The 265,569-nt window shown below is 41.7% G+C and overlaps 6 protein-coding genes, 3 long non-coding RNA genes and 2 pseudogenes across 14 annotated transcripts; 7 read left to right on the forward strand and 4 right to left on the reverse strand.

Moving 5' to 3' along the window:
* Positions 1 to 43,126: 43,126 nt before the first annotated feature.
* LOC139567111 (zinc finger protein 180-like) lies at positions 43,127 to 54,326 on the reverse strand. The gene is made up of 2 exons (XM_071388601.1): positions 53,671 to 54,326; positions 43,127 to 46,029 (listed from the first exon to the last, which is right to left on the reverse strand). The coding sequence occupies exons 1-2, from the start codon at positions 54,017 to 54,019 to the stop codon at positions 45,071 to 45,073; spliced, it is 1,308 nt and encodes a 435-aa protein (XP_071244702.1). The 5' UTR covers positions 54,020 to 54,326; the 3' UTR covers positions 43,127 to 45,070.
* An 11,051-nt stretch (positions 54,327 to 65,377) lies between these two features.
* On the forward strand, positions 65,378 to 145,099 carry LOC139567107 (zinc finger protein ZFP2-like). Of its 3 annotated transcripts, XM_071388596.1 has the most exons (3): positions 127,264 to 127,298; positions 134,321 to 134,849; positions 141,814 to 145,099. In XM_071388596.1, the coding sequence occupies exons 2-3, from the start codon at positions 134,567 to 134,569 to the stop codon at positions 143,052 to 143,054; spliced, it is 1,524 nt and encodes a 507-aa protein (XP_071244697.1). In that variant the 5' UTR covers positions 127,264 to 127,298; positions 134,321 to 134,566; the 3' UTR covers positions 143,055 to 145,099. The 3 variants fall into 3 exon arrangements, with proteins under 3 accessions (XP_071244695.1, XP_071244696.1, XP_071244697.1); XM_071388594.1 differs by lacking the exons at positions 127,264 to 127,298; positions 134,321 to 134,849 and adding an exon at positions 65,378 to 66,026; XM_071388595.1 differs by lacking the exons at positions 127,264 to 127,298; positions 134,321 to 134,849 and adding an exon at positions 112,881 to 113,444.
* Positions 126,503 to 132,792, forward strand: LOC139567120 (uncharacterized). Its single transcript, XR_011673228.1, has 3 exons — positions 126,503 to 127,125; positions 128,375 to 131,087; positions 131,288 to 132,792. It is a non-coding gene; the product is annotated as an uncharacterized lncRNA (long non-coding RNA).
* On the reverse strand, positions 133,136 to 133,991 carry LOC139567123 (uncharacterized). Its single transcript, XR_011673232.1, has 2 exons — positions 133,864 to 133,991; positions 133,136 to 133,637 (listed from the first exon to the last, which is right to left on the reverse strand). It is a non-coding gene; the product is annotated as an uncharacterized lncRNA (long non-coding RNA).
* A 5,455-nt stretch (positions 145,100 to 150,554) lies between the features above and the next one.
* On the forward strand, positions 150,555 to 156,496 carry LOC139567114 (zinc finger protein 664-like). The gene is made up of 2 exons (XM_071388602.1): positions 150,555 to 151,269; positions 155,775 to 156,496. Exons 1-2 carry the CDS (start codon positions 150,855 to 150,857, stop codon positions 156,494 to 156,496), a joined length of 1,137 nt encoding a protein of 378 aa, XP_071244703.1. The 5' UTR covers positions 150,555 to 150,854.
* A 582-nt stretch (positions 156,497 to 157,078) lies between these two features.
* LOC139567110 (zinc finger protein 436-like) lies at positions 157,079 to 175,755 on the reverse strand. 3 transcript variants are annotated; one of them, XM_071388599.1, is made up of 2 exons: positions 175,102 to 175,738; positions 157,079 to 157,383 (listed from the first exon to the last, which is right to left on the reverse strand). In XM_071388599.1, the coding sequence occupies exons 1-2, from the start codon at positions 175,445 to 175,447 to the stop codon at positions 157,079 to 157,081; spliced, it is 651 nt and encodes a 216-aa protein (XP_071244700.1). In that variant the 5' UTR covers positions 175,448 to 175,738. The 3 variants fall into 3 exon arrangements, with proteins under 3 accessions (XP_071244700.1, XP_071244701.1, XP_071244699.1); XM_071388600.1 differs by lacking the exon at positions 157,079 to 157,383 and adding an exon at positions 157,451 to 157,689; XM_071388598.1 differs by lacking the exon at positions 157,079 to 157,383 and adding an exon at positions 166,901 to 168,367 and having other exon boundaries at positions 175,102 to 175,755.
* An 8,042-nt stretch (positions 175,756 to 183,797) lies between these two features.
* Positions 183,798 to 189,519, reverse strand: LOC139567118 (zinc finger protein 22-like). Its single transcript, XM_071388605.1, has 2 exons — positions 188,894 to 189,519; positions 183,798 to 186,146 (listed from the first exon to the last, which is right to left on the reverse strand). The coding sequence occupies exons 1-2, from the start codon at positions 189,234 to 189,236 to the stop codon at positions 185,692 to 185,694; spliced, it is 798 nt and encodes a 265-aa protein (XP_071244706.1). The 5' UTR covers positions 189,237 to 189,519; the 3' UTR covers positions 183,798 to 185,691.
* A 10,679-nt stretch (positions 189,520 to 200,198) lies between these two features.
* Positions 200,199 to 210,138, forward strand: LOC139567113 (zinc finger protein 180-like; annotated as a pseudogene).
* A 2,470-nt stretch (positions 210,139 to 212,608) lies between these two features.
* LOC139567122 (uncharacterized) lies at positions 212,609 to 214,383 on the forward strand. 2 transcript variants are annotated; one of them, XR_011673231.1, is made up of 2 exons: positions 212,609 to 212,923; positions 213,673 to 214,383. It is a non-coding gene; the product is annotated as an uncharacterized lncRNA (long non-coding RNA). The 2 variants fall into 2 exon arrangements; XR_011673230.1 differs by lacking the exon at positions 212,609 to 212,923 and adding an exon at positions 213,024 to 213,406.
* A 10,019-nt stretch (positions 214,384 to 224,402) lies between these two features.
* On the forward strand, positions 224,403 to 228,669 carry LOC139567124 (zinc finger protein 180-like). Its single transcript, XM_071388608.1, has 2 exons — positions 224,403 to 224,538; positions 227,844 to 228,669. The coding sequence occupies exons 1-2, from the start codon at positions 224,403 to 224,405 to the stop codon at positions 228,644 to 228,646; spliced, it is 939 nt and encodes a 312-aa protein (XP_071244709.1). The 3' UTR covers positions 228,647 to 228,669.
* Positions 228,670 to 234,440: 5,771 nt separating this feature from the next.
* LOC139567125 (zinc finger protein ZFP2-like) lies at positions 234,441 to 240,259 on the forward strand (annotated as a pseudogene).
* Positions 240,260 to 265,569: the final 25,310 nt, after the last annotated feature.

The raw sequence follows: 265,569 nt of genomic DNA on the forward strand, positions 1-265,569 counted from the left end.
GTAATGCATAGACTTAGATACAGTAGAATAGGATAGAATACAGTATATACATATGAGATGAGTAATACATAGACTGATACAGTAGAATAGGATAGAATATAGTATATACATATGAGATGAGTAATACATAGACTAAGATACAGTAGAATAGGATAGAATACAGTATATACATATGAGATGAGTAATACATAGACTAAGATACAGTAGAATAGGATAGAATACAGTACATACATGTGAGATGAGTAATACATAGACTGATACAGTAGAATAAGATAGAATACAGTATATACATATGAGATGAGTAATACATAGACTAAGATACAGTAGAATAGGATAGAATACAGTATGTACATATGAGATGAGTAATACATAGGCTAAGATACAGTAGAATAGGATAGAATAAAGTATATACATATGAGATGAGTAATACATAGACTACGATACAGTATATACATATGAGATGAGTAATACATAGACTAAGATACAGTAGAGTAGGATAGAATACAGTATATACATATGAGATGAGTAATACATAGACTAAGATACAGTAGAATAGAATACAGTATATACATATGAGATGAGTAATGCATAGACAGATACAGTAGAATAGGATAGAATACAGTATATACATATGAGATGAGTAATACATAGACTAAGATACAGTAGAATAGGATAGAATACAGTATATACATATGAGATGAGTAATACATAGACTAAGATACAGTAGAATAGGATAGAATACAGTATATACATATGAGATGAGTAATACATAGACTAAGATACAGTAGAATAGGATAGAATACAGTATATACATATGAGATGAGTAATGCATAGACTTAGATACAGTAGAATAGGATAGAATACAGTATATACATATGAGATGAGTAATACATAGACTAAGATACAGTAGAATAGGATAGAATACAGTATATACATATGAGATGAGTAATGCATAGACTTAGATACAGGAGAATAGGATAGAATACAGTATATACATATGAGATGAGTAATACATAGACTGATACAGTAGAATAGGATAGAATACAGTATATACATATGAGATGAGTAATACATAGACTAAGATACAGTAGAATAGGATAGAATACAGTATATACATATGAGATGAGTAATACATAGACTAAGATACAGTAGAATAGGATAGAATACAGTATATACATATGAGATGAGATGAGTAATACATAGACTAAGATACAGTAGAATAGGATAGAATACAGTATATACATATGAGATGAGTAATGCATAGACTTAGATACAGTAGAATAGGATATAATACAGTATATACATATGAGATGAGTAAAACATAGACTGATACAGTAGAATAAGATAGAATACAGTATATACATATGAGATGAGTAATACATAGACTAAGATACAGTAGAATAGGATAGAATACAGTATATACATATGAGATGAATAATGCATAGACTTAGATACAGGAGAATAGGATAGAATACAGTATATACATATGAGATGAGTAATACATAGACTGATACAGTAGAATAGGATAGAATACAGTATATACATATGAGATGAGTAATACATAGACTTAGATACAGTAGAATAGGATAGAATACAGTATATACATATGAGATGAGTAAAACATAGACTGATACAGTAGAATAGGATAGAATACAGTATATACATATGAGATGAGTAATACATAGACTAAGATACAGTAGAATAGGATAGAATACAGTATATACATATGAGATGAGTAATACATAGACTAAGATACAGTAGAATAGGATAGAATACAGTATATACATATGAGATGAGTAATACATAGACTAAGATACAGTAGAGTAGGATAGAATACAGTATATACATATGAGATGAGTAATACATAGACTAAGATACAGTAGAATAGAATACAGTATATACATATGAGATGAGTAATGCATAGACAGATACAGTAGAATAGGATAGAATACAGTATATACATATGAGATGAGTAATACATAGACTAAGATACAGTAGAATAGGATAGAATACAGTATATACATATGAGATGAGTAATACATAGACTTAGATACAGTAGAATAGGATAGAATACAGTATATACATATGAGATGAGTAATACATAGACTGATACAGTAGAATAGGATAGAATACAGTATATACATATGAGATGAGTAATACATAGACTAAGATACAGTAGAATAGGATAGAATACAGTATATACATATGAGATGAGTAATGACATAGACTAGTAGATACAAGTAGCAATAGGATAGAATACAGTATATACATATGAGATGAGTAATGCATAGACTTAGATACAGTAGAATAGGATAGAATACAGTATATACATATGAGATGAGTAATACATAGACTGAGTACAGTAGAATAGTAATACAGTAGATACATATAGATGAGTAATACATAGATGAGATAAGTAGAATAGGATAGAATACAGTATATACATATGAGATGAGTAATACATAGACTAAGATACAGTAGAATAGGATAGAATACAGTATATACATATGAGATGAGTAATACATAGACTAAGATACAGTAGAATAGGATAGAATACAGTATATACATATGAGATGAGTAATACATAGACTGATACAGTAGAATAGGATAGAATACAGTATATACATATGAGATGAGTAATACATAGACTTAGATACAGTAGAATAGGATAGAATACAGTACATACATATGAGATGAGTAATACATAGACTGATACAGTAGAATAGGATAGAATACAGTATATACATATGAGATGAGTAATACATAGACTAAGATACAGTAGAATAGGATAGAATACAGTATATACATATGAGATGAGTAATGCATAGACTTAGATACAGTAGAATAGGATAGAATACAGTATATACATATGAGATGAGTAATACATAGACTGATACAGTAGAATAGAATACAGTATATACATATGAGATGAGTAATACATAGACTAAGATACAGTAGAATAGGATAGAATACAGTATATACATATGAGATGAGTAATAAATAGACTAAGATACAGTATATACATATGAGATGAGTAATACATAGACTAAGATACAGTAGAATAGGATAGAATACAGTATATACATATGAGATGAGTAATGCATAGACTAAGATACAGTAGAATAGGATAGAATACAGTATATACATATGAGATGAGTAATACATAATAGAATAGGGTATATACATATGAGATGAGTAATACATAGACTAAGACACAGTAGAATAGGATAGAATACAGTATATACATATGAGATGAGTAATACATTGACTAGATACAGTAGAATAGGATAGAATACAGTATATACATATGAGATGAGTAATACATAGACTAAGATACAGGAGAATAGGATAGAATACAGTATATACATATGAGATGAGTAATGCATAGACTAAGATACAGTAGAATAGGATAGAATACAGTATGTACATATGAGATGAGTAATACATAGACTAAGATACAGTAGAATAGGATAGAATACAGTATATACATATGAGATGTGTAATACATAGACTAAGATACAGTAGAATAGGATAGAATACAGTATATACATATGAGATGAGTAATACATAGACTAAGATACAGTAGAATAGGATAGAATACAGTATATACATATGAGATGAGTAATACATAGACTAAGATACAGTATATACATATGAGATGAGTAATACATAGACTAAGATACAGTAGAGTAGGATAGAATACAGTATATACATATGAGATGAGTAATACATAGACTAAGATACAGTAGAATAGAATACAGTATATACATATGAGATGAGTAATGCATAGACAGATACAGTAGAATAGGATAGAATACAGTATATACATATGAGATGAGTAATACATAGACTAAGATACAGTAGAATAGGATAGAATACAGTATATACATATGAGATGAGTAATACATAGACTTAGATACAGTAGAATAGGATAGAATACAGTACATACATATGAGATGAGTAATACATAGACTGATACAGTAGAATAGGATAAAATACAGTATATACATATGAGATGAGTAATACATAGACTAAGATACAGTAGAATAGGATAGAATACAGTATATACATATGAGATGAGTAATGCATAGACTTAGATACAGTAGAATAGGATAGAATACAGTATATACATATGAGATGAGTAATACATAGACTGATACAGTAGAATAGGATAGAATACAGTATATACATATGAGATGAGTAATACATAGACTAAGATACAGTAGAATAGGATAGAATACAGTATATACATATGAGATGAGTAATACATAGACTAAGATAAAGTACAATAGGATAGAATACAGTATATACATATGAGATGAGTAATGCATAGACTTAGATACAGTAGAATAGGATAGAATACAGTATATACATATGATATGAGTAATACATAGACTGATACAGTAGAATAGGATAGAATACAGTATATACATATGAGATGAGTAATACATAGACTAAGATACAGTAGAATAGGATAGAATACAGTATATACATATGAGATGAGTAATACATAGACTAAGATACAGTACAATAGGATAGAATACAGTATATACATATGAGATGAGTAATACATAGACTAAGATACAGTAGAATAGGATAGAATTTAGTATATACATATGAGATGAGTAATACATAGACTGATACAGGAGAATAGGATAGAATACAGTATATACATATGAGATGAGTAATACATAGACTAAGATACAGTAGAATAGGATAGAATACAGTATATACATATGAGATGAGTAATACATAGACTAAGATACAGTAGAATAGGATAGAATACAGTATATACATATGAGATGAGTAATACATAGACTGATACAGTAGAATAGGATAGAATACAGTATATACATATGAGATGAGTAATACATAGACTAAGATACAGTAGAATAGGATAGAATACAGTATATACATATGATATGAGTAATGCATAGACTTAGATACAGTAGAATAGGATAGAATACAGTATATACATATGAGATGAGTAATACATAGACTGATGCAGTAGAATAGGATAGAATACAGTATATACATATGAGATGAGTAATACATAGACTAAGATACAGTAGAATAGGATAGAATACAGTATATACATATGAGATGAGTAATGCATAGACTTAGATACAGTAGAATAGGATAGAATACAGTATATACATATGAGATGAGTAATACATAGACTGATACAGTAGAATAGGATAGAATACAGTATATACATATGAGATGAGTAATACATAGACTAAGATACAGTAGAATAGGATAGAATACAGTATATACATATGAGATGAGTAATACATAGACTAAGATACAGTATATACATATGAGATGAGTAATACATAGACTAAGATACAGTAGAGTAGGATAGAATACAGTATATACATATGAGATGAGTAATACATAGACTAAGATACAGTAGAATAGAATACAGTATATACATATGAGATGAGTAATACATAATAGAATACAGTATATACATATGAGATGAGTAATACATAGACTGATACAGTAGAATAGAATACAGTATATACATATGAGATGAGTAATACATAGACTAAGATACAGTACAATAGGATAGAATACAGTATATACATATGAGTTGAGTAATAAATAGACTAAAATACAGTATATACATATGAGATGAGTAATACATAGACTAAGATACAGTAGAATAGGATAGAATACAGTATATACATATGAGATGAGTAATGCATAGACTAAGATACAGTAGAATAGGATAGAATACACTATATACATATGAGATGAGTAATACATAGACTAAGATACAGTAAAATAGGATAGAATACAGTATATACATATGAGATGAGTAATACATAGACTGATACAGTAGAATAGGATAGAATACAGTATATACATATGTGTCACAATGGCGTGTATAAGTGGCAGAGGAAGTCAGGCGCAGGAGAGTCAAATAGAGTGTAGAATGGAGTACTTTAATTAAAGTCCTAGTAATCTGCTCCATAACACTCACGGAAAAAATATAAAACAAATCTGGGTACGAAGACCCGTCGCACACCTATACACAATTAACACAACACATGACAACGAACAATCTCTGACAAACACATGAAGGGAAACAGAGGGTTAAATACACAACAGGTAATGAATGGGATTGACAACAGGTGTGTGGGAAGACAAGACAAAACCAATGGAAAATGAAAAATGGATCGATGATGACTAGAAGACCGGTGAAGTCGACCGCCGAACACCGCCCGGACAAGGAGAGGCAACGACTTCGGCAGAAGTCGTGACATTACCCCCCCCCTGACGCGCGGCTCCAGCAGCGCGTCGACACCGGCCTCGGGGACGACCCGGAGGGCGAGGTGCAGGGCGATCCGGATGGAGGCGGTGGAATTCTTTTAACATAGAAGGATCTAAAACGTCCTCCACCGGAACCCAGCATCTCTCCTCCGGCCCGTACCCCTCCCAGTCCACGAGGTACTGAAGGCCCCTCGCCCGACGTCTCGAATCCAAAATGGATCGAATAGCGTACGCCGGGACCCCCTCGATGTCTAGAGGAGGCGGAGGAACTTCACGCACTTCAGCCTCCTGGAGCGGGCCAGCCACCACCGGCCTGAGGAGAGACACATGGAACGAGGGGTTAATACGGTAATTAATGGGCAGTTGTAATCTATAACATACCTCGTTCACTCTCCTCAGGACTTTAAACGGCCCCACAAACCGCGGACACAGCTTCCGGCAGAGCAGGCGGAGGGGCAGGTTTCGGGTCGAGAGCCAGACCCTGTCCCCTGGTACGAACACCGGGGCCTCACTGCGGCGACGGTCTGCGCCAATTTTCTGGCGCCTTATGGCACGCTGAAGGTGGACGTGGGCTGCCTCCCAAGTTTCCTCAGCGTGCCGAAACCAATTGTCCACCGCAGGAGCTTCGGTCTGACTCTGATGCCAAGGAGCCAGAACCGGCTGATACCCTAATACACATTGAAAAGGGGTAAGGTTAGTGGAGGAGTGACGGAGCGAGTTCTGGGCTATCTCTGCCCAGGGCACGAACTTCGCCCACTCCCCTGGCCGGTCCTGGCAATAGGACCGCAGAAACCTGCCCACATCCTGGTTAACTCTCTCCACCTGCCCATTACTCTCGGGGTGAAAACCTGAGGTAAGACTAACCGAGATCCCCAGACGTTCCATGAACGCCTTCCAGACCCTTGACGTGAACTGGGGACCCCGATCAGACACTATATCCTCAGGCACCCCATAATGCCGGAAAACATGTGTAAACAGAGCCTCCGCAGTTTGTAAGGCCGTAGGGAGACCGGGCAAAGGGAGAAGACGACAGGACTTAGAGAACCGATCCACAACGACCAGGATCGTGGTGTAACCCTGTGAAGGTGGAAGATCAGTCACAAAATCCACTGACAGGTGCGACCACGGCCGTTGAGGAACGGGTAAAGGTAAAAGCTTACCTCTAGGCAGGTGTCTAGGAGCCTTGCACTGGGCGCACACCGAACAGGAGGAAACATAAATCCTCACGTCCTTAGCTAAAGTGGGCCACCAGTACCTCCCATCAAGACAGCGCATCGTCCGACCTATCCCAGGATGACCAGAGGAGGGTGATGTGTGAGCCCAATAGATCAATCGGTCGCGGACAGCAGACGGAACGTACAGACGACCAGCTGGACACTCAGGAGGAGAGGGCTCTGCACGTGACGCCCGCTCAATGTCCGCGTCCAGCTCCCACACTACTGGCGCCACCAAACACGACTCTGGGAGTATGGGAGTGGGATCCATGGGTCGCTCCTCTGTGTCATACAGCCGAGACAATGCGTCTGCCTTGACGTTCTGGGAGCCTGGTCTGTAAGTAAGCGTAAACACAAAACGAGTGAAAAACATGGCCCACCTTGCCTGGCGAGGATTTAGTCTCTTCGCCTGCCGGATGTACTCCAGATTGCGGTGGTCAGTCCAGATGAGAAAAGGGTGATTAGCCCCCTCAAGCCAATGCCTCCACACCTTCAAGGCTTTTACGACAGCTAACAGCTCTCGGTCCCCCACATCATAGTTACGCTCCGCCGGGCTGAGCTTCTTCGAAAAGAAAGCACAGGGGCGAAGCTTCGGTGGCACACCCGAACGCTGAGAGAGCACTGCTCCTATCCCAGCTTCGGATGCGTCCACCTCTACTATGAATGGCAAAGAGGGATCCGGATGAGCCAACACAGGCGCCGAGGTAAACAGAGCCTTCAGTTTACCAAAAGCCCTATTCGCCTCGGCCGACCACTGCAAGCGCACCGGTCCCCCCTTTAGCAGTGAGGTAATGGGAGCTGCAACCTGACCAAAACCCCGGATAAATCTCCGGTAGTAATTGGCAAACCCTAAAAAACGCTGCACCTCCTTTACCGTGGTTGGAGTCGGCCAATTACGCACGGCTGTAATGCGATCGCTCTCCATTTCCACTCCTGAAGTGGAAATCTGATGCCCTAGGAAGGAGATAGATTGTTGGAAGAACAAGCATTTCTCAGCCTTGACATATAAATCATGCTCCAACAGGCGACCAAGCACCCTGCGCACCAAGGACACATGCTCAGCGCGTGTAGCAGAGTATATCAAAATATCATCGATATACACCACTACACCCTGCCCATTCAGGTCCCTGAAGATCTCATCTACAAACGATTGGAAGACTGATGGAGCATTCATCAACCCATATGGCATGACCAGGTACTCATAATGACCTGAGGTGGTGCTAAATGCCGTCTTCCACTCATCCCCCTTCCTAATACGCACCAGATTGTACGCACTCCTGAGATCCAATTTTGTGAAGAAGCGGGCCCCGCGCATTGACTCCATTACTGTATTAATCAAAGGTAGCGGGTAACTATATTTTACCGTGATTTTATTAAGGTCTCGATAATCAATGCACGGGCGTAAACCGCCATCCTTCTTCTTCACAAAAAAGAAACTCGAAGAGGCGGGTGAAATGGATGGCTGAATGAACCCCTGACGCAGGGATTCAGAGATATAATTATTCATAGCCACTGTCTCCGCTTGCGACAGAGGATACACATGACTCCTGGGATATGCAGCGTCTACCAGGAGATCTATCGCACAATCCCCCTGTCGATGGGGTGGTAATTGAGTCGCCTTCTTTTTACAGAAGGCGAGTGCCAAATCGGCATATTCTGGGGGAATGCGCACGGTGGAAACCTGGTCTGGACTTTCCACCGTAGTAGCACCAACGGAAACCCCTACACACCTACCTGAGCACTCTCGCGACCACCCCGTGAGAGCCCTCTGTGGCCAAGAAACAGTGGGGTTATGAGTAGTTAACCAGGGTAGGCCTAACACCACAGAATACGCAGGAGAATCAATAAGGAAAAGACTAATCTTCTCCTTGTGACCCCCCTGCGTTATCATAGACAAAGGTGCAGTGACCTCCCTGATAAACCCTGACCCTATTGGTCGACTATCTAAGGCATGAATAGGGAAAGGCATATCCACAGAAACAATAGGAATCCCTAAACTATAAGCTAAATTTTTATTAATGAAATTCCCAGCCGCGCCTGAATCTACTAGCGCCTTATACTGGGAATGCAGGGAAAAATCCGGAAAGGTGACAGAGACAAACATAAGTGCAGCAGAGGGCTCTGGATGAGTATGGTGCCTACTCACCTGGGGTGATGCCAGAGTGCCCTGCCTGCCTTCTCTATTCCCAGAGGAACCAACCCGGCACCGATCAGCAGTGTGATCTCTGCGATCATAGATGGTGCTCGAGCGGGTACCCCCTCCGGTCTCCCTGCGCACCATCCCTCCCAATTCCATAGGTTCGGGAGAGAGAGTGCGGGAGGATGGAACAACCAGACCCCGATCTAGACGTCCCCGAGTAGCCAGCATGTTGTCCAGCCTGATGGACATATCCACCAGTTGGTCGAAGTTGAGGGTGGTGTCTCTACAGGCCAGCTCCCGACGGACGTCCTCGCGTAGACTACAACGGTAGTGGTCGATCAGGGCCCTGTCGCTCCATCCAGCGCCGGCAGCCAAAGTCCTAAACTCCAACGCGAACTCCTGAGCACTCCTCTTCCCCTGCCTCAGATGATAGAGGAGCTCACCTGCTGCTCTGCCTTCGGATGGGTGGTCGAATACCTTCCGGAAATGGCAGATGAGCTCCTCAAAATGGTCCAACGCCTTATCCACTCCACACACAGCGTTGGCCCACTCCAGGGCTTTCCCGGTAAGGCAGGAGATGAGGGCGAAGCTTTTCTCACGGTCTGTTGGTACTGGAGAGACCGTGGCCAGATACAAGTTCAGTTTTAGGAGAAAACCCTGGCAGCTGGCAGTATCTCCATTGTATCCTGTGGGTAGGGATAACTGGATCCTGTTCTGTTCCGGAGGGGAAAAAACGTTCGAAGGAATTCCAGGAGGTGGTGGAGGTACTGGACACGCTCCCTGTCTCTCCAAGCGATCCATACTCTGGATAATACGATCCATGGCAGCGCACAGACTGTCAATCTCCGCCGCGTGTTCCAGGACGCGTTCCTCAACCTCCATTAGTGAAGTGCCTCCTCCTGCTGACTTCATTTTTTTGGTCAGAGATTCTGTCACAATGGCGTGTATAAGTGGCAGAGGAAGTCAGGCGCAGGAGAGTCAAATAGAGTGTAGAATGGAGTACTTTAATTAAAGTCCTAGTAATCTGCTCCATAACACTCACGGAAAAAATATAAAACAAATCTGGGTACGAAGACCCGTCGCACACCTATACACAATTAACACAACACATGACAACGAACAATCTCTGACAAACACATGAAGGGAAACAGAGGGTTAAATACACAACAGGTAATGAATGGGATTGACAACAGGTGTGTGGGAAGACAAGACAAAACCAATGGAAAATGAAAAATGGATCGATGATGACTAGAAGACCGGTGAAGTCGACCGCCGAACACCGCCCGGACAAGGAGAGGCAACGACTTCGGCAGAAGTCGTGACATTATGAGATGAGTAATACATAGACTAAGATACAGTAGAATAGGATAGAATACAGTATATACATATGATATGAGTAATACATAGACTGATACAGTAGAATAGGATAGAATACAGTATATACATATGATATGAGTAATGCATAGACTTAGATACAGTAGAATAGGATAGAATACAGTATATACATATGAGATGAGTAATACATAGACTGATGCAGTAGAATAGGATAGAATACAGTATATACATATGAGGTGAGTAATACATAGACTAAGATACAGTAGAATAGGATAGAATACAGTATATACATATGACATGAGTAATACATAGACTAAGATACAGTAGAATAGGATAGAATACAGTATATACATATGAGATGAGTAATACATAGATCATGATAGATACAGTATATACATATGAGATGAGTAATACATAGACTAAGATACAGTAGAGTAGGATAGAATACAGTATATACATATGAGATGAGTAATACATAGACTAAGATACAGTAGAATAGAATACAGTATATACATATGAGATGAGTAATACATAATAGAATACAGTATATACATATGAGATGAGTAATACATAGACTGATACAGTAGAATAGAATACAGTATATACATATGAGATGAGTAATACATAGACTAAGATACAGTACAATAGGATAGAATACAGTATATACATATGAGATGAGTAATAAATAGACTAAAATACAGTATATACATATGAGATGAGTAATACATAGACTAAGATACAGTAGAATAGGATAGAATACAGTATATACATATGAGATGAGTAATGCATAGACTAAGATACAGTAGAATAGGATAGAATACAGTATATACATATGAGATGAGTAATACATAGACTGATACAGTAGAATAGGATAGAATACAGTATATACATATGAGATGAGTAATACATAGACTAAGATACAGTAGAATAGGATAGAATACAGTATATACATATGAGATGAGTAATACATAGACTAAGATACAGTAAAATAGGATAGAATACAGTATATACATATGAGATGAGTAATACATAGACTGATACAGTAGAATAGGATAGAATACAGTATATACATATGAGATGAGTAATACATAGACTAAGATACAGTAGAATAGGATAGAATACAGTATATACATATGATATGAGTAATGCATAGACTTAGATACAGTAGAATAGGATAGAATACAGTATATACATATGAGATGAGTAATACATAGACTGATGCAGTAGAATAGGATAGAATACAGTATATACATATGAGATGAGTAATACATAGACTAAGATACAGTAGAATAGGATAGAATACAGTATATACATATGAGATGAGTAATGCATAGACTTAGATACAGTAGAATAGGATAGAATACAGTATATACATATGAGATGAGTAATACATAGACTGATACAGTAGAATAGGATAGAATACAGTATATACATATGAGATGAGTAATACATAGACTAAGATACAGTAGAATAGGATAGAATACAGTATATACATATGAGATGAGTAATACATAGACTAAGATACAGTAGAATAGGATAGAATACAGTACATACATATGAGATGAGTAATACATAGACTGATACAGTAGAATAAGATAGAATACAGTATATACATATGAGATGAGTAATACATAGACTAAGATACAGTAGAATAGGATAGAATACAGTATGTACATATGAGATGAGCAATACATAGACAGATACAGTAGAATAGGATAGAATACAGTATATACTAATGAGATGAGTAATACATAGACTAAGATACAGTAGAATAGGATAGAATACAGTATATACATATGAGATGAGTAATACATAGACTAAGATACAGTAGAATAGGATAGAATAAAGTATATACATATGAGATGAGTAATACATAGACTAAGATACAGTATATACATATGAGATGAGTAATACATAGACTAAGATACAGTAGAGTAGGATAGAATACAGTATATACATATGAGATGAGTAATACATAGACTAAGATACAGTAGAATAGAATACAGTATATACATATGAGATGAGTAATGCATAGACAGATACAGTAGAATAGGATAGAATACAGTATATACATATGAGATGAGTAATACATAGACTAAGATACAGTAGAATAGGATAGAATACAGTATATACATATGAGATGAGTAATACATAGACTAAGATACAGTAGAATAGGATAGAATACAGTATATACATATGAGATGAGTAATACATAGACTGATACAGTAGAATAGGATAGAATACAGTATATACATATGAGATGAGTAATACATAGACTAAGATACAGTAGAATAGGATAGAATACAGTATATACATATGAGATGAGTAATGCATAGACTTAGATACAGTAGAATAGGATAGAATACAGTATATACATATGAGATGAGTAATACATAGACTGATACAGTAGAATAGGATAGAATACAGTATATACATATGAGATGAGTAATGCATAGACTTAGATACAGTAGAATAGGATAGAATACAGTATATACATATGAGATGAGTAATACATAGACTAAGATACAGTATATACATATGAGATGAGTAATACATAGACTAAGATACAGTAGAGTAGGATAGAATACAGTATATACATATGAGATGAGTAATACATAGACTAAGATACAGTAGAATAGAATACAGTATATACATATGAGATGAGTAATACATAATAGAATACAGTATATACATATGAGATGAGTAATACATAGACTGATACAGTAGAATAGAATACAGTATATACATATGAGATGAGTAATACATAGACTAAGATACAGTACAATAGGATAGAATACAGTATATACATATGAGTTGAGTAATAAATAGACTAAAATACAGTATATACATATGAGATGAGTAATACATAGACTAAGATACAGTAGAATAGGATAGAATACAGTATATACATATGAGATGAGTAATGCATAGACTAAGATACAGTAGAATAGGATAGAATACAGTATATACATATGAGATGAGTAATACATAGACTAAGATACAGTAAAATAGGATAGAATACAGTATATACATATGAGATGAGTAATACATAGACTAAGATACAGTAGAATAGGATAGAATACAGTATATACATATGAGATGAGTAATACATAGACTAAGATACAGTAGAATAGGATAGAATACAGTATATACATATGAGATGAGTAATACATAGACTAAGATACAGTAGAATAGGATAGAATACAGTATATACATATGATATGAGTAATGCATAGACTTAGATACAGTAGAATAGGATAGAATACAGTATATACATATGAGATGAGTAATACATAGACTGATGCAGTAGAATAGGATAGAATACAGTATATACATATGAGATGAGTAATACATAGACTAAGATACAGTAGAATAGGATAGAATACAGTATATACATATGAGATGAGTAATACATAGACTAAGATACAGTAGAATAGGATAGAATACAGTATATACATATGAGATGAGTAATACATAGACTAAGATACAGTATATACATATGAGATGAGTAATACATAGACTAAGATACAGTAGAGTAGGATAGAATACAGTATATACATATGAGATGAGTAATACATAGACTAAGATACAGTAGAATAGAATACAGTATATACATATGAGATGAGTAATACATAATAGAATACAGTATATACATATGAGATGAGTAATACATAGACTGATACAGTAGAATAGAATACAGTATATACATATGAGATGAGTAATACATAGACTAAGATACAGTACAATAGGATAGAATACAGTATATACATATGAGATGAGTAATAAATAGACTAAAATACAGTATATACATATGAGATGAGTAATACATAGACTAAGATACAGTAGAATAGGATAGAATACAGTATATACATATGAGATGAGTAATGCATAGACTAAGATACAGTAGAATAGGATAGAATACAGTATATACATATGAGATGAGTAATACATAGACTGATACAGTAGAATAGGATAGAATACAGTATATACATATGAGATGAGTAAAACATAGACTAAGATACAGTAGAATAGGATAGAATACAGTATATACATATGAGATGAGTAATACATAGACTAAGATACAGTAAAATAGGATAGAATACAGTATATACATATGAGATGAGTAATACATAGACTGATACAGTAGAATAGGATAGAATACAGTATATACATATGAGATGAGTAATACATAGACTAAGATACAGTAGAATAGGATAGAATACAGTATATACATATGATATGAGTAATGCATAGACTTAGATACAGTAGAATAGGATAGAATACAGTATATACATATGAGATGAGTAATACATAGACTGATGCAGTAGAATAGGATAGAATACAGTATATACATATGAGATGAGTAATACATAGACTAAGATACAGTAGAATAGGATAGAATACAGTATATACATATGAGATGAGTAATGCATAGACTTAGATACAGTAGAATAGGATAGAATACAGTATATACATATGAGATGAGTAATACATAGACTGATACAGTAGAATAGGATAGAATACAGTATATACATATGAGATGAGTAATACATAGACTAAGATACAGTAGAATAGGATAGAATACAGTATATACATATGAGATGAGTAATACATAGACTAAGATACAGTAGAATAGGATAGAATACAGTACATACATATGAGATGAGTAATACATAGACTGATACAGTAGAATAAGATAGAATACAGTATATACATATGAGATGAGTAATACATAGACTAAGATACAGTAGAATAGGATAGAATACAGTATGTACATATGAGATGAGCAATACATAGACAGATACAGTAGAATAGGATAGAATACAGTATATACTAATGAGATGAGTAATACATAGACTAAGATACAGTAGAATAGGATAGAATACAGTATATACATATGAGATGAGTAATACATAGGCTAAGATACAGTAGAATAGGATAGAATAAAGTATATACATATGAGATGAGTAATACATAGACTAAGATACAGTATATACATATGAGATGAGTAATACATAGACTAAGATACAGTAGAGTAGGATAGAATACAGTATATACATATGAGATGAGTAATACATAGACTAAGATACAGTAGAATAGAATACAGTATATACATATGAGATGAGTAATGCATAGACAGATACAGTAGAATAGGATAGAATACAGTATATACATATGAGATGAGTAATACATAGACTAAGATACAGTAGAATAGGATAGAATACAGTATATACATATGAGATGAGTAATACATAGACTTAGATACAGTAAAATAGGATAGAATACAGTACATACATATGAGATGAGTAATACATAGACTGATACAGTAGAATAGGATAGAATACAGTATATACATATGAGATGAGTAATACATAGACTAAGATACAGTAGAATAGGATAGAATACAGTATATACATATGATATGAGTAATGCATAGACTTAGATACAGTAGAATAGGATAGAATACAGTATATACATATGAGATGAGTAATACATAGACTGATGCAGTAGAATAGGATAGAATACAGTATATACATATGAGATGAGTAATACATAGACTAAGATACAGTAGAATAGGATAGAATACAGTATATACATATGAGATGAGTAATGCATAGACTTAGATACAGTAGAATAGGATAGAATACAGTATATACATATGAGATGAGTAATACATAGACTGATACAGTAGAATAGGATAGAATACAGTATATACATATGACATGAGTAATACATAGACTAAGATACAGTAGAATAGGATAGAATACAGTATATACATATGAGATGAGTAATACATAGACTAAGATACAGTATATACATATGAGATGAGTAATACATAGACTAAGATACAGTAGAGTAGGATAGAATACAGTATATACATATGAGATGAGTAATACATAGACTAAGATACAGTAGAATAGAATACAGTATATACATATGAGATGAGTAATACATAATAGAATACAGTATATACATATGAGATGAGTAATACATAGACTGATACAGTAGAATAGAATACAGTATATACATATGAGATGAGTAATACATAGACTAAGATACAGTACAATAGGATAGAATACAGTATATACATATGAGATGAGTAATAAATAGACTAAAATACAGTATATACATATGAGATGAGTAATACATAGACTAAGATACAGTAGAATAGGATAGAATACAGTATATACATATGAGATGAGTAATGCATAGACTAAGATACAGTAGAATAGGATAGAATACAGTATATACATATGAGATGAGTAATACATAGACTGATACAGTAGAATAGGATAGAATACAGTATATACATATGAGATGAGTAATACATAGACTAAGATACAGTAGAATAGGATAGAATACAGTATATACATATGAGATGAGTAATGCATAGACTAAGATACAGTAAAATAGGATAGAATACAGTATATACATATGAGATGAGTAATACATAGACTGATACAGTAGAATAGGATAGAATACAGTATATACATATGAGATGAGTAATACATAGACTAAGATACAGTAGAATAGGATAGAATACAGTATATACATATGATATGAGTAATACATAGACTGATACAGTAGAATAGGATAGAATACAGTATATACATATGATATGAGTAATGCATAGACTTAGATACAGTAGAATAGGATAGAATACAGTATATACATATGAGATGAGTAATACATAGACTGATGCAGTAGAATAGGATAGAATACAGTATATACATATGAGATGAGTAATACATAGACTAAGATACAGTAGAATAGGATAGAATACAGTATATACATATGAGATGAGTAATGCATAGACTTAGATACAGTAGAATAGGATAGAATACAGTATATACATATGAGATGAGTAATACATAGACTGATACAGTAGAATAGGATAGAATACAGTATATACATATGACATGAGTAATACATAGACTAAGATACAGTAGAATAGGATAGAATACAGTATATACATATGAGATGAGTAATACATAGACTAAGATACAGTATATACATATGAGATGAGTAATACATAGACTAAGATACAGTAGAGTAGGATAGAATACAGTATATATATATGAGATGAGTAATACATAGACTAAGATACAGTAGAATAGAATACAGTATATACATATGAGATGAGTAATACATAATAGAATACAGTATATACATATGAGATGAGTAATACATAGACTGATACAGTAGAATAGAATACAGTATATACATATGAGATGAGTAATACATAGACTAAGATACAGTACAATAGGATAGAATACAGTATATACATATGAGATGAGTAATAAATAGACTAAAATACAGTATATACATATGAGATGAGTAATACATAGACTAAGATACAGTAGAATAGGATAGAATACAGTATATACATATGAGATGAGTAATGCATAGACTAAGATACAGTAGAATAGGATAGAATACAGTATATACATATGAGATGAGTAATACATAGACTAAGATACAGTAGAATAGGATAGAATACAGTATATACATTATATACATATGAGATGAGTAATACATAGACTAAGATACAGTAGAATAGGATAGAATACAGTATATACATATGAGATGAGTAATACATAGACTGATACAGTAGAATAGGATAGAATACAGTATATACATATGAGATGAGTAATACATAGACTAAGATACAGTAGAATAGGATAGAATACAGTATATACATATGATATGAGTAATGCATAGACTTAGATACAGTAGAATAGGATAGAATACAGTATATACATATGAGATGAGTAATACATAGACTGATGCAGTAGAATAGGATAGAATACAGTATATACATATGAGATGAGTAATACATAGACTAAGATACAGTAGAATAGGATAGAATACAGTATATACATATGAGATGAGTAATGCATAGACTTAGATACAGTAGAATAGGATAGAATACAGTATATACATATGAGATGAGTAATACATAGACTGATACAGTAGAATAGGATAGAATACAGTATATACATATGACATGAGTAATACATAGACTAAGATACAGTAGAATAGGATAGAATACAGTATATACATATGAGATGAGTAATACATAGACTAAGATACAGTATATACATATGAGATGAGTAATACATAGACTAAGATACAGTAGAGTAGGATAGAATACAGTATATACATATGAGATGAGTAATACATAGACTAAGATACAGTAGAATAGAATACAGTATATACATATGAGATGAGTAATACATAATAGAATACAGTATATACATATGAGATGAGTAATACATAGACTGATACAGTAGAATAGGATAGAATACAGTATATACATATGAGATGAGTAATACATAGACTAAGATACAGTACAATAGGATAGAATACAGTATATACATATGAGATGAGTAATAAATAGACTAAAATACAGTATATACATATGAGATGAGTAATACATAGACTAAGATACAGTAGAATAGGATAGAATACAGTATATACATATGAGATGAGTAATGCATAGACTAAGATACAGTAGAATAGGATAGAATACAGTATATACATATGAGATGAGTAATACATAGACTGATACAGTAGAATAGGATAGAATACAGTATATACATATGAGATGAGTAATACATAGACTAAGATACAGTAGAATAGGATAGAATACAGTATATACATATGAGATGAGTAATACATAGACTAAGATACAGTAGAATAGGATAGAATACAGTATATACATATGAGATGAGTAATACATAGACTGATACAGTAGAATAGAATACAGTATATACATATGAGATGAGTAATACATAGACTAAGATACAGTAGAATAGGATAGAATACAGTATATACATATGAGATGAGTAATACATAGACTGATACAGTAGAATAGGATAGAATACAGTATATACATATGATATGAGTAATGCATAGACTTAGATACAGTAGAATAGGATAGAATACAGTATATACATATGAGATGAGTAATACATAGACTGATGCAGTAGAATAGGATAGAATACAGTATATACATATGAGATGAGTAATACATAGACTAAGATACAGTAGAATAGGATAGAATACAGTATATACATATGAGATGAGTAATACATAGACTAAGATACAGTAGAATAGGATAGAATACAGTATATACATATGAGATGAGTAATACATAGACTAAGATACAGTAGAATAGGATAGAATACAGTATATACATATGAGATGAGTAATACATAGACTAAGATACAGTAGAATAGGATAGAATACAGTATATACATATGAGATGAGTAATACATAGACTTAGATACAGTAGAATAGGATAGAATACAGTACATACATATGAGATGAGTAATACATAGACTGATACAGTAGAATAGGATAGAATACAGTATATACATATGAGATGAGTAATACATAGACTAAGATACAGTAGAATAGGATAGAATACAGTATATACATATGAGATGAGTAATGCATAGACTTAGATACAGTAGAATAGGATAGAATACAGTATATACATATGAGATGAGTAATACATAGACTGATACAGTAGAATAGGATAGAATACAGTATATACATATGAGATGAGTAATACATAGACTAAGATACAGTAGAATAGGATAGAATACAGTATATACATATGAGATGAGTAATAAATAGACTAAGATACAGTATATACATATGAGATGAGTAATACATAGACTAAGATACAGTAGAATAGGATAGAATACAGTATATACATATGAGATGAGTAATGCATAGACTAAGATACAGTAGAATAGGATAGAATACAGTATATACATATGAGACGAGTAATACATAATAGAATAGGGTATATACATATGAGATGAGTAATACATAGACTAAGATACAGTAGAATAGGATAGAATACAGTATATACATATGAGATGAGTAATACATAGACTAGATACAGTAGAATAGGATAGAATACAGTATATACATATGAGATGAGTAATACATAGACTAAGATACAGTAGAATAGGATAGAATACAGTATATACATATGAGATGAGTAATACATAGACTAAGATACAGTAGAATAGGATAGAATACAGTATATACATATGAGATGAGTAATACATAGACTAAGATACAGTAGAATAGGATAGAATACAGTATATACATATGAGATGAGTAATACATAGACTAAGATACAGTATATACATATGAGATGAGTAATACATAGACTAAGATACAGTAGAGTAGGATAGAATACAGTATATACATATGAGATGAGTAATACATAGACTAAGATACAGTAGAATAGAATACAGTATATACATATGAGATGAGTAATGCATAGACAGATACAGTAGAATAGGATAGAATACAGTATATACATATGAGATGAGTAATACATAGACTAAGATACAGTAGAATAGGATAGAATACAGTATATACATATGAGATGAGTAATACATAGACTTAGATACAGTAGAATAGGATAGAATACAGTACATACATATGAGATGAGTAATACATAGACTTAGATACAGTAGAATAGGATAGAATACAGTATATACATATGAGATGAGTAATACATAGACTAAGATACAGTAGAATAGGATAGAATACAGTATATACATATGAGATGAGTAATGCATAGACTTAGATACAGTAGAATAGGATAGAATACAGTATATACATATGAGATGAGTAATACATAGACTGATACAGTAGAATAGGATAGAATACAGTATATACATATGAGATGAGTAATACATAGACTAAGATACAGTAGAATAGGATAGAATACAGTATATACATATGAGATGAGTAATACATAGACTAAGATACAGTAGAATAGAATACAGTATATACATATGAGATGAGTAATACATAATAGAATACAGTATATACATATGAGATGAGTAATACATAGACTGATACAGTAGAATAGAATACAGTATATACATATGAGATGAGTAATACATAGACTAAGATACAGTACAATAGGATAGAATACAGTATATACATATGAGATGAGTAATAAATAGACTAAAATACAGTATATACATATGAGATGAGTAATACATAGACTAAGATACAGTAGAATAGGATAGAATACAGTATATACATATGAGATGAGTAATGCATAGACTAAGATACAGTAGAATAGGATAGAATACAGTATATACATATGAGATGAGTAATACATAGACTGATACAGTAGAATAGGATAGAATACAGTATATACATATGAGATGAGTAATACATAGACTAAGATACAGTAGAATAGGATAGAATACAGTATATACATATGAGATGAGTAATACATAGACTAAGATACAGTAAAATAGGATAGAATACAGTATATACATATGAGATGAGTAATACATAGACTGATACAGTAGAATAGGATAGAATACAGTATATACATATGAGATGAGTAATACATAGACTAAGATACAGTAGAATAGGATAGAATACAGTATATACATATGATATGAGTAATACATAGACTGATACAGTAGAATAGGATAGAATACAGTATATACATATGAGATGAGTAATGCATAGACTTAGATACAGTAGAATAGGATAGAATACAGTATATACATATGAGATGAGTAATACATAGACTGATGCAGTAGAATAGGATAGAATACAGTATATACATATGAGATGAGTAATACATAGACTAAGATACAGTAGAATAGGATAGAATACAGTATATACATATGAGATGAGTAATGCATAGACTTAGATACAGTAGAATAGGATAGAATACAGTATATACATATGAGATGAGTAATACATAGACTGATACAGTAGAATAGGATAGAATACAGTATATACATATGACATGAGTAATACATAGACTAAGATACAGTAGAATAGGATAGAATACAGTATATACATATGAGATGAGTAATACATAGACTAGATACAGTAAATAGGATAGAATACAGTATATACATATGAGATGAGTAATACATAGACTAAGATACAGTAGAGTAGGATAGAATACAGTATATACATATGAGATGAGTAATACATAGACTAAGATACAGTAGAATAGAATACAGTATATACATATGAGATGAGTAATACATAATAGAATACAGTATATACATATGAGATGAGTAATACATAGACTGATACAGTAGAATAGAATACAGTATATACATATGAGATGAGTAATACATAGACTAAGATACAGTACAATAGGATAGAATACAGTATATACATATGAGATGAGTAATAAATAGACTAAAATACAGTATATACATATGAGATGAGTAATACATAGACTAAGATACAGTAGAATAGGATAGAATACAGTATATACATATGAGATGAGTAATGCATAGACTAAGATACAGTAGAATAGGATAGAATACAGTATATACATATGAGATGAGTAATACATAGACTGATACAGTAGAATAGGATAGAATACAGTATATACATATGAGATGAGTAAAACATAGACTAAGATACAGTAGAATAGGATAGAATACAGTATATACATATGAGATGAGTAATACATAGACTAAGATACAGTAAAATAGGATAGAATACAGTATATACATATGAGATGAGTAATACATAGACTGATACAGTAGAATAGGATAGAATACAGTATATACATATGAGATGAGTAATACATAGACTAAGATACAGTAGAATAGGATAGAATACAGTATATACATATGATATGAGTAATGCATAGACTTAGATACAGTAGAATAGGATAGAATACAGTATATACATATGAGATGAGTAATACATAGACTGATGCAGTAGAATAGGATAGAATACAGTATATACATATGAGATGAGTAATACATAGACTAAGATACAGTAGAATAGGATAGAATACAGTATATACATATGAGATGAGTAATGCATAGACTTAGATACAGTAGAATAGGATAGAATACAGTATATACATATGAGATGAGTAATACATAGACTGATACAGTAGAATAGGATAGAATACAGTATATACATATGAGATGAGTAATACATAGACTAAGATACAGTAGAATAGGATAGAATACAGTATATACATATGAGATGAGTAATACATAGACTAAGATACAGTAGAATAGGATAGAATACAGTACATACATATGAGATGAGTAATACATAGACTGATACAGTAGAATAAGATAGAATACAGTATATACATATGAGATGAGTAATACATAGACTAAGATACAGTAGAATAGGATAGAATACAGTATGTACATATGAGATGAGCAATACATAGACAGATACAGTAGAATAGGATAGAATACAGTATATACTAATGAGATGAGTAATACATAGACTAAGATACAGTAGAATAGGATAGAATACAGTATATACATATGAGATGAGTAATACATAGGCTAAGATACAGTAGAATAGGATAGAATAAAGTATATACATATGAGATGAGTAATACATAGACTAAGATACAGTATATACATATGAGATGAGTAATACATAGACTAAGATACAGTAGAGTAGGATAGAATACAGTATATACATATGAGATGAGTAATACATAGACTAAGATACAGTAGAATAGAATACAGTATATACATATGAGATGAGTAATACTAGATAAGAAATAGGATAGAATACAGTATATACATATGAGATGAGTAATACATAGACTAGATACAGTAGAATAGGATAGAATACAGTATATACATATGAGATGAGTAATACATAGACTAAGATACAGTAGAATAGGATAGAATACAGTATATACATATGAGATGAGTAATACATAGACTAAGATACAGTAGAATAGGATAGAATACAGTATATACATATGAGATGAGTAATGCATAGACTAAGATACAGTAGAATAGGATAGAATACAGTATATACATATGAGATGAGTAATACATAGACTAAGATACAGTAGAATAGGATAGAATACAGTATATACATATGAGATGAGTAATGCATAGACTTAGATACAGTAGAATAGGATAGAATACAGTATATACATATGAGATGAGTAATACATAGACTGATACAGTAGAATAGGATAGAATACAGTATATACATATGAGATGAGTAATACATAGACTAAGATACAGTAGAATAGGATAGAATACAGTATATACATATGAGATGAGTAATGCATAGACTTAGATACAGTAGAATAGGATAGAATACAGTATATACATATGAGATGAGTAATACATAGACTGATACAGTAGAATAGGATAGAATACAGTATATACATATGAGATGAGTAATACATAGACTAAGATACAGTAGAATAGGATAGAATACAGTATATACATATGAGATGAGTAATACATAGACTAAGATACAGTATATACATATGAGATGAGTAATACATAGACTAAGATACAGTAGAGTAGGATAGAATACAGTATATACATATGAGATGAGTAATACATAGACTAAGATACAGTAGAATAGAATACAGTATATACATATGAGATGAGTAATACATAATAGAATACAGTATATACATATGAGATGAGTAATACATAGACTGATACAGTAGAATAGAATACAGTATATACATATGAGATGAGTAATACATAGACTAAGATACAGTACAATAGGATAGAATACAGTATATACATATGAGATGAGTAATAAATAGACTAAAATACAGTATATACATATGAGATGAGTAATACATAGACTAAGATACAGTAGAATAGGATAGAATACAGTATATACATATGAGATGAGTAATGCATAGACTAAGATACAGTAGAATAGGATAGAATACAGTATATACATATGAGATGAGTAATACATAGACTGATACAGTAGAATAGGATAGAATACAGTATATACATATGAGATGAGTAAAACATAGACTAAGATACAGTAGAATAGGATAGAATACAGTATATACATATGAGATGAGTAATACATAGACTAAGATACAGTAAAATAGGATAGAATACAGTATATACATATGAGATGAGTAATACATAGACTGATACAGTAGAATAGGATAGAATACAGTATATACATATGAGATGAGTAATACATAGACTAAGATACAGTAGAATAGGATAGAATACAGTATATACATATGATATGAGTAATGCATAGACTTAGATACAGTAGAATAGGATAGAATACAGTATATACATATGAGATGAGTAATACATAGACTGATGCAGTAGAATAGGATAGAATACAGTATATACATATGAGATGAGTAATACATAGACTAAGATACAGTAGAATAGGATAGAATACAGTATATACATATGAGATGAGTAATGCATAGACTTAGATACAGTAGAATAGGATAGAATACAGTATATACATATGAGATGAGTAATACATAGACTGATACAGTAGAATAGGATAGAATACAGTATATACATATGAGATGAGTAATACATAGACTAAGATACAGTAGAATAGGATAGAATACAGTATATACATATGAGATGAGTAATACATAGACTAAGATACAGTAGAATAGGATAGAATACAGTACATACATATGAGATGAGTAATACATAGACTGATACAGTAGAATAAGATAGAATACAGTATATACATATGAGATGAGTAATACATAGACTAAGATACAGTAGAATAGGATAGAATACAGTATGTACATATGAGATGAGCAATACATAGACAGATACAGTAGAATAGGATAGAATACAGTATATACTAATGAGATGAGTAATACATAGACTAAGATACAGTAGAATAGGATAGAATACAGTATATACATATGAGATGAGTAATACATAGGCTAAGATACAGTAGAATAGGATAGAATAAAGTATATACATATGAGATGAGTAATACATAGACTAAGATACAGTATATACATATGAGATGAGTAATACATAGACTAAGATACAGTAGAGTAGGATAGAATACAGTATATACATATGAGATGAGTAATACATAGACTAAGATACAGTAGAATAGAATACAGTATATACATATGAGATGAGTAATGCATAGACAGATACAGTAGAATAGGATAGAATACAGTATATACATATGAGATGAGTAATACATAGACTAAGATACAGTAGAATAGGATAGAATACAGTATATACATATGAGATGAGTAATACATAGACTAAGATACAGTAGAATAGGATAGAATACAGTATATACATATGAGATGAGTAATGCATAGACTTAGATACAGTAGAATAGGATAGAATACAGTATATACATATGAGATGAGTAATACATAGACTAAGATACAGTAGAATAGGATAGAATACAGTATATACATATGAGATGAGTAATGCATAGACTTAGATACAGGAGAATAGGATAGAATACAGTATATACATATGAGATGAGTAATACATAGACTGATACAGTAGAATAGGATAGAATACAGTATATACATATGAGATGAGTAATACATAGACTAAGATACAGTAGAATAGGATAGAATACAGTATATACATATGAGATGAGTAATACATAGACTAAGATACAGTAGAATAGGATAGAATACAGTATATACATATGAGATGAGTAATACATAGACTAAGATACAGTAGAATAGGATAGAATACAGTATATACATATGAGATGAGTAATGCATAGACTTAGATACAGTAGAATAGGATATAATACAGTATATACATATGAGATGAGTAAAACATAGACTGATACAGTAGACTAAGATAGAATACAGTATATACATATGAGATGAGTAATACATAGACTAAGATACAGTAGAATAGGATAGAATACAGTATATACATATGAGATGAATAATGCATAGACTTAGATACAGGAGAATAGGATAGAATACAGTATATACATATGAGATGAGTAATACATAGACTGATACAGTAGAATAGGATAGAATACAGTATATACATATGAGATGAGTAAAACATAGACTGATACAGTAGAATAGGATAGAATACAGTATATACATATGAGATGAGTAATACATAGACTAAGATACAGTAGAATAGGATAGAATACAGTATATACATATGAGATGAGTAATACATAGACTAAGATACAGTAGAATAGGATAGAATACAGTATATACATATGAGATGAGTAATACATAGACTAAGATACAGTAGAGTAGGATAGAATACAGTATATACATATGAGATGAGTAATACATAGACTAAGATACAGTAGAATAGAATACAGTATATACATATGAGATGAGTAATGCATAGACAGATACAGTAGAATAGGATAGAATACAGTATATACATATGAGATGAGTAATACATAGACTAAGATACAGTAGAATAGGATAGAATACAGTATATACATATGAGATGAGTAATACATAGACTTAGATACAGTAGAATAGGATAGAATACAGTACATACATATGAGATGAGTAATACATAGACTGATACAGTAGAATAGGATAGAATACAGTATATACATATGAGATGAGTAATACATAGACTAAGATACAGTAGAATAGGATAGAATACAGTATATACATATGAGATGAGTAATGCATAGACTTAGATACAGTAGAATAGGATAGAATACAGTATATACATATGAGATGAGTAATACATAGACTGATACAGTAGAATAGGATAGAATACAGTATATACATATGAGATGAGTAATACATAGACTAAGATACAGTACAATAGGATAGAATACAGTATATACATATGAGATGAGTAATACATAGACTAAGATAAAGTACAATAGGATAGAATACAGTATATACATATGAGATGAATAATGCATAGACTTAGATACAGGAGAATAGGATAGAATACAGTATATACATATGAGATGAGTAATACATAGACTGATACAGTAGAATAGGATAGAATACAGTATATACATATGAGATGAGTAATACATAGACTAAGATACAGTAGAATAGGATAGAATACAGTATATACATATGAGATGAGTAATACATAGACTAAGATACAGTAGAATAGGATAGAATACAGTATATACATATGAGATGAGTAATACATAGACTAAGATACAGTAGAATAGGATAGAATACAGTATATACATATGAGATGAGTAATACATAGACTTAGATACAGGAGAATAGGATAGAATACAGTATATACATATGAGATGAGTAATACATAGACTAAGATACAGTAGAATAGGATAGAATACAGTATATACATATGAGATGAGTAATACATAGACTAAGATACAGTAGAATAGGATAGAATACAGTATATACATATGAGATGAGTAATACATAGACTGATACAGTAGAATAGGATAGAATACAGTATATACATATGAGATGAGTAATACATAGACTAAGATACAGTAGAATAGGATAGAATACAGTATATACATATGATATGAGTAATGCATAGACTTAGATACAGTAGAATAGGATAGAATACAGTATATACATATGAGATGAGTAATACATAGACTGATACAGTAGAATAGGATAGAATACAGTATATACATATGAGATGAGTAATACATAGACTAAGATACAGTAGAATAGGATAGAATACAGTATATACATATGAGATGAGTAATGCATAGACTTAGATACAGTAGAATAGGATAGAATACAGTATATACATATGAGATGAGTAATACATAGACTAAGATACAGTAGAATAGGATAGAATACCGTATATACATATGAGATGAGTAATACATAGACTAAGATACAGTAGAATAGGATAGAATACAGTATATACATAGAATAGGAGTAGAATACAGTATATACATATGAGATGAGTAATACATAGACTAAGATACAGTAGAATAGGATAGAATACAGTATATACATATGAGATGAGTAATACATAGACTAAGATACAGTAGAATAGGATAGAATACAGTATATACATATGAGATGAGTAATACATAGACTAAGATACAGTAGAATAGGATAGAATACAGTATATACATATGAGATGAGTAATACATAGACTAAGATACAGTAGAATAGGATAGAATACAGTATATACATATGAGATGAGTAATGCATAGACTTAGATACAGTAGAATAGGATAGAATACAGTATATACATATGAGATGAGTAATACATAGACTTAGATACAGTAGAATAGGATAGAATACAGTATATACATATGAGATGAGTAATACATAGACTAAGATACAGTAGAATAGGATAGAATACAGTATATACATATGAGATGAGTAATACATAGACTAAGATACAGTAGAATAGGATAGAATACAGTACATACATATGAGATGAGTAATACATAGACTGATACAGTAGAATAAGATAGAATACAGTATATACATATGAGATGAGTAATACATAGACTAAGATACAGTAGAATAGGATAGAATACAGTATGTACATATGAGATGAGTAATACATAGACAGATACAGTAGAATAGGATAGAATACAGTATATACATAATGAGATGAGTAATACATAGACTAAGATACAGTAGAATAGGATAGAATACAGTATATACATATGAGATGAGTAATACATAGACTAAGATACAGTAGAATAGGATAGAATAAAGTATATACATATGAGATGAGTAATACATAGACTAAGATACAGTATATACATATGAGATGAGTAATACATAGACTAAGATACAGTAGAGTAGGATAGAATACAGTATATACATATGAGATGAGTAATACATAGACTAAGATACAGTAGAATAGAATACAGTATATACATATGAGATGAGTAATGCATAGACAGATACAGTAGAATAGGATAGAATACAGTATATACATATGAGATGAGTAATACATAGACTAAGATACAGTAGAATAGGATAGAATACAGTATATACATATGAGATGAGTAATGCATAGACTTAGATACAGTAGAATAGGATAGAATACAGTATATACATATGAGATGAGTAATACATAGACTAAGATACAGTAGAATAGGATAGAATACAGTATATACATATGAGATGAGTAATGCATAGACTTAGATACAGGAGAATAGGATAGAATACAGTATATACATATGAGATGAGTAATACATAGACTAGATACAGTAGAATAGGATAGAATACAGTATATACATATGAGATGAGTAATACATAGACTAAGATACAGTAGAATAGGATAGAATACAGTATATACATATGAGATGAGTAATACATAGACTAAGATACAGTAGAATAGGATAGAATACAGTATATACATATGAGATGAGTAATACATAGACTAAGATACAGTAGAATAGGATAGAATACAGTATATACATATGAGATGAGTAATGCATAGACTTAGATACAGTAGAATAGGATAGAATACAGTATATACATATGAGATGAGTAATACATAGACTGATACAGTAGAATAAGATAGAATACAGTATATACATATGAGATGAGTAATACATAGACTAAGATACAGTAGAATAGGATAGAATACAGTATATACATATGAGATGAGTAATGCATAGACTTAGATACAGTAGAATAGGATAGAATACAGTATATACATATGAGATGAGTAATACATAGACTAAGATACAGTAGAATAGGATAGAATACAGTATATACATATGAGATGAGTAATACATAGACTAAGATACAGTAGAATAGGATAGAATACAGTATATACATATGAGATGAGTAATACATAGACTAAGATACAGTAGAATAGGATAGAATACAGTATATACATATGAGATGAGTAATGCATAGACTTAGATACAGTAGAATAGGATAGAATACAGTATATACATATGAGATGAGTAAAACATAGACTGATACAGTAGAATAGGATAGAATACAGTATATACATATGAGATGAGTAATACATAGACTAAGATACAGTAGAATAGGATAGAATACAGTATATACATATGAGATGAGTAATACATAGACTAAGATACAGTAGAAGAGGATAGAATACAGTATATACATATGAGATGAGTAATACATAGACAGATACAGTAGAATAGGATAGAATACAGTATATACATATGAGATGAGTAATACATAGACTAAGATACAGTAGAATAGGATAGAATACAGTATATACATATGAGATGAGTAATGCATAGACTTAGATACAGTAGAATAGGATAGAATACAGTATATACATATGAGATGAGTAATACATAGACTAAGATACAGTAGAATAGGATAGAATACAGTATATACATATGAGATGAGTAATGCATAGACTTAGATACAGTAGAATAGGATAGAATACAGTATATACATATGAGATGAGTAATGCATAGACTTAGATACAGTAGAATAGGATAGAATACAGTATATACATATGAGATGAGTAAAACATAGACTGATATAGTAGAATAAGATAGAATACAGTATATACATATGAGATGAGTAATACATTTACATTTAAGTCATTTAGCAGACGCTCTTATCCAGAGCGACTTATAGACTAAGATACAGTAGAATAGGATAGAATACAGTATATACATATGAGATGAATAATGCATAGACTTAGATACAGGAGAATAGGATAGAATACAGTATATACATATGAGATGAGTAATACATAGACTGATACAGTAGAATAGGATAGAATACAGTATATACATATGAGATGAGTAATACATAGACTTAGATACAGTAGAATAGGATAGAATACAGTATATACATATGAGATGAGTAAAACATAGACTGATACAGTAGAATAGGATAGAATACAGTATATACATATGAGATGAGTAATACATAGACTAAGATACAGTAGAATAGGATAGAATACAGTATATACATATGAGATGAGTAATACATAGACTAAGATACAGTAGAATAGGATAGAATACAGTATATACATATGAGATGAGTAATGCATAGACTTAGATACAGTAGAATAGGATAGCATACAGTATATACATATGAGATGAGTAAAACATAGACTGATACAGTAGAATAGGATAGAATACAGTATATACATATGAGATGAGTAATACATAGACTAAGATACAGTAGAATAGGATAGAATACAGTATATACATATGAGATGAGTAATACATAGACTAAGATACAGTAGAATAGGATAGAATACAGTATATACATATGAGATGAGTAATACATAGACTGATACAGTAGAATAGGATCGAATACAGTATATTTATTTTTATTTTACCTTTATTTAACCAGGTAGGCTAGTTGAGAACAAGTTCTCATTTGCAACTGCGACCTGGCCAAGATAAAGCATAGCAGTGTGAACAGACAACAACACAGAGTTACACATGGAGTAAACAATAAACAAGTCAATAACATGGTAGAAAAAAAGAAAAAAAGAGAATCTATATACAATGTGTGCAAAAGGCATGAGGAGGTAGGCAATAAATCAGATAATTACAATTTAGCAGATTAACACTGGAGTGGTAAATCATCAGATGGTCATGTGCAAGTAGAGATACTGGTGTGCAAAAAAAGCAGAAAAGTAAATAAAAGCAGTATGGGGGGGGTGAGGTAGGTAAATTGGGTGGGCTATATACCGATGGACTATGTACAGCTGCAGTGATCGGTTAGCTGCTCGGATAGCAGATGTTTAAAGTTGTTGAGGGAGATAAAAGTCTCCAACTTCAGAGATTTTTGCAATTCGTTCCAGTCGCAGGCAGCAGAGAACTGGAAGGAAAGGCGTCCAAATGAGGTTTTGGCTTTAGGGATGATCAGTGAGATACACCTGCTAGAGCGCGTGCTACGGGTGGGTGTAGCCATCGTGACCAGTGAACTGAGATAAGGCGGCACTTTACCTAGCATAGCCTTGTAGATGACCTGGAGCCAGTGGGTCTGACGGCGAACATGTAGCGAGGGCCAGCCGACTAGGGCATACAGGTCGCAGTGGTGGGTCGAATAAGGTGCTTTAGTAACAAAACGGATGGCACTGTGATAAACTGCATCCAGTTTGCTGAGTAGAGTATTGAAAGCCATTTTGTAGATGACATCGCCGAAGTCGAGGATCGGTAGGATAGTCAGTTTCACTAGGGTAAGTTTGGCGGCGTGAGTGAAGGAGGCTCTGTTGCGAAATAGAAAGCCGACTCTAGATCTGATTTTGGATTGGAGATGTGTGATATGAGTCTGGAAGGAGAGTTTGCAGTCTAGCCAGACACCTAGGTACTTATAGATGTCCACATATTCTAGGTCAGAACCGTCCAGGGTGGTGATGCAAGTCGGGCGTGCGGGTGCAGGCAGCGAACGGTTGAAGAGCATGCATTTGGTTTTACTAGCGTTTAAGAGCAGTTGGAGGCCACGGAAGGAGTGTTGAATGGCATTGAAGCTCGTTTGGAGGTTGGTTATCACAGTGTCCAAAGAAGGGCCAGAAGTATACAGAATGGTGTCGTCTGCGTAGAGGTGGATCAGGGAATCGCCCGCAGCAAGAGCAACATCATTGATATATACAGAGAAAAGAGTCGGCCCGAGAATTGAACCCTGTGGTACCCCCATAGAGACTGCCAGAGGACCGGACAGCATGCCTTCCGATTTGACGCACTGAACTCTGTCTGCAAAGTAGTTGGTGAACCAGGCAAGGCAGTCATTAGAAAAACCGAGGCTACTGAGTCTGCCGATAAGAATATGGTGATTGACAGAGTCGAAAGCCTTGGCCAGGTCGATGAAGACGGCAGCACAGTACTGTCTTTTATCGATGCCGGTTATGATATCATTTAGTACCTTGAGCGTGGCTGAAGTGCACCCGTGACCGGCTCGGAAACCGGATTGCACAGCGGAGAAGGTACGGTGGGATTCGAGATGGTCAGTGATCTGTTTGTTGACTTGGCTTTCGAAGACCTTAGATAGGCAGGGCAGGATGGATATAGGTCTGTAACAGTTTGGGTCCAGGGTGTCTCCCCCTTTGAAGAGGGGGATGACCGCGGCAGCTTTCCAATCCTTGGGGATCTCAGATGATACGAAGGAGAGGTTGAACAGGCTGGTAATAGGGGGTGCGACAATGGCGGCGGACAGTTTCAGAAATAGGGGGTCCAGATTGTCAAGCCCAGCTGATTTGTATGGGTCCAGGTTTTCCAGCTCTTTCAGAACATCTGCTATCTGGATTTGGGTAAAGGAGAAGCTGGGGAGGCTTGGGCGAGTAGCAGCGGGGGGGGGGGGGGGGGCTGTTGGCCAAGGTTGGAGTCGCCAGGAGGAAGGCATGGCCAGCCATTGAGAAATGCTTGTTGAAGTCTTCGATCATCACGGATTTATCGGTGGTGACCGTGTTACCTAGCCTCAGTGCAGTGGGCAGCTGGGAGGAGGTGCTCTTGTTCTCCATGGACTTTACAGTATCCCAGAACTTTTTGGAGTTAGAGCTACAGGATGCAAATTTCTGCTTGAAAAAGCTGGCCTTTGCTTTCCTGACTGACTGCGTGTATTGGTTCCTGACTTCCCTGAACAGTTGCATATCGCGTGGGCTCTTCGATGCTATTGCAGTTCGCCACAGGATGTTTTTGTGCTGGTCGAGGGCAGTCAGGTCTGGAGTGAACCAAGGGCTATATCTGTTCTTAGTTCTGCATTTTTTGAACGGAGCATGCTTGTCTAATATGGTGAGGAAGTAACTTTTAAAGAATGACCAGGCATCCTCAACTGACGGGATGAGGTCAATATCCATCCAGGGTACCCGGGCCAGGTCGATTAGAAAGGCCTGCTCGCAGAAGTGTTTTAGGGAGCGTTTGATAGTGATGAGGGGTGGTCGTTTGACCGCGGACCCGCAGCGGATACAGGCAATGAGGCAGTGATCGCTGAGATCTTGATTGAAGACAGCAGCGGTGTATTTGGAGGGCAGGTTGGTCAGGATAATGTCTATTAGGGTGCCCATGCTGACGGATTTAGGGTTGTACCTGGTAGGTTCCTTGATGATTTGTGTGAGATTGAGGGCATCTAGCTTAGATTGTAGGACTGCCGGGGTGTTAAGCATATCCCAGTTTAGGTCACCTAACAGAACAAACTCTGAAGCTAGATGGGGAGCGATCAATTCACAGATGGTGTCCAGGGCACAGCTGGGAGCTGAGGGGGGTCGGTAGCAGGCGGCAACAGTGAGAGACTTATTTCTGGAGAGATTAATTTTTAAAATTAGAAGTTCGAACTGTTTGGGCATAGACCTGGAAAGTATGACAGAACTTTGCAGGCTATCTCTGCAGTAGATTGCAACTCCTCCCCCTTTGGCAGTTCTATCTTGACGGAAAGTGTTATAGTTGGGTATGGAAATCTCAGAATTTTTGGTGGCCTTCCTAAGCCAGGATTCAGACACGGCAAGGACATCAGGGTTGGCAGAGTGTGCTAAAGCGGTGAGTAAGACAAACTTAGGGAGGAGGCTTCTGATGTTGACATGCATGAGGCCAAGGCTTTTTCGATCACAGAAGTCAACAAATGAGGGTGCCTGGGGACATGCAGGGCCTGGGTTAACCTCCACATCACCCGAGGAACAGAGGAGTAGTAGGATGAGGGTGCGGCTAAAGGCTATCAAAACTGGTCGCCTAGAGCGTTGGAGACAAGGAATAAAAGGAGCAGATTTATGGCCGTGGTAGAATAGATTCTGGGCATAATGTGCAGACAGGGGTATGGTGGGGCACGGGTACAGCGGAGGCAAGCCCAGGCACTGGGTGATGATAAGAGAGGTTGTATCTCTGGACATGCTGGTCTCAATGGGTGAGGTCACCGCATGTGTGGGAGGTGGGACGAAGGGGGTATCAGAGGTACGGAGAGTGGAACTACGGGGTCCATTGCAAACCAAAACAATGATAACTATGATAACTAGCCTGAACAACAGTATACAAGGCATATTGATATTTGGCAGAGACATACAGTAAGGCATAAAGTGATTGCAGGTCTTGATTGGGAGAGCTAGCTAAAACAACAGGTGAGATAACAGCAGCTAGTCAGCTAACACAGCAACAGCAGGTAAAAATGGCGACGACTAGGCAGAGAGGGTCGGATTAACTACACACAGAGCCTGAGTTAAAACACAGAGCCGACAGATAAAACACAAGTAAACAGAATGGAGTACCGTAAATTAATGGACAGTCCGGTAGGCATCAGCTATGTAGCCAGGTGATCATAGTGTCCAGGGGGCAGCCGTAGATGGAGCAGGGAAGTCGCCGCTAAGCTAGCACGCGGTGTTTAAAGTTAGTAGCCCGGGGGGGTGAGTCTGCTCAGACGAAGGGGGTCTGCTCAGACGGAGGCCGGTTGAGGGTACAGCGGATGGGGTAATCGTCTGCAGACCAGATGTGGTCGTGTCGACAGAGAATCCAGGCCGGATGGCGAGAGAGAGGTTGTGATTGTAGAATTGTGTTTGCTAACTGATGCTAGCTTCGTAGCAGTGGCACTAGCTGTGCTAGCTGCGTTAGCTGCAGGCTAGCTGTGAGGATCAGAAGTAGTGGCTCAGGGATTACGGCAGGAATCCGGCGTTGTTGTCGAGAGACAGTCCGATGCTGTTAAATTGGTGAGTAATATCCAGGCTAATAACAGGGCTGGTGTCTGTGCCGAAAGTAAAAGCTGCTAGCATCGGTTAAAAATGGCTAAGTAGCTTGTAGCTGGTTAGCTACTGGGGGTTCTTGAATGTGTTCCACAGTTCCAACGGTAAAAGCTGCTAGCATCGGTTAAAAATGGCTAAGTAGCTTGTAGCTGGTAGCTTGTAGCTGGTTAGCTACTGGGGGTTTGTGAATGTGTTCCAAAGATAAAAAATGATAGCGATTCCGTACCACATTGGGTGAGGTAGGTTACCGGAAGGTATAATCGAATTGAAAATCGAAAAGAGATAGAAAAAAATAATAATAATAATAATAAATATATACAAGAAGTACGAAAAAATACAATGTGCACGAGAGCACTAAAAAATACACGTCTACACTGCTACGCCATCTTGGATCATATGTGTGACATATATACATGATATACATATGAGATGAGTAATACATAGACTAAGATACAGTAGAATAGGATAGAATACAGTATATACATATGAGATGAGTAATGCCAGATATGTAATCATTATTAAAGTGACTAGTGTTCCATTCCTTAAAGTGGCCAATGATTTCAAGTCTATGTATGTAGGCAGCAGCCTCTCTGTGTTAGTGATGGATATTTAACAGTCCGATGGCCTTGAGATTGAAAAACAGCTTCTGTCTCTCGGTCCCAGCTTTGATGCACCTGTACTGACCTCGCCTTCTGGATGATAGCGGACTGAACAGGCAGTAGCTCGGGTAATAACAAAGAACAAATGTGTGTGCCTGAGGGGAAATTCACTTTATAACGGCCAAAAGGGGTGAGAAATTACACCAATATCAGTGGACAATTTGCACTAATGTAAATAAACATGGATGATGGAACATATTCCCATTTGCTGACGTGATGAACCGCTAAGGGGACACAAATATTTGCCATCTAAACCACGTGTGACCTCTCACCTCTCTGGCTGTAGAAGTGTTCTTCCTAACCAGTCCCTCAACAGCTCTCTGACTGAGCTCCACCCTCACTGGGTCTTCAGAGGAGAGGAAGGCTGAGGAGGGATGGAAGGATGAATGGATCAGTCAGTCAATAAAGTGTAGAGCTGCTGTCTGACAAAATCACAATTTTAGTAGTTCATTAAAGTAAATAAGGCTTTCTGACTGCTGAATACCAACTATCAATCACTTAGATCATGTATTTTCAGGTAGAGATACATCCTTGGGACGTCCCTAGCCCGTTGAAGTTGACATTTAAAAGGGCTAAGGTTAGGGGTTAAAGTTAGGGTTTAGGGTAGGGATGTCCCAAGGATCCCAGATAGCACTGACCATTGTGCATTCTTCTGTCTCTTTTACATAGCAGGTGATGGGTTCTGACTTCTGAACTTGAAAATATTAAATATCCTTATTATGTGAAATTGAATGAAACAATAATGTATGTTGATGCTAATATGATGTACAATATTCCATGATGTTGCTATATGATAACAATAGCGTAATATATTTAATTTGCCATATACTATTTTTTAACAGTTTCACTAATACATTTTTATTAACCTAATTATTATGATTCAACAGCAGTTCACCGTCTCACCTCATACTGTATTGGAGCAGCAGCAGCTGACTGCCCGGTTCAACGTCAGTTCACCGTCTCACCTCATACTGTATTGGAGCAGCAGCTGACTGCCCGGTTCAGCATCAGTTCACCGTCTCACCTCATACTGTATTGGAGCAGCAGCAGCTGACTGCCCGGTTCAACATCAGTTCACCGTCTCACCTCATACTGTATTGGAGCAGCAGCAGCTGACTGCCCGGTTCAACGTCAGTTCACCGTCTCACCTCATACTGTATTGGAGCAGCAGCAGCTGACTGCCCGGTTCAACGTCAGTTCACCGTCTCACCTCATACTGTATTGGAGCAGCAGCTGACTGCCCGGTTCAGCATCAGTTCACCGTCTCACCTCATACTGTATTGGAGCAGCAGCAGCTGACTGCCCGGTTCAACATCAGTTCACCGTCTCACCTCATACTGTATTGGAGCAGCAGCAGCTGACTGCCCGGTTCAACGTCAGTTCACCGTCTCACCTCATACTGTATTGGAACAGCAGCAGCTGACTGCCCGGTTCAACATCAGTTCACCTTCTCACCTCATACTGTATTGGAGCAGCAGCAGCTGACTTGATCGTTGATGCTAATCATCATGTGTTGAATCTGAGAGTAAATAGAGCCGACTACACTCTAAAAATGAAGGGTTCAACTGGAGTTGTTCTCAGATCCCCTAAGAACCGTAGGGATCTTGGTCAATGAAAAACAGCCCCAAAAGGTTCTTCAAAGAACTTGTTAGAAGGTGGGTTCATCGAGAAACCTCCGTTGTTGCTGGACTTCTTCCGGGAACTTCGCAATTATAACTGAAAACGATGGTGGCAAGTTTGGATGCGACAACAGTTAAAAAGGTTCATTTGGGTTGATGTTTGGCTCTGAATATGTATCGAAATTATTTATATATAATAATATAACATACTGATAATGACTAACGAAGACAATGATGGTTTTCTGTGAATACCTTCCATAACGTTACTATAGTTAATTACCGTAAATATTAGAAAGCCGCGTTTGACCGTCGGCGTTGTATGAGCTACAGTACAGTACCGTTATCTAGCTAGATAACGTTATGTCCTAACTACGCAGAACTAGGTTTGGATTATTTCCCTCAACTATATTCTTTCCCATATATTGTATATCGTTTCCATAAAGCCAACATGGCTTTACACTCATTAACGTAAGTTTCCAATCTAGAGAAGTTCTCACTTTTGTGATAATGAACTAGCTAACGTTAACTAAGGACGGTGACCTGTCCAGACGAGATGTTACAACGAACTGAATCATCAATGGAGGTCTTCCTCTTTATATAGCCTGCTACAGCATGCAATACTATTAACTCACAAGGGGGCATAACGTTACATGTACAATACTATCCCATTTTGGAAACGTTACATATACAATATTATCCCATTATGGAAACGTTGCATGGACAATACTATCCCATTTTGGAAACGTTACATGTACAATACAATCCCATTTTGGAAACGTTACATGGACAATACTATCCCTTTTGGAAACGTTACATGGACAATACTATCCCATTTTGGAAACGTTACATGTACGCCCCTTTGTGGAGGGAAATTCATATCTTAGATGGTAGCTGTAGATGGGATTCAAATGCATAATGGTATTAATACAGTGTCTAGACTACGTCTTTTGTATAAATGCCCTTCAGACTCCAAACACAGTATTGCCACGCAGCAAAATGTTGCGTATAATCTTTCAAGTCAGCCTGATAAAATATTGAACAATTTGTGTACAAAGATATCTTGAAATGTGATATTAGGACTGTATGGCAGTACTGTTACTGTATGGCAGTACTGTATTGGCTAGTGCTTTCTCCAATATGTTCTTCTATTTTGCATTCAGTTGTATGTCGATGCCATTTATCTTTCAATATATATATATATATATATTATAATGCTTGTAAGACTATTCTTTGACACATTGTATCTTCCTTTGAAATTCTTATAGGACAGAACATGGACACAATGCAATTGGGATCAAGAAGAAGGTACAGATATGTTGTAGGACAGCTGCATTTGAACTGCACATTTAACCTACATAGCAGTCAATACAAACTGACATCTCTTAGCATACAAATGTGTGCCAAGGACCTTTTCAGATCTTCTCAGAAATTAATCAAGTCCATGGAATGGATATAGACAAAAAGATAATTCAAGGACTATCAGAGGTCGAGAGAGGAGGCAGGGGTGAGGACATCATCCTGCTATTTTGACAGTCCCTGAAGGACAATACAGAAGAGGGATTTGCTCTTATTCCTTCCCTTTCTCTAATGTATTTTGTAATAAAATTAGCAAGTGTAGTAAGATCATTGCTTTACTTTACTAGGACTGGAGACCACAGCAGCGATCCTGCTCTTGCCCTACCTCTTCAATGAGGACCCGAGTGGCCTTTATGTCCGTGACATGGTATGCCTATGCACCAATCATCTGTTTCTTCATAAACATAGGTGTGCATGCTGATATAAAACTACAGCTGAACATTTGTTATGTTCTTTGTATGTGTATTAATCTTTTCTTACTTTTGTTGACACAGATTTCACCGCTCTTCACTCCTTTACTGCACATCGGTGGAAATCCATTTCCCCATGAGAGTGAAATCCCGCTGGCCTTTGGTGGGGAGAACATCCACGCCCTCGAGGACATCCCCATGGGACTTGGGGCTCTGCTAGGGCTGTATTTTTTTAACATTTTCCCTTAAATTTCGCAAAAATGTCAGAAAAACACTTTTGTTCTTAAGTTACTGTGTTCTGGGGAGAAGAGAAGTTTGGGTGAAGTTACCAGGGCCGGTCATAAAGATGGCAAACTTCTTAACATAACTAAGTGAATATGATATACACACTAAAGCTGAAAAATCTGTATTTAGCATCAAGTCTACAATGTTGTTAGTTTACCTATGATTCATTTTTAATGTATGTTGTTTTTATTGTACATGATCATTATTTAATTTTTTATGTCATGAAAAGCACTATACAAAGTAAATGTATTATTTATTATGGTCTGACATGTCTGCAAACAATTAATTATTTAAATCAAAATTGTTGTTATTATTCAAATATGTTTTTATAATGGAGGGAGGGAGGACAGGGAGTTTAAAAAATGAACCCCAAAAGGGTTCTTCAAAGAACTTATAGGGGTTCCCACAAAAGGTTATTTGAGGAACCATGATAAGGGGTTCTTCAAAGAACTTATAGGGGTTCCCACAAAAGGTTCTTCAAATAACTTTTAGGGGTTCCCCCACAGTTTCAATTTGAAGAACCCCTAAAGGATAATCCTGGAACTTCTACTTTTAGAGTATATATGGATAAAAGTCACCTTGTCCGAGAGACATTTACATAGTTATACGCAGAGCCCAATTTGGGATGACTATTTTAGGGCGAAATAGAGGCCACAAAAGACAGACCTGATATCGCCCATAATTCGACGTCCTTGACCGTTACGTGCTGAGTGGGTATGACCAAAGTTATTCTGTTTAGCTACACTTTGTAGTACATTTTTACACTATAATAATTGTTTCTGATGCCGCATCGCCCGTTTTCAATGAGAATCGTTGGTTTGTAGGGGCAGTCGCTATTTAGCTTTTTGTCTGAACGTATTTTCTCAACTGCGATACCAACTCCTGTCAGCTGATGGCGATGTGCGTCTTTCAGGTGATTCTGCCACTGTGACGTATAATCTAGTCTAACTTTATGGAAAAAGGTTTAATTAATAACTCTAGCAACTCCTCTCATACTGGGAATAATTACAGGTGCACCTTACTATCTTATACCTTACTATCTTATACTATATCATACATGGTCTTAACTAGTAAACACAAATTCTAGTTTTCATCCAGTTCACATAGATAGATGGCTCAGCCCTCTTCACACCTCCAAGGTGCCCCCCTCACACAGGAATACACACCCAAAGCCTACCCAAAGCCTCCGAGGCTTTTCTAAAAACTCCACTTGTTTCGCTCACCTTTTTTTCTTATTTTTTTTAACTACGTTTGAGATGTGGTATCCACTCGGCTCGCTGCCTCTCAGATCAAAGGTGGGTCCATCTGCTCCGTTCCCGAAGTGTGGTCTCCTGAGAGATCCCTCGTGTACCATTTACCCAGGTCGTCAGGAGCGTCACCAAATGAAGATTCACATCCCCATCGCCCAAAAGTGGTTAATTTCTTTTATATCAAATAAGGAGAGACAAACTTATCACACAAGTCAGTTATTCTTAAACTAAATCTTTATTCACTTATTAATAAGGGAGCAGGTCAAGACAACGCACACATATAAAGTCAATAAATTGAGTGCTCTACGATAATGATGGCTGGTCGACAAATCACCCCCAGATGATTCGTTGAGAGCCACGATACAAAAGTACAAATGTCTTTTACGGCCAAGATACACCCCTTTCAACCTACATGACAAACAACAGATGTATAGAACAGGTCCCAAGATTAAGATTTGTATGAGAGATACCTATAATTCTCAGCAGACAGTATCTGCTGTAAAAACAGTTCTCTTTGTGTAGAGACCAAGGTCTGGCCCTGGGGTCATCTCTCCCTGGTACCATATAGAATAGAAACATTAACTCATGCTCTGGAATGCGGTCTCTTTAGGTTTTATCACCCAAAAGACATTGTAAATCTCCTGTCAGTGTTCTCTCCCAGAGGCCCATCCTCAGTAGAACACACAGACACAATAGTTCTAAGAACCCTCTATTCTGTTGCATAAAACAACCATTTGATCCAATAAAAGTATTATAACATAATCTTGCAGTTTTGCTCTCAGTGTTCACTGAAAGTTGACTAGTAACAACAACTGGGACCTAAAAGACACCCACCATGAGACCCACTAAATCTGCCCAAGAGGCAAACAAAAGAAAAACCCACACCAAACTTACAGACAGGAAGCAAACCAAAAAGGTGGAACAACTAAAGGTGTTGACTCTCCACATCTATCAAGACAACTGGAGCACTGGGCCAGACACTCTTAAATAGAACCTGGACCAGCTCAGGTGTAACACATACTGACTAACGAGGTGACACCAATCAGTGCGTCCTACATGCTAAAGTCCAACCTCAGAACATAAATGGAAAAACCAAAGACTTTAACACCTTCCCCCTTAAGACAACAGATATACCCTACATTTATGACTCTATGATTTTATTAGGATTGTTAATAAAATTGATTATAGACCGATTTATTATACTGCGTCAATGTGTATAGGTTGCAAGTACGTTGAAATTAAATTGTTGTTTTTTCACCTTTCACTTTCAACTAAAACCAAACTTAATATTGTAAGTCGGGCATAGTCTTATTTTCAACGACATTTTGCTAGGTGGGATATCCCCTATGTCACAGTTTAAACGTGTCCAAATCAATAGTCCAAATGCAGAAACAGTTTGTGATAAATTGAAAACCTAAACATAAAATGTACTATATACACAAACATCTGCCACAATAATCATATTACTTAAACAAGCACCTTATAAACTGCACAAGCACCAGAAACGCTGTTGTTTTGACAAGTAGCAATAAATAACTGATATCGATTAGGGGGAAAATCAGGTTGTATGTGCTGTTGAAACTAACAACTAAAAAAACACATGGAAATGGGAGATATATTTTACCTCACTAGTTAGAGGACAACCTGCAGAAGACAGTCAGCTACATTTTAGAGTGATGCATTTAAATTTAGGGATCGCTAAACAAAGGAACCCAACACTTATTTGTCATCACTCATCGATATCATGTTGAAATCAATTGTGCCGAGAGGAGGGAGATGAGGTTGCACGGCCTGTTAAAAATAACAGCTCAAAAACCCAACGGAATCTGGGAGTAATGTGTACATCCCTGGTTAGAGGACAATTTGTAGAAAACAGCTCGCTACATTTTGAAGTGTTGCATTTTGATTCAAGTGGGTCACCAACATGGTAAGTGTAACACAGCTCTTTTTTTGTTAATCACTTTTTGTTAAATCACATAAATAGTACTCTTTCAATTCAGAGCCTGGATTTCCCCCCGAGGCTAATATCCATATCATGCTGAAATCAATAGAACAGGGGACAAACATTTAGGGTTCTACATTGTGACATCATTAAAATACTCCTACTACAATGTTAAAACATTCTACATTGTGACATAATTTCATTGATATCATGAAACAACTTCTTCATGTATGTATTTTCTGATGTTTGATCAGATATCTTTTATCAGAGTATCTCTTGTCACACTGATCACAGCTATAAGATTTCTCTCCTGTGTGTGTTCGCTGGTGTAGAGTCAAAGAGCCAGATGTAGTACATCTTTTCCCACATTGACCACAGCTATAGGGTTTCTCTCCTGTGTGTGTTCTCTGGTGTTGAGTCAGATGGACAGATTGTCCAAAACTCTTCCCACATTGAACACAGCTGTAAGATTTCTCTCCTGTGTGTAATCTCTGGTGTCTAGTCAGATGGTAAGATCTACCAAAACTCTTCCCACATTGAACACAGATGTAAGGTTTCTCTCCTGTGTGTGCTCTCTGGTGCACTGTCAGCTCTCCAGAGTGACTAAAAGTCTTCCCACATTCGTCACAGCTATAAGGTTTCTCTCCTGTGTGTATCCTCTTGTGTTGAGTCAGATGGCAAGATCGACCAAAACTCTTCCCACATAAAACACAGCTATAAGGTTTCTCTCCTGTGTGTGTTCTCTGGTGCACTGTCAGCTCTCCAGATTGACCAAAACTCTTCCCACATTGATCACAGCTATAAGATTTCTCTCCTGTGTGTATTCTCCTGTGTTGAGTCAGATGGCCAGATTGACCAAAACTCTTCCCACATTGCACACAGCTGTAAGGTTTCTCTCCTGTGTGTGTTCTCTGGTGTAGAGTCAGAGTGCTAGATGCAGCAAAACTCTTCCCACATTGAACACAGCTGTAAGGTTTCTCTCCTGTGTGTGTTCTCTGATGAATTATAATGCCTGATGAGGTGAATCTCTTCCCACAGTCAGAGCAGCAGTGAGTTATCTTCCCTGTGGGTCTCTGCAGGCGTTTCTTGAGGTGTTCTGATCTGGAGGGACTCTTCTCTGCCTCTTCCGCATCATGATGTTGTTGAGGCTTCCCAGAGGATCCACGATAGTCCCATCTCTCTCCTGTGTGAACAACAAAGTCAGACAGATGGTTAAAGGCCCACAACAGCGGTAATCCACTGTAAAAGGTGATGCCAACAGCGTAGCCATGATGTTGTACAACAATTGACGTCTGTAATGAATGTTAAAATTATTTGACAATTGTCTTAAAATGAGCAAGAAGTCATATTTTGTCTTGTTTTCACATTAGTAGAAACATCTAAGATTGTTGACTAGAAATAAGTTATTCATGTTGTTGAAACTCTAAGCAGTGTGCCAGACGACTTTTGGTCTCCAATATAGGCCCCTTTCTGTGTTTGCTAGAATTGCGGCACGAGGGCAATTTGATTGCAGAAACTCCTCACTGCTAATGAGGAAACCGATAGTTATGGATGTACTATATCTGCCTGGAGCAAAAATGGTGAGCAAAGATTTTAGTTTTTCACAATGTATTCTGAATGTGAATGGGGGAAAACTCAGGGGAGTAACCTCCATTTCCAGGTTGCTTATGAGTACATTTCACACTACTTTGGATTATAATTGTAAGGCTCGTTTGAATGTCCTGTTTAATATAATGTTTGCTACAGTATTAAGAATTATGTGTAATTATTGAAGAATCACGTTAATGACAGTATCCATTTGGGTGTTGTCAATAAAGTTAAGACTTTGTGTATTTCACCTTTATTTAACCAGGTAGGTCAGTTGAGAACAAGTTCTCATTTACAACTGCGACCTGGCCAAGATAAAGAAAAGCATTACGAAAAAAAGAAAAAAAAATACGCCGTAGTAGCAAAGTAATTACAATTTAGCAAATTAACACTGGAGTGATAGATGTGCAAGTAGAAATACTGGTGTGCAAAAGAGCAACAAAAGTAAATAAAAACATGGGGATGAGGTAGGCAGTTGGATGAGCTATTTACAGATGGGCTGTGTAACAGCTGCAGCAATCGGTAAGCTGCTGAGATAGCTGATGCTTAAAACCTGTTGAGGATAGAGGGCGCTATTTTCACTTTGGGGAAAAATCGTGCTCAATTTAAACGGCCTCGTACTCTATTCTTGCTCGTACAATATGCATATTATTATTACTATTGGATAGAAAACACTCTCAAGTTTCTAAAACCGTTTGAATTATATCTGTGAGTAAAACAGAACTAATTTTGCAGCAAACTTCCTGTCAGAAAGTGAAAAATCTCAAATCGAGGGTCTGTTCCAGGCCCTCCCTATCATTTTGCTTGAGATTTATGACTATACATGCACTTCATACGCCTTTCACTAGATGTCAATAGGCTGTGAGAGGTGAAATGGAGTCTCTAGCTCTTTCTATGGTGAAAAGAGGCCTCTTGGAATGGAACCCAATTTCCTCTGTTCAGGATGACGCGGGATGGACATCAGCTTTGGCTTCTGTAAAGCTTTCCCTATAGACGTGTAATATCTCCGGCTTTGATTTTATTTGATAAATGTGACAATATCATCGTAAACTATGTTTTTTCAATATAGTTTAATCAGATTATTGAATTTTTTTCGGGAGTTTTTGCGTGTTCCGTTCCCTGCGTTTGTTCACGAAGGAGAGCTTAGCGGCACTTGGCTAGTTTTGCTTGCTAATTCGCGAGGGAAAAAGGCCATTCTAAAACCAAACAACGATTGTTCCCGACAAAGGACCCCTTGTACAACATTCTGATGGAAGATCATCAAAAGTAGGACCCATTTATGATGTTATTTCATATATCTGTCGAAAATTGTTTACTATTAGTTTGCGCCCAGATTTTGGGCGCTCTCTCGCCATAACGTAAGCTGGATGTCGTACTGAAGTTATTTTTAGAATTCTAACACGGCGATTGCATTAAGAACTAGTGTATCTATCATTTCCTATACAACATGTATTTTTTAGTAACGTTTATGAATAGTTATTTGGTCAGAATAGGTGAGTGTCAGAAATAGATCCGGACATTCTGGGAAAAAGATGCTACATGTTTACAATGTATAACCACGGAATTCAGCTCTAAATATGCACATTTTCGAACAAACAATATATGTATTGTGTAATATGATGTTATAGGACTGTCATCTGATGGAGTTTGAGAAGGTTAGTGAAAAAATTAATATCTTTTGCTGGTTTATTCGCTATGCTAACGTGCCTAACGAATCAATGCTGTTGTGTGGTTGGCTATTGTAGTAAGCTAATATAATGCTATATTGTGTTTTCGCTGTAAAACACTTAAAGAATCGGAAATATTGGCTGGATTCACAAGATGTTTGTCTTTAATTTGCTGTACATCATGTATTTTTCATAAATGTTTTATGATGAGTATTTCAATTTGGTCTCTGTAATTACTCTGGCTGCTTCTGTGCTATTTCCGATTGTAGCTGCAATGTAAAACTATGATTTATACCTCAAATATGCACATTTTTCGAACAAAACATAGATTTATTGAATAACATGTTATAAGACTGTCATCTGATGAAGTTGTTTCTTGGTTAGTTTGGTTGGTTATTGGTTAGTTTGGTTGGTTTTGTGCATGCTACCTGTGCTGTGAAAAATGTATGTGCTTTTTTGTATTTGGTGGTGAGCTAACATAAATATACGTGGTGTTTTCGCTGTAAAACATTTAAAAAATCGGACATGTTGGCTGGATTCACAAGATGTTTATCTTTCATTAGCTGTATTGGACTTGTTAATGTGTGAAAGTTAAATATTTTAAAAATATATTTTTTGAATTTCGCGCTCTGCCTTTTCAGTGGAATGTGGGAGGAGTGGCGCTAGAGGAACCCCTGTCCTAGACAGGTTAAAGTTAGTGAGGGAGATATGTCTCCAACTTCAGCGATTTATGCAATTCGTACAGTGGAGGTAAACCTAGGAATTGAGTGACGATAAGAGAGGTTTCATCTCTGAAGGCACCAGTTATGATAGGTGAGATCACCGCATGTGTGGGAGGTGGGAAAAAAGCCTGAGCCATGTTGAGTGGGACTAGGGGCTCCGCAGTAAACTAAAACAATGATAACTACCCTAAACAACAGTATACAAGGCATATTGACATTAGAGCGATATAAAGTGAGGCATAAAGCAATCACAGGCGCTCCTAGTGGCCGGAGACTTTAAAGCAGGGAAACTTAAATCAGTTCTACCAAATCTCTATCAACATGTTAAATGTGCAACCAGAGGGAAAAAATGTAGATCAACTGTACTCCACACACAGAGACGCGTACAAAGCTCTCCCTCGCCCTCCATTTGGTAAATCCAACCACAACTCTATCCTCCTGATTCCTGCTTACAAGCTAAAATTAAAGCAGGAAGCACCAGTGACTCGGTCTATAAAAAAGTGGTCAGATGAAGCAATGCTAAACTACAGGACTGTTGTGCTATCACAGACTGGAACATGTTCTGGGATTCTTCTGATGGCATTGAGGAGTACACCACATCAGTCACTGGCTTTATCAATAGGTGCATCGAGGACGTCGTCCCCACAGTGACCAACCCAAATCCCATACCTCAACCAGAAGCCATGGATTACAGGCAACATCCGCACTGAACTAAAGGGCAGAGCTGCCACTTTCAACCCGGAGGCTTACAAGAAATCCTGCTATGCCGTGCAACGAACCATCAAACAGGCAAAGCATCAATACAGGGCTAATATTGAATCATACTACACCGGCTCTGATGCTCGTTTTATGTGGCAGGACTTGCAAACTATTACAGACTACAAAGGGAAGCACAGCCGAGAGCTGCCCAGTGACACGAGCCTACCAGACGAGCTAAACTACTTCTATGCTCGCTTCGAGGCAAATCACCGACAACAATGAGACAGCTTATAGGGAGGAGGTCAGAGACCTGGCCGTGTATTTCAGCACCTGGCAACGCAGATGCTCGTTGGCGCGTGTGAGCAGTGTGGGTGCAATGATTGAATAATATGTATGTGTAAATTGATTTTGCAACGTTCGCACACGCAACACATCCGGTTTGGGCAGCGTGTAAGTGGACGAGGGTGTGTCTTTTAAGTGTTCGGACCGCTGCCAATATGTAGCTGGCTAACCTCAGAAAAGAAGAAGACATGGTAGGAACCAAAGTGTTGGTCAGTGTTTCCAGGTGACCCTAATTAGATCTTACATTACATGTTCTTACTTCATGTAGCCCGGCTAGCTAGCCAACATATTTATACTTCGCTTACTCCTCTCTGATAAGATACCGCTGCACAAACATGCTTATCTAGGCCTACACCAGCACTGGTACCAGGCAGTATTAGCTAGCTACGTTTGAGCTGACTCTTAATACATTTAGCAAGCTAGCTAGCCCGCTAACTAGAAATTAGTCAAGTCAATAAACGTTGGGTAGTTAGTTAGATAGAATATAGTTAATATACTGGCAAGTTTGATGTATAAGTAGCCAACTAATGTTAGGTAGCTAGCTAACATACAGGTACATACTGCTGTAATGATATGCTATGTGGTTCGTAAAGACAGCGTAGCTAACAAATTATCAGCCAACGTAACTTATTTGAAAAGTCATTACTTTATTACATTGCTCAACATTTTCTTAACATGTGTCATAATTAGTTAAAGCAATGAATTTGTATCTGCTCTCGTGGGACTTTGGCTGCATATTTTCGCCATATTCTTCAAACCTGAAAAAGTTGTGAAGCCACGCCCATTTTCTGAAGAATTGCATTATGTGCCCTAAAAGTACAGAAATAGTGTCCACTGCGTGTATACTTCGTATTTTGGGAAATGTGGTACAACATCCAGGAATTTTTGGCATTCTAACTGTATCCATACAAATAAGGGAGAGGGAATTAGGGGGATACCTAGTCAGTTGTCCAACAATGTATTCAACTGAAATGTGTCTTCTGCATTTAACCCAAACCCTCTGAGTTGCGGGGGCTGCCATAATCGACATCCATGTCTTCGGCTCCCGGGGAACAGTGGGTTAACAGGCTTGTTCTGGAGCAGAACGACAGAGTTTTACCTTGTCAGCTCGGGGATTCAATCCACCAACCTTCCGGTTACTGGCCCAAAGCTCTAACCACTAGGCTACCTCCTCTAACCACTAGGCTACCTCCTCTAACCACTAGGCTACCTCCTCTAACCACTAGGCTACCTCCTCTAACCACTAGGCTACCTCCTCTAACCACTAGGCTACCTCCTCTAACCACTAGGCTACCTCCTCTAACCACTAGGCTACCTCCTCTAACCACTAGGCTACCTGCCGCCTTAATAAGCATACTATATACTCAATTTACGTCACAAATAGTGCGGTTAGTATGAGTATTCAAACACAGCTCGGGTCTTTGGGCTGCCATTCTGTTTGTATTTAAATCCTAGATTGCCCCTTTAGCAAAGCCACAACAATCAACCAATCTGCAGTTCAAACAATAACAAAACTAATTCCACCACTGTTTTGGTAATAAGATGATGGGACAGGAGAAATGTAACGACTCTCAAATTCATAGACAGACCTATGGATGCAAGGACTGACCATCCATGATATCAACATTATAGTTTTAACCATGTTGAGGCAATACAGTGTTGATTTACATTGTTTCTTAACAGAGTAAAAAAAGCTTATTTTGGGTTCTGATGGGGTACAACAGTTGAACTAAGCTCATGAGGCATGTGTTATATTCTTCAAGAATCAATGGATAGAAATAAATCATTTAAATGTAGCAATTGCAGATTTCCCCTTTAACACCACACATCAGTTCAACAACTGCCTCTGTTTTTAACATAGTAACGGTACCTACAGTTGAAGTCGGAAGTTTACATACACCTTACCCAAATACATTTAAACTCAGTTATTCACAATTCCTGACATTTAATCCTAGTAAAAATTCCCTGTCTTAGGTCAGATAGGATCACCACTTTATTTTAAGAATGTGAAATGTCAGAATAATAGCAGAGGTTACAGTAGGTTATATCCAAGTGGTTGTATCTCTCTAGGTCATGCCAGTAGGATACAGTAGGTTGTATGTCTCTAGGTCATGCATGACACAGTAGGTTGTATCTCTCTAGGTCATGCCAGTAGGTTACAGTAGGTTGTATCTCTCTAGGTCATGCCAGTAGGCTACAGTAGGCTGTATCTCTCTAGGTCATGCCAGTGGGCTACAGTAGGTTGTATCTCTCTAGGTCATGCCAGTAGGTTACAGTAGATTGTATCTCTCTAGGTCAAGAGAGTTTGTTGCAGTAGGTTGTAACTCTCTAGGTCATGCCAGTAGGTTACAGTAGGTTGTAACTCTCTAGGTCATGCCAGTAGGTTACAGTAGGTTGCATCTCTCTAGGTCATGCCAGTAGGTTACAGTAGGTTGTAACTCTCTAGGTCAAGAGAGTTTGTTGCAGTAGGTTGTAACTCTCTAGGTCATGCCAGTAGGCTACAGTAGGTTGCATCTCTCTAGGTCATGCCAGTAGATTACAGTAGGTTGTAACTCTCTAGGTCATGCCAGTAGGTTACAGTAGGTTGCATCTCTCTAGGTCATGCCAGTAGGTTACAGTAGGTTGTAACTCTCTAGGTCATGCCAGTAGGTTACAGTAGGTTGTAACTCTCTAGGTCATGCCAGTAGGCTACAGTAGGTTGTAACTCTCTAGGTCATGCCAGTAGGTTACAGTAGGTTGTAACTCTCTAGGTCATGCCAGTAGGTTACAGTAGGTTGTATCTCTCTAGGTCATGCCAGTAGGTTACAGTAGGTTGTAACTCTCTAGGTCATGCCAGTAGGTTACAGTAGGTTGTAACTCTCTAGGTCAAGAGAGTTTGTTGCAGTAGGTTGTAACTCTCTAGGTCAAGAGAGTTTGTTGCAATAGGTTGTAACTCTCTAGGTCATGCCAGTAGGCTACAGTAGGTTGTAACTCTCTAGGTCATGCCAGTAGGCTACAGTAGGTTGTATAACTCTAGGTCATGCCAGTAGGCTACAGTAGGTTGTGTCCAAGTGGAAACAATTATCATCCCAATGTGAAAAGTATCAAATTTGATCAACAACAAAATGAATGGCTTACTTGCTACGTGAGGTTTACTTCATCTAACAGAAGTTTGGTAATGCTTAAGTTGTTATGTGGACACGTGACATACCGACAACTTTGATAAAAACACTATAGGAGTTGTCTCCAGATCGCTATGCATATTCATGCTAGTAGGTTAGCATCTCTCTCCATTAAATACAGGCGGTGCATATTCATGCTAGTAGCTTAGCATCTCTCTCCATTGAATACATGCGGTGCATATTCATGCTAGTAGTTTAGCATCTCTCTCCATTGAATACATGCGGTTGACGTCAACAACCCTCATAGAACATAAACAATAGTTTACAATAATAAGAAGTATCCACCAATCCAAAGAAAGGATAGGCGGGAGCTAGACAACCCGCAGTGCCGCTTTGTGGACAACGACTCCCATTGTTAGGGCAGAGAGACATCTTGTCAGTATATCCATAATCTTTGGTGTAGCCAACCCAACTCTCGCATGGCACTATTGGGGGGAACGGTGTGTAGTAAAACATCACTACACGGAAATCACAACATGCCATGCCCCCCAGTCTACGGTCAGCAGATATATATTTGAGAAGGGTCTATGGTAAGTCACTTTTTGGAAACGGAACGGAAAAAACAAGGGGTAGCTTGCTCTCTACTTCGTCTGACGGGCCAACTCCGAATATCCAAAGTTAAAAACAAATTGAAGACGGTACTTACTGGTGTTAATCAGATCTCCTATCTCCTCCTCTTCATCTTTCAATGTGACAGTAATCTCCCCTTCCTTCTTCACTCCAAAAACGGCATCCTCCTCTTTCCCTTCCTCCTCTTCTTTTACTGTAACATCCCCCGCCTCCTCTTTCACTCTGAACGCGTCTTCCTCTTCTTTCACTGAAACGTCTTTCTCTTCTTCTTTCACTGTAACAGACTCACCCTCTACTTCTTGTTTTACTGTGACATCCTCCTCTTCCTTCTCCTCTTTCACAACAATGTTCTGCCACAGACCCTCTTTCTCCGTCCAGCAGACCTCCTCTTCTTTAACAGGAGGAGAGTAGTTTAGGGAGCTCATGGTCGAGGATGTTAGCTAGCTATCATTAGCGACTACGCTAGTGCTAACTAAACCAGCAAGATACTATAGCTGACTAATACAAAATAACGTAATATTAAATTAAATAGGTTAACAAGTAGATACGACAGAAGTGTGTCTACAACACAGTAGCTAATATACACCGAAAGCGTATAAATAGCTTGAATCTTTCGGTTATGTTGGCTAGCAAGCTACCGGGGTGGTTGACGAGCTGTTTCTGAAGAACCGTCCACTAGATTATACGTCACGGCAGCAGCATCGGCTGAAAGACGCACATCGCCGTCTGCTGACTGGAGTGGGAAACGCAGTTGAGGATCATATTTTATTTTCAGACAAAGATTATTTTAAATGGATTTAATTAAATAATACTATTATATTGACACATACAAAGACAGGAATGTGTTGATTGATTAGTGCGAATATTTTTTTTTTACTACAGCACATTTAAGGCAGTTTCAATAAGTCATACTAAATCTAAAAAAAAAAGGTTTTTTATTTTTTTATTTCACCTTTATTTAACCAGGTAGGCCAGTTGAGAACAAGTTCTCATTTACAACTGCGACCTGGCCAAGATAAAGCAAAGCAATTCAACACATACGACAACACAGAGTTACACATGGAATAAACAAACATACAGTCAATAACACAATAGAAAAAAAAGAAAGTCTATATACAGTGTGTGCAAATAGCATGAGGAGGTAAGGCAATAAATAGGCCATAGTAGAGAAGTAATTACAATTTAGCAGATTAACACTGGAGTGATAGATGAGCAGATGATGATGTGCAATTAGTGATATTGGTGTGCAAAAGAGCAGAAAAGTAAATAAAAACAATATGGGGATGAGGTAGGTAGATTGGGTGGGCCATTTATAGATGGACAATGTACAGCTGCAGTGATCGGTTAGCTGCTCAGATAGCTGATGTTTAAAGGTAGTGAGGGAAATGTAAGTCTCCAGCTTCAGCGATTTTTGCAATTCGTTCCAGTCACTGGCAGCAGAGAACTGGAAGGAAAGGCGGCCAAAGCAGGTGTTGGCTTAGGGGATGACCAGGGAGATATACCTGCTGGAGCCCGTGCTACGGGTGGGTGTTGTTATTGTGACCAGTGAGCTGAGATAAGACGGAGCTTTACCAAGCAAAGACTTATAGATGACCTGGAGCCAGTAGGTCTGCCGACGAATATGTAGCGAGGGCCAGCCAACGAGAGCATACAGGTCGCAGTGGTCGGTGGTATAAGGGGCTTTGGTAACAAAACGGATGGCACTGTGATAGACTGCATCCAGTTTGCTGAGTAGAGTATTGGAAGCTATTTTGTAGATGACATCACCAAAGTCGAGGATCGGTAGGATAGTCAGTTTTACTAGGGTAAGTTTGGCGGTGTGAGTGAAGGAGGCTTTGTTGCGAAATAGAATGCCGATTCTAGATTTAATTTTGGATTGGAAATGTTTAATATGAGTCTGGAAGGAGAGTTTACAGTCTAGCCAGACACCTAGGTATTTGTAGTTGTCCACATATTGTAACGTCAGGTGAATGATGGGTGTAGAGTCAGGCGCAGAGAGAGCAAAAGTATTACGGGGACAAAACGCTTTAATGTCCACAGCATAAAACAGGAACAGGTACAAAAAGGTGACGCCAAGACACAGGCGCAAAACAACCCACAGACCACTGTTTAAATTAAGCTGGACAGCGAAAATCCCACAATCCAATAATCCACTCACGACGTAAAACATGAACACACAAAATAAGCCCGCACAAACACTAGCGGGCGAAACTAACCTAAATAGTACCCCTCCCAAAACCCCAACAAGAAACAGGTGAAAACAATTAGACAGACATAAACGAAAAGGAAAAAGGGATCGGTGGCAGCTAGTAGACCGGCGACGACGACCGCCGAGTGCCACCCGAACGGGAAGGGGAGTCACCTTCGGTAGTATTCGTGACACATATTCTAAGTCAGAACCGTCCAGAGTAGTAATGCTAGTCGGGCGGGCGGGTGTGGGAAGCGAACGGTAGCTAGCTACTGTAGGTCTATACTGCTCCCACATGGTGTAACAATACATCACGTAGATGTATATAATGAACAGACTAGGTCTATATTGATCCTACATGGTAAGAATACATCATGTAGATGTACACTACAGTTCAAAAGTTTGGGGTCACTTAGAAATGTCCTTGTTTTTGAAAGAAAAGCAATTTGTAAACAGTGTGTGGGCCTTTTTGTTCTTTAACAAAGCTTTTGTAAACAGTGTTTTTGCATGCAGCAATTCAACCATGAAGGCCTGATTCACACAGTCACCTCTGAACAGTTGATGTTGAGATGTGTCTGTTACTTGAACTCTGTGAAGCATTTATTTGGGCTGCAATCTGAGGTGCAGTTAACTCTAATGAACGTATCTTCTGCAGCAGAGGTAACTCTGGGTCTTCCTTTCCTGTGGCAATCCTCATGAGAGCCACCCATACATTGTCACAACACAACTGATTGTCTCAAATGCATTAAGAAGGAAAGAAATTCCACAAATTAACATTTAACAAGGCACACCTGTTAATTGAAACTAATTCCAGGTGACTACCTCATGAAGCTGGTTGAGAGAATGCCAAGAGTGTGCAAAGCTGTCATCAAGGCAAAGGGTGCCTGCTTTGAAGAATCTCAAGTTAATACCTGATTCCATTTGTGTTATTTCATTGTTTTCATATCTTCACTATTATTCTACAATGTAGAAAATAGTAAAAATAAAGACAAACCCTTGAATGAGTAGGTGTGTCCAAACTTTTGACTGGTACTGTATGTAAATGTGATATTTCAGTTGATGTTTTCTATACATTTGAAACATTTATACAAATATGTTTTTGTTTTGTCATTATGGGGTATTGTGATGTCATTATGGGGTATTGTGATGACATTATGGGGTATTGTGATGTTATTATGGGTATTGTGTGTAGATTAATGAGGGAAAAAATATTTAATTCATTTTAGAAAAAGGCTGTAACGTAACAAAATGTGGAAAAAGTGAAGGGGTCTGAATACTTTGCGACTGCACTGTATATATAGGGGCAGTACTTTGTGACATCACTTCATGAAACAGGAGGTACAAATATATAACATAGGTTCACAATATCAACATTCAATGTATCAAAATATATGACCAAGCTGGAAGTGGAAACGCCAGCCCAGCCACAATCTTAGAGGTTCACTGATGATCAACCTCCTCCTTCACATCTGACTCCTGATGATCAACCTCCTCCTTCACATCTGACTCCTGATGATCAACCTCCTCCTTCACATCTGACTCCTGATGATCAACCTCCTCCTTTCACATCTGACTCCAGTGATCAATCCAGAGCGTTTTCTTTTTGGGGGGCATCCCGATGGACGACGTCATCCAATAGGCCGTCATCACCACCACCGCCAACAAGTTAATTGTCATTCAGGTTATCAATGGGAGAACATTAGCAATGGATTTACATTGGCAGATGCACAGGGAGAAAACCCTTTTTTTAACTCAGTCGATCCTAAACTGCGGAAAAACTTTTGGAAGTCTTTATCAAAGTCTGTGGCCTGTGATGTTGGGACAAATGATAGTCCCTTATTATACAAGAGACAAAATTCACGGACTTTACAGCACAACCACAGAGTCATGTCTTAAGTGTAAAACTAACAATGACTCAATAATCCATCTGGGAATGTTATGATGTCATAAAGTTATGGGCGGAGTTAGAAAGTTGGCAGTCAGAAGTACAGTTACAATGTAAAATTACTTTTAATCTGTCTGTCTGTATATTTCAAAACATGGCATTTGAGGGTGCAGTGAGATACCCCAGAGTTGGACGATACTTTTCTCATCAATCATCTTAAATATTATACTTAATTAAAACCTGGAAATCAACCAATCCTCTATTGTTAATTCAATAGAAAGGTAAAATGCTTTATTATCTAAAAGTTTAAAGTGACGGAGAGAAATAAAATGGTGCTGATGCGGGCGCTTGAGATGGGGCTGTGTTCTAGTGGGTCTGGGCAGGTGTGATGTAGTTAAAACTTCTCTAGGATAGGGGGCAGCATTTTCACTTTTGGATAAATAGCGTGCCCAATTTCAACTTCCTTCTACTCATCCCCAGAATATAAGATATGCATATTATTCGTATATTTGGAAAGAAAACACTCTGAAGTTTCTACAACTGTTTGAATCATGTCTGTGAGTATCACAGAACATATGTAGCAGGCAAAACCCAGAGGACTAACCATTCAGATTTTTTTTTTTTTTTTTTTGAGGTCACCGTATGTTCAATGAGGTTTCATTGGGATACTAGATTTCTAATCAACTTGTTTGCAGTTCCTACCGCTTCCACTGGATGTCACCAGTCTTTGGAAATAGGTTGAGGTTATTCCTTTGTGCAATGAAGAAGAACGGCCATCTGGAATCAGTGTAACATTAAATCAAATCAAATCAAATTTTATTTGTCACATACACATGGTTAGCAGATGTTAATGCGAGTGTAGCGAAATGCTTGTGCTTCTAGTTCCGACAATGCAGTAGTAACCAACAAGTAATCTAACATAACAATTCCACAACTACTACCTTATACACACACAAGTGTAAAGGGATAAAGAATATGTACATAGAGATATATGAATGAGTGATGGTACAGAACGGCATAGGCAAGATGCAGTAGATGGTATAGAGTACAGTATATACATATGAGATGAGTAATGTAGGGTATGTAAACATAAAGTGGCATAGTTTAAAGTGGCTAGTGACACATGTATTACATAAAGATGGCAAGATGCAGTAGATGATATAGAGTACAGTATATACATATACATATGAGATGAGTAATGTAGGGTATGTAAACATTATATTAAGTGGCATTGTTTAAAGTGGCTAGTGGTACATTTTTACATAATTTCCATCAATTCCCATTATTAAAGTGGCTGGAGTTGGGTCAGTATGTTGGCAGCGGCCGCTAAATGTTAGTGGTGGCTGTTTAACAGTCTGATGGCCTTGAGATAGAAGCTGTTTTTCAGTCTCTCGGTCCCTGCTTTGATGCACCTGTACTGACCTCGCCTTCTGGATGATAGCGGGGTGAACAGGCAGTGGCTCGGGTGGTTGTTGTCCTTGATGATCTTTATGGCCTTCCTGTGACATCGGGTGGTGTAGGTGTCCTGGAGGGCAGGTAGTTTCCACCCGGTGATGCGTTGTGCAGACCTCACTACCCTCTGGAGAGCCTTACGGTTGTGGGCGGAGCAGTTGCCGTACCAGGCGGTGATACAGCCCGACAGGATGCTCTCGATTGTGCATCTGTAGAAGTTTGTGAGTGCTTTTGGTGACAAGCCGAATTTCTTCAGCCTCCTGAGGTTGAAGAGGCGCTGCTGCGCCTTCTTCACAACGCTGTCTGTGTGGGTGGACCAATTCAGTTTGTCCGTGATGTGTACACCGAGGAACTTAAAACTTTCCACCTTCTCCACTACTGTCCCGTCGATGTGGATAAGGGGGTGCTCCCTCTGCTGTTTCCTGAAGTCCACAATCATCTCCTTTGTTTTGTTGACGTTGAGTGTGAGGTTATTTTCCTGACACCACACTCCGAGGGCCCTCACCTCCTCCCTGTAGGCCGTCTCGTCGTTGTTGGTAATCAAGCCTACCACTGTAGTGTCATCCGCAAACTTGATGATTGAGTTGGAGGCGTGCATGGCCACGCAGTCGTGGGTGAACAGGGAGTACAGGAGAGGGCTCAGAACGCACCCTTGTGGGGCCCCAGTGTTGAGGACCAGCGGGGTGGAGATGTTGTTACCTACCCTCACCACCTGGGGGCAGCCCGTCAGGAAGTCCAGGACCCAGTTGCACAGGGCGGGGTCGAGACCCAGGGTCTCGAGCTTGATGACGAGTTTGGAGGGTACTATGGTGTTAAATGCTGAGCTGTAGTCGATGAACAGCATTCTCACATAGGTATTCCTCTTGTCCAGATGGGTTAGGGCAGTGTGCAGTGTGGTTGCGATTGCGTCGTCTGTGGACCTATTGGGTCGGTAAGCAAATTGGAGTGGGTCTAGGGTGTCCGGTAGGGTGGAGGTGATATGGTCCTTGACTAGTCTCTCAAAGCACTTCATGATGACGGAAGTGAGTGCTACGGGGCGGTAGTCGTTTAGCTCAGTTACCTTAGCTTTCTTGGGAACAGGAACAATGGTGGCCCTCTTGAAGCATGTGGGAACAGCAGACTGGGATAAGGATTGATTGAATATGTCCGTAAACACACCAGCCAGCTGGTCTGCGCATGCTCTGAGGACGCGGCTGGGAATGCCGTCTGGGCCTGCAGCCTTACGAGGGTTAACACGTTTAAATGTTTTACTCACCTCGGCTGCAGTGAAGGAGAGCCCACAGGTTTTGGTAGCGGGCCGTGTCAGTGGCACTGTATTGTCCTCAAAGCGAGCAAAAAAGTTATTTAGCCTGTCTGGGAGCAAGACATCCTGGTCCGCGACGGGGCTGGTTTTCTTTTTGTAATCTGTGATTGACTGTAGACCCTGCCACATACCTCTTGTGTCTGAGCTGTTGAATTGCGACTCTATTTTGTCTCTATACTGGGACTTAGCTTGTTTGATTGCCTTGCGGAGAGAATAGCTACACTGTTTGTATTCGGTCATGTTTCCGGTCACCTTGCCCTGGTTAAAAGCAGTGGTTCGCGCTTTCAGTTTCACGCGAATGCTGCCGTCAATCCACGGTTTCTGGTTTGGGAATGTTTTAATCGTTGCTGTGGGTACGACATCGTCAATGCACTTTCTAATGAACTCGCTCACCGAATCAGCGTATTTGTCAATATTGTTGTTGGACGCAATGCGGAACATATTCCAATCCGCGTGATCGAAGCAGTCTTGAAGCGTGGAATCAGATTGGTCGGACCAGCGTTGAACAGACCTGAGCGAGGGAGCTTGTTGTTTTAGTTTCTGTTTGTAGGCTGGAAGCAACAAAATGGAGTCGTGGTCAGCTTTTCCGAAAGGAAGGCGGGGGAGGGCCTTATATGCGTCGCGGAAGTTAGTATAACAATGATCCAAGGTTTTACCAGCCCTGGTAGCACAATCGATATGCTGATAGAATTTAGGGAGTTTTGTTTTCAGATTAGCCTTGTTAAAATCCCCAGCTACGATGAATGCAGCCTCAGGGTGTGTGGTTTCCAGTTTACAAAGAGTCAGATAAAGTTCGTTCAGGGCCATCGATGTGTCTGCTTGGGGGGGAATATATACGGCTGTGATTATAATCGAAGAGAATTCCCTTGGTAGATAATGCGGTCGACATTTGATTGTGAGGAATTCTAGATCAGGTGAACAGAATGACTTGAGTTCCTGTATGTTGTTATGATCACACCACGTCTCGTTAATCATAAGGCATACACCCCCGCCCCTCTTCTTACCAGAAAGATGTATGTTTCTGTCGGCGCGATGCGTGAAGAAACCAGCTGGCTGCACCGACTCCGTTAGCGTCTCTTGAGTTAGCCATGTTTCCGTGAAGCAGAGAACGTTACAATCTCTGATGTCTCTCTGGAATGTTACCCTTGCTCGGATTTCATCAACCTTATTGTCAAGAGACTGGACATTGGCGAGTAGTATGCTAGGGAGTGGAGCGCGATGTGCCCGTCTCCGAAGCCTGACCAGGAGACCACTACGTTTGCGGTGCGACACTTTTACGGTGTCGCATAGGGTCGCCGGCTGTGATCAGATCCATTGTATTGGGTGGAAGGCAAAACACTGGATCCGTTTCGGGAAAGTCATATTCCTGGTCTTAACGATGGTGAGTTGAAGTTGCTCTTATATTCAGTAGTTCCTCCCGACTGTATGTAATGAAACCTAAGATTACCTGGGGTACCAATGTAAGGAATAACACATAAAAAACCCAAAATACTGCATATTTTCCAAGGAACGCGAAGCGAGGCGGCCATCTCGGTCGGCGCCGGAAGTAGATTATGTGTACTGTTTGAGAGTTGCGCAAGACTAGAAAAGTATCGTTCGTTTGTTGTCCTCCTGTATTGAAAACAGATGGACCCGTCTTCAATTTGATCGATTATTAACGTTGACAAATACCTTAAGTTGTATTACAAAAGTAGTTTGAAATGTTTTGGCAAAGTTTAGAGGTAATGTTTGAGATATTTTGTAGTGACGTTGCGCAAATTGGAAGCTGTTTTTTTTCTGGATAAAACGTGCCAAATAAATTGACATTTTGGACATATGGACGGAATTAATCGAACAAAGGGACCATTTGTGATGTTTATGGGACAAAGAAATACGTCAAAGGTAAGGCATGATTTATATTTTATTTCTGCGTTTTGTGGTGCGCCTGCAGGGTTGAAATATGCTACACTCTCTTTGTTTACTGTTGTGCTATCATCAGATAATAGCATCTTATGCTTTCGCCGAAAAGCCTTTTTGAAATCTGACATGTTGGCTGGATTCACAACGAGTGTAGCTTTAATTTGGTATCTTATATGTGTGATTTAATGAAAGTTTGATTTTATATCTTTTTTATTTTATTTGGCGCTCTACGCAAGCGTCCCACATATCCCAGAGAGTTTTAATGGAGATGGAGGTGTGTTCTAGTGGGTCTGGGCAGGTGTAATGTAGTTAATGAAGATGGAGGTGTGTTCTAGTGGGTCTGGGCAGGTGTGATGTAGTTAATGGAGATGGAGGTGTGTTCCAGTGGGTCTGGGCAGGTGTGATGTAGTTAATGGAGATGGAGGTGTGTTCTAGTTGGTCTGGGCAGGTGTGATGTAGTTCATGTAGATGGAGGTGTGTTCTAGTGGGTCTGGGCAGGTGTGATGTAGTTAATGGAGATGGAGGTGTGTTCTAGTGGGTCTGGGCAGGTGTGATGTAGTTAATGGAGATGGAGGTATGTTCTAGTGTGTCTGCGCAGGTTTGATGTAGTTAATGTTTGTATGATGTTGTAATTTGAATGTGTATGTTTATAAAATATCAAATGAAATATATGTTTGAAGTCCCAATCCAAAGTTACACCTTATTACATTAAACCAATCAGAATTCAAAAGAATGACAAATTCAGGTGTGAAGTATTATGGAGGACCAGCCTATTCCCTATGATGTAAACTACAACAGAAATAACTTAAAATGTATAACTTCATATTAAACCAATCGTTTCCACTCATGACTTGAGTTATTAAAGTAAACCAACGTTTTGGAAATACATAACGCCATCTAACCAAATATCAAAGAATGTTAGCTATATGCAGTTATCTTAGCCAGCCAGCTAACGTTAGCTATATGCAGTTATCTTAGCCAGCCAGCTAACATTAGCTATTTAGTCAACTAGCTATGGTCAGCGAGCTGGAGCCCAACTACCGGAGAACAGTTAGAACCCAACTAACAAAACCCAACTAAAACATAACTGCAGATCAAAAGAGACATACAGAATGATGGCAGGGAAATTCCCCAAAATCCAAAATATAAAGATTACAGGTGTCAGTCAGCTAGCGCGCTAGCAGTAAGCCAAGGTTGTAAAAGTTACAAAACTCCCATAGTCTACTTCACAGAGAACATGCTGAAAAGTAGTGATGGGGAAACAAAGCTTCCTGAAGCATTGATGCTTTCCAGCCAATTGTGTCAAAAATAGGTTCATTACCCAAGGCTTTGAGCGAAACAGAATTTAGAACAGCCAAATTATTATAGATGACGTCCCACACCGTAGCAGCGTAGCCTTCATGTCTTCTACTAAACCACTGGCCTTGATCGAGAGCATCAAATCCATGCTGCATTGTGGGTAAATTGACTGGCTGACTGATTTATAAATAATAATGAGTAGTTATTTATGATGTATGGTGATTTGTAGATCAGTCATTTGGCAGTCGCCTGCAGTGTCGAACAAGCCCAATACCAAACCAATCAGGTGGTTGTTCGACGAAATGAAGCTTCAGACGTCGACGTGCTGCTGATAAAGTGATACAGGCATCAGCACACTGCTTTGAATGATTGTTTAGTGATTTGGACGCGTGGCTCGTAGCTCCGGTATCAAACGTAACATATCGAAAAGTTGACACAACATAAAGGAGCAAGTAGGTTGATTTCCTCTTTTGATTTGAGCCCACGGCAAGAAGTCACCAGAGCCTACCGTGCTAACGGGTTCCCACTAGATAACACACCACACAGTTAATGAAAAGCATGAGGTGAAGCTTGAGCTAGATATCAACCTAGTGTGACCTTCCTAGATATCGAGCTAGTTCCTAGTCCCTTCCCTCAAGTCAGTGAGTCAACACAGGAAGGAGCAATGGATGGATAGTTCATTTATTTCCAAAGCTGCAATGATGGGACACACACAGTATGGATGAATGATCAGTAGTGACGGGATATAAATAGCACTCCCACAGCAATTCTACATTAATCTGCCCTATAATATACTAACAGAAAAACAATTGAAATGTCTATCAAAGTCATTGTGATTGTATAGTGGATTTAACAATTCCTACTAATTCCTAATTTACTATAATAAATTAATCAATTGTTTCCATGTGTCTCATATTCACAACATCAGAATAAACTGTCATCCATTTTAGTATCAAAATATATCAAAATAACCAGGGAAATTACTCAATGTCCCCCTCTGGTGGCGAATAAGTATAACACACCTAAACTAACAAAACCGGGCTGATAAACTGGCTGGTGTTCATGAGTTTATAAAACATATACTTTATATATTTGTCATAAATGACCTGCATTGATGAGACACACAGTCTGGATGAACGATCAGTAGTCGACAGGGTAAAAATAGCACTCCTAAAGAAGATGCATTTTCCAGTTAGATACCAACTTGAAAGAGGGAACTTTAGCATAAGACCCACATGGAAAACTGAGATTCGGCAAGTAACATATAAAGAGGCTTATTTGACACCAAACCAACAACAGTAGTTACTAAAACATAAATTGCTAATGTACGATGTAAAAGGTGGATTTTATGATGTAATGTCAACTTTATATATTTCTATCCCGGGACTATTCAATTTTCAACACAACCACAGCAATTCTCCATAAATCTGCTGTGGATTACCCAGAATCCCGAAATAAATTAATACATATGTGATAATTCAAAAACACAACTGGCTGTGCTTATAGGAAACCAGATCGTGAACACAACTCAGTTACTAAGTATTTAACCACACTGTGTTGTTACACTGGTGAGTAAAAACTCATGCTTCCTACACTAACTTTTTGTCTGAACATTATAATATATATTTTACGTCACACTAGCGTCATTGTCTTAAAGTCGCACATCTCCATCGCAGTCAGAGGTTCAGACTGAGCGTTACCCACTCCAGTCAGCAGATGGCGGTGTGCGATTTTAAGGCAATGCTGTTAGTGTGACGTATGATCTAGTGGACGGAACGCTTCTTTCAGCAGCAGCAACAGTTAGTCCGCCACCTCGGTAGCTTGCTAGCCAAAATAGTTGAACCAATAAAGCTCTTTAGACGCTTTCGTTTTTATTAGCCACTGTGTTTTAAACCCTCTTCTGTCGTCTAGTTAGTTATCCTATTTCATTTCATATTTACGGTGTTGTTGTTATTATTCAGCTGGCGGGCTGGTTAAGTTAGCATTAGCCTAGCTAGCTAGCATCTCCGACCATGAGTTCACTAAACTACTCTCCTCCTGCTATAGAAGAGGGGGTCTGCTGGACGGAGAAAGAAGCTCTCGTCAAAGAGGAGGAGGAAGAGAAGGATGTTACAATACAAAAACAAGTAGAGGGTGAGGCTGTTACAGGGAAAGAAGAAGAGAAAGACGTTACTGTGAAAGAAGAGGCGTTCAGAGTGAAAGAGGAGGAGGCTGTTACAGTAAAAGATGAGGAGGATTCCGTTTTTGAAGTGAAAGAGGAGGAGGGGGAGATTACTGTCACATCGGAAGAGGAGGAAACTGGATATCTGGGCCCGATTTCCCAAACGCAATTTAAGGCATCCAGTGGTTCTAACGATGAACTTAGCCATAAGATGGTTTTGAGAAACCGGGCCGTGATTACCACTGGTAAGTACTGTCTTAAATACAGAGGTACAAATTCTGCAGTTGTTGAACTGATGTTTGGTGTTAAAGGGGAAATCTGCAATTGCGACATCCAAATTTTGACTTTTAAATTATTTATTTATAGCCAATGATTCTTGAAGAATATAACACATGCCTCATAAGCTTAGTTCAACTGTTGTACCCCATCAGAACCCAAAATAAGATTTTTTTACTGTAATATTTAGAAACAATGTAAATCAACAGCCTTAACATGGTTAACTATAATGTTGATATCATGGATGGTCAATCCTTGCATCCATAGATCTGTCTATGAATTTGAGAGTAGTTAAATGTCTCCAGGCCCATCATCATCTTATTACCAAAACAGTTGTGGAATTACAGCTTTGTTATTGTTTCAACTGCAGATTGGTTGATTGATGTGTGGCTTTTTTAAAGGGACAACCTAGTATTTAAACAGCAACAAAATGGCTGCCCAGAGACTTGGTTTGATAAACAGCTGAGAGATGGGGGCTGGAGAAATGTAACCACTCTCAAATTCATAGAGAAAGCTATTGTAGCAACCGTAATCCAACACCTTGCGACCTCGTCAAGAAGTTCAGACATCTTGGCATAACAGTTATAAGGTGTTGGCTTGACAGTCGCTGGACCCAGGTTTGAGTCCAACTCAGGGCTACCCCCCCGAATTCACTACACTATGAATACAAGGACTGGCAATGCATGATGTCATAATTATAGTTTAACCAGGTTTCTAGGGTATATAGTATATTCTAGAATTCATCCATGATGTCATAATGATAGTTTAACCAGGTTTCTATGATATATAGTACACTGCTCAAAAAAATAAAGGGAACACTTAAACAACACAATGTAACTCCAAGTCAATCACACTTCTGTGAAATCAAACTGTCCACTTAGGAAGCAACACTGATTGACAATAAATTTCACATGCTGTTGTGCAAATGGAATAGACAAAAGGTGGAAATTATAGGCAATTAGCAAGACACCCCCAATAAAGGAGTGATTCTGCAGGTGGTGACCACAGACCACTTTTCAGTTCCTATGCTTCCTGGCTGATGTTTTGGTCACTTTTGAATGCTGGCGGTGCTCTCACTCTAGTGGTAGCATGAGACGGAGTCTACAACCCACACAAGTGGCTCAGGTAGTGCAGCTCATCCAGGATGGCACATCAATGCGAGCTGTGGCAAGAAGGTTTGCTGTGTCTGTCAGCGTAGTGTCCAGAGCATGGAGGCGCTACCAGGAGACAGGCCAGTACATCAGGAGACGTGGAGGAGGCCGTAGGAGGGCAACAACCCAGCAGCAGGACCGCTACCTCCGCCTTTGTGCAAGGAGCACTGCCAGAGCCCTGCAAAATGACCTCCAGCAGGCCACAAATGTGCATGTGTCAGCATATGGTCTCACAAGGGCTCTGAGGATCTCATCTCGGTACCTAATGGCAGTCAGGCTACCTCTGGCGAGCACATGGAGGGCTGTGCGACCCCACAAAGAAATGCCACCCCACACCATGACTGACCCACCGCCAAACCGGTCATGCTGGAGGATGTTGCAGGCAGCAGAACGTTCTCCACGGCGTCTCCAGACTCTGTCACGTCTGTCACATGTGCTCATGTGCTCAGTGTGAACCTGCTTTCATCTGTGAAGAGCACAGGGCGCCAGTGGCGAATTTGCCAATCTTGATGTTCTCTGGCAAATGCCAAACGTCCTGCACGGTGTTGGGCTGTAAGCACAACCCCCACCTGTGGACGTCGGGCCCTCATACCACCCTCATGGAGTCTGTTTCTGACGGTTTGAGCAGACACATGCACATTTGTGGCCTGCTGGTGGTCATTTTGCAGGGCTCTGGCAGTGCTTCTCCTTGCACAAAGGCGGAGGTAGCGGTCCTGCTGCTGGGTTGTTGCCCTCCTACGGCCTCCTCCACGTCTCCTGATGTACTGGCCTGTCTCCTGGTAGCGCCTCCATGCTCTGGACACTACGCTGACAGACACAGCAAACCTTCTTGCCACAGCTCGCATTGATGTGCCATCCTGGATGAGCTGCACTACCTGAGCCACTTGTGTGGGTTGTAGACTCTGCCTCATGATACCACTAGAGTGAAAGCACCGCCAGCATTCAAAAGTGACCAAAACAACAGCCAGGAAGCATAGGAACTGAGAAGTGGTCTGTGGTCACCACCTGCAGAATCACTCCTTTATTGGGGGTGTCTTGCTAATTGCCTATAATTTCCACCTTTTGTCTATTCCATTTGCACAACAGCATGTGAAATTTATTGTCAATCAGTGTTGCTTCCTAAGTGGACAGTTTGATTTCACAGAAGTGTGATTGACTTGGAGTTACATTGTGTTGTTTAAGTGTTCCCTTAATTTTTTTGAGCAGTGTATATTCTAGAATTCATCCATGACGTCATAATGATAGTTTAACCAGGTTTCTAGGATATATAGTATATTCTAGAATTGCCAGTGAAGATTTCCTGTGGAGGCAAATCATTAGAGCTGTTGATAAGTCATTGTATAATATTCAGCCAATTTTTTTTCATGCCCTTACATTAAAGGCAAGACAGACCTAGATTCAATTACATTCATGAATTGGTTTGAAACCTTTGTTTTAAACCCTCCTCAAAGTTGGTGCCTTGACGGATTTGTAAAAAATGGTTTGTCATGAAACATTTATTTATTTATTTAAATGTAACCTTTATTTAACTAGGCAAGTCAGTTAAGAACAAATTCTTATTTACAATGACAGCCTACCCCGGACGACGCTGGGCCAATTGTGCACCGCCCTATGGGACTGGGTTTGATCCAGGGTGTCTGTAGTGGCGCCTCAAGCACTGAGATGCAGTGTCCTCTGCGCCACCTGGGAGCCCCAAAATCATGTTCTAGTGCTGTCCCCAACTAAAATACATCTTGGTCAACCAAGAGTCATCTGTTCTTTCTACCAATCGCCCCATGTGTTTTTATAAAATCAAATATATACGTACTGAACTTGTCTGATGCTTTAAGCATTCTGTTTGATTAAATAATTAAGACACACAAATGACTCGAAGTCATAACTACAGGGAGCCGGTCGTCAACATAACCTGACCAGAGGGAGCCGGTCGTCAACATAACCCGACCAGAGGGAGCCGGTCGTCAACATAACCCGACCGGGGGGAGCCCCCCCTCCTCTGCTGCTGGACTTCGTAAATTCTGCCCCCCTGCCGTTCTGCTCCTGAGGTTTTCAGTAATAGACTAATAGACTACAGATAGATAGACTAGTAATTGACTACACCAGCAGTCGGCAACCTTTTCCAGTTGAAGTGCCAATTTATCTGACCATTTCTACCAATCTGTGTGCCAGATATGATTTTCATATGCACATTTTACTGGAACAGTTTCATTTAATTTATAATAGTATCTCAAAATGATTGTCTGTGATTAATCTACATTCTATCTAAATTAAAATTATACAAATCTAAAAGTAACTTTTATTGACATTGCCAACTATGTAAAAAAATAGCCTACATAAAGCCAACAAAAAAAACATTGCATTCTGCAGGTAGAAAATATCCTGATAAAAATAAATATCCTAGAAATCACATTGGCTGCACATGGCCTGTCTACAACAAACTTGAAACATTGTATCAACTATCAACTGGGTCAGGAAACTCGGATAGCAAGCTTGCAACATTGTATAAAATATTCTGGGCCCTCAGTTTCCTGCTCCAGTGAGTTCTGGACAGACACAGCTGTAGGCTATTTGTGCAAAGGATAAGAAGTAATCAAGTATTTTATGACATTTCCACTGGATCAGAGCATTACATTTTTCCCTTTTATGCTGGGTGGTTGTCGAAAGGGCGAGAGCTGGAAATATTTTCCGAAAATACTTTGAGGAACTATTGTCATTCGCAATTGATTTTGATTAGACTTTGTTTACTTGCTGCTTGAGGTGAAGAAAAAATTACTTTGAGAAGCTCCACAACTCATTAGTGGTGGTGCATTAAGACAATGAGAAATACTTTCAGACATCCCCAAATGGGGACATTTATAGGCCTACATTTGTGTGCAGGTCAGGTAGACTAGTCCTACTTCTATATGCGTAATCAGGTGTGCGTCCTTACTCAACATTGACAGGAAGTGTTTCAAACACAAGACAGTGAATAAATTGACAAAACTGACGCATCTTGTAGGGTCAGGTCTGGGTGGTCTGCCAGGGGCCGTTTCATTTATTATTAGTTTGGGTTGGTTGGGGGATGATTGTATTTCCCCATAGTATGTTGTACCGAAGTTGACTGACTGAAAGGGAGTGTAACTTTGATTATAATTACACTTCCCTGAAGGAGGGAAACGAGGTTCAACACCTGTTTGTCCCCGCCCTTTCCTGGGTCGGTGAAGAGCGGTATTAAATTTAAGGAATAAATCCAAGCCTCACGCTCATCATCTGTGGAAGGCGGGGCTTCCAGCTAGGCGTGGATTTGATACTATGTTGCACCTAGTTTCCCTCCTTCGGGAAACAGTAGTTATAGTCATAACATGTGGATTTAATAGTATGTTGTACCTAGTTTCCCTCCAGGGAACAATAGTTATAGTCATAACGTGTGGATTTAATAGTATGTTGTAAAATGTTTGAAAATCGATTTCTCAATTCCTGTTTGGATTTCTTCTCAGGTTTTTGTCTGCCATATGAGTTCTGTTATACTCAAAGACATCATTCAAACAGTTTTAGAAACTTCAGAGTGTTTTCTATCCAATACTGCTAATAATATGAATATATTAGCATCTGGGACAGAGTAGGAGGCAGTTCAGTTTGGGCACGCTATTAATCCAAAAACTGAAAATGCTGCCCCCTATCCCTAAAACGTTAAAGTGGTTCTTCAATAATTACACATAATTCTTAATACTGTAGCAATTTAGTTACAGTCACATGTTCAACTATCATCAGCTGATCCAGGAAATCATTTTCTGAATGACAGTCACATGACAAACATCACGACATGCAACAACTAGCAAAGTGCTTCTTCATTCATTACTCTGGTAAAGACAGTTATGCCGTGCTCCACGTTGGATCCAACATCCCTAACAAATTGATGTTTATAATGTGTTATTGTCTGCTTGATTTACTGTAGGGTCTCGTTAGTCTGTTTGGACACAGAGATACTTAGCTCATAATGTGTAGAGAACTGTTCCTTGATGGATAGGCTATTGTACAACACACAGAGCTATTTTCCTATATTCAGGACATTTAGAATGACAACCCATTACAGAGTAGCCTAGTGGGATTATTCACAAAATTATCTTTTTATGAAGTGTCATGAGAAAGACATTTTAGTTTCCATGTTTCACCTGAAATGTTAAATGATTTATAATCCTAGGTCAATGTTGTTGTTAGGTCCTTCAGTTATGGGTCCTGCAGTAGGTATATGTTATTGTTAGGTGAAGTTATGGGTCCTACAGTAGGTCTATGTTGTTGTTAGGTGAAGCTATGGGGAAATTTGGCAAACAGTGTAGAAAAACCTCATTGTCAGGCTGATGGAAAAGTTAGCCAAAGAGAATTTTACTGGTTGATGTACAAAGCGGTTGATTTACGATGAACATTATATTAAGCGGGACATTCAAATGAGCCTTACAATTATAATCCAAAGTAGTGTGAAATGCACTCATAAGCAACCTTATGAATTGGAGGTTGCTCCCCTGAGTTTTCCAACATTCACATTCTGAAAACATTGCGAAAAACTAAAATCTTTGCTCACCATTTTTGCTCCAGGCAGATATACTACATCAATAACTAGTGGTTTCCTCATTACCGGATATACTACATCCATAACTAGTGGTTTCCACATTACCAGATATACTACATCCATAACTAGTGGTTTCCTCATTATCAGATATACTACATCCATAACTAGTGGTTTCCTTATTATCAGATACACTACATCCCTAACTAGTGGTTTCCTCATTAGCAGATATACTACATCCATAACTAGCGGTTTCCTCATTAGCAGGGAGGAGTTTCTACAACCAGATATACTACATCCATAACTAGCGATTTCCTCATTAGCAGGGAGGAGTTTCTGCAACCAAATTGTGTGTGCATCGCCCTCGTGCTGCAATTTTAGCAAACACAGAAATGTGGCCTATATTGGAGACCAAAAGTAATCTGGCACACTGCTTAGGATTTCAACAACTTTAATAACTTATTTCTGGTTACCACTAATGTGGAAACAAGACAAAATATGACTAGTCGCTAACTTGACTGTCTTAATTGTCAAATAATTTAACAGGCATCAATTGTTGTACAACTTCATGGGTATGCTCTGGGCATTACCTTTTACCTCAAATAAACAGTGGATTTCTGCTGTTGTGGGCCTTTAATCATCTGTCTGACTTTGTCATGCACACAGGTGAGAGACGGGACTATCGTGGATCCTCTGTGGAGCCTCAACAACATCATGATGCTGACGAGGCAGAGAAGAGTCTCTCCAGATCAGAACTCCTCAAGAAACACCAGCGAGTACACACAGGAGAGAAATCTTACTGCTGCTCTGACTGTGGGAAAAGATTCAACTCTTCAGTAGGCCTTAAAATACATCAAATAATTCACACTGGAGAGAAATCTTATGGCTGTGATCAATGTGGGAAGAGTTTTATTTGGCTACAAACCCTGAAATCACACCAGAGAATACACACTGGAGAGAAACCTTATAGCTGTGATCAATGTGGGAAAAGTTTTACTACATCTAGCTATCTAACTATACACAAGAGAACACACTCAGGAGAGAAACCATACAGCTGTAATCAATGTGGGAAGAGTTTTACTCAGCTAAACAGCCTGATAGTACACCAGCGGACACACACAGGAGAGAAACCTTATAGCTGTGATCAATGTGAGAAGAGTTTTACTACATCTTGCCAGCTGACTTTACACCAGAGAACACACACAGGAGAGAAACCTTATAGCTGTGATCAATGTGAGAAGAGTTTTACTACATCTTGCCAGCTGACTGTACACCAGAGAACACACACAGGAGAGAAATCTTATGGCTGTGATCAATGTGGGAAGAGTTTTATTCAGCTACAAACCCTGAAATCACACCAGAGAATACACACTGGAGAGAAACCTTATAGCTGTGATCAATGTAGGAAGAGTTTTCCTCAGCTTAACAGCCTGAGAGTACACCAGAGGACACACACAGGAGAGAAATCTTTTAGCTGTGATCAATGTGGGAAGAGTTTTACTACATCTAGCTATCTAACTATACACAAGAGAACACACTCAGGAGAGAAACCATATGGCTGTAATCAATGTGGGAAGAGTTTTACTCAGCAAAACAACCTGATAGTACACCAGAGGACACACACAGGAGAGAAACCTTATGGCTGTGATCGATGTGGGAAAAGTTGTACTACATCTAGCAATCTAACTATACACCAGAGAACACACACCGGAGAAAAACCTTATGGCTGTAATCAATGTGGGAAGCGTTTTACTACATCTAGCTATCTAACTATACACAAGAGAATACACTCAGGAGAGAAACCTTATAGCTGTGATTAATGTGAGATGAGTTTTACTACATCTAGCTCTCTGACTATACACCAGAGAGAAACCCTATAGCTGTGATCAATGTGGGAAGAATTTTTGTCGATCTGGATAACTGACAGTGCACCAGAGAATACACACATGAGAGAAACCCTGTAGCTGTGGTCAATGTGGGACGAGTTTTGCTGCATCTAGCAATCTGAATCTACAACAGAGAACACACACAGGAGAGAAAAATCATAGGTGTGATCAATGTGATAAGAGATACTCTGATAAAAGACATCTGATCAAACATCAGAAAATACATACATGAAGGAGTTGTTTCATGATATCAATGAAATATCCCACTTAGCAAAATGTAATTGAAAAGATGTTGAAAATAAGACTAAGTCCGAAGTCCAATATACATTGTTTGAAAGTGAAAGTTGAGAAGATGTTTTTCTGGTCGTTTAACTTAATTTCAACGTACTTGCAGCCTATACACATGGACGCAGTATAATAAATTAGTCTATAATCAGTTCTATTTACAATCTTACATCACTCCAGTATTTCTTGACAACATTCAAATACTAATTGTCTTTATTCCACTACTGAAGAAGCATGACTCAAATCGCCTCATATTTCATACATCCAGCCTGACCAAAGATACATATTTTATTATTCCATGCCTCACCACTAAGTTAATTATTGCCAATATATATTAACAAAGGGGTGAACATTTGGTTTTGATCATTAATATTTACAATTCATGTAACATTTAGTAATCATAATTATTTATGCAACCAACTGACAATTTTTGGCTACAATTATATTGACATTGTTGCCCTGCTTTTAAAATGGTTCATTCTCAGATGTGCCAACCCAAATGTACTAGAGCATGACATTGGGGACTGGGCCCCGATCCAACAACAGGCCTATCGAGTGAACCCTGAAAAGAGAGAGAAGCTCCGCAGTGAGGTGGAAAGTTACTACGGATATTAAGGAGCTAGTTCTAGAAGCTAGTGAGTTTTAGGAAGACGAGAGTTCTAGATTCTAGTGAGTTTTAGGAAGACGAGAGTTCTAGAAGCTAGTGAGTTTTAGGAAGACGAGAGTTCTAGATTCAAGTGAGTTTTAGGAAGACGAGAGTTCTAGATTCTAGTGAGTTTTAGGAAGACGAAAGTTCTAGAAGCTAGTGAGTTTTAGGATTCTATAGAAAGAAAAAGGAGAAAAGATAAGATTGTATATTATTATTTAGAAATGTGTTTATTCTTGTTTTTAATTGTTGACAGCCAGTAGACACCATGTTTATATTGTGGAAGGTGAAGCATTGTAGTTGATTATAATGTGAAATGGAAGTTTTCTGTTGGTGGTGAGCACACTTGTCCATCAAAAATATAGGATATATTTGTTGTCTTAAGGGAGAAGGTGTTACAGGCTTTGGTATTTCCATTTATGTTTTGAGGTTGGACTTTAGCACGTCTAGCTCGCTAGCACGAGCACGTCTAGCTCGCTAGCACGAGCACGTCTAGCACGCACGTCTAGCTCGCTAGCACGCACGTCTAGCTCGCTAGCACGCACGTCTAGCTCGCTAGCACGCAGGGCGCACTGATTGGTGTCACCTCGTTAGTCAGTATGTGTTACACCTGTGCTGGCTTGTCCATCTCGTTAGTGGGAAGGTATTTCACCTGAGCTGGTCCAGGTTCTATTTAAGAGTGTCTGGCCCAGTGCTCCAGTTGTCTTGATAGATGTGGAGAGTCAACACCTGTAGTTGCTCCACCTTTTTGGTTTGCTTCCTGTCTGTAAGTTTGGTGTGGGTTTTTCTTTTGTTTGCCTCTTGGGCAAATTTAGTGGGTCTTATGGTGGGTGTCTTTTAGGTCCCAGTTGTTGTTACTAGTCAACTTCCAGTGGACACACCCATAGTGTCTTTCAGAGCACCTCCTAAAAAAACAAGCTTATATTTCGGGTTGGATATTGCATCCAATTACTCTTTTAATCAATGGAATTTCCTTAATGTTCATTAGTCTTTCAGTTGTTAGTCTTCTGTTTGTTGTGTACCAAATATTTATGTTTATTTTCCCCCCCCCCCCCCCCGTGAAGCCATTGTGTTGCATCCATGTCTGAAATGTGCTGTATAAATAAAGCTTGATTTGATTTCAACAAATGAACCCAATGACCAATCAACAGACTCTTGGTCCCTCTTAGTATGAAAAACAGTATCACTTTTCCAGCCTGCTGAAGGCCTGGTGGAATGGTAAACACCACCCCCGGCTCTACCAGGGGCTTGAGGTGGTCTCCCACAGCTCTGCTGGTGGAGTGGTAAACACCACCCCCGACTCTACCAGGGGCTTGAGGTGGTCTCCCACAGCTCTGCTGGTGGAGTGGTAAGCACCACCCCCGGCTCTACCAGGGGCTTGAGGTGGTCTCCCACAGCTCTGCTTATGTCATGTTCTGTGGCCTTGCCGTTCCATTTATTGACTGCCCCTGCAACACAGAAATAAACACATTTAGTCATATTATATAAAACACTCAAAGTAATGGATATGGAGCATCTATGGCCTCAGTTACACCTGGCACCTAAATGTGACTTCTGTCATCTGATCACTCCAAGCTGCATTAGGTTCAGATCTACCCGGATGGGCCTTTGACAGAGTCTGGATGCAGTCAGGCCACCAAATCTGCATAAGCAATGTAAAGAGATGGGGTGAATGAGTGGGGAAAGTACATTTGAATCAAATTACCTTCATAAATCAAATGTGTGTCACATACACTTTATTGTTGAGCAGATGTTATTGCGGGTATAGTGAAATGCTTGTGTTCCTAGCTCCAACAGTACAGTAATATCTAACTAAATGCTTGTGTTCCTAGCTCCAACAGTGCAGTAATATCTAACTAAATGCTTGTGTTCCTAGCTCCAACAGTGCAGTAATATCTAACTAAATGCTTGTGTTCCTAGCTCCAACAGTGCAGTAGTATCTAACTAAATGCTTGTGTTCCTAGCTCCAACAGTGCAGTAATATCTAACTAAATGCTTGTGTTCCTAGCTCCAACAGTGCAGTAATATCTAACTAAATGCTTGTGTTCCTAGCTCCAACAGTGCAGTAATATCTAACTAAATACTTGTGTTCCTAGCTCCAACAGTGCAGTAATATCTAACTAAATGCTTGTGTTCCTAGCTCCAACAGTGCAGTAATATCTAACTAAATGCTTGTGTTCCTAGCTCCAACAGTGGAGTAATATCTAACTAAATGCTTGTGTTCCTAGCTCCAACAGTGCAGTAGTATCTAACTAAATGCTTGTGTTCCTAGCTCCAACAGTGCAGTAATATCTAACAATTTCACAACAAATACCTAATACACACAAATCTAAGTAATGGAATAAGAATATATAAATATATGGACGAGCGATGTCAGAGTGGCAAAGACAGTAGAATAGGATATAATACAGTATATACATATGAGATGAGTAATGCATAGACTAAGATACAGTAGAATAGGATGGAATACAGTATATACATATGAGATGGGTAATACATAGACTAAGTTACAGTAGAATATGATAGAATACAGTATATACATATGAGATGAGTAATGCATAGACAGATACATTAGAATAGGATAGAATACAGTATATACATATGAGATGAGTAATGCCAGATATGTAACAATGATTTCAAGTCTGTGTATGTAGGCTGTGTTAGTGATGGAAAAACCACTTCTGTCTCTCGGTCCCAGCTTTGATGCACCTGTACTGACCTCACCTTCTGGATGATAGCGGGCTGAACAGGCAGTGGCACTAATGTAAATAAACATAGATAATGGAACATATTCCCTTTTGCTTACGTGATGAACTGCTAAGGGGACATAAATATTGACCATCTAAACTATCTGTGACCTCTCACCTCTCTGGCTGTAGAAGTGTTCTTCCTAACCAGTCCCTCAACAGCTCTCTGACTGAGCTCCACCCTCACTGGGTCTTCAGAGGAGAGGAAGGCTGAGGAGGGATGGAAGGATGAATGGATCAGTCAGTCAATGAAGTGTAGGGCTGCTGTCTGACAGAATCCCTATTATAGTAGTTCATTAAAGTAAATATGGGTTTATGACTGCTGAATACCAACTATCAATCACTTAGATCATGTATTTTCAGGTTGAGATACATCCTTGGGACGTCCCTAGCCCATTGAAGTTGACTTTTAAAATGGCTAAGGTTAGGGTTTAGGGTAGGGATAGCATTGACCATTGTGCATTATTCTGTCTCTTTTACGTAGCAGGTGTAAAAGAAACACAGACAAGACAAGTAGGTACGCAGTGCATTATGGTCATTGGAGTTTAAGAAATAGCATCTAATTATACCAATCTGTGTGTGGGGTTGTTAGAGAAGAATGTGATTGTCAGCCCTAACAATCCATTCTAGCACCTCATCAGGCTCTGTAAAAGTCTTCATTGATGACGTGTTCCTTCTATTCCAGGGGACAGCAGAGGAACTTCATCGATTCCACTCCTTCATCAATACAAGCAGTGAACATCTGAAATTCACCCTCACCTTTGATGTGCATGAAACAAGTTATCTGGACATTTTGACTAAGAGGGAGGGGGGTGGTTTTAGCACAGATCTATACAGGAAGTCGACGGACAGGAATTCCCTGTTACGCGGAGACAGCTTCCACCCTACACCTCTAAAAAAACAATTGTAATACATGAGTGAAGGAAACATTTAAATGTTTTATTTGTAATTTTAATTTTGTAAATTTAAAACAAAAACATTTGTTTGTACTTACAACTAAGTTACTAAGTCTTTAACCAGACTGTGTTGTTACCCTGGTGAGTAAAAACTCATGCTTCCTACCCTTTAACTTTTTGTCTGAAAATAAAATGTAAATTTTACTGAACAACGTCCAGTCAGCAGCCGCTTAGGCCGCCTGTTGTGACTCCGTCAAGAATTAAGCAGAGCAAGTTTGTATGAAGGTATGGTTATTAAATGAGTACATAGTTCAATAGTAATATCTTTTAAAATACTCTGGTGACAAACTTTACTGCCCTGTTTCCAGTTGTCCACATGGCTGGGAGAACCTATTCAAGTATGTAAATAGATTTTGAAAATGTAAAAGAAAAAAAAAGTATTATTAGCTTACTAGCTACAGTGCAGGCTAACTCTAATGAGCTAGCTAGTTGGCTAGCTAGCTATCTAACCAACTTCAAATACTGTATAGATAGACAGCTAAGTGAGTTAAATATCACCAGCTACCTAACTTCATATTAGCTAGCTATCTTGATGTATTTATCACTGTAAAAAAACTCCAAATGCATTTGTAGGTAGCTAGCTAACAGCCAAGGAGGAGGGTGAAAGGATAGCAGCCCCAACTGTCAGTGAGAGAGGAGGCTATTCTGGATAGGGCAGGTACTTTAGTGTAGTTCCTGTCCCTAGAAGTGAGGACGGAGATAATAGTAACATAATATTCAGTGTGGTGTAATTTGACTATAATGAAGTGTGTTTCTTGTGAGGTTTTCTGTCCTCAGATAAAGAGCGCTATGAAAGCCAGTCGACATATGAAGAGGTCCCAATGAAGAGCAGTGGTTCTCAGTCCTGGGGACTCAAAGAAGTGCACATTGTTGTTTTTGCCTCAGCACTGCACAGCTGATTCAAATGATCAACTCATCATCAAGCTTCAAGTGGTATTTATGTATTCATTTGTGATGTCATCCTTGATATGATCCTGTTATTGTCACATGCTACACATGTACATATGTGTGCCCATGCATCTATCAATCCAATGTTATCATGATTTGTTATCAGGGATTTTATACTTTTGTAATCCACAATGACCTGGTGATGTAACAGTCTAATTATTACATTGTCTTCCATATGCCCACAGATACCTTGTAACTGGAGATTCCTTCAAAACGATTGCCTACAGTTACCGTGTAGGGCACTGCAAGGTTGGGTGACCAGGGTCATCTGGGACTGCCTCCTGGAGGAACTCAGATGTGTGAAGGCTACCTGTGTCCTGCGTAACTTCATGCGGATGGACACGAGGACCAGGAGGGGATCTACAGCTCTCCGTCGTGTCCCAGAGGAGGAGTCTGCTGCTCTACAGGATGTCTCAAGGATGGGGTCCAACAACGCAGCAAGAGAGGCAATCCGTGTGCAGAAGATCTTCACCTCCTACTTCTTCAAAGAGGGGGCTGTTCCCTGGCAACACCATAGACTACACTATGCTCAACCAAAGGCTCTTTTAAGAGCCATCCACATTGTAATAAGAATATTCTTCAATTTACTTAGCTATGTCAACTGCAGTTATTCAATTCATAGTTTCTCTCCCTTTGATTTCTACTTCTCAGGTGAGGGTGCTGTTTAGGTAAGGGTGTGATGTCTGTGCAAAAACAAAACAGGCTATTTTAAATCACCCATATTGAAAAAATGTATAACAATTAGACACCCTATAACCCACACCTACACACTCATGTATCAATCTGATTGATGGATTGTGTTGTGCAGTAAGCAGGCTCAGGTGTATAACTGTGGCTCCTTCCACCTTCAAAGAATAGGCAAGAGGGCCAACCATGGAGAATAGTAAGACACTTCATTATTTCTATAACTACGCTATATTGTTTGTCCTTGTGTGGCCGTTCATGTTTTTCAGCATAAAGTACTCTACAGCCACGTAGTGTGGTGTGGACACCAGGTGAGGCCACACACAGATTCCTGTTGAACACTGTCGCTTTAACTACCTTATTTTCTCAATAACAGTCTCTCTCCTTCACTTCATCCCTCTCCCCTTCTCCCTAAATCCTCTAGGTTATATCAGCTGTGTCGGTGAACCCCTCCTGCATCTGAACTGGCTCCATAGACGGCACAGCGTGATCAGAGTTGAGAGGTCACTTGGTCAGGTCAACAGGAAGTATTAATAAAGAGATGCTTTACATTGAAATACAGACAGAGATGCAGTAGTCCCAGAGTTAATGATCCCAGGTCAGTTTATATTATACAGGAAGTATTATTAAAGAGATCCTTTACATTGAAATACAGATAGATGCAGTAGTCCCAGAGTTAATGATCCCAGGTCAGTTTATATTATACAGGAAGTATTATTAAAGAGATGCTTTACATTGAAATACAGAGAGATGCAGTAGTCCCAGAGTTAATGATCCCAGGTCAGTTTATATTATACAGGAAGTATTATTAAAGAGATGCTTAACATTGAAATACAGACAGAGATGCAGTAGTCCCAGAGTTTATGATCCAAGGTCAGTTTTGCATTTCACCTCCTGATTGATGACTAACAATGTTAGAATAAAAAATAAAAACACAAGGCATAAACATGCTCTCTCTCTCTCCATCTGTCTCTCGTCTGCAGAGATGTTTTGATGTGATAGAGGATGCCAACGCCCAGTCCCATCATCGCCACCTCACCCGCTTTTAAGATAACCTTTGGGCCGACGAGAGACACTGTTATGTAATTGTGATAAACTGAGAGAATATTTATGTAGCACTCTGATTCATTAATCATGTGCTACCTTCCCTGCTCCTACGTGCTTACCTCTTTCCCTTTCTGTCTTTTACACCTCTCCCGCCATCTCCTCTTTCTTCCTCTGTTTTTATAATGCACAACAGATGTGCATTGAAGTACAGATTGAACTTGTATTTATAACACTTGGATAATGAGCTTTTCAATAAAGCGTTTCACATTCTCTACTGGTTGAAATGAAGTGTAATGTGATGAAATACTCCACCTATCCTGTGTTTATCAGATCAATGCAGATGAAGGGCATTAGATGTTGAGATGAACCGGTGTTAAGAGTATTTACATGATGCATAGGAAGTGTAGTGTTCTGTTTTTTAACATTATAGTTCTGTATATATGAATTAACTAGTTAAATCCTGTTTCTAGTCTATTAGTTACAATGTGTAACCATTGATGTCCCAGGACCAAGATTGGTAAACACTGTTGAAGTGTATAATTGTAATACATACATGCAGACACAGCATCATTTAAAGACTGGAATTTGACACTCCTGGTATTGGATATGACTGAAAAATAATCTCAAAGACATTCATACCTAAACTGCACATTTATTTGCCAAGGTACAGTACATGATCAGTGAATATATTAAATGTACAGACTACAATGTGGGGATCTCATGCATGGTAATAACTACATGTATATACGACTTGCATCTTTGGTACAACATGATATTATATTCTACTCAATCCATAGACTTCATTAATGTCATTCAGGCTGTTTTGAAGTTGATACAACTGGCTGTGATAGCTGAGGTTCATAGCTAGATTCTGAACTAATATGTATACCAAATGGTTGGGTCCATACACAGATCGGCTAGATAGCTAGCTACACATCCATGGGCATACAGGGATTTTAATCATCCACTGCACAATAAGCAAGAACAAAGCAATCTACGTGATTTCATCTATCTGCATGGCAAATATCAGCAAGGCAAGCTTACAAAATTGTACATTCAATTTGCAGTAAATTCTTCAGCTAGATAGATTCTATACATCCACTGTTTCACAAAATGACAGCCTGGTTTGCTGGTTGTTTCAGGAGTCCCTAAAACAACCAGAATGACAATTTCATACTCATGTCACAACACCCATAAAGCTAGTCAGCTAGCTGGCTAATGTTAGCTAGTCAGCTAGCTGGCTAATGTTAGCTAGTCAGCTAGCTGGCTAATGTTAGCTAGTCAGCTATCTGGCTAATGTTAGCTAGTCAGCTAGTTGGCTAATGTTAGCTAGCCTGCTAGCTGGCTAATGTTAGCTAGTCAGCTAGCTTGCTAAATCGCGATTTTCATAAATTAACTTTATGATAAAAAAATGCAGAATCGTCTGTCTCTACATTAACTAACATTCCTGTCAACTGTACATGTTTTTGCATGATTCGTTATGACGTTATAATCCCTTTCAATCTAGTATTTCTGTCCGCCATCTTTGATTCAGTTCTGTGTAGGGGTACCGCTCTCTCCTAGTAATTCTGTCCGCCATATTTAAGAAGTTTAAGACGCGATGGAACGGTTGACGAAAATAAGAAATCACAGAAAAAATATATTGACTGATATTGATTTATTTAGGGGGGGGGGGTAATTAATATTTTAGGACTAGCTACGTCCCCGATTCCTACCCTTTAACTTTTTGTCCGAAAATTACATTTACATTTTACTCAACTGCGTTACCCACTGCGTTACCCACAGTCAGCAGATAAGGTCTGCGACTTTAAGGCAATGCTGTTAGTGTGACGTATAATCTAGTGGACGGAACGCTTCTTTCAACAGCAGCAACAGACAGTCAGCCACCTCGGTAGCTTGCTAGCCAAAATAGACGAACCAATAAAGCTCTTTAGACGCTTTAGTGTATATTTGCCACTGTATTTTAAAACCACTTCTGTCGCCTAGTTAGTTATCCGTTTTCATTTCATATTTACGGTATTGTTTTTATTATTCATCTAGCGGGCTGGTTAAGTTAGCATTAGCCTAGCTAGCTAACATCTTCAACCATGTGGTCACTAAGCTACTCTCTTGTTAATGAAGAGAAGGTCTGCTGGACGGAGAAAGAAGCTCTGGGGTTGAACATTGTCGTCAAAGAGGAGAAGGAAGAGGAGGATATCACAGTAAAACAAGAAGTAGAGGGTGAGGTTGTTCCGGTAAAAAAAGAAGAGAAAGACGTTACAGTGAAAGAAGAGGAAGACGCGTTCAGATTGAAAGAGGAAGAGGATGTTACAGTAAAAGAAGAGGAGGAAGAGAAAGAGGAGGATGCAGTTTTTGGAGTGAAAGAGGAGGAGGGGGAGATGACTGTCACATTGAAAAGGGAGATGGAAGAAGAGGAGGAAACTGGATTTCTGGGCTCGGTTTCCCAAACGTATCTTAAGGCATCCGATGGTTCTAACGATGAACAGGCCCTGATTAACACTAGTAAGTACTGTCTTAAAAACAGAGACACAAACTGCAGTTGTTGAACTGATGTTTTATTTTTTTATTTCACCTTTATTTAACCAGGTGGCTATGATGTCATAATGATTGTTTAACCAGGTGACCATGATGTCATAATGATAGTTTAACCAGGTAGGCCAGTTGAGAGAACAAGTTCTCATTTACAACTGCGACCTGGCCATGATAAAGCAAAGCAGTGTGACACAGACAACAACATAGAGTTACACATGGAATAACATGGAATAAACAATAAACAAGCCAATAACACAATAAACAAGTCAATGACACAGTAGAAAAAAAGAAAGTCTATATATAGTGTGTGCAAAAGGCATGAGGTAGGCAATGCATAGTCCATAGTAGCGAAGAATTACAATTTAGCAGATTAACACTGGAGTGATAAATGAGCAGATGATGATGTGCAAAAGAGCAGAAAAGTACATGTACAGCTGCAGCAATCGGTTAGCTGCTCAGATAGCTGATGTTTAAAGTTGGTGAGGGAAATATAAGTCTCCAGCTTCAGCGATTTTTGAAATTCGTTCCAGTCACTGGCAGCAGAGAACTGGAAGGATGTGTGTTGTTATAGGGGAAATCTGCAATTACCACATCCATATTTAGATTTTTAAATTATTTATTTATAGCCATTGTTTCTTGAAGATTATAACACATGCCTCATGAGCTTAGTTCAACTGTTGTACCCCATCAGAACCCAGAATAAGCTTTTTTACTCCAATGTTTAGAAACAATGTAAATCAACACTGTATAGCCTCAAAACATAGTTAAAACTATAATGTTGATATCATGGATGGTCAGTCCTTGCATTCATAGGTCTGTCTATGAATTTGAAAGTATTTACATTTCTCCAGCCCCATCCATCATCTTATTAGCAAAACAGTGGTGGAATTACAGCTTTGTTATTGGTTGATTGTTGTGTGTTTTTTTTAAAGGGACAACTTAGTATTTAAACAGCAACAAAATGGCTGCCCAGAGACTTGGTTTGGTAAACAGCTGAGGGATGGGGGCTGGATAAATGTAACCACTCTCAAATTCATAGAGAAAGCTATTGTATCAACCGTAATCCAACACCTAGCGACCTCGTCAAGAAGTTCAGACATCTTGGCGTAACAGTTTTAAGGTGTTGGCTTGACAGTCGCTGGACCCATGTTTGAGTTCAGCTCAGGGCAACCCCCTGAATTCACTACACTATGAATACAAGAACTGGCCATCCATGAGGTCAAAATTATAGTTTAACCGGGTTTCTAGGATATATAGTATATTCTAGAATTCATCCATGATGTCATAGTGATAGTTTAACCAGGTTTCTAGGCTATATAGTATATTCTAGAATTCATCCATGATGTCATAATGATAAGTTTAACCAGGTTTCTAGGATATATAGTATATTCTAGAATTCTTCCATGATGTCATAATGATTGTTTAACCAGGTTTCATAATGATAGTTTAACTTTTACTTGGTACTCATCCCGGATCCGGGAGCACCCCATCAGTAAAAAAGCTGACTAGCATAGCCTAGCATAGCGTCACAAGTAAATACTAGCATCTAAATATCATTAAATCACAAGTCCAAGACACCAGATGAAAGATACACATCTTGTGAATCCAGCCATCATTTCTGATTTTTAAAATGTTTTACAGGGAAGACACAATATGTAAATCTATTAGCTAACCACGATAGCAAAAGACACAACTTTTTTTTCCCACCATTTTTTTCCTGCATAGGTAGCTCTCATAATTTTGACCAAATAAAGATATAAATAGCCACTAACCAAGAAACAACTTCATCAAATGACAGTCTGATAACATATTTATTGTATAGCATATGTTTTGTTAGAAAAATGTGCATATTTCAGGTATAAATCACAGTTCTACATTGCAGCTGCAATCTGAAATAGTGCTGAAGCAGCCAGAATAATTACAGAGACCAACGTCAAATACCTATATAGTCATCATAAAACATTTCTGAAAAATACACAGCGTACAGCAAATGAAAGGCCAACATCTTGTGAATCCAGCCAATATTTCAGATTTTTTAAGTGTTTTACAGCGAAAACACAATATAGCATTATATTAGCTTACCACAATAGCCAGAAACACAAGCCGTTTACCAGCAGCAAAGGTTAGCGATCCTAACAATCCAGCAAAAGATATATAATTTTTGACTAACCTTCATATACTTCATCAGATGACAGTCCTGTAACATCATATTACACAATGCATATAGGATTTGTTCGAAAATGTGCATATTTAACGGCACAAATCGTGGTTATACAATGTGATTAGTAGTCAAACTTCAAGCAATCTGTCCGGCGCCATCTTGGAGAGGCACCTAATCTAATCGATAACTAATCATAAACTTGACTAAAAAATACAGGTTGGACAGCAAATGAAAGATATATTAGTTCTTAATGCAATCGCTGTGTTAGATTTTTAAAATTAACGTTACTATGATATACAGCGTGCGCTAAAGCGAGACCGCACCGCAATTCATGGCGGAATTATTGTTTCACATTTTTCAACATAAATACGAATTAATAGCATAAAGACCTCTTACTATTTGTTGAGCTTCCATCAGAATCTTGGGCAAGGTGTCCTTTGTCCAGAACAATCGTCTTTTGGTTGAACGATGTCCTCTTCAACCTTGTAATTAGCAGCTAACGTTAGCCATATGCCGGAGAGGTGTCCAACTCGCGACGACGCATGACAAAGAAATTCCAGAAAATCACAATAAACTGCTATAAACCGCTATAAGTCGGTTTAAATTAACTACCTTATGAAGTTTTTAAGACAAAAAACAAATTAAATCAGAGCCGGAGATATAGAACTGCTAAACCGAAAGCTTTTCAGGACGCCATGCTTGGTGTCCCTCCTGCGTCAGGCCCCGCGTCGAAAAGGTCGGTACTTCCGTTCCAAGAGGTTTTATACTCCCCCAGATGGTGCTATCCGCTCCATTCAAAGTCTCACCGCTTACTGACATCTAGGGGAAGGCGTATGCAGTGCATGTAGCCCCATAGCTTATAAGGGAATTTATAAACCGACCCTGGAACAGAGACCTCAATTTCAGAAATCTCACTTCTTGACAGGAAGTGTGCTGTAGAATGAGTTCTGTTTCACTCAGAGAAATAATTCAAACGGTTTTAGAAACTAGAGAGTGTTTTCTATCCAATACTAATAATAATATGCATATTGTACGAGCAAGAATTGAGTACTAGGCAGTTTAATTTGGGAACGTTGAAACAGCACCCCCTATATTGAGAAAAGGTTAACAAGGTTTCTAGGCTATATAGTATATTCTACATTTGCCAGTGTAGATTTCCTGTGGGGGTCAAATTGTTAGAGCTGTTGATAAGTCATTGTATAATATTCAGCATTTATTTTCATGCCATTACATCAATATAGCCCAACCAGAAGAAGAAACAAACTCTTCCCTATCCACCTCCTCCTGCTGGCCTTCATAAAATCTGACGTTGCTGGTAATAGGCTACACAAGCAGTCAGCAACCTACATTTGGAGTGCAAATGTATCTTACCATTTCTACTGATCTGGTGCCAGTTATGATTTTCATATTCACATTTTACTGGAACAGTTTAAACATTTATAATAGTATCTCAATCATTGTCTGTGATTAATCTACATTCTATCTAAATGAAAATTATACAAATCTAAAATTAACTTTTATTGCCATAGGCTAGTTTTTACATAAATGGCAATGTAAAGCCAACAAATAAATACATTGCAAATAGATGTCCTATAAATCACATGGCCTGTCTATAACGAACTTGAAACATTGTATAAAATATTCTGGGCCCTCAGTTTCCCCTGCCAGTGAGTTCTTGACCAACACAGCTGTAGGCTATTTGTGAAAGGGATAAGAAGTAATCAGGTATTGTGACATTTCCACTGGATCATCGCATTACGTTTTTCCCTTTCGTGCCGAGTGGTTATCGAAAGCAATAGAGCTGGAAATATTTTTCAAATACTTTGAGGAACTATTCTCATTTGCAATTGATTTTGATTAGACTTTGTTTATTTGCTGTTTGAGGTGAATAAAGCATTACTTTGAGAAGCTCCATAACTCATTAGTGGTGGTGCGTTAAGACAATGAGAAATACTATCAGACATCCCGAAATGGGCACATTTATAGGCCTACATTTGCGCTCAGGACAGGTAGACGAGTCCTACTTCTATATGCGTAATTGGGTGTGCGTCCTTACTCAACATTGACAGGAGTGTTTCAAACAAAATACAATTAATAAATTGACAAATCTTGCGAAGTAAGGTCTGGGTGGTCTGCCAGGGGCCGTTTAATTTAGTATCCGCTTGGGTCGGCATGGGGAATGATTGTATTAACCAGTAAGAATTCCGGCTCTCACAGACCTGTTAGTTTTTCTTTACAGGTAATGAGTCCTGTTCTCCACTCATTACCTGTATTAACTGCACCTGTTTGAACTCATTACCTGTATAAAAGACACCTGTCCACACACTCAATCAAACAGACTACAACCTCTCCACAATGGCCAAGACCGGGGAGCTGTGTAAGGACATCAGGGATAAAATTGTAGACCTGCACAAGGCTGGGATGGGCTACAGGACAATAGGCAAGCAGCTTGGTGAGAAGGCAACAACTGTTGGCGCAATTATTAGAAAATGGAAGAAGTTCAAGATGATGGTTAATCACCCTCGGTCTGGGGCTCCATGCAAGATCTCACCTTGTGGGGCATCAATGATCAATGAAGGTGAGGGATCAGCCCAGAACTACACAGCAAGACCTGGTCAATGACCTGAAGAGAGCTGGGACCACAGTCTCAAAGAATGCCATTAGTCTACACAGTCTCAAAGAACACACTACGCCGTCATGGATTAAAATCCTGCAGCGCACGCAAGGTCCCCCTGCTCAAGCCAGCGCATGTCCAGGCCCGTCTGAAGTTTGCCAATGACCATCTGGATGATCCAGAGGTTTAATGGGAGAAGGTCATGTGGTCTGATGAGACAAAAATAGAGCTTTTTGGTTTAAACTCCACTCGCCGTGTTTGGAGGAAGAAGAAGGATGAGTACAACCCCAAGAACACCATCCCAACCGTGAAGCATGGAGGTGGAAACATCATTCTTTGGGGATGCTTTTCTGCAAAGGGGACAGGATGACTGCACCGTATTGAGGGGAGGATGGATGGGGCCATGTATCGCGAGATCTTGGTCAACAACCTCCTTCCCTCAGTAAGAGCATTGAATATGGGTCGTGGCTGGGTCTTCCAGCATGACAACGACCCGAAACACACAGCCAGGGCAACTAAGGATTGGCTCCGTAAGAAGCATCTCAAGGTCCTGGAGTGGCCTAGCCAGTCTCCAGACCTGAACCCAATAGACAATCTTTGGAGGGAGCTGAAAGTCCATATTGCCCAGCGACAGCCCCGAAACCTGAAGGATCTGGAGAAGGTCTGTATGGAGGAGTGGGCCAAAATCCCTGCTGCAGTGTGTGCAAACCTGTTCAAGAACTACAGGAAACGTATGATCTCTGTAATTGCAAACAAAGGTTTCTGTACCAAATTCTGTACCAAAAGTAATTTTTTTCTGATGTATCAAATACTTATGTCATGCAATAAAATGTAAATTAATTACTTAAAAATCATACAATGTGATTTTCTGGATTTTTGTTTTAGATTCCGTCTCTCACAGTTGAAGTGTACCTATGATAAAAAAATGACAGACCTCTACATGCTTGTAAGTAGGAAAACCTGCAAAATCGTCAGTGTATCAAATACTTGTTCTCCCCACTGTATATACTTGTGATGGTGAGAAAATGTTTTTGTCTGAATTACAGCTGTAACGACCCTTTGGGAAGAATTAAACTTGGTTAAGCTTCTCTAGTGTCCATTTGTTATTTACTCTGAAAAATTAGAACCTAACACTATAATTACTGTTCCCTGAAGGAGGGAAACGAGATGCAAAACCTGTTTGGCCCCACCCCTTCCTGGGTCGGTGAAGAGTGGTATTAAATTTAAGGAATAAAACCGCGCCTCACGCTCGTCACCTGTGGAAGGCGGGGATTCCAGCGAGGCGTGGATTTAATAGTATGTTGTACCTAGTTTCCCTCCTTCATGGAACAGTAGTTATTGTCATAACATGTAGATTTAATAGTATGTTGTACCTTGTTTCCCTCCTTCAGGGAACAGTAGTTATCGTCATAACGTCATATGATGAACTTCAACTTAAATAAGGGATCTTGCTGTGGGACAGTTTTTTTGTATTCTGAAATGCTCTCGAACTACTTATCATTTAGTAGCTCCTTATGCTACGCTGGGAATACAGATTTCATGGGCACAGAAATGCTAAATAATTTCAGAGTTTGCTATATCCAATGTTTTTTAACTGAGTCACCTTGCAATCCAAGATGGCGTAGCAGTATGACGTGTTTGTTGTTGTAAATGTTATGTTTTTTTTGTCACTTTTTGTATATATTGCAAAATATTTCAATCTCTTTTTCCGTGTTTAAATTAAATATACCTTCCGGCAACCCGCCTCACCCAATGTGATACGGATCTGCTATTTTATAGATCTTATAGCTAGAACCTCCATCAGAAGCTAGCCATCCGAACCTATCCATCAGAAGCTAACCAGCTAATGAGCTACTAGCTATTTAGTCATTGTTAGCCACTGCTAGTGGCCTTTACCTTTTTTAGCTCAGACACCAGCCGCTTTTAGCCAGTCTGCACAGCGCAATATCAACCCTGAGCATATCGGACTGTTTTTCTCCACTACATCACCGTATTCCTGCCATAAGCTCTGGACCATTACACCGGATAATCGCAGCTAGCTAGCTGCCACTGAGTGGCCCAGCCCCGAAGCTAGCCTTGAGCCAGGCCCATCTCCCAGCCTGCTCAGTGGACCCTATGATCACTCGGCTACACGGCTGATGCCTCCCAGACTCTTCACTAAGACGACTAGAAGCCACTACATCACCGGATTCCTGCCGTAAGCTCTGGACCTTTGCACCGGAGTGGCTATAGTGACTAACGCCCTTGTCCCGAAGATAGCACCAGTTAGCCTCGAGCCAGGTGCATCTCCCGTCTAGAAAACAAAATTACTCCAGCTACAATACCTCTTTTGCCAATTGGCCTGGACCCTTTGTCAACACGGAGCCCCGCCGATCCATCACGACTGGTCTGCCGACGTAATTCCATCCGATGTGCCCTCAACCGGCCTTTGCCAGACGTCGGTGACACCTTGTCCCGAAGCTAGCGCCAGTTAGCCTCAAGCCAGGGCGCATCTCCCGGCTAGCATAGTAACGACTACCTAGCGGCTTCCCTGTTTCATATATTCCTGTTCACTGGACCCTATGATTACTTGGCTTCATAGCTGATGCTGCTGGATTGTTCATTAATCACTTGTCTCCATTTTGTTTAACTGTCAGCCCCAGCCTCGTTCTCAGGCCCTCCTGTGTAGTTAACTTCTCTAGGATATGTGGGACGCTAACGTCCCACTTGGCCAAAATCCAGAAAAAATGTAGCACGCCAAATTCAAATATATTACTATAAAAATCAATCTTTAATGAAATCACACATGAAAGACACCAAATTAAAGCTACACATGTTGTGAATCCAGGCAACATGTCTGATTTCAAAAAGGATTTACGGGGAACGCACACCAAGCAATTATGTTAGCTCAGTACATAGCCACAGAAAAACACAGCCATTTTCCCAGCAAAAGATAGTAGTAACAAAATCCAGAAATAGAGATAAAATTAATCACTAACCATTGAACATCTTCATCAGATGACACTCATATGACATCATGTTACACAATACATTTATGTTTTGTTCGATAATGTGCATATTTATATCCACAAATCTCGGTTTAAATTGGCGCCATGTTCAGAAATGCCTCCAAAATATCCGGAGTAATTACAGAGAGCCACGTCAAATAACAGAAATACTCATAAACTTTGATGAAAGATACATGTTTTACATATAATTAAAGATTCACTGGTTTCCTAATGCAACCGCTATGTCAGATTTTTTTTTTACTTTAGGAAAAAGCATACCATGCTATAATCTGAGACGGCACTCAGAAACACACAACATTTCTCCGCCATGTTGGAGTCAACAGAAATACGAAATTACATCATAAATATTCCCTTGCCTTTGATGATCTTTCATCAGAATGCAGTGCCAGGAATCCTAGTTCCACAATAAATCGTTGTTTTGTTCGATAATGTCCATTACTAGTGTCCAATTAGCTAATTTTGCTAGCACGTTTAGTTCACGTGTCCAAACGCTGGCGCCGGTCCAGGCGAACTCGGACGAAAACTTCAAAAAGTTATATTCCAGGTCGAATAAACTGGTCAAACTTAGTTGAGAATCAATCTTCAGGATGTTGTTATCATTTATATCCAATAAGGTTCCAACCGGAGAATTCTTTTCAGTCTCTATAAGTAATGGAACGCAAGACGATATAATGAGGAAAGCGCGTGACCAGGAACTGGCAATCTGCCAGACCACTGACTCATTCCCCTCCCATCCGGTCCCACACCACATCATAAGCTTCATTCCACGTTCTACTGACTGTTGACATCTAGTGGAAGGCGTATGAAGTGCAAACAGATCCATATATTACAGGGAATTGAATAGGCGATGACTTTAACGATGACCACTCTCAGAATTTTCACTTCCTGTTTGGATTTTTTCTCAGGTTTTTGCCTGCCATATGAGTTCTGTTATACTCACAGACATCATTCAAACAGTTTTAGAAACTTCAGAGTGTTTTCTATCCAATAGTAATAATAATATGCATATATTAGCATGTGGGACAGAGTAGGAGGCAGTTCAGTATGGGCACGAAATTCATCCAAAAGTGAAAATGCTGCCCCCTATACCAAAGAAGTTAACTGACCCTCTCTGCCCATTCATTGCCATTTTACCTGTTGTCTTAGCTGATTAACTGTTGTTGTCTTAGCCGTTGTTGTCTTAGCTAGCACTCCCAATCAACACCTGTGATTACTTTATGCCTCGCTTTGTCTCTCTCTAATGTCAACATGCCTTGTATACTGTTGTTTAGGGTAGTTATCATTGTTTTATTTTACTGCAGAGCCCCTAGTCCCACTCAACATGGCTCAGAGAGCTCTTTTGTCCCACCTCCCACACATGCAGTGACCTCACCTATCATAACTAGTGCCTCCATTGATGCAACCTCTCTTATCGTCACTCAATCCCTAGGTTTGCTCCACTGTACCCACACCCTACCATACCCCTGTCATTATGCCTTAAATCTATCCTACCACGCCCAGAAATCTGCTCCTTTCATTCTGTTCCCAACGCACTAGACGACCAGTTCTGATAGCCTTTCGCCGTACCCTCATCCTACTCCTCTGTTCCTCGGGTGATGTAGAGGTTATCCCAGGCCCTGCGTGTCTCCAGGCACTCTCATTTGTTGACTTCTGTAATCAAAAAAGCCTTGGTTTCATGCATGATAACATCAGAAGCCTCCTCCCTAAGTTTGTTTTACTCACTGCTTTAGCACAGTCCGCCAACCTTGATGTCCTTGCCGTGTCTGAATCCTGGCTTAGGAAGGCAACCAAAAATTCTGAAATTTCTATCCTCAAACCACAACATTTTCCGTCAAGATAGAACTGTCAAAAAGAGAGGATTTGTAATCTACTGCAGAGATGGCCTGCAAAGAGTTCTGTCATACTTTCCAGGTCCGTGCCCAAACAGCTTCTAATTTTAAAAATGAATCTCTCCAGAAAATCGTCTCTCACTGTTGCCGCCTGTTACAGACCCCCCTCAGCTCCCAGCTGTGCCCTGGACACCATATGTGAATTGAATGCCCCCTATCTATCTTCAGAGTTCGTTCTATTAGGTGCTCTAACCTGGGATATGCTTAACACCCCGACTGTCCTACAATCCAAGCTAGATGCCCTCAATCTCACACAAATTATCAAGGAACCCACCAGGTACAACCCTAAATCCGTAAACATGGCCACCTCATAGATATTATCCTGACCAACTTGCCCTCCAAATACACCTCTGCTGTTTTCAATCAGGATCTCAGCGATCGTTGCCTGCATCCGTTATGGGTCCGCGGTCAAACGATCACCCCTCTTCACTGTCAAACGCTCCCTAAAACACTTCTGCAAGCAGGCCTTTCTAATCGACCAGGCCCGGGTATCCTGGAAGGATTTTGACCTCATCCCGTCAGTAGAGGATGCCTGGTTGTTCTTTAAAAGTAATTTCCTCACCATCTTAAATAAGCATGCCCCTTTCAAAAAATGTAGAACTAAGAACAGATATAGCCCTTGGTTCACTCCAGACCTCACTGCCCTCGACCAGCACAAAAACATCCTGTGGCGTACTGCACTAGCATCGAATAGTCCACGCGATATGCATCTTTTCAGAGAAGTCAGGAACCAATACACACAGTCAGTTTGGAAAGCAAAGGCTAGCTTTTTCAAACAGAAATTTGCATCCTGTAGCTCTAATAACTCCAAAAAGTTCTGGGACACTGTAAAGTCCATGGAGAATAAGAGCACCTCATCCCAGCTGCCCACTGCACTGAGGCTAGGAAACACTGTCACCACCGATAACTCCACGATAATCGAGAATTTCAATAAGCATTTCTCTACGGCTGGCCAGACAGACTCTTAAATAGAACCTGGACCAGCTGGCTACCCCAACCCCGGCCAACAGCTCCCCACCCCCCGCAGCTACTTCCCCAAGCCTCCCCAGCTTCTCCTTCACCCAAATCCAGATAGCTGATGTTCTGAAAGAGCTGCAAAACCTGGACACGTACAAATCAGCTGGGCTAGACAATCTGGACCCTCTCTTTCTAAAATGATCTGCCGCCATTGTGGCAACCCCTATTACTAGTCTGTTCAACCTCTCTTTCGTATCGTCCGAGATTCCTAAAGATTGGAAAGCTGCCGCGGTCATCCCCCTCTTCAAAAGGTGTGACACCCTAGACCCAAAATGTTACAGACCTATATCCATCCTGCCCTGCCTTTCTAAAGTCTTCGAAAGCCAAATTAACAACCAGATCACTGACCATTTCGAATCCCACTGTACCTTCTCCGCTGTGCAATCCGGTTTCCGAGCTGGTCACGGGTGCACCTCAGCCACGCTCAAGGTACTAAACGATATCATAACCGCCATCGATAAAAGACAGTACTGTGCAGCCGTCTTCATTGACCTGGCCAAGGCTTTCGACACGGTCAATCACCGTATTCTTATCGGCAGACTCAACAGCCGATAATAACAACCGATCAATCAACAACCGATCGCTACCCACACCCGCCCGACTAGCATCACTACTCTGGACGGTTCTGACTTAGAATATGTGTACAACTACAATATCTAGGTGTCTGGTTAGACTATAAACTCTCCTTCCAGACTAATATTTAGCATCTCCAATCCAAAATTAAATCTCGAACCGGCTTCCTATTTCGCAACAAAGCCTCCTTCACTCACGCTGCCAAACATACCCTCGTAAAACTGACTATCCTACCGATCCTTAACTTCGGCGATGTCATTTACAAAATAGACTCCTTCACTCTACTCAGCAAACTGGATGCAGTCTATCACAGTGCCATCCGTTTTGTCACTAAAGCCCCATATACCACCCACCACTGCGACCTGTATGCGCTTGTCGGCTGGCCCTCGCTACATATTCGTCGCCAAACCCACTGTCTCCAGGTCATCTATAAGTCTTTGCTAGGCCGCCTTCACTCAGCTCACTGGTCACCATAGCAACACCCACCCATAACACGCGCTCCAGGAGGTATATCTCACTGGTCATCCCCAAAGCCAACACCTCCTTTGGCCGCCTTTCCTTACAGTTCTCTGCTGCCAATGACTGGAACGAATTGCAAAAATCGCTGAAGTTGGAGACTTCACTAACTTTAACTCCCTCACTAACTTTAAGAAGCAACTATCTGAGCAGCTTACCAATCGCTGCAGCTGTACACAGCCCATCTGTAAATAGCCCATCCAACTACCTACCTCATCTCCATATTGTTTTATGAATATTTTCTTTTGCTCTTTTGCACACCAGTATTTCTACTTGCACATCATCATCTGCACATCTATCACTCCCGTGTTAATTTGCTAAATTGTAATTATTTTGCCACTAAGGCCTATTTATTGCCTTACCTCCGTACTCCATTTGCACACACTGTATATAGATTTTTCTATTGTGTTGTTGACTGTACGTTTGTTTATCCCACGTGTAACTCTGTTGTTTTTTTGTCGCACTGCTTTGCTTTATCTTGGCCAGGTCGCAGTTGTAAATGAGAACTTGTTCTCAACTGACCTACCTGGTTAAATAAAGGTAAAATAAAAAATACTAACTTTATTGACACCCAAATGGATACTGTCATTAACGCTGTTCTTCAATAATTACACATCATTCTTAATACTGTAGCAAACATTATATTAAGCAGGACATTCAAGCGATCCTTACAATTATAATCCAAAGTAGTGTGAAATGCACTAATAAGCAACCTGGAAATGGAGGTTACTCCCCTGAGTTTTTTCACATTCAGAATACATTGTGAAAAACTAAAATCTTTGCTCACCATTTTTTTCTCCTGGCAGATATACTACATCCATAACTATTGGTTTCCTCATTAACAGGGAGGTGTTTCTGCAATCAAATTGTGTGTGCATCGCCCTCATGCCTTAATTTTATTAAACACAAAGGGGCCTATATTGGAGACCAAAAGTCGTCTGGCACACTGCTTAGAGTTTCAACAACATGAATAACTTATTTCTAGTCTACAATCTTAGATATAACTACTAATGTGAAAACAAGACAATATGACTATTCTTGCTCATTGTAAGACAAATGTCAAATAATCATTACATTCATTACAGGCGTCAATTATTGAACAACATCATGGCTACGTTGTTGGCATCACTTTTACAGTGGATTTCTGCTGTTGTGGGACTTTAATCATCTGTCTGACTTTGTTGTTCACACAGGAGAGAGACGGGACTATTGTGGATCCTCTGGGGAGCCTCAACAACATCATGATGCTGACAGGGCAGAGAAGAGTCTCTCCACATCAGAACACCTCAAGAAACACCTGCGGAGATCCACAAGGAAGATATCTCACTGCTGCTCTGATTGTGGGAAGAGATTCACCTCATCAACAGGCATTAAAATTCATCAGATAATCCACACAGGATTACAGAAATATTATAGCTGTAATCAATGTGGGAAGAGTTGTACTCAGCTAAACAGCCTGATATTACACCAGAGAACACACACAGGAAAGAAATCGTATAGCTGTGATGAATGTGGGAAGATTTTTACTTGTTCTAGCGGTCTTGTTGTACACCAGAGAATACACACAGGAAAGAAATCGTATAGCTGTGATGAATGTGGGAAGATTTTTACTTGTTCTAGCCGTCTTGTTGTACACCAGAGTATACACACCGGAAAGAAACCTTATAGCTGTAACCAATGTGGGAAGAGTTTTACTACATCTAGCTATCTAACTATACACCAGCGGACACACACAGGAGAGAATCCTTGCTGTGATCAATGTGGGAAGAGTTTTACTACATCTAGCTATCTAACTATACACCAGAGAACACACACAGGAGGAAAAACCTCATAGCTGTAATCAATGTGGGATGAGATACTCTGATAAAAGATCTCTGATTAATCATCAGAAAATACATGTAGTTTCATGATATCAATAAAATAATGTCACAATGTAGAATGTTGTAGGAATATTTTAATGATGTCACAATGTAGAAGCCTAATGTAGAACACTAAATGTTTGTCCCCTGTTCTATTGATTTCAACATGATATGGATATTAGCCTCGGGGGGGAAATCCGGGCTCTGAATTGAATGAGTACTATTCATATGATTTAACAAAAAGTGACTAACAAGAAAAGAGTTGTGTGACACTTACCACGTTGGTGACCCACTTGAATCAAAATGCAACACTTCAAAATGTAGTGATCTATTTTCTACAAATTTTCCTCTAACCAGGGATGTACACATTATTCCCAGATTCTGTGTGGTTTCTGAGCTTATAGTTTTAACAGGACGTGCTACCTCATCTCCCTCTCTGCACAATTGATTTCAACATGATATCGATGAGTTATGACAAATAAGTGTTGCGTTCCTTTGTTTAGCGACCCCTACATTTAAATGAATCACTCCAACGTGTAGCTGACTGTCTTCTGCAGGTTGTCCTCTAACCAGTGAGGTAAAATATATCTCCCATTTCCATGTGTTTTTTTAGTTGTGTTAGTTTCAACATCACAAACAACCTGATTTCCCCCCTAATCGATATCAGTGATTTATTGCTACTTGTTCAAACAGCATTTTTGGTGCTTGTGCAGTTTATAAGGAGCTTGTTTAAATAAATACAAGTAATATGATTATTGTGGCAGATGTTTGTGTATATAGCACATTTTATGTTTAGTTTTTCAATATATCACAAACTGTTTCTGTATATTGCTTATTGATTTGGACACATTAAATCTGTGTTTTGACATTGGGGGTATCCCACCTAGCAAATAGTCTTTGAAAAGACGTTGAAAATAAGACTATGCAACCATGCTATGCCCATCGTCCAATATTCATTTGGTTGTAGTTAAATTACTAGAAAACAATTGAATTTCAACGTACTTTCAGTAGCCTAGTGGTTAGAGCGTTGGGCCAGTAACCAAAAGATTGCTGGATCGAATCCCCGAGCTGACAATATGTCTTTCTGACCCTAAACAAGGCAGTTAACCCACTGTTCCTAGGTCGTCATTGAAAATAAGAATTTGTTCTTAACTGACTTGCCTAGTTAAATAAAAAGTGGACTAGAGTTCTTGAAGCTAGTGAGTTTTCCGTAAAGAAAAATTTGAAAGAAATAATACTATTGTATATTATTATTTAGAAATGTGTTTTTTTCTTGTTTTTAATTGTTGACAACCACTAGACACCATGTTTATATTGGTGAAGGTGAAGTATTGTAGTTGATTATAATGTGAAAAAACTAAGTTGTTTTCTGTTGGTGATGAGCAAACTTGTCCATCAAAAATATAGGATATATTTGTTGTCTTGAAGGGGAAGGTTTTACAGGCTTTGGTTTTTCCATTTATGTTTTGAGGTTGGACTTTAGCACGTATAGCTCGTTAGCACGTAGGACGCACTGATTGGTGTCACCTCGTTAGTCAGTATGTGTTACACCTGTGCTGGCTTGTCCATCTCGTTAGTGGGAAGGTGTTTCACCTGAGCTGGTCCAGGTTCTATTTAAGAGTGTCTGGCCCAGTGCTCCAGTTGTCTTGATAGATGTGGAGTGTCAACACCTTTAGTTGTTCCACCTTTTTGGTTTGCTTCTATCTGTAAGTTTGGTGTGGGTTTTTCTTTTGTTTGCCTCCTCTTGGGCAGATTTAGTGGGTCTCATGGTGGGTGTCTTTTAGGTCCCAGTTGTTGTTACTAGTCAACTTTCAGTGGACACAGAGCAAAACTGCAACATTATGTTATAATACTTTTATTGCATCAAATGGTTGTTTTATGCAACATAATAGAGGGTTCTTAGAACTATTGTGTCTGTGTGTTCTACTGAGGATGGGCCTCTGGGAGAAAACACTGACAGGAGATTTACAGTGTCTTTTGGGTGATAAAACCTAAAGAGACCGCATTCCAGAGCATGAGTTAATGTTTCTGTTCTATATGGTACCAGGAGAGATGACCCCAGGGCCAGACCCTGGTCTCTACACAAAGACTACTGTTTTTACATTAGATACTGTCTGCTGTGAATTGTAAGTATCTTTCATACAAATCTTCACCTTGTGACCCGTTCTATACATCTGTTGTTCGTCATGTAGGTTGAAAGGGGTGTATCTTGGCTGTAAAAGACTTTTTTACTTTTGTCTCGTGGCTCTCAACGAATCATCTGGGGGTGATTCATCGACCAGCCATCATTATCGTAGAGCACTCAATTGATTCACTTTATATGTGTACGTTGTATTGACCTGCTTCCTTATTAATAAGTGAATAAAGATTTAGTTTAAGATTAACTCTGACTTGTGTGATAAGTTTGTCTCATTTGATATGAAAGAAATTAACCACATTTGGGGATGTTAATCTTCACTTGGTGACCACTCCTGACGACCTGGTAAATGGTGCACCAGGGATCCCTCAAACTTGGGATCTCAGGGAGACCAAACTTTGGGAATGGAGCAGATGGTCCCGCCTTTGATCTGAGAGGCAGCGAACCGAGTGGATATCAAATCTCAAACCTAGTTTAAAAAAGAGGTGAGCGAAACACGCAAAGTGTAGTTTTTAGAAAAGCCTCGTAGGCTCTGAGTGTGTATTCCTGTGTGAGGGGGGCACCTTGGAGGTGTAAACAGGGCCCAGTCAGGAGGCTCTGAGTGTGTGTTCCTGTATTTTCCCAGTATGACCACTTTATGGTAAGTTTCCCTAAGGATGAAACTATAAAACGCTTATTGGATTTTCTCTGTCCGGTTACTACATTTGAAATAAAACTGCCCTTAAGGCCTGGGGGGGGTCTTCCCAGTATGAGGGGAGTTACTAGATTTATTGAATAAACCTTTTTCCATAAAGTTAGTGAACATTTACATTTACATTTAAGTCATTTAGCAGACGCTCTTATCCAGAGCGACTTACAAATTGGTGAACCAAGGTGGCTGACTAGCTGTTGATGTTGAAGAAGCGTCCCGTCCACTAGATTATACGTCACAATGGCAGAATCACCTGAAAGACGCACACCGCCATCTGCTGACTGGAGTTGGTATCGCAGATGAGAAAATACTTCCAGACAAAAAGCGACTGCCTCTAAAAACCAACGACTCCCTTTGAAAACGGGTGATGTGGCATCAAACATTTATTATAGTGTAAAAATGTACTACAAAGTGCAGCTAAACAGAATAACTTTGGTCATACCCACTCAGCACGTGACGCCAAAGGACGTCGAATTATGGGCGATATCAGGTCTGTCTGTTGTGGTCGCTATTTCACCCCAAAATAGTTATACACAGCCCAATTTGGGATGACTATAACTATGTAAATGTCTCTCGGACAAGGTGAGTTTTATCAATATACACTCTAAAAAGTAAAGGTTCCTGGAGTATCCTTTAGGGGTTCTTCAAATTGAAATGTTGGGGGAATCACTGAAAGTTATTTGAAGAACATTTTGTGGGAACCCCTATAAGTTATTTGAAGAACCCCTTATCATGGTTCCTCAAAGAACCTTTTGGGGTTCATTTTTTTAACTCCCTGTCCACCCTCCCAACATTATAAAAACATATTTTAATAATAACATTTATATAAATAATTCATTGTTTATTTAGTGGCACCACAAATGTGAATTAATATTTACCAAACAAAACACATTACAAAATTGCAACATTTCTGCAGACATGTCAGACCATAATAAATAATACATTTACTTTGTATAGTGCTTTTCATGACATTTAAAAATATATAAATAATGATGTACAATAAAAACAACATACATTAAAAATGAATCATAGGTAAACTAACAACATTGAAGACTTGATGCTAAATACAGATTTTTCAGCTTTAGTGTGTATATCGTATCCACTTAGTTTAGGAAGAAACAGATGATTGGTGCATAGGCATACCTTGTCACGGACATAAAGGCCACTCGGGTCCTCATTGAAGGGGTAGGGCAAGAGCAGAATCGCTGCTGTGGTCTCCAGTCCTAGTAAAGTAAAACAATGATCTTACTACACTTGCTAATTTCATTACAAAATATATTAGAGAAAGGGAAGGAATAAGAGCAAATACCTCTTCTGTATTGTCCTTCAGGGACTGTCAACATAGCAGGATGATGTCCTCACCCCTGCCTCGCCTCTCTACCTCTGATAGTCCTTGAATTCTCTTTTTGTCTATATCCATTCCATGGACTTGATTCATTTCTGAGAAGATCTGAAAAGATAATTTGCACACATTTGTACGCTAATAGATGTCAGTTTGTATTGACTGCTATGTAGGTTTAAAACCTCTACCGCTTCTCCCGGATCCGGGATCCTCCTCTCAAAAAAGCTGACTAGCATAGCCTAGCCTAGCGCCACAGGGATATCATATAATTTCATGAAATCACAAGTCCAATACAGCAAATGAAAGATAAACATACTGTGAATCCAGCCATCATTTCTGATTTTTTTAATGTTTTACAGCGAAAACACAATATATATTTATATTAGCTCACCACAATAGCCAAACACACAACACCATGTTTTCACCGCCAACTTAGCTTTCACAAAACCCACAAATAGAGATAAAATTAATCACTAACCTTTGAACAACTTCATCAGATGACAGTCTTATAACATGATGTTATACAATACATTTATGTTTTGTTCGAAAATGTGCATATTTAGAGGTATAAATCGTAGTTTTACATTGCAGCCACCGTCACAAATAGCACCAAAACAGCCAGAATAATTACAGAGAGCAACGTGAAATAAATAAATACTCATCATAAAACATTTATGAAAAATACATGTTGTACAGCAAATGAAAGATAAACATCTTGTGAATCCAGCCAATATTTCTGATTTTTTAAGTGTTTTACAGCGAAAACACAATATATATTTATATTAGCTCACCACAATAGCCAAACACACAACGCCATTTATTCACCGCCAACATAGCTTTCACAAAACCCACAAATAGAGATAAAATTCTCCCCCTGGGAGGAAGCTGCACCCGGTACACAACCTCCCCTACCCTCTCCAGGACACTGCAGGGTCCCACCCAGTGACTGTCCAACTTGGGGCATCTGCCTTTTTTCCTTAGGGGGCTGTAGACCCTGACCAGCCACAAAGTGCCTTCCCCGGGAGTGCACGTCATAGTTCCTCTTCTGCCTCACACCTGCATTCACCAGCTGCTCTCTGGCGAAGGTGTGGGCTGTCTCCAGGCGGTCCTGGAGTCTCCGGGCATACTCCGGCCCTGGGGGAACATGAGGGCTATCCAGGGGCCGACCAAACGCCATCTCCGCAGGGGTGCGGATCTCTCTCCCCAGCATGAGGAGGGCAGGCGTGCAGGAGGTGGAGTCTTGGACAGTGGAGCGGCATGCCATGAGGACCATAGGCAGGTGCTTGTCCCAGTCACGCTGGTGTTTGGAAAAGACGATGGCCAGCTGCTGTCCAAGCGTTTTGTTGAAGCGCTCCACAAGGCCATCACTTTGAGGATGGAGAGGAGTAGTGCGGGTCTTGTGCATACCCAGCCTCTCACACATGGTGGCGAACACACAGGACTCAAAGTTTCTGCCCTGGTCGCTGTGGATGGACTCTGCAGCTCCAAACCTGCTGAACATCCCCGCTGTCAGGGTGTCGACGATGGTCTCTGCCTCCTGGTCAGGCAGAGGATAGGCCTCGGGCCATTTTGTGAAATAGTCCATGGCCGTGAGCACCCAGCGGTTTCCGCTGTCTGTGGTGGGGAACGGCCCAACTACATCCACTCCCACCCTCTCCATGGGAGCCCCCACTGGGAACTGTTCGAGCTGAGCATGAGAGCGGCCTGGGGGGCCCTTTCTCGCTGTGCAGTTGTCACAGCGGCGACAAAAGTCCTCCACATCCCTCTTGTGCTGCCCCCAGTAGAAGCCCTGACGGAGGCGGCGCAGTGTTTTTGTGACCCCAAAGTGTCCAGTCCCCACCCCCCCATGAGTACTCTGGAGCACAGCCTCCCGCAATGCTTTTGGGACCACCACCTGCCACCTCTCCTCTCCCGTAGCTGACTCCTTCCATGCCCGCTGTAGCACGCCATCAGCCAGCCGCAGTCGCTCAAACTTTGACCACAACCCTTTGGTCGCGAGTGAGAGCGCTGTCACCTCTTCCCATGGTGGCCTCAGCTGACGCTGGTCGGTGGGGGTGGGCCAGTCTCTGACAGCCCCTACCTTGTCCTCCATGGTGCTGATCCCCTCCTTCCCCACTCGGTGGCCCAAGAAGGACACCTCTCTCCTCATGATGTGGCACTTCTCGGGGTGGAGCTTCAGACCTGCGGCAGCCACCCTCTCCAGCACACGCCGTAGCGCCCCCAGGGCTGACTGGAAGGAGCTGCCATGGGCCAGGATGTCATCGAGGTATACCAGACACTGCTGTCGGGGGATGCCATCCAGCACCCTGTCCATCAAACGCTCAAAAGTAGCTGGAGCGTTGCACAGGCCAAAGCACAGGACCTTGAACTGCCAGTGTCCTCTGTTAGTGGAGAACGCAGTTTTGGCTCTGGCCTCTGGGGAGAGGGGCACCTGCCAGTAGCCACTGCGGAGGTCTAGTGAGGAGAACCAGGAGGACCCCCTAACCAGGTCCAGCGACTCATCGATACGTGGTATGGGGTATGAGTCCTTCCTGGTTACCTCATTCAGCCGCCTGTAGTCCGCACAGAACCTCAGCTTGCCCCCCTTCTTCGGAAACCATGACGACTGGCGCCGCCCTGGGACTGTCTGAGGGCTCAATGAAGTCTGCCCGCTGCATCTCCAACACAGCCTTGTCTGCCGCCTCCTCGCGTGCCGGCGGGGACGCATCTTGATGGGTCGAGCATCACCTGTGTCGATCTCATGCTGCACCAGATGAGTCTGACCCACCTCTTCCTCACTCAGCGCAAAACTGTCTCTGAATTCAAACAGCAACTGCCACAACCGTTCCTGCTGCTCGGGGTCAAGACCAACACAGTTCCTCCCCCATATCTCCCTCACTGCAGACAGTGTCCTCTCCTCTCCCATCTGGGGTAGCTGGGCTGGGGGGGCGTGGCCCGGGCTCACAGAGGGCTGTGTCGTGGAGGTAGCTGGGGGAATGTAACACACCGCCGTAGGTGACAGGGGGGCTGGGGAAAAGTCACACACAGCTGTGGGGGAGGGGGAGCAGCCATGAGTCTCTGCTGCTTTAACTGTTGGAGTAAAGGGTTTGTTGGGTTGAGTGAATGTGACATTAGGGGGGGCCATGGTGACTTCCGGCCCTCCCTGGAAGCTCAGTGTGCCCCTATTTAGGTCTAACTGGCAGCATGTTCTCCTAAGAAAGTCCAACCCCAGGATACAAGGGTCCTGCACAGCCGCCACCCACACAGGATGACGCACAGTCCTGCCCCCTACTGTCAGAGTCATTATTCCTGCACAGTTGTAGGCTCACACTGAGTCCAACCTGGCACAATATCTGGCCTCACCAGGGTTACTGTGGACCAAGTGTCCACCAGGGCGGAGCAGGGCACCCCCTCCACAGTGACATGACAAAAGTCCCCAACACAGGTCCGGCCCACCACAACAACAGGCTCCATCCGCTTGCCCTCGTCTGCTTCTGGGGGAAGTGAAGCCTTGCTTCCTCGTCTGTGCCGGTGGGCTCCTCCTGAAGAAGATGGTGGTTGGGATAGAAAGCCAGGGGTCCGCACTACCCGGTCTATGCGGACCCCGAGCCGTTTCCCTGAGCTCTGGGGGACATGGGGCAATCTCAGCGCAGATGGCCTGGCTGGCCACAACCCCAGCAGACCCTGGGACCAGGGCGTGTGTTTCGTGCCGCCTGTAGCGACACAGCACGAATGAGTTCTGTCATTTCAGCCACCCATGCAGGCTTTTCCGGCTCCGGGCTGCTCTGCCCCCCAGCGCGCACAGAGGGTCTGTCTCCCTGCACCCCCACCAAAGCCCCAGCTGAAGCCCCAGCCCACACCAGCTCCCTCTCCAAGGCTATCTGCAATGACTCAGGATGAGCCAGCTGGGTCTGTATGCGCAGCTCCGTAGGAGAAAGCGCCTGTATGAACTGGTCCAGTGCTAGCTCGCTCTGCACGGAGGGGGGCATGTGAGCATATGCCCGCCGAGAGAGGCTCTCAATGTCATTAGCTAGCACCCGTAGAGGCTCTCCAGGCTGCCTGCGTCTATTACTCAGTTCGAAGCGCAGTAGCCCGGGCTGTACACACTGTCCATATCGCCTCCTCAGTGCTCCCACTAAAGCACCATAATCATGTCTGTCCTCGGGGCTAATCAATATCAAACAGGCCAGAGCTTCATCCGTGAGGCATAAAGCCAACTACAGTGCCCTTTCTTCAGTTCAACAGTTCAAACTGAGCATGAAAAGCTTCCCAATCCGCCTTACCGGAATACTTCGGGGTCTTAACAGATACGGACGCAGCCGGGAACTGGGCGCCGCCATCTTTGTTTACATCCTGAGCCCCAGATTCCTCGTCCCGCCGCGTCGACGTCACCCCTTCGGGTCCGCCCACCAGAATCCGCGCGAAACACAGTCGACGAAGCACTCATGCCCGCTTCAGCTGCCATCACTCTAACGTCCTCCCTCAAGCGGCCTCTGGGCTCCGACGCCCTGGCGATCTCCTCAGTCAGAACCTCCGACGTCCATGCACACGCACCTCCTTGGCCATAATCGTCCCCTACCTCCACCTTCACTTTCGGATTCCCTCGAAGCATTTTCAACCCCGTTCTCACCTACAGTAGCTAGCCACATAAGTCAGCTAGCTAGCTGGCTAACTTTTATCAACGTTTTTACTTCTGACACCAGTGTAATGACCTGACTAGATCATAAAGGAACAATTGTCCAGACAGAGAATTGAGTTTACGAATTGACGGTTTATTAAACCAACTTCACACAGGCTACTGTTTGGCCGTAACCCACGCCAAATAAGTGAAAGATAACCCACAAGCCAATCGTGACCTTCTCTTGTAAAGCCCAGACGTAAGAGAGAGAACAAAGGCTAAACCTGGTCTTAACTTCCAATGCTCCATCCCCCTGCCCAACCCCCCTCCACGCCACTCTGCCAACCACCAGGATGCCCGGCATCAGAACATTCCAGGCATTCCCGTGATTGGCAGATAGCAGGTTGATTGACATGTCAGACCCCGCGAACACTGGGTACTGGTAAGTACAACACAACCACCTACTAGCCTAACACATAACACACAGCTGTCTGTGCAGGTCGCTACAATATAATTAAATCAAACGTTTTACCATTGGAACACTTGATGTAATTAAATCAAACGTTTTACCATTGGAACACTTGATGTAATTAACTCAAACGTTTTACCATTGGAACGCTTGATGTAATTAAATCAAACGTTTTACCATTGGAACACTTGATGTAATTAACTCAAACGTTTTACCATTGGAACACTTGATGTAATTAACTCAAACGTTTTACCATTGGAACACTTGATGTAATTAAGTAATTGTTATTTTCGGATATAAAGACTACGCTGTATCAACAAAAAAACGATTGCAACTTGCAAAACATCTGGGAAGAAAATTACAGACGGAGGCGCAACAACTTCCAACTTTGTTCGACATTTGAAGCGGCACAAAGAACGGTAAGTCGTGGCTAATATAGTCGACAGCTATATAATTTTTGCTAGTATAGCATGTAGGCTAACGTAACATTAAATCAATGAGCCTCCACACAGTCAGTCAGTGCGGGAACGTGAACATTGCACCCAAGATTGAGCTACAACTGGCTAGGCAGTTGGTAGCCTTGGCGATTGTGTACAAGCCTACATCGCCCGATTGCGCCCCATAGCTTGTCTTGACTTGGGACTTGAGTGCTAAGACTTGAGACTTACTTGTGACTTGTAAAACAATGACTTGGTCCCACCTCTGGTATATACTGTATTCTATCCTATTCTACTGTATCTTAGTCTATGTATTACTCATCTCATATGTGTATATACTGTATTCTATCCTATTCTACTGTATCTGTCTATGCATTACTCATCTCATATGCATACCGTATCTTATTCTACTGTATCTTAGTCTATGTATTACTCATCTCATATGTATATACTGTATTCTATTCTACTGTATCAGTCTATGCCGCTCTGACATCACTTGTCCAAATATTTATATATTCTTAATTCCATTCCTTTAAATTGTGTGTATTATTAGATATTACTTGTTAGATATTATTGGACTGTTGGAGCTAGAAACACAAGCATTTCGCTACACCTGCAATAACATCTGCTAAACAAGTGTATGTGACAAATAAAATGTGATTTGATGTATATAGGTCTGGTGTTGGAGATCATTCCACACTCTGTGGTCTACTACCCAGGTCTGGTGTTGGAGATCATTCCACACTCTGTGTTCTACTTCCCAGGTCTGGTGTTGGAGATCATTCCACACTCTGTGTTCTACTACCCAGGTCTGGTGTTGGAGATCATTCCACACTTCGGGGATCTCCTGCATGTATTTTCTGATGTTTAATCAGACCACTTGAATGAGAGTATCTCTTGTCACACTGATTAGGCTTCCCTCCTGTGTGGCTAAGTTCAAGTTGGGTACTGAGGTACCGTAACCTCTTAGCTGAAAGTCGAAGGCCGGAGGGCAGTAAAGTTTTTTGGGGGGGTAACGATTCTCAGCCGTTTTTGCTTTTCTTTTCAGTTTTTCCTTTTTTGGAAGAGAGCGGGAGTGGAGATGGTGCAAAATTCTTCAAATAGGTCGGTCCCTGGGATCGGGCTGGCGAATACGGTTCGCTTTGCGTGGAAGGACAAGGAGATGGAGCCATTCGGACGTGAAACTTTTGGAAGGACTATCTTAATGGTGATCCTTAAACTGACAGGGAAGGATGTGTTTTGCCTCCTAGGTTACCCGTTGGAGGGAACTTATGATGTGGCTTTACACACAGAAGAAAAACACGACGAGATCCTGAAAAAGGTGAGAGAAGTGGGAGGTGCGAGGCCGATGTGCCACTACGAGGTAACCAGCTTGGCAAAAAACAATTTCCGGATTGTAACTGTGAACATTTATAACCCGTATGTCAAGGACGAGGAGGTGAGGGCCTTTCTGGGGAGATACATGGATGACATCTCCTCAGCAAGGCACCTCAAGGACTCCCTGGGTTTTGGAACGGGAGGAGAGACTTCCAGGCCCTCCTCAGGGAGGACCCAAAGGGACTGGGCGGCTACCTTCATCCTCCAGCTATGTTCTCCCTGGGGGCTGACAGGGGGACATTGTTTTATGCACGTCAGCCCCCGTTTTGCAGGCGTTGTATGGCCTAAGTCCACATCCTAGCCTCGTGCAGCACAAGAAAGTGCAGATTTTGTGGATCTGGGGAGCACGAGGCGAAGGACTGTGACGAGTTAAAGGCGTGCCACGGGCGTGGCTCGTCAGCACACCTGTGGCAGGAATGCCCGGCTCGTCAGAGGTCACACATGTCTGCGGCTGGGGGGGGAGCAGGGGCGGGGGATGGGGGAAGAAGGGGAGGCCCAGACCAAGAACCGAGTACAGGCCCAGAGGGGACGGCCTCACGGAAGGAGGAGGAGCAAAGAGCGGTAGCAGGAGGAGAGGGGGACAGAGAAGGCACGGGAGCAGCAGAACCAGGAGGTGGAAGGGAGTGGAGGAGCCAGAGAAGGCAGCAATGGGGGGAGAGGTGGTGGAGAAGGAGTCGGTGGCAGGACCAGTGGAGGATGAGGGGGAGTGGGGGGACAGCAGAATGTGGAGCGCCCTCGTGGAAGAGATGGGGGGAATGGTGGAGGAGCTTGTGGGGAGGGAGGGTGGTGTCTCCCTGTTACCGCCATCGCCAAAGAAGAGAGAGAAGATGAAGGGGCTCTTGACAGACAGCGAGAGGGACGGGTGTATGGGGGCGGGAGAAACTGTGTCCTCGCTGGCTTCCCCAGCCCCTCAACTCCTGGTGGAGCTTGATACACCAAGCACGGCTCAGGGCTGGTCAACTGAGGGGGGGTCGCAGTTCCTGTTTGGGGACACGGGCTTCCCTATTCTCTACCCAACCAGATACGGGGCTGGGGAAGTGGAGGAGTATGGTGGTCAACCCAGAATGCAGGGCACTCGGGAGCCAAACACCCTTCCTGCATCCTGGGTTGTTGAGATGGAGGAAGACGGGTGGACGTCGGGAGGAGAGACGGCGTCCCTGCCGGTGTAGATGGAGCAGGGGAGCATCGAGTGAGAATGCTCCGGGGGGGGTTAGTAGTTGGGTGATTTTTTTTATTTATTTGATTTTATAATTTTTTTCATGGAGCCTACTATAACTTTTGTTAGTTTAAATGTAAGCGTTTAAGGGATTTTGTTAAGAGGGCGGTTTTTAGTTATTTAGAGGGTGTGGGTTTTGACTTTTGTTTTTTAAAGGAGGTTCACCTGAGGGATGGAGGGGATGTTAACCTATTTAGGAGGGAGTGGGAAAGGGGAGTCGGTTTGGGGTATAGGTGGGTTGCACTCATCGGGGGTAGGGATTTTGTGTGGGTAAAGGTTGAGGATTCATTTGTGGTTATGCAGGGGAGGGTTTTGGGGGTGGATGTCACCTTAAGGGATTGCAGATATAGATTAGTGGGGGTGTACGGGCCACAGGTGGCGGCAGACAGGAAGGAGATGGTGGACTGTCTGGCGCCCCTGTGCGCCATAAATAGGCAAGCTGTGATGGGGGGAATTTTAATATAGATTTAGGGGTAGGGGGGATAGCAGTTCAGGCGCCATCACCGGGCTAATGGCTTGCCATGGTCTGGTTGATGGAGCCCTGCACACTACTCCGACAATGGCTGGTTCCACTTGGTGCAACTCCCGGGGGGTTGCGCGGAGGCTTGACTATTTTTTTATGTCTAGGTCCTTGAGTCAGTTGTCTAGGCAGCTGTTGCCTGTTTTATTTTCGGATCACGACGGGGTGCTCCTGCAGGTGAGGTCACCAGTCTGCCTCTTCGGTAGGGGGTACTGGAAATTAGATCGGGATGTGCTGGATGAGCTTTCATTGAAGCCTTTACTGGTTTGTTTCGTGGGATTGAAGGCCTCCGGTCCATGTGTGAGGGGGTGTTAGAGTGGTGGGATTTAGTTAAGGTAAGGTATGGACAACAAGCTCAAGGACCTGAATTGGTTGAGCCTCCACAAGTGCTTGCCGGTACGTTTCATCATGTACAGGCATAGCTTGGCGCGATCCCCCACCTGTCCAAGGCCATCTTGTGGCGGAGGAGACACCTTTTGGGACTGTGCCTTTGCTGGAGTAGTATGGGCACGGCTGTTGTTAGGTGGGTGAAAGGGAGTTTTGTTTTAACTTGGGCTAGAGGGGTAGAGGGGTAGAGGGAGGTGTAGGGAGAGCGAGGGGGACGGTCAGGGAAAGGTTTCTGCTAAGCCTCTTTAAACAGGGGCTGTGGGAAGCCAGGCAGGACATGGTAACAACAGGGAGAGATTGGGGGGTGGAGGGAATAGTGAGGAGGGTGGAAGGAACTTTGAGGGAGAGGAAATGGGGGCAGCATGCTGTCCGGGAGAGGTGGAAGGGAGGTTTAGGGCTGGGGTTAATTTGGATGATTTAAGGGGATAGATTAGGGACGGGAGATAGGGGAAGGTAGGGCTTTAGAGATGTAGTTTGTAGGCATGAAGGGAAGGGAAGATGCTCCCCTGAGTTTTTGTTTTTGGGTTTTTGTTTCGTTTTGAATTTAAAAATGCCTACATTTGAGTTTGTTTGGAATATTGATGGTTTTGTTTTGTAGGAATAATTCCAGTGCAGTACATGAGTAATGGGATAATTCCAGTACAGTACATGTGTAATGGGATATTTCCAGTACATTACATGTGTAAAGTGTGTTGAGGGATAATTTCAGTGCGCCGGTTATTGACTGGAGACTTAAAATGCTGAAAACAGGTTCCTAGTGGAATTTTTTAAATATATTTTTGTACCTTTATTTAACTAGGCAAGTCAGTTAAGAACAAATTCTTATTTTCAATGACGGCCTAGGAACAGTGGGTTAACTGCCTGTTCAGGGGCAGAACGACAGATTTGTACCTTGTCAGCTCGGGGATTTGAACTTGCAACCTTTCGGTTACTAGTCCAACGCTCTAACCACTAGGCTACCCTGCCGCCCCATGACAACATCATGGCAGCTTGTTAAAGAAGACATGGAGGGAGAGAGAGAGAGAGGTAACCATATGCTGAAAACAGGTCCCTATTGGAATGACAACAACATGGCAGCGTGTTAAAGAAGAGATGGAGGGAGAGAGAGAGAGAGAGAGAGTAACCATATGCTGAAAACAGGTCCCTAGTGGAATGACAACAACATGGCTGCTTGTTGAAGAAGAGATGGAGGTAGAGAGAGAGGTAACCATATACATTACACATGAACCTTAAGAAATCCTGAATGTATTGAAATATCTGGGCTCGCAGGGGATGTGTTAGTTCATAACCCATAATTTATAGCTGTTAATTCATAACCCATCATTTATACCTGTTAGTTCATAACCCATCATTTATACCTGTTAGTTCATAACCCATCATTTATACCTGTTAGTTCATAACCCATCATTTATACCTGTTAATTCATAGCCCATAATTTATACCTGTTAGTTCATAACCTATCATTTATACCTTTTGCTTGAATTAAACCCCAGGTAGAGTAGCTGCTGCCTTGACAGGAACTAATGGGGATCCATAATAAACCCCAGGAAGAGTAGCTGCTGCCTTGGCAGGAACTAATGGGGATCCATAATAAACCCCAGGAAGAGTTGCTGCTGCCTTGGCAGGAACTAATGGGGATCCATAATAAACCCCAGGAAGAGTAGCTGCTGCCTTGGCAGGAACTAATGGGGATCCATAATAAACACCAGGAAGAGTAGCTGCTGCCTTGGCAGGAACTAATGGGGATCCATAATAAACCCGAGGAAGAGTAGCTGCTGCTTTGGCAGGAACACAGTCATGTGATATGTGGTATAGAAAAGTCCAATCTTAGGAGAGTACATAGGAGGCACTATACTGTGTGTCTGCAGGTGTCTATCTGGTCAAAGCCACTGATACAGGTGCCCCTCCACCCTCTGGTGGGATGGATCATGTCTACAGAGAAACCTAGATTCAAATACTTAGTTTTGTGTGTATTGGGTATATGTTGTGAAATTGTTAGATATTACTTGTTAGACATTACTGCACCGTCGGAGCTAGAAACATAAGCATTTCACTACACCCGCAATAACATCTGCTAAACACGTGTATGTGACCAATAAAATGTGATTTGATTTTGATTTGAAATAAATGTCCTATTTATCAAAGGTGCTTTTGGCTGGGGTCAAAATTACTCCAAAGGATTTGAATTTGTTAAAAGTTCATTTTGATACAGAGACACTAAACCATGATTTAGATTTATTAAGAACAAGTTGACTGACAAAGTCATGAAAAATTGAATAAACCACATTTAGGCTAGGTAGATTAAATAGATAAAATAGATATGCCTCTGGGGTCAAAATGATCCATGTCAGAAGTATGGTTCAATGCAAATATGTAATAGGTGTAAAGTTTGTTTTAATTTGTCACTCATTAAACACGAATCAATCAACACATGCTTCTCTTTGAACGACTTAATATAATATTAAACTTTTATGAAATAAATGAAAAATAAACGTTTGGTTCCTCAACTGCGTTGCCCACTCCGGTCAGCAGATGGCGATGTGCGTTTTAGATTCAGGCGATGCTGCCAGTGTGACGTATATTCTAGTGGACGGGACGCTCCTTCAACAACAACAGCTAGTCCGACCCATCGGTAGCTTTCTAGCAAACATAGCTACAACATTCACGCTCTTTACACTGTTTTGGTGTATATTAGTCGCTGTGTATTAAACACACTTCTGTCGTATGTACTTGTTGGCCCATTTAATTATATATTTACGTTGTTTGTCAGCTAGCTGGTTTGCTAAGTTAGCTTAGAACTAGGCTAGTCGCTAATGCTAGCTAGCGAACATCCCCGACCATGAGTTCACTAAGCTACTCTCCTCCTGATAAAGAAGAGGTGGTCTGCTGGACGGAGAAAGAAGCTCTCGTCAAAGAGGAGGAGGAAGAGAAAGATGTTACAATACAAAAACAAGTAGAGGGTGAGGCTGTTACAGTGAAAGAAGAAGAGAAAGACGTTTCAGTGAAAGAAGAGGAAGAGGCGTTCAGAGTGAAAGAGGAGGAGGATGTTACAGTGAAAGAAGAGGAGGATGCAGTTTTTGGAGTGAAAGAGGAGGAGGGGGAGATTACTGTCACATTGGAAGAAGAAGAGGAGGTTGGAGATCTGTTTAACACCAGTAAGTACCTTCTCTGCAGTCGTTGAGCCAATATGCAGTAAAGGGGTTCTACACTTTAATGTTGTTCTGTAGGAATGGCTGAAGCTACACTGTAACGTGTAGAACATCAAGAGTGGACCATCAACAAAACGTTAACAATTGATCAAATGCATCCAATGACAATGCCTGAAATACTATAGTCCTCAATATCTCCTATTAGATTAGCCCAATATGTACTCTTAAAAGGGCAATCAGCAGTTGTTACATCCATTTTGGGACTTATACATTAATGATATGTACCCATCTGTTTCTTGAAGAAATCACTTATAAATGCCTCATGAGCTTAGTTCAACTGTCGTCAGAATCCAAAAGATAAGTATTTTTTTACTCCAATGTTTGTCAGCAAATATAAACAAACACTGTATATCATCAAAACATGGTTAAAACTATAATGTTGATATCATGGATGGTTGCATTTCTCCAGCCCCATCCCTCAGCTTTTGACCGAAACTGGCATGGAGTACGCTTTGTTATTGTTTCTACTGCTGATTGCTGCCCCCATTACTCCTCAAGGTCCAAGGACTGTATGTTATTTTCAGAGGTATACTGGCTCTGGCAGCTAAAATAGTCAAATATTCCATCTAAATGTGAATCGATTCTCAATTGCGATACGTTTCTAGAAACATAAATCGCTGTACTTTCATATCACATCAAAATAATTTCACATAATACTTTAATATGACATCAAAATAATTTCACATAATACTTTCATATCACATCAAAATTATTTCACATAATACTTTCATATCACATCAAAATAGGTAAGCAGTCATGACGCCCCAAACGGTAAACCAAATTCGTTTCTCGTAATTTCTCCTTCCTACAGGCTTCTTTTTCTTCTTTGGACTTTATATGGCGGTTGGCAACCAACATTAAAGCGCATTACCACCATCAACTGGACTGGAGTGTGGACCTCAGTTCATCTTTCAATCACCCACGACATGGGTATATACCAAGACAGTCATGAAGAGGGCACAACAAAACCTTTTCCCCCTCAGTAGACTGAAAAGATTTGGCATTAGTCCCCAGATCCTCAAAAGGTAATACAGCTGCACCACGAGAGCATCCTGACCGGTTGCATCACCGCCTGGTATGGCAACTGCTCGGCATCTGACCGTAAGGCGCTACAGAGGGTAGTGCGTACGGCCCAGTACATCACTGTGGCCAAGCTTCCTGCCATCCAGGACCTATATAATAGGCGGTGTCAGAAGAAAGCCTATAAAATCGTTAGACTCCAGTCACATAAGTTTAGACTGTTTTCTCTGCTACCGCACGGCAAGCGGTACCGGAGCGCCAAGTCTAGGACCAAAAGCCTCCTCAACAGCTTCTACCCCAAAGCCATAAGACTGCCGAACAATTCATAAAATTGCCACCGGACAATTTACATAAAACACTATATATATTTTTTTTTTAAATGTTGCTGACACCCCTCCCTAGAGGTGTCTCATTATTGGGATTCATTGCTGATTCTTACTTGTAGCTCACTATGAGGTGTCTAGTGATACAGGTTAAGGGCCCTGTTGGAGATTGGTGGTTGGTAGTGTTACGCCCCTGAAAAAGGGGAGAAATAATCACGAGAGTGATACGGTAATGTTTACTCATTGAGAACTTTTAGTGCAATCATTTTACAAAAGTAACACATTTTACAGAATAACAGATCTACAGGAAATAGAGTTTTGTAGGGTACAAGGCTTATTCAAGTCATAACAGTATACACTGTAATTCACTGAAACAGATACTAATTTCAATATAACTGTCAAGCACAAAGCTTTAACTCAGTAAACCATAACTCAATTTATCAACAGGCAATAAAGTGTTTGAAAAACCATTATACAAATAACACCGCAAACTCTCTTATTAACAACGCACATGTTCATTCACAATCGACATAAAATGGCAGCTACGTAGCAGTATGAAGCTATTCTTCGTTGCAACCGAGCAGGGCTCATATTTCTCTCTGCAAACTTAACTAACTTCCTCAATATGTTACTAAGACACACCTTAAACACTCTTGACATGTTAGCGAGTTATTACATTTAAATTACTCTTTTTAATCATCAATAACGTACCTGAAAAAGGGGAGAAATAATCACGAGAGTGATACGGTAATGTTTACTCATTGAGAACTTTTAGTGCAATGAGAAAAGACCGCGGTTTCTCCGGGAACTTGAGTGGAGACCAGAGCAATCGATCTCAGGCTTATAGATTAAGAGCATTTAGTAGATCACAGATTAACACTTTTACCCAAGACAAAATAAAGTAATCAACATAACATTTACACATTCCTCTCACAATTCGTACCCTTTGTACGCTTGATGGATTTTAACACAATTATATGAATGTTATCAATCTATCAACTAATACTGAATGCATGATCTTTTTAACCTTAGATGTTTTAAGATCCTCACATACTATGAACTTACTAATACTTTAATGTATAACAGGCTATGAGTATTTCCTTTAACCTGTCACACTAGCGGAGTCAAGGGAACAAGCAGGGTTGGACACGGCCATGTTATTATCCCACACACAGTCCCTGTGGTTCATATGGACCCCATTCCTGGGAATTAGGTTTGATTACAAATCGCCCCTGTCTGTTACCACAGAAGGGTTCCGTCTGTCCCATTCCCAGCTAGGTTACGAGGCGCTTTGTCGCCAGTACCTATGACTGGTTGATAGGGGAGTGGTTTCCGTCTGGCCACTCTACCATAAAGGTCTGATTGGTGGAGTGCTGCAGATATGATTGTCCTTCTGGAAGGTTCTCCCATCTCCACAGAGGAACTCTGGAGCTCTGTCAGAGTGACCATCAGGTTTTTGGTCGCCTCCCTGATCAAGGCCCTTCTCCCCCAAGTTCTCAGTTTGGCCGGGTGACCAGCTCTAGGAAGAGTATTCCATTTAAGAATGATGGAGGCCACTGTGTTCTTAGGGACCTTCAATGCTGCAGAATTTTTTTGGGTTCCCTTCCCCAGATCTGTGCCTCGACACAATCCTCTACGGACAATTCCTTCGACCTCGTTGCTTGGTTTTTGCTCTGACATGCACTGTCAACTGGGGGACCTTATATAGACAAGTTTGTGCCTTCCAAATCATATCCAATCAATTGAATTTACCACAGGTGGACTCCGAACAAGTTGTAGATACATCTCAAGGATGATTCATGGAAACAGGGTGCAACTGAAAGCAATTTTGAGTCTCATAATAAAGGGTCTGAAATCTTATGTTAATAAGGTTTTTCTGTTTTTTACCTGTTTTCACTTTTTCTTTATTGTGTGTAGATTAATGAGGATTCTATTTTTTTAAATCCATTTTAAGATAAAGCTGTAACGTAACAAAATGTGTAAAAAGGGAAGGGGTCTGAACTTTCTGAATGAACTATGTTTTATTTAATTTAAAATGTAACCTTTATTTAACTCCCAATCACGGCCGGTTGTAACACAGCCTGGACTCGAACCGGGGTGTCTGTAGTGACGCCTCAAGCATTGAGATGCAGCGTCTCAGACCGCTGCGCCACTCAGGAGCCCCAAAATCGTGTTCTAGTGCTGTCCACACCTAAAATAAATCTTGGTCAACCAAGAGTCGTCTGTTCTTTTTACCAATCGATTGTTTGAAATGTTATGTGTATTTTTCCATATATAGACACACCTTTATGTGTTTTAATAAAATCAACTATATGTACTGAATTGGTCTGATGCTTTAAGCACGCTGTTTGATCAAATAATTAACACACACAAATGACTTGAGGGAGCCAGAGATCAAGATAACCTAACCAGAACAGAGAGAAATTCTGCCGTTATGCTTCTGAAGTTTCCTGTAGTGGGCTACACCAGCGGTCGGCAACATTTTCCATTTGGAGTGCCAAGTTATCTTACCATTTCTACCAATTTGTGTGCCAGTTAGGATTTTCATATGCACATTTTTGTGGAATAGTTTCATTTAATTTATAATAGTATCTCAAAATCATTGTCTGTGATTAATCTACATTCTATCTAAATGAAAATGATACAAATCTAAAAGTAACTTTTATTGCCATTGCCAACTATGTAAAGATAGCCTACATAAAGCCAACAAATAAAAACATTGCAGCCTGCAGGTAGAAAATATCCTAAATATCACATTTGCTGCACATGGCCTGTCTACAATGAACTTGAAACATTGTATCAACTATCAACTGGGTTGGCTGGAGATAGCAAGCTTGCAACATTGTATAAAATATTCTGGGCCCTCAGTTTCCCATGCCAGTGAGTTTGGGACAGACACAGCTGTTGGCTATTTGTGCAAAGAATAAGAAGTAATCAGGTATTTTATGACATTTCCACTGGATCAGAGCGTTACATTTTTCCCTTTTATGCTGAGTGGTTATCAAAAGAGCGAGAGCTGGAAATATTTTACGAAAATACTTTGAGGAACTATTGTCATATGCAAATGATTATGATTAGTCTTTGTTTTGCTTGCTGTTCGAGGTGAATAAAATGTTTATTTGAGAAGCTCCACAACTCATTAGTGGTGCAACGTTAAGACAATGAGAAATACTATCAGACATCCCCAAATGGGCACATTTATAGTCCTACATTTGCACGCAGGTCAGGTAGACTAATCCTACTTCTATATGAGTAATCAGGTGTGCGTCCTTACTCAACATTGACAGGAGTGTTTCAAACAAAAGTCAATGAATAAATTGACAAAACTGACGCATCTTGCGGGGTCAGGTCTGGGTGGTCTGCCAGGGGCCGTTTCGTTTAGTATCCGTTTGGGTCTGTTGGGGAATGATTGTATTTCTCCATAGTTGTACAACTTCATGGGTACGCTCTGGGCATCAACTTTTACCTCAAATAAACAGTGGATTTCTGATGTTTTGGGCCTTTAACCATCTGTCTGACTTTGTTGTTAACACAGGAGAGAGATGTGGATCCTCTGGGGAGCCTCAACAACATCATGATGCTGAAGAGGCAGAGAAGAGTCTCTCCAGATCAGAACACCTCAAGAAACACCTGCAGAGACCCACAGGGAAGAAATCTCACCACTGCTCTGACTGTGGGAAGAGTTATTCAAGATCAGATTCACTTAAGCTACATAAGAGAATACACCAGCGAGTACACACAGGAGAGAAATCTCACCACTGCTCTGACTGTGGGAAGAGTTACTTAAGATCAGATTCACTTAAACTACACATGAGAATGCACACTGGAGAGAATCTTCACTGCTGCTCTGACTGTGGGAAGAGATTCACCTCTTCAGTAGACCTTAAAATACATCAGAGAATTCACACTGGAGAGAAACCTTTTGGCTGTGATCAATGTGGGAAGAGTTTTACTAAGCCAAGTAACTTGAAATCACATCAGCGAATACACACTGGAGAGAAACCTTATGGCTGTGATCAATGTGGGAAGAGTTTTACTCAGTCAAGCGGCCTGATATCACACCAGATAACACACACAGGAGAGAAATCTTATAGCTGTACTCAATGTGGGAAGAGTTTTGCTACATCTGGCTATCTGAAGATACACCAGAGAATACACACAGGTGAGAAACCTTATAGATGTGATCAATGTGGGAAGAGTTTTGCTACATCTGTCTATCTGAAGATACACCAGAGAATACACACAGGAGAGAAACCTTTTAGCTGTAATCAATGTGGGAAGAGTTTTACTCAGTCAAGCAGCCTGAAATCACACCAAAGAACACACAGGAGAGAAATCCCATAGCTGTAATCAATGTGGGAAGAGTTTTACTCAGTCAAACAGCCTGATATCACACCAGCGGACACACGCATGAGAGAAACCTTATGGCTGTGATGAGATACTCTGATAAAATATATCTAATCAAATATCAGAAAATACATGAAGGAGTTGTTTCGTGATATCAATGAATTAATGTCACAATGTAGAATGTTTTAACATTGTAGTAGGAGTATTTTAATGATGTCATAATGTAGAACCCTAATCGATTTCAATATGATATGGATATTAGCCTCAGGGGGGAAATCCAGGCTCTGAATTGGAACAGTTACTATTTATGTGATTTAACAAAAAGTGACTAACAAAAAATTAGCAGGTGTGATGTTAATGTTTGTATGATGTTTGTCGTGTGTATGTTTTGTATTGTTTATAAAATATATATTTTCAGGTCTTTTTTCAATGACTTGATAACAACTTAATTTCAACGTACTTGCAGCCTATACACATGGACGCAGTATAATCAATTTTATTAACAATCTTACATCACTCCAGTATTTCTTGACAACATTCAAGTGCTAATTGTCTTTATTCCACTACTGAAGAAGCATGACTCAAATCACCTCATATTTCAAACATCCAGCCTGACAAAAGATACATGTTTTATTATTCCATGCCTCACCACTAAGTGAATTATTGCCAATATATATTAACAAAGGGGTGTACATTTGGTTTTGATCATTCATATTTACAATTCATGTAACATTTAGTTTGACTTTAGTTTTTTGGTTTTCTTGATGGGGAACGTAACAACAAACAATGTAGTAGAACAAGCTTATATTTTGTGTTGGATGTTGCATTCAATTGTTAATATTTTAATCAATAACATTTCCTTAAAATGCTCAGTCTTTCAGTTAAGTTTTTGTTTGTTGTGTACTAAATATTTCAGTTTTTTATTTCATTTTTTATTTTCCTGTGACGCCATTGTGTTGCATCCATGTCTGAAATGTACTATATAAATAAAGCTTGATTTGATCATATTGAAAAACAAATTAACCCAGTCACCAACCAATCAACAGACTCTTGCTAAACCAACGAACAAATATGTGCAAAGGCATATCTTGGTCCATCTTAGACTGAATTTATACTGTTTTTCATGCTATCTTCTACCTTGGACCATACACTATATTGACATCTTAGTATGAAAAACAGTTTAAAATAGTGCCTGGTATGTACGTTAAGTATCACTTTTCAACCAACCCATTTGTTGAAGATGAAAAATGTTGAAATCAACAATACATCAAAGGATTCAACTACTGAAAACTGAAACAAACAAATGGATCAAACAGTATCAATCCCACTTTTCCAGCCTGCTGAAGGCGTGGTGGAGTGGTAAACACCACCCCCGGCTCTACCAGGGGCTTGAGGTGGTCTCCCACAGCTCTGCTTATGTCATGTTCTGTGGCCTTGCCGTTACATTTCTTGACTGCCCCTGCAACACAGAAATAAACACATTTAGTCATATTATATAAAACTACTTTAAGTAATGGATATGGAGCATCTATGGCCTCAGTTACACCTGGCACCTAAATGTGACTTCTGTCATCCGAACACTCCAAGCTGCATTAAGTTCAGATCTACCAGGATGGGCATTGTGTTCGGGAATTTGAGTCTGGCCACCGAATATGCATAAGCAATGTAAAGAGATGGTGTGAATGAGTGGGGAAAAGTACATTTGACACAAATTACCTTCATAATATCAAAGAACAAATGTGTGTGCCTGAAAGGATATTAACTTTCATAACTTTCATAAATTACACCAATATCAGTGGACAATTTGCACTAATGTAAATAAACATAGATTGATGGAACATATTCCCTTTTGCTTACGTGATGAACCGCTAAGGGGACATAAATATTTACCATCTAAACCATGTGTGACCTCTCACCTCTGGCTGTAGAAATGTTCTTCCTAACCAGTCCCTCAACAGCTCTCTGACTGAGCTCCACCCTCACTGGGTCTTCAGAGGAGAGGAAGGCTGAGGAGGGATGGGAGATGAATGGATCAGTCAGTCAATAAAGTGTAGAGCTGCTGTCTATGCTGTCTGACGAAATCACAATTTTAGTAGTTCATTAAAGTAAATAAGGCTTTATGACTGCTGAATACCATCTATCAATCACTTAGATCATGTATTTTCAGGTAGAGATACATCCTTGGGACGTCCGTAGCCCGTTGAAGTTTACATTTAAAATGGTTAAGGTTAGGGTCTAGGGTAGGGATGTCCCAGTGATTCCAGATAGCATTGATCATCATGCATTATTCTATCTCTTTTACATAGCAGGTGTAAAAGAAACACAGACAAGACAAGTAGATGTGCAGTGCATTATGGTCATTGTAGTTTAAAAATAGCGCCTAATTATGCGTAACTATATGTGGGGTTGTTAGAGAAGAATGTGATTGTCAGCCCTAACAATCCATTCTAGCACCTCATCAGGCTCTGTAAAAGTCTTCATCCTTCTATTCCAGGGCACAGCAGAGGAACTTCATCGATTCCACTCCTTCATCAATACAAGCAGTGAACATCTGAAATTCACCCTCACCTTTGATGTGCATGAAACAAGTTACCGGATGGTAAAATCTGTTGTAGTTTACATCACAGGGAACAGGCTGTTCCTCCATATTACATCACACCTGACTTTGGCATTCTTCTGAATTATGATTGGTTAAATGTAATAACTCCAAAAAATAGAACAGTGAATTGTAACTTTGCATTGGGACTTTAAAAATATTTTATTTGATATTTTATAAAATACAAAACATACACATACAAACAACAACATCATACAAACATTCACTGCATCACACCTGCCCAGACCCACTAGAACACACCTCCATCTCCATTAACTACATCACACCTGCCCAGACCCACTAGAACACACCTCCATCTCCATTAACTACATCACACCTGCCCAGACCCACTAGAACACACACCCATCTCCATTAACTACATCACACCAGCCCAGACCCACTAGAACACACCCCCATCTCCATTAACTACACCACACCTGCTCAGACCCACTAGAACACATCTCCATCTCCATTAACTACATCACACCTGCCCAGACCCACTAGAACACACCTCCATCTCCATTAACTACATCACACCAGCCCAGACCAACTAGAACACACCCCCATCTCCATTAACAACATCATGTGACAGGTTAAAGGAAATACTAATAGCCTGTTATACATTAAAAAGTATTAGTAAATTCATAGTATGTGAGGATCTTAAAACATCTAAGGTTAAGAAGATCATGCATTCAGTATTAGTTGATAGATTGATAACATTTATATAATTGTGTTAAAATCCGTCAAGCATACAAAGGGTACGAATTGTGAGAGGAATGTGTAAACGTTATGTTGATTACTTCATGTTGTCGTGGGTAAAAGTGTCAATCTGTGATCTACTAAATGCTCTTAATCTATGAGCCTGAGATCGATTGCTCTGGTCTCCACTCAAGTTCACGGAGAAATCGCGGTCTTTTTCTCATTGCACTAAAAGTTTCAATGAGGTAACATTACGTATCACAGTCGTGATTCTTTCCCCCCTTTTTCAGGGGTGTAATCTTGCTCTGCTGTTTGAGGCGGAGGTTCTCGGGAGTGTCGGCCACGCAGGTAAAGTTTGTCTTGGGGTAGTGTGCATTGCAGTATGGTCTCTTTTCAAAGCCTTTGTAATTCTAAATGTTTAGAGTCATTTTGCAGATCTCACAGCTGAAGCATCTTTTGTGCCAGTACTTGTCCAGACAATTCACTTTTTCCGTGGGGTACACGATTGTGCCGCATCTGCCACACGACGGATTCATGTTTGAGGAATGCTGTCTAGTTGGATAAATTGAACGAAAAAATATATATATCTGTCAAGTAGAATTGTTCTTCCCAAACAATACGTGTCGAGTTAAACGGCTGGATTTATCAAATCCCGGAGATTAATGGAGATGGGGGTGTGTTCTAGTGGGTCTGAGCAGGTGTGGTGTAGTTAATGGAGATGGAGGTGTGGGTCTGAGCAGGTGTGGTGTAGTTAATGGAGATGGGGGTGTGTTCAAGTGGGTCTGGGCAGGTGTGAACACATGTCCATTTAATGGGGTTTCTCCCTATGCACCTGCCAATGTTAATCTATTGAACGAGACAAGTTACAAGACAGGACATATTACTAATGTTCTTCCCATTGATAACCTGAAAGACAATTAACTTGTGGGCGGTGGTGGTGATGACGGCCTATTGGATGACGTCCATCGGGATTCCCCAAAAAAGAAGACGCTCTGGAGTCAGATGTGGAGGAGGAGGTTGATCATCAGGAGTCAGATATGAAGGAGGAGGTTGATCATCAGGAGTCAGATGTGAAGGAGGTTGTTGATCATCAGGAGTCAGATGTGAAGGAGGTTGTTGATCATCAGGAGTCAGATGTGGAGGAGGAGGTTGATCATCAGGAGTCAGATGTGGAGGAGGAGGTTGATCATCAGGAGTCAGATGTGAAGGAGGAGGTTTATCATCAGGAGTCAGATGTGAAGGAGGAGGTTGATCATCAGGAGTCAGATGTGAAGGATGAGGTTGATCATCAGGAGTCAGATGTGAAGGAGGAGGTTGATCATCAGGAGTCAGATGTGAAGGAGGAGGTTGATCATCAGTGAACCTCTAAGATTGTGGCTGGGCTGGTGTTTACACTTCCAGCTTGGTCATATATTTTGATACATTGAATGTTGATATTGTGTTATATGTTATATATTTGTACCTCCTGTTTCATGAAGTGATGTCACAAAGTACTGCCCCTATATACACAGTGCATTCGGAAGTTTTCAGACCCCTTCACTTTTTCTACATTTTGTTACGTTACAGCCTTATTCTAAAATGGATTAAATAATCTTTTCCCCCTCATCAATCTACACACAATACCCCATAATGACATCACAATACCCCATAATGACATCACAATACCCAATAATGACATCGCAATAACCCATAATGACATCACAATACCCCATAATGACTAAGCAAAAACAGGTTTTTATAAATGATAAATGAAAAAATGAGATTTTCTTTAAAAAACAAGGACATTTCTAAGTGACCCCAAACTTTTGAACGGTAGTGTACATCTACATTATGTATTTTTACACCATGTAGGAGCAGTACAGACCTAGTCTGTTCATTATATACATCTACATGCTGTATTGTTACACCATGTAGGAGCAGTATAGACCTAGTCTGTTCATTATATATATCTACATGATGTATTGTTACACCATGTAGGAGCAGTATAGACCTAGTCTGTTCATTATATACATCTACATGATGTATTGTTACACCATGTAGGAGCAGTATAGACCTAGTCTGTTCATTATATATACAGTGGGGAGAACAAGTATTTGATACACTGCCGATTTTGCAGGTTTTCCTACTTACAAAGCATGTAGAGGTCTGTAATTTTTATCATAGGTACACTTCAACTGTGAGAGACGGAATTTAAAACAAAAATCCAGAAAATCACATTGTATGATTTTTAAGTAATTAATTCGCATTTTATTGCATGACATAAGTATTTGATACATCAGAAAAGCAGAACTTAATATTTGGTACAGAAACCTTTGTTTGCAATTACAGAGATCATACGTTTCCTGTAGTTCTTGACCAGGTTTGCACACACTGCAGCAGGGATTTTGGCCCACTCCTCCATACAGACCTTCTCCAGATCCTTCAGGTTTCGGGGCTGTCGCTGGGCAATACGGACTTTCAGCTCCCTCCAAAGATTTTCTATTGGGTTCAGGTCTGGAGACTGGCTAGGCCACTCCAGGACCTTGAGATGCTTCTTACGGAGCCACTCCTTAGTTGCCCTGGCTGCGTGTTTCGGGTCGTTGTCATGCTGGAAGACCCAGCCACGACCCATCTTCAATGCTCTTACTGAGGGAAGGAGGTTGTTGGCCAAGATCTCGCGATGCATGGCCCCATCCATCCTCCCCTCAATACGGTGCAGTCATCCTGTCCCCTTTGCAGAAAAGCATCCCCAAAGAATGATGTTTCCACCTCCAAGCTTCACGGTTAGGATGGTGTTCTTGGGGTTGTACTAATCCTTCTTCTTCCTCCAAACACGGCGAGTGGAGTTTAGACCAAAAAGCTCTATTTTTGTCTCATCAGACCACATGACCTTCTCCAATTCCTCCTCTGGATCATCCAGATGGTCATTGGCAAACTTCAGACGGGCCTGGACATGCGCTGGCTTGAGCAGGGGGACCTTGCGTGTGCTGCAGGATTTTAATCCATGACGGCGTAGTGTGTTACTAATGGTTTTCTTTGAGACTGTGGTCCCAGCTCTCTTCAGGTCATTAACCAGATCCTGCCGTGTAGTTCTGGGCTGATCCCTCACCTTCCTCATGATCATTGATGCCCCACGAGGTGAGATCTTGCATGGAGCCCCAGACCGAGGGTGATTGACCGTCATCTTGAACTTCTTCCATTTTCTAATAATTGCGCCAACAGTTGTTGCCTTCTCACCAAGCTGCTTACCTATTGTCCTGTAGCCCATCCCAGCCTTGTGCAGGTCTACAATTTTATCCCTGATGTCCTTACACAGCTCTCTGGTCTTGGCCATTGTGGAGAGGTTGGAGTCTGTTTGATTGAGTGGGTGGACAGGTGTCTTTTATACAGGTAACGAGTTCAAACAGGTGCAGTTAATACAGGTAATGAGTGGAGAACAGGAGGGCTTCTTAAAGAAAAACTAACAGGTCTGTGAGAGCCGGAATTCTTACTGGTTGGTAGGTGATCAAATACTTATGTCATGCAATAAAATGCGAATTAATTACTTAAAAATCATACAATGTGATTTTCTGGATTTTTGTTTTAAATTCCGTCTCTCACAGTTGAAGTGTACCTATGATAAAAATTACAGACCTCTACATGCTTTGTAAGTAGGAAAACCTGCAAAATCGGCAGTGTATCAAATACTTGTTCTCCCCACTGTATCTACATGATGTATTGTTACACCATGTAGGAGCAGTATAGACCTAGTCTGTTCATTATATACATCTACATGATGTAGTGTTACACCATGTAGGGGCAGTATAGACCTACAGTAGCTAGCTACTTATTTAGATTTAGTTTGACTTAATGAAACTGCCTTAAATGTGCTGTAGTAAACATTTTTTTATTCGCACTAATCGATCAACACATTCCTGTCTTTGTATGTCTCAATATAATAGTATTATTTAATTAAATCCATTTAAAATAATCTTTGTCTGAAAATAAATTGTGATCCTCAACTGCGTTTCCCACTCCAGTCTTTCAGGCGATGCTGCTGCCCGACGTATAATCTAGTGGACGGTTCTTCAGAAACAGTTCGTCAACCACCTCGGTAGCTTGCTAGCCAACATAGCCGAAATATTCAAGCTATTTATACGCTTTCGATGTATATTAGCTACTGTGTTTTAGACACAATTCTGTAGTATCTACGTGTTAACCTATTTCATTTAATATTACGTTATTTTGTATTAGTCAGCTATAGTAGCTGGCTGGTTTAGTTAGCACTAGCCTAGTCGCTAATGATAGCTAGCTAGCTAACATCCCCGAACATGAGGTCAGTATGCTGGACGGAGAAAGAGGGTCTCTGGCAGAACATTGTTGTGAAAGAGGAGAAGGAAGAAGAGGATGTCACAGTAAAACAAGAAGTAGAGGGTGAGGCTGTTACAGTGAAAGAAGAAGAGAAAGACGTTTCAGTGAAAGAAGAGGAAGACTCGTTCAGAGTGAAATAGGAGGACGTTGTTACAGTAAAAGAAGAGGCGGAAGAGAAAGAGGAGGATGCATTTTTTGGAGTGAAGAAGGAAGGGGAGATTACTGTCACATTGAAAGATGAAGAGGAGGAGATAACTGACTTGCTTAGTTAAATAAAGGTTAAATAAAAAGTGGACTAGAGTTCTTGAAGCTAGTGAGTTTTTGGATTCTATAAAGAAACATTTGAAGAAAATAATACTGTTATTTAGAAATATTGTTTTTAATTGTTGGCAGCCAGTTGTTGACAACCATGTTTATATTGGTGAAGCATTGTAGTTGATTGTAATGTGAAATGGACGTTGTTTTCTGTTGGTGGTGAGCAAACTTGTCCATAAAAAATATAGGATATATTTGTTGTCTTAAGGGGGAAGGTTTTACGGGCTTTGGTTTTTCCATTTATGTTTTGAGGTTGGACTTTAGCACGTCTAGCTCGTTAGCATGTCTAGCTCGTTAGCACGTAGGACGCACTGATTGGTGTCACCTCGTTAGTCAGTATGTGTTACACCTGTGCTGGCTTGTCCATCTCGTTAGTGGGAAGGTGTTTCACCTGAGCTGGTCCAGGTTCTATTTAAGAGTGTCTGGCCCAGTGCTCCAGTTGTCTTGATAGATGTGGAGAGTCAACAACTTTTTGTTTTGCGTCTTTAAGTTTGGTGTGGGTTTTTCTTTTGTTTCCCTCTTCTTGGGCAGATTTAGTGGGTCTCGTGGTGGGTGTCTTTTAGATCCCAGTTGTTGTTACTAGTCAACTTTCAGCGGACACCCCCATAGTGTCTTTCAGAAGGCCTCCTAAAACCCCACATGTTTAGTTGTGGTTGTTGTCAGTGACTCTTTGTTAGTTCCCTCTTCTATTTAAGGAACATTTCTGTTTTTCTTGCTGGCGAATGTAACAACAATGTAGTAAAACAAGCTTATATTTTGGGTTGTAGCATCCAGTCTTGTTAATCAAAGGCATTTCCTTGAAATGTTCATGAGTCTTTCAGTTGTTGTTCTTCTGTTTGCTGTGTATGTATTTATTCGTTTTTTTCCTGTAATGCATTACGTTGATGGTAAACCAGTTGTTATGGTTACGGTACTCAGCATCAGGAGTTGATGGTAAACCAGTTGTTATGGTTATGGTACTCAGCATCAGAAGTTGATGGTAAACCAGTTGTTATGGTTACGGTACTCTTCAGCATCAGGAGTTGATGGTAAACCAGTTGTTATGGTTACGGTACTTCTCAGCATCAGGAGTTGTTGGTAAACCAGTTGTTATGGTTACGGTACTTCTCAGCATCAGGAGTTGATGGACACTTGATGGGAACATGACATCCATCTAACCAGCCAATCACTCCTGGGAACTGCCAATATTCATATATTCCTGAGTGTTGTATATAATATGTCTAAATGTGTTTCTTTCTGTGTTGCAGGGGCAGTCAAGAAATGGAACGGCAAGGCCACAGAACATGACATAAGCAGAGCTGTGGGAGGCCACCTCAAGCCCCTGGTAGAGGTGTTTGCTCATAACCAGTCCCTCAACAGCTCTCTGACTGAGCTCCAACCTCACTGGGTCTTCAGAGAGGAAGGCTGAAGAGGGATGAATGGATCAGTCAGTCAATAAAGAGTAGAGCTGCTGTCTATGCTGTCTGACAAAATCACTATTTTAGTAGTTCATTAAAGTAAATAAGGTTTTATGACTGCTGAATACCAGCTGTCAATCACTTAGATTGTGTATTTTCAAGTAGAGATACATCCGTGGGACGTTCCTAGCCCGTTGAAGTTGACATTTTAAAAGGGTTAAGGTTAGGGTTTAAGGTTAGGGTTCCCTACCGGATGTCCCAAGAATCCCAGAAACCATTGTGCATTCTTCTGTCTCTTTTACATAGCAGGTGTAAAATAAACAGACAAGACAAGTAGACACGCAGGTCATTATGGTCATTGCAGTTTAACAAATAGCATCTAATTATGCCAATCTGTATGTGGGGTTGTTTGAGAAGAATGTGATTGTCAGCCCTAACAATCCATTCGAGCGCCTCATCAGGTTCTGAAAAAGTCCTCATTGATGACGTGTTCCTTCTATTCCAGGGGACAGCAGAGGAACTTCATCGATTCCACTCCTTCATCAATACAAGCAGTGAACATCTGAAATTCACCCTCACCTTTGATGTGCATGAAACAAGTTATCTGGACATGTTGATTAAGAGGGAGGGGGGTGGCTTTGGCACAGACCTATACAGGAAGCTGACGGACAGGAATTCCCTGTTACGCGGAGACAGCTTCCACCCTACACCCCTAAAAAAAACAATTGTAATACTTGAGTATAGAAAACATTTAAAATGTTAATTTTAATTTCGTGAATTTCAAAGAAAAACATAACTGTTTGTACTTGTAGGTAACCAGATCGTGACTACAACTCAGTTACTAAGTCTTTAACCACACTGTGTTGTTACACTGGTGAGTAAAAACTCATGCTTCCTGTTACGTTCCCCAGTTTTCTGTGTTGTGGTATGTATTTGAGTGTGTGTTTCAGGAGATAGCTTCCTGAGTTCTCCATGGCTAATTGATAATTGTAGAGCTGACCACGCCCCCTCGTCAAGAAGCAGCTGACACGAATTACCTTTGCCACCTAAGGAATATAAAAGCCAGTGTTCTGTTCAGGAAATTAGAGATTTTTTGTGGAGGGAGAGAAATCATTAGAGAGAGAAGATTTTGGAAAGATTGGAGAGAGAGAACCTTGCTTGAGAATTTGATTGTGATAAAGTGTTGGTTGTTTCTCAGATTTGGTATGTACCATATAAGTTGTTGCTGAGGGAGCTGATTGGTTATGTCTTATGTGTTATAGGACGCACTGTTTTGATTATTGAAATTGTTTGTTAATAATTGTTCTGTTTCATTTGTTCCCAGGGGGGAAGGAGAAGGCACTTTGGGAGTGCTTAGGCAAGAGGCCCGCGGGCATGCATATACCCGTAGTATATTCATTGTCTAGGCACACTAGGTAAGACCTGGGCGGACCACCCCCTGTATTTTAGTTAGGGCACCAGGTGGTGCTAAGATAGGTAAGTAGTGGGTAGGCAGGTTAGATAGGAAAGGGGGAAGATTTGATATTTACTTTCTTTGCTTTGGTTCCGTCCAGCCCCTTTTCCCCATATTACCGTAAGGAAATAAATCCTAGTAACGGTAAAATCTGCCTTTGTCGTCCTTACTCACGCTAACAGTCCATACCTCTTACACTTCACAGGGAGTTGAGTTGCAGCAGGGAGTTGCGTTCCCTCTTCTCAGAGGCGTGCGTAACACTTCCTACCCTTTAACTTTTTTGTCTGAAAATAAAATCTACATTTTACTCAACTGCGTCCAGTCAGCAGATGGACTAGATTCCGCTTAGGCCGCCCATTGTGACTCAGTCAAGAATTCAGCAGAGCAAGTTTGTATGAAGGTCTGGTTATTAAATGGGTACATAGTTCAATAGTAATATCCTCTAAAACGCTCTGGTGACAAACTTTGCTGCCCTGTTTCCAGTTGTCCACATGGCTGGGAGAACCTATTCAAGTAAGTATGTAAACAGATTTTGAAAATGTAAAAAAAAAAAACGATGTATTATTAGCTAACTAGCTACAGTGTAGGCTAACTCAAATGAGCTGTTAAATGAGCTATCTAGTTGGCTAGCTATCTAACCAACTTCAAATACTGTATAGATAGATAAGTGAATTAAATATCACCAGCTACCTAACTTCATATTAGCTAGCTATCTATTTATCACTGTAAAAAACAAACTCCAAATGCATTTGCAGGTAGCTAACTAACAGCCAGGGAGGGTGAAAGGATAGCAGCCCCAACTGTCAGTGAGAGAGGAGGCTATTCTGGATAGGGCAGGTACTTTTGTGTAGTTCCTGTCCCTAGAAGTGAGGACGGAGATAAAAGTAACATAATTTTCAGTGTGGTGTAATTTGACTACAATGAAGTCTGTTTCTTGTGAGGTTTTCTGTCCTCAGATAAAGCGCTATGAAAGCCAGTCTACATATGAAGAGGTCCCAATGAAGAGCATTGGTTCTCAGTCCTGGGGACTCAAAGAGAGGCACATAGTTGTTTTTGCCTCAGCACTGCACAGCTGATTCAAATGATCAACTCATCATCAAGCTTCAAGTGGTATTTATGTATTCATTTGTGATGCTATCCTTGATATGATCCTGTTATTGTCACATGCTACACATGCACATATGTGTGCCCATGCATCTATCATTCCAATGTTATCATGATTTGTTATCAGGGATATTATACTTTAGTAATCCACAATGACCTGGGGATGTAAAAGTCTAATAATTACATTGTCTTCCATATTCCTACAGATACCTTGTAACTGGAGATTCCTTCAAAACGATTGTCTACAGTTAACATGTAGGGCACTGCAAGATTGGGTGACCAGGGTCATCTGGGACTGCCTCCTGGAGGAATTCAGGTGTGTGAAGGCTACCTGTGTCCTGCGTAACTTCATGAGGATGGACACGAGGACCAGGAGGGGATCTACAGCTCTCCGTCGTGTGCCAGAGGAGGAGTCTGCTGCTCTGCAGGATGTTTCAAGGATGGGGTCCAACAACGCAGCAAGAGGCAATCTGTGTGCAGGAGATCTTCACCTCCTACTTCTTCAAAGAGGGTGCTGTTCCCTGGCAACACCATAGACTACACTATGCACAACCAAAGGCTCTTTTAAGAGCCATTCACATTGCAATAAGTATTCTTCCATTTACTTAGCTATGTCAACTGCAGTTATTCAATTCCTAGTTTCTCTCCCTTTGATTTCTACTTCTCATATGAGGGTGCTGTTTAGGTAAGGGTGTGATGTCTGTGCAAAAACAAAACAGGCTATTTTAAATCACCCATATTGAAAAAATGTAGAACAATTAGACACCCTATAACCCACACCTACACACTCATGTATCAATCTGATTGATGGATTGTGTTGTGCAGTAAACAGGCTCAGGTGTATAACTGTGGCTCCTTCCACCTTCAAAGAATAGGCAAGAGGACCATCCATGGAGAATAGTAAGACACTTAATTATTTCTATAACTACGCTATATTGTTTGTCCGTTCATGTTTTTCAGCATAAAGTACTCTGCAGCCACTTAGTGTGGTGTGGACTCCAGGTGAGGCCACACACAGATTCCTGTTGAACACTGTCGCTTTAACTACCTTATTTTCTCAATAACAGTCTCTCTCCTTCACTTCATCCCTCTCTCCCCTTCTCCCTAAATCCTCTAGGTTATATCAGCTGTGTCGGTGAACCCCTCCTGCATCTGAACTGGCTACATAGAGGGCACATCATGATCAGAGTTGAGAGGTCACTTGGTCAGGACAACAGGAAGTATTATTAAAGAGATGCTTTACATTGAAATACAGATAGATGCAGTAGTCCCAGAGTTAATGATCCAAGGTCAGTTTTGCATTTCACCTCCTGATTGATGACTAACAATGTTAGAATAAAAACTAAAAACACAAGGCTTAAACATGCTCTCTCTCTCCATCTGTCTCTCGTCTACAGATATGTTTTGATGTGAGAGGATGCCAACCCCCAGTCCCATCATCGCCACCTCACCCTCTTTTAAGATAACCTTTGTACCGACTAGAGACACTATTATGTAATTGTGATGAACTGAGAGAATATTTAGGTAGCACTGTGATTCATTAATCATGTGTTGCCTTCCCTGCTCCTATGTGCTTACCTCTTTCCCTTTGTCTTTTACACTTCTCTCACCTCCTCTTTCATAATGCACAACAGATGTGCATTGAAGTACAGATTGAACTTGTATTTATAACACTTGGATAATGAGCTTTTCAATAAAGCATTTCACATTCTCTACTTGTTGAAATGAAGTGTAATTTGATTAAATACTCCACCTATCCTGTTTTTATCAGATCAATGCAGATGAAGGGCATTAGATGTTGAGATGAACCAGTGTTAGAGTATTTACATGATGCATAGGAAGTGTAGTGTTGTGTTTTTAAACATGATATTTCTGTATATATGAATTAACTAGTTAAATCCTGTTTCTAGTCTATTAGTTACAATGTGTAACCATTGATGTCCCAGGACCAAGTGTATAATTGTAATACATACATGCAGACAGCGTCATTCAAAGACTGGAATTTGATACTCCTGGTATTGGATATGACTGAAAAATAATCTCAAAGACATTCATACCTGAACAGCACCTTTATTTGCCAAGGTAGAGTACATGATCAGTGAATATATTAAATGTACATGCTACAATGTGGGGATCTCATGCATGGTAATAACTACATGTATATACGACTTGCATCCTTGGCACAACATGATATTATATTCTACTCAATCCATAGGCTTCATTAATGTCATTCAGGCTGTTTTGAAGTTGATACGACTGGCTATGATAGCTGAGGTTCATAGCTAGGTTGTAAACTAATATGTATACCAAACGTTAGGGTCCATACACAGATCGGCTAGATAGCTAGCTACACATCCATGGGCATACAGGGATTTTAATCAGCCACTGCACAATAAGCAAGAACATAGCTAGCTACGTGATTTCATCTATCTGCATGGCAAATATCAGCAAGGCAAGCTTACAAAATTGTATTACAAAATTCTTCAGCTAGCTAGATTCTATACATCCACTGTTTCCCAAAACGACAGCCTGGTTTGCTGGTTGTTTCAGGAGTCCCTAAAACAACCAGAATTACAATTTCATACTCCTGTCACAACACCCATAAAGCTAGCCAGCTAGCTGGCTAATGTTAGCTAGTCAGCTAGCTGGCTAAATCACGATTTTCGTAAATGAACTATTATTTAAAAAAAAAAGCATAATCGTTTGTCTCTACATGAACTAACATTCCTGTCAACTGTACATGTTTTTTTGCATGATTAGTTATGACGTTATAATCCCTTACATTTGCTTCCATCCTAGTATTTCTGTCCGCCATCTTTGATTCAGTTCTGTGTAGGGGTACCCCTCTCTCCTAGTATTTCTGTCCGCCATCTTTTTATCCAGTTCAGTTCTGTGTAGGGATTCCCCTCTCTCCTAGTATTTCTTTGCTGAAGAAAGTCTAACAGTCACTAGTGCAGCAGCACCCTCCCCCGGTCCTAGTGCCGGTCCGGTAAGAAGTTTAAGATGCGATGGAACGGTTGACAAAAAAAATAAATCACAGAAAAAATATATTGACTGATATTGATTTATTTAGGGGGGGATAATTAATATTTTAGTTCTAGCGACGTCCCTGATTCCTACCCTTTAACTTTTTGTCTGAAAATAAAATATACATTTTACTCAGCTGCGTTACCCACTCCAGTCAGCAGATGGCGGTATGAGACTTTAAGGCAATGCTGTTAGTGTGAGGTATAATCTAGGGGACTGAACGCTTCTTTCAACAGCAGCAACAGTAAGTCAGCCACCTCCGTAGCTTGCTAGACATAATAGCTGAACCAATAAAGCTCTTTAGACGCTTTCGTTTTTATTAGCCACTGTGTTTTAAAACCACTTCTGTCGTCTTGGTTAGTTATCCGATTTAATTTCATATTTACGGTGTTGTTGTTATTATTCAGCTAGCGGGCTGGTTAAGTTAGCATTAGCCTAGCTAGCTAACATCTCTGACCATGAGTTCACTAAGCTACTCTTCTCCTGCTAAAGAAGATGAGGATACCACAGTAAAACAAGAAGTAGAGAGTGAGGCCGTTACTGTGAAAGAAGAGGAAGATGCGTTCAGAGTGAAAGAGGAGGAGGGGGAGATGACTGTTACATCGAAAAAGGAGGAGGAAGAAGAGAAGGAAACTGGATATCTGGGCCTTGTTTCCCAAACGCATCTTAAGGCATCCAATGTTTCTAAAGATGAATTTAGCCATAAGATGGTTTTGAGAAACCGTTCCCTGATTAACACTAGTAAGTACTGTCTTATAAACAGAGGCACAAACTCTGCAGTTGAACTGATGTTTGGTGTTAAAGCGGAAATCTGCAATTGCTACATCCATATTGTGACTTTTTAATTCTTTATTTATAGCCATTGATTCTTGAAGAATATAACACATGCTTCATGAGCTTAGTTCAACTGTTGTACCCCATCAGATCCCCAAATAAGCTTTTTTTACTCTAATGTTTAGAAACAATGTAAATCAACACTGTATAGCCTCAACATGGTTAAAACTATAATGTTGATATCATGGATGGTCAGTCCTTGCATCCATAGGTCTGTCTGTCTGTAGTTACATTTCTCCAACCCCATAATCATCTTATTAGCAAAACAGTGGGGGAATGACATATTTGTTATTGTTTGAACTGCAGAATGCTGGGTTGTGTGGATTTTTTAAACAGCAACAAAATGGCTGCCCAGAGACTTGGTTTGGTGAACAGCTGAGGGATGGGGGAAGGAGAAGTGTAACCACTCTCAAAATCATAGGGAACGCTATTGTAGAAACCGTAACCCAACACCTAGCGACCTCGTCAAGAAGTTCAGACATCTTGGCGTAACAGTTATAAGGTGTTGGCTTGACAGTCGCTGGACACAGGTTTGAGTTCAGCTCAGGGCTACCCCCAGAATTCACTACACTATGAATACAAGGACTGGCCATCCATGATGTCATAATGATAGTTTAACCAGGTTTCTAGGCTATATAGTATATTCTAGCATTCATCCATGATGTCATAATTAGAGGTCGACCGATTATGATTTTTCAACGCCGATACCGATTATTGGAGGACCAATAAAGCCGATACCAATTAATCAGCCGATTTAAAATAAAAAATTATAATAAAAAAAATAATAAAATGTTTTATTTATTTGTAATAATGACAATTACAACAATACTGAATGAACACTTATTTTAACTTAATATAATACATCAATAAAATAAATTTAGCCTCAAATAAATAATGAAACATGTTATGTATGTTATGTAACAATTATGCAAAAACAAAGTGTTGGAGAAGAAAGTAAAAGTGCAATATGTGCTATGTAAGAAAGATAACGTTTCAGTTCCTTGCTCAGAACATGAGAACATATGAAAGCTGGTGGTTCCTTTTAACATGAGTCTTCAATATTCCCAGGTAAGAAGTTTTAGGTTGTAGTTATTATAGGAATTATAGGACTATTTCCCTCTATACCATTTGTATTTCATTAACCTTTGACTATTGGATGTTCTTATAGGCACTTTAGTATTGCCAGTGTAACAGTATAGCTTCCATCCCTCTCCTCGCTCCTCCCTGGGCTCGAACCAGGAACACAACGACAGCCACCCTCAAAGCAGCGTTACCCATGCAGAGCAAGGGGAACAACCACTCCAAGTCTCAGAGCGAGTGATGTTTGAAACGCTATTAGCGCGCACCCCGCTAACTAGCTAGCCATTTCACATCGGTTACACCAGCCTCATCTTTGGAGTTGATAGGCTTGAACAGCGCAATGCTTGATGCACAACGATGAGCTGCTGGCAAAACGCTCAAAAGTGCTGTTTGAATGAATGCTTACGAGCCTGCTGCTGCCTACCACCGCTCAGTCAGATGCGTGTATGCTCAGTCAGATTATATGCAACGCAGGACACGCTAGATAAACTAGTAATATCATCAACCATGTGTAGTTAACTAGTGATTATGATTGATTGATTGTTTTTTATATGATACGTTTAATGCTAGCTAGCAACTTACCTTGACTTACTGCATTCGCGTAACAGGCAGTCTCCTTGTGGAGTGCAACGAGAGGCAGGTGGTTATAGCGTTGGACTAGTTAACTGTAAGGTTGCAAGATTGGATCCCCCGAGCTGACATGGTGAAAATCTGTCGTTCTGACCCTGAACGAGGCAGTTAACCCACCGTTCCTAGGCCGTCATTGAAAATAAGTTTGTGTTCTTAACTGACTTGCCTAGTTAAATAAAGATTAAATAAAGGTGTAAAAAAAAATCTAATAATTGGCCAAATCGGTGTCCAGAAATACCTTGAAATAACTTGAAATCGGCCCTATTTAATTGGTCGACCTCTAGTCATAATGATAGTTTAACCAAGTTTCTAGGATATATAGTATATTCTAGAATTCTTCCATGATGTCATAATGATAGTTTAACCAGGTTTCTAGGATATATAGTATATTCTAGAATTCATCCATTATGTCACAATGACAGTTTAACCAGGTTTCTAGGCTATATAGTATATTCTAGAATTCATCCATGATGTCATAATGATAGTTTAACCAGGTTTCTAGGCTATATAGTATATTCTAGAATTCTTCCATGATGTCATAATGATAGTTCAACCAGGTTTCTAGGATATATAGTATATTCTAGAATTCATCCATTATGTCACAATGATAGTTTAACCAGGCTTCTAGGCTATATAGTATATTCTAGAATTGCCCGTGTAGATTTCCTGTGGGGGGCAAATTATTAGAGCTGTTAATAAGTCATTGTATAATATTCAGCCACATTTTTTTCATGCCCTTACATTAAATGCAAGACATACCTAGATGCAATTACATTCATGAATTGGTTTGAAACCTTTGTTTTAAGCCCTTCTCAAAGTTGGTGCCTAGACGGATTTATAGAAACTGGTTTGTCATGAAACACTATTTTTTTAATTTAAATGGAACCTTTATTTAACTAGGCAAGTCAGTTAAGAACAAATTCTTATTTACAATGACTGCCTACCCTGGACGACGCTGTGCCAATTTTGTGCCGCCCTATGGGACTCCCAATCACAGCCGGTTGTGATACAGCCCGGATTTGAACCAGGGTGTCTGTAGTGACGCCTCAAGCACTGAGATGCAGTGTCCGCTGCGCCACTCGGGAGCCCCATAATCATGTTCTAGTGCTGTCCCCAACTAAAATACATCTTGGTCAACCAAGAGTCATCTGTTCTTTCTACTAAGCGCCCCATGTGTTTTTATAAAATCTATATGTACTGAACTTGTCTGATGCTTTAAGCACGCTGTTTGATTAAATAAATAAGACACACAAATGACCAGAGGGAGCCGGTCGTCAACATAACCTGACCAGAGGGAGCCGGTCGTCAACATAACCTGACCAGAGGGAGCCGGTCGTCAACATAACCTGACCAGAGGGAGCCGGTCGTCAACATAACCTGACCAGAGGGAGCCGGTCGTCAACATAACCTGACCAGAGGGTGCCGGTCGTCAACATAACCTGACCAGAGGGAGCCGGTCGTCAACATAACCTGACCAGAGGGAACCCCCCTCTGCTGCTGGACTTCGTAAATTCTGCCGTTCTGCTCCTTTTCAGTAATAGACTTCACCAGCAGTCGGCAACCTTTTCCAGTTGGAGTGCCAATATATCTGACCATTTTTACCAATCTGTGTGCCAGTTATGATTTTCATATGCACATTTTCGTGGAACAGTTTAATTTAATTTATAATAGTATCTCAAAATTATTGTCTGTGATTAATATACATTCTATCTAAATCTAAATGAAAATTATACAAATCTAAGAGTAACTTTTATTGCCATTGCCAACTATGTAAAAAAATAGCCTACATAAAGCCAACAAATAAAAACATTGCATTCTGCAGGTAGAAAATATCCTGATAAAAATAAATATCCTAGAAATCACATTGGCTGCACATGGACTGTCTACAACAAACTTGAAACATTGTATCAACTATCAACTGGGTCAGGAAACTCTGATAGCAAGCTTGCAACATTGTATAAAATATTCTGGGCCCTCAGTTTCCTGCTCCAGTGAGTTCTGGACAGACACAGCTGTAGGCTATTTGTGCAAAGGATAAGAAGTAATCAGGTATTTTATGACATTTCCACTGGATCAGAGTATTACGTTTTTCCCTTTAATGCTGAGTGGTTATCGAAAGGGTGAGAGCTGGAAATATTTTACGAAAATACTTTGAGGAACTATTGTCATTCGCAATTGATTTAGATTTTTGTGCATTTCATTGTGATTTTTACTTGCTGTTTGGAGGTGAAGAAAAAGTTACTTTGAGAAGCTCCACAACTCATTAGTGGTGGTGCGTTAAGACAATGAGAAATACTATCAGACATTCCCAAATGGGAACATTTATAGGCCTACATTTGTGTGCAGGCCAGGTAGACTAGTCCTACTTCTATATGCGTAATCAGGTGTGCGTCGTTACTCAACATTGACAGGAGTGTTTAAAACAAAAGACAATGAATAAATTGACAACCGACTTATCTTGTGGGGTCAGGTCTGGGTGGTCTGCCAGGGGCTGTTTCATTTAGTGTCCGTTGGGGAATGATTTTATTTCCCAATAGTATGTTGTACCGAAGTTGACTGACTGAAAGGGAGTGTAACTTTGATTATAATTACACTTCCCTGAAAGAGGGAAATGAGGTACAACACTTGTTTGTCCCCGCCCTTTCCTGGGTCGGTGAAGAGCGGTATTAAATTTAAGGAATAAATCCAGGCCTCACGCTCATCACCTGTGGAAGACGTGGATTTGATAGTATGTTGTACCTAGTTTCCCTCCTTCAGGGAACAGTAGTTATAGTCATAACGTTACGCTTGTCATATGATGAACTTCAACTTAAATACGGGACCTTGCTGTGGCCAGTTTTTTTGTATTCTGAAATGCACTCGAACTATGTATCATTTAGTGGCTCCTTATGGTACGTTGGGAAAACAGTTTGTGGGCACAGAAATACTAAATCATTTCAGAGTTTGCTATATCCAATGGTTTTTAACTGAGTCATCTTGTAATCCAAGATGGCGTAGCAGTAAGACGTGTTTGTTGTAAATGGTATGTTTTTTCCATCTTTTTTTGTATATATTGCAATATATTTCAATCTTTTTCCATTTTTAAATTAAATATACCTTCCGGCAACCCGCCTCACCCAATGTGATATGGATCTGCTATTTTTTTGTTGTTGACCTTATAGCTTGAACCTCCATCAGAAGCTAACCAGCTAATTAGCTACCAGCTATTTAGTCATTGTTAGCCACTGCTAGCGGCCTTTAACGTTTTAGCTCAGACACCAGCCGCTTTTAGCCAGTTTGCACAGCGCGATATCAACCCTGAGCATATCGGACTGTTTTTCTCCACTACATCACCGTATTCCTGCCGTAAGCTCTGGACCATTACACCAGATAATCGCAGCTAGCTAGCTGCTACCGAGTGGCCCAGCCCCTAAACTAGCCTTGAGCCAGGCCCATCTCCCGGCCTGCTCAGTGGACCCTATGATCACTCGGCTACACAGCTGATGCCTCCCAGACTCTTCACTTTGTCAACACCGAGCCCCGCCGATCCATCACGACTGGTCTGCCGACGTAATTCCGTCCGATGTGCCCTCAACCGGCCTTTGCAGGACGTCGGTGACGCCCTTGTCCCGAAGCTAGCACCAGTTAGCCTCGAGCCAGGCACATCTCCCAGCTAGCGTAGTAATGACTACCTAACTGCTTCCCTGGTTCATATATTCCTGTTCACTGGAGCCTTTCATCACTTGGCTACATAGCTGATGCCTGCTAGACTGTTCATTAATCACGGGTCTCCATTTTGTTTATTTTGTTTATTTGTTGTCCACAGCCTTGAACTCAGGCCCTGTGTGTAGTTTACTCACCCTCTCTGCCCATTCATTGCCATTTTACATGTTGTCTAAGCTGATTAACTGTTGTTGTCTTACCCGTTGTTGTCTTAGCTAGCTCTCCCAATCAACACCTGTGATTGCTTTATGCCTCGCTTTATGTCAATGTCAATATGCCTTGTATACTGTTGTTTAGGGTAGTTATCATTGTTTTATTTTACTGCGGAGCCCCTAGTCCCACTCAACATGGCTCAGAGAGCTCTTTTGTCCTACCTCCCACACATGGGGGGACCTCACCTAGCATAACTGGTGCCTCCAGAGATGCAACCTCTCTTATCGTCACTCAATGCCTAGGTTTATCTCTACTGTACCTGCACCCTACCATACCCCTGTCTGTACATTATGCCTTGAATTTATCCTACCATGCCCAGAAATCTGCTCCTTTTATTCTCTGTTTCCAACGCACTGGATGACCAGTACCCGTACCCTTATCCTACTCCTCTGTTCCTCGGGTGATGTAGAGGTTAACCCAGGCCCTGTGTGTCCCCAGGCGCTCTCATTTGTTGACTTCTGTAACTGTAAAAGCCTTGGTTTCATGCATGTTTACATCAGAAGCCTCCTCCCTAAGTTTGTTTTACTCACTGCTTTAGCACACTCCGCCAACCTTGATGTCCTTGCCGTGTCTGAATCCTGGCTTTGGAAGGCCACCAAAAATTCTGACATTTCCATCCCCACCTACAACATTTTCCATCAAGATAGAACTGTCAAAGGGGGAGGAGTTGCAATCAACTGCAGAGATGGCCTGTAAAGTTGTATCATACTTTCCAGGTCCATGCCCAAACAGAGCATCTAATTTAAAAAATGCATCTCTCCAGAAATAAGTCTCTCACTGTTGACACCTGTTATAGACCCCCCTCAGCTCCCAGCTGTACCCATGACACCATATGTGACTCGATTGCCCCCCATCTATCTTCACAGTTTGTTCTGTTAGTTGACCTAAACTGCGATATGCTTAACACCCTTAACACCCTGGCCATCCTACAATCCAAGCTACATGCCCTCAATCTCACACAAATTATCAAGGAACGCACCAGGTACAACCCTAAATCCGTAAACATGGGCACCCTCATAGATATTATCCTGACCAACTTGCCCTCCAAATACACCTCTGCTTTTTCAAACAAAACTTTGCATGACTATTCTTGCTCATTTTAAGACAATTGTCAAATAATTTTAACATTCATTACAGACGTCAATTGTTGTACAACATCATGGCTACGCTGTTGGCATCACCTTTTACAGTGGATTTCCGCTGTTGTGGGCCTTTAATCATCTGTCTGACTTTGTTGTTCACACAGGAGAGAGACGGGACTATTGTGGATCCTCTGGGGAGCCTCAACAACCTCATGATGCTGACGAGGCAGAGAAGAGTCTCTCCAGATCAGAACACCTCGATAAACACCTGCAGAGATCCACAGGGAAGAAATCTCACTGCTGCTCTGACTGTGGGAAGAGATTCACCTCATCAGGCATTAAAATTCATCAGAGAATCCACACAGGAGAGAAATCTTATAGCTGTGATCAATGTGGGAAGAGTTTTACTACATCTGGCTCTCTGACTTTACACCAGAGAACACACACAGGAGATAAACCTTATAGCTGTGATCAATGTGGGAAGAGTTTTGGTCAATCTAGCAATCTGACAGTGCACCGAAGAATACACACAGGAGATAAACCTTATAGCTGTGGTCAATGTGGGAAGAGTTTTGGTCATTCTAGCTATCTGACAGTGCACCAGAGAATACACACAGGTGATAACCCTTATAGCTGTGGTCAATGTGGGAAGAGTTTTGGTCATTCTAGCTATCTGACAGTGCACCAGAGAATACACACAGGAGAGAAATCTTACAACTGTGATCAATGTGGGAAGAGTTTTATTACATCTAACATTCTGACTATACACCAGAGAACACACACAGGATATAAACCTTATATCTGTGGTCAATTTGGGAAGAGTTTTACTACATCTGGCTCTCTGACTTTACACCAGAGAACACACACAGGAGAGAAACCTTATAGCTGTGGTCAATGTGGGAAGAGTTTTACTACATCTGGCTCTCTGACTTTACACCAGAGAACACACACAGGAGAGAAACCTTATAGCTGTGGTCAATGTGGGAAGAGTTTTGTTCAATCTGGCCATCTGACAGTGCACCAGAGAAGACACACAGGAGAGAAGCCTTATAGCTGTGATCAATGTTGGAAGAGTTTTGTTCAATCTACAGATCTGACAGTACACCAGAGAACACACACAGGAGATTCATCTTATAGCTGTGGTCAATGTGGGAAGAGTTTTGTTCAATCTACAGATCTGACAGTGCACCAGAGAATACACACAGGAAAGAAATCTTATAGCTGTGGTCAATGTGGGAAAAGTTTTGGTCAATCTGGCCATCTGACAGTGCACCAGAGAAGACACACAGGAGAGAAACCTTATAGCTGTGATCAATGTGGGAAAAGTTTTGGTCAATCTGGCCATCTGACAGTACACCAGAGAACACACACAGGAGAGAAATCTCATAGCTGTGACCAGAGATAATGTGATAAAATACCTCTGATCAAACATCAGAAAATACATGAAGGAGTTGTTTCATGATATCAATGAAATAATGTCACAATGTAGAATGTTTTAACATTGTAGTAGGAGTTTTTTAATAATGTCACAATGTAGAATGTTTTAACATTGTAGTAGGAGTTTTTTATTGATGTCACAATGTAGATCCCTAAATATTTGCGCCCTGTTCTATTGATTTCAGCATGATATGGATATTAGCCTCAGGGGAAAAAATCCAGGCTCTGAATTGAAAGAGTACTATATATGTGATTTAACAAAAAGTGACTAACAAAAAAAGAGTTGTCCTCTAACCAATGATGTACACATTTTTCCCAGATTCCATGTGGTTTTTGAGCTGTTAGTTTTAACAGGACATGCAATCTCATCTCCCTCCTGTCACACAAATTATTTTAGCATGATATCGATGAGTTATGACAAATAAGTGTTGTGTTCCTTTGTTCAGCAACCACTACATTTAAATGTATCACTCCTAAATGTAGCTGACTGTCTTCTGCAGGTTGTCCTCTAACCAGTGAGGTAAAATATTTCTCCCATTTCCATGTGTTTTGTTTAGTTATGTTAGTTTCAACAGCACGTACAACCTGATTTCCCCCCTAATCGATATCAGTGATTTATTGCTACTTGTCACAACAGCGTTTCTGGTGCTTGTGCAGTTTATAAGGTGCTTGTTTAAAAAAAAAAAAAAGAAGTAATATGATTATTGTGGCAGATGTTTGTGTATATTGCACATGTTATGTTTAGGATTTCAATTTATCCCAAACTGTTTCTGCATATTGGTTATTGATTTGGACACTTTAAAACTGTGTTTTGACATTGGGGCTATTTCATATTTACATTTCATGTAACATTTAGTAGTGATATTTATTCATGCAACCAACTGACAATTTTTTGGTACAATTATATTGACATTGTTGCCCTGCTTTTAGAATATCAGGATTAATTCTCACATGTGCCAACCCAAATGTACTAGAGCATGACATTGGGGACTGGGCCCAGATCCAACAACATGCCTATCAAGTGAACCCTGAAAAGAGAGAGAAGCTCTGCAGTGAGGTGGAAAGTTACTACGGATATTGCAGGAGTTTCCTCTTGAAATCAGACATGTCCGTGGTAAGGACAACTTGGATGCTGATTGTCTCAAAGGTGGGCAGTCAAAAAGTTTAGTGTTGTGCGTTTAGCCAGTGCGTTGCCATGGATCACAATTTATTTTGACTGCATGTTTTTCCTGTATTGGAGATGAGTTTTGTTTGGGCTCATTCCAAGGGGACCAGAGTTCTAGAAGCTAGTGAGTTTTATGAAGAGGAGAGTTCTAGAAGCAAAAAATGACAAAAAAATATATATTTAGAATTATTTTTATTATTTTTGTCAGCCAGGTGTTACAGGCTTTAGTTTTTCCATTCCATGTTTTTAGGTCTAGCTCGTCAGCACGTAGGACGCACTGATTGGTGTCACCTCGTTAGTCAGTATGTGTTACACCTGTGCTGGCTTGTCCATCTCGTTAGTGGGAAGGTGTTTCACCTGAGCTGGTCCAGGTTCTATTTAAGAGTGTCTGGCCCAGTGCTCCAGTTGTCTTGATAGATGTGGAGAGTCAACACCTTTAGTTGCTCCACCTTTTTGGTTTGCTTCCTGTCTGTAAGTTTGTTGTGAGTTTTTCTTTTGTTTGCCTCTTCTTGGGCAGATTTAGTGGGTCTCATGGTGGGTGTCTTTTAGGTCCCAGTTGTTGTTACCAGTCAATTTTCAGTGGACACCCCCATAGTGTCTTTCAGAGCCCCTCGTAAAAAAACAAGTTATATTTTGGGTTGGATATAGCATCATATTGTAAATATTTTAATCAATGGCATTTATTTACAATGCTCATTAGTCTTTCAGTTATTTTTCTTCTGTTTTTTTCTCTTAAGTTTGTACTAAATATTTCTCTTTATTTTCATTGTTTTTTCCTGTGAAGCCATTGTGTTGCATCCATGTCTGAAATGTGCTGTATAAATAAAGCTTGATTTGATTTGAACATATTACATAACAAATGAACCCAATGACTGACCAATCAACAGACTCTTGGTCCCTCTTAGTATGAAAAACAGCATCAATCCCACTTTTCCAGCCTGCTGAAGGCGTGGTGGAGTGGTAAACACCACCCCCGGCTCTACCAGGGGCTTGAGGTGGTCTCCCACAGCTCTGCTTATGTCATGTTCTGTGGTCTTGCTGTTCCATTTCTTGACTGCCCCTGTAACACATTTAGTCATATTATATATAACACTCAAAGTAATGGATATGGAGCATCTATGGCCTCAGTTACACCTGGTACCTAAATGTGACTTCTGTCATCTGATCACTCCAAGCTGCATTAGGTTCAGATCTACCAGGATGGGCTTTTGACATAGTCGGGCCACTGAATATGCATCAGCAATGTCAAAAGATGGGTGTGGAAAAGTACATTTTACACAAGTGACCTTCATAATAATTTAAATGTTACTTGTCACATACGTATGTTATAGCGGGTGTAGCTAAATGCTTGTGTTTCTAGCTCTAACAGTGCAGTAATATCTAACCAAATGCCTGTGTTTCTAGCTCCAACAGTGCAGTAATACCTAACTAAATGCTTGTGTTTCTAGCTCCAACAGTGCAGTAATACCTATCAATTTCACAACAAATACCTAATACACACAAATCTAAGTAATGGAATAAGAATATATCAAATTTATTTATATAGCATCAGCTGATATCTCAAAGCCCTGTACAGAAACCCAGACTAAAACCCCAAACAGCAAGCAATGCAGGTGTAGAAGCACGGTGGTTAGGAAAAACTCCCTAGAAAGTCCAAAACCTAGGACGAAACCAGGCTATGAGGCGTGGTCAGTCCTCTTCTGGCTGTGCCGGGTAGAGATTATAACAGAACATGACCAAGATGTACATAAATGACCAGCATGGTCAAATAATAATAATCACAGTAGTTGTCGAGGGTGCAACAGGTCAGCACCTCAGGAGTAAATGTCAGTTGGTTTTCATAGCCGATCATTGAGAGTATCTCTACCGCTCCTGCTGTATCTAGAGAGTTGAAAACAGCAGGTCTGGGACAGGTAGCACGTCCGGTGAACAGGTCAGGTTTCCGTAGCCGCAGGCAGAACAGTTGAAACTGGAGCAGCAGCATGGCCAGGTGGACTGGGGACAGCAAGGAGTCATCATGCCAGGTAGTCCTGAGGCATGGTCCTAGGGCTCAGGTCCTCCGAGAGAGAGAAAGAAAGAGAATTAGAGAGAGCATACTTAAATTCACACAGGACACCGGATAAGACAGGAAAAATAGTCCAGATATAACAGAATGACCCTAGCCCCCCGACACAAACTACTGCAGCATAAATACTAGAGGCTGAGACAAGAGGGTTCAGGAGACACTGTGGCCCCATCCGATGATGCCCCCAGACAGGGCCAAACAGGCAGGATATAACCCCACCCACTTTGCCAAAGCACAGTCCCACACCACTAGAGGGATAACTTCAACCACCAACTTACCACCCTGAGACAAAGTGCCAACCCAGGCTGGAAGACCACGTCAGTGACTCAACCCACTCAAGTGACGCACCCCTCCTAGGGACGGCATGGAAGAGCACCAGTAAGCCAGTGACTCATATATATAAATATATGGACAAGCAATGTCAGAGCGGCATAGACAGATACAGTAGAATAGGATAGAATACAGTATATACATATGAGTAATGCATAGACTAAGATACAGTAGAATAGTATAGAATACAGTATATACATATGAGATGAGTAATACATAGACTTAGATACAGTAGAATAGGATAGAATACAGTATCAGTATGAATACACATATGAGATGAGTAATGCCAGATATGTAAACATGCAGGAGATCCACGAAGGAAAGATAATGATGGTGCTCAGTGACGTTGTTGCAAATGGTGGGTAAAATGGTAAAACGTTTGAGTTCATTTTGTCCTGACATGGTCACTTTGCCTACTGTTTATTGCCACGTTGGGATGCAACCTTTGTTTGTTGTCATTTTTTAATAAATTTTACCCCCGTTTTTTCTCCCCAATTTCGATATTGTCTCATCGCTGCAACTCCCCAACGGGCTCAGGAGGCGAAGGTCGAGTCATGCGTCCTCTGAAACATGACCCGTCAAACCGCGCTTCTTAACACTTGCCCGCTTAACCCGGAAGCCAGCTGCACCAATGTGTAGGAGGAAACACCGGGCGACGCTTGGCCAATTGTGTGCCGCCCTATGGAACTCCCGATCACGGCAGGTTGTGGTACAGCCCGGGATCGAACCCGGGTGACGCCTCTAATGACGCCTCTAGCACTGCCATGTACCTTAGACCGCTGCACCACTCGGGTCTATAGTGACGCCTCTAGCACTGTGATCTAGTACCTTAGACCGCTGCGCCATTCGGGCATAACTTTTTTTTTAACCAATTCTGATGGTTGTTAAAAGTGGAATTTTTACATTATTACCGTTATATCAACACACTCGACACTCCCAACACCCCCAACTATCAATCTCTTTGGCACCGTAGACATCAAGTCAGTTGACAATAATGTTGCATACAGCATTCCATGTTTGAAAGGTCTATAATTTTCATTGAAGACAATCAAAGTTAACATTCCATAAAATTTCAATTAAAGGCTGAGTCTCAAATAGTCGCCTGTCCCTTTTAATAGCCGGGCAATGGCACACATTATAGCAAATACATTTTGGGCCAAAATTAAAGGAGCTACAATTATAATTTAATTTTAAAAAATTAAATAAAATATCTATAATATCTATATCTAATATCTGCATTAATAGTGGAATGATAGTGTTTCACAGTATTCCCTCACATTTTTATTTGATTTTGTGTTGATTTTGTTACCTCACTCTTTCTGCTGTCAAGATGGGAAAACTGCACCCTCCCTCTGCAATCGGTGTCACTAAAGCCGTGGTCAATCTCCTTCTAAACCAATAATGGCCGACTGGGGCAAGCAGCCAATGTACAAATCTACACTTTTCAATCAATTTCAGTTTTTGTGAGAAAACAAATACTGAATAGTGCAGGGAATCATTGTACCATCTAAATCGCTGTGAAATATATTTCAATAAAAAAAGTAGTTTTTACAGCTGTTTGAAGTTTGTGGATGAAACAAAGTAAAATAGTCTCCACCATGGTCTGTGCTATCCAGGATCCTTCAGACTTCCCTACCACACTAACCTCTCCACCATGTTACAGGGAAGTGTGATGGGGGGAGATTGGAATGCAGACTAGTTGATGCAGTTCACCGTGTTACAGGGAAGTGTGATGGGGGAGTTTGGATTGCAGACTAGTTGTTGCAGTTCACCTAACTTCCACAGGGGGGAGACATTCTACATGTAGCACCTTTAGTGCTGAATGAAATAGAGTTTCCAGGTACATTTACCACATATGAAACATATACTAGTTGGCTGCTGCTACAGGCCTCCCTGTGCAGATGGGAAATATATTGACGGAATCTGTCAAATGTTGGATAAAGTATCTGATGAAAACAGGGACATTTATTTTTGGGGTGATTTGAATATTGACTGGTTTACCACCAACAACTGTCCACTGAGGAAAAAGCTTCTTTCTGTGGCCAATTGTTGTAACGAAACCCAAGGTGACACTACCAACCAGAATGTTTACTAAGTTTGATACCACATCATCAACCTGTATTGATCATATTTTTTCCAACATGGATGAACATTATTCTAAAGCTGTAGCAGTGTTGTTCATAGGATATTATCATCACTAAATCAAGGCTGATGGAAAACATCTTTGGACAACTTTGATTCAACACAAGTGGCAGACATGTTTGAATTCCTACCCATTGTAACATTCATGACACTCAAGAGAAAAACACAAATACCAAAGATCCTAAAGTAACTGACCCAAGGCACTACAAGAGGTTCAGTCATTTGTGGATGAGGTTCAGAATGTGCGATGGCTGGAAGTGTGTAGTGAGGATGATCCTGAAAGGGCATTGAGTGTGTTTATGAAATTATTTATGAGTATTGTTGATAAACAAGGCCCTATTAAGAAAACAGACTGAGGTCAAAAGATGCCCCAGGGATTGATGAGCTGAGAAATGTAACGGTTCCACGTAATGATACCAAAAAATGTAGGAGACAGATCTGTCTGATGAGCAAAGTTATTATAGATGAATACATCTAGTGACCAAGCTAGACCAGTTATTGTAGATGAATACATCTAGTGACCAAGCTAGACCAGTTATTGTAAATGAATACATCTAGTGACCAAGCTAGACCAGTTATTGTAGATGAATACATCTAGTGACCAAGCTAGACCAGTTATTGTAGATGAATACATCTAGTGACCAAGCTAGACCAGTTATTGTAAATGAATACATCTAGTGACCAAGCTAGACCAGTTATTGTAGATGAATACATCTAGTGACCAAGCTAGACCAGTTATTGTAGATGAATACATCTAGTGACCAAGCTAGACCAGTTATTGTAGATGAATACATCTAGTGACCAAGCTAGACCAGTTATTGTAAATGAATACATCTAGTGACCAAGCTAGACCAGTTATTGTAAATGAATACATCTAGTGACCAAGCTAGACCAGTTATTGTAAATTAATACATCTAGTGACCAAGCTAGACCAGTTATTGTAGATGAATACATCTAGTGACAAAGCTAGACCAGTTATTATAGATGAATACATCTAGTGACCAAGCTAGACCAGTTATTGTAGATGAATACATCTAGTGACCAAGGTCAAAAGAAAGGATATTATCATCACTAAATCAAGGCTGATGGAAAACATCTTTGGACAACTTTGATTCAACACAAGTGGCAGACATGTTTGAATTCCTACCCATTGTAACATTCATTTCCAAAACCACCTGACATTGCAAACGACTTGAATGACTATTTGACGGGTCAGGTGGACACATTGAGAAATGAGTCCAACTGACGGCTCCCGGAATCGGACCGCAGAGTGAAGGAAAAGCAGCCAACAAGTGCTCAGCATATGTGGGAACCATCAAGACTGTTGGAAAAGCATTCCAGGTGAAGCTGGTTAAGAGAATGCCAAGAGCGTGCAAAGCTGTCAATACTTCAAAGCATGGCTATTTGAAGAATCTCAAATATAAATTATATTTTGATTTGTTTAACACTTTTTTGGTTACTACATGATTCCATATGTGTTATTTCATAGTTGTGATGTCTTCACTATTATTCTACAATGTAGAAAATAGTAAAAATAAAGAAAAACCCTTGAATGAGTAGGTGTTCTAAAACTTTTGACCAGTAGGGTATATTATATAATAAATATGTAATAACATTAAAACATAACTGTTTGTCCTTATAGGGAACCAGATCGTGACTACAATTCAGTTGTCTTTAACCACACTGTGTTGTCACACTGCTGAGTAAAAACTAATGCTTCCTACTCAATAACTTTTTGTCTGAAAATTTAAATATACATTTTATTCAACTGCGTTACCCACTCCAGTCAGCAGATGAATGCTGCTAGTGTGACGTATAATCTAGTGGACGGAACGCTTCTTTCAACAGCAGCAACAGTTAGTCAGCCACCTCCGTAGCTTGCTAGACAAAATAGCCGAACCAATAAAGCTCTTTAGACGCTTTCGTGTATATTAGCCACTTTTAAATCCTTTTCTGTCGTCTTGGTTAGTTATCCGATTTAATTTCATATTTACGGTGTTGTTGTTATTAGTCAGCTAGTGGGCTGGTTAAGTTAGCATTAGCCTAGCTAGCTAACATCTCCGACCATGAGTTCACTAAGCTACTCACCTCCTGCTAAAGAAGAGGTGGTCTGCTGGACGGAGAAAGAAGCTCTCGTCAAAGAGGGGGAGGAAGAGGAAGCTGTTGCAATACAAAAACAAGTAGAGGGTGAGGCTGTTACCGTGAAAGAAGAAGAGAAAGATGTTTCAGTGAAAGAAGAGGAAGACGCGTTCAGAGTGAAAGAGGAGGAGGATGTTACAGTAAAAGAAGAGGGGGATGCAGTTTTTGGAGTGAAAGAGGAGGAGGGGGAGATGACTGTTACATCGAAAAAGGAGGAGGAAGAAGAGGAGGAAACTGGATATCTGGGCCCGGTTTCCCAAACGCATCTTAAGGCATCCAATGTTTCTAATGATGAATTTAGCCATAAGATGGTTTTGAGAAACCGTTCCCTGATTAACACTAGTAAGTACTGTCTTATAAACAGAGGCACAACTCTGCAGTTGTTGATCTGATGTGTGGTGTTAAAGGGGAAATATTCAATTGCTACATCCATATTTGGACTTTTAAATTATTTATTTATTTCTAGCCATTGATTCTTGAAGAATATAACATATGCCTCATGAGCTCAGTTCAACTGTTGTACCCCATCAGAACCCCAAATAAGCTTTTTTTACTCCAATGTTTAGAAACAATGTAAATCAACACTGTATAGCCTCAACATGGTTAAAACTATAATGTTGATATCATGGATGGTCAGTCCTTGTCTATGAATTTGAGACTAGTTACATTTCTCCAGCCCCATCATCATCTTATTACCAAAACAGTGGTGGAATTACAGCGTTGTTATTGGTTGATTGATTGTTGTGTGGCTTTTTTAAAGGGACAACCTAGGATTTAAACAGCAACAAAATGGCTGCCCAGAGACTTGGTTTGGTAAACAGCTGAGGGATGGGGGCTGGAGAAATGTAACCACTCTCAAATTCATAGGGACCTCGTCAAGAAGTTGAGACATCTTGGCGTAACAGTTATAAGGTGTTGGCTTGACAATCGCTGGACCCAGGTTTGAGTTCAGCTCAAGGCAACCCCCTGAATTCACTACACTATGAATACAAGGACTGGCCATCCATGAGGTCAAAATTGGCCATCCATGAGGTCAAAATTTAAACAGATTTCTAGGCTATATAGTATATTCTAGAATTCATCCATGAGGTCATAATGATAGTTTAACCAGGTTTCTAGGCTATATAGTATATTCTAGAATTCATCCATGAGGTCATAATGATAGTTTAACCAGGTTTCTAGGCTATATAGTATATTCTAGAATTCATCCATGAGGTCATAATGATAGTTTAACCAGGTTTCTAGGATATATAGTATATTCTATAATGGCCAGTGAAGATTTCCTGTGTGGGCCAAATTATTAGAGCTGTTGATAAGTCATTGTATAATATTCAGCCAACTTATTATCATGCCATTACGTTAAAGGCTAAACATACCTAGATTCAATTACATTCATGAATTGGTTTGAAACCTTTGTTTTAAAACTTTCTCAAAGTTGGTGCCTTGACGGATTTGTAAAAACTGGTTTGTCATGAAACACTATTTTTATTTATTTAAATGTAACCTTTATTTAACTAGGCAAGTCAGTTAAGAACAAATTCTTATTTACAATGACTGCCTATCCCGGACGACGCTGGGCCAATTATGCGACGCCCTATGGGACTCCCAATCACAGCCGGTTGTGATACAGCCCGGATTTGAACCAGGGTGTCTGTAGTGACGCCTCAAGCACTGAGATGCAGTGTCTTCTGTGCCACTCGGGAGCCCCAAAATCATGTTCTAGTGCTGTCCCCAACTAAAATACATCTTGGTCAACCAAGAGTCGTCTGTTCTGTCTACCAATCGCCCAATGTGTTTTAATAAAATCAACTATATGTACTTAACTTGTCTGATGCTTTAAGCATTCTGTTTTTTAAAAATAATTACAGATGCACAAATGACTAGAGAGAGCCAGTCATCAATATAACCTGAAGAAGAAAAACTCTTCCCGACTGCTGTTATGCTCCTGAAGTTTTCAGTAATTGACTACTTCAGCGGTCGGCAACCTTTTTCCATTTAGAGTGCCAATATATCTTACAATTTCTACTGATCTGCGTGCCAGTTATGATTTTCATATGCACATTTTTGTGGAACAGTTTCATTGAATTTATAATAGTATCTCAAAATCATTGTTTGTGATTAATCTACATTCTATTATTGCCATTGCCAACTATGTAAAAATAGCCCACATAAAGCCAGCAAATAAAAACATTGCAAATAAATAGCCTATAAATCACATAGCCTAGTAACAAACGTGGTAATCAGGTATTTTGACATTTCCACTGGATCAGCGCATTTCATTTTTCCCTTTCGTGCCGAGTGGTTATTGAAAGGGCGAGAGCTGGAAATATTTTTCAAATACTTTAAGGAACTATTGTCATTCGCAATTGATTTTAATAAAACTTTTGTTTACTTGCTGTTTGAGGTGAAGAGAAATTTGCTTTGAGAAGCTCCACAACTCATTAGTGGTGGTGCTTTAAGACAATCAGAAATACTATCAGACATCCCCAAATGGGCACATTTATAGGCCTACATTTGCGCTCAGGCCAGGTAGACTAGTCCTACTTCTTCTATATGCGTAATTAGGTGTGTGTCCTTACTCAACATTGACAGGAGTTTTTCAAACAAAAGACAATGAATAAATTGACAAAACTGACGCATCTTGCGGGCTCAGGTCTGGGTGGTCTGCCAGGGGCCGTTTCATTTAGTATCCGTCTGGGTCGGCATGGAGAATGATTGTATTTTCCCATAGTATGTTGTACCGAAGTTGACCGACTGAAAGGGAGTGTAACTGTATGACTATTGTTGGATTCGGGCTAAACTTTGAACATTGAGATATTAAAGACGTGATAGATCAGACGCAGAGTATATAAAGGAGTGAGATCTGTAGAAAGACAGAGTGGCTGTGGAATGTGCTGAGTGGACGGGAGGAGATCACAGGATTGCTATAGGGGAAGCGATGGACATATGTGGATTAGGCGAAGGACATTTCTACCGAGGTACAACACCTGTTTGGCCCCGCCCCTTCCTGGGTCGGTGAAGAGCGGTATTAAATTGAAGGTATAAATCCGAGCCTCACGCTCATCACCTGTGGAAGGCGGGGATTCTAGCGAGGCATGGATTTAATAGTATGTTGTACCTAGTTTCCCTCCTTCAGGGAACAGTAGTTATAGTCATAACATGTAGATTTAATAGTATGTTGTACCTAGTTTCCCTCCTTCAGGGAACAGTAGTTATAGTCATAACGTTATGCTTGTCATATGATGAACTTCAACTTAAATACTGGATCTTGCTGTCGGACAGTTTTTTGTATTCTGAAATGCACTCTAACTACGTAACATTTAGTGTCTCCTTATGTTACACTGGGAAAACAGTTTTCATGGGCACAGAAATCCCAAATAATTTCAGAGTTTGCTAAATCCAATGGTTTTTAACTGAGAGTCACCTTAACTTTATTGACAACACCCAAATGGATACTGTCATTTACGTGGTTCTTCAATAATTAGACATAATAATAATAATTATACATAATTCTTAATACTGTAGCTGTTTAGTTACAGTCACATGTTCAACTATCATCAGCTGATCCAGGAAATCATTTTCTGAATGCCAGTCAAATGACAAACATCACGACATGCAACAAACATCATGACTTGGGTATATTTGTTGTTAGGTGAAGTTATGGGTCCTGTTCCATGATTGTACAACACACAGAGATACTTAGCTCATAATGTGTAGAGAACTGTTCCTTGATGGATAGGCTATTGTACAACACACAGAGCTGTTTTCCTTTATTCAGGACATTTACAATGACAACACATTACAGAGTAGCCTAGTGGGATTATTCACAAAATTATCTGGTGATCAGGTTATGAAATGTCATAAAAAAGACATGTTTAGTTTCCATGTTTCACCTGAAATATTAAATGATTTATAGTCCTAGGTCTATGTTGTTGTTAGGTGAAGTTATGTGTCCTACAGTAGGTCTATGTTGTTGTTAGGTGAAGTTATGGGTCCCACAGTAGGTCTATGTTGTTGTTAGGTGAAGTTATGGGTCCTACAGTAGGTCTATGTTGTTGTTAGGTGAAGTTATGGATCCTACAGTAGGTCTATGTTATGGTCCAATTTGTCAAACACTTGGTAGACAAACCCACGTTGTCAGGCTGTTCGCAAAATTGCATTTTAAGTGTTTTAAAAAAAGTATAAAGCAGTTGATTTGCGACAATAACACAAACATTATATTAAGCAGGACATTCAAGCAAACCTTTCAATTAGAATCCAAAAGTAATTTGAAATGCACTCATTAGCAACCTGTAAATGGAGGCTATTTTTGCTGTCAGCCTATGAGAACTCCCCTGAGTTTTCCCCCACAGTGGTGAATAGACACAGAGCTTAATGTGAGTTTCCTTCAGTAGCAGTCCTGATCTTGCACTGTAATATTCAGAATACATTGTGAAAAACTAAATTCTTTGCTCACCATTTTTGCTCCAGGCAGATAGACTACATCTATAACTAGCGCTTTCCTCATTAGCAGGGAGGTGTTTCTGCAATCAATTTGAGTGTGCATTGCCCTCATGCCGCAATTTTAGCAAATACGGAAAGGGGCCTATATTGGAAACCAATAGTTGTCTGGCACACTGTTTAGGATTTCAACAAGTTTAACTTATTTCTGGTTACTACTAATGTGAAAACAAGACTAAATATAACTATTGTTGCTATCTTGACAGTCTTGTCAAATCATTTAACAGATGTCAATTGTTGTATAACTTCATGGGTATGCTCTGGGCATCATCTTTTACCTCAAATAAACAGTGGATTTCTACTGTTGTGGGCCTTAAAGTGTCTGTCTGACTTTGTTGTTCACACAGGAGAGAGACGGGACTATCGTGGATCCTATGGGGACCCTCAACAACAACATGATGCTGACAAGGCAGAGAAGAGTCTCTCCAGATCAGAACACCTCAAGAAACACCAGCAGAGACCCACAGGGAAGAAATCTAACTGCTGCTCTGACTGTGGGAAAATATTAAACTCTTCATCAAACCTTAAAATACATCAAAGAATTCACACTGGAGAGAAACCTTATGGCTGTGATCAATGTGGGAAGAGATGTATTACATCTAGCTATCTAACTATACACCAGAGAATACACACAGGAGAGAAATCATATAGCTGTGATCAATGTGGGAAGAGTTTTACTCATCTAAGCAGCCTGATAGTACACCAGCGGACACACACAGGAGAGAAACCTTATAGCTGTGATCAATGTTGGAAGAGTTTTACTCATCTAAGCAGCCTGATAGTACACCAGAGAACACACACAGGAGAGAAATCTTATAGCTGTGGTCAATGTGGGAAGAGTTTTGGTGCATCTGGATGTCTGACGAAACACCAGAGAACACACACAGGAGAGAAATCTTATAACTGTAGTCAATGTGGGAAGAGATTTACTAGATCTAGCCATCTAACTATACACCAGAGAACTCACACAGGAGAGAAAGCTCATAGCTGTGATCAGTGTGACAAGAGATATTCTGATAAAAGATCTCTGATTAAACATCAGAAAAGACATGAAGGAGTTGTTTCATGATATCAATTAAATAATGTCACAATGTAGAATGTTTTAACATTTAGTAGCAGTATTTTAATGAATGTCAGAATGTAGAACCCTAAACGTTTGCCCCCTGTTCAATTGATTTTAGCCTCAGGAAAAATCCACGCTCTGAATTGAAAGAGTACTATTTATGAGATTTAACAAAAATTTACTAAGAAAAAAAGATTTGTGTTACACTTACCACGTTGGTGACCCACTTGAATCAAAATGTAACACTTAAATGTAGCTGTCTGTCTTCTTCAGGTTGTAATATGTAGTAATATGTAATATGATTATTGTGGCAGATGTTTGTTTACATTGCACATTTTTTGTTTAGGTTTTCAATATATCACAAACTTTCTGCATATTGGTTATTGATTTAGACATGTTAAAACTGTGTTTTGAAGTTGGGCTATCCCACCTAGCAAAATGTCATTGAAAATCTGTTGAAAGTAGACTATGCAACCAAATATTTCATGTAACATTTAGTAATCATAATTATTAATGTAACCAACTGACAATGTTTGGTACAATTATATTGACATTGTTGCCCTGCTTTTAGAATATCAGGGTTCATTCTCAGATGTGCCAACCCAAATGTACTATTCTCTGGTGTGTTTTCAGGGTTTGTAGCAGAATAAAACTCTTCCCACATTGATCACAGATGTAAGGTTTCTCTTCCGTGTGAATTCTTTGATATATTCTAAGGTTTGATAAAGAGTTGAATCTTTTCCCACAGTCAGAGCAGCAGTTAGATTTCTTCCCTGTGGGTCTCTGCTGGTGTTTCTTGAGGTGTTCTGATGTGGAGAGACTCCTCTCTGCCTCGTCAGCATCATGATGTTGTTGAGGCTCCCCAGAGGATCCACGATAGTCCCGTCTCTCTCCTGTGTGAATGACAAAGTCAGACAGATGGTTAAAGGCCAACAACAGCAGAAATCCACTGTTTATTTGAGGTAAAAGGTGATGCCCAGAGTGTACCCATGACGTTGTACAACAACTGACGTCTGTTAAACTCTTTCCGCACAAGGAGCAGTGCTAAGGCTTCTCTCCAGTGTGTATTCTCTTATGTGTTTTCAGGCTCCCTAACTGAGTAAAACTCTTTCCACGGTGGGAGCAGTGGTGTTGGTTAGGCGTCTCCGGGTCTGTTTCCTCTAAGGAACTCTTCCCGCTGTCAGAGTCTGGTCTCTCTCCTGCCAAAGACAAACAGAATATTTAGTTAAACAGAGAGACCTGAATGAAACCTGCATTAAATAAAATTGTCTTCATATGAGGTTTAATCCAGACTAGATCTCTCAATAACTTGAGGTCAGTTTTCACAATATTACATCATTAAAAATAAACTTGGTGACGGTGAGATTATGAAAACCTAACTGCATCCCCAGTCCCTGGTATATCACCAGACTGCATACAAACCTAACTGCATCCCCAGGCCCTGGTATATCATCAGACTGCATACAAACCTAACTGCATCTCCAGGCCCTGGTATATCATCAGACTATACAAACCTAACTGCATCTCCAGTCCCTGGTATATCAACAGACTGTACAAACCTAACTGCATCCCCAGGCCCTGGTATATCATCAGACTGTACAAACCTAACTGCATCCCCAGGCCCTGGTATATCACCAGACTGTACAAACCTAACTGCATCCCCAGTCCCTGGTATATCACCAGACTGCATACAAACCTAACTGCATCTCCAGGCCCTGGTATATCATCAGACTGTACAAACCTAACTGCATCCCCAGGCCCTGGTATATCACCAGACTGTACAAACCTAACTGCATCCCCAGTCCCTGGTATATCACCAGACTGCATACAAACCTAACTGCATCCCCAGGCCCTGGTATATCATCAGACTGTACAAACCTAACTGCATCCCCAGTCCCTGGTATATCACCAGACTGCATACAAACCTAACTGCATCCCCAGGCCCTGGTATATCACCAGACTGCATACAAACCTAACTTCATCCTCAGTCCCTGGTATATCACCAGACTGCATACAAACCTAACTGCATCCCCAGTCCCTGGTATATCACCAGACTGCATACAAACCTAACTGCATCCCCAGGCCCTGGTATATCATCAGACTGTACAAACCTAACTGCATCCCCAGTCCCTGGTATATCACCAGACTGCATACAAACCTAACTGCATCCCCGGGCCCTGGTATATCACCAGACTGCATACAAACCTAACTGCATCCCCAGTCCCTGGTATATCATCAGACTGCATACAAACCTAACTGCATCCCCAGGCCCTGGTATATCATCAGACTGTACAAACCTAACTGCATCCCCAGTCCCTGGTATATCACCAGACTGTACAAACCTAACTACATCCCCAGGCCCTGGTATATCACCAGACTGCATACAAACCTAACTACATCCCCAGTCCCTGGTATATCACCAGACTGTACAAACCTAACTGCATCCCCAGTCCCTGGTATATCACCAGACTGTACAAACCTAACTGCATCCCCAGTCCCTGGTATATCACCAGACTGCATACAAACCGAACTGCATCCTCAGTCCCTGGTATATCACCAGACTGCATACAAACCTAACTGCATCCCCAGTCTCTGGTATATCATCAGACTGCATACAAACCTAACTGCATGCATAGTCCCTGGTATATCAACAGACTGTACAAACCTAACTACATCACCAGGCCCTGGTATATCACCAGACTGTACAAACCTAACTGCATCCCCAGTCCCTGGTATATCAACAGACTGTACAAACCTAACTACATCCCCAGTCCCTGGTATATCACCAGACTGTACAAACCTAACTACATCCCCAGTCCCTGGTATATCACCAGACTGTACAAACCTAACTGCATCCCCAGTCCCTGGTATATCACCAGACTGCATACAAACCTAACTGCATCCCCAGTCCCTGGTATATCACCAGACTACATCACCAGACACAAAGAGGCACTGAACACAAGTTCTACATCCTTGAATTAAGGGGTTTCACGGGGGTATCCTTGAATTAAGGGGTTTCACGGGGGCATCCTTGAATTAAGGGGTTTCACAGGGGTATCCTTGAATTAAGGGGTTTCACGGGGTATCCTTGAATTAAGGGGTTTCACGGGGTATCCTTGAATTAAGGAGTTTCACGGGGGTATCCTTGAATTAAGGGGTTCACGGGGTACACCTTGTTAGACAAAAAGTAAATCATTTCCAAAATGCTCAGCAGAGTCTCCGTACTCCGGAGACAAAACAAAAGCCGGGCCTGATGGAGAGGAGGGGGGGATAAACTGGGCAATCATAGCAGCAGTAGCCTATATACATACTGACTCTCCTAGTAACAGAATATCACAGGGTCATAGCAGCAGTACCCTATATACATACTGACTCTCCTAGTAACAGAATATCACAGGGTCATAGCAGCAGTAGTCTATATAGATACTGACTCTCCTAGTGAACAAAATATCACAGGGTCATAGCAGCAGTAGTCTATATACATACTGACCCTCCTAGTGAACAGAATATCACAGGGTCATAGCAGCAGTAGTCTATATACATACTGACTCTCCTAGTGAACAGAATATCACAGGGTCATAGCAGCAGTAGTCTATATACATACTGACTCTCCTATTGAACAGAATATCACAGGGTCATAGCAGCAGTAGTCTATATACATACTGAGTCTCCTAGTAAACAGAATATCACAGGGATCAGGCAGCTCAAACTATTGGTTGATCAGCTAGCTCATAGACGAACCACATTGGTAGGATAGTTAAAGGAAAACTCCACCCCAAAACCATCTTTTGGTATTTGTTTCAGGAAGTCAATTCATGATTCTCAGTTGTGACTAGATGGAGTACAGTTACGACCTGAAGTTACTTTTCGTAGCAGGTTAGGTGAGCAATTTAGCTAACCCTATTCCTAACCTTAACCTCAGTCTCCTAACCTGCTACATTAATTCTCCTAACCTGCTATGTCCATGAGGCAAAAATATTGGGCTAGTTTGTTTTGCATGGCCAGGTGCCCCGGGTGGGTGGAGATTTCACTTAACCTTTTCTCAATATAGGGGGTGCTGTTTCAACGTTACCATTTATCGTTCCCAAATTAAACTGCCTCGTACTCAATTCTTGCTCGTACAATATGCATATTATTGTAACGGGTGTCGTCTTCCTCTTCCTCGGACGAGGAGAGGAGAGAAGGATCGGTAGACCAATGCGCAGCGAGGTGTGATGACATAATGATTTATTGAAAAAACAGACGAACACTGACACGAACTAGACTTCAGAAATACAAAATAACAAACGATGTAGACAGACCTGAACAAACGAACTTACAAATACACGAAGCACGCTGACACAGGAACAGACTACATAAACGCACGAACAAACCGAAACAATCCCGTGTGGTGCGCAGACACAAACACAGGAGACAATCACCCACAAACAAACAGTGTGAACAGCCAGCCTATATATGGTTCCCAATCAGAGGAAAACGTAAACCACCTGTCTCTGATTGAGAACCATATAAGGCTGATTAACAGTGATCTAAACACAAAACATACAATGCCCACCCCAACTCACGCCCTGACCAACTAAACATATACAAAAAATAACATAAAATAGGTCAGGAACGTGACATAACCCCCCCCTCAAGGTGCGTACTCCGAACGCACCACCAAAAGTCTAGGGGAGGGTCTGGGTGGGCATCTGACCACGGTGGTGGCTTAGGCTCCGGGCGTGGTTCCCACCCCACCATAATCAATCCCCGCTTCTGTAGCCTCCCCACAATGACCACCCTCCAAATAACCCCACCTAAATTAAGGGGCATCTCCAGGATAAGGAGCAGCACCGGAATGAGGGGCAACACCGGAATGAGGGGCAACACCAGAATGAGGGGCAACACCAGAATGAGGGGCAACACCAGAATGACTGGCGGATCCTGGCTGGCTGGCTCTGGACGCTCTTGGCTGGTTGACGGCTCTGGACGGTCATGGCTGGCTGACGGCTCTGGACGGTCATGGCTCGCTGACGGCTCTGGACGGTCATGGCTCGCTGACGGCTCTGGACGGTCATGGCTCGCTGACGGCTCTGGACGGTCATGGCTGGCTGACGGCTCTGGCTGATCCGGTCTGGCGGAAGGCTCTGGCTGATCCGGTCTGGCGGAAGGCTCTGGCTGATCCGGTCTGGCGGAAGGCTCTGGCTGATCCGGTCTGGCGGAAGGCTCTGGCTGATCCGGTCTGGCGGAAGGCTCTGGCTGATCCGGTCTGGCGGAAGGCTCTGGCTGATCCGGTCTGGCGGAAGGCTCTGGCTGATCCGGTCTGGCGGAAGGCTCTGGATGATCCGGTCTGGCGGAAGGCTCTGGCTGATCCGGTCTGGCGGAAGGCTCTGGCTGATCCGGTCTGGCGGAAGGCTCTGTAGGCTCATGGCAGACGGGCGGCTTTGCAGGCTCATGGCAGACGGGCGGCTTTGCAGGCTCATGGCAGACGGACAGTTCAGACGGCGTATGGCAGACGGGCAGTTCAGGCGCCGCTGGGCAGACGGGCAGTTCAGGCGCCGCTGGGCAGACGGGCAGTTCAGGCGCCGCTGGGCAGACGGGCAGTTCAGGCGCCGCTGGGCAGACGGGCAGTTCAGGCGCCGCTGGGCAGACGGGCAGTTCAGGCGCCGCTGGGCAGACGGCAGACTCTGGCCGGCTGAGACGCACTATAGGCCTGGTGCGTGGTACCGGAACTGGAGGTACCGGGCTAAGAACACGCACCTCAGGGCGAGTGCGGGGAACAACAACAGGGCACACTGGACTCTCGTGGCGCACTCTAGGCCTGGTGCGTGGTACCGGAACTGGAGGTACCGGGCTGAGGGCACGCACCTCAGGGCGAGTGCGGGGAACAACAACAGGGCACACTGGACTCTCGTGGCGCACTCTAGGCCTGGTGCGTGGTACCGGAACTGGAGGTACCGGGCTGAGGGCACGCACCTCAGGGCGAGTGCGGGGAGAAGGAACAGTGCGTACAGGGCTCTGGAGACGCACAGGAGGCTTGGTGCGTGGTGCCGGAACTGGAGGCACTGGGCTGGAGACACGCACCATAGGGAGAGTGCGTGGAGGAGGAACAGGGCTCTGGAGATGCACTGGAAGCCTGGTGCGTGGTGTAGGCACTGGTGGTACTGAGCTGGGGTGGGAAGGTGGCGCCGGATATACCGGACCGTGAAGGAGGACACGTGCTCTTGAGCACCGAGCCTCCCCAACCTTACCAGGTTGAATGGTCCCCGTAGCCCTGCCAGTGCGGCGAGGTGGAATAGCCCGCACTGGGCTATGCAGGCGAACCGGGGACACCACCTGCAAGGCTGGTGCCATGTACACCGGCCCGAGGAGACGTACTGGAGGCCAGATACGTTGGGCCGGCTTCATGGCATCCGGCTCGATGCCCAACCTAGCCCTCCCAGTGCGGCAAGGTGGAATAGCCCGCACTGGGCTAAGCACGCGTACTGGGGACACCGTGCGCTTTACCGCATAACACGGTGTCTGACCAGTACGACGCCCTCTTACTCCACGGCAAGCCCGGGGAGTTGGCTCAGGTATCCAACCCGGCTTCGCCACACTCCCCTTTAGGGTCCCCCCAAGAAATTTTTGGGTGAGCCTCTCGGGCTTCCAGCCTCTCTTACGTGCTGCCTCCTCATACCACCGCTGTTGGGCTCTCGCTGCCTCCATTTCCTCACGAGCGCGGCGATATTCCCCAATGTGCGCCCAGTGTCCTTTTCCTTCCAAGATCTGTTCCCAAGTCCACGAGTCCTGATTGCTCTGTTGAGCTCTCCCCCGCCGCTTGGTCCTCGGTTGGTGGGTGATTCTGGAACGGGTGTCGTCTTCCTCTTCCTTGGACGAGGAGAGGAGAGAAGGATCGGTAGACCAATGCGCAGCGAGGTGTGATGACATAATGATTTATTGAAAAAACAGACGAACACTGACACGAACTAGACTTCAGAAATACAAAATAACAAACGATGTAGACAGACCTGAACAAACGAACTTACAAATACACGAAGCACGCTGACACAGGAACAGACTACATAAACGCACGAACAAACCGAAACAATCCCGTGTGGTGCGCAGACACAAACACAGGAGACAATCACCCACAAACAAACAGTGTGAACAGCCAGCCTATATATGGTTCCCAATCAGAGGAAAACGTAAACCACCTGTCTCTGATTGAGAACCATATAAGGCTGATTAACAGTGATCTAAACACAAAACATACAATGCCCACCCCAACTCACGCCCTGACCAACTAAACATATACAAAAAATAACATAAAATAGGTCAGGAACGTGACAATTATTATTACTATTGGATAGAAAACACTCTCTAGTTTCTAAAACCGTTTAAATTATTTCTCTGAGTGAAACAGAACTCGTTTGGCAGCGAAATTCCTGACGGGTACTGCAAAATCTGAAAATGTTGACCCTGTTCTAGGATCAGTTTAAAACTCTGTATGTATCCTATGGGTCGACATGAACTGCACGCGCCTTCCCCTGGATGTCAGTAACCAATGAGAATTGGAATGGAGTTTCTAGGCAGATCTGAGACCATATAAAAGGCCATGGCATGGGGGGTGCACTCTTTTCATTGTTCGTCATTGCGCAGAGCAGGACCTCAGCATGGCGTTCGGAAAAGCTCAAGTTATCGGCCTTAGATATATCCGTCTGTGATTTAATTCGATATAGGTGTTAGAAACATCATAACGAAGTTATTTTAAACCGAGTTATATCAGTTTATGCGAGTATATTGCGATTTTCGGAATTTCCTTAGTATTGCGTTTTGAAGATTTGGGCATGTCTGCGCCACATAGCTAACGTTAGCTGCTATTTCCAAAGTTGAAGAGGACGTTTTACAACCGAGCAACGATTATTTTGGACAAAGGACAACTTGCCCAAGATTCTGATGGAAGCTCGTCCAAAAGTAAGAGCTATTTATGATTTAATTCGTATTTATGTGGAAAAATGTAAAAGGATTTGTCCGCCATTAATTTCGGCACTGGTCTGGCTGTAACGCACACTGTATGTCTAGTAACGTTAATTTTAAAAATCTAACACAGCGGTTGCATTAATAACTAATGCATCTTTCATTTGCTGTCCAACCTGTATTTTTTAGTCAAGTTTACGATTATTTATCGATTAGATTAGGTGCCTCTCCAAGATGGCGCCGGCCAGAATGCCTGAAATGTTGCTACTGATCACATTGTATAACCATGATTTGTGCTGCTAAATATGCACATTTTCGAACAAAACCTATATGCATTGTGTAATATGATGTTACAGGACTGTCATCTGATGAAGTTTATCAAGGTTAGTCAAATTATATATCTTTTGCTGGATTGTTACGATCGCTAACCTTTGCTGCTGGTAAATGCGGTTGTGTTTCTGGCTATTGTGGTAAGCTAATATAATGCTATATTGTGTTTTCGCTGTAAAACACTTAAAGAATCTGACATATTGGCTGGATTCACAAGATGTTGGGCTTTCATTTGCTGTACGCTGTGTATTTTTCAGAAATGTTTTATGATGAGTATATAGGTATTTGACGTTGGTCTCTGTAATTATTCTGGCTGCTTCAGCACTATTTCATATTGCAGCTGCAATGTAGAACTGTGATTTATACCTGAAATATGCACATTTTTCTAACAAAACATATGCTATACAATAAATATGTTATCAGACTGTCATTTGATGAAGTTGTTTCTTGGTTAGTGGCTATTTATATCTTTATTTGGTCGAAATTGTGATAGCTACCTATGCAGGAAAAAAATGGTGGGAAAAAAAAGTTGTGTCTTTTGCTATCGTGGTTAGCTGAAGTTGTTTCTTGGTTAGTGGCTATTTATATCTTTATTTGGTCGAAATTGTGATAGCTACCTATGCAGGAAAAAAATGGTGGGAAAAAAAAGTTGTGTCTTTTGCTATCGTGGTTAGCTAATAGATTTACATATTGTGTCTTCCCTGTAAAACATTTTAAAAATCAGAAATGATGGCTGGATTCACAAGATGTGTATCTTTCATCTGGTGTCTTGGACTTGTGATTTAATGATATTTAGATGCTAGTATTTACTTGTGACGCTATGCTAGGCTATGCTAGTCAGCTTTTTTACTGATGGGGGTGCTCCCGGATCCGGGATGAGAACCAAGTAAAAGTTAAGGACAAATGGAATGGACTACAATGTGCAAACCCCACCTCCTCTTTACCATATAGGTGGACACTACAGGACTACTGAGGTGGATCAGAGATGGTAACCTCCTCTTTACCAGATAGGTGGACACTACAGTACTACTGAGGTGGATCAGAGATGGTAACCTCCTCTTTACCAGATAGGTGGACACTACAGTACTACTGAGACGGGTCAGAGATGGTAACCTCCTCTTTACCAGATAGGTGGACACTGCAGTACTACTGAGGTGGATCAGAGATGGTAACCTCCTCTTTACCAGATAGGTGGACACTACAAGACTACTGAGATGGATCAGAGATGGTAACCTCCTCTTTACCAGGTGTTTGCTGTAATAGACAAAGCCTATTGAAAACCAAAAAGACTAAAGAAGAAAACTAATTTAAATAAAAAGGTTAAAGGCTCTCAAAACCCTCTGATGTTCTGACTGACAAGTTGTGTTATCTACCATCCATTCACCCAATTAGAAGACCTCCCCTGACACCCATTCACCCAATCAGAAGACGCCCTCCTGACATCCATTCACCCAATCAGAAGACCTCTCCTGACATCCATTCACCCAATCAGAATACCCCTCCTGACATCCATTCACCCAATCAGAAGACCTCTCCTGACATCCATTCACCCAATCAGAAGACCCCTCCTGACATCCATTCACCCAATCAGAATACCTCTCCTGTCATCCATTCACCCAATCAGAAGACCTCTCCTGACATCCATTCACCCAATCAGAAGACCCCTCCTGACATCCATTCACCCAATCAGAAGACACCTCATGACATCCATTCACCCAATCAGAAGAGACCTGTCCTGACATCCATTCCCCCAATCAGAAGACCTCTCCAGCCATCAATTCACCCAATCAGAAGACTCCTCCTGACATCCATTCACCCAATCAGAAGACACCTCCTGACATCCATTCACCCAATCAGAAGAGACCTGTCCTGACATTCATTCACCCAATCAGAAGAGACCGGTCCTGACATCCATTCACCCAATCAGAAGAGACCTGTCCTGAAATCCATTCACCCAATCAGAAGAGACCTGTCCTGACATCCATTCACCCAATCAGAAGAGACCTGTCCTGACATCCATTCACCCAATCAGAAGACCTCTCCTGATACGCTGCGTTATCTACCTTCCAGCCCTCCATTCAGAATAACTCATTTCTGTAAGTACATAGATGTAGATGTATATAATGAATGTCCACTAGTGGCTAACATAGTTCTATACAGTTTATTCAGATAATGTTGCATTAATCAAATCATTTTTACAATCAGCACATTGTGGACTAATAAGGGTTCATACTTGTATTCAATGAATCACATTTTAAAATGTGAATCTGATTTTAGACATGATCATGTCTCCAGAGGAAAAAACTAAAACAAAAGTAGAGACCTATTTTTGAGTTAAATTTCATATAAACAATATGATTTAATGTTCCATAACACAACAGTCAAACATCAGTCAGAACACAGTGACTCATCAGAACACAGCCCGTCTATTCTGTCATGTGATTTCAGGTCCTCTGTCCGGGTAAATGTCTTTCCACAATTAGGTTCCCTAACTAAAACTCTTTCCAAACTGTGAGCTTACCCTCCCCTGTGTGTGTATGTCCACATGCCTTTTCAGGTTCCCTGGCTTAGTAAAACTCTTTCCACACTGGGAACAATGGTACGGTTTCTCTTTAGAGTGTATTATCTTATGTATGTTCAGGCTATCTAAGTCAGTAAAACTCTTTCCACACTGGAAGCAGTGGTAAGGATTTTCTCCTGTGTGTGTCCTCTCATGCTCCTTCAGGTTATCTGACAATGCAAAATTCTTTCCACACTGGGAACAGTGGTAAGGCTTCTCTCGAGAGTGTATTCTCTTATGTTGATTCAGGGTCGCTGAATGGGAAAAACTCTTTCCACACTGGGAGCAATTGTGTGGTTTTTCCCCTGTGTGTGTCCTCTCATGTGATTTTAAGCTTTCTGACAATGTAAAATTCTTTCCACATTGGGAACAGGGATAAGGCTTCTCTCCAGAGTGTATTTTCTTATGTTTGTTCAGGTTCCCTAAATGGGAAAAACTCTTTCCACACTGGACGCAATTGTGTGGTTTTTCCCCTGTGTGTGTTCTCTCATGCGATTTTAAGTTTTGAAATAACCTAAATTTCTTTCCACAATGGGAACAGGGGTAAGGTTTCTCTCCAGTGTGTATTCTCTTATGTTTTTTTAGGTTACCTAAATGGGAAAAACTCTTTCCACACTGGGAGCAATTGTGTGTTTTTTCCCCTGTGTGTGTCCTCTCGTGTGATTTTAAGTGTTCTGACAACCTAAAATATTTTCCACACTGGGAACAGGGGTAAGGTTTCTCTCCAGTATGTATTCTCTTATGTTTTTTTAGGTTCCCTAACTGCGCAAAACTCTTTCCACACTGGGAGCAATTGTGTGGTTTTTCCCCTGTGTGTGTCCTTTCATGTAATATTAGTTCATGAGTTCGTGAAAATCTCTTTCCACACTGGGAGCATTGGAAAGGCTTTTCTCCTGTGTGTTTTCTCTCGTGCTCTTTTAGGTTCCCTAACTTGGTAAAACTCTTTCCACACAGGGAGCAGTGATGTCGTGTCACTGGTTTGGGAGTCTCTGGGTCTGGTTCCCCTGAAGGACTCTTCCGTCTGTCAAAGGGAAAGTCTGGTCTCTCTCCTGCCAAAGACAAACAAATTTAGTTAAACAGAGACCTGAATGAAACCATATGATAAAACAGTCTTCCTATTGAGGTTTAATCCAGACTAGATATTTCATTATAACACAACATTTGGATCCTGGATGCTGATTGGTTAATAGCCGTTACTTATTCACAATACTACTCGGGTAATGGCTGTTAACTTCTTATGGCTGCAAGCCCTAAGTCGGGCTCAATATGACAACAGCCAGTCCAAGTGCAGGGCGCCAAATTCAAAAGATATTTTTTAGAAATATTTAACTTTCACACATTAACAAGTCCAATACAGCAAATGAAAGATAAACATCTTGTGAATCCAGCCAACATGTCCGATTTTTTAAATGTTTTACAGCGAAAACACCACGTATATTTATGTTAGCTCACCACCAAATACAAAAAAGCACAGACATTTTTCACAGCTCAGGTAGCTTGCACAAAACCAACCAAACTAACCAAGAACCAACCAAACTAACCAAGAAACAACTTCATCCGATGACAGTCTTATAACATGTTATCCTGTTGAGGATAGAGGGCGCTATTTTCACCTTGGGAAAAAATCGTGCCCAATTTAAACGGCCTCGTACTCTATTCTTGCTCGTACAATATGCATATTATTATTACTATTGGATAGAAAACACTCAAGTTTCTAAAACCGTTTGAATTATATCTGTGAGTAAAACAGAACTAATTTTGCAGCAAACTTCCTGTCAGAAAGTGAAAAATCTGAAATCGAGGCTCTGTTCCAGGGCCTCCCTATAAATTTGCTTGAAATCTATTAGTATACATGCACTTCATACGCCTTCCACTAGATGTCAATAGGCTGTGAGAGGTGAAATGGGGTTTCTAGGTATATCTATGGTCAAAAGAGAGAGCTTGGAATGACATGACCCCAAATTCCTTTGTTCAGGAAGGCGCAGAAAGGTCATCAGTATTGGCTTCTGAAAAGCATTCGTTATAGACGTCTAATATCTCCGGCTTTGATTTTATTTGATAAATGTGATAATATCATCGTAAAGTATGTTTTTTCAATATAGTTTTATCAGATTATTGAATTTTTTTCGGGAGTTTTGGCGTGTTCCGTTCTCTGCGTTTGTTCATGGTGGACAGCTTCGCGCCACTTGGCTAGTTTTGCTTGCTAATTCGAGAGGGAAAAAGGACATTCTAAAACCAAACAACGATTGTTCTGAACTAAGGACCCCTTGTGCAAGATTCTGATGGAAGCTCAACAAAAGTAGGACCATTTATGATGTTATTTCCTATTTCTGTCGAAAATGTGTTGTTGTGTTTTCCGCCTTGATTTTTGGCGCTGTCTCGCTATAACGTAAGCTGCATGTCGTACTGAAGTTATTTTTAGAATTCTAACACGGCGATTGCATTAAGAACTAGTGTATCTATCATTTCCTATACAACATGTATTTTTTTGTAAAGTTTATGAATAGTTATTTGGTCAGAATAGGTGAGTGTCAGAAATATATCCGGAGATTCTGGAAAATAGTTGCTACATTTTCACAATGTATAACCACGGATTTCAGCTCTAAATATGCACATTTTCGAACAAACCATATATGTATTGTGTAATATGATGTAATAGGACTGTCATCTGATGAAGTTTATGAAGGTTAGTGAAATAATTCATATCTTTTGCTGGTTTTGTCGCTATCAATACTGTTGCCTTGAATCAATGCTGTTGTGTAGTCACAGCTACCATCACAAATAGCACCGAAGCAGCCAGAGTAATTACAGAGACCAACGTGAAATACCTAAATACTCATCATAAAACATTTATGAAAAATACATGGTGTACAGCAAATGAAAGACAAACATCTTGTGAATCCAGCCAATATTTCAGATTTTTTAAGTGTTTTACAGCGAAAACACAATATAGCATTATATTAGCTTACCACAATAGCCAAAAACACAACCCATTTATCAGCAGCAAAAGTTAGCAATCGTAAAAAACCAGCAAAAGATATATAATTTTTCACTAACCTTGATAAGCTTCATCAGATGACAGTCCTATAACATCAGGTTATACAATACACTCATGTTTTGTTCGAACATTTGCATATTTAGAGCTGAAATCCGTGGTTATACATTGTGAAAACGTAGCAACTTTTTGGCAGAATCTCCGGATATATTTCTGACACTCACCTATTCTGACCAAATAACTCATAATAAACTTTACTAAAAAATACATGTTGTACAGCAAATGATAGATACACTAGTTCTTAATGCAATCACCATGTTAGAATTCTAAAAATAACTTTAGTACGACATACAGCTTACGTTATAGCGAGACAGCGCCAAAAATCTGGGCGGAAAATAATACTAAACATTTGACAGAAATACGAAATAACATCATAAATGGGTCCTACTTTTGCTGAGCTTCCATCAGAATCTTGTACAAGGGGTCCTTTGTCCAGAACAATCGTTGTTTGGTTGTAGAATGTCCTTTTTTCCTCTCGAATTAGCAACCAAAGCTAGCCAAGTGGCGCGAAGCTGTCCATCGTCACCAAACGCAGAGAACGGAACACGCCAAAACTCCCGATAAACTTTCAATAATCTGATAAAACTATATTGAAAAAACATACTTTACGATGATATTATCACATTTATCAAATAAAATCAAAGCCGGAGATATTAGCCGTCTATAACGAAAGCTTTTCAAAAGCCAATGCTGATGTCCTTCCCGCGCCTTTCTGAACAAAGGAAATTGGGGTAATGTCATTCCAAGAGCTCTCTTTTGACCTCAGATAAAGCTATACACCCCATTTCACCTCTCACTGCCTATTGACATCTAGTGGAAGGCGTATGAAGTGCATGTATAGCCATAGATTTCAAGCAAATGAATAGGGAGGCCCTGGAACAGAGCCTCGATTTCAGATTTTTCACTTTCTGACAGGAAGTTTGCTGCAAAATGAGTTCTGTTTTACTCACAGATATAATTCAAACGGTTTTAGAAACTTGAGTGTTTTCTATCCAATAGTAATAATAATATGCATATTGTACGAGCAAGAATAGAGTACGAGGCCGTTTAAATTGGGCACGATTTTTTCCCAAAGTGAAAATAGCGCCCTCTATCCATAACAGGTTAACAGTTCTATTTGAATCATTCCTACACATCCACTGTCCCACAGCCCAACCAGGCAATTAATCAACTAATCTCCACTGTTCCACAGCCCAACCAGGCAATATATAAACTAATCTCCACTGTCCCACAGCCCAGCCAGGCAATTTATAAACTAATCTCCACTGTCCCACAGCCCAGCCAGGCAATATATAAACTAATCTCCACTGTCCCACAGCCCAACCAGGCAATTCATAAACTAATCTCCACTGTCCCACAGCCCTGCCAGGCAATTCAAAAACTAATGTCCACTAGAAAGAACTATCTAGACATTATTACCCCATGTTTATAGCCTAGCATTTGGTTTGCAACAGAGGGGATTCATTAATATTAATTAATATAAGCTCCTGTGACCATGGCCGATGGGACAAGAAGAAAATAACAGAATGAAATAACAAGCCGAAGTGGCAAACTGAGGCAACAACAAACACTGGTCATAGTGTGGTCTGATATAGGAACACTGGTGCTAGTGTGGTCTGATTTAGGAACACTGGTGCTAGTGTGGTCTGATATAGGAACACTGGTGCTAGTGTGGTCTGATATAGGAACACTGGTGCTAGTGTGGTCTGATATAGGAACACTGGTGCTAGTGTGGTCTGATATAGGAACACTGGTGCTAGTGTGGTCTGATATAGGAACACTGGTGTGGTCTGATATAGGAACACTGGTGCTAGTGTGGTCTGATATAGGAACACTGGTGCTGGTGTGGTCTGATATAGGAACACTGGTGCTGTGTCTGATATAGGAACACTGGTGCTGGTGTGGTCTGATATAGGAACACTGGTGTGGTCTGATATAGGAACACTGGTGCTAGTGTGGTCTGATATAGGAACACTGGTGCTGGTGTGGTCTGATATAGGAACACTGGTGTGGACTGATATAGGAACACTGGTGCTAGTGTGGTCTGATATAGGAACACTGGTGTGGTCTGATCAAATCAAATCAAATTTTATTTGTCACATACACATGGTTAGCAGATGTTAATGCGAGTGTAGCGAAATGCTTGTGCTTCTAGTTCCGACAATGCAGTAATAACCAACGAGTAATCTAACCTAACAATTCCACAACTACTACCTTATACACACAAGTGTAAAGGGATAAAGGATATATACATAGATATATGAATGAGTGATGGTACAGAACGGCATAGGCAAGATGCAGTAGATGGTATAGAGTACAGTATATACATATGAGATGAGTAATGTAGGGTATGTAAACATAATATTAAGTGGCATTGTTTAAAGTGGCTAGTGATACATTTTTACATACATTTCCATCAATTCCCATTATTAAAGTGGCTGGAGTTGAGTCAGTATGTTGGCAGCGGCCACTAAATGTTAGTGGTGGCTGTTTAACAGTCTGATGGCCTTGAGATAGAAGCTGTTTTTCAGTCTCTCGGTCCCTGCTTTGATGCACCTGTACTGACCTCGCCTTCTGGATGATAGCGGGGTGAACAGGCAGTGGCTCGGGTGGTTGTTGTCCTTGATGATCTTTATGGCCTTCCTGTGACATTGGGTGGTGTAGGTGTCCTGGAGGGCAGGTAGTTTGCCCCCGGTGATGCGTTGTGCAGACCTCACTACCCTCTGGAGAGCCTTACGGTTGTGGGCGGAGCAGTTGCCGTACCAGGCAGTGATACAGCCCGACAGGATGCTCTCGATTGTGCATCTGTAGAAGTTTGTGAGTGCTTTTGGTGACAAGCCAAATTTCTTCAGCCTCCTGAGGTTGAAGAGGCGCTGCTGCGCCTTCTTCACAACGCTGTATGTGTGGGTGGACCAATTCAGTTTGTCCGTGATGTGTACGCCGAGGAACTTAAAACTTACTACCCTCTCCACTACTGTTCCATCGATGTGGATAAGGGGGTGCTCCCTCTGCTGTTTCCTGAAGTCCACAATCATCTCCTTTGTTTTGTTGACGTTGAGTGTGAGGTTATTTTCCTGACACCACACTCCGAGGGCCCTCACCTCCTCCCTGTAGGCCGTCTCGTCGTTGTTGGTAATCAAGCCTACCACTGTAGTGTCGTCCGCAAACTTGATGGTTGAGTTGGAGGCGTGCATGGCCACGCAGTCGTGGGTGAACAGGGAGTACAGGAGAGGGCTCAGAACGCACCCTTGTGGGGCCCCAGTGTTGAGGATCAGCGGGGGGGAGATGTTGTTACCTACCCTCACCACCTGGGGGTGGCCCGTCAGGAAGTGTGTTCTGATATAGGAACACTTGTGCTAGTGTGGTCTGATATAGGAACACTGGTGCTAGTGTGGTCTGATATAGGAACACCGGTGCTAGTGTGTTCTGATATAGGAACACCGGTGCTAGTGTGGTCTGAAATAGGAACACTGATGTAGTCTTATATAGGAACACTGGTGTGGTCTGATATAGGAACACTGGTGCTAGTGTGGTCTGATATAGGAACACTGGTGCTAGTGTGGTCTGATATAGGAACACTGGTGCTAGCGTGGTCTGAAATAGGAACACAACATATAGGAACACAACCTATCAGAGGAACACAACCTGCTGATACAGACACCTCACAAGTCCTCAACTGCCAGCTTCATTAAACAGTACCAGCAAAACACTCCGGGATGCTGGCCTTCTAGGCAGAAGTCATCTGTCCAGTGTCTGTTCTTTTGCCCATCTTAATCTTTTATTTTTATAGGCCAGTCTGAGATATGGCTTTTTCTTTGCAACTCTGCCTAGAAGGCCAGCATCCCAGAGTCGCCTCTTCACTGTTGACATTGAGACTGGTGTTTTGTGGGTACTATTTAATGAAGCTGCCAGTTGAGGACTTGTGAGGCATCTGTTTCTCAAACTAGACACTACTATACTTGTCCTCTTGCTCAGTTGTGCACCGGGGCCTCCCACTCCTCTTTCTATTCTGGTTAGAGATAGTTTGTGCTGTTCTGTGAAGGGAATAGTACACAGCGTTGTACGAGATCTTCAGTTTCTTGGCAATTTCTCGCATGGAATAGCCTTCATTTCTCAGAACAAGAATAGACTGACGAGTTCCAGAAGAAAGTTGTATTTCTGGCCATTTTGAGCCTGTAATTGAACCCACAAATGCTGATGCTCCAGATACTCAACTAGTCTAAAGGCCAGTTTTATCGCTTCTTTAAATCAGCACAACAGTTTTCAGCTGTGCTAACATAATTGCAAAAGGGTTTTCTAATGATCAATTAGCCTTTTAAAATGATAAACTTGAATTAGCTAACACAACGTGCCATTGGAACACAGATATGTTCTGTACGCCTATGTAGATATTCCATTAAAGATCAGCCATATCCAGCTACAATAGTCATTTACAACATTAACAATGTCTACACTGTTTTTATGATAAATTTTATAGTATTTTAATGGACAATTTATTTTGCTTTCTTTCAAAAACAAGGAAATGTCTAAGTGACCCCAAACTTTTGAACGGTAGTGTATGTTAAGTCACTTTTTGGAAACGGAACGGAGAAAACAAGGGGTAGCTTGCTCTCTACGTCGTCTGATTCTAGACATATCAGTCATCATCCTAGGGCCCTCCGTTGAAGAGGTAATGATGAGCCAACTCCGAATATTCAAAGTTAAAAACAAATTTAAGGAGGTACTTACTGGTGTTAATCAGATCTCCTATCTCCTCATCTTCATCGTTCAATGTGACAGTAATCTCTCCTTCCTTCTTCACTCCAAAAACTGCATCCTCCTCTTTCTCAGCCTCCTCTTCTTTCACAGTAACAACCTCCTCCTCTTTCACTCTGAACGCGTCTTCCTCTTCTTTCACTGAAACGTCTTTCTCTTCTTCTTTCACTGTAACAGCCTCACCCTCTACTTCTTGTTTTACTGCGACATCCTCCTCTTCCTTCTCCTCTTTCACGACAATGTTCAGCCCCAGAGTTTCTTTCTCTGTCCAGCAGACTTCTTCTTCTTTAACAGGAGGGGAGTAGTTTAGGGAGCTCATGTTCAGGGATGTTAGCTAGCTAGCTATCATTAGCGACTAGGCTAATGCTAACTTAACCAGCCAGCTACAATAGCTGACTAATAAAAAATAACGTAATATTCAATTAAATAGGTTACCAAGTAGATACGACAGAAGTGTGTCTAAAACACAGTAGCTAATATACGCCGAAAGCGTATAAATAGCTTGAATCTTTCGGCTATGTTGGCTAACAAGCTACGGAGGTGGTTGACGAGCTGTTGATGAAGAACCGTCCACTAGATTATACGTCACGCTGGCAGCATCGCCTGAAAGACGCACATCGCTGACTGGAGGGGAAAACGCATTTGAGGATCATATTTTATTTTCAGACAAATATTATTTTAAATGGTTTTAATTAAATAATACTATTATATTGAGACATACAAAGACCTGAATGTGTTGATTGATTAGTGCGAATAAAAAATGTTTACTACAGCACATGTAAGGCAGTTTCATTAAGTCAAACAACATCTAAATAAGTAGCTAGCTACTGTAGGTCTATACTGTTCCTACAAGGTGTAACAATACATCATGTAGATGTATATAATGAACAGACTAGGTCTATACTGCTCCTACATGGTGTAACAATACAACATGTAGATGTATATAATGAACAGACTAGGTCTATACTGCTCCTACATGGTGTAACAATACATCATGTAGATGTATACTACCGTTCAAAAGTTTGGGGTCACATAGAAATGTCCTTGTTTTTGAAAGAAAAGCACATTTTTTGTAAACAGTGTGCGGGCCTTCTTGTTCTTTAACAATGCTTTTGTAAACAGTGTTTTTGCATGCAGCAATTCAACCATGAAGGCCTGATTCACGTAGTCTCTGAACAGTTGATGTTGAGATGTGTCTGTTACTTGAACTCTGTGAAGCATTTATTTGGGCTGCATTCTGAGTTGTAGTTAACTCGTATCTTCTGTAGTTAACGTATCTTCTGCAGCAGAGGTAACTCGGGGTCTTCCTTTCCTGTGGCAATCCTCATGAGAGCCACCCATACCTTGTCACAACACAACTGATTGGCTCAAACGCATTAAGAAGGAAAGAAATTCCACAAATTAACATTTCACTATGCACACCTGTTAATTGAAAATAATTCCAGGTGACTACCTCATGAAGCCGGTTGAGAAAATGTCAAGAGTGTGCAAAGCTGTCATCAAGGCAAAGGGTGACTGCTTTGAAATATCTCAAAGTTACTACATGATTCCATGTGTTATTTCATAGTTTTGATGTCTTCACTATTATTTTACAATGAAGAAAATAGTCAAAATAAAACCCTTGAATGAGTAAGTGTGTCCAAACTTTTGACTACTGTATGTAAATGTGATATTTCAGTTGTTGTTTTTGCTACATTTGCAAACATTTCTAAAAACCTGTTTTTGCTTTGTCATTATTGGGTATTGTGTGTAGATTGATGAGGGAAAAAATCAATTTAATCCATTTTAGAATAACGTAACAAAATGTGTAATAAGTGAAGGGGTCTGAATACTTTCCAAATGCACTGTATATATTGGGGCAGTACTTAGTGACATCACTTCCTGAAACAGGAGGTACAAATATATTACATAGGTTCACAATATCAACATTCAATGTTTCAAAATATATGACCAAGCTGGAAGTGGAAACGCCAGCCCAGCCATAATCCTAGAGGTTCACTGATGATCAACCTCCTCCTTCACATCTGACTCCTGATGATCAACCTCCTCTTTCACATCTGACTCCTGACGATCAACCTCCTCCTTCACATCTGACTCCTGATGATCAACCTCCTCCTTCATATCTGACTCCTGATGATCAACCTCCTCCTTCACATCTGACTCCTGATGATCAACCTCCTCCTTCACATCTGACTCCAGTGATCAATCCAGAGCGTCTTCTTTTTTGGGGGATCCCGATGGACGACGTCATCCAATAGGCCGTCATCACCACCACCGCCCACAAGTTAATTGTCATTCAGGTTATTAATGGGAAGAGCATTAGCAATATGTCCTGTCTGGTAACTTGTCTCGTTCAATGGATTTACATTGACAGGTGCACAGGGAGAAACGCCATTATTTAAAACTCAGTTGATCTTAAACTGTGAAACACTTTTGGAAGTCTTTATCAAAGTCCGTTGCCTGTGATGTTGGGACAAATGATAGTCCCTTATTATACAAGAGACAAAATTCACAAATTCTACAGCACAACGGCAGAGTCATGTCTTAAGTGTAAAACTAACAATGACTCAATAATCCTTCTGGGAATGTTATGACGTCATAAAGTTATGGGAATGTTATGACGTCATAAAGTTAGAAAGTTGGCTGTCAGAAGTACATTTAAGTCATTTAGCACAGTTAAGTACAGATACAATGTAAAATTACTTTTAATCTGTCTGTCTGTATATTTCAAAACATGGCATATGAGGATGCAATGAGATACCCGATGGTTGGACGATACTTTTCTCATCAATCGTCTTCAATACTATTCTAAAAACCTGGAAATCAACCAATCCTCCGCTGTTAACTCAATGGAAAGGTCAAATTCTTTATTATCTAAAAATGTAAAGTGCTTGGGCGACGGAGAGAAATAAAATGGCGGAGATTGATGCTGGGGATGGGGGTGTGTCAGTGGCGTCCCGTCATTCAGGGCAGAGCCCCAGAATTCGTGCATGTTATTTTGGCATTAATAAGTGTCGCAAATCAGTTTACAAACAATGTAAAAAATAATATATATCATTGAGTTAATAAATTTGCATACACACATGGTAACTTTCTTGTTTTCTTGAGTAAGGCAGCTCCAAATTGCAGGTGTTTCAGCCTAACTCAGTGCTTTCTCTGGTGGTGGGGCGAGCCTGCAAAAAATAGTAGTATTACGCTGTAATTGGCTCAGTGTTCTGTCACTCATGGGGACAATACGTCGTGGTGAAGTTTATGTCCTTAGTAAAGGTAGACATCCAAAATGTCAGCCCTTTGGGTCCTGCCATAGAGTTATATTACAAGTGGCCTTCCAAGAAGGCTCAAGGTCATTGGCCACAGATAAAATGATGTCAAATCACATTATATGTACAGTAGCTTTGATTGGATTGATCATGTTAACATCATACTGCAAGTGTATGATGTTATGATGTCGTATGATGTCGTGCTGGCATGCATCTAAAAAAATGTTGAGGAGGCCCCAACTAGATTAACATGCTAAAATCGCCACTGGGGTGTGTTCTAGTGGGTCTGGTCAGGTGTGATGTAGTTAATGGAGACGGAGGTGTGTTCTAGTGAGTCTGGTCAGGTGTGATGTAGTTAATGGAGATGGAGGTGTGTTCTAGTGGGTCTGGGGAGGTGTGATGTAGTTAATGGAGATGGAGGTGTGTTCTAGTGGGTCTGGGCAGATGTAGTTAGTGGAGATGGAGGTGTGTTCTAGTCGGACTGGGCAGGTGTGATGTAGTCAATGGAGATGGAGGTGTGTTCTAGTGGGTCTGGGCAGGTGTGATGTAGTTAATGAAGATGGAGGTGTGTTCTAGTGTGTCTGGGCAGGTGTGATGTAGTTAATGTTTGTATGGTGTTGTAATTTGTATGTATATGTTTATAAAATATCAAATGAAATTTATGTTTTAAGTCCAAATGCAAAGTTACACTGTCACGTCCTGACCATAGTTCTTATGTGTGTTGCTTGTTTTAGTGTTGGTCAGGACGTGAGCTGGGTGGGCATTCTATGTTGTGTGTCTAGTTTGTCTGTTTCTGTGTTCAGCCTAATATGGTTCTCAATCAGAGGCAGCTGTCAATCGTTGTCCCTGATTGAGAATCATATATAGGTGGCTTGTTTTGTGTTGGGGATTGTGGGTGGTTGTCTTCTGTCTTTGTGTTCTGCACCAGATAGGACTGTTTTCACATTTATTGTTTTGTTGTTTGTAGTGTTCACATATTCTTTATTAAATTATGTTGAACACTAGCCGCCCTGCGTTTTGGTCCTCTCCTTCATCCCAGGAAGAAAACCGTTACATACACCTTATTACATAAAACCAATCAGAATTCCAAAGAATGCCAAAGTCAGGTGTGAAGTAATATGGAGGACCAGCCTATTACTTATGATGCAAACTACAACAGAAATAACTTCAAATGTAGAACTTCAAATTAAACTAATCGTTTGCACTCGTGACTTGAGTGATTGAAGTAAACCAACGTTTTGGAAATACATAACACCATCTAACCAAATATCAAAGAATGTTAGATATATGCAGTTATCTTAGCAAGCCAGCTAACATTAGCTATTTAGTCAACTAGCTATGGTCAGCGAGCTGGAGCCCAACTACCGGAGACCAGTTAGAACTCAACTAACAAAACCCAACTAAAACATAACTGCAGATCAAAAGAGACATACAGAATGATGGCAGGGAAAATCCCCAAAATCCAAAATATAAAGATTACAGGTGTCAGTCAGCTAGCGCGCTAGCAGTAAGCCAAGGTTGTAAAAGTTACAAAACTCCCATAGTCTACTTCACAGAGAACATGCTGAAAAGTAGTGATGGGGAAACAAAGCTTCCTGAAGCATTGATGCTTTCCAGCCAATTGTGTCAAAAATAGGTTCATTACTCAAGGGTTTGAGCGAAACAGAATTTAGAACAGCCAAATTATTATAGATGACGTCCCACACCGTAGCAGCGTAGCCTTCATGCCATCTACTAAACCACTGGCCTTGATCGAGAGCATCAAATCCATGCTGCATTGTGAGTAAATTGACTGGCTGACTGATTTATAAATAATAATGAGTAGTTATTTATGATGTATAGTGATTTGTAGATCAGCCAGTTGGCAGTCGCCTGCAGTGTCGAACAATCACAATACCAAACCAATCAGGTGGTTGTTCGATGAAATGAAGCTTCAGACGCCATTGATGACGTGCTGCTGATAAAGTGATACAGGCATCAGCACACTGCTTTGAATGATTGTTTAGTGATTTGGACGCATGGCTCGTAGCTCCGGTATCAAACGTAACATATCGACAAGTTGACAAAACATAAAGGATTTTACTATCAAAATATATCAAATTAACCTGGAAAATTACTCAATTTCCCTCTCTGGTGGCGAAGAAGTATAATACACCTAAACTAACAAAACCGGGCAAATAAACTGGCTGGTGTTCATGAGTTTATAAAACATATACTTTATACATCTGTCATAAATGACCTGCATTGATGAGACACACAGTGTGGATGAATGATCAGTAGTCGACAGGGTAAAAATAGCACTCCTAAAGAAGATGCATTTTCCAGTTAGATTCCAACTTGAAAGAGGGAACTTTCGCATAAAACCCACATGGAAAACTGAGATTCGGCAAATAACATATAAAGAGGCTTATTTGACGCCAAACCAACAACAGTAGTTACTAAAACATACAATGCTAATGTACGATGTAAAAGTATACTATTATAGTAGACTATTCAATTTTCAACACACCCACAGCAATTCTCCATAAATCTGCTGTGGATTACCCAGAATCCCGAAATAAATTAATACATATGTGATAATTCAAAAACATAACTGGTTGTGCTTATAGGGAACCAGATCGTGACTACAACTAAGTTACTATTAAGCATTTAACCACACTGTGTTGTTACACTGGTGAGTAAAAACTCATGCTTCCTACACTAACTTTTTGTCTGAACATTATAATATATATTTTACGTCACACTAGCGTCTTGTATTAAAGTCGCACATCTCCATCGCAGTCAGAGGTTCAGACTGAGAGTTACCCAGTCCAGTCAGCAGATGGCGGTGTGCGATTTTAAGGCAATGTTGTTAGTGTGACGTATAATCTAGTGGACGGAACGCTTCTTCAACAGCAACAACAGTTAGTCAGCCACCTCGGTAGCTTGCTAGCCAAAATAGCCGAACCAATAAAGCTCTTTAGACGCTTTCGTGTATATTAGCCACTGTGTTTTAAACCCACTTCTGTCGTCTAGTTAGTTATCCGATTTAATTTCATATTTACGGTGTTATTAGTCAGCTAGTGGTCTGGTTAAGTTAGCATTAGCCTAGCTAACATCCCGATCATGCGGTCACTAAGCTACTCTCCTCCTGCTACAGAAGAGGAGGATATCACAGTAAAACAAGAAGTAGAGGGTGAGGCCGTTACTGTGAAAGAAGAGGAAGACGCGTTCAGAGTGAAAGAGGAGGAGGATGTTACAGTAAAAGGAGAGGAGGATGGAGTGAAAGAAGAGGAGGGGGAGATGACTGTTACATCGAAAAAGGAGGAAGAAGAGGAGGAAACTGGATATCTGGTCCCGGTTTCCCAAACGCATCTTAAGGCATCCAATGGTTCAAACGGTGAACTTAGCAATAAGATGGTTTTGAGAAACCGTTCCCTGATTAACACTCTTAAGTACTGTCTTAAAAACAGAGGCACAAACTCTGCAGTTGTTGAACTGATGTGTGGTGTTAAAGGGGAAATGTGCAATTGCTACATCCATATTTGGACTTTTAAATTATTTATTTCTAGCCATTGATTCTTGAAGAATATAACACATGCCTCATGAGCTTAGTTCAACTGTTTGCCCCATCAGAACCCCAAATAAGCTTTTTTTACTCCAATGTTTAGAAACAATGTAAATCAACACTGTATAGCCTCAACATGGTTAAAACTATAATGTTGATATCATGGATGGTCAGTCCTTGCATCCATAGGTCTGTCTATGAATTTGAGAGTAGTTACATTTCTCCAGCCCCATCCATCATCTTATTGATGATCTGAGAACAACTCCAGTTAAACCCTTCATTTTTAGAGTTGTAGTCGGTTCTATTTACTCTGTAGATTCAAACATGCTGATTAGCATCAACGATCAAGTCAGCTGCTGCTGCTCCAATACAGTATGAGGTGAACTGACGTTGAACCGGGCAGTCAGCTGCTGCTGCTCCAATACAGTATGAGGTGAGACGGTGAACTGACGTTGAATCATAATAATTAAGTTAATAGAAATGAATTAGTGAAACTGTTAAAAAATAGTATATGGCAAATTAAATATATTACGCTATTGTTATCATATAGAAACATAATGGAATATTATACATCATATTAGCATCAACATACATTATTGTTTCATTCAATTTCACATAATAAGGATATTTAATATTTAAAAGTACAGAAGTCAGAACCCATCCATGCTATGTAAAAGAGACAGAAGAATGCACAATGGTCAATGCTATCTGGGATCCTTGGGACATCCCTACCCTAAACCCTAAACATAACCCTTTTCAATTTCAACTTCAACGGGCTATGGACGTCCCAAGGATGTATCTCTACCTGAAAATACATGATCTAAGTGATTGATAGTTGGTATTCAGCAGTCATAAAGCCTTATTTACTTGAATGAACTACTAAAATAGTGAGTTTGTCAGACAGCATAGACAGCAGCTCTACGCCTTATTGACTCACTGATCCATTCATCCTTCCATCCCTCCTCAGCCCTCCTCTCCTCTGAAGACCCAGTGAGGTTGGAGCTCAGTCAGAGAGCTGTTGAGGGACTGGTTAGGAAGAACACTTCTACAGCCAGAGAGGTGAGAGGTCACAGATGGTTTAGATGGTAAATATTTATGTCCCCTTAGTGGTTCATCACATCAGCTAAAGGGAATATGTTCCATCATCTATGTTTATTTACGTTAGTGCAAATTGTCCACTGATATTGGTGTAATTTCTCACCCCTTTTGGCCGTATGAAAATGAATTTCCCATCAGGCACACACATTTGTTCTTTGATATTATGAAGGTAATTTGTATCAAATGTACTTTTCCCCACTCATTCACCCCATCTCTTTACATTGCTTATTTATATTCAGTGGCCTGACTGCATCCAGACTGTCAAAGGCCCGTCCTGGTAGATCTGAACCTAATGCAGCTTGGAGTGATCAGATGACAGAAGTCACATTTAGGTGCCAGGTGTAACTGAGGCCATAGATGCTCCATTTCCATTACTTTGAGTGTTTTATATAATATGACTAAATGTGTTTCTGTGTTGCAGGGGCAGTCAATAAATGGAACAGCAAGGCCACAGAACATGACATAAGCAGAGCTGTGGGAGACCACCTCAAGCCCCTGGTAGAGCCGGGGGTGGTGTTTACCACTCCACCACGCCTTCAGCAGGCTGGAAAAGTGGGATTGATCTGTTTGATCCATTTGTTTGTTTCAGTTTTCAGTAGTTGAATCCTTTGAAGTATTGTTGATTTAAAGCAATTGCATTTTCAACAAATGAACTGGGTTGGTTGAAAACAAATACTAAACATACATACCAGCATTATTTTGATTTAGTGGAAGATATACTGAATTTATACTGTTTTTCATACTAAGATGGACCAAGATATGTGTTTCTTTTGCACATATTTATTCATTGGTTTAGCAATAGTCTGTTGATTGGTCAGTCATTGGGTTCATTTGTTTTGCAATATGTTCAAATCAAGCTTGATTTATACAGCACATTTCAGACATGATGCAACACAATGGCTACACAGGAAAAAACATTGAAAATAAACAGAAAAATATATAAAATAAGAGACATATTTAGTACACAAACTGAAAGACTAATGAGCATTGAAAGGAAATGCCATTGGTTAAAATATTATTAGGATGCAATATCCAACCCAAAATATCAGCTTGTGTTTTAGGAGGGGTTCTGATAGACACTATGGGGGTGTCCACTGAAAATTGACTAGTAACAACAACTGGGACCTAAAAGACACCCACCATGAGACCCACTAAATCTGCCCAAGAAGAGGCAAACAAAAGAAAAACCCACAACAAACTTAAAGACAGGAAGCAAACCAAAAAAGTGGAGCAACTAAAGGTGTTGACTCTCCACATCTATCAAGACAACTGGAGCACTGGGCCAGACACTCTTAAATAGAACCTGGACCAGCTCAGGTGAAACACCTTCCCACTAACGAGATGGACAAGGCAGCACAGGTGTAACACATACTGACTAACGAGGTGACACCCTACGTGCTAACGAGCTATACATGCTAAAGGCCAACCTCAAAACATAAATGGAAAAACCAAAGACTGTAACACCTTAATTAAGAGAATGCGCACCACCAACAGCAAACAACTTCCATTTCTCATTATAATCAACTACAATGCTTCACCAATATAAAAATGGTGTCTACAATTAAAAACAAGAAAAAAAACTTTTTTTCCCTACCTAAGACTCACTCGCTTCTAGAACTCTCGTCTTCCTAAAACTCAAAAACTCATCTCTAATACGGAAAGTCAAAATAATTTGTGATCAATGGAACGCACTGGCTAAACACAAAACACAAATATTTTTGACTGCCCAACCTTGAGACAATCAGAAACCAAGTGGTCCTCACCATGGACACAAGCACCAAAAACGCTGTTGTTTTGACAAGTAGCAATAAATCACTGATATCGAATAGGGGGGAAATCAGGTTGTACTTGCTGTTGAAACTAACACAACTAAAAAAACACATGGAAATGGGAGATATCTTTTAGCTCACTGGTTTAAGGACAACCTGCAGAAGACAGTCAGCTACATTTTGGAGTGATGCATTTAATTGTAGGGGTCGCTAAACAAAGGAACGCAACACTTATTTGTCATCACTCATCGATACCATGCTAAAATTATTTGTGCTGAGAGGAGGGAGATGAGGTTGCACGTCCTGTTGATACTAACAGCTCAAAAACCACACGGAATCTGGGAATCACTGGTTAGAGGACAATTTGTAGAAAACAGCTCGCTACATTTTGAAGTGTTGCATTTTGATTCAAGTGGGACACCAACGTGGTAAGTGTCACACAACTCTTTTTTTGTTAGTAAATTTTTGTTAAATCACATAATTAGTACTCTTCCATTTCAGAGCCTGGATTTTCCCCAAGGCTAATATCCATATCATGTTGAAATCAATAGAACAGGGGGCAAACGTTTAGGGTTCTACATTGTGACATTATTAAAAAACTCCTACTACAATGTGTTAACATTCTACATTGTGACATTAATTCATTGATATCATGAAACATCTCCATGTTTTTTCTGATGTTTAATGAGAGATCATTTATCAGATTATCTCGAGATGTCTTTCCTGTGTGTGTTATCTGGTGTTGTACCAGGCTGTTAGACTGAGTAAAACTCTTCCCACATTGATTACAGCAATAAGATTTCTCTCCTGTGTGTGTTCTCTTGTGAAGAGTCAGATTGCCAGAAGTAGTAAAACTCTTCCCACATTGAGTACAGCTATACGGTTTCTCTCATGTGTGTCTTCTCTGGTGTGATATCAGGCTGCTTGAATGAGTAAAACTCTTCCCACATTGAGTACAGCTATAAGGTTTCTCTCCTGTGTGGATTCTCTGATGTGATATCAGGCTGCTTAGCTGAGTAAAACTCTTCCCACATAGATCACAGCGATACATTTTCTCTCCTGTGTGTGTTTTTTGGTGTACAATAAGATGACTAGATGCATCAAAACTCTTCCCACATTGAGTACAGCTATATGGTTTCTCTACAGCGTGGAATCTCTGATGAATTTTAATGCCTGATGAGGTGAATCTCTTCCCACAGTCAGAGCAGCAGTGAGTTCTCTTCCCTGTGGATCTCTGCAGGTGTTTATTGAGGTGTTCTGATCTGGAGGGACTCTTCTCTGCCTCTTCAGCATCATGAGGTTGTTGAGGCTCCCCAGAGGACCCACGGTAGTCCCGTCTCTCTCCTGTGTGAACAACAAAGTCAGACAGATGGTTAAAGGGCCACAACAGTGGAAATCCCCTGTTAAAAGTGATGCCAACAGCGTAGCCATGATGTTGTACAACAATTGACGTCTGTAATGAATGTAATGATTATTTGACATTTGTCTTAAAATGAGCAAGAACAGTCATATTTTATATTGTTTTCACATTAGTAGTAACATCTAAGCTTGTAGACTTGAAAAAAGTTATTCATGTTGTTGAAACTGTAAGCGGTGTGCCAGACAACTTTTGGTCTCCAATATAGGCCCCTTTCTGTGTTAAATAAAATTGCTGCACGAGGGCGATGCAAATTCAATTTGGTTGTAGTAACTCCTCCCTGCTAATGAGGAATGTAGTATATATGGCAATGAGGAAACCACTAGTTATGGATGTAGTATATCTGCTAATGAGGAAACCACTAGTTATGGATGTAGTATATCTGCTAATGAGGAAACCGCTAGTTATGGATGTAGTATATCTGCTAATGAGGAAACTGCTAGTTATGGATGTAGTATATCTGGTTGTAGAAACTCCTCCCTGCTAATGAAGAAACCGATAGTTATGGATGTAGTATATCTGCTAATGAGGAAACCACTAGTTATGGATGTAGTATATCTGCTAATGAGGAAACCGCTAGTTATGAATGTAGTATATCTGGTAATGAGGAAACCACTAGTTATGGATGTAGTATATCTGCTAATGAGGAAACCACTAGTTATGGATGTAGTATATCTGGTAATGAGGAAACCGATAGTTATGGATGTAGTATATCTGCTAATGAGGAAACCACTAGTTATGGATGTAGTATATCTGCTAATGAGGAAACCACTAGTTATGGATGTAGTATATCTGCTAATGAGGAAACCACTAGTTATGGATGTAGTATATCTGCTAATGAGGAAACCACTAGTTATGGATGTAGTATATCTGGTAATGAGGAAACCGATAGTTATGGATGTAGTATATCTGGTTGTAGAAACTCCTCCCTGCTAATTAGGAAACCACTAGTTATGGATGTAGTATATCTGGTAATGAGGAAACCAATAGTTATGGATGTAGTATATCTGGTTGTAGAAACTCCTCCCTGCTAATTAGGAAACCACTAGTTATGGATGTAGTATATCTGCTAATGAGGAAACCACTAGTTATGGATGTAGTATATCTGGTAATGAGGAAACCACTAGTTATGGATGTAGTATATCTGCTAATGAGGAAACCACTAGTTATGGATGTAGTATATCTGGTAATGAGGAAACCACTAGTTATGGATGTAGTATATCTGCTAATGAGGAAACCACTAGTTATGGATGTAGTATATCTGGTAATGAGGAAACCACTAGTTATGGATGTAGTATATCTGGTAATGAGGAAACCACTAGTTATGGATGTAGTATATCTGGTAATGAGGAAACCACTAGTTATGGATGTAGTGTATCTGGTTGTAGAAACTCCTCCCTGCTAATGAGGAAACCAGACACTTCAGAACAAACTTCCTTTAGATGTTTTGGGGGAAACAATGTTACTATGGTTACTGTTGTTCCATGTTGTGAATGTTATCCAATGTGTTTCTATGGTTACTGTTGTTCTATGTTGTGAATGTTTTCCAATGTGTTACTATGGTTACTGTTGTTCCATGTTGTGAATGTTATCCAATGTGTTTCTATGGGTTATAGCAGTATGGCCTAATAATTGCCAGTAGGCTACAGTAGGTTGTAACTCTCTAGGTCATGCCAGTAGGCTACAGTAGGTTGTAACTCTCTAGGTCATGCCAGTAGGATACAGTAGGTTGTATCTCTCTAGGTCATGCCAGTAGGCTACAGTAGATTGTATCTCTCTAGGTCATGCCAGTAGGCTACAGTAGGTTGTATCTCTCTAGGTCATGCCAGTAGGTTACAGTAGGTTGTATCTCTCTAGGTCATGCCAGTAGGTTACAGTAGGTTGTAACTATCTAGGTCATGCGAGTAGCCTACAGTAGGTTGTATCTCTCTAGGTCATGCCAGTAGGTTACAGTAGGTTGTATCCAAGTGGAAACAATTATCAACCCAATGTGGAAAGTGTCGAATTCGGTCAACAACAAAATGAAAGGCTTATTTGCTAAGTGAGGTTTACTTGAACCAACAACATTTTCGTAATGCTTAAATTGTTATGTGGACACGTGACATACCGACAACTTTGATTAAAACACTATAGGAGTTGTCTCCAGATTGCTATGCATATTCATACTAGTAGCTTAGCATTTCTCTCCATTGAATACAGGCGGTTGATGACAACAACCCTCATAGAATATAAACAATAGATTACAATAAAAAGATGAATCCACCAATCCAAAGAAAGGATAGGCAGGAGCTAGACAACCCGCAGTGCCGCTTTGTGGACAACGACTCCCCTTGTTAGGGCAGAGAGACATCTTGTCAGTATATCCAAAATCTTTGGTGTAGCCAACCGAACTCTCGCATGGCACTACTGGGGGGCACGGTGTGTAGTAAAACATCACTACATGAAAATCACTACATGCAGTGCAACCCAGTCTGCGGTCAGCAGGTAGACCCTTCTCAAATATATATGTTAGGTCACTTTTTGGAAACGGAACGGAGAAAACAAGGGGTAGCTTGCTCTCTACGTCGTCTGATTCTAGACATATCAGTCATCATCCTGGGCCCTCCGTTGAAGAGGTATTGACGAGCCAACTCTGAATATCCAAAGTTAAAAACTAATTTAAGGCGGTACTTACTGGTGTTAATCAGATCTCCTATCTCCACCTCTTCATCTTTCAATGTGACAGTAATCTCCCCTTCCTTCTTCACCCCAAAAACGGCATCCTCCTCTTTCTCTTCCGCCTCTTCTTTTACTGTAACATCCTCCTCCTCTTTCACTCTGAACGAGTCTTCCTCTTCTTTCACTGAAACGTCTTTCTCTTCTTCTTTCACTGTAACAGCCTCACCCTCTACTTCTTGTTTTACTGTGACATCCTCTTCTTCCTTCTCCTCTTTCACAACAATGTTCTGCCAGAGACCCTCTTTCTCCGTCCAGCATACTGACCTCATGTTCGGGGATGTTAGATAGATAGCTATCATTAGCGACTAGGCTAGTGCTAACTAAACCAGCCAGTTACTATAGCTGACTAATAAAAAATGACGTAATATTAAATTAAATAGGTTAACAAGTAGATACGACAGAAGTGTGTCTAAAACACAGTAGCTAATATACATCGAAAGTGTATAAATAGCTTGAATCTTTCGGCTATGTTGGCTAGCAAGCTACCGAGGTGGTTGACGAGCTGTTTCTGAAGAACCGTCCACTAGATTATACGTCACGGCAGCAGCATCGCCTGAAAGACGCACATCGCCGTCGGCTGACTGGAGGGGAAACGCAGTTTAGGAAAATATTTTACTTTCAGACAAAGATTCTTTTAAATGGATTTAATTAAATAATACTATTATATTGAGACATACAAAGACCTGAATGTGTTGATTGATTAGTGCGAATAAAAAATGTTTACTACAGCACATTTAAGGCAGTTTCATTTAAGTCAAACTAAATCTAAATAAGTAGCTAGCTACTGTAGGTCTATACTGCTCCTACATGGTGTACCAATACATCATGTAGATGTATATAATGAACAGACTAGGTCTATACTGCTCCTACATGGTGTAACAATACATCATGTAGATGTATATAAGGAACAGACTAGGTCTATACTGCTCCTACATGGTGTAACAACACATCATGTAGATGTATATAATGAACAGACTAGGTCTATACTGCTCCTACAAGGTGCAACAATACATCATGTAGATGTATATAATGAACAGACTAGGTCTATACTGCTCCTACATGGTGTAACAATACATCATGTAGATGTATATAATGAACAGACTAGGTCTATACTGCTGCTACATTTTTATATTATAATTTTGTATTTATTTCTCCTTTATTTAACCAGGTCGGTCAGTTGAGAACAAGTTCTCATTTACAACTGCAACCTGGCCAAGATAAAGCAAAGCAGTGCGACAAAAACAACAACACAGAGTTACAATAAACATTCAGTCAATAACACAATAGAAGATAGAGAATATTTTTTTTGTTTAGGAATACTGTGAAACAGGATCTTTCCACTATTAATGCAGATATTATGGACATTTTATTTAAAACATGTAATTACATTTTAATTGTAGCTCCTTTAATTTAGACCCAAAATGTATTTGCTATAATGTGTGCCATTGCCCGGCTATTAAAAGGGACAGGTGACTATTTGAGACTCAGCCTCAGGAATGTTTGGTCACATGGAATCAACTGACTTGATGTCTACGGTGCAAAGAGATTGATAGTTGGGGGTGTTGGGAGTGTTGAGTGTGTTGATATAATGGTAATAATGTCAAAATTCCACTTTTAACAACCATCAGAATTGGTTAAAAAAAGGTTATGCTTGAGTGGTACAGCGATCTAAGGTACTGTATCACACTGTTAGAGGTGTCACTATAGACCCGAGTGGTGCAGCAGTCTAAGGTACTGTATCGCAGTGTTAGAGGTGTCACTATAGACCCGAGTGGCACAGCGATCTAAGGTACTGTATCGCAGTGTTAGAGGTCTCACTATAGACCCGAGTGGTGCAGCAGTCTAAGGTACTGCATCGCAGTGCTAGAGGCGTCACTACAGACCCGGATTTGATCCCGGTCTGTATCACAACCTGCTGTGATCGGGAGTCCCATAGGGCGGCACACAATTGACCAAGCCTCGTCCGGGTTAGGGGGGGGTTTGGCCCGGGGGGGGGGGCTTTACTTGGCTCATCACGCTTTGTGGCGAAATCTTGCTTGTTTGTAGGTGACCAAATACTTATTTTCCACCATAATTTGCAAATAAATTCATTAAAAATCCTACAATGTGATTTTCTGGATTTTTTTCTTCTCATTTTGTCTGTCATAGTTGAAGTATACCTATGATGAAAATTACAGGCCTCTCTCATCTTTTTAAGTGGGAGAACTTGCACAATTGGTGGCTCACTAAATACTTTTTTGCCCCACTGTATACTGTATTCTATCCTATTCTACTGTATCTGTCTATGTATTACTCATCTCATATGTATATACTGTATTCTATTCTACTGTATCAGTCTATGCCGCTCTGACATCCCTCGTCCAAATATTTATATATTCTTAATTCCATCCCTTTAGATTGTGTGTATCATTAGAATTACTTGTTAGATATTATTGGACTGTTGGAGCTAGAAACACAAGCATTTCGCTACAACTGCAATAGCATCTGCTAAACAAGTGTATGTGACAAATAAAATGTGATTTGATGTATAGAGGTCTGGTGTTGGAGATCATTCCACACTCTGTGTTCTACTACCCAGGTCTGGTGTTGGAGATCATTCCACACTCTGTGTTCTACTACCCAGGTCTGGTGTTGGAGATCATTCCACACTTCGGGGATCTCCTGCATGTATTTTCTGATGTTTAATCAGACCACTTGAATGAGAGTATCTCTTGTCACACTGGTTAGGCTTCTCTCCTGTGTGGCTAAGTTCAAGTTGGGTACTGAGGTACCATAGCCTCTTAGCTGAAAGTCGAAGGCCGGAGGGCAGTAAAGTTTTTTTTGGGGGGGTAACGATTCTCAGCCGTTGTTGCTTTTCTTTTCAGTTAGTCCTTTTTTGGAAGAGAGCGGGAGTGGAGATGGTGCAAAATTCTTCAAATAGGTCGGTCCCTGGGATCGGGCTGGCGAATACGGTTCGCTTTGCGTGGAAGGACAAGGAGATGGAGCCATTCGGACGTGAAACTTTTGGAAGGACTATCTTAACGTGGATCCTTAAACTGACAGGGAAGGATGTGTTTTGCCTCCTAGGTTACCCGTTGGAGGGAACTTATGATGTGGCTTTACACACAGAAGAAAAACATGACGAGATCCTGAAAAAGGTGAGAGAAGTGGGAGGTGCGAGGCCGATGTGCCACTACGAGGTAACCAGCTTGGCAAAAAACAATTTCAGGATTGTAACTGTGAACGTTTATAACCCGTAAGTCAAGAACGAGGAGGTGAGGGCCTTTCTGGGGAGATACATGGATGACATCTCCTCAGCAAGGCACCTCAAGGACTCCCTGGGTTTTTGGAATGGGAGGAGAGACTTCCAGGCCCTCCTCAGGGAGGACCCAAAGGGACTGGGCAGCTACCTTCATCCTCCAGCTCCCTGGGGGCTGACAGGGGGATATTGTTTTATACACGTCAGCCCCCGTTTTGCAGGCGTTGTATGGCCTACGGCCACATCCTAGCCTCGTGCAGCACAAGAAAGTGCAGATTTTGTGGATCTGGGGAGCACGCGAAGGACTGTGACGAGCTCAAGGCGTGCCACGGGTGTGGCTCGTCAGCACACCTGTGGCAGGAATGCCCGGCTCGTCAGAGGTCACATGTGTCTGTGGCTTGGTGGGGAGCGGGGGATGGGGGAGGAAGTGGACGGCCTCACGGAAGGAAGAGGAGCAAAGAGCGGCAGCAGGAGGAGAGGGAGACAGAGAAGGCACGGGAGCAGCAGAACCGGGATGAGAGGAGGGAAAAGAGATGGAAGGAAGCAAGGGAGTGGAGGAGCCAGAGAGGGCAGCAATGGAGGGAGAGGTGGTGGAGAAGGAGTCGGTGGCAGGACCAGTGGAGGAGGGAGAGGGAGTTGGGGGACAGCAGAATGTGGAGCGCCCTCGTGGAAGAGATGGGGGGAATGGTGGAGGAGCTTGCGGGGAGGGAGGGTGGTGTCTCCCTGTTACCGCCATCTCTAAAGAAGAGAGGGAAGAGGAAGCGGCTCTTGACAGAGAAGGACGGGGGTATGGGGGGGAGGGGGTGGCCAAGCGAGTGATGGGGGCGGGAGAAACTGTGTCCTCGCTGGCTTCCCCAGCCCCTCAACTCCTGGTGGAGCTTGATACACCAGGAGCACGGCTCAGGGCTGGTCAGCTGAGGGGGAGTCGCAGTTCCTGTTTGGGGACACGGGCTACCCTACTCTCTACCCAACCAGATACGGGGCTGGGGAAGTGGAGGAGTTTGGTGGTCAACCAAGAATGCAGGGCACTCGGGAGCTAAACACCCTTCCTGCATCCTGGGTTGTTGAGATGGAGGAAGACGGGTGGACGTCGGGAGGAGAGACGGCGTCCCTGCCGGTGTAGATGGAGCAGGGGAGCATCGGGTGAGAATGCTCCGAGGGGGGTTAGTAGTTGGGTGATTTTATTTATTTATTTGATTTTATAATTTTTTTCATGGAGCCTACTATAACTTTTGTTAGTTTAAATGTAAGCGTTTAAGGGATTTTGTTAAGAGGGCGGTTTTTAGTTATTTAGAGGGTGTGGGTTTTGACTTTTGTTTTTTAAAGGAGGTTCACCTGAGGGATGGAGGGGATGTTAACAGATTTAGGAGGGAGTGGGAAAGGGGAGTCGGTTTGGGGTATAGGTGGGTTGCACTCATCGGGGGTAGGGATTTTGTGTGGGTAAAGGTTGAGGATTCATTTGTGGTTATGCAGGGGAGGGTTTTGGGGGTGGATGTCACCTTAAGGGATTGCAGATATAGATTAGTGGGGGTGTACGGGCCACAGGTGGCGGCAGACAGGAAGGAGATGGTGGACTGTCTGGCGCCCCTGTGCGCCACAAATAGGCAAGCTGTGATGGGGGGAATTTTAATATAGATTTAGGGGTAGGGGGGATAGCAGTTCAGGCGCCATCACCGGGCTAATGGCTTGCCATGGTCTGGTTGATGGAGCCCTGCACACTACTCCGACAATGGCTGGTTCCACTTGGTGCAACTCCCGGGGGGTTGCGCGGAGGCTTGACTATTTTTTTATGTCTAGGTCCTTGAGTCAGTTGTCTAGGCAGCTGTTGCCTGTTTTATTTTCTGATCACGACGGGGTGCTCCTGCAGGTGAGGTCACCAGTCTGCCTCTTCGGTAGGAGGTACTGGAAATTAGATCGGGATGTGCTGGATGAGCTTTCATTGAAGCCTTTACTGGTTTGTTTCGTGGGATTGAAGGCCTCTGGTCCATGTGTGACGGGGTTTTAGAGTGGTGGGATTTAGTTAAGGTAAGGTATGGACAACAAGCTCAAGGACCTGAATTGGTTGAGCCTCCACAAGTGCTTGCCGGTACGTTTCATCATGTACAGGCATAGCTTGGCGCGATCCCCCACCTGTCCAAGACCATCTTGTGGCGGAGGAGACACCTTTTGGGACTGTGCCTTTGCTGGAGTAGTATGGGCACGGCTGTTGTTAGGTGGGTGAAAGGGAGTTTTGTTTTAACTTGGGCTAGAGGGGTAGAGGGAGGTGTAGGGAGAGCGAGGGGGACGGTCAGGGAAAGGTTTCTGCTAAGCCTCTTTAAACAGGGGCTGTGGGAAGCCAGGCAGGACATGGTAACGACAGGGAGAGATTGGGGGGTGGAGGGAATAGTGAGGAGGGTGGAAGGAACTTTGAGGGAGAGGAAATGGGGGCAGCATGCTGTCCGGGAGAGGTGGAAGGGAGGTTTAGGGCTGGGGTTAATTTGGATGATTTAAGGGGATAGATTAGGGACGGGAGATAGGGGAAGGTAGGGCTTTAGAGATGTAGTTTGTAGGCATGAAGGGAAGGGAAGATGCTCCCCTGAGTTTTTGTTATTGGGTTTTTGTTTCGTTTTGAATTTAAAAATGCCTACATTTGAGTTTGTTTGGAATATTGATGGTTTTGTTTTGTAGGAATAATTCCAGTGCAGTACATGTGTAATGGGATCATTCCAGTACATTACATGTGTAAAGGGTGTTGAGGGATAATTCCAGTGCGCCGGTTATTGACTGGAGACTTAAAATGCTGAAAACAGGTTCCTAGTGGAATTTTTTTTATATATTTTTTTACCTATATTTAACTAGGCAAGTCAGTTAAGAACAAATTCTTATTTTCAATGACGGCCTAGGAACAGTGGGTTAACTGCCTGTTCAGGGGCAGAACGACAGATTTGTACCTTGTCAGCTCGGGGATTTGAACTTGCAACCTTTCGGTTACTAGTCCAACGCTCTAACCACTAGGCTACCCTGCCGCCCCATGACAACATCATGGCAGCTTGTTAAAGAAGAGATGGAGGGAGAGAGAGAGAGAGAGAGGTAACCATATGCTGAAAACAGGTCCCTAGTGGAATGACAACAACATGGCAGCTTGTTAAAGAAGAGATGGAGGGAGAGAGAGAGAGAGAGAGGTAACCATATGCTGAAAACAGGTCCCTAGTGGAATGCCAACAACATGGCTGCTTGCTAAAGAAGAGATGGAGAGAGAGAGAGGTAACCATATACATTACACATGAACCTTAAGAAATCCTGAATGTATTGAAATATCTGGGCTCGCAGGGGATGTGTTAGTTCATAACCCATAATTTATAGCTGTTAATTCATAACCCATCATTTATACCTGTTAGTTCATAACCCATCATTTATACCTGTTAGTTCATAACCCATCATTTATACCTGTTAGTTCATAACCCATAATTTATACCTGTTAGTTCATAACCCATCATTTAAACCTGTTAATTCATAGCCCATAATTTATACCTGTTAGTTCATAACCTATCATTTATACCTTTTGCTTGAATTAAACCCCAGGTAGAGTAGCTGCTGCCTTGACAGGAACTAATGGAGAACCATAATAAGCCCCAGGAAGAGTAGCTGCTTCCTTGGCAGGAACTAATGGGGATCCATAATAAACCCCAGGAAGAGTAGCTGCTGCCTTGGCAGGAACTAATGGGGATCCATAATAAACCCCAGGAAGAGTAGCTGCTGCCTTGGCAGGAACGGTTTCCTTCCGTTGGTGAAGGAGAGGACCAAAATGCAGCACGGCTAGTGTTCAACATGTTTAACAAACAAAGAGATGATAACGTGAACACTATACAAAATACAAAAACAATAAATGTGAAAACCGAGACAGTCCTATCTGGTGCAGAACACAAAGACAGAAGACAACCACCCACAAACCCCAACACAAAACAAGCCACCTAAATATGATTCCCAATCAGAGACAACACAAAACACCTGCCTCTGATTGAGAACCATATTAGGCCAAACATAGAAACAGACAAACTAGACACACAACATAGAATGCCCACCCAGCTCACGTCCTGACCAACACTAAAACAAGTAAAACACACAAGAACTATGGTCAGAACGTGACAGTACCCCCCTCCTGAGGTGCGGACTCCGAACGCACCACCTAAAACTCTAAGGGAGGGTCTGGGTGGGCATCTGTCCGCGGTGGCGGCTGCGGCGCTGGACAAGGATCCCACTCCACCATTGTCTTTGTCCCCCTCCTTAGCATCCTTTGAGTGGCGACCCTCGCCGCCGACCTTGGCCTAGGAACCTTCACAAAGGTCCCCACTAGACTGAGGAAACTCCTCCGGACTGAGGGACAGCTCATGACAGAGAGGTAGCTTAAGACAGAGAGGTAGCTTAAGACAGAGAGGTAGCTTAAGACAGAAGGGCAGCTCCGGACTGAAGGGCAGCTCCGGACTAATGGCAGCTCCGGACTGGAGGGCAGCTCATGACTGGAGGGCAGCTCATGACTGGAAGGCAGCTCATGACTGGCGGGCAGCTCATGACTGGAAGGCAGCTCATGACTGGCGGGCAGCTCATGACTGGCGGGCAGCTCATGACTGGAAGGCAGCTCATGACTGGCGGGCAGCTCATGACTGGCGGTCGACTCTGGTCGCTCCTGACTGGCGGGCGGCTCCGGCAGCTCCTGACTGGCGGGCGGCTCTGGCAGCTCCTGACTGGCGGGCGGCTCTATCAGCTCTTGACTGGCGGGCGGCTCTGGCAGCTCCTGACTGGCGGGTGGCTCTGGCAGCTCCTGACTGGTGTGCGGCTCTGGCGGCTCCTGACAGGCAGCTCAGATGGCGCTGGGCAGACGGCCGACTCTGACCTGCTGAGGCGCACAGTAGGCCTGGTGCGTGGTGCCGGAACTGGTGGTACCGGACTGGAGACACGCATCACTAGGCTAGTGCGGGGAGCAGGAACAGGGCACACTGGATTCTCAAAGCGCACTATAGGCCTGGTGCGTGGTGCCGGAACTGGTGGTACCGGGCTGTAGCCACGCACCTCAAGGCTAGTGCGGGGAGAAACAACAGTGCGTACAGGGCTCTGGATACGCACAATAGGCTTGGTGCGTGGTGCCGAAACTGGTGGTACCGGGCTGGAGACACGCACCACAGGGAGAGTGCGTGGAGGAGGAACAGAGTTCTGGAGACGCACAGGAAGCCTGGTGCGTGGTGTTGGCACTGGTGGTACTGGACTGGAGCGAGGAGGTGGCACCGGATATACCGGACCGTGAAGGCGTACTGGCTCCCTTGAGCACTGAGCCTGTCCAACCTTACCTGGTTGAATGCTCCCCGTAGCCCGACCAGTGCGGGGAGGTGGAATAACCCGCACTGGGCTGTGCTGGCGAACCGGGGACACCATGCGTAAGGCTGGTGCCATGTACACCGGCCCAAGGAGACGCACTGGAGACCAGATGCGTTGAGCCGGCTTCATGGCACCTGGCTCAATGCTCAATCTAGCCCGGCGGATACGTGGAGCTGGGATGTACCGCACCGGGCTATGCACCCGTACAGGAGACACCGTGCGCTCTTCCGCATAACACGGTGTCTGCCCGTACTCTCGCTCTCCACGGTAAGCACAGGAAGTGGGCGCAGATCTCCTACCTGACTTCACCACACTCCCCTTTAACCCCCCCCCCCCAAGAAATTGTTGGGGTCTCCTCTCGGGCTTCCTGGCCAGCCGTGTTCCCTCATAACACCGGTTCCCCTTCGCAGCTGCTTCCGCTCTCCTAGCTGCCTCCACCTGTTCCCATCGAAGGTGATCCCTACCAGCCAGGATCTCCTCCAACACGTCTTCCCAAGTCCATTCCTCCTGGTACCGCTGCTGCTGCCGCTGCTTCCCATTACCACGCTGCTTGGTCCGAGATTGGTGGGTGGTTCTGTAACGGTTTTCTTCCGTTGGTGAAGGAGAGGACCAAAATGCAGCGCGGCTAGTGTTCAACATGTTTAATAAACAAAGAGATGATAACGTGAACACTATACAAAATACAAAAACAATAAATGTGAAAACCGAGACAGTCCTATCTGGTGCAGAACACAAAGACAAAAGACAACCACCCACAAACCCCAACACAAAACATTCCACCTAAATATGATTCCCAATCAGAGACAACACAAAACACCTGCCTGTGATTGAGAACCATATTAGGCCAAACATAGAAAGAGACAAACTAAACACACAACATAGAATGCCCACCCAGCTCACGTCCTGACCAACACTAAAACAAGTAAAATACACAAGAACTATGGTCAGAACGTGACATTGGCAGGAATTAATGGGGATCCACAAGAAATACAGATACTTGTATCAATATATTTGTGTCTATTTACTCTCGGATTCTAAAATGCTAATTAGCATCAAAGTAGACGACATGCAAGACTACAAATCCCTGCATGCTCCTGCATGTCATCTCTAGCCGACACCATTCACAGAACAGTTCACAGAATTGTCCATTGAAATACATTTTGCCAATTTAATCATTGCTACATAAAGGCCTGATTGGTGGAGTGCTGCAGAGATGGTTGTCCTTCTGGAAGGTTCTCCCATCTCCGCAGAGGAAATCTGGAGCTCTGTCAGAGTGAACATCGGGTTCTGGTGACCTCCCTGAACAAGGCCCTTCTCCCCCGATTTCTCAGTTTGGCCGGGTGGCCAGCTCTAGGAAGAGTCTTGGTGGTTCCAAACTTCTTCCATTTAAGAATGATGGAGGCCACTGTGTTCTTGGGGACCTTCAATGCTGAAGACATTGTTTGGTACCTTTCCCCAGATCTGTGCCTAGACACAATCCTGTCTCAGAGCTTTATGGACAATTCCTTTGACCTCATGGCTTGGTTTTTGCTCTGACATGCACTGTAAACTGTGGGACTTTATATAGACAGCCTTTCCAAATCATGTCTAATCAATTGAATTTACCACAAGTGGACTCCAATCAAGTTGTATAAACATCTCAAGGATGAGCTCAATTTTGAGTCTCATAGCAAAGGGTCTGAATACTTAAATACATTTGCAAAAATGTCAAAAAAACTATTTTTGGTTTGTCATTATGGGCTATTGTGTGATTGATGAGGGGGAGAAATTATTACATTTTTGAAATAAGGTTGTAACGTAACAACATGTGGAAAAGGTGAAGGGGTCTGAATACTTAACGAACGCACTGTATACCACTGGCAGAGTATTCTACCGCTGGCAGTTTTGTACACAGTCACGTGATATAGAAAAGTCCAATCTTAGGAGAATACATGGGAGGCACTATACTGTGTGTCTTCAGGTGTCTATCTGGTAAAGACCACTGATACAGGTGCCCATCCACCCTCTGGTGGGATGGATCATGTCTACAGAGAAACCTAGATTCAAATATTTAGATGTGTGTGTATTGGGTATATGTTGTGAAACTGTTAGATATTACTTGTTAGATATTACTGCACTGTCGGAGCTAGAAATACAAGCATTTTACTACACCCGCAATAACATCTGCTAAACATGTGTATGTGACCAATAAAATGTGATTTGATTTTGATTTGAAATAAATGTCCTATTTATCAAAGGTGCTTTTGGCTGGGGTCAAAATGACTCAAAAGGATTTTACTTTGTTAGAAGTCCATATTGATACAGAAACACTAAACCATGATTTAGATTTAATAAGAACCAGTTGATTGACAAAGTCATGAAAAATTGGAAGAATTGAATAAACCACATTTTGGCTATGATCAAAGATATGCCTCTGGGGTCAAAATGATCCATGTTAGAAGTTTGGTTCAATGCAAATATGTAGTGGGTGTAAAGTTTGTTTTAAATTCTCACTCATTAAAAACGAATCAATCAACACATGTTTATCTTTGAACGACTTAATATAATATTAATATTTTTATGAAATAAATGAAAAATAAACTTTTGGTTCCTCAACTGCGTTGCCCACTCCGGTCAGCAGATGGCGATGTGCGTCTTTTAGGTTCAGGCGATGCTGCCAGTGTGACGTATAATCTAATGGACGGGACGCTCCTTCAACAACAACAGCTAGTCAGACACCTCGGTAGCTTTCTAGCAAACATAGCTACAACATTCACTCTCTTTACACGGTTTTGGTGTATATTAGTCGCTGTGTATTAAACACATTTTTGTCGTATGTACTTGTTGGCCCATTCAATTATATATTTACGTTGTTTGTCAGCTAGCTGGTTTGCTAAGTTAGCTTTGAACTAGGCTAGTCGCTAATGCTAGCTAGCTAACATCCCCGACCATGAGTTCACTAAGCTACTCTGCTCCTGCTAAAGAAGAGGTCTGCTGGACGGAGAAAGAAGCTCTGGTGAAAGAGGAGGAGGAAGAGAAGGATGTTACAATACAAAAACAAGTAGAGGGTGAGTCTGTTACCGTGAAAGAAGAAGAGAAAGACGTTACAGTGAAAGAAGAGGCAGATGCGTTCAGAGTGAAAGAGGAGGAAGATGTTACAGTAAAAGAAGAGGAAGAGAAAGAGGCGGATTCCGTTTTTGGAGTGAAAGAGGAGGAGGGGGAGATGACTGTCACATTGGAGGAAGAAGAGGAGGTTGGAGATCCGTTTAACCCCAGTAAGTACCGTCTCTGCAGTCGTTGAACCAATATGCAGTAAAGGGGTTCTACACTTTAATGTTGTTCTGTAGGAATGGCTGAAGCTACACTGTAACGTGTAGAACATCAAGAGTGGACCATCACCAAAACTTTAACAATTGATCAAATGCATCCAATGACAATGCCTGAAATACTGTGGTCCTCAATATCTTCTATTGGTTTAGTCCAATATGTGGTCTTAAAAGGGCAATCAGCAGTTGTTACATCCATTTTGGGACGTATACTTTAATGATATGTACCCATCTGATTCTTGAAGAAATCACTTATAAATGCCTCATGAGCTTAGTTCAACTGTCGTACCCCATCACAACCCAAAATATACAATATTTTTTACTCCAATGTTTGTCAGTAAATATAAACAAACACTGTATATCCTCAAAACATGGTTCAAACTATCATGTTGACATCATGGATTGTTGCATTTCTCCAGCCCCATCCCTCAACTTTTTACTGAAATGGGCAGGGAGTACGCTTTGTTATTATTTCTACTGCTGATTGCTGCCCCCGTTACTCCTCAAGGTCCATGTTATTTTCAGAGGTAGACTGGCTCTGGCAGCTAAAATAGTCAAATATTCCATCTAAATGTGAATCGATTCTCAATTGCGATACATTTCTAGATACATAAATCGCTGTACTTTCATATCACATCAAAATAATTTCACACAATACTTTCATATCACATCAAAATAAGTAACCAGTCGCGACGCCCCAAACAGTAAACCAAATTAGTTTCTCGTAATTTCACCTTCCTTTAGGCTTCTTTTTCTTCTTTGGACTTTATATGGCGGTTGGAAAACAACTTTAAGGTGCATTACCACCATCAACTGGACTGGAGTGTGGACCTCATTTCATCTTTCAATCACCTACGTGGGTATATACCAAGACAGTCATGAAGAGGGCACAACAAAACCTTTTCCCCCTCGGGAGACTGAAAAGATTTGGCATGGGTCCCCAGATCCTCAAAAGGTAATACAGCTGCACCACCGAGAGCATCCTGACCGGTTGCATCACCGCCTGGTATGGCAACTGCTCGGCATTTGACCGTAAGGCGCTACAGAGGGTAGTGCGAATAGCACAGTACATCATTGTGGCCGAGCTTCCTGCCACCCAGGACCTATATAATAGGCGTGTCAGAGGAAAGCCCACAAAATTGTCAGAGACTACAGTCACCCAAGTTTTAAACTGTTTCTCTGCTACCGCACGGTAAGCGGTACCGGAGCGCCAGGTATAGGACCAAAAGCCTCCTCAACAGCTTCTACCCCCAAACCATACGACTGCTGAACAATTCATAAAATCACCACTAAACAATTTACATTGACCCCCCCCACCCCCCTCCCTTTTGTGCACTGCTGCTACTCGCTGGTTGTTTGTTACCTATGCATAGTCACTACGCCCCCACCTTCATGTACAGATTACCTCAACGAGCCTGTACCCCCGCACACTGACTCGGTACCGGTGCCACCTGTATATAGCCTCCACACTGACTCGGTACCGGTGCCCCCTGTATATAGCCTCCACACTGACTCGGTACCGGTGCCCCCTGTATATAGCCTCCACACTGACTCGGTACCGGTGCCCCCTGTGTATAGCCTCCACACTGACTCGGTACCGGTGCCCCCTGTGTATAGCCTCCACACTGACTCGGTACCGGTGCCCCCTGTGTATAGCCTCCACACTGACTCGGTACCGGTGCCCCCTGTGTATAGCCTCCACACTGACTCGGTACCGGTGCCCCCTGTATATAGCCTCCACACTGACTCAGTACTGGTGCCCCCTGTATATAGCCTCCACACTGACTCGGTACCGGTGCCCCCTGTATATAGCCTCCACACTGACTTGGTACCGGTGCCCCCTGTATATAGCCTCCACACTGACTCGGTACCGGTGTCCCCTGTATATAGCCTCCACACTGACTCGGTACCGGTGCCCCCTGTATATAGCCTCCATACTGACTCGATACCGGTGCCCCCTGTATATAGCCTCCACACTGACTCAGTACCGGTGCCCCCTGTATACAGCCTCCATACTGACTCGATACCGGTGCCCCCTGTATATAGCCTCCACACTGACTCGGTACCGGTGCCCCCTGTATATAGCCTCCACACTGACTCGGTACCGGTGCCCCCTGTATATAGCCTCCACACTGACTCGGTACCGGTGCCCCCTGTATATAGCCTCCACACTGACTCGGTACCGGTGCCCCCTGTATATAGCCTCCACATTGACTCGGTACCGGTGCCCCCTGTATATAGCCTCGTTATTGTTATTCTCATTGTGTTACTTTTTATTATTACTTTTTATTTTAGTCTATTTGGTAAACGTTTTCTTCTTCTTCAACTGCACTGTTGGTTAAGGGTTTGTAATTAAAGCATTTCACGGTAAAGTCTAAGTTGGTGTAATGACAGATTTGTAAAAAACGGTTTGTCATAAAACACTATATATATTTTTTTTTAAATGTTGCTGACACCCTTCCCCAGAGGTGTCTCATTATTGTGATTCATTGCTGATTCCTACCTGTAGCTCACTATGAGGTGTCTAGTGATACAGGTTAAGGGCCCTGTTGGAGATTGGTGGTTGGTAGCGGAGTAGAGGGAACAAGCAGGGTTGGACAGGGCCATGTTATTATCCCACACACAGTCTCTGTGGTTCATATGAACCCCATTCCTGGGAATTAGATTTGATTACAAATCACCCCTGTCTGTTACCACAGAAGGGTTCCGTTTGTCCCATTCCCAGCTAGGTTACGAGGCGCTTTGTCACCAGTACCTATGACTGGTTGATAGGGGAAACCTCCATGTTTATTATAGAAAAAGTATTTAGGGGAAAACTATTTAGTAAACTGACATAAAATAACAAACCTGTTTGAAAAATTAAAACTATTCCAAAACTATCTTTGACTCAAACTAAAATAGCCTAAAATAATATTATATTAAATAATAATATTATGTTCAGTTTGAATAATTTATATCTTGACTTTGGGCAAAAATAGAATTGGGTTTTAAATATTTTTGTGGTTTTAAAGCATCTGAACCTGGTGGCTGGTAAATGCTGCCATGGGATGGCAATGTTTAAAATAGACCTAGCTTGTGTATCACTATCACCTGCTATCATCAGAAATAGTTTAAGAAATGAGAATATTGGAAACTCCTTTCGATTTGTATTAATAGCTTAAAGAAAAGAACATTGGCATAAATTACCCTCCGTGAACAAGAAGCACAACAATACAAATATTTTCAGAGATAATTAACTTGTTCTCTGTAATATCGTATAGCTTTGCAATCGTGACATTACGTACTTTCAAGGAAAATAGGCATGTTTCTCGACTCATACCCTGACTTTAAAAAGGGATTTCGTGAGAATTAGCCTAGGAACTGTGTGTCACAGCATGACAATGTGAACGCGATTGGTCGACAGTCTCTTGGACGGGCGTTATATACGCTTTGACATTTTCTGGAATAGTTTTTATTTGAAAACGTTTTTGTTAACTTGCCTGCCTATAGAATTTGGAATGCACTCTACTGTTCATCTCTGAAACTCACTGAGATAATTCCTTTGATCCAGCAGTAGCAATACAGGGATATAACATCTACAGAAAAGAAAGGAATGCTTATGGGGGAGGTGTTGCTGTATACAGTGCATTCGGGAAAGTATTCAGACCCCTTGACTTTTTCCACTTTTTGTTACTTTAAAGCCTTATTCTAAAATTGATAAAATATTTTTTTCCCTCTTTCATTTAGCTAATTTATTTGGCACACCTGCATTTGGGGAGTTTTTACCCATCCTTCTCTGCAGATCCTCTCTAGCTCTGTCAAGTTGGATGGGGAACATCACTGCACAGCTATTTTCAGGTCTCTCCAGAGATGTTAGATCGGGCTCAAGTCCGGGCTCTGGCTATGTCACTCAAGGACATTCAGAAACTTCTACCGAAGCCACTCCTGCGTTGTCTTGGCTGTTTGCTTAAGGTCGTTGTCCTATTGGATGCTGAACCTTTGCCCCAGTCTGAGGTCCTGAGCACTCTGGAGCAGGTCTTTCATCAAGGATCTCTCTGCACTTTGCTCCATTAATATTTCCCTCCATCCTGACTAGTCTGAGCAGCTTACCGATTGCTGCAGCTGTACACAGCCCATCTGTAAATAGCCCATCCAACTGCCTACCTCCCCATGTTTTTATTTACTTTTTTTGCTCTTTTGCACACCAGTATTTCTACTTGCACATCATCATCTGCACATCTATCACTCCAGTGTTCATTTGTTAAATTGTAATTACTTCGCTACTATTGCCTATTGATTGCCTTACCTCCGTACTCCATTTGCACACACTGTATATAGATTTTTCTATTGTGTTATTGACTGTACGTTTGTTTATCCCATGTGTAACTCGGTGGTGTTGTTTCTGTCGCACTGCTTTGCTTTATCTTGGCCAGGTTGCAGTTGTAAATGAGAACTTGTTCTCAACTGGCCTACCTGGTTAAATAAAGCTGAAATAAAAATGAATAAATAATAATAATCGTAACTTGATTGACAACACCCAAATGGATACTGTCATTAACGCGGTTCTTCAATAATTACACATCATTCTTAATACTGTAGCTGTTTAGTTAGTCACATGTTCAACTATCATCAGCTGATCCAGGAAATCATTTTCTGAATGCCAGTCAAATGACAAACATCACGACATGCAACAAACATCATGACTTGGGTATATTTGATGTTAGGTGAAGTTATGGGTCCAGTTCCATGATTGTACAACACACAGAGATACTTAACTCATGATGTGTAGAGAACTGTTCCTTGATGGATAGACGTTATGGGTTCTACAGTAGATCTATGTTGTTGTTAGGTGAAGTTATGGGTCCTACAGTAGGTCTATGTTGTTGTTAGGTGAAGTTATGGGTCCTACAGTAGGTCTATGTTGTTAGGTGAAGTTATGGGTCCTACAGTAGGTCTATGTTGTTGTTATGGGTCCTAGAGTAGGTCTGTTATTGTTATGGGTCCTACAGTAGGTCTATGTTGTTGTTATGGGTCCTACAGTAGGTTTAGGTTGTTGTTAGGTGAAGTTATGGGTCCTACGGTAGGTCTATGTTATTGTTATGTGTCCTACAATAGGTCTATGTTATTGTTATGGGTCCTACAGTAGGTCTATGTTGTTGCTATGGGTCCTACAGTAGGTCTATGTTGTTGTTATGGGTCCTACAGTAGGTCTATGTTGTTGTTATGGGTCCTGGAGTAGGTCTATGTTGTTGTTATGGGTCCTACAGTAGGTTTATGTTATTGTTATGGGTCCTACAGTAGGTCTATGTTGTTGTTATGGGTCCTACAGTAGGTCTATGTTGTTGTTAGGTGAAGTTATGGGCCAATTTGGCAAACCGTGTACAAACCCTCATTGTCAGGCTGATGGAAAAGCTAGACAAAGAGCATTTTACTGGTTGAAGTGTTTTTTAAATACAAAGCGGTTGATTTGCGATGATGACACAAACATTATATTAAGCAGGACATTCAAACGAGCCTTACAATTATAATCCAAAGTAGTGTGAAATGCACTCATAAGCAACCTGGAAATGGAGGTTACTCCCCTGAGTTTTCCCCCATTCACATTCAGAATACATTGTGAAAACTAAAATCTTTCCTCACCCTTTTTGCTCCAGGCAGATATACTACGTCCATAACTAGTGGTTTCCTCATTACCAGATATACTACATCCATAACTAGTGGTTTCCTCATTACCAAATATACTACGTCCATAACTAGTGGTTTCCTCATTAGCAGGGAGGAGTTTCTACAACCAAATTGTTTTGTGCATCACCCTCGTGCCGCAATTTTAGCAAACACAGAAAGGGGCCTATATTGGAGACCAAAAGTCGTCTGGCACACTGCTTAGAGTTTCAACAACATGAATAACTTATTTCTAGCCTACAATCTTAGATGTTACTACTAATGTGAAAACAAGACAAAATATGACTATTGTTGCTCATTTTAAGACAATTGTCAAATAATCATTACATTCATTACAGACGTCAATTGTTGTACAACATCATGGCTACGCTGTTGGCATCACCTTTTACAGTGGATTTCTGCTGATGTGGGCCTTTAACTATCTGTCTGACTTTGTTGTTCACACAGGAGAGAGACGTGACTATCGTGGATCCTCTGGGGAGCCTCAACAAACTCATGATGCTGACGAGGCAGAGAAGAGTCTCTCCACATTAGAACACCTCAAGAAACACCAGCAGAGACCCACAGGGAAGAAATCTCACTGCTGCTCTGACTGTGGGAAGAGATTCACCTCATCATCAGGCATTAAAATTCATCAGAGAATCCACACAGGAGAGAAACCTTTTAGCTATACTCAATGTGGGAAGAGTTTTACTCAGTCAACCAGCCTGATATCACACCAGAGAATACACACAGGAGAAAAACCCTATAGCTGTGCTCAATGTGGGAAGAGTTTTGCTCGCTCAACCAACCTGATATCACACCATAGAACCCACACAGGAGAGAAATCTTATAGCTGTGATGAATGTGGGAAGAGTTTTGTTACATCTAGCAGTCTGACTAAACACCGGAGAACACACACAGGAGAAAAACCGTATAGCTGTGCTCAATGTGGGAAGAGTTTTACTACTTCTAGCTATCTAACTATACACCAGAGAACACACACAGGAGAGAAACCTTTTAGCTGTACTCAATGTGGGAAGAGTTTTAATACCTCTAGCAATCTAACTGTACACCAGAGAACACACACAGGAGAGAAACCGTATAGCTGTGCTCAATGTGGGAAGAGTTTTACTCGGTCAACCAGCCTGATATCACACCGTAGAACACACACAGGAGAGAAACCTTTTAGCTGTACTCAATGTGGGAAGAGTTTTAATACGTCTAGCTATCTAACTATACACCAGAGAACACACACAGGTGAGAAATCTTATAGCTGTAGTCAATGTGGGAAGAGTTTTACTCAGTCAACCAGCCTGATGTCACACCAGAGAAAACACACACAGGAGAGAATCCTAATAGCTGTGCTAAATGCTGGAAGAGTTTTACTACGTCTAGCAAGCGGACTACACACCATATAACACATACAGGAGAGAAATCCCAGCTGTGATCAGTGTGACCAGAGATAATCTGATAAAATACCTCTGATCAAAAATCAGAAAATACATACATGAAGGAGTTGTTTCATGATATCAATGAATTAATGTCACAATGTAGAATGTTTAAACATTGTAGTAGGAGTATTTTAATAATGTCACAATGTCGATCCGTAATCGTTTGCCCCCTGTTCTATTGATTTCATCATGATATGGATATTAGCCTCAGGGGAAAATACTGGCTCTGAATTGAAAGAGTTACTATTACTGAGATTTAACAAAAAGTGACTAATTAAAGAAGAGTTGTGTTACACTTACCACGTTGGTGACCCACTTGAATCAAAATACAACACTTCTAAATGTAGCGAGCTGTTTTCTACAAATTGTCCTCTAACCAGTGATGTACACATTATTCCCAGATTCCGTGTGGGTTTTGAGCTGTTAGTTTTAACAGGACGTGCAACCTCATCTCCCTCTCATCACAATTGATTTCAACATGATATCAATGAGTGATGACAAATAAGTGTTGGGTTCCTTTGTTTAGCGACCCCTAAATAGCTGACTGTCTTCTGCAGGTTGTCCTCTAATCAGTGAGGTAACAAATATCTCCCATTTCCATTTATTTTTTTAGTTGTGTTAATTTCAACAGTAAGTACAACCTGATTTCCCCCTTAATTGATATCAGTGATATATTGCTACTTGTCAAAACAACAGCGTTTCTGGTGCTTGTGCAGTTTATAAGCTGCTTGTTTAAAAAATACAAGTAATATGATTATTGTGGCAGATGTTTGTGTCTATAGCACATTTTATGTTTAGGTTTTCAATTTATCCCAAACTGTTTCTGCACATTGGTTATTGATTTAGACACGTTAAAACTGTGTTTTGACATTGGGCTATCCCACCTAGCAAAATGTAATTGAAAAGACGTTGAAAATAAGACTATGCAATCAAATATTTCATGTAACATTTAGAAATTATAATTATTTATGCAACCAACTGATCATTTTTGGGGTACAATTATATTGACATTGTTACTCTGTTTTGAGAATACCAGGGTTAATTCTCACATGTGCCAACCCAAATGTACTAGAGCATGACATTGGGGACTGGGCCCCGATCCAACAACATGCCTATCTAGTGAACCCTGAAAAGAGAAAAAAGCTCCACAGTGAGGTGGAAAGTTACTACGGATATTGCAGGAGTTTCCTCTTGAAATCAGACATGTCTGTGGTAAGGACAACTTGGTTGCTGATTGTCTCAAGGGTGGGCAGTCAAAAAGATTTGTGTTTTGCGTTTAGCCAGTGCGTTACCATAGATCCCAATTGATTTCGACTGCATGTTTTTCTGTATTGGAGATTAGTTATGTTTGGGCTCGTTCCAAGGGGACGAGAGTTCTAGAAGCTAGTTAGTTTTAGGAAGACGAGAGTTCTAGAAGCTAGTGAGTTTTAGGAAGACGAGAGTTCTAGAAGCTAGTGAGTTTTAGGGAGACGAGAGTTCTAGAAGCTAGTGAGTTTTAGGGTTACATGAGTTCAAGAAGCTAGTGAGTTTTAGGGAGACGAGAGTTCTAGAAGCTAGTGAGTTTTAGGGAGACGAGAGTTCTAGAAGCTAGTGAGTTTTAGGGTTACATGAGTTCTAGAAGCTAGTGAGTTTTAGGGAGACGAGAGTTCTAGAAGCTAGTGAGTTTTCGGATTCTATAGAAAGAAAAATGAGAAAAAAATAATACTATTGTTTATTATTATTTAGAAATGTGTGTTTCTTGTTTTAATTGTTGACAGCCAGTAGACACCATGTTTATATTGGTGAAGGTGAAGCATTGTAGTTGATTATAATGTGAAATGGAAGTTGTTTTCTGTTGGTGGTGAGCAAACTTGCCCAACTAAAATATAGGATTATTTGTCTTTGTTTGCCTCTTCTTGGGCAGATTTAGTGGGTCTCATGGTGGGTGTCTTTTAGGTCCCAGTTGTTGTTACTAGTCAACTTTCAGTGGACACCCCCATAGTGTCTTTCAGAGCCCCTCCTAAAAAACAAGCTTATATTTTGGGTTGGATATTGCATCCAATTAATATTTTAATCAATGGAATTTCCTTAATGTTCATTAGTCTTTCAGTTGTTAGTCTTCTGTTTGTTGTGTACTAAATATTTCTGTTTATTTTAATTGTATTTTCCTGTGAAGCCATTGTGTTGCATCCATGTCTGAAATGTGCTGTAAGAATAAAGCTTGATTTGAGTTTGAGTTTATTTTTACAGGGACAGTTCACATTAATCAACGTTTCAGTAAAAGTGACGGTTTTAGCCAGCTGGCTAATTTTCAACCGCAGTTTATTAATTTGATTTCAACAAATGAACCCAATGAGGTCGTCTTAGTATGAAAAACAGTATATCTTCCACTATGTCAAAATAGTGTTGGTATGTACGTTTAGTATCACTTTTCAACCAACCCAGTGCAGTTGTTGAAAATGAAACCTTTTGAAATCAACAATATGTCAAAGGATTCAACTACTGAAAACTGAAACAAACAAATGGATCAATCCCATTTTTCCAGCCTGCTGAAGGCGTGGTGGAGTGGTAAACACCACCCCCGACTCTACCAGGGGCTTGAGGTGGTCTCCCACAGCTCTGCTTATGTCATGTTCTGTGGCCTTGCTGTTCCATTTCTTGACTGCCCCTGCAACACAGAAACACATTTAGTCATATTATATAAAACACTCAAAGTAATGGAAATGGAGCATCTATGGCCTCAGTTACACCTGGCACCTTAATGTGACTTCTGTCATCTGATCACTCCAAGTTGCATTAGGTCTGGATGCACAAAAGTTACAATGTGCTTGCATTAAGGTAGGGGTTAAGGTTAGGGTTTAGGGTAGGGTTGTCTCAAGGATCGCAGATAACATTGACCATTGTGCATTCTGTCTCTTTAAAAATTAGGTGTAAAAGAAACAGACAAGAGTCGTAATTTAAAAAAATAGCATCTAATTATGCCACTCTGTATGTGTGGTTGTTAGAGAAGAATGTGATTGTCAGCCCTAACAATCCATTCTAGCACCTCATCAGGCTCTGAAAAAGTCTTCATTGATGACGTGTTCCTTCTATTCCAGGGGACAGCAGAGGAACTTCATCGATTCCACTCCTTCATCAATACAAGCAGTGAACATCTGAATTTTCACCCTCACCTTTGATGCACATGAAACAAGTTACCCGATGGTTGGATGATACTTTTCTCCTCAATCATCTTAAATACTATACTTAAAAACCTCCATTGATAACACAGTGGAAAGGTCAAATAATTTATTATCTAAACATTAAAGTGCTGGGAGACAAATAACATGGTGCAGTTTGAGCCCATGTGGTGGAGAATGATGCAGGAGCTGGAGGTGTGTTCTAGTGGGTCTGGGCAGGTGTGATGTAGTTAATGGAGATGGAGGTGTGTTCCAGTGGGTCTGGGCAGGTGAGATGGAGGTGTGTTCTAGTGTGTCTGGGCAGGTGTGATGTAGTTAATGGAGATGGGGGTGTGTTCTAGTGGGTCTGAGCAGGTGTGATGTAGTTAATGGAGAAGTGATGTAGTTAATGGAGATGGAGGTGTGTTCTAGTGGGTCTGTGCAGGTGTGATGTAGTTAAGGGAGATGGAGGTGTGTTCTAGTGGGTCTGGGCAGGTGTGATGTAGTTAATGTTTGTATGATGTTGTCCTTTGTATGTTTTGTGTTGTTTATAAAAAGATAAAATAAAATATTTTTCCCAATGCAAAGTTACACCTCACTGTTCTATTTTTGGAGTTATTACATTAAACCAATCAGAATTCAGAAGAATGCCAAAGTCAGGTGTGAAGTAATATGGAGGACCAGCCTATTCCCTATGATGAAAACTACAATAGAAATAACTTCAAATGTATAACTTTAAATTAAACCAATCATTTGCACTCATGACTTGAGTGATTAAAGTAAACCAACGTTTTGGAAATACATAACACCATCTAACCAAATATCAAAGAATGTTAGCTATATGCAGTTATCTTAGCCAGCCAGCTAACATTAGCTATATGCAGTTATCTTAGCCAGCCAGCCAACATTAGCTATATGCAGTTATCCAAGCCAGCCAGCTAACGTTAGCTATATGCAGTTAGCCAGCCAGCTAACGTTAGCTATATGCAGTTATCTACGCCAGCTAGCTAACGTTAGCTATATGCAGTGATCTACGCCAGCTAGCTAACGTTAGCTATATGCAGTTATCTACGCCAGCCAGCTAACATTAGCTATATGTAGTTATCTTAGCCAGCCAGCTAACATTAGCTATATGCAGTTATCTTAGCCAGCCAGCTAACGTTAGCTATTTGGCCAACTAGCTATTAGCCTAACCAGCGTAGCCAACCAGCACGGTTATGGTCAGTGAGACCAACTACCGGAGACCAGTCAGAACCCAACTAACAGTAAACCAAGGTGGAAAAAGTTACAAAACTCCCGTAGTCTAATTCACAGAAAACATGCTGAAAAGTAGTGATGGGGAAATAAAGCTTCCTGAAGCATTGATGCTTTCGAGCCAATTGTGTCAAAAATAGGTTCATTACTCAAGGATTTGAGCGACACAGAATTTAGAACAGCCACATGTTTATAGATGAAGTCACACGCCGTATCAGCGTAGCCATTATGTCATTTACTAAACCACTGGCCGTGTTCGAGAGCATCAAGTCCATGCTGCGTTGTGGGTAAATGGTGACTGGCTGACTGATTTATAAATAATAATGAGTTGTTATTTATGATGCAAGGTGATTTGCAGCTCAATCAGTCAGCAGCCACCTGTACTGTCGGCTGCAATGTCGAACAAGCCCAATACCAAACCAATCAGGTTGTTGTTCAACGAAATTAAGCTTCAGACGTCATTGATCACGTCCTGCTGATAAAGTGATACAGGCATCAGCACACTGCTTTGAAGTTTACTGCTTAGTGATTTCGACGCATGCCTCGTAGCTCCGGTATCAAACGTAACATCCCCATCGAAAAGTTGACAAAACAAAAAGGAGCAAGCAGGTATGATTTTCTCTTTCGTTTTGAGCCCACGGCAAGTAGACACCATAGCCTACTATGCTAACGAGTTCCCACTAGATAATACAACCACACAGTATATGAAAGCATGAGGTTTGGCTAATGATTTCTAGCATACAAACTCGGTAGTACAGAGTAGATCCGCCATATGACGTTGAGAAATAGTGCATTGTGGGTAGTTTAGAAGATGTTAAGAAATCTGTAATAAAGCAAAAACATAACTGTTTGTACATATAACTAAGTTACTAAGTATTTAACCACACTGTGTTGTTACACTGGTGAGTAAAAACTCATGCTTCCTACACTTTAACTTGTCTGAAAATGTGAATTTAATTTTACTTAACTGCGTTACCCACTCCAGTCAGCAGACGGCGGTCTGGGAATTTAAGGTAATGCTGCTAGTGTGACGTCTAATCTAGTGGACGGAACGCTTCTTTCAACAGCAGCAACAGTTTGTCAGCCACCTCGGTAGGTTGCTAGCCAAAATAGCCGAACCAATAAAAGCTCTTTAGACGCTTTCGTGTTTATTAGCCACTGTGTTTTAAATCCACTTCTGTCGTGTAACTTAGTTAGTTATCCGTTTTAATTTCATATTTACGGTTGTTGTTATTAGTCAGCTAGCGGGCTGGTTAAGTTAGCATTAGCATAGCTAGCGGGCTGGTTAAGTTATCATTAGCATAGCTAGCTAACATCTCCGACCATGAGCTCACTAAGCTACTCTCCTCCTGTTACAGAAGAGGAGGTCTGCTGGACAGAGAAAGAGGGACTGTGGCTGAACGTTGTCGTGAAAGAGGAAGAAGAGGATGTCACAATACAAAGAAGAGGAAGACGCGTTCAGAGTGAAAGAGGAGGATGATATTACTGTAAAAGAAGAGGATGCAGTTCTTAGCCAGCCAGCTAACGTTAGCTATATGCAGTTATCTTAGCCGGCCAGCTAACGTTAGCTATATGCAGTTATCTTAGCCAGCCAGTTAACGTTAGCTATATGCAGTTATTTTAGCCAGCCAGCAACATTACAAGCAGTGAACATCTGAAATTCACCCTCACCTTTGATGCGCATGAAACAAGTTATCTGGACATTTTTATTAAGAGGAAGGGGGGTGGCTTTAGCACAGACCTATACAGGAAGCCGACGGACAGGGATTCCCTGTTACGCGGAGGCAGCTTCCACCCTACACCCCTAAAAAACAATTGTAATACTTGAGTAAAGAAAACATTTAAAATGTAAATTTGTAATTTTAATTTTGTAAATTTAAAACAAAAACATAACTGTTTGCACTTATTGGACTCAATTACTTGTGTAATTTTCTTCCCTATATCTGTCTGTTTCCTAGCTCTGTTCCCTGCTTCGGAATTGTTTGTCATATGTCCTTGTTTATCTGTGTGCCTACACTGTTCCTGTCATGTTCTTTGTCTGTTCCAGAATAAATGTTTGACTCCCCATACCTGCTTCTCCTGTCCTGCGTCGGTTCTTACAATTCTGCAGAGCAACCAGATGTGCAGAGAGAGAGAGGTTCAGAGCCCAGTACAGGGAAAATAAAGGGACAGCGAAAGCACTGAAAATCCATTTTTATTATTTTCCCGTCCTCAGTCCAAGGATTTTGACTTATTTTTTCACTACCACCCAAAACAATCCCCTCAGAGTCATTCCCAATGTATTCCACTCCAAAGATGGCACAAACAGAAAATGGCTGACCTACATTGAAGTAACTCACTCCTTGTTCTGCTCAGTATGTCTTGCATTCGCAAAACCTTCAGCCAGTGATAGTGCATTTGTCAAAGGAGGCCTGGAAACATGTCCATCAGAGAGTACAGGAACATGAGAGAAGCAAGACCCATAGAGGAAGTGCAGAAGCCTTTTTCCTCAGAGCCAGCAAAGCAGACATCCGTACCCTTCTGAGTGATAAGCAAATGTCAGTTCAACGAGACCAGGTCAGAAAGAGGAGGCAGGTCATGGAACGTGTGATTGATGTATTTAAAGTTATTGGTAAATGTGGGCTTAGCTACAGAGGACACAGACACGAAGCTGCATATAACTTGGGAAACATGGCCGTCAATCATGACATGTTTCTTGAGCTTATATTGTTGCTAAGCAAATATGTCTGCCTACAAGAGCATGTTGGTGGAGCATTGAGAAGAGCAAGAAGCAGATGGGAAGTAAAGGAAGAGGGTCCTTGGTAACTATGACATCCAAAACAACAGCAAATAAAGTCATTGAAGTCATCAGAATGTTGATTCAGCAGACAATTGCTGTTGGAAGTGAGAAAGGCAGGGATGTTCTCAATACAAATGGACACAACACAGGATTTAACATCCAAAGACCAGTGTGCAGTAGTTCTGCGATATGTCACTGATGTTGTCCACCAGAGACTCATTGAGGTCATTGACTGAATCATCGATTGGACAGTACTTTGTGGACCTGGTGAAACAGACCCTTGAGAAGATGGACATAGATATCAAACAGTGTGTTGGTAATGCAACAGACAGAGCAGCTAATATGCAGGGACAATACAGGGGCTTCTCTGCATCGCTCACAGGAGAGTCTCCTAACCAAGTACACATATGGTGTTACTCACATGTCCCCAACCTTGTGCTAACTGACACCACTGGGGTTGTTGTGGCAAGTGAATCCCTTTTCTCACTACTGAATGACATTGCAGTGTTCGTTCGAGATTCCAACAAGTGCATGAATCTATGGGACGAAACCAGTGAGGACAATATATGACACATATGTATGAGGGCACAAGGTGAGAACCAGATGCAGACACAGGAGGCAGATGGATGGACACTTGGATGTTTATTGATCCAAAAAGGGAGTAGGCAAGAGAATGGTCGTGGACAGGGAAAAGGTCAATACCAGATCAGAGTCCAGGAGGTACAGAGTGGCAGGCAGGCTCGAGGTGAAGGCAGGAAGAATGGTCAGGCAGGCGGGTAAAGAGTCCAGAATACAGGCAAGGGTCAGAACCTGAAGGACTATAAAAAAGAGAATAGAGAAGGCATGGGCACGGGAATAACCACGCTGGTTGATTTGGACATACAAGATGAACTGGCACAGAGAGACAGGAAACACAGGGATAAATACACCTGTTTTCAGCATATGGTTACCTCTCTCTCTCCCCCTCCATCTCTTCTTTAACAAGCAGCCATGTTGTTGTCATTCCACGAGGGACCTGTTTTCATCATTGTAAGTCTCCAGTCACTAACCGGTGCACTGGAATTATCCCTCTACAACCTTTACACACGTACTGTACTGTAATTATCCCTTTACACACGTACTGTACTGGAATTATCCCTCTACACATGTACTGCACTGGAATTATCCCTCTACACATGTACTGTACTCTAATTATCCCTTTACACCCTTTACACACGTACTGTACTGTAATTATCCCTTTACACACGTACTGTACTGGAATTATCCCTCTACACATGTACTGCACTGGAATTATCCCTCTACACATGTACTGTACTCTAGTTATCCCTTTACACCCTTTACACACGTACTGTACTGGAATTATCCCCTTACACATGTACTGTACTGGAATTATCCCTCTACACATGTACTGTACTGGAATTATCCCTCTACACGTGTACTGTACTGGAAATATCCCCCTACACATGTACTGCACTGGAATTATCCAATTGGCTGGCAGAAACTTGCTGTTTTTTTATTGGGCCATCAACGCTGGCTCAGTGATTTTTGTGATTGGTTACATTTCAGTCACATGTGCATAGGGGAGAGGTGGTGTCTGATGTCTGCAGGTCAATGCAACTGAGAAATATGATCCTTGTAATTATTCTATGTGAATATCAGCAGTGGGAATGATTGTGAAATATTTGGTTCATTTCATGAGAGCAACATGATAATTAATGATTTCTGAACAACCATTTTTTATTTAATGTCTATTAAGAGTATCTTATCAACTTTATTTCACTTGGTGATGTTTCATTATAACATGACAATACATGACATCTAAGTAGCTGAATATGATTATGGACTAACAGTCTAACAGTTTGAAGGACACAATTCATGTTATTCTGGTTAAACAGAGAGAGACTAGTTGATTATGGAGTGGGGATTTTTTTTACAATTAGGAAATAATATGTCATGTTTTACTCGTACCTCAGCCAGCATTGTGAATGGTTCGGAAATAATATGTCATGTTTTACTTGTACCTCAGCCAGCATTGTGAATGGTGTCTGAGGCGGATACAGACCAGGGCAGTAAATCTAATACTTAGGTGTTTTTAGTCATGCATGAAAGGTCTGTGTTGGTTCTGTGGTTATAAGTTACATCTCTGGCCATGCTGGCAGGGTCTGAATCAAACCCAATGTCCAGTGGGATTGATCCGTTTGATCCATTTGTTTGTTTCAGTTTTCAGCAGTTGAATCCTTTGACATATTGTTGATTTCAAAATTTGTCATTTTCAACAAATGCACTGGGTTGGTTGAAAAGTGATATTAAAAGTACATACCATGCACTATATTGACATAGTGGAAGAATTTTTATATATAAAAGTTTTTATTACGTTCCTACAAAACAAAAGCATCAATATTACAAACAAACTCAAATATAGGCATTTTTAAATTCAAAACGAAACAAAAACCCAATAACAAAAACTCAGGGGAGCATCTTCCCTCCCCTTCATGCCTACAAACTACATCTCTAAAGCCCTACCTTCCCCTATCTCCCGTCCCTAATCTATCCCCTTAAATCATCCAAATTAACCCCAGCCCTAAACCTCCCTTCCACCTCTCCAGGGCAGCATGCTGCCCCCACTTCCTCTCCTCCCTCCCCCTCAAATTTCCTTCCACCCTCCTCACTATCCCCTCCACCCCCCAATCTCTCCCTGTCTTTACCATGTCCTACCTGGCTTCCCACAGTCCCCATTTAAAGAGGCTTATGAGAAGTCAGAGCAGAAACCTGTCCCTGACCGTCCCACTCGCTCTCCACCCTAGCCCAAGTTAAAACAAAATTCCCTTTCACCCACCTAACAACAGCCGTGCCCATACTACTCCGGCAAAGGCACAGTCCCAGAAGGTGTCTCCTCCCCGCCACAAGATGGTCTTGAACAGGTGGGGGATCGCGCCAAGCTATGCCTGTACATGATGAAACGTACCGGCAAGCACTTGTGGAGGCTCAACCAATTCAGGTCCTTGAGCTTGTTGTCCATACCTTACCTTAACTAAATCCCACCACTCTAACACCCCCTCACACATGGACCGGAGGCCTTCAATCCCACGAAACAAACCAGTAAAGGCTTCAATGAAAGCTCATCCAGCACATCCCGATCTAATTTCCAGTACCCCCTACCGAAGAGGCAGACTGGTGACCTCACCTGCAGGAGCACCCCGTCGTGATCCGAAAATAAAACATGCAACAGCTGCCTAGACAACTGACCCAAGGACCTAGACATAAAAATATAGTCAAGCCTCCGCGCAACCCCCGGGAGTTGCACCAAGTGGAACCAGCCATTGTCGGAGTAGTGTGCAGGCCTCCATCAACCAGACCATGGCAAGCCATTAGCCCGGTGATGGCGCCTGCACTGTCATCCCCCCTACCCCTAAACCTATATTAAAATCCCCCCTATTACCACTTGCCTATTTGTGGCGCCAGACAGTCCACCATCTCCATCCTGTCTGCCGCCACCTGTGGCCCGTACACCCCCACTAATCTATATCTGCAATCCCTTAAGGTGACATCCACCCCCAAAACCCTCCCCTGCATAACCACAAATGAACCCTCAACCTTTACCCACACAAAATCCCTACACCCGATGAGTGCAACCCACCTATTCCCCAAACCGACTCCCCTTTCCCACTCCCTCCTAAATCTGTTAACATCCCCTCCATCCCTCAGGTGAACCACCTTTAAAAAACAAAAGTCAAAACCCACACCCTCTAAATAACAAAAACCCGCCCTCTTAACAAAATCCCTTAAACGCTTACATTTAAACTAACAAAAGTTACCCAACCATCACCCAACTACTAACCCCCCCCCCCCCCCCCCCAAAAAAAAACAGGAGTCTCACTCGATGCTCCCCTGCTCCATCTCCAGGGATGCCGTCTCTCTCCCCGACGTCCACCCGTCTTCCTCCATCTCACCAACCCAGGATGCAGGAAGGGTGTTTGGCTCCCGAGTGCCCTGCATTCTGGGTTGACCACCAAACTCCTCCACTTCCCCAGCCCCGTATCTGGTTGGGTAGAGAGTAGGGAAGCCCGTGTCCCCAAACAGGAACTGCGACCCCCCCCTCAGTTGGCCAGCCCTGAGCCGTGCTTGGTGTATCAAGCTCCACCAGGAGTTGAGGGGCTGGGGAAGCCAGCGAGGACACAGTTTCTCCCGCCCCCATCACTCGCTTGGCCCCCCGTCCCTCTCGATGTCTGTCAAGAGCCCCTTCCTCTTCCCTCTCTTCTTTGGCGATAACAGGGAGACACCACCCTCCCTCCCCTCAAGCTCCTCCACCATTCCCCCCATCTCTTCCACGAGGGCGCTCCACATTCTGCTGTCCCCCCACTACCCCTCCTCCTCCACTGGTCCTGCCACCACCTCTCCCTCCACTCCCTTGCTTCCTTCCACCTCTTTTCCCTCCTCTCCTCCCGGTTCTGCTGCTCCCTTGCCTTCTCTGTCCCCCTCTCCTCCTGCCGCTCTTTGCTCCTCCTCCTTCCGTGAGGCCGTCCCCTCTGGGCCTGTGCTCTGTTCTTGGTCTGGGCCTCCCCTTCTTCCCCCTTCCCCCGCTCCTCCCCTAGCCCTAGACATGTGTGACCTCTGACGAGCCGGGCATTCCTGCCACAGGTGTGCTGACGAGCCACACTTGTGGCACGCCTTGAGCGCGTTCCAGTCCTTCGCCTCGTGCTCCCCAGATCCACAAAATCCGCACTTTCTTGTGCTGCACGAGGCTAGGATGTGGCCGTAGGCCATACAACGCCTGCAAAACGGGGGCTGACGTGCATAAAACAATGTCCCCCTGTCAGCCCCCAGGGAGAATATAGCTGGAGGATGAAGGTAGCCGCCCAGTCCCTTTGGGTCCTCCCTGAGGAGGGCCTGGAAGTCTCTCCTCCCATTCCAAAAACCCAGGGAGTCCTTGAGGTGCCTTTCTGAGGAGATGTCATCCATGTATCTCCCCAGAAAGGCCCTCACCTCCTCGTCCTTGACATATGGGTTATAAATGTTCACAGTTACAATCCTGAAATTGTTTTTTGCCAAGCTGGTTACCTCGTAGTGGCACATCGGCCTCGCACCTCCCACTTCTCTCACCTTTTTCAGGATCTTGTCGTTTTTTTCTTCTGTGTGTAAAGCCACATCATAAGTTCCCTCCAACGGGTAACCTAGGAGGCAAAACACATCCTTCCCTGTCAGTTTAAGTATCCACATTAAGATAGTCCTTCCAAAAGTTTCACATCCGAATGGCTCCATCTCCTTGTCCTTCCACGCAAAGCGAACCGTATTCGCCAGCCCGATCCCAGGGACCGACCTATTTGAAGAATTTTGCACCATCTCCACTCCCGCTCTCTTCCATAAAAGGACAAACTGAAAAGAAAAGCAACAACGGCTGAGAATCGTTACCCCAAAAAAACTTTACTGCCCTCCGGCCTTCGACTTTCAGCTAAGAGGTTACGGTACCTCAGTACCCAACTTGAACTTAGCCACACAGGAGGGAAGCCTAACCAGTGTGACAAGAGATACTCTCATTCAAGTGGTCTGATTAAACATCAGAAAATACATGCAGGAGATCCCCGAAGTGTAGAATGACCTCCAACAGCAGACCTGGGTAGTAGAACACAGAGTGTGGAATGATCTCCAACACCAGACCTGGGTAGTAGAACACAGAGTGTGGAATGATCTCCAACACCAGACCTATATACATCAAGTCACATTTTATTTGTCACATACACTTGTTTAGCAGATGTTATTGCAGGTGTAGCGAAATGCTTGTGTTTCTAGCTCCAACAGTCCAATAATATCTAACACGTAATATACACAATCTAAAGGAATGGATTTAAGAATATATAAATATTTGGACGAGTGATGTCAGAGCGGCATAGACTGATACAGTAGAATAGAATACAGTATATACATATGAGATGAGTAATACACAGACTAAGATACAGTAGAATAGGATAGAATACAGTACATGCCAGAGGTGGGACCAAGTCATTGTTTTACAAGTCACAAGTAAGTCTCAAGTCTTAGCACTCAAGTCCCAAGTCAAGACAAGCTATGGGGCGCAATCGTTTGTGTACAAGCCTACATCGCCCAACCTTAACACACAAACACACCCTCTCTGTGTGTAGTTACAGTAGGCTAACGTATGTCAATGGTTTTAGGAACAGCAGTAACATCAGGCAGGATTTAAAATGTATATAGCTGTCGGCTATATTAGTCACGACTTACCGTTCTTTGTGCAGCTTCAAATGTCGAACAAAGTTGGAAGTTGTTGCGCCTCCGTCTGTAATTTTCTTCCCAGGTGTTTTGCAAGTTGCAATCCGTTTTTTGTTGATACAGCGTAGTCTTTATATCCGAAAATAACAATTACTTAATTACATGTGGCCGTAGGTAAAACGTTTGATGGTAAAACGTTTGAGTTAATTACATCAAGCTTCCCAATGGTAAAACGTTTGATTTAATTACATCAAGCGTCCCAATGGTAAAATGTTTGATTTAATTACGTCAAGCGTCCCAATGGTAAAACGTTTGATTTAATTATATCAAGTGTTCCAATGGTAAAACGTTTGATTTAATTACATCAAGTGTTCCAATGGTAAAACGTTTGATTTAATTACATCAAGTGTTCCAATGGTAAAACGTTTGAGTTAATTTTGTCCTGACACAGTCACTTTGCCTGCTGTTTATTGCCACGTTGGGATGCAACCTTTTTTCAATATCCTTTTTGATCATTTTACCCCCTTTTTTTCTCCCCAATTTCGATCTTGTCTCATCTTTGCAACGGGCTGGGGAGGCGAAGGTCAAGTCATACATCCTCTGAAACATGACCCGCCAAACCGAGTTTCTTCACACCCGCACGCTTAACCACGAAGGAATCGGCACCAATATGTCGGTGGAAACACCGTTCACCTGACAACCGAGGTCAGCCTGCAGGCGCCACAAGGAGTCGCTAGAGCGCGATGAGCCAAGTAAAGCCCCCCCGGCCAAAAACTCACCTAACCCGGACGACGCTTGGCCAATTGTGCGCCGCCCTATGGGACTCCCGATCACAGCAGGTTGTGGTACAGACCGGGATCGAACCCGGGTGTGTAGTGACGCCTCTAGCACTGCGATGCAGTACCTTAGACTGCTACACCACTCGGGTCTATAGTGACACCTCTAACACTGCGATGCAGTACCTTAGATCGCTGTGCCACTCGGGTCTATAGTGACACCTCTAACACTGTGATACAGAACCTTAGATCGCTGTGCCACTCGGGCATAACCTTTTTATAACCAATTCTGATGGTTGTTAACAGTGGAATTTTGACATTATTACCGTTATATCAACACACTCAACACCCCCAACTATCAATCTCTTTGGCACCGTAGACATCTAGTGACCACTTGATTCCATGTGACCAAACATTCCTGAGGCTGTGTCTCAAATAGTCGCCTGTCCCTTTTAATAGCCGGGCAATGGCACACAAATACATTTTGGCTCTAAATTAAAGGAGCTACAATTATAATTTAATTACAAGATATAAAGAAAATGTCCATAATATCTGCATTAATAGTGGATTGATCGTGTTTCACAATATTCCTAAACAAAAAAAATAATCTTGTTCTTCTTTTGTGTTATTGACTGAATGTTTGTTTATTCCATGTGTAACTCTGTGTTGTTGTTTTTGTCGCACTGCTTTGCTTTATCTTGGCCAGGTCACAGTTGTAAATGAGAACTTGTTCTCAACTGGCCTACTTGTTAAATAAATAAAGGTGAAATAAATAAAAATACAAAAATGTAGGAGCAGTATGGACCTAGTCTGTTCATTATATACATCAACATGATGTATTGTTACACCATGTAGGAGCAGTATAGACCTAGTCTGTTCATGATATACATCTTCATGATGTATTGTTACACCATGTAGGAGCAGTATAGACCTAGTCTGTTCATTATATACATCTACATGATGTATTGTTACACCATGTAGGAGCAGTATAGACCTAGTCTGTTCATGATATACATCTTCATGATGTATTGTTACACCATGTAGGAGCAGTATAGACCTAGTCTGTTCATTATATACATCTACATGATGTATTGTTACACCATGTAGGAGCAGTATAGACCTAGTCTGTTCATTATATACATCTACATGATGTATTGTTACACCATGTAGGAGCAGTATAGACCTACAGTAGCTAGCTACTTATTTAGATTTAGTATGACTTAATGAAACTGCCTTAAATGTGCTGTAGTAAAAAAAAAAAAATATTCGCACTAATCAATCAACACATTCCTGTCTTTGTATGTCTCAATATATTAGCATTATTTAATTAAATTAATTTAAAAGAATCTTTGTCTGAAAATAAAATATGATCCTCAACTGCGTTTCCCCTCCAGTCAGCAGACGGCGATGTGCGTCTTTCAGGCGATGCTGCTAGCGTGACGTATAATCGGTTCTGCTGCTGCTAGCGTGACGGTTCTTCATAAACAGCTCGTCAACCACCTCCGTAGCTTGTTAGCCAACATAGCTGAAAGATTCAAGCTATTTATACGCTTTCGGTGTATATTAGCTACTGTGTTTTAGACACACTTCTGTCGTATCTAGTTTTGTTGATGAATCGTTACTTGAGAAATGAGACCAAGTTGAGACGCTGGACGAGGTGGATAAGGTATAGTAAGACAGTTTATTCGGATGTAAAGATATCTGAGCAAAGCGTGCACGGACTCGTTCATTTAGCTCAGAAGGAACTAGCAGAAGCGAGTCCCGAAACATATTGTGCAGTACATTTTATACAGTGAATGACGTAGGTAGATTCTGGTAGTTCGTGCTCCTGACTGGTCGTTGTAAGTAGAGGATCGTCCCCTCCAGGCTGGTGTCAATGACCCATTGGTTCTTGGCACTGTTCTTTGTTCTTGGAAACCCAGCCTGAAACAAGGGTGTGTGTGTGTGTGTGTGTGTGTGCATGTGCGTGTGCGTGCTCGTATAGTGGCATGCCTGCCTTATCAGTGGTCATAAAAGGTCTGAGTCAGCCATCCTCCCCTGCGTGTGGGAGTGAGGTTAGTATCTGTTACGGGCAGAACGTGTTTAACTGTGGGGTGTAGCAAGATATTTGCAACAAAGTCTGCTTTAATAAGGAAGGCATTATAACAGTATTATAGCTATGTGTTAAGGTCAATGAAGACAGCATTCATTACAGTTGGTAACCTATTTAATATTACGTTATTTTTTATTAGTCAGCTATAGTAGCTGGCTGGTTTAGTTAGCACTAGCCTAGTCGCTAATGATAGCTAGCTAGCTAACATCCCCGAACATGAGGTCAGTAAGCTTCTCCCCTCCTGTTAAAGAAGATGGGGTCTGCTGGTCGGAGAAAGAAGGTCTGGGGCTGAACATTGTCGTGAAAGAGGAGAAGGAAGAAGAGGATGTTACAGTAAAACAAGAAGTAGAGGGTGAGGCTGTTACAGTGAAAGAAGAAGAGAAAGACGTTTCAGTGAAAGAAGAGGAAGATGCTTTCAGAGTGAAAGAGGAAGAGAAAGAGGATGATGCGGTTTTTGGAGTGAAGAAGGAAGGGGAGGAGATGACTGTCACATCCAAAAAGGAGGAGGAAACTGGATATCTGGGCCCGGTTTCCCAAACGCATCTTAAGGCATCCAATGGTTCTAACAATGAACTTAGCCGTAAGATGGTTTTGAGAAACCGGGCCCTGATTAACACTAGTAAGTACTGTCTTAAAAACAGAGGCACAAACTCTGCAGTTGTTGGACTGATGTTTGGTGTTAAAGGGAAAATCTGCAATGCTACATCCATTTTTTTACTTTTAAATTATTTATTTATAGTCATTGATTTTTGAAGAATATAACACATGCCTCATGAGCTTAGTTCAACTGTTGTACCCCATCAGAACCCGTAATAATACAAGGACTGGCCATCCATGAGGTCAAAATTATAGTTTAATTTTCGAGGCTATATAGTATATTCTAGAATTCATCCATAATGTCATAATGATAGTTTAACCAGGTTTCTAGGATATATAGTATATTCTAGAATTCATCCATGATGTCATAATGTTAGTTTAACCAGGTTTCTAGGCTATATAGTATATTCTAGAATTCATCCATGATGTCATAATGATAGTTTAACCAGGTTTCTAGGCTATATAGTATATTCTAGAATTCATCCATGGTGTCATAATGATAGTTTAACCAGGTTTCTAGGCTATATAGTATATTCTAGAATTCATCCATGATGTCATAATGATAGTTTAACCAGGTTTCTAGGCTATATAGTATATTCTAGAATTCATCCATGGTGTCATAATGATAGTATATCCAGGTTTCTAGGCTATATAGTATATTCTAGAATTGCCAGTGTAGATTTCCTGTGGAGGTCAAATTGTTAGAGCTGTTGATAAGTCATTGTATAATATTCAGCCAGTTTATTTGCATGCCATTACATCAATATAGTCTAACCAGAAGAGAAAAGACTCTAACCGAACCACCTCCACCTGCTGGCCTTTGTAAATTCTGACGTTGCCGGTAAAAGGCAACACAAGCAGTCGGCAACCTACATTTGGAGTGCAAATTTATCTTACCATTTCTACTGATCTGCGTGCCAGTTATGATTTTCATATGCACATTTTCGTGGAACAGTTTCATTTAATTTATAATAGTATCTCAAAATCATTGTCTGTGATTAACCTACATTCTAACTAAATCTAAATTAAAATGAACTGTTATTGCCATTGCCAACTATGTAAACAAATAGCCTACATAAAGCCAACAAATAAAAACATTGCAAATAAATATCCTATAAATCACATGGCCTGTCTACAACGAACTTGAAACATTGTATAAAATATTCTGGGCTCTCAGTTTCCTGTGCCAGTGAGTTCTGGACAGACACAGCTGTAGGCTATTTGTGAAAGGGATAAGAAGTAATCAGGTATTTTATGACATTTCCACTGGATCAGAGCATTACATTTTTCCCTTTTATGCTGAGTGGTTATCGAAAGGGCGAGAGCTGGAAATATTTTTAAAATACTTTGAGGAACTATTCTCATTTGCTATTGATTTTGATTAGACTTTGTTTACTTGCTGTTTGAGGTGAAGATAAATTTGCTTTGAGAAGCTCCACAACTCATTAGTGGTGGTGCGTTAAGACAATCAGAAATACTATCAGACATCCCCAAATGTGCACATTTATAGGCCTACATTTGCGCGCAGGCCAGGTAGACTAGTCCTACTTCTATATGCGTAATTAGATGTGGGTCCTTACTTAACATTGACAGGAATGTTTCAAACGAAAGACAATGAATAAATTGACAAAACTGACTCATCTTGCGGAGTCAGGTCTGGGTGGTCTGCTATGGGCCGTTTCATTTAGTATCCGTTTGGGTCGGCATGGGGAATGATTGTATTTCCCCATAGTATGTTGAGTAAGTAGAGGGAACATTAGTTATAGTCATAACGTGAAACTTGTCATATAATGAACTTAAATACTGGATATTGCTGTCGGACGTTTTTTTGTATTCAGATCTCTGAAATGCTCTCTACCTACGTAACATTTAGTGTCTCCTTATGTTACGCTGGGAAAACAGTTTTCATGGGCACAGATCCTAACTCATTTGAGTTTGCTAAATCCAATGGTTCTAGCCGAGAGTCACCTTAACTTTATTGACAACACCCAAATGGATACTGTCATTAACGCTGTTCTTCAATAATTACACATCATTCTTAATACTGTAGCTGTTTAGTTCCAGTCACATGTTCGACGATCATCAGCTGATCCAGGAAATCATTTTCTGAATGACAGTCAAATGACAAACATCACGACATGCAACAACAATCAAAGTGCTTCTTCATTCATTACTCTGGTAAAGACAGTTATGCTGTGTTCCACGTTAGATCCCAATATCCCTAACAAATTGATGTTTATAATGTGTTATTGTCTGCTTGATTTACAGTAGGGTCTCATTAGTTTGTTTGGAAATGGAGATACTTTGCTCATAATGTGTAGAGAACTGTTCCTTGATGGATAGGCTATTGTACAATACAACACACATAGCTATTTTCCTTTATTCAGGACATTTAGAATGACAACACATTACAGAGTAGCCTATTGGGATTATTCACAAAATGTTCTAGTGATCAGGTTATCAAATGTCATGACAAAGCCATTTTAGTTTCCATGTTTCACCTGAAATGTTAAATGATTTATAGTCCTAGGTCTATGTTATTGTTAGGTGAAGTTATGGATCCTACAGTAGGTCTATGTTCTTAGGTGAAGTTATGGGTCCTACAGTAGGTCTATGTTGTTAGGTGAAGTTATTGGTCCTACAGTAGGTCTATGTTATTGTTAGGTGCATCGCTCTCTGCTCTCTGTGTTTGCTGAAACTCCTCCATGCTAATGCGGAAACCACTAGTTATACCAATAACATAGACCTACTGTAGGACCCATAACTTCACCTAACAATAACATAGACCTTCAGAAAGGGGCCTACTGCTTTGGATTTCAACAACTTTAAAAACGTATTTCTAGCCTACAATCGTTGATGTTACTACTAATGTGAAAACAAGACAAAATATGACTATTGTTGCTCACTTGACTGTCTAAAGACAAATGTCAAATAATTTTAACATTCATTACAGACGTCATTGTTTGTACAACATCATGGCTACGCTGTTGGCATCACCTTTTACAGTGGATTTCTGCTGTTGTGGCCCTTTAACCATCTGTCTTTTTGTTGTTCAAACAGGAGAGAGACGTGACTATCGTGGATCCTCTGGGGGGCCTCAACAACCCCAGGATGCTGACGAGGCAGAGAAGAGTCTCTCCATGTCAAAACACCTCAAACACCAGCAGAGACCCACAGGGAAGAAATCTCACTGCTGCTCTGACTGTGGGAAAGGTTGCAAATCTTCATCAGAACTTAAAATACACCAGAGAACACACACAGGAGAGAAGCCTTATAGCTGTAATCAATGTGGGAAGAGTTACTTAAGATCAGATTCACTAAAAGTACACATGAGAATTCACACTGGAGAGAAATCTTATAGCTGTACTCAATGTGGGAAGAGTTTTACTACATCAAGCCATCTGATTCGACACCAGAGAACACACACAGGAGAGAAATATTATAGCTGTAATCAATGTGGGAAGAGTTTTACTACATCAAGCCATCTGATTCGACACCAGAGAACACACACAGGAGAGAAGCCTGATAGTTGTAATCAATGTGGGAAGAGTTTTTCTCAGTCAAGCACCCTGGTATCACACCAGAGAACACACACAGGAGAGAGGCCTCATAGTTGTAATCAATGTGGGAAGAGTTTTACTCAGTTAAGCACCCTGATATCACACCAGAGAACACACACAGGAGAGAAACCTTATAGCTGTGATCAATGTGGGAAGATTTTTACTACATCTAGTGATTTGACGGTACACCAGAGAACGCATACAGGAGAGAAATCTTATAGCTGTGATCAATGTGACCAGAGATACTCTGATAAAAGATCTCTGATTAAACATCAGAAAATACATGAAGGAGTTGTTTCATGATATCAATGAAATCATGTCACAATGTAGAATGTTTTAACATTGTAGTAGGAGTATTTTAATGATGTCACAATGTAGAATGTTTTAACATTGTAGTAGGAGTATTTTAATGATGTCACAATGTAGAATGTTTTAACATTGTAGTAAGGGTATTTTAATGATGTCACAATGTAGAATGTTTTAACATTGTAGTAGGAGTATTTTAATGATGTCACAATGTAGAACCCTAAATGTTTGCCCACTGTTCTATTGATTTCAGCATGATATGGATATTAGCCTCAGGGGGGAAATCCAGGCTCTGAATTGAATGATATGGATATCAGTGGGAAAATCGTTGTACTTTGCTCCGTTCATCTTTCCCTCGATCTTGACTAGTCTCCCAGTCCCTGCCACTGAAAAACATACCCACAGCATGATGCTGCCACCACCATGCTTCACCGTAGGGATGGTGCCTGGTTTCCTCCAGACGTGACGCTTGGCATTCAGGCCAAATAGTTACATTTTGGTTTCATCAGACCAGAGAATGTTGTTTCTCAAGGTCAGTCCTTTATGTGCCTTTTGGCAAACACCAAGCAGGCTGTCATGTGCCTTTTACTGAGGAGTGGCTTCCCCATGGCCACTCGATCATAAAGGCCTGATTGGTGGAGTGCTGTATAGATGGTTGTCCTTGTGGAAGGTTCTCCCATCTCCACAGAGGAACTTTGGAGCTCTGTCATAGTGACCAGCAGGTTCTTGGTCACATCCTTGAACAAGGCCCTTCTCCCCTGATTGCTCTGTTTGAAGAGTCTTGGTGGTTCCAAACCTCTTCCATTTAAGAATGATGAAGGCCACTGGGTTCTTGGGGACCTTCAATGCTGCAGACATTTTTTTGGTACCCTTCCCCTGATCTGTGCCTCGACACAATCCTGTCTCAGAGCTCTACGGACAATTCCTTCGACCTCATGGCTTGGTTTTTGCTCTTACATGCACTGTCAACTGTGGGACCTTATATAGACAGGTGTGTGCCTTTCCAAATCATGTCCAATTAATTGAATTTACCACAGGTGGACTCCAATCAAGTTGTAGAAATATCTCAAGGAGGATCAGTGGAATCAGGATGCATCTGAGCTCAATTTTGAGTCTCATAGCAAAGGTCTGAATACTTAAGTTAATAAATGTGCAAAAATGTCAAACACTGTTTTTGGTTTGTCATTATGGGGCATTGTGTGTAGATTGATGAGGGGGAAAAAACTTCAATTTTAGAATTAGGCTGTAATGTAACAAAATGTAGAAAAAGTGAAGGGGTCTGAATGCACTGAAAGATAACCCACAAGCCAATCGTGACCTTCTCTTGTGAAACCCAGACGTAAGAGAGAGCTACTGTAGGACCCATAACTTCACATAAAACCCACCCATGCCCACATTGCTCGCGTCTGTGTCCAGGATAAAGGGCAAGGTGAGGTCAGGGGGGGCGAGCACGGGGGCCTCGATCAGTGCACGTTTGAGGGTGTTGAATGCCTCACCCTCCACTGTCCAAGTGAAAGCCTTGTCCTTCGGCAGCAGGCGGTTCAGTGGAGCAGCAACGCTTGAGAAGCCCCGTACAAACCTGTAGTACGAGGCCAGGCCCAGGAAGCTCTTCAGCTGACGCTGGTTGGTGGGGGTGGTCCAGTCTCTGACAGCCCCTACCTTGTCCTCCATGGTGCTGATCCCCTCCTTCCCCACTCGGTGGCCCAAGAAGGACACCTCTCTCCTCATGAAGTGGCACTTCTCGGGGTGGAGCTTCAGACCTGCGGCAGCCACCCTCGCCAGCACATACCGTAGCGCCCCCAGGGCTGACTGGAAGGAGCTGCCATGGGCCAGGATGTCATCGAGGTATACCAGACACTGCTGTCGGAAAATGCCATCCAGCACCCTGTCCATCAAACGCTCAAAAGTAGCTGGAGCGTTGCACAGGCCAAAGCACAGGACCTTGAACTGCCAGTGTCCTCTGTTAGTGGAGAATGCAGTTTTGGCTCTGGCCTCTGGGGAGAGGGGCACCTGCCAGTAGCCACTGCGGAGGTCTAGTGAGGAGAACCAGGAGGACCCCCTAACCAGGTCCAGCGTCTCATCGATACGTGGTATGGGGTATGAGTCCTTCCTGGTTACCTCATTCAGCCGCTTGTAGTCCGCACAGAACCTCAGCTTGCCCCTCTTCTTCGGAACCATGACGACTGGCGCCTCCCAGGGGCTGTCTGAGGGCTCAATGAAGTCTGCCCGCTGCATCTCCAACACAGCCTTGTCTGCCGCCTCCTGGGGTGCCAGCGGGATACGGCGGGGACGCATCTTGATGGGTCGAGCATCACCTGTGTCGATCTCATGCTGCACCAGATGAGTCTGACCCACCTCTTCCTCACTCAGCGCAAAGCTGTCTCTGAATTCAAACAGCAACTGCCACAACCGTTCCTGCTGCTCGGGGTCAAGACCAACACAGTTCCTCCCCCATATCTCCCTCACTGCAGACAGTGTCCTCTCCTCTCCCATCTGGGGTAGCTGGGCTGGGGGGGGCGCGGCCCGGGCTCACAGAGGGCTGTGTCATGGAGGTAGCTGGGGGAATGTAAAACACCGCCGTAGGTGACAGGGGGGCTGGGGAAAAGTCACACACAGATGTGGGGGAGGGGGGGCAGCCATGAGTCTCTGCTGCTTTAACTGTTGGAGTAAAGGGTTTGTTGGGTTGAGTGAATGTGACATTAGGGGGGCTCATGGTGACTTCCGGCCCTCCCTGGAAGCTCAATGTGCCCCTATTTAGGTCTAACTGGCAGCCTGTGCTCCTAAGAAAGTCCAACCCCAGGATACAAGGGTCCTGCACAGCCGCCACCCACACAGGATGACGCACAGTCCTGCCCCCTACTGTCAGAGTCATTATTCCCTTCCCTTTCATGGGTGCCAGCTCACCTGTGACTGTGCGGAGCTGCACAGTTGTAGGCTCACACTGAGTCCAACCTGGCACAATATCTGGCCTCACCAGGGTCACTGTGGACCCAGTGTCCACCAGGGCGGAGCAGGGCACCCCCTCCACAGTGACAGGGACATGACAAAAGTCCCCAACACAGGTCCGGCCCACCACAACAACAGGCTCCATCCGTCTGCTTCTGGGGGAAGTGGAGCCTTGCTTCCCCGTCTGTGCCGGTGGGCTCCTCCTGAAGAAGATGGTGGTTGGGATAGAAAGCCAGGGGTCCGCACTACCCGGTCTATGCGGACCCCAAGCCGTTTCCCTGAGCCCTGGGGGACATGGGGCAACCTCGGCGCAGATGGCCTGGCTGGCCACAACCCCAGCAGACCCTGGGACCAGGGCGTGTGTTTCGTGCCGCCTGTAGCGACACAGCACGAATGAGTTCTGTCATTTCAGCCACCCATGCAGGCTTTTCCGGCTCCGGGCTGCTCTGCCCCCCAGCTCGCACAGAGGGTCTGTCTCCCTGCACCCCCACCAAAGCCCCAGCCCACACCAGCTGCCTCCAAAGCCATCTCCAAGGCTATCTGCAATGACTCAGGATGAGCCAGCTGGGTCTGTATGCGCAGCTCCGTAGGAGAGAGCGCCTGTATGAACTGGTCCCGTGCTAGCTCGCTCTGCACGGAGGGGGGCATGTGAGCATATGCCTGCCGAGAGAGGCTCTCAATGTCATTAGCTAGCACCCGTAGAGGCTCTCCAGGCTGCCTGCGTCTATTACTCAGTTCGGAGCGCAGTAGCCCGGGCTGTACACACTGTCCATAGCGCCTCTTCAGTGCTCCCACTAAAGCACCATAATCATGTCTGTCCTCGGGGCTAATCAATATCAAACAGGCCAGAGCTTCATCCGTGAGGCATAAAGCCAACTGCAGTGCCCTTTCTTCATCCGACCACCCCCTAAAATGAGCTATCAGTTCAAACTGAGCATGAAAAGCTTCCCAATCCGCCTTACCGGAATAATTCGGGGTCTTAACAGATACGGACGCAGCCGGGAACTGGGCGCCGCCATGTTTGTTTACATCCTGAGCCCCGGATTCCTCGTCCCGCCGCGTCGACGTCACCCCTTCGGTCCGCCCACCAGAATCCGTGCGAAACACAGTCGACGAAGCACTCATGCCCGCTTCAGCTGCGATCACTCTAACGTCCTCCCTCAAGCGGCCTCTGGGCTCCGACGCCCTGGCGATCTCCTCAGACAGAACCTCCGACGTCCATGCACACGCACCTCCTTGGCCATAATCGTCCCCTACCTCCACCTTCACTTTCGGATTCCCTCGAAGCATTTTCAACCCCGTTCTCACCTACGGTAACTAGCCACATAAGTCAGCTAGCTAGCTGGCTAACTTTTATCAACGTTTTACTTCTGACACCAATGTAATGACCTGACTAGATCATAAAGGAACAATTGTCCAGACAGAGGATTGAGTTTACGAATTGACGGTTTATTAATTAAACCAACTTTACACAGGCTACTGTTTGGCCGTAGCCCACGCCAAATAAATGAAAGATAACCCACAAGCCAATCGTGACCTCTTGTGAAACCCAAACGTAAGAGAGAGAACAAAGGCTAAACCTGGTCTTAACTTCCAATGCTCCATCCCCCTGCCCAACGCCACTCCGCCAACCGCCAGGATGCCCGGCATCAGAACATTCCAATCATTCCCGTGATTGGCAGATAGCAGGTTGATTGACATGTCGGACCCCGCGAACACTGGGAACTGGTAAACCTACTAGCCTAACACATAACACACAGCTGTCTGAGCGGGTAGCTACAATATATTTACGTTGTTTGTCAGCTAGCTGGTTTGCTAAGTTAGCATAGAACTAGGCTAGTCGCTAATGCTAGCTAGTTAACATCCCCGACCATGAGTTCACTAAGCTACTCTCCTCCTGTTAAAGAAGAGGTCTGCTGGACGGAGAAAGAAACTCTGGTGAAAGAGGAGGAAGAGAAAGATGTTACAATACAAAAACAAGTAGAGGTTGAGGCTGTTACCGTGAAAGAAGAAGAGAAAGACGTTTCAGTTAAAGAAGAGGAAGACGCGTTCAGAGTGAAAGAGGAGGAGGATGTTACAGTAAAAAAAGAGGAGGATGCAGTTTTTGGAGTGAAAGAGGAGGGGGGTGTGTTATGTGTTAATAACATTTAGACTACGTTACCCAGCAGGCTATGCGGGCGGGGGAGATGGTTAAAGAATGCCTTGCATGGCTAAACATGGAGTTTTCTAGCTGAAGTATATGTTCATTAAAAGTAGTTAAACCTACGACCCGGTTTGTCATTATATAAGGAACAAACATAAGAGGGGGAGAGTACTGTCACATTGGAGAAAGAAGAGGATGTTGGAGATCTGTTTAACACCAGTAAGTACCGTCTCTGCAGTCGTTGAACCAATATGCAGTAAAGGGATTCTACACTTTAATGTTGTTTTGTAGGAATGGCTGAAGCTACACTGTAACTTGTAGAACATCAAGAGTGGACCATCAACAAAACGTTAACAATTGATCAAATGCATCCAATGACAATGCCTCAATATCTCTTATTAGATTAGCCCAATATGTACTCTTAAAGGGGCAATCAGCAGCTGTTACTTCCATTTTGGGACTTATACATTAATGATATGTACCCATTGTTTCTTTAAGAATTCACTTATAAATGCCTCATGAGCTTAGTTCAACTGTCGTACCCCATCAGAACCCAAAATATAAGCTTTTTTTACTCAAATGTTTGTCAGTAAATATCAACAAACACTGTATATCCTCAAAACATGGTTAAAACTAGAATGTTGATATCATGGATGGTTGCATTTCTCCAGACCCATCCTTCAGCTTTTTACCGAAACGGGCATGAAGTACGCTTTGATATTGTTTCTACTGCTGATTGCTGCCCCCGTTACTCCTCAAGGTCCAAGGACTGTATGTTATTTTCAGAGGTAGACTGGCTCTGGCAGCTAAAATAGTCAAATATTCCATCTAAATGTGAATCAATTCTCAATTGCGATACATTTTCTAGAAACATAAATCGCTGTACTTTCATATCACATCAACATAATTTCACACAATACTTATATATCACATCAAAATAATTTCTAATACTTTCATATCACATCAAATTTATTTCAAATTCTTTCACATCAAAATTATTTCAAACAATACTTTCAAATATTTTTTATGTGGTTTTAAAGCTTCTGAACCTGGTGGCTGGTAAATGCTGCCATGGGATGGTAATGCATTTACATTTACATTTAAGTCATTTAGCAGACGCTCTTATCCAGAGCGACTTACAAATTGGTGCATTCACCTTATGATATCCATTGGAACAACCACTTTACAATAGTGCATCTAACTCTTTTAAGGGGGGGGGGGGGGGGTTAGAAGGATTACTTTATCCTATCCTAGGTATTCCTTGAAGAGGTGGGGTTTCAGGTGTCTCCGGAAGGTGGTGATTGACTCCGCTGACCTGGCGTCGTGAGGGAGTTTGTTCCACCATTGGGGTGCCAGAGCAGCGAACAGTTTTGACTGGGCTGAGCGGGAACTGTACTTCCTCAGAGGTAGGGAGGCGAGCAGGCCAGAGGTGGATGAACGCAGTGCCCTTGTTTGGGTGTAGGGCCTGATCAGAGCCTGAAGGTACGGAGGTGCCGTTCCCCTCACAGCTCCGTAGGCAAGCACCATGGTCTTGTAGCGGATGCGAGTTTCAACTGGAAGCCAGTGGAGAGAGCGGAGGAGCGGGGTGACGTGAGAGAACTTGGGAAGGTTGAACACCAGACGGGCTGCGGCGTTCTGGATGAGTTGTAGGGGTTTAATGGCACAGGCAGGGAGCCCAGCCAACAGCGAGTTGCAGTAATCCAGACGGGAGATGACAAGTGCCTGGATTAGGACCTGCGCCGCTTCCTGTGTGAGGCAGGGTCGTACTCTGCGAATGTTGTAGAGTATGAACCTACAGGAACGGGTCACCGCCTTGATGTTAGTTGAGAACGACAGGGTGTTGTCCAGGATCACGCCAAGGTTCTTAGCACTCTGGGAGGAGGACACAATGGAGTTGTCAACCGTGATGGCGAGATCATGGAACGGGCAGTCCTTCCCCGGGAGGAAGAGCAGCTCCGTCTTGCCGAGGTTCAGCTTGAGGTGGTGATCCGTCATCCACACTGATATGTCTGCCAGACATGCAGAGATGCGATTCGCCACCTGGTTATCAGAGGGGGGAAAGGAGAAGATTAATTGTGTGTCGTCTGCATAGCAATGATAGGAGAGACCATGTGAGGATATGACAGAGCCAAGTGACTTGGTGTATAGCGAGAATAGGAGAGGGCCTAGAACAGAGCCCTGGGGGACACCAGTGGTGAGAGCACGTGGTGCGGAGACAGATTCTCGCCACGCCACCTGGTAGGAGCGACCTGTCAGGTAGTACGCAATCCAAGCGTGGGCCGCAATGCAACCATCCATGATATCAACATTCTAGTTTTAACCATGTTTTGAGGATATCCAGTGTTTGTTGATATTTACTGACAAACATTTGAGTAAAAAAAGCTCTGGGAAAAAAAGCTAATGTTTCAAATAGACCTAGCTTGTGTATCACTATCACTTGCTATCACCAGAAATACTTTAAGAAATGAGGATATTGGAAATTCCTTTCGATTCATATTAACAGCTTAAAGAAAAGAACATTGGCATAAATTACCCTCCGTGAACAAGAAGCACAACAATACAAATATTTTCAGAGATAATTAACTTGTTCTCTGTAATATCGTATAGCTTTGCAATCGTAACATTACGTACTTTCAAGGAAAATAGGCATGTTTCTCGACTCATACCCTGACTTTAAAAAGGGATTTCGTGGGAATTAGCATGACAATGTGAACGCGATTGGTCGACCATCTCTTGGACGGGCGTTATATACGCTTTGACATTATCTGGAATAGTTTTTATTTGAAAACGTTTTTGTTTACTTGCCTGCCTATTGAATTTGAATTTGGAATGCACTGTACTGTTCATCTCTGAAACTCACTGAGATAAGTCCTTTGATACAGCAGTAGCAATAACATTTACAGAAAAGACAGGAATGCATACAGCTGTTGCTGTATGCTGTTGCTGTATACAGTGCAATCGGGAAGTATTCAAACCCCTTGACTTTGTCCACATTTTGTTACGTTAAAGCCTTATTCTAAAATGTTGTATTAAAAAACTCCCCTTTCATTTAGCAAATTTATTTGGCACACCTGCATTTGGGGAGTTTCTCCCATCCTTCTCTGCAGATCCTCTCTAGCTCTGTCAGGTTGGATGGGGAACATCACTGCACAGCTATTTTCAGGTCTCTCCAGAGATGTTAGATTGGGCTCAGGTCCGGGCTCTGGCTGGGCCACTCAAGCACATGGCTGGGCCACTCGAGGACATTCACCTAACATTTGTTAGGTGAAGTTATGGGTCCATTAGCATGGAGGAGTTTCCAAATTGCATATTTTCTAGCTATTTCTGCTTAGGATTTCAACAACTGTAATAACTTATTTCTATCCTACAATCATCGATGTTACTACTAATGTGAAAACAAGACAAAATATGACTATAGTTTCTGACTTGACTGTCAAATAATTTTATCATTCATTACAGACGTCAATTGTTTGTACAACATCATGTTTACGCTGTTGGCATCACCTTTTACAGTGGATTTCTGCTGTTGTGGGCCTTAAACCATCTGTCTGACTTGTTGTTCACACAGGAGAGAGATGTGACTATTGTGGATCCTCTGGGGAGCCTCAACAACATCATGATGCTGACGAGGCAGAGCAGAGTCTCTCCACATCAGAACACCTCAAGAAACACCAGCAGAGACCCACAGGGAAGAAATCTATTTGCTGTACTGACTGTGGGAAAGGCTGCAAATCTTCATCAGATCTTAAAATACACCAGCAAGTACACACAGGAGAGAAATCATACTGCTGCTCTGATTGCGGGAAACGTTTCTCAATATCAAATTCACTAAAAGTACACCTGAGAATTCACACTGGAGAGAAATCGCACCACTGTTTTGATTGTGGGAAGAGTTACTTAAGATTAAAATCACTAAAACTACACATGAGAATTCACACTGGAGAGAAACCTTATAGCTGTGATCAATGTGGGAAAGAGTTTTACTATATCTAGCTGTCTGACTATACATCAGAGAACACATACAGGAGAGAAATCATATAGCTGTACTCAATGTGGGAAGAGTTTCACTACATCTAGCCAATGGATTGTACACCATAGAACACACACAGGAAAGAAACCTCTTAGCTGTACCAATGTGGGAAGAGTTTTACTCACTTAGGCAGCCTGTTATCACACCAGAGAACACACAGGAGAGAAACCGTATAGCTGTGATCAATGTGGGAAGAGTTTTACTAAATCTAGCCAGCTGACTTTACACCAGAGAACACACACAGGAGAGAAATCTTATAGCTGTGATCAATGTGACAAGAGATACACTGATAAAAGATCGCTGATCAAACATCAGAAAATACATACATGAAGGAGTTGTTTCATGATATCAATGAAATAATGTCACAATGTAGAATGTTTTAACATTGTAGTAGGAGTATTTTAATGATGTCACATTGTAGTAGGAGTATTTTAATTATGTTAATGTAGACCCCTAAACGTTTCCCCCTGTTCTATTGACTTCAGCGAGATATGGATATGAGCTTCATCAGTAGAAACATCTTTGTACTTTGCTCCGTTCATCTTTCCCTCGATTCTGACTAGTCTCCCAGTCCCTGCCACTGAAAAACATCCCCACAGCATGATGCTGCCACCACCATGCTTCACCGTAGGGATGGTGCCTGAGGGGGCTACGAGTACATTTTAGTTATTTTACAAAACTTCCACAAACCTACCCCACTAGAAATAAGTCAGGGAAAACTGCAGCAGAAAAGCTTTTTGATTATTTTTTCCCAAAGTTTGGCTTTGTGTCAAAAATCCATCATGATCATGGAAGAGAGTTTGAAAATCAGTTATTCAGAGCCTTGCAGAACTGTACGGGAATAGCCTATTCCAGAACCTCTCCATATCATCCACAGGGGAATCCGAGATTTAACCGTACACTGTTGTCAATGTTGCGCACACTAGATGAAGAGAAAAAGCCAACTGGGGTAATTATCTGAACAAGGTCATTCATGCATATAATTGTACCACCAGTGATGCTACTGTGTTCTCACCGTATTTCCTGCTATTTGGAAGGGCTCCACTGCTACCTGTTGACCTTGTCTTTGAGTTACAGATAAAAGAACTGGAGAAATCACACCAGGATTATGCTAAGAAGTGGCAGCAACAGATGGCTGAAGCCTATGACATCGCCAGTAGAAACATGGAGAAATCAACAGCAACGGAAAAAGCCAACTACGATCGGAAGAAAATGAGTTCGGTTCTGGTCTCGGGATCGTGTACTGGTGAGGAACATGTCAGAACGTGGGGGGCCGGGAAAGCTAAGATCACACTGGGAGGACCAAATACATGTGGTGGTAACCAGGAAAGGTGATGACAGCCCTGTCTGTGAGGTTAAACCCGAGAGGGGTACAGGCAGGGCCCGGGTTCTGCATCGCAATATGTTCATGTCATGTAATTCTCTACCATTTGAGGAACCTGTTGAAACACCCAGTAGAGGTCTGTGGAGAAGGGAACCATCCCAGCAAAATCAGCAAAATAGGGAGAGCGCTGAGTCTGAGAGCTCAGATGAGGATTCTTATCCAGTATTCATCAATAGGCCACGTAGGGATGAAGAGAGCAGACAGAGTAGCACACAACTAGTATCAGATAATAGTGAGGAACGGCGTCAGACTGATAGAAACTTCACTGTGAAGTAGTGCCGGAGAGGACAGGGGTAAATATGGAAACAGCTGAGGGCTCAGAGACTCAATCATCTCATGATGAAGTGGACACTGATCATTGGGGTCACCCATGACCTTGCCCTGCCGTTCAGCCCGGAAGAGGAGGCCCAAAGACATTCTAACCTATAACACTTTAGGGCTGCCAAGCTCTTATCAGGATACCAACTAGAGATGTTCTGATGTGTATATATTTTCTCGTTCACCTTTACTAATCACAGTGTGATAATGTTTAGTGGGGGTTGCGTCTTTGCCCATAAAGGCAGACTGGACATGTCTAGATAGTTATATGGCTGTTAGGCCAGTTTTCTCCGTTGTTCTCATGACCAGTACTTACATCTTCTGTTTGTTTTGAGGCCAGTGAAATGTTTGGGACAACATTTCGTTTTTGCAGGGGGGTGTTGTAAGGGGCTTAATAGAGTTGTATTCCAGCCACTAGGGGGTACTCTGGTGAAGCCCATGGGAAATAAAGAAATATAGTTTAAGTGAATTGGGAAGAGTAAGAATGAAAAACTAAAGAAAGACTGTAAACGGCTGTTACCTGTGCTGACATGATTAAAAGTGAAGTAAACCGTACTTTTCGCGTTGTAGTTTATATGATAAGCTCATTGGAAGGGGAACATATACAGGATGTACATAAATGGGCATAAACACGTGACACAGAAAATATAAATATTGACATTTAGGCATTCAAAATGCATCTAAATATATTTCCTTCTGTCTATGGAATACATCATTTAAAAAAAATTAATACTCATTTCAGTTCTGGTCCCAGAGGGGATCTTAATGCTGTTACACGTTGCCATGATAACCAAGCTACCCTGACTTAATAAAACCTAAATTCAAAAAGAACAAGATGTGCTTGTCATTATTTTATTTTAACTTGTATTATAGTATACCCACATTTCTGTCCACAACTTTTTAATCAGGTAGTAATTAAACAGATACATGTGCTGCCTTTCCAACTGATGTAGTTCCAACACAAATATTCATTTGAAAAATAAATAGACTTTCATATTGTAGGCCTGTTGTTTAAACGATGTAATCATAATATATGCCATTTAGCAGATACTTTCATCCAAAGCGACTTACAGTATTTTACGTATGGGTTGCCCCGGGAATCGAACCCACAACCCTGGTGGTGGGATCGGCATGCTCTACACAGGATCATCATTTATAATGTAATATGTGTTTATAACAGTGAATTACATTGATAATAAAAGTCTATAGCAGTGTAATAAGTGTTTATAACAATGTACAGCAGCACATCTACCAACGCACCGATGCGTTTCAAGAGCCTAAACTATTTTGTTTCAGAATCCTCAGACCCCTGACAGGGAGTAGCATAGGGGATAGTGCCATCTAGTGGAATGGAAATTAAACTATTATTCCAGATATTATTTAATAAAGAAGACTGAAAACCTAAATTACTTTTTGGAGATCAGAGAAACGAAACAGAACTCATGTTGAAACAGGGAAATATACTACAATTTGTGATGTGTTCAAGTAAACGAAGGACTTTTAATTTGAAGCTTTTTGCTCGATTTGGACCCGTTAATGTTGCCGATTTCATGGAGCTCTCCTGCGCATCAATTACTTCACGAAATCCCGCAAAGGTGAAAGCGCCAGAAATAATCATCGCGAGATTGTAAATATGTGTGAGATTCAGAGATTTGGAAGCAGACCCTTTCATCCAAAACGATGTACAGTATGAGTACATACATTTTACATTTGGGTGGCCCAAGGAAATGATACTTTTTCGAAGCAATTTTTGTATCTCTTTGTAATACTGTATGTATTCAATCATTTCGAATTGATCCCTTCCCAATGGGCACATATATCAATTAAACTTTTATTCCACATTGGTTCAACGTAATTTCATTGAAATTACATGGAAACAACATTGATGCCCAGTGCGTTTATTGTGTCACAGTGAATTTTATAATCTGCAGTCAATTTAATTATGTTTTCATGTGCCGTGATTCTGACATTTCACATATGATCCTCATAGGATTAGGCTACATAATTACGGTGGTGCAGTAAATGTAATCTCAATTCAATACGATGTGCATATACTGTACATATAGCCAATATAGCTATTAAACCCATGTTCAGTGACTGGATTCTGTGACGCAAGTGGCCTAATATGTTTGTGACGTTCCATGGAACCCACGGTATTGTTTAAAACTAGATTCTGATTGGCTTGCAGGTCATTCTACAGTGTAAATTATAAACGGAAACGTGCTTTTATATCAGTGTTACAGATTCACAATACCGAGCGTGTCTCAACCCGTACCGCGCATTTATCTGCCTAAAGGTATTTTCACGCACGACTGGATAGGCCTTTTGGATACGCTTGTCCAAGGTAAGGATATGCGTCAAGCTATAGCCTACTTTAAATGTTTTAGGTCCGAACTCAAGTTACTCCAGTCATGTGATTAATCGTAAAAGTGAGTTGTTTTGACTGAGCAGTCTAATGGCCAATGCTGTTTTTGGACTATGAGACCCTCGGCTATATACTATGATGAGCCAATAACATGCATAGATTATGCATTAGGCATTGCACAAGTCAGTGTCTAGGTCAGAGTATAAAGTTGCTATTTCCGTCAACTCAAGTTACTCAAGTCAAGTGATTAATCGTAAGAGTTAGTTGTTTTGACTGTTAAAACAAATAACTTTGATTAAAACAAATAACTTTGATGGAATATTCCAAATTACAATGGCAATTATGCATCACAAATTCACAATATTACTTGTATTTCAGTGATTCATCCAGGCCCAAGACATAAAGTCGCCTGAAAGCTGTGTAGCAATCATTCCATTGCTGACCCATAGGATGGTAATCACATACATGATTGGCTTAATCTAGAATCATGGATACCTTTCATGTGAGTACTCACACATCAGATTTTTTTACATACACACTGTCTCATGTACACACTGCACTTTCTCGTGTACAATTGTTAATGCTATCTTTGAAATGTCTAACAAAATGTTGACTTGATCGTTTCATCAAGACCTTCTCATCACAAGTTGGAACTAGTGGTCAACATTGGGACAATGCAGCCATAAATAACATGGACCAATATTGTCATGGAGGTAAGCACTACACTTCTGATGGGTTTAAAGATTGTATTACATTATCTAAAAGTGAGAAAGTAAACCCCAGCTGTTATTATTCTTTTCACAGGGGACAATCCCCATTATGCCATGAATGTTTCATTGCCGAACAACTATAGATATTTTTCCTCTAATTTGGCTCCCGTTCCTCCCACAGTGAGCAAGACCTGCCAGCAGAGCTCACTGGAGCAGGGAGACATCCCGCCATCCTTTAGGCACCTGACAAAGTACACTTTTTTCCTTCTAAATAACACAATAAATGTGAAAATTAACAAAGATACAAAATATTGCTAAAGTGAAGAAAATCAGCTCAAAATTGTAGGAGGAAAAGCCCCTGCAGCAGGGAGGCTTACGGTATTATAATATATTGTAGATAACATTAATATAATTTGTGTATTTACAGTATCACAAATGAAAGTATATGCTAGGGATTGATCTACACTGAGTGAACAAAACATTAAGAACACCTTCCTATTGAGTTGCCCCCCCCTCCCTTGGTGGTGGACCATTCTTGATACCCAACAGCATTGCAGTTCTTGACACAAGCCGGTGCTTCTGGCACCTACTACCATACTCTGTTCAAAGGGACTTAAATCTTTGGTCTTGCCCATTCACCCTCTGAATGACACACATACACAATCCATGTCTCAATTGTCTAAAAATCAATCTTTAACCTGTCTCCTCCCCTTCATCTACACTGAGAAGAAGATTTAACAATTAACATCAATAAGGGATTATAGCTTTCACCTGATTAGTCTATGTCACGGAAAGAGAAGGTGTTCTTAATGTTTAATACACTCAGTGTATGGTGTCAATGATGTTATAGATTCCAAGTGGTTGATTTTTTAGGGAATGACTATATGCTCTATGTTATACCTGCAGATCATCACAGCAGCCAAAGTTGCCGTGCAGAGGGAGGAGATCCTCCGAGCATCTGGCCTCATCCTGTCACAGAGGGAGGGTATCCCCCAAACAGCCAGTGTCTCTGCACAGACGGAGGGGATCCTCCAAACAGCCAGTGTCCCTGCACAGAGGGAGGGGATTCTCTCAGCAGCTAGCATCACTGCACAGAGGGAGGAGATCCTCCGAGCATCAGGCCTCATCCCTCACAGAGGGAGCGATTTCTCCTGCAGCTAGCATCGCTGCACAGAGGGAGGGGATCCTCCAAACAGCCAGTGTCCCTGCACAGAGGGAGGGGAATCTCCCAGCAGCTAGCATCACTGCGCAGAGGGAGGAGATCTTCCGAGCATCAGGCCTCACAGAGGGAGCATCCAGCTAGCATCGCTGCACAGAGGGAGGGGATCCTCCAAACAGCCAGTGTCCCTGCACAGAGGGAGGGGATTCTCCCAGCAGCTAGCATCACTGCGCAGAGGGAGGAGATCCTCCGAGCATCAGGCCTCATCCCGTCACAGAGGGAGCGATTTCTCTCTGCAGCTAGCATCGCTGCACAGAGGGAGGGGATCCTCCAAACAGCCAGTGTCCCTGCACAGAGGGAGGGGAATCTCCCAGCAGCTAGCATCACTGCGCAGAGGGAGGAGATCCTCCGAGCATCAGGCCTCATCCCGTCACAGAGGGAGGGGATTCTTCCAGCATCTTCTATCACTGTGCAGAAGAAGAAGATCCTCAGAGCATCAGGCCTCATCCCTGCACAAAAGGAGTTGATCCTCCTGATGGCCAGTGTCACTGCGCAGAGGAAGAGAATCGTGCCAATGGCCAGCGTTCCTGCGCACAGGGAGGGAATTGTCCCAAAGGCTAGTGACCCTGCTGAGAGGGAGGGGATCCTCCAAACAGCCAGTGTCCCTGCACAGAGGGAGGGGATTCTCCCAGCAGCTAGCATCACTGCGCAGAGGGAGGAGATCCTCCGAGCATCAGGCCTCATCCCTGAAGAGAGGGAGGACATCCTCCTCACAGACAGTGTCCCTGCACAGAGGGAAGGGATCCTCCAAACAGCCAGTGTCCCTGCACAGAGGGAGGAGATCCTCCGAGCATCAGGCCTCATCCCTGCACAGAGGGAGGGGTTCCTCCGTGCATCAGTTGTCAACCCGTCACAGAGGGAGGGGATTCTTCCAGCATCTTCTATCACTGCGCAGAAGAAGAAGATCCTCAGAGCATCAGGCCTCATCGCTGCACAAAAGGAGTTGATCCTCCTGATGGCCAGTGTCACTGCGCAGAGGAAGGGAATCGTCCCAATGGCCAAGGTCCCTGCGCACAGGGAGGGGATTGTCCCAAAGGCTATAGTCCCTGCTAAAAGGGAGGAGATCCTCCGAGCATCAGTCCTCATCCCGTCACAGAGGGAGGGATTTCTCTCTGCAGCTAGCATCGCTGCACAGAGGGAGGGGATCCTCCAAACAGCCAGTGTCCCTGCACAGAGGGAGGGGAATCTCCCAGCAGCTAGCATCACTGCGCAGAGGGAGGAGATCCTCCGAGCATCAGGCCTCATCCTGTCACAGAGGGAGGGGATTCTTCCAGCATCTTCTATCACTGTGCAGAAGAAGAAGATCCTCAGAGCATCAGGCCTCATCCCTGCACAAAAGGAGTTGATCCTCCTGATGGCCAGTGTCACTGCGCAGAGGAAGAGAATCGTGCCAATGGCCAGCGTTCCTGCGCACAGGGAGGGAATTGTCCCAAAGGCTAGTGTCCCTGCTGAGAGGGAGGAGATCCTCCGAGCATCAGGCCCCACCCCTACACAGAGGGAGGGGATCCTCCAAACAGCCAGTGTCCCTGCACAGAGGGAGGTGATTCTCCCAGCAGCTAGCATCATTGCGCAGAGGGAGGAGATCCTCCGAGCATCAGGCCTCATCCCAGAAGAGAGGGAGGACATCCTCCTCACAGCCAGTGTCCCTGCACAGAGGGAAGGGATCCTCCAAACAGCCAGTGTCCCTGCACAGAGGGAGGAGATCCTCCGAGCATCAGGCCTCATCCCTGCACAGAGGGAGGGGTTCCTCCGTGCATCAGTTCTCAACCCGTCACAGAGGGAGGGGATTCTTCCAGCATCTTCTATCACTGTGCAGAAGAAGAAGATCCTCAGAGCATCAGGCCTCATCCCTGCACAAAAGGAGTTGATCCTCCTGATGGCCAGTGTCACTGCGCAGAGGAAGGGAATCGTCCCAATTGCCAAGGTCCCTGCGCACAGGGAGGGGATTGTCCCAAAGGCTAGTGTCCCTGCTAAAAGGGAGGAGATCCTCCGAGCATCAGGCCTCATCCCTACACAAAGGGAGGGGATCCTCCAAACAGCCAGTGTCCCTGCACAGAGTGAGGGGATCCTCCAAACAGCCAGTGTCCATGCACAGACGGAGGGGGTTCTCCCAGCAGCTAGCATCACTGCGCAGAGGGAGGAGATCCTCCGAGCATCAGGCCTCATCCCTGAAGAGAGGGAGGAGATCCTCCTCACAGCCAGTGTCCCTGGGAAGAATGGAAACAATCAAACAACCACAACCACCTCCCATCATCCCCATGGTGTCACCACTTTCTATTCCAAGAGAAGAGGTCACTTAACCTTACCTAATTAGTAAAGAAATTACCATTGTGATAACGTAAGAATTAGTTGTGATAGATCAAATGTATGGCTCATGTGAGTGTATAGCTGTAATACGTTCATGAATTTTCTACATACAACAGGTTTAGCTCCATTTTACATTTACATTTTAGTCATTTAGCAGACTCTCTTATCCAGAGCGACTTACAGTAGTGAGTGTATACATTTTCATACTCCGATGAATCTCTCCATGATTTCGCTTGGATTGTTTTGATATTAGCTGATAAATATGCTAGATTTTGCAGCGACAATTATGACATTTTGCATAGCAATATGCAATTGTTTTGTCCAATTTGTTGCAAAAATGCGCTGACAAGGGAAAAAACTGTGTTGACGTGTGGCTTGATTGAACCATATTATGCAGTAAATGTGTGGTGATTGGTTGAAATTTCGAGCCCTCATTTTGTACTGTGGTAATGGGTCAGTTCTATGCGATAATATTGTGATGTGACTATTTTATGCATAAATAGTTTGGTGATTGGTCAAATTTGCAAGCCCTCACATAATATGCAGGAAATTGTTGATTTTGCAACCAAAACAATGCGATGGCAGAGTCCTGGAGTAACCTCCCAGTAATCCCTGTGACTGCGTGTAGGTTAAGATTGGGTTGTAACAGAGTATCAGAGCGAGACATTTCTACCTGTCAGCTAGTAATTGTTCTGTGTGGTGACATGAGCAGAGTGGCCTGACTTCTCCCACTTATTACAGATGTCCGACTTAGATATGTTGAGCATCCTGCTATGATGTCCATCACCAAGCCGGAACACACCGAGGCCAACCCTCAGTGCCAGACTGGCAGCCGGCCGGTGGCTGAGCCCGAGACCCCTGCTGTGCACAATAACAGTGGAGGCTGGCTCAGCTGGGTCTTTGGGAGTGGAAGAGTTAATAAGAAGGAGGTTCATCTACCTGAGGACAAAGACAGATCTGTAAGGAACTGGTTATTAACACTATATTCTATGTAGAGACAATTGAGTGGATAAAAAAAAAAAAATTGTGGCTTGCTTCACATTGCTAATATCTTCCTCCTCAGATTGTCTGGGATCCAACTCTGCACAGATGGGTTAACAAAACTGAGCCAAAGGCTGAGGTACACACTTAAATTCAATGAAATTAAAAACAGTGAACAACCATTGTATTTCAACTGTGATAATATTACTAACAATTTGGAAAATGTGTTGATGTGTTTTACAGAACAAGTGTGTACCACCACCTCCACCGATGGGGACATATGGATATCAGGGGAACACTGACAATGTCCCCAAAGGAGTGAATCCTTACTCTATGAAAGCAGGTGAATATTGCTTTAGAATACATGTGGTTTAACCAAGACTGTGTCAGCCGATCATAGATGTCCCTGGTGGTCTCCTGCTAACAGCTTCCCCACTACCAGCAGGTCTATGGGGCAGCAGATACCCTACAATGCATTACAATGATGGGACCAACTCAAAGCCTCCTGGACTGCTTCCTAGACAGCTCTCTGGCTTGCTCCCTCCTTCACACTTTGACCTCATGGCACCAATGGTTGTGCCACCTGACACTCTACACTACTGAGGTATGACTCTGGAAAATCCTTCCAAATTGTATCCATTCATCATTAACTGAGATTTTACTTTAACATAGCAAATGGCTGAAGTAGCAAGGATGTTAACTATGTTTTATTTTTGTCCAACAGGCCATTTGCCCAGAGTGGATTTGCCATACATAGATTTTTTCAGCATTAAAAAACTTCAGCATTAAAAATGAATTAAAAGATGATGTTTTAATTAAATCTCTCCTTTGTGTCCTCATGTTCACATTCATTTGATGTGTTCTATCATCATTTACAATGCTTATTGCTTCTGCATTGCTTTACGTTACAGACAAGTAAATATTATACACATATTTTATTTTAGACATTATAAAAACATATTTTTGTAAATTTTGGATTTCCTACATTTACTTACTGTACAGACAAGTATATTTTATACATATATTTTTTTTAAACTACATTTTTTAATGTATTCCATAGACAGAAGTAAATATATTTAGATGCATTTTGAATTCCTAAATGTCAATATTTTTATTTTCTGTGTCACGTGTTTATGCCCATTTATGTACATCCTGTATATGTTACCCTTCCAATGAGCTTATCATATAAACTACAACGCGAAAAGTACGGTTTACTTCACTTTTAATCATGTCAGCACAGGTAACAGCCGTTTACAGTCTTCTTTAGATTTTCATTCTTACTCTTCCCAATTCCCTTAACTTAAAACCTTTCAGTCATACCCATCCCGGATCCGGGATTTCTGTCATTAAAAACCCTGACTAGCATAGCGTAGCCTAGCGCCAGAGGGTAATCATAAAATATAATTTCATGAAATCACAAGTGCAATATTGCAAAACACAGCTTAGCCTTTTGTTAATCCATCTGTCGTCTCAGATTTTGAAATTATGCTTTCCAGCGAAAGCAATACTTGCATTTGTGTAAATGTATCGATCGCTCGACAAAACAATAAGAACAGCTAGCGCCAGGTAACTCGGTGTCACGTTCTGACCTTTATTTTCCCTTGTTTTGTCTTTATTTAGTATGGTGAGTTGGGGTGGGCAGTCTATGTTATTTGTTTCTATGTTTAGGTTTGTTCATTTAGCCTGATATGGTTCTCAATCAGAGGCAGGTGTTTTGCATTGTCTCTGATTGGGAGCCATATTTAGGTTGCCTGTTTTCACTGTTGGTTTGTGGGTGTTTGTCTTCCGTGTCAGTGTTTGTCGCCACACGGGACTGTTTCGGTTAGTTCTTTTGTTATTTTGTATTGTGTCTTGTTTTCGTGGATTATATTAAAACATGGAAACTTACCACTCTGCGTATTGGTCCTCCGATCCTTCTCGCCTCTCCTCGTCAGATGAGGAGGAAGAGATAGACAGCCGTTACAGAAACACCCACCACCAAAGGACCAAGCAGAGTGGTAAAGGACAGCAGCAGCAGTGGCAGAAGACACAGGACTCATGGACTTGGGAGGAGATTCTGGACGGCAAGGGACCCTGGGCTCAGCCAGGGGAATATCGCAGTCCCAAAGCAGAGTTGGAGGCAGCGAAGGCAGAGAGGCGCTGGTATGAGGAGGCAGCGCGGCGACGCGGTTGGAAGTCCGAGAGTCAGCCCCAAAAATGTATTGGGGGGTGGCACACGGGGAGTGTGGCTAAGCCAGGTAGGAGACCTGAGCCAACTCCCCGTGCTTACCGTGGAGTGAGAGGGCGTCGTACTGGTCAGGCACCGTGTTATGCGGTGGAGCGCACGGTGTCCCCAGTACGGGTGCTTAGCCCAGTGCGGGCTATTCCACCTCGCCGCACTGGCCGGGCTAGGTTGGGCATTGAGCCGGGTGCCATGAAGCTGGCTCAATGCATCTGGTCTCCAGTGCGTCTCCTCGGGCCGTCGTACATGGCACCAGCCTTACGCATGGTGTCCCCGGGTTCGCCAGCATAGCCCAGTGCGGGCTATTCCACCTTGCCGCACTGGCAGGGCTACGGGGAACATTCAACCAGGTAAGGTTGGGCAGGCTCGGTGCTCAAGAGCTCCTGTACTCCTTCACGGTCCGGTATATCCGGTGCCACCTCCACGTACCAGTCCTCCGGTGGCAGCCCCCCGCACCAGGCTGTCTCTCTGGTTTCTCTCTACAGTTGCTCCCGCCTATCCAGCGCTGCCAGAGCCTTCCTCTTCTCCAGCGCAGCCAGAGTCTCCCGTCTGTCCTGAGCCGCCAGAGTCTCCCGTCTGTCCAGCGCCGTCTGAGCTGCCCGTCTGTCCAGTGCCGTCTGAGCTGCCCGTCTGTCCAGCGCCGTCTGAGCTGCCCGTCTGCCCAGCGCCGTCTGAGCTGCCCGTCTGCCCAGAGCCGTCTGAGCTGCCCGTCTGTCCAGCGCCGTCAGAGCCGTCCGTCTGTCCCGAGCCACTAGAGCCGTCTGTCAGTCAGGAGCCGCTAGAGCCGTCTGTCAGTCAGGAGCCGCCAGAGCCGTCAGTCAGCCAGGACCTGCCAGAGCCGTCAGTCAGCCAGGACCTGCCAGAGCCGTCAGTCAGCCAGGAGCTGCCAGAGCCGCTAGCAAGCCAGGAGCTGCCAGAGCCGTCAGTCAGTCAGGACCTGCGAGAGCCGTCAGTCAGCCAGGACCTGCCAGAGCCGTCAGTCAGCCAGGACCTGCCAGAGCCGTCAGTCAGCCAGGACCTGCCAGAGCCGTCAGTCAGCCAGGACCTGCCAGAGCCGTCAGTCAGCCAGGACCTGCCAGAGTCGTCAGTCAGCCAGGACCTGCCAGAGTCGTCAGTCAGCCAGGACCTGCCAGAGTCGTCAGTCAGCCAGGACCTGCCAGAGTCGTCAGTCAGCCAGGACCTGCCAGAGTCGTCAGTCAGCCAGGACCTGCCAGAGTCGTCAGTCAGCCAGGACCTGCCAGAGTCGTCAGTCAGCCAGGACCTGCCAGAGTCGTCAGTCAGCCAGGACCTGCCAGAGTCGTCAGTCAGCCAGGACCTGCCAGAGTCGTCAGTCAGCCAGGACCTGCCAGAGTCGTCAGTCAGCCAGGACCTGCCAGAGCCGTCAGTCAGCCAGGACCTGCCAGAGCCGTCAGTCAGCCAGGACCTGCCAGAGCCGTCAGTCAGCCAGGACCTGACAGAGTCGTCAGTCAGCCAGGACCTGACAGAGTCGTCCTTCACTCCGGTGCTGCCTGAATCTCCCGTCCATTCAGGACCCATGGCTAGGGTTCCCAGGCCAAGGTCGGCGGCGAGGATCGCCGCTCATAAGAGGCCACGGGGGCGATTAAGGAGGCGGACAAAAACAATGGTGAAGTGGGGTCCACGTCCCGCGCCAGAGCCGCCACCGCGGACAGACGCCCACCCAGACCCTCCCCTATAGGTTTAGGTTTTGCGGCCGGAGTCCGCACCTTTGGGGGGGGGGGGGGGGGTACTGTCACGTTCTGACCTTTATTTTCCCTCGTTTTGTCTTTATTTAGTATGGTCAGGGCGTGAGTTGGGATGGGCAGTCTATGTTATTTGTTTCTATGTTTAGGTTTGTTCATTTAGCCTGATATGGTTCTCAATCAGAGGCAGGTGTTTTGCATTGTCTCTGATTGGGAGCCATATTTAGGTTGCCTGTTTTCACTGTTGGTTTGTGGGTGTTTGTCTTCCGTGTCAGTGTTTGTCGCCACACGGGACTGTTTCGGTTAGTTCTTTTGTTATTTTGTATTGTGTCTTGTTTTCGTGGATTATATTAAAACATGGAAACTTACCACTCTGCGTATTGGTCCTCCGATCCTTCTCGCCTCTCCTCGTCAGATGAGGAGGAAGAGATAGACAGCCGTTACAGAAACACCCACCACCAAAGGACCAAGCAGAGTGGTAAAGGACAGCAGCAGCAGTGGCAGAAGACACAGGACTCATGGACTTGGGAGGAGATTCTGGACGGCAAGGGACCCTGGGCTCAGCCAGGGGAATATCGCAGTCCCAAAGCAGAGTTGGAGGCAGCGAAGGCAGAGAGGCGCTGGTATGAGGAGGCAGCGCGGCGACGCGGTTGGAAGTCCGAGAGTCAGCCCCAAAAATGTATTGGGGGGTGGCACACGGGGAGTGTGGCTAAGCCAGGTAGGAGACCTGAGCCAACTCCCCGTGCTTACCGTGGAGTGAGAGGGCGTCGTACTGGTCAGGCACCGTGTTATGCGGTGGAGCGCACGGTGTCCCCAGTACGGGTGCTTAGCCCAGTGCGGGCTATTCCACCTCGCCGCACTGGCCGGGCTAGGTTGGGCATTGAGCCGGGTGCCATGAAGCTGGCTCAATGCATCTGGTCTCCAGTGCGTCTCCTCGGGCCGTCGTACATGGCACCAGCCTTACGCATGGTGTCCCCGGGTTCGCCAGCATAGCCCAGTGCGGGCTATTCCACCTTGCCGCACTGGCAGGGCTACGGGGAACATTCAACCAGGTAAGGTTGGGCAGGCTCGGTGCTCAAGAGCTCCTGTACTCCTTCACGGTCCGGTATATCCGGTGCCACCTCCACGTACCAGTCCTCCGGTGGCAGCCCCCCGCACCAGGCTGTCTCTCTGGTTTCTCTCTACAGTTGCTCCCGCCTATCCAGCGCTGCCAGAGCCTTCCTCTTCTCCAGCGCAGCCAGAGTCTCCCGTCTGTCCTGAGCCGCCAGAGTCTCCCGTCTGTCCTGAGCCGCCAGAGTCTCCCGTCTGTCCAGCGCCGTCTGAGCTGCCCGTCTGTCCAGTGCCGTCTGAGCTGCCCGTCTGTCCAGCGCCGTCTGAGCTGCCCGTCTGCCCAGCGCCGTCTGAGCTGCCCGTCTGCCCAGAGCCGTCTGAGCTGCCCGTCTGTCCAGCGCCGTCAGAGCCGTCCGTCTGTCCCGAGCCACTAGAGCCGTCTGTCAGTCAGGAGCCGCTAGAGCCGTCTGTCAGTCAGGAGCCGCCAGAGCCGTCAGTCAGCCAGGACCTGCCAGAGCCGTCAGTCAGCCAGGAGCTGCCAGAGCCGCTAGCAAGCCAGGAGCTGCCAGAGCCGTCAGTCAGTCAGGACCTGCGAGAGCCGTCAGTCAGCCAGGACCTGCCAGAGCCGTCAGTCAGCCAGGACCTGCCAGAGCCGTCAGTCAGCCAGGACCTGCCAGAGCCGTCAGTCAGCCAGGACCTGCCAGAGCCGTCAGTCAGCCAGGACCTGCCAGAGCCGTCAGTCAGCCAGGACCTGCCAGAGCCGTCAGTCAGCCAGGACCTGCCAGAGCCGTCAGTCAGCCAGGACCTGCCAGAGCCGTCAGTCAGCCAGGACCTGCCAGAGTCGTCAGTCAGCCAGGACCTGCCAGAGTCGTCAGTCAGCCAGGACCTGCCAGAGTCGTCAGTCAGCCAGGACCTGCCAGAGTCGTCAGTCAGCCAGGACCTGCCAGAGTCGTCAGTCAGCCAGGACCTGCCAGAGTCGTCAGTCAGCCAGGACCTGCCAGAGTCGTCAGTCAGCCAGGACCTGCCAGAGTCGTCAGTCAGCCAGGACCTGCCAGAGTCGTCAGTCAGCCAGGACCTGCCAGAGTCGTCAGTCAGCCAGGACCTGCCAGAGCCGTCAGTCAGCCAGGACCTGCCAGAGCCGTCAGTCAGCCAGGACCTGCCAGAGCCGTCAGTCAGCCAGGACCTGACAGAGTCGTCAGTCAGCCAGGACCTGACAGAGTCGTCCTTCACTCCGGTGCTGCCTGAATCTCCCGTCCATTCAGGACCCATGGCTAGGGTTCCCAGGCCAAGGTCGGCGGCGAGGATCGCCGCTCATAAGAGGCCACGGGGGCGATTAAGGAGGCGGACAAAAACAATGGTGAAGTGGGGTCCACGTCCCGCGCCAGAGCCGCCACCGCGGACAGACGCCCACCCAGACCCTCCCCTATAGGTTTAGGTTTTGCGGCCGGAGTCCGCACCTTTGGGGGGGGGGGGGGGGTACTGTCACGTTCTGACCTTTATTTTCCCTCGTTTTGTCTTTATTTAGTATGGTCAGGGCGTGAGTTGGGATGGGCAGTCTATGTTATTTGTTTCTATGTTTAGGTTTGTTCATTTAGCCTGATATGGTTCTCAATCAGAGGCAGGTGTTTTGCATTGTCTCTGATTGGGAGCCATATTTAGGTTGCCTGTTTTCACTGTTGGTTTGTGGGTGTTTGTCTTCCGTGTCAGTGTTTGTCGCCACACGGGACTGTTTCGGTTAGTTCTTTTGTTATTTTGTATTGTGTCTTGTTTTCGTGGATTATATTAAAACATGGAAACTTACCACTCTGCGTATTGGTCCTCCGATCCTTCTCGCCTCTCCTCGTCAGATGAGGAGGAAGAGATAGACAGCGTTACACTCGGTAACAAAAACCAGCAAAGCAATCAAATTAATCGTTTACCTTTGTTGATCTTCGGTTGGTTTCACTCACGAGACTCCCAGTTAGACAGCAAATGTTCCTTTTGTTCCATAAAGATATGTTTTATATCCAAATACCTCAGTTTGTGTAATGCGTCATGACCAGGAATCCACCGGAAAAAGCGTTCGCGACAACGGCGGAAAAAATTCCAAATTATATCCATAATGTCCACATAAACATGTCAAACGTTGTTTTTGATCCAACTTCATTGTGTTTTTCACATATCTATTCGATAATAAATCAACCGGGACAGTTGGCTTTTCACTAGGAGCGAGAGAGACAATGGCTACCTTTCAGATTTGCGCAAAAATTACCCGGAGAGCCCCCACCTGTCCACTTACCCAATGTGCTCTTGCAGGCTCATCCTTCAAAATAAAGGCCTGAAACTACGTCTAAAGGCTGTTGACACCTTAGGGAAGACATAGAAAAAGAGGTCTTATTGATGTGACTTCACATATGCGATAGGAAGGCATTGGAACACAGAGCTCTCAAAATGAGTGCCACTGCCTGTCTCAATGAAGCCATAGAAACCTGGACATGCTCCAACTGAAATGTTCCATCCTGTCAGTATTGATGTTGAATGGTATTAAATACACTTTTTTGTTCTCTCCCATCCCCTGTAGGTTTGTTGAACATGAGTGAAAATGAAACTCCAGCACACTGGTAGCACTATAGACGTGTGAGTATAACTTTTCCAGGTGAGTTGAACCTGCCTGTGGGTGCGGTGGGGATATTCCTGGGAGGTCTACTGATGAAGAGGTATAAGCTTGGCGTTGTGTCTGGAGCCCAGCTGTCTTTCGTCACCTCCTTCATGGCCTACGTCCTCCTCCCTCTGCAGTCTGGCACTAAGTGTGACAACGTTCAGGTGGCTGGTCTGACAGTGTCCTACAACGAGTAAATATGACATCTGATTGGTTGGTTGGTTGGTGGGTTTATAAAAACAAAAGTTTTGATCAGTGGAATATGAGGGAGAGTTAGACCAAAACACACGTGGGCTTGTGCCGGGGCTCCCTCTTGTGGGAATATACAGTATGGTTGTTACTGAGCCAGGAATCCTGGCTGTTTTGTCACTGTGTGTCACGACTTCCACCGAAGGTGGCTCCTTTCCCTGTTCGGGCGGGGCTCGGCGGTCGTCGTCGCCGGTCTACTAGCTGCCACCGATCCTTTTTCCTTTTCTTCTGGTTATGTCTGTTTTTGTGTTTCATCTGGTTTCATTTTGGTTAATTAGGGGGGTATTTAATTCGACATTTCTTTTGGGGTTTTGTGCGGGATTGTTTTCGTTTGAACTGTCAGTGAGTTTGGGTTTCGTTTTTATTAGCTCATGTTTTACAGTTGTTTTTCCCTAGACTGTGTCTGAGTGGGGTTTTCGTGGCTATTGCTGTAGTCCGGTGTTCCTGTTGTTTTTTGAGCTAGTTCTAGCTAGCTTCTTTGGAACGTGTTTCTCCTGCGCCTGACTCCATACCCACATCTCCTTGGGGAGATCTGACAATGTGCCTATGATAGTTCAGCAACAATTATTTAAACATCATTATTACCAGCCATTTTTTCTGTCCACCAGGTCCCCTGGTATATGATGGCAGCCTGTTGTCAGAGTAACAGAGACTGCTCCTGCTTGGCTGGGGAGTGGGACCCTGTGTGTTCAGACAACGGCATCACCTACACCTCCCCCTGCCTCGCAGGCTGCTCCAGCTTTACAGGTTACGGCAAGAACACGGTACCAATACTATTAATGTACTGAGTGTACAAAACATCCACAGGGATGCTGGGCCATGTTGACTCCAATGCTTCCCACAGTTGTGTCAAGTTGGCTGTATGTCTTTTGAGTGGGTGACCATTCTTGATACACATGGGGAAAGTGTTCAGTGTAAAAAAAACAGCAGCGTTGCAGTTCTTGACACAAACTGGTAACCCTGGCACCTACTACCATGCCCCGTTGAAAGGCACGTAAATATTCTGTCTTGCCCATTCACCCTCTGAATGGCACACATACACAATCCATGTCTCAGATCCTCCGAGCATCAGGCCTCATCCCTGCACAGAGGGAGGGGTTCCTCCGTGCATCAGTTCTCAACCCGTCACAGAGGGAGGGGATTCTTCCAGCATCTTCTATCACTGTGCAGAAGAAGAAGATCCTCAGAGCATCAGGCCTCATCCCTGCACAAAAGGAGTTGATCCTCCTGATGGCCAGTGTCACTGCGCAGAGGAAGGGAATCGTCCCAATTGCCAAGGTCCCTGCGCACAGGGAGGGGATTGTCCCAAAGGCTAGTGTCCCTGCTAAAAGGGAGGAGATCCTCCGAGCATCAGGCCTCATCCCTACACAAAGGGAGGGGATCCTCCAAACAGCCAGTGTCCCTGCACAGAGTGAGGGGATCCTCCAAACAGCCAGTGTCCATGCACAGACGGAGGGGGTTCTCCCAGCAGCTAGCATCACTGCGCAGAGGGAGGAGATCCTCCGAGCATCAGGCCTCATCCCTGAAGAGAGGGAGGAGATCCTCCTCACAGCCAGTGTCCCTGGGAAGAATGGAAACAATCAAACAACCACAACCACCTCCCATCATCCCCATGGTGTCACCACTTTCTATTCCAAGAGAAGAGGTCACTTAACCTTACCTAATTAGTAAAGAAATTACCATTGTGATAACGTAAGAATTAGTTGTGATAGATCAAATGTATGGCTCATGTGAGTGTATAGCTGTAATACGTTCATGAATTTTCTACATACAACAGGTTTAGCTCCATTTTACATTTACATTTTAGTCATTTAGCAGACTCTCTTATCCAGAGCGACTTACAGTAGTGAGTGTATACATTTTCATACTCCGATGAATCTCTCCATGATTTCGCTTGGATTGTTTTGATATTAGCTGATAAATATGCTAGATTTTGCAGCGACAATTATGACATTTTGCATAGCAATATGCAATTGTTTTGTCCAATTTGTTGCAAAAATGCGCTGACAAGGGAAAAAACTGTGTTGACGTGTGGCTTGATTGAACCATATTATGCAGTAAATGTGTGGTGATTGGTTGAAATTTCGAGCCCTCATTTTGTACTGTGGTAATGGGTCAGTTCTATGCGATAATATTGTGATGTGACTATTTTATGCATAAATAGTTTGGTGATTGGTCAAATTTGCAAGCCCTCACATAATATGCAGGAAATTGTTGATTTTGCAACCAAAACAATGCGATGGCAGAGTCCTGGAGTAACCTCCCAGTAATCCCTGTGACTGCGTGTAGGTTAAGATTGGGTTGTAACAGAGTATCAGAGCGAGACATTTCTACCTGTCAGCTAGTAATTGTTCTGTGTGGTGACATGAGCAGAGTGGCCTGACTTCTCCCACTTATTACAGATGTCCGACTTAGATATGTTGAGCATCCTGCTATGATGTCCATCACCAAGCCGGAACACACCGAGGCCAACCCTCAGTGCCAGACTGGCAGCCGGCCGGTGGCTGAGCCCGAGACCCCTGCTGTGCACAATAACAGTGGAGGCTGGCTCAGCTGGGTCTTTGGGAGTGGAAGAGTTAATAAGAAGGAGGTTCATCTACCTGAGGACAAAGACAGATCTGTAAGGAACTGGTTATTAACACTATATTCTATGTAGAGACAATTGAGTGGATAAAAAAAAAAAAATTGTGGCTTGCTTCACATTGCTAATATCTTCCTCCTCAGATTGTCTGGGATCCAACTCTGCACAGATGGGTTAACAAAACTGAGCCAAAGGCTGAGGTACACACTTAAATTCAATGAAATTAAAAACAGTGAACAACCATTGTATTTCAACTGTGATAATATTACTAACAATTTGGAAAATGTGTTGATGTGTTTTACAGAACAAGTGTGTACCACCACCTCCACCGATGGGGACATATGGATATCAGGGGAACACTGACAATGTCCCCAAAGGAGTGAATCCTTACTCTATGAAAGCAGGTGAATATTGCTTTAGAATACATGTGGTTTAACCAAGACTGTGTCAGCCGATCATAGATGTCCCTGGTGGTCTCCTGCTAACACCTTTCCCACTACCAGCAGGTCTATGGGGCAGCAGATACCCTACAATGCATTACAATGATGGGACCAACTCAAAGCCTCCTGGACTGCTTCCTAGACAGCTCTCTGGCTTGCTCCCTCCTTCACACTTTGACCTCATGGCACCAATGGTTGTGCCACCTGACACTCTACACTACTGAGGTATGACTCTGGAAAATCCTTCCAAATTGTATCCATTCATCATTAACTGAGATTTTACTTTAACATAGCAAATGGCTGAAGTAGCAAGGATGTTAACTATGTTTTATTTTTGTCCAACAGGCCATTTGCCCAGAGTGGATTTGCCATACATAGATTTTTTCAGCATTAAAAAACTTCAGCATTAAAAATGAATTAAAAGATGATGTTTTAATTAAATCTCTCCTTTGTGTCCTCATGTTCACATTCATTTGATGTGTTCTATCATCATTTACAATGCTTATTGCTTCTGCATTGCTTTACGTTACAGACAAGTAAATATTATACACATATTTTATTTTAGACATTATAAAAACATATTTTTGTAAATTTTGGATTTCCTACATTTACTTACTGTACAGACAAGTATATTTTATACATATATTTTTTTTAAACTACATTTTTTAATGTATTCCATAGACAGAACTAAATATATTTAGATGCATTTTGAATTCCTAAATGTCAATATTTTTATTTTCTGTGTCACGTGTTTATGCCCATTTATGTACATCCTGTATATGTTACCCTTCCAATGAGCTTATCATATAAACTACAACGCGAAAAGTACGGTTTACTTCACTTTTAATCATGTCAGCACAGGTAACAGCCGTTTACAGTCTTCTTTAGTTTTTCATTCTTACTCTTCCCAATTCCCTTAACTTAAAACCTTTCAGTCATACCCATCCCGGATCCGGGATTTCTGTCATTAAAAACCCTGACTAGCATAGCGTAGCCTAGCGCCAGAGGGTAATCATAAAATATAATTCCATGAAATCACAAGTGCAATATTGCAAAACACAGCTTAGCCTTTTGTTAATCCATCTGTCGTCTCAGATTTTGAAATTATGCTTTCCAGCGAAAGCAATACTTGCATTTGTGTAAATGTATCGATCGCTCGACAAAACAATAAGAACAGCTAGCGCCAGGTAACTCGGTGTCACGTTCTGACCTTTATTTTCCCTTGTTTTGTCTTTATTTAGTATGGTGAGTTGGGGTGGGCAGTCTATGTTATTTGTTTCTATGTTTAGGTTTGTTCATTTAGCCTGATATGGTTCTCAATCAGAGGCAGGTGTTTTGCATTGTCTCTGATTGGGAGCCATATTTAGGTTGCCTGTTTTCACTGTTGGTTTGTGGGTGTTTGTCTTCCGTGTCAGTGTTTGTCGCCACACGGGACTGTTTCGGTTAGTTCTTTTGTTATTTTGTATTGTGTCTTGTTTTCGTGGATTATATTAAAACATGGAAACTTACCACTCTGCGTATTGGTCCTCCGATCCTTCTCGCCTCTCCTCGTCAGATGAGGAGGAAGAGATAGACAGCCGTTACAGAAACACCCACCACCAAAGGACCAAGCAGAGTGGTAAAGGACAGCAGCAGCAGTGGCAGAAGACACAGGACTCATGGACTTGGGAGGAGATTCTGGACGGCAAGGGACCCTGGGCTCAGCCAGGGGAATATCGCAGTCCCAAAGCAGAGTTGGAGGCAGCGAAGGCAGAGAGGCGCTGGTATGAGGAGGCAGCGCGGCGACGCGGTTGGAAGTCCGAGAGTCAGCCCCAAAAATGTATTGGGGGGTGGCACACGGGGAGTGTGGCTAAGCCAGGTAGGAGACCTGAGCCAACTCCCCGTGCTTACCGTGGAGTGAGAGGGCGTCGTACTGGTCAGGCACCGTGTTATGCGGTGGAGCGCACGGTGTCCCCAGTACGGGTGCTTAGCCCAGTGCGGGCTATTCCACCTCGCCGCACTGGCCGGGCTAGGTTGGGCATTGAGCCGGGTGCCATGAAGCTGGCTCAATGCATCTGGTCTCCAGTGCGTCTCCTCGGGCCGTCGTACATGGCACCAGCCTTACGCATGGTGTCCCCGGGTTCGCCAGCATAGCCCAGTGCGGGCTATTCCACCTTGCCGCACTGGCAGGGCTACGGGGAACATTCAACCAGGTAAGGTTGGGCAGGCTCGGTGCTCAAGAGCTCCTGTACTCCTTCACGGTCCGGTATATCCGGTGCCACCTCCACGTACCAGTCCTCCGGTGGCAGCCCCCCGCACCAGGCTGTCTCTCTGGTTTCTCTCTACAGTTGCTCCCGCCTATCCAGCGCTGCCAGAGCCTTCCTCTTCTCCAGCGCAGCCAGAGTCTCCCGTCTGTACTGAGCCGCCAGAGTCTCCCGTCTGTCCAGCGCCGTCTGAGCTGCCCGTCTGTCCAGTGCCGTCTGAGCTGCCCGTCTGTCCAGCGCCGTCTGAGCTGCCCGTCTGCCCAGCGCCGTCTGAGCTGCCCGTCTGCCCAGAGCCGTCTGAGCTGCCCGTCTGTCCAGCGCCGTCAGAGCCGTCCGTCTGTCCCGAGCCACTAGAGCCGTCTGTCAGTCAGGAGCCGCTAGAGCCGTCTGTCAGTCAGGAGCCGCCAGAGCCGTCAGTCAGCCAGGACCTGCCAGAGCCGTCAGTCAGCCAGGAGCTGCCAGAGCCGCTAGCAAGCCAGGAGCTGCCAGAGCCGTCAGTCAGTCAGGACCTGCGAGAGCCGTCAGTCAGCCAGGACCTGCCAGAGCCGTCAGTCAGCCAGGACCTGCCAGAGCCGTCAGTCAGCCAGGACCTGCCAGAGCCGTCAGTCAGCCAGGACCTGCCAGAGCCGTCAGTCAGCCAGGACCTGCCAGAGCCGTCAGTCAGCCAGGACCTGCCAGAGCCGTCAGTCAGCCAGGACCTGCCAGAGCCGTCAGTCAGCCAGGACCTGCCAGAGCCGTCAGTCAGCCAGGACCTGCCAGAGTCGTCAGTCAGCCAGGACCTGCCAGAGTCGTCAGTCAGCCAGGACCTGCCAGAGTCGTCAGTCAGCCAGGACCTGCCAGAGTCGTCAGTCAGCCAGGACCTGCCAGAGTCGTCAGTCAGCCAGGACCTGCCAGAGTCGTCAGTCAGCCAGGACCTGCCAGAGTCGTCAGTCAGCCAGGACCTGCCAGAGTCGTCAGTCAGCCAGGACCTGCCAGAGTCGTCAGTCAGCCAGGACCTGCCAGAGTCGTCAGTCAGCCAGGACCTGCCAGAGCCGTCAGTCAGCCAGGACCTGCCAGAGCCGTCAGTCAGCCAGGACCTGCCAGAGCCGTCAGTCAGCCAGGACCTGACAGAGTCGTCAGTCAGCCAGGACCTGACAGAGTCGTCCTTCACTCCGGTGCTGCCTGAATCTCCCGTCCATTCAGGACCCATGGCTAGGGTTCCCAGGCCAAGGTCGGCGGCGAGGATCGCCGCTCATAAGAGGCCACGGGGGCGATTAAGGAGGCGGACAAAAACAATGGTGAAGTGGGGTCCACGTCCCGCGCCAGAGCCGCCACCGCGGACAGACGCCCACCCAGACCCTCCCCTATAGGTTTAGGTTTTGCGGCCGGAGTCCGCACCTTTGGGGGGGGGGGGGGGGTACTGTCACGTTCTGACCTTTATTTTCCCTCGTTTTGTCTTTATTTAGTATGGTCAGGGCGTGAGTTGGGATGGGCAGTCTATGTTATTTGTTTCTATGTTTAGGTTTGTTCATTTAGCCTGATATGGTTCTCAATCAGAGGCAGGTGTTTTGCATTGTCTCTGATTGGGAGCCATATTTAGGTTGCCTGTTTTCACTGTTGGTTTGTGGGTGTTTGTCTTCCGTGTCAGTGTTTGTCGCCACACGGGACTGTTTCGGTTAGTTCTTTTGTTATTTTGTATTGTGTCTTGTTTTCGTGGATTATATTAAAACATGGAAACTTACCACTCTGCGTATTGGTCCTCCGATCCTTCTCGCCTCTCCTCGTCAGATGAGGAGGAAGAGATAGACAGCGTTACACTCGGTAACAAAAACCAGCAAAGCAATCAAATTAATCGTTTACCTTTGTTGATCTTCGGTTGGTTTCACTCACGAGACTCCCAGTTAGACAGCAAATGTTCCTTTTGTTCCATAAAGATATGTTTTATATCCAAATACCTCAGTTTGTGTAATGCGTCATGACCAGGAATCCACCGGAAAAAGCGTTCGCGACAACGGCGGAAAAAATTCCAAATTATATCCATAATGTCCACATAAACATGTCAAACGTTGTTTTTGATCCAACTTCATTGTGTTTTTCACATATCTATTCGATAATAAATCAACCGGGACAGTTGGCTTTTCACTAGGAGCGAGAGAGACAATGGCTACCTTTCAGATTTGCGCAAAAATTACCCGGAGAGCCCCCACCTGTCCACTTACCCAATGTGCTCTTGCAGGCTCATCCTTCAAAATAAAGGCCTGAAACTACGTCTAAAGGCTGTTGACACCTTAGGGAAGACATAGAAAAAGAGGTCCTTTTGATGTGACTTCACATATGCGATAGGAAGGCATTGGAACACAGAGCTCTCAAAATGAGTGCCACTGCCTGTCTCAATGAAGCCATAGAAACCTGGACATGCTCCAACTGAAATGTTCCATCCTGTCAGTATTGATGTTGAATGGTATTAAATACACTTTTTTGTTCTCTCCCATCCCCTGTAGGTTTGTTGAACATGAGTGAAAATGAAACTCCAGCACACTGGTAGCACTATAGACGTGTGAGTATAACTTTTCCAGGTGAGTTGAACCTGCCTGTGGGTGCGGTGGGGATATTCCTGGGAGGTCTACTGATGAAGAGGTATAAGCTTGGCGTTGTGTCTGGAGCCCAGCTGTCTTTCGTCACCTCCTTCATGGCCTACGTCCTCCTCCCTCTGCAGTCTGGCACTAAGTGTGACAACGTTCAGGTGGCTGGTCTGACAGTGTCCTACAACGAGTAAATATGACATCTGATTGGTTGGTTGGTTGGTGGGTTTATAAAAACAAAAGTTTTGATCAGTGGAATATGAGGGAGAGTTAGACCAAAACACACGTGGGCTTGTGCCGGGGCTCCCTCTTGTGGGAATATACAGTATGGTTGTTACTGAGCCAGGAATCCTGGCTGTTTTGTCACTGTGTGTCACGACTTCCACCGAAGGTGGCTCCTTTCCCTGTTCGGGCGGGGCTCGGCGGTCGTCGTCGCCGGTCTACTAGCTGCCACCGATCCTTTTTCCTTTTCTTCTGGTTATGTCTGTTTTTGTGTTTCATCTGGTTTCATTTTGGTTAATTAGGGGGGTATTTAATTCGACATTTCTTTTGGGGTTTTGTGCGGGATTGTTTTCGTTTGAACTGTCAGTGAGTTTGGGTTTCGTTTTTATTAGCTCATGTTTTACAGTTGTTTTTCCCTAGACTGTGTCTGAGTGGGGTTTTCGTGGCTATTGCTGTAGTCCGGTGTTCCTGTTGTTTTTTGAGCTAGTTCTAGCTAGCTTCTTTGGAACGTGTTTCTCCTGCGCCTGACTCCATACCCACATCTCCTTGGGGAGATCTGACAATGTGCCTATGATAGTTCAGCAACAATTATTTAAACATCATTATTACCAGCCATTTTTTCTGTCCACCAGGTCCCCTGGTATATGATGGCAGCCTGTTGTCAGAGTAACAGAGACTGCTCCTGCTTGGCTGGGGAGTGGGACCCTGTGTGTTCAGACAACGGCATCACCTACACCTCCCCCTGCCTCGCAGGCTGCTCCAGCTTTACAGGTTACGGCAAGAACACGGTACCAATACTATTAATGTACTGAGTGTACAAAACATCCACAGGGATGCTGGGCCATGTTGACTCCAATGCTTCCCACAGTTGTGTCAAGTTGGCTGTATGTCTTTTGAGTGGGTGACCATTCTTGATACACATGGGGAAAGTGTTCAGTGTAAAAAAAACAGCAGCGTTGCAGTTCTTGACACAAACTGGTAACCCTGGCACCTACTACCATGCCCCGTTGAAAGGCACGTAAATATTCTGTCTTGCCCATTCACCCTCTGAATGGCACACATACACAATCCATGTCTCAATTGTCTCAAGCCTTACAATATTTTTTTAAACCTTGCTCCCCCTCTTTATCAAAACTGATTTAAGTGGATTTAACTAGTGACATCCATACGGGATTATAGCTTTAACCTGGATTCACCTGGTCAGCATTTGTCATGGAAAGAGCAGGTGTTCTTAATATTTTATACACTCAGTGTAACTCATTGGCACGGACATAAGTTATTTTCAACCATTAACTGGGGCCTTGTTGAGGCCTTATCTATGTAAGTAATTGCTGATTGACAATAAAGTATTATTTTGATGTATGGGAAAAATATGGTATGCAATTCCTATGTAGAGAAGGTTCTCTCTGGTAGTTGTTCAATATGACTTCAGCTTTTACAGGGCACTCTTGTAAAATAGATGTTTATTCTCAATGTGACTCCCTGTTTAAATAAAAGTTAAATAACATTTTTGAAAACACCAACACAGGATATGGGCTACACATGGTATCACATCATTACATACTAGGCCCTACTGCACCTGCATTCCAGCACCATTCCAGCATCTGGAATTGACTCAACATGTTTGAGGTGGGGGATCAATACATGTGGGGGGAAGAGGTGGCTGTCGAATGTATGATTCTGATATGTACAGGTAAGTTCATTATGTGTGTGGGGCGGTTGGCGTCCATGTTTGTGTCCGTACTCTGAGGTGTATTTGAATATGAATGAGCAGCAATGTTGTGATGTGTCCTATCCCGTCCTTGCAGAGTGATCTTCCTTGGGCTCATCACATCTCAGTGGCTCCTCCTTAGGAGGGAGGGGGACACCACCACGGGACAGACCCCACACTCATCGCTAGAGATCGAACTTCAGACTCCCTCCAAAGAAGGCTCGGCCTCAGACTCCGACTCGCTGCTTAATGGGGAGAACCGGTGTTCTTGGCCCATTGCTCGTGTTTCTTGGCCCAAGCAAGTCTCTTCTTATTATTGGTGTCCGTCCTTTAGTAGTGGTTTCAATGGAGCAATTCGACCATGAAGGTCTGATTCATGCAGTCTCCTCTGAACAGTGTATGTTGAGATGTGTATGTTTCTTGAACTCTGTGGGGCATTTATTTGGGCTCCAATCTGAGGTGCAGTTAACTCTACTGAATTTATCCTCTGCAGCAGAGGTAACTCTGGGTCTTCCTTTCCTGTGGCAGTCCTCATGAGCGCCAGTTTCATCATAGCGCTTCATGGTTTTTGCGACTGCACTAGCTGAAACTTTCAAAGTTCTTGAAATTTTCCGTATTGACTGACCTTCATGTCTTAAGTAACGATGGACTGTTGTTTCTCTTTGATTATTTGAGCTTTTCTTGGCAATATATGGAATTGATATTTTACCAAATAGGAATATCTTCTGTAAACCATCCCGACTCATTGAAAGGGGGTCATATAAACATTGCTTTTTCATTTTATTTAAATAAGGCAATCATGCTATAATCGGCATAGTTTCTCAGACCAAATCTTCATTCTGGCTTAAACAAAGCAATCTAATCATGCTCCAGTAAAATACAGCTACAGGGAATGCAAAAA

Source organism: Salvelinus alpinus, unplaced genomic scaffold, assembly GCF_045679555.1.
Source record: "Salvelinus alpinus unplaced genomic scaffold, SLU_Salpinus.1 scaffold_44, whole genome shotgun sequence".
NCBI lineage: Eukaryota > Metazoa > Chordata > Actinopteri > Salmoniformes > Salmonidae > Salvelinus > Salvelinus alpinus.

Excerpts from the sequence above, each read along its gene's own strand:
- LOC139567111 (XM_071388601.1), bottom strand. The coding sequence starts at position 54,019 with ATGAGCTCCCTAAACTACTCTCCTCCTGTTAAAGAAGAGGAGGTCTGC. Across the intron at positions 46,030-53,670 it reads AGGAGATCTGATTAACACCA|GAGAGAGATGGGACTATCGT; the intron begins GTAAGTACCGTC and ends TTGTTCACACAG.
- LOC139567107 (XM_071388594.1), top strand. The coding sequence starts at position 65,633 with ATGAGTTCACTAAACTACTCTCCTCCTGCTATAGAAGAGGGGGTCTGC. Across the intron at positions 66,027-141,813 it reads CCGGGCCGTGATTACCACTG|GAGAGAGACGGGACTATTGT; the intron begins GTAAGTACTGTC and ends TTGTTCACACAG.
- LOC139567114 (XM_071388602.1), top strand. The coding sequence starts at position 150,855 with ATGAGTTCACTAAGCTACTCACCTCCTGCTAAAGAAGAGGTGGTCTGC. Across the intron at positions 151,270-155,774 it reads CCGTTCCCTGATTAACACTA|GAGAGAGACGGGACTATCGT; the intron begins GTAAGTACTGTC and ends TTGTTCACACAG.
- LOC139567110 (XM_071388598.1), bottom strand. The coding sequence starts at position 175,447 with ATGAGCTCCCTAAACTACTCCCCTCCTGTTAAAGAAGAAGAAGTCTGC. Across the intron at positions 168,368-175,101 it reads AGGAGATCTGATTAACACCA|GAGAGAGACCAGACTTTCCC; the intron begins GTAAGTACCTCC and ends TGTCTTTGGCAG.
- LOC139567118 (XM_071388605.1), bottom strand. The coding sequence starts at position 189,236 with ATGATAGCTATCTATCTAACATCCCCGAACATGAGGTCAGTATGCTGG. Across the intron at positions 186,147-188,893 it reads AGGAGATCTGATTAACACCA|GAGAGAGACGGGACTACCGT; the intron begins GTAAGTACCGCC and ends TTGTTCACACAG.
- LOC139567124 (XM_071388608.1), top strand. The coding sequence starts at position 224,403 with ATGAGGTCAGTAAGCTTCTCCCCTCCTGTTAAAGAAGATGGGGTCTGC. Across the intron at positions 224,539-227,843 it reads AGTAAAACAAGAAGTAGAGG|GAGAGAGACGTGACTATCGT; the intron begins GTGAGGCTGTTA and ends TTGTTCAAACAG.